At 40.0% G+C, this 250,754-nt stretch overlaps 4 protein-coding genes and 1 long non-coding RNA gene across 14 annotated transcripts; 4 read left to right on the top strand and 1 right to left on the bottom strand.

Moving 5' to 3' along the window:
- The first annotated feature begins 8,672 nt into the window (after nucleotides 1-8,672).
- Nucleotides 8,673-179,733, top strand: LOC127442934 (gastrula zinc finger protein XlCGF8.2DB-like). 2 transcript variants are annotated; one of them, XM_051701336.1, is made up of 3 exons: nucleotides 8,673-8,866; nucleotides 11,879-12,004; nucleotides 174,266-179,733. In XM_051701336.1, exons 2-3 carry the CDS (start codon nucleotides 11,908-11,910, stop codon nucleotides 175,252-175,254), a joined length of 1,086 nt encoding a protein of 361 aa, XP_051557296.1. In that variant the 5' UTR covers nucleotides 8,673-8,866; nucleotides 11,879-11,907; the 3' UTR covers nucleotides 175,255-179,733. The 2 variants fall into 2 exon arrangements, with proteins under 2 accessions (XP_051557296.1, XP_051557295.1); XM_051701335.1 differs by lacking the exon at nucleotides 174,266-179,733 and adding an exon at nucleotides 26,062-28,358.
- Nucleotides 45,987-51,630, bottom strand: LOC127442996 (uncharacterized). The gene is made up of 7 exons (XR_007897576.1): nucleotides 51,575-51,630; nucleotides 50,387-50,460; nucleotides 47,753-47,962; nucleotides 47,470-47,592; nucleotides 47,157-47,239; nucleotides 46,828-47,003; nucleotides 45,987-46,099 (listed from the first exon to the last, which is right to left on the bottom strand). It is a non-coding gene; the product is annotated as an uncharacterized LOC127442996 (long non-coding RNA).
- On the top strand, nucleotides 69,937-91,180 carry LOC127442893 (gastrula zinc finger protein XlCGF52.1-like). 3 transcript variants are annotated; one of them, XM_051701229.1, is made up of 3 exons: nucleotides 69,937-70,126; nucleotides 73,279-73,407; nucleotides 89,294-91,180. In XM_051701229.1, the coding sequence occupies exons 2-3, from the start codon at nucleotides 73,296-73,298 to the stop codon at nucleotides 90,457-90,459; spliced, it is 1,278 nt and encodes a 425-aa protein (XP_051557189.1). In that variant the 5' UTR covers nucleotides 69,937-70,126; nucleotides 73,279-73,295; the 3' UTR covers nucleotides 90,460-91,180. The 3 variants fall into 3 exon arrangements, with proteins under 3 accessions (XP_051557189.1, XP_051557188.1, XP_051557190.1); XM_051701228.1 differs by lacking the exon at nucleotides 69,937-70,126 and adding an exon at nucleotides 71,663-71,874; XM_051701230.1 differs by lacking the exon at nucleotides 69,937-70,126 and having other exon boundaries at nucleotides 71,917-73,407.
- LOC127442930 (gastrula zinc finger protein XlCGF8.2DB-like) lies at nucleotides 113,680-126,551 on the top strand. The gene is made up of 3 exons (XM_051701329.1): nucleotides 113,680-113,724; nucleotides 114,047-114,202; nucleotides 123,616-126,551. The coding sequence occupies exons 2-3, from the start codon at nucleotides 114,118-114,120 to the stop codon at nucleotides 124,653-124,655; spliced, it is 1,125 nt and encodes a 374-aa protein (XP_051557289.1). The 5' UTR covers nucleotides 113,680-113,724; nucleotides 114,047-114,117; the 3' UTR covers nucleotides 124,656-126,551.
- Nucleotides 140,936-226,272, top strand: LOC127442883 (gastrula zinc finger protein XlCGF57.1-like). Of its 7 annotated transcripts, XM_051701174.1 has the most exons (4): nucleotides 192,102-192,321; nucleotides 193,565-193,603; nucleotides 194,906-195,031; nucleotides 205,405-209,869. In XM_051701174.1, the coding sequence occupies exons 3-4, from the start codon at nucleotides 194,923-194,925 to the stop codon at nucleotides 206,778-206,780; spliced, it is 1,485 nt and encodes a 494-aa protein (XP_051557134.1). In that variant the 5' UTR covers nucleotides 192,102-192,321; nucleotides 193,565-193,603; nucleotides 194,906-194,922; the 3' UTR covers nucleotides 206,781-209,869. The 7 variants fall into 7 exon arrangements, with proteins under 7 accessions (XP_051557135.1, XP_051557140.1, XP_051557138.1 ...); XM_051701175.1 differs by lacking the exons at nucleotides 192,102-192,321; nucleotides 193,565-193,603 and adding an exon at nucleotides 140,936-141,153; XM_051701180.1 differs by lacking the exons at nucleotides 192,102-192,321; nucleotides 193,565-193,603; nucleotides 194,906-195,031; nucleotides 205,405-209,869 and adding exons at nucleotides 148,513-148,639; nucleotides 152,537-152,710; nucleotides 222,984-226,272.
- The last annotated feature ends 24,482 nt before the right edge of the window (nucleotides 226,273-250,754 follow it).

Below are 250,754 nucleotides of genomic sequence, written 5' to 3' on the forward strand. Positions count from 1 at the left end.
TGTAAGAAAGATTATTAAAAGTACAAACGGGAAAGCTTAGCAAAACTTTTGCAATACGATCATTGGGAGAGAAACTGAAATAAATGTGGTTTGGCGTATGATCAAGAAAATGAATCGGATAGTTTCAAAAGGATTCCTGTTATGGAAGAAAATGGAGAGGTAGCTATTACAAACAAAGACAAGGTTAAAATTCTGGCTCCAACATTTGCTAAAGCTTATAGCATTGAAAATTTAAATGATACATTCTTGGCAAGAAGACAACAAATTGGGACTATGTATGGAAATGTTTGTAAGAAAAACAGGAACTCAATAGTATTTTAGATGATGAATTTAATCTTTTTGAATTAAGGATAGCTTTTAATAATTCAAAGAATACTACACCAGGTAAGGATATGATAAGCTATAAAATCTTTAAAAAAAAATTTTTTTTTTGAAGTATTATTGGATCTATATAATTAAATATGGAATGAGGGTTCTAAGGGCTGTCATAGCTGGGGGTGGAAGAGGGGACAAGCTCCCATTTCTCAAGAAATGCTCCAATGGCTTGCTTCTTTGAGTGCTTCTGACAGCTAAATCCAGCTCCTGGCCTTCACGAGTGACTTAGTTACTAAGTCCGGCGGAATCCGTTTCAAACTAACAGGAGAAGGGGTGAAAGGCGTACCACTGATGCCTTAAAACCAGTTGTTTCAGGCAGATAGGGCTCGTCAGCCGTGGATGGCTGCTCATCTAGGAGAAGGAAAACTCTGATTTCAAACCTCCGCTGCCTTGCGGCAAGACCCACCCATGTGAAAGGCTAGGGGAGTAAACCTCGACATCAAATCCGGAGCCGGAGACCCTAAGGCAGTCTGACATTGTCTACATCATTCTAGCAACTCCTGCGAAGCCACTGGTGCCAAGCTGTATCGGCCTTGCCTTTCCCTTGGATTCATCAGCTGCATGGATTGAGGGATCTGCTGCATGGCAACAGCTGATTCTCTATACCACCCTTCCCAGGCTTGCGCCCTGGAGAGGTCACTCCAGCTCCGCCTCACAGCGTCGACACAACACGGGAAGCAGCAGTTACCGGTTATAAGCCACTCGACTGGCATAGAGCTGGTGCCAGGGATTGCTTCCGATGGTGGGAGAGATCGCCATATCTCAATGGACAGCTACTGCCCACCTCAAGCTGGGCAGCCCCCAGCCAATTAGGTACTGTCTCGCCGCAGTCTTACTGGGTGCATAGGGCTTAGGGTAATCAAGTACCTGACAAGCGGACTGTGACTTTCGCACCAGACAACAACAAAAGGAAATCGACAAGGAAAACTCCAACAACAACAAAAGGTAATCAACAAGGAAAATTCCAGCCCTCAAGCTAGGCAGCTGAAATGTACGAACAATGACACCTGGATTGTCAGATGATCTTCAGGCTATCAGCGATGTTCGAAAGACTTCAGTCATCAACGATGAACTTACAAGGCTTCAGATTGACATCGCCACACTACAGGAGACATGGCTGCCGGACTCTGGGTCCCTCTGTGAAAAAGACTTCACGTTCTTCTGGCAAGGGAAGAGTGCTGAGGAAGTCAGAGAGTACGGCGTTGGATTTAACGTCCGGAACTCACTGCCGGGGATGACAGAACCCTGCCAACAAGGAACTGAATGACTGCTAACACTCCGCCTTCACACCTCCACTGGGCCTGCCAACCTGATCAGTGTGTACGCACCGACCCTCAGCACCACCAAGGATATCAAGGACGAGTTTTACGGACAGTTAAACTCACTCGTCGGCAGGATCCCCAAAGAAGAGCACCTGATACTACTGGGTAACTTCAATGCTAGAGTGGCCGCTGAATATGATTCCTGGCCCTCCTGTCTTGGAAAGTTTGGTGTTGGGAAGATGAACGAGAACAGGCAGAGACTCCTGGAAATGTGCTCGTACCATGATCTCTGCATCACCAACTCATTCTTCCGGACAAAGACTCAGCACAGAGTGTCTTGGAGACACCCCCGCTCCAGACACTGGCACCAGCTGGACCTGATCATCACCAGGCAGACTCGTATCCTCCAGAGCGCTGACTGCGACACTGTTCACTGAATGGTGTGCTGTAAGACGAGGCTACAGCCAAAGAAGATCCACTGCTCTAGGCCAGAGGGCAGACCCCAGCAAGACATCATACCCAGACAAGGCAGCAGAGTTCACCCAAGCTCTCTCTGACGTGCTGGACTCTGATCCCCCTGGCAGTAGTGTCAAATACAGATGGGACCACATCAGAGAGACAGTACACAGCACGGCCATGTGGGTCTTTGGAAAGAAGCGGACCAAGAACAACGACTGGTTTGAGGCCAACTCCGCTACACTCACTCCAGCCATAGAAGAACGCCGCAGTGCCCATCTGGAATACAAGTGTTCCCCCAACCAGAGGACTCTGCAGGCGCACAGATCTGCCAGGTATAAAGTACATAGGCTAGCAAGGCAGTGCACAAACGACTACTGGCTCCAGCTCTGTCAGAGCATCCAGTTATCGGCCGATACTGGAAACATCAGGGGCATGTATGATGGCATCAAGAAAGCCAGGGGCCCCACAAAGAAGGTCACAGTACCACTGAAGTCTGCCACAGGCAAGATCATCCAGAACAAGGGCAAGCAGATGGAGCGATGGGTGGAATATTATTCTGAACTTTACTCCAGGCAGAAACACGTCACTGAAGATGCCCTCGACGCCATCGAAAGTCTCTTCTCATGGTGGAACTGGATGAGAAACCCACCCTGGTGGAACTGAAGAAGGCCATTGAGTGCTTGCCCATAGGAAAGGCTCCAGGAAAGGATGGCATCTCGCCAGAAGTCATCAAGTGTGGCAGCAGCATCTTACTGGAACATCTGCACGACCTCCTCTGCCAGTGCTAGGAAGAAGGAGCAGTACCTCAGGACATGAGAGACGTCAACATCGTAACCCTGTACAAAAACAAAGGGCGATAAAAGCGATTGCAACAACTACAGGGGAATCTCTCTTCTCAGTATTGTGGGCAAGGTCTTTGCATGCATCGTTCTGAACAGACTACAGAAGCTTGCTGACAGAGTGTACCCCGAATCACAGTGTGGGTTCCATGCAGAAAGGTCCACGATCGACATGATCTTCTCCCTCAGACAACTACAAGAGAAGTGCAGAGAGCAACTCAAGCCACTCTTCCTGGAGTTTATAGATCTGACCAAGGCGTTTGACCTTGTCAGCAGAGATGGACTCTTTACTGTCCTGGCAAAGATCGGCTGCCCACCAAAACTGCTAGCATGATCCAGTCATTCCACGATGATATGAAGGGCACAGTTCAGTACGATGGCTCGACGTCTGATGCCTTCGACATCCGCAGCGGAGTCAAACAAGGCTGCGTTCTCGCTTCGACACTCTTCGGCACTCTTCTTCGCAGGTCTGCTGAGGCACGCCTTTGGAACCTCAACGGAGGGGATCTACCTGCACAGCCGGTCTGATGGAAGGCTATTCAATCTGGCCAGACTGAGGTCGAAGAGAAAGGTACGGGAAGCAGTCATCAGGGACATGCTGTTTGCAGATGATTCTGCCATAGCCACCCACACAGAGGCTGAATTACAGTGCTTAATGGACCGCTTTGCTAAGGCTTGCAATGACTTCAGTCTAATGATCAGCCTCAAAAAGAGAAATGTGATGGCCCAAGACATGGACCCACCCAGCATCATCAACAATGACTACAAAGTGAAGGTTGTGGAACAGTTCACCTACCTTGGCTCCACCATCACTAGCAACCTCTCGCTCGATATAGAGCTCAACAAGAGGATTGGCAAGGCCACCACAACCCTGGCCAGGTTGTCGCAGAGAGTGTGGAACAACAGCATGCTGACCATCAACACAAAAGTTGCTGTGTACCGTGTCTGCGTGGTAAGCACTCTCCTCTATGCCAGTGAAACCTGGACCCTGTACTCTTCACAAGAGAAAAGACTGAGCGCCTTTCATACAGTGCATCCGGAAAGTATTCACAGCGCTTCACTTTTTCCATATTTTGTTATGTTACAGCCTTATTCCAAAATGGATTAAATTCATTATTTTCCTCAAAATTCTACAAACAATACCTCATAATGACAATGTGAAAGGAGTTTGTTTGAAATCTTTGTACATAAGTACATAAGTATTCACAGCCTTTGCTCAATACTTTGCTGAAGCACCTTTGGCACCAATTACAGCCTCAAGTCTTTTTGAGTATGATGCTACAAGCTTGGCACACCTATTTTTGGGCAGTTTCTCCCATTCTTCTTTGCAGGACCTCTCAAGCTCCATTAGGTTGGATGGGGAGCGTCGGTGCACAGCCATTTTCAGATCTCTCCAGAGATGTTCAATCGGGTTCAAGTCTGGGCTCTGGCTGGGCCACTCAAGGACATTCACAGAGTCCCGGAGCCACTCCTTTGTTATCTTGGCTGTGTGCTTAGGGTCGTTGTCCTGTTGGAAGATGAACCTTCGCCCCAGTCTGAGGTCCAGAGCGCTCTGGAGCAGGCTTTCATCAAGGATGTCTCTGTACATTGCTGCATTCATTTTTCCCTCGATCCTGACTAGTCTCCCAGTTCCTGCCACTGAAAAACATCTCCACAGCATGATGCTGCCACCACCATGCTTCACTGTAGGGATGGTATTGGCCAGGTGATGAGCGGTGCCTGGTTTCCTCCAGACATGACGCTTGCCATTCAGGCCGAAGAGTTCAATCTTTGTTTCTCATGGTCTGAGAGTCCTTCAGGTGCCTTTTGGCAAACTCCAGGCGGGCTGTCATGTGCCTTTTACTGAGGAGTTGCTTCCGTCTGGCCACTCTACCATACAGGCCTGATTGGTGGAGTGCTGCAGAGATGGTTGTTCTTCTGGAAGGTTCTCCTCTCTCCACAGAGAAATGCTGGAGCTCTGTCAGAGTGACCATTGGGTTCTTGGTCACCTCCCTGACTAAGGCCCTTCTCCCTCGATCGCTCAGTTTGGCCAGGTGGCCAGCTCTAGGAAGAGTCCTGGTGGTTCCAAACTTCTTCCATTTATGGATGATGGAGGCCACTGTGCTCATTGAGACCTTCAATGCTGCAGAAATTTTTCTGTACCCTTTCCCAGATCTGAGCCTCAATACAATCCTGTCTCGGAGGTCTACAGACAATTCCTTGGACTTCATGGCTTGGTTTGTGCTTTGACATGCACTGTTAACTGTGGGACCTTATATAGACAGGTGTGTGCCTTTCCAAATCATGTCCAATCAACTGAATTTACCACAGGTGGGCTCCAATCAAGTTGTAGAAACATCTCAAGGATGATCAGTGGAAACAGGATGCACCTGAGCTCAATTTAGAGTGTCATGGCAAAGGCTGTGAATACTTATGTACATGTGATTTTTTTCATTTTTTATTTTTAATAAATTTGCAAAGATTACAAACAAACTTCTTTCACATTGTCATTATGGGGTATTGTTTGTAGAATTTTGAGGAAAATAATTAATTTAATCCATTTTGGAATAATGCTGTAACATAACAAAATGTGGAAAAAGTGAAGCGCTGTGCATACTTTCCGGATGCACTGTATGCGCTGCCTCCGATGCATACTTGGAATCTCCTGGAAAGATCATGTGACTAACAACGAGGTGCTGGAATGCGCCAAAACCCCAAGCATGGTCACTCTCCTCTGCCAGTGTCGCCTCAGATGGTTAGGCTATGTATGCAGGATGGATGACGGAAGAATCCCAAAGGACATCCTATATTCAGAATTTGCCACTGGCAAGAGGACTACAGGTCGGCCCCATCTCCGCTTCAAAGATATATGCAAGAGAGACCTCAGATCTCTCGATATTGACATCAACAGCTGGGAAGAACTTGCCCAGGACAGGTCATGTTGGAGACACTCCTTGACCACTGGACTGAAAGTTGGAGACGAGAAGCTGCGGCAGCTCGCCGAGGAGAAACGAGCAAAACGAAAGGAAAAACATCTCCAGCCGAGAGCTGACACAACCTTCAGATGTTGACACTGCAACAGAGTCTGTCACTCTCGTGTGGGACTACACAGCCACAGTAGATGTTGCAGTAACAACTAACTGGACACTGCATGGGCGCAGAAATTCCATTGTTTCTCGAGACTAAAGGACGCCTACTGAGGATGTCCTTCCTAAGGAATGGAAAACTGCAATAGTGCTCCCATTAGCTAAACCTGGGAAAGATATAACAAAACAGCAGTTACAGGCCTATTGCCTATTGCAAAATAATGGAAAAGGAAGTGTTTTCAACAATTCAAAGTGGTTTTAGAAAAAGTAGGTCTACATTAGATGCCCTGGTGTTGTTTGAAAATTAAATAAAAAAAACTTGAGTAATGAAAGAATCCCTGGTTGCAGTTTTTTATTTAAAATATATATATATATAGAAAAGGTGTATGATACTTTGTGGAGGATTACAAATTAAACTGAATAAAATTGGAATAGTCAATTTTATAACTGGGTATCAGATTTTCTATTTGAACGTACCTTTCAGGTGAAAATTTAAGAGGAATTACAGTATCAGCCCCATATGACATTTTAAATGGAACTCCTCAGGGTAGTGTAATCAGCCCAGTACTGTGTAATTTAATGATCAGTGATGTTTTTGATAAAGTAAAGCCAGAAATGGGATCGACTCTTTATGCGGATGATGGGGCATTATGGAAGAGAGGTCGTAATATTAAAAATATAGTTAAAGGCAAACAGGAGGCGATTAAAGAAGTGGAAGAATGGTTCAAGGAGTGGGGTTTAAAGTTTTCAGTATCAAAAACATAATATATAATATTCACAAAGAAAAAGCGGATTGACAATTTAACACTGAAATTATACGATCGATCTTCGGAAAGAGTACCAGTGTATAAGTAACTTGGTTTATGGTTTGATGAAAAGTTGACTTGGAAGTAGCATATAAGTAAAATCGAAACGAAATATAAAAAGATCATAAATTGTATGCGTACAGTTGCCCGTTACAATTGGGGAGCTAGTTGTAAGTCATTGTTGTGTATATATCAAGCTCTAATACGTTACTTGCTTTGATTGTGGTTGCATTGTATATGGATTGGCAACCAAGTCTTCATTGAAAAGACTAGATATTATACAGTATAGAGCATTAAGAATATGTTGTGCAGTGATAAAATCATCCCATACAGTTGCAATTGGGGTAGAAATGGGAGAGATGCCTCTAGATCTTAGGAGGGAAAAATTGACAATGACATACTGGGTAAATCTTCAAGGATCAGCGAGTTAGCATCGTACCTGCAAAGTACTGGAGGATTGCCTGGAGTATACAGGTGATGGAGGAAATAGTTTTGGGTGGAAGTACAGAGAGTGGGCCAAGGAATGTGACATTGACAAGAAGAGCTTCTTTCCTAATGTGCCTCTTTCTGGTGCTCCACCATGGAAGGTTCCAGAACCGCACATAGACTTGAGTTTACTAGAGCCCCGGGAAACGCCCAAAGAAGGATATAGTGGAAATGAGGTAAAGGCTTTACTGAATGAGAAATTTTATTCAATATTGCAAATGTTACAGATGGTTCTAAAGAACCAACCAACCAAAAGGTTGGTGTAGGGGTATTTGTTCCTAAATTTAAAATACGGATGAGTTTGAAATTTCCCTATGATCTGTCTGTGTACACTGCAGAATTAACTGTGATAATAGTAGGACTGCAATGGATTGAGCAGGTCAGACCGAACAAGGTGGTAATATGCTCGGATTCTTCTTCGGCCTTAGTAAATATACTGCATGCAAGATCAGACAGAGAAGACTTATTAATGGAAATATATTCACCGTTAAACAGATTGAAAGAGGCTGGTATTATGGTGCATTTTTGTTGAGTGCCGGGCGGCGCATGTTGGGGTATTTGGGAATGAGGTTGCTGACAAACTAGCAAAAAAAAAAAAAAAAGCACTAGATAAAAGGGAGGTTGATGTCAGAGTACCTATGGGAAAGGAGGCAAAATTGGTAACAAAGAAGTTAATAAACAAATGGCAAATAAGATGGGAAAATAGTAATACAGGAAGGTTGTGTTATAATATCATACAGTCAGTAGGGAGGGTAAACTATCAGGAAGGAAACAGAAGGGAAGAAGTGTTATTATCTAGATTAAGACTGGGACAAACAGGATTGAAATCAACATTGGCACTTATGGGTTTGCACGAAAATGGGGTATGTGATGGATGTAGTGTCTCTGAAACTGTATATCATGTATTTTTATATATATACAGTGTGATATATATATATATATATATATATATATATATATATATATATATATGTAGTAAGTATAATGTGCATCCTAGCTTGTTATTTAGTAGTTATAAAAATAAGCTAGTGTGGATTGAGGATATCTTTGGGAACAGGTTTGAAGGACAGACAGGTTTATAGGGCACTATTTAAAATTTTATATGACTTAGGTTTAGGATCTAGATTATAGTGTGTATGAATGGGGATACTCTGCCTGATCTGGAGCACTAGGAACTCAGTGTGGATACTAGAGGAGATGAACACGCAGCGCCAGCTGAAGTCTGGGTTCCGATTGGTCCAGGGATCTGGGTGGAGTATGACACATCCCTACAGGATTTAATTCAGACGCATCACCCATCTAAGAAATATGGTCATTTAACCAGTGCAATAGGTGGCGGTAAAGAGTGGATCGCCATTAAACAACAACAACAAGAAGAAGATGACTAGTTGTGTCGTCATAAGGGCAGCGCCACGGCTCCTCAGTGTACTGCGTAGTTTGCTGTTGGGAGATTTTGTACTTCATTAAAATAAATAAATTAAGCAACATCGTTTTTAATGTGAATTCTGCCTGTTTAAGGAGTTTCCACTGAGATATCTGAACAAACAAAAGAGACGGTGCTGCAAGTAAAGTTGGTGAGTGTTTTCTCTTTTATTTGACCATATATCGTTATAAGTGTTGCATGAAGTATCCATTCGTCATACTTAAGTAAAAGTAAAGATACCTTCTCAAGTGAAAATGAAAGGAGCTTATGAGAAAAATAATATGGCTGCACAAGAATGAGAAAATAAGACAGATAAAGCATCAATTAAAAACATTAAACTACGTGAATAGACTTTGTTTTGGTGCATTGGTTCCATATTTGGTGACCAGAATTGAGACTCTTTTCATTTGGGCCAGTAAGCAACCACCCACCCTAGCAACTGCAAATTAATGTTCTGAAAACACAGAGAACAACTTGGTAACAGTTTAACAACAACTTGGCAAGTGGCAACCACACAGAACAACCTAGTAACTGCATTGCAATATGCCACAAACAGAGAACAACATAACAAATGTGCCCAGCAACCACCCAGAACATCCTAGTGACTACGCATTAACCAAAAGTGCTGAGAACACCTTAGTAACCACCCAGAACACCATAGTAACCACCCTAGTGACTAGGCAATAGCCAAAAGCACTGAGTACACCTTAGCAACCACCCAGAACACCCTAGTAATCACCCTAGTGACTATACAATAGCCAAAAGCGGCAAGTAGACCTTAGCAACCACCAAGAACACCCTAGTAACCACCCTAGTGACTACACAAAAGCACTGAGTACACCTTAGCAACCACCCAGAATGCCCTAGTAACTACGCAATAGCCAAAAGCACTGAAAACACCTTAGCAACCACCCTAGTGAATACGCAATAGTGCTGAGTACACCTTAGCAACCACCCAGAACATCCTAGTTATCACCCTAGTGACTACGCAATAGCCGAATGTGCCAAGTACACCTTAGCAACCACCAAGAACACCCTAGTAACCACCCTAGTGACTATACAGTAGCCAAAAGCGGCAAGTAGACCTTAGCAACCACCCAGAACACCCTAGTAACCACCCTAGTGACTACACAATAGCCAAAAGCGCTGATTACACCTTAGCAACCACACAGAATATCCTAGTAACCACCCTAGTGACTACACAAAAGCACTGAGTACACCTTAGCAACCACCCAGAATGCCCTAGTAACTATGCAAAAGCACTGAGTGCACCTTAGAAACCACCCAGAACACCCTAGTGACTACGCAATAGCCAAAAGCCTGAGTACACCTTAGAAACCACCCAGAACACCCTAGTAATCACCCTAGTGACTATGCAATAGCCAGAAGCACTGAAAACACCTTAGCAACCACCCTAGTGACTACGCAGTAGTGCTGAGTACACCTTAGCAACCACCCAGAACACCCTAGTTATCACCCTAGTGACTACGCAATAGCTAGAAGCCTGAGTACACCTTAGCAACCACCCAGAATATCCTAGTAACCACCCTAGTGACTACGCAAAAGCGCTGAGTACACCTTATCAACCACCTAGAACACCCTAGTGACTACGCAATAGCCAGAAGGACTGAGAACACCTTAGCAACCACCCAGAATATCCTAGTAACCACCCTAGTGACTCTGCAAAAGCGCTGAGTACACCTTATCAACCACCTAGAACACCCTAGTGACTATGCAATAGCCAGAAGGACTGAGAACACCTTAGCAACCACCCAGAACACCCTAGTAATCACCCTAGTGACTACACAATGGCCAAAAGTGCTGAGAATACCTTAGCTACCACCCAGAACACCCTAGTTTTGCTTAGGCAAGCACCATTCACTTCTTTAGAAAATGTAAAAATTATTCTCCTGCTACTATCTGTTTCAGGTTAAATGAGTTTTGCAAATGTTATTGTTCATGTAAAAGGTTGCTGGATTGATTGGCTTGAAACTTGATATGAAAAGGTCTCCTGGAAAGGCTGGAGACTGATCCCACAGAACTTCATAATTATTTCACAACGTGTATAATGTTTAAACCAAAACACATCAAATTGATTGTCAAAACACAGATTAAAACTTACATGAGCATTTTCTTCTCTTTTCCAGTGGAGACGACGCAACACACGTTGTTCGACGCACCCCTCCTTGTGATTTTGATTCAGATTGATGATTCGTAAAATGAATCATTCATACCACTTTTTGAATCTTTTGGACCTATTCAAAGGAATCGAATTTAAAAGATTCGTCTGAAATGATTCTTTCTAGTGGTCAGCCAGTATGGATTTTTCAATGGCCGATGCCTATATAAGGGATAATCCACGGATAGGTGTGCTTTAAATGATTTTAAATGCACGACATGATGGCGAAGAACCACCCGACGCCTCCGCAAAGTGTATTTAAAATAGTTTAACGCACACCTAGCCATGGATTATCTGTCACACTATGGAACCCGCAGATTTTGTCCTCTGAGACATCGGTATGGTATCCATCAAGGCTGCACGATTGACTGAAATAATGAAATCACAATCGGTCACTGCACGGTAGCGCTTCACCGCAAAATGCTGCCTGAGTTTTGTAAACAAACAGCGCTTCTCTTTCAGCATCGGAGATGTGAGTGCGGGGGGCCTCTAGTGGCTATAGGCGGCACTTCAGCACAGAAACATAATATACATAATATACACAACACATCACAGTTTAAATCGTCTTGCAGGACAGCGACAGGTGCATTCAATAGGTCCTAATTTCAGTGCAAAACAAGCTGAATTCCGTTATGTTAGCTATGCTGATGAAAGTGGTCAGGAAAATGTTTCAGTTGCTATAGATCACTCTGCTTGCTCTGTAATGTTATGTTGCTATGGTTACAAACAACGCATTAATATCGAACGGTGATTAAAACTGACCTACCTGTGCATTCAGCGGTTTGAACTACACACATTCCAGCCAATCAGAATCGAGTATTCAAACAGACAGAATTGATTGAATTATTACCATCACTTAAATAAAAAGAACTGTTTCTTCATGACCATTCACAAACACATCTATAATATTTACAGTCTTGTCATATGTTTTTAATATTTGTTTTCCTGATCATCACAACTTGCCACCCTCTCTCTGACCCTTAGAATGAAATCTGCTTGACGTGCTACTGAAGATGGAGATTGTTAAAGAGGAGTTTAAAGAGGAGAGTGAAGACGTCAGTATTTCAGAACCATTCAGACTGAAGAATGAAGATACTGAGGAACAAAGAGGTTGGTGAATATTCTTTATTTTTATTTAATTACTAAAGGGGTAGTTTCACTCAGAAATGTAAATTCTGTTGTAATTTACTCAGCCTAATGCCGTATCAAACACATATGGCTTTCTTCTGTTGAACATTAGGAATGCCATGGTGTGAGTTCTGGGCTACTGTCAGGAAAAAAAATCATACTAGCTCCATAAAAGCATCATAAATTTAATCCATAAGACTCCATTGGTGAAATCCATGTCTTCTAATGTAACTCCTTTTTCTCTATAAATCTTGACATCTGCAGTCTCCTTGCTGTGATCATGATTTGAGGCTAGACGAAGTGTAATCGATCTTGCGTGTCTCTTGACCAAACATCATGACTTCATGTTGCAAGAACCAATGAGGTTTGATGTTATTGAAGTGTCACAGTATTTGATTTGTGTGCCATTCACAACAACCTTTTTTTTTTTGTTTGTTTTTTTGTTTTGTTTTTGTTTTTTTGGGTCAATCCTGCTGTTGGGACAAGACGTATTTTCTCTTTTAATAACCACTGGGACCAAGTCATTTACACATTAGTGGTCAGATTAGCCACTCAAGACTCGCACAGACATTTTTACTGTTAGGGGAAAATCCACCCATATGTGCATCATCAGAACCCACAGTCTGTTAAACTTATTTTATTAGGTTGTAATATTTCCACTCCTTTGAGAATGGTTTTTTTTATTCCGCTGACACCCTTGAAAAAGTTTTTAAAGTTAATCCAAATTTAGTTTGAGTTTTTAGTAAAAATGGATCTTAAACATCTTTTTTAGTTTTATTTTTACTATTTTAACCTGGTTTTCACCATGAATATAGCCATAGAAGCTGGCTATGGAATAGCCATGGAATTTTAAAGGCTCATCATTACAGTTTAGTATTTCTCTGTAATGTAGAACAGTGTTAGCAATGTTACTTATTCTCAGCCCTGGAATTCAAACCATTTTCTGATGCTCCCCAATATATATATATATTTAAGTAATTCAATTAATATCATAAATGTGCAGCTAGTTGACTAATGGCTTAAACTAACGCCCACTAGTCGACTAGGAAAATCTTTGGTCAGGAGCAGCCCTAACTTATACACACTACCATAATAGTCATGCAGTCTACATTATTTGAGGAGGAAGATCACATTAACATTTAAATAGTAATTAATTTACACAGAATGTAACCCAAACCACATTAGCTGAAAATAACCTTATTAAATCATCTGGATTCAGACAGATTTATTGAACAAAGTGTTTCTGCGTCTGTCACTGTGTCTGGCAGACATCTTTTTTTATAAGATTTTATGTTGCTTCATATAAGCCTATATTGCAATCAACTGTGTATATAAATAGGTTTAGAGGGCATTTCAATGAGGTTTTTTTACTGTGTTCAGCATGTCCTGCATGGCAACGAAGAATTCAACTTCTCTCCCACATTTGGACGTAGGGCCACGAATAGTATGCAGTCTACCTAGTGAACTTACCATGCTGTGTCTGGTGGGTCTATGAAAACTGGATGTCATCTTTTTTTAGTGCTGTTGAATTGCAGAAGTGACGTTATGGTATTTCAGTTTGACAGACAACTACATTGTTTTTCAAATCTAAAGTGAGCTGCTCTCATACTGCTGACACTTCTTGTCATTGTGTGTTCAGATCCTCATTCGTCGACCGTGCCAGTTCCACCTTATTTTTGATTTGTCGATTAGGGAGTTTTTTTAAACAAGTAATTGTGACAGCCTTAAACTCAAAGTAGTCCTGAACTAGTAGTAATGATGTGTATTCTGTTTGCATCAAATGTCTCAAGAAACCGAAACATCTTTTCTCAGATGAGTTCTCTTAAATTCAATAAGCATATCTGCAATGTATTTTGAGTGATTTATAAACTAGGAATACTACTTTACAATGTCTACCAGTCACATTTCTTATAGATTTTAAAGATCTAAGGGCTGGAGTGATATGCTAAGTTTTTTTTTTTTTTTTTTTTGGTTCTGGTCAGAATCCTGACAGTAGCATTCTGGATGTGCTGAAGCTGTCTGCAAGAAGTCCATTGCAGTATTCCACCCTGCTGGTAATAAAAGTGTGAACTTTCTCCAAGTCTTGTCTGAATATGAAACCTCTAGGTCTTGCTTTTTTTTTTTATTTTATTTTTTTTTTTTTATAGATGATAGTAGGCTAATTCAGTTACTGCTTTTATGACTACTGAAACTCAGCTCTGATCCCAAAATGACACCAAGATTTCTGACTTTATTATTTTTTTGTCTTGAAGTCAAGGTATGTGTTCACGTTGAGAATTGAATTTTTGTTGGCAAATACAATTACTTTTGTTTAACTAAGTTCATTTTATCAGTGCACTGGCAAAAGGAAGTCTATGGGGCTGTAGTCACTTGGCGATAGGGCTTGGTAGATCTGGGTGTCATCTGCATAGCTATGGAAAGGAATTTTGTTCTTTTCATAATTTGGCCTAGTGGGAGCAAATAAAGGTTGAACAGGAGCGGTGCAAGGATTGAGCTTGCGGGACTCACTCATCATGGATGTCCACTCAGTCTGTATATCTAAGTGAACAGAAGGTGTTGACACTTGAGCAAGCTGCTATCTTGGCAGATAAGTGTATTTTGAACCATAAGGTAAGTTTTAGTGACAAGCAGTAAAGTTGAGTATGGGGGAAGAGGCTTCTTTTCTGGATCATATTCTTCAAAATCTGTATCTCTTGCCTTTTCAAGTTAAGCAGTTTATGATTCTACTGCTGAAAGGGTTTGTTTTTATGGTAAGAAGCCATCTTATTAGTGTCTGTCCTGTTCTCAGTAAGAATCAGAAATCTGCCAAACCTGTAGCCTTTGTGAACACTGTACAAAGTTTTTCTCTGACATCGTCAGTTTTGTATGTTCCACCCACAAAAGGTGCATTGGCTGGTTCTTCATGTTTCTTGATGAAGTTCACAATTTTGTTTGTCTTCTGATCCCTTAGACTAAGCAACTCATTAAGATATGGAGAGATACGGGATTCTTTCCAATCAGTGATACTTCAGGATGTCTTGGCGTTTAGTGAAAAGTCTGACCTCAGTTTTGATATCCTTGTTAAAGGGTTTGGTGGTGGATATTTCTCCATAACTTTACATAATGTTAACTTCTAATCAGACTTGGTCTTCGGTGAGGTTGCAGTTGCCCTCTGTTCCCAGATTCCAGTGGATGGTGGGTCCTTCATTGTAGGGAATGATTTAGCTGGAGATAAAGTATTGCCGATCACTGAGGGAAGTTATACTACTCTCGTGTGCAGACATCCAAAGAAGTTGTAAACAGCATATGAGAATTCACACTGGAGAGAGGCAGTTTCACATGACTTCAGTGTGGAAGTGGTTTCAGACATGAAAGAAGCCTGAAAACACACAAACAAATTCACACTGAAGTGAAAGAATCTCTCAGACAAAGCAAGCCTTAAGGATCGCATGAGAATTCACACTGGTGACAAGCCTTTCACGTGTCTTCAGTGTGGCAAGAGTTTCAATCGGGCCAAACATGTTCATCACTGTTCATCAGCGCTATCACTCTGGAGAAAGGCCATTTAACTCAAAGACCAAATGAGAAGGCTTTCATGTGTTCTTTTTGTGGAAGGACATTTTCACAGAGAGCTTCTTAAACAACAGCAGAGAATACATACTTGTTTGAAAGCACATGTGTGCTCCAAGTGCGGTAAAGCCTTTGGTAACATTCAAATTACTGATTTAGACAAAGGTTTCATACAGGAGAAAAACCTTTACAAGTGTTCACATTGTGAAAAAAGTTTTGCTGAAGGAACATGCCTGAAAAAACACGAGTGCATACTGAGACATACTGCTGCTCTCACTGTGGGAGGAGTTTCAGCTCATCAAGTACTCTATGGAGACTAGGGATGTAACGGTTCAAATTTCTCACAGTTTGGTTTGTATCACGGTTTTAGGGTCATGGTTTTGGTACGGTTCAGTATTTGTTATGTTCAGGGTAAAAAAAATCTTACTGCCAAATCCAAAGTAAAAATATTCTTTTTGGTAACAGACACTTCAAGAGATTTGCCCTCACTACAAATCACCATGGTTTTACTACAGTAACCATAGTTTAAGCATTGTATTTGTAGTAAAATCATAGAAACCACAAAATTGACATGGTTACTGTCATGGTTACAATACTATAGTAAAATCAAGGTTACTTATTGGAAACTACAGTATGACTGTTGAAAAACAATGTTTAATTCTATCAAAACCATGATTTCTGCTAAGGAAACCATGGTGACAACAGTCCTTGTTATTACAGTCATGGTTACTACAATATTACTGTAGTAAAAACATGGTTAATTTTCGTTAGGTTCCTTAACTAAAAAAAGCTTACTCTAATTACTAATTCAACATTTGAACTTAATATCTGCATAATTACGCTACATGCATCAACAAAGTGCATTTCAAACTCATCGTATATTCAGTGTTTAGAATCTGTACATCACTATATAAGAAATAAACTTGCTGTTAAAATGAATACAAGAATGGATGTCGTAATGCGACTCGAGTATTTTAATCATATGCGTAAATCCCACATCTTCATCAACGGAGTAAGGGCAACATAACTTTGACTATGAACACCCCAAGTGCTTTAGTTCTTGTTTCAGGTTCACCGAGTGCCTGTTTAAAGACGGAAGGGAGTGTGTCTGTGTGCAGTTTCGGGCTCACCTGCGGCTCTGTGCGCATTGCATGCTATATATCCTCGGGTAATGTCAGCGTAAATAGCAAATCAAATATCGATGTATTACCAGTATACAGCACTCGCATCGAGCAATGTCTGCAAACAGTGCCTGTTTTGTAAACGTTTTTGACCATCACTATTGTAATTGACTTCATAAAGAAAAAGTTCTCAGACAGTAGACTTAAATGACGCAGGGGCTTCTCTCTTGAGGAATGTTTTCTCTGTTTGCCATTTTGCCAACTAATGCATGCAGAACTGTGATGTCATCAACTGATTTTAACATACTAACAGTTAATAGAACAGCTTTCTCTGTAGAAAATTGACCCACGTGACACAGGCAGAGTATGTCCATCTACAGAGCCATACAGGTGCATTAGTGGAGGTTACAACTGCGCATGTCTGTTTGGCGCTTTATTTTCTTAGCCAAACTGTATGATCCAGATGCATTATTAAACTAGAGATGAACCACAGAGCAAATGCTTACCAAACCGTGGTTGGCAAACCGTGTTTTTTTTTTTTTTTTTTTTTTTTTTAACAAAGAATCGTTACACCCCTAACGGAGACATTTAAAGTTGGCACAGTGAGCAAAGTTTGTTTAGAATCTGTCATGTGGAGTTTTTGCAACTTTCAAAGAAGGACTTAATGAGACTACAAGATTAATATGGTTTTGGAAGCTTAATGAGCCAACTACGCTTAAATGATGGATGAAATAATGAACAATAAACTTTGCTGTTGTGTAATTTGTCAAAGTAATTTGCAGAAATCCTTCAGGCTTGGTCATGTGGCAGTTAATGGTTGAATAGAGAAACATTAATGTAATACATTTTGTACCGAGTTCTGTAGGAATGCTATACCAGTGTTGCCTAATCCTGCTCCTGGAGGGCCACTGTCCTGCAGAGTTTAGCTCCAACCCTAATTAATCCCACCTGCCTGTAATTTTCAAGTAATTCTGAAGACTATGATTAGCATATTCAGGTGTGTTTGAGTAGGGTTTGAGAAACTCTGCAGGACAATGGCCCACCAGGAGCAGTTTTAGGCACCCCTGGTTTAACCTTGTTCTGTGTTCCACCTAAGTTTTGTCGCTTTCAAATGAAAATGTGATTTCTCAATGGACTGGGCTCCTGTAGAACTTGATTTGGCCCAGTTGCTCACACTCCTCAAAACAATTTTATGGCTTCTTCCCTCAGACTCCCAGAAAGAGGTTTATCCCATATATTGCAAATAAAGCTCTCGCGCCCCATTTCCTGGAATGCTGTCAATCAAGGCTCTCTTTGGTTTGGCAGTCCAGCAACTTGACTTAACAATTGTCTTCTATTTAGAGGATTAGCTGTTTTCTCTTTAAGGAGGTCCTGGCCCAATCATCTTTTTCCCTCTTCTTCCTCTCTTTATAATACAAGTCATTATGTAAAGCTTGTCTTCCTCCACGAAATATGCTATGCCCAGAGCTTTATTGTCTTCTCTAGTTTGGTTTGGGAGTATCAATGCTCTGCCTTTCTCGGGTTGACTTTTCTACCCCAGGAATATGTTAGCTTTGCCGGTTGATCCCCAGTGTTAACTCTAGTGATGGCAATCTCCTAAGCTGCTTGCCACACTTGTTCCCTTTTAAAGCTATTTTTTCTGTTCTCAGAAAAGTGGCCTCCTTCCCACATCTGTTGTTAGGAAGGGAGGCTGGATTTGGGATCCAAGAATATTTTGCATTCTAGTGAGGAAATTTGCTGTAAGCATCCTCCAAGCGAGTCCTTCCTTTATCACTTCAAATTCTCTTTCTCTTCTGCCAGGGTCATTTCCTTGCCTCCTGGATGATAATTTCCACAGTGACACACTCCAAAATTTGGCTCACAGCCTGTTCCAAAGCTATCCCACTTCCATCATTCCAGGCCAGGACTAACACCTTGACAGACTTAAGCAATTTCATTTAAGTCATTATAGACTAATTCATGAGCTCTCTCTGTTCCTCTGAGAGTCTTGACTCTGACCCTGAGGAGATATCTTTTGGTGCTCATCTTATTGGTCATTCCACCAAACTCATGCATGACTAGAGAGATCATTATGTTTGATGATAAACAATCTGTCCCCCAGTACATCTCTATAAAGTGAAAGGTGACTTCTTAATATACAGCACGCATTAAATAACTCGAGAAGGGGGATCAGTCTGTACCGTTAGAACTCGCGTGCGAAGAGGTTACACTTCTCCCTGAGCTCTGATTTAATCATGTTGTTTGACTCTCTGCTGGGAAAGCCGGCTAAGTGAAGTTGATTTTTTTCAGTAGTCCTTTTTTTCTTTTTTAGCTGCTCCACTGTCTTGCCCAAAACTACTTCTGCAAGCTCTCAAAAGACATGCACAGCTCCTTTCCTTTGCGTCAACAGCTTTTCCTTTTGGACTTTCTGAAGCCTTTAATCTTTGTGTCTCTGTTGTAACGTGTTATCATCTTTCGAGTTCTCTAGCAATATTCTGCCTCAACTTTGCTTTTAAATAGAAAAAAGGCCCACGCCAACCACAGGGGACATATAGAACAACTCCAAGCAACTTCAAATTCTCTTTTTTTTTTGTAGTTAATCGTGATTAATCACAATATTTTTAAAAACATGAGTGGACAAAATATGCTTTATCCAGATTAATATTTCAGTCATCCATGCAAAACCTACCCCACCAACAGTCTTGAACAACAGAAAATGAACACAACTCCAAATTAAATACAAAATATGGTAGTTTTAAGTGTATTATGACAGTATTTATTTGCTTCTTTTTATGGGGTTTTGACAGACATAATCTTTCCAGGAGCAAAGTGGAATTAAATAGCTCTGGTCATGTGACTTTGCACCACTCATGCAAAAAAGTGTGCACTGTCATTTACTATTGACAATTCTGTGCAAAATACATCAAAAACTCCTTTTAGACCCTGGTCACAATTGTAACCAGTGGGATTAAATGGGACATTGTAGATTAGCTGCAGGGTTCCAGCAATGTCTCCAACTTCTGCATTGGCTAGTGCACTATCAAACAGAGACACTGTGACAGAACCTTGTAGACAGCAGCAGGGTTTCCGTTAGCCGGTAATCAGTACCTCCGCTCCCTATAAGCATATTACGCAGTCTGCCTATGGCACCAACTCCCTAGGGGGGCACCAGAAACTCGACCGGCTGCCTTAACTAGCACGTTATACGTTATTCAACGACCCGGAAGCAGTTGCGGAACACAGACGATCGACTCGCGCTCACACTTTCACTTCGTGCTCGCACCGCTCCTCGCAACTTTTGTAACGAACCTCGCAGTGCAAGGCAGGCGTTCAGATGCCAGCTGCCTTGCCGCTGCAATCATGTTATACATTTCTGACCTCTATCTGTGCTTTGTGGGCATGTTCTACTGCTGTGCTACATTGATAAAATGCTTGCCTCATGTAACAGCATAATGTCGTCTTCCTGTTTTACCAACGGTCAATGCATGTGACATTAGCAGCGTTTGCACGAATTGATTAGCTTCTCATGAACTACGTTTTTTTCAAAGGGTCATTATGCGTTAAAAATTAAGCTGGGTTTAAACTTATTTTGCATTAACGCATTATTAACGCGTTAACTTCAACAGCACTAATGTATATATATATAATAACACATACACTGGTGGCCAAAAGTTTGGAATAATATTCAGATTTTGCTCTTATGGAAAGAAACTGGTACTTTTATTCACCAAAGTGGCATTCAACTGATCACAAAGTATAGTCAGGACATTAATAACGTGAAAAATTACTATTACAATTTGAGAAAAATGTTCAGAACTTCTTAAAAATCCTACACATGCAGCAATGACAGCTTTGCAGATCCTTGGCATTCTAGCTGTCAGTTAGTCCAGATACTCAGGTGACATTTCGCCCCACGCTTCCTGTAGCACTTGCCATAGATGTACTAAGGGAGCACCAGCGACTTAGTGATACACAATGGGTTCGTAGACATGTAGCATATCGCAATGTCATGGATAGGTTGCCTACTATTTTTCAAGTGCTTAAAGAGATCTCTGCTGAGAACAGTCCTTAAAGAGCTGTGGAAGCGAAAGGTATATTGGCCCAAATGTATGTTAATTATGTTAAAATTCCAAATGAATAGCCTATTGTGTACCATTTAGCCTTTTGATGTAAACTCTGGTCTGGATACTTAAGGGGAATTCGTAAGAGGCTCAGGGTGATTCTGTAACCATATTGAACCCCATGGCGTTGTGTGTGATAATCCCATAACACCATGTATTATTATGAAAGTCAGGTATGCATCACTTATTCTTAAGATTAATCTTTGAGCATTGGATATTTTGTATTAATGATTTCTGAATTTATTAAATTATGTGATTGGCATGATACATATTTACCTAACTAATAAATTGTTAAACTTTGTTAAAAATAGATTACGTTAAGTCCTAGTTGCCGCAAATCTGCAATCACTGTTAGTACACACTAACGGCTCAGCGTTGACAAAGCATCAGGCATGTCTTCTGGGACCTTAGCTTTCTTAACATTAACTAAGTGTACCTAGACTGTGGGGACTAAATATCAGAATGTCTAAATAGTTTTAGTCATTACCTTTTGATTACTGTAATTTTATTCAAGTTAAGAGTAAATGTGGCTTAACCTGATGGTATTAGTCACTCCCTCTGGCTGAGAATGGTGCTACTGTAATTAAGGGTACGTTTACACGACAACGATGTACTAAAAAAGTTTTTCCTTTTGCGTTTTTGAAAAGTTTCACATTCAGATGACAACGTTGTCAAAATTATCCGCAAAAACGACTAAAAATGCTGTATTATGCATGCCAGGCCAGTAGTTGGCAATGTCACTTTGTAAAGAAACACTACGCGCCTGCGCACACAAGCATTCTTCCACAGAGCGGTGAATACAAACAATGAAGATGGCGAAAGCATCGAGCAATTTTGTCTGGACGGACGGTGAGTTAGCTTTATTACTACAGTTACTTTGCTGGAGAAGTGTCAATAAACTCTAAATCTTGAGCAGCACAAACACTGTCCTGTAGTCCGCCATTGTGGTTTTGAATGTCTCGTGCATTGTTTTGAAGTACTCGCGCGCATGACTATAGACTGAACTCTCAAGATTATTCAATAAACTCTGCTCATTTTTACCATCACTTCGTCTCCTGCCTTCTTCTGTATTCCCCCTGCTGACTCTTGGGCTGGTAGGAGAGCAAGTTAACATAACAAGCTGTTCATGTTGACTAGTTTTGGATATCAGACAGAACTCTGATATATGGATATCTTCTGACGGAGAGAGAGGTCTTGTGTACACTGGATCTAACATGCATTTTCACTGCCTCATGTTTTCATATTCAAAGCATATCACTGAATACTGTACATGGCATCACATCTGTCTATAGGCTATACACATAAGTGGTGGGAAAATGAACTGCAGGGTAAAGATACATACAAATAAATTTTTCCCATCTGAATCGATACATTAATTTCAAGATTTTCAAATTCACCAGTATTCATATTGATAATTATACATCTCAAATTGATGCCTATCAATCCATCATTCTTTATATAACACGTAATACGCGTGCGCATGACGTCATCGTTTTCACATATTCGCGTTTTTGTATGTTTACATGGAGACGATAACGGTATCGTTTTCAAAAACTTGCACTTTGAAACCTGTTTTAAGAAGTTTTCCGTTTTTAGTTGAAAACGTGTAAACGGCCCCTAAATGTATGCAGATCTAGGGGCACTAATCAAAACTACTATTCAGATAAAAGTACGCAGGGAACGACTTGTCTGAATAGTATAAGTCAATTACCTTTGGATAACAAACTGACCGGTTTGTGAAATGTGTGCCTGGCCGGCACGTGGACTCAAATTTCAGGAATCCAGATGACGAATGCAATATAACTGGATATAATTGACTAGAATAATCAAGTATCCAAATCTAAATAAGATCTCACATGGTGATCAATAATAATTGGAATCTCAACCTAAATTCGAGTTCTGATATAATTGGAGTCAGATTAAATTAATAATGGAGTTAGATTTGGTCTTAACTAAATCAAATAGTTATGACGCTATAGCAACACACGCACAAAATAGAGGAACGCGCAGATACCTTAACTACTCCGCTGGATTCCGTCATTGGGCCAGTGAGGTGGGATTTTTACAGTAGGAACACTGGTAAGATGAGCTGAAGCACAGTTGCAGACATTTGTTTAACTTTATGAAAATATGCATTTCTTCCCATCTGAAAACGCACTATATTACAATCTTGATTAAATAAATGAGAGAAACCTTTGTTGCCATCTTCATGAGAACTGTGTATCTTCTATGGAGATTGTTGCAAATCTGTTTAATCTCTTTTTTTCTTTTTTTTTTTTTTTTTTTTTGAGAACTTCTTAAACTACTTCAAAGAGTTCTCATCAAAAAATCCTCCACATGTAGCAATGACAGCTTTGCAGATTCTTGGCATTCTAGCTGTCAGTTTGTCCAGATACTCGGGTGACATTTCACCCCACACTTCCTGTAGCACTTGCCATAGATGTGGTTGTTTGTCGGGCACTTCTCTCGCACCTTACAGTCTAGCTGATCCCACAAAAGCTCAATGGGGTTAAGATCCATAACACTCTTTTCCAATTATCTGTTGTCCAATGTCTGTGTTTCTTTGTCCACTCTAACCTTTTCTTTTTGTTTTTCTGTTTCAAAAGTGGTTTTTTCTTTGCAATTCTTCCCATAAGGCCTGCACCCCTGAATCTTCTCTTTACTGTTGTACATGAAACTGGTGTTGAGCGGGTAGAATTCAATGAAGCTGTCAGCTGAGGACATGGGAGGCGTCTATTTCTCAAACTAGAGACTCTGATGTACTTATCCTCTTGTTTAGTTGTACATCTGGCCTTCCACATCTCTTTCTGTCCTTGTTAGAGCCAGTTGTCCTTTGTCTTTGAAGACTGTAGTGTACACTTTTGTATGAAATCTTCAGTTTTTGGCAATTTCAAGCACTGAATAGCCTTCATTCCTCAAAACAATGATTGACTGACAAGTTTCTAGAGAAAGTTGTTTCTTTTTTGCCATTTTTGACTTAATATTGACCTTAAGACATGCCAGTCTATTGCATACTGTGGCAACTCAAAAACAAACACAAAGACAATGTTAAGCTTCATTGAATGAACCAAATAGCTTTCAACTGTGTTTGATATAATGGCAAGTGATTTTCTAGCACCAAATGATCAATTTAGCATGATTACTCAAGGAAAAGGTGTTGGAGTGATGTCTGCTGGAAATGGAGCCTGTCAAGATTTGATCAAAAATGACGTTTTTCAAATAGTGATGGTGCTGACTATGTCCTGACTATACTTTGTGATCAGTTGAATGCCACTTTGGTGAATTAAAGTACCAATTTCCTTTTGGCCGCCTGTGTGTGTGTGTGTGTGTGTGTGTGTGTGTGTGTGTGTGTGTGTGTGTGTGTGTATATATATATATATATATATATATATATATATATATATATATATATATATATTACACACACACACACATACACCCTACCGGTCAAAAGTTTTGAAACACTCATTCTTTATTATTTTTTTCACATTTTAGAATAATAGTAAAGTCATCAAAACTATGGAATAACATAAATGGAACTATGGGAATTGTGTTGTGACTAAAAATCCACAGTAAATCAAAACTTTGTTATATTTTAGCATCTTCAAAGTAGTCACCCTTTGCCTAGAATTTGCAGACATGTAATCTTGACATTTTCTTGAGGTATCACCCTGGGATTTTGATTCAGATCAAAAGATTTTTAAGATCATGACAAGTGTTTCAAAACTATTGACTGTGTGTGTGTGTGTGTGTGTGTGTGTATTAGTGGTGTAATGGTACACAGAAGTCACGGTTCGGTAAGTACCTCAGTTTTGGGGTCACGGTTCGATACGAGTTCGGTACAACATGAAAAAACAACAAATCCCAAATGCTAGGTTTCTTTTCATTTATTTTGAACAGACAGTAGTGCAAATTACAGTTTGGTCCACCTAGTGGCATTTAGTCCCCCCTGAGGTAGTTGGTACAGTACAGCCTCCTTTAGTGTATTAAGCACTAAGCAGTAAACAGAATGCACTCTTGCATAGGCCATATTTTTTTTGTAGTGTTGATAAAAAACAAAAGGTATTTGGTCACAATCAGCTACAAAACTGAAAAGCATCTCTTTTGTTATAAAAGTACAAAATAAATAGAATAATGAAAAATAAAACTTGTGCATTAGGAGAAGGAGTGTTACAATTTGTTCCACTTAAACTATATGTTGTTTGTGTATATGCCAGTTGCCTGGATAATGACTTTGGCCCTGTCTGCTCTCACATCTAGCGGCTGGTTAAAAGCTGCAGGGATACGTTTTTGCACTCCTGTCGTCTTTTTCTTCCTAGCTCCGGTGATTGGCACATCTGGGTGATTGTCGTCTGTTATGCGTTAGCAGGTTGGAAGTATTTCCAATCACATACCATACAGCTGCCTTACAACGCCGACACACCGTCCTCATCCTATCTACCACTCGCTCTCCACTGCTGCCGTAGTTCACTGGGAACCCAAAACTTTCCCACACTGCTGATTTAAAACAAGTAGGCGGGTCTTCGAGCTCTTGCGTGTCATCTGAACTCGCCATTCTTGTTTTGGGTTGGTGTATAGATGGTCTCTTCTTCCGCTCTTTTTCCTGTTGTGGCGGTTTGCAAAAAGCGTTGCATTACTGCGTGCACCCCCTTCTGGATTGGAGTGTGGATCGCCTGTGACAGACTCAGATGTATTCTTTGTCTGACTGCATGCACCGACCCTTGACGTCAGTACCGTGACGTTTCGGGACGAATACATGTACCGTTACACCCCTAAAATATATATATATATAATATTTAAATGAGTGTTTTGAACATGATGTCGCCACAGATCCCGAGGGATTATGGGAGCGTTAAGTGTCCAGTCGATCGGCACTTCAAAATCTCGCCGGAAATAGTAGGTCATCGGGGTATTTCTCGCTTACTGCTTCATGAATACTGTGGATTTGGACAGTGTACTCCATTGGCATACTATATAGTAGAGTAAGTATGGATATTCAGACGCAGCAACAGAGTTAGCCTTTTGTGTTTTAAGATGTTCATTTACAATATTAATCCATTCGTAAATGATGATAAGATTTTTTTTCATTCTTTTCCATGAAAATATCGCTTACAGCACCTTTAAGCTCAAATATATAAAAAAAGATCACTTAGAAATAAGTATTTGACTTCTGTTGCTTTCTACTTTTGTTTGGTTCAACTTTATCTCCTTTCTTTTGACATTAACCCTCTTGTATTGATTTTTGACTTTTATATTCTTTTTATTTTAGACCTGATGAAGCTGAATGAGGAAAGTGAAACACTGAATGAAGTGGAGGAGAAATATCAGTATCAGGAACCTGCTAATTTCGTAACTGGAGAACAATCTTATAGTTGCTCACAGACTGAAATACACACACAAAAAAGAACTCAAAGTACCAAAACAGAAAATTCTTTCACATGCCCTCAATGTGGAAAGTGTTTCACACATAAAGGAAGTCTTAATATTCACATAAGAACTCACACTGGAGAGAAGCCTTACTCATGCCATCAGTGTGGAAAGAGTTTCACACACAACACAAGTTATAAAATGCACATAAGAATTCACACTGGAGAGAAACCTTTTGCATGTCTTCAGTGTGGAAAGAGTTTCATAGACAAAACAAGACTTAAGGATCACATGAGAATTCACACTGGCGAGAAGCCTTACACATGCCTTCAGTGTGGGAAGAGTTTCACAATTAAAACTACACTAAATGCGCATTTGAAATGTCATTCAGGAGAGAAATTACACCACTGTTCTCAGTGTGGCAAGAGTTTCACTCGGGGAACATATCTTAAGTTTCATCTGCGTTGTCACTCTGGAGAAAGGCCATTTAACTGTGATCAGTGTGGTCGAAACTTTTTCTCTTCTTCACACCTAAAAAGACATTTGAAAATTCATGCAGATGAGAAGCCTTACTTGTGTTCTCTTTGTGGAAGGAGGTTTTCACTGCTGGCCAATTTTAAGCAACACAAGAAAATACATACTGGTGTGAAAGCTCATGTGTGCTCCGAGTGTGGTAAAGCCTTTTTCTTAATCAGCTCCTTAAAACGGCACCAAAGAATTCACACAGGAGAAAAACCTTACAAGTGTTCACATTGTGAAAAGAGTTTTATTGATTCACGACACCTGAAAACGCATGAGAATGTGCATGCTGGAGAGAAGTCATATCACTGCACTCAATGTGGAAAGAGTTTCAGCACATCAAGTACACTACAGAGACATTTAAAGAATTGCCCAAAGTTGTTGAAAAATTTATCTTGAGAATTTTTGTCATGTGGAATTTGTTTCAATTCCAAAGGTAGACTTAAAGGTGCACTTTATTTTTTTATGTTGACTAGGACATTGACACAGAGTGGCATGGATGCAGCATCATTCAAACACAATTAATTTTCTGTTATAAATGCCACGGTAGAAATTCAATATTCATGAGTAATTTAATCCATGGATGAATGTGTCCAATAAGAGGGCGGTTATTGAGATTAAATAAGTAGTATTTGGCTGGTAACGTGATTCTAACATGGTAGCCACCATGATGGGACCCTTTCCATGTAAAATAAATCTGCTTTTATATTGTTACTGACATGACTGGAGTCTTCATCTCACGTGTGCTTTTTATTTTATATATATATATATATATATACGCACACACACACACACACACACGTTTTGAAATTACAATTAATTTCTATAGGAGTAAAACTTTTTAAATGAGGAAAAGAAAATACTGAGTGTGCCTTTTAAAAAAAAAAATTACACACAAAAAATGTGGTTTTATCTTATAGCATGGACGAAATAAGGAAAAAACGTTATTTTGGTCATACCGATATGGCTATTATCAGAGGCGTTATAAAGATGAGATGGATCATTCCTGTACATGGGAATGGGAGAAATCGTAACACTAAATATGGTGACTTTTAGGAATGGAATACAGTCAAAAGAGCAAATCACTTTTTTGATAGACATTGCCTTTCTGTTTACTTGAGCATGTCCTATACATTAGCTGGAGCAGCCTGATAAGTAGTTTTTAGTGTGATTAGTGTTGTCTGATTTCTGATTTGAAATATGTTTCCCAGTTCAAGTAGACTGAAGTTGCATTTGCATACATAGAAATAGCTGCCTGGAGGAGTTACAAACTTGGCAGACTGAGTGACCTGATTTTCCTTAAAGGGACTTTGCTATTTTGTAATTTATTTTCAAAAATGGTTTAATAGGGAACATTAATGCAATTAAGGGAGTTCACAATACCAAATTTAGTTGGTCTACATTTAACTGGTACCAGTAAAATTAAATTCTTGTTTCTCAAGTAAACATTGCTTCAAGTTTATTTTTAAGAAGGACCTCTATTCTTTTTATTTTTCCAAATTCTGTTTTCCCTTTTTTTTTTTTTTTTTTTTTAATTGTTTAATTTTATCATCAAAATTGTATCTAATCAACTGAATCCATGAAACTTAATCAAATGAAAATATTTTTTTTTACTTTTCAACATGCCATTGCATTTTTATTTATTTTTTTAATCAAATAAAATGCTTCAGAAAATCAGATCCTAACACAATATTGGTCTTACTGTTGACAAACGAAGTGCTGCACAATGGAGCATCAGAGCATAAATGAAAATGTTTATTCAGTACAGCAGGAATCAGAATGAGCTTTATTGCCAAGTATGCTTAAACACACAAGGAATTTGTCTTGGTGACAGAAGCTTCCAGTGCACAAACAATACAAGACAAATATAATAATAAAACTCTTGCTTGTGAGTTCTTGGTTCAATATAATTATAGTAATAATAATAATTAAATGCATTTTACTTTACAGTAGTAGTGTATTTCTGTCACAATTTCTTACATTTCATGCATCAAGCTTTTATTTGGACGTGATGACTTTGCAGTTTGTGTTATTGATGGTAGCTTCACACCTCTGGCTAAGCAGTTGGTTATATGGTTGTTAAAATGCTGCAATTTAATTATTTAAATATGTAGTCTGCAGGTGCTGTGTATTCATCACAGTGAATGAGCACTATCTGTCATCTACTACAATAAGCACAGCTCACAATGCTTATCTGGTGTTTTCAACAAATGAGGGGCTTCACACATTCACTGTGTAGTGCGCAGTACATGCAGACTGTATAGTTATTTAATTAAAACGCATCCACTTGCGGTTAATAATTACACTAGGACATTATCACAATTTTTAATCTGATTATTTGTCCATTTTGGTGTAAATGGAATAACTAAGCATGCTCTAAATAATAATTTCATTTTAATCCCCAGTTTGGGCAAAACAACAGACAACACAAACAATAACTACAAAATAAAACAATTTAACATGATTATGTGAAAATATGTACTTTCTATATTAAGAATCTGTATAATGGGTAAAATGGATAAATGGGTCAATATACTTAATACAACTTTAAATACGTCACTTTTCCAAAATTACACAATTCCAAATGGCTATTACAAAGATTCATTTACATTTAATTCTGCTCAGACAGGCCTCCTGATTTACCTTATTTAATCAAAAGATGCTCTATACTGGTTTAGAGCATCTTGGTACCCATAGCCTATGCCTAAGATGAAGCAACTGAAACTGGTGATGGAGAACATGGGAGTTGTAATGGCTTCTTTGTTTTGTTTACATTTCAGTGAATTATCAAAAATAGAACCTAAATATTTGTACTGGCCTACAATCTCCACCTCCTCACAAATGGTGCCTTTCTTCTAAAGTTAATGAACATCTTAGTCTTGGTGATGTTCAGTTCCAGCTCACACCACTTAATAGCCGCGTTTCCACTGTTGAAAAAATGAGGGTGTGCTAGTGTGTGCCTGGGCCAGTTGCGTTCCCACTGTCACTTCCGGGGGTTCATTGTGCCACCTCGGGGCAAATGGCCTTTGTCAGGTCAGAGGTTTCGGCAACAAGATCGCCAAACTTGCAGGTTGTACATCCAGTGCACAACGGTACAGGTTCAGAAAAATTTTCTAAATTGCGGACACAGTACAAATCTGTGAAAATGCACAATGGACAAAGTGGTCCCCAAAGATCATGGACAGTGTTCTTGGACATCTTCCTGCTGTTAGTGGAGAGACCACTCGGGACACCGTGGCAGTTAGAGTCGGTGAGTTGTCAGTGCTAACTTATTTTGCTAGCTAGCTGATGTTTACATACAATATAACATCAATATCCTAGATAACATGATACCTCAGCTTGAGCTTCCCTCTTGCTTGTGAAGTGGGCAGGGTGTGTGACATTGGCACCAGGGCGGCGTGTTATGGGCCGGTTTTAGGGCAACGCTGCGGGGTTATTGGCCCGGTGGGAATGCAGATCGATTATGGTCTCGAGGTCCGAGGCTGTTGGCCCTGGTTGTCCAACTAATACCCCTGGCTCGCACTGGCCTGATAGTAGAAAAGCGGAATGAACCTATAGACCTTATTCACGGTAGCACCACTTTTTTTTTCATGGGAATGACAACGAGACTGTGAGGAATAGACTTACCATCTTTTCAATATCACGCACAGTATAAAGCTGTAAAAAGCTCCTAGATCATATCTGATTTTCCACAACTCATGTTGTCTGGAGTTTTTTGTCCACTGAATGAATGTTCTTGGAAAGATGTTTTTCAATGTTTTGTCTGCAAAATGATCCAAAAAGACTTTAAACTGCGGTGCAGCCCGTTGAAGAGACTACGTCTATCCCTCACATGTTCATTGTCATTCCAGTAAAAATCAAAGATGGCGCTGCTGTGATTAAGGTCTATGAAGAGCAAGGCCATTCTCTTGCTCAGACTCTGACTCTAAGAACAACAATAAAAAAAACCCACTATTATCAGTGTTGGTGTACAGAATAAACAATTATGTGGAAAAAAACACATCTGTAACAGGTAAAGGATGGGCAAGGAGGAGGCAGGAACTGGCTGAACAGTCAACAAACTTTTAATGCATAAATGAACTTAGTGAACAATGCGGCCACGTACGTCTGTCTCTCTCGAACTGGCCTCTCCGGCCGCCCCTTATCTCGCTCTCCCGCTGATCAGCTGATTCAGCGCCAGCCATGCTCCATCACGGCCCGGCCACACCCTCCTCCTCATCACAACATCCTTGAGGGGAACCTTTACTTGAGTACAATATATCTGATAAAATGACAAACAAAAAAAACTCTTTGAGGTCTATTTGTCCGAAAATCCACAAGACAACAGATTAAAATGGGATCAAAGTTGATTTGCATGTTGAGTTTGCTTGCCATAATGGTAGGCTGCACTGTATTAAAGGCAGAGGAGAAGTCCACAAATAATAGCCTGACATAGGCTTTGTTGTTCTCCAGATGGTAGTAGATAGTATCTAACATGAAGAGTTTAGCATCATCTACTCCTCTGTTGGTTCGATAAGCAAACTGAAGAGGGTCTAAGAGGTTGCAAGTAGTTACAATGTGGGACTTGACTAATTTCTCAAAAGCCTTTATGATCAGAGTTGTAAGGGCGATGGGCCTAAAGTCATTCAGAAAATGAGCCTTATCTTTTTAATTGCTCTGTAAAGTTTATAGGCACACTGGAATGTTTGGGCATAGCAATGTGGCGGCTCAGTGGCTTCAATATTATGATGTATAGCAACAAAAATGGTGACATGATTATTCAAATTGCCTGTTTTCTCTTTTCTGGTCTTAAGAAGCAATGTAAAACTAACTGAAACGAGTGATCCAGATAGAAAACAACAATCATTTTAGTACTATTTGGAGTAAAAATTAATTTCACGCTATGTTGGCTGTCATAACAACTCAAAGTAGTTTTTCAACGTAACTTACCTCAGACCATCGCTTCATGACATCTACACACTCAGGTGAGGCACTGTAAAAAAACAAAACACTGGAGACTGAAAACAGGCAAATTGTAGAACACTTCCGTTCAGGAAAATGGTGGATAGCTGTTATTTATTTTTGTTGCATAGCAGTGTTCTGTTTACTGTCAGGGACTATAGCCAAAGTCTTTCTAGCAAGTCAGTCCACAGTCGGCCATATTTGGAATGCTCTCGGTAGGCTATTTCCAGTCATGCATTTCCTATCTATTTAAATGGGGAAAAACCGAAATCTCCAAAATGGTTGGTTAAGATTGCGATCAAAGAGCATATTCCAAATCAGTAGTAAAATCTAACAACATTGGTATCATAAATTGTGCCGATTTACCTCAGATTATGCTAAAATACTATTTTCCCAGATTTTATAGCTAATACGCATGCACGTTCTCAAGTTAAATGACAGGCAATGTCTGTATCTAAAAGGTTATTGGCTCTTTTACCTGTAAGGCAGGAATTCCTTTCTACATCCTTTGACCTTTGGCTGCCATTAGGCATTCCAATTTCTCCCATTCATTTGAATAAAAGTGGCCCGTCTCTGATAAATAGTCTCTGCTATAGCTGCGCTCCAATGTGCATGGTCACTATGCAGTGTTCAATGCTTCCTTCTAACTGAGAATAGGATATCTGTTAAAGTTCACTTGACTTTACAATTCATTCATTTGGAATACCCTGCAACATCATTAAACGCAGACAATGCTCGAGTCATGCTGATTACAGGGTTACTCTAATGCTTTGCAATTACTGGTGTGTAAATTTCCCTCTCCACTTCCTGTGAAGTGATTTATCAGTTTACATTTATTCCCTATGCCATTTGGAGTAAATGTGAGCCAAAATCATCACAATTAAAAGAACCAAAGACTTAAACTACTTCAGTCTGTGTGCATTGAATTTATTTAATACACGAGTTTCACAATTTGAGTTGAATTACTGAAATAAATGAACTTTTCCACGACATTCTAATTTATTGAGATGCACCTGTAAGTATTGTACTAAAAGGTGCACTGCACATTCTATTTATAATTATTTATAGGCCTCCAAAATACTCTCCAGCCTTTGTTGATGATTTTACAGAACTGCTATCAGCAACTTCCTCTGAATTTGACTCTTTTGTTATTGCTGGGGATTTCAACATTCATATAGAAAATCCTGATTAGTCAGTTAATATAGTTAATATAACCAAATATCAGAGTTCTATCTGATATACAAATCCAGTCAACATCAAAAGCTTGAAATGTTAACTCTTCAACCAGCTCAAGAGTTGGGCAGAGTCAGCAGGGGAATATTGCAGAAGGCAGAAGATGAAGTGATGGTATAAAGGAGCAGAGTTTATTGAATAATCTTAGTTGCATCTTTCTCAATGCTTTCTCAGCTGACTTCGTTCAGCAAGTGTTATTATACCAAGCAAAAGATCATGGAAAATGACTGCTTCACAACATTGTCCCATGACGTTAAGACCTTGAATGGAGACAACTCTTTATCTCTAACTTTTGAAGACAATACAGCATACAACATATGATTAAACAGAAGAAGACATATATAAATGTGAAATAAGTAAAAATATATATATAAATGAATAATGAATATATAGAAAGTTAAAGAATATGAAAGAAAATAAGGAAACAAAATAAATGAAGTACAACACAGTTGTATGGTTGAAGTAACACACAAACAGGTTGCCTTTAAAAACTCAAATTAGAACCTTAGATTCTTCAACTGTCTTGAAAATGATCTATTAGAAATAGTCAATGCCTCACTCCTTTTAGGCACGTTTCCGAAGTTCCTGAAAACTGCAGTTGTAAAGCCCCTTCTAAAAAAAAAGAGCAATCTGGATAACTCTATATTAAACAACTACAGACCAATATCAAATCTTCCTTTCAAAGGCAAGATCATTGAAAAGATTGTTTTCAATCAGCTGAAAAAATTATTAAACTTGAATGGCTACTTGGACAATTTCCAGTCTGGTTTCCAACCACACCACATCACAGCACAGAGACGGCACTCATAAACATACTTAATAATATTTGGCTAAATACTGATTCAGGCAAAATATCAGTGCTAGTATTACTAGATCTCAGTGTTACCTTTAATACTGTTGACCACATCATTCTCCTAGACAAATTGGAAAACTAGGTAGGGCTCTCTGGGATGGTCCTCAGCTGGTTTAGGTCATATCTTGAAGGGAGGGGTTACTATGTGAACAAAGGCAACTATGAATCTGAGTGGACATCCAGGACGTGTGGAGTCCCACAAAGCTCAGTTCTTGCACCGCTCCTGTTCAACCTGTATCTGCTCCCACTAAGCCAAATTATGAAAAATACCCAAACTGCATATCATAGCTACGCAGACAACACCCAGATTTACCTAGCCCTATCTCCAAATAACTACATCCCCACAGATTCTCTGTGCCTGTGCATTGATGAAATTAACAGTTGGATGTGCTGAAACTTCCTTCATTTAAACAACAACATGACAGAGGTCATTGTATTTGGAAACAAAGGCGAAATTCCCAAGGTGAACACATACCTTGACTCCAAGAGTGTAAAGACAAAAAATCAAGTAAGGAATCTTGGTGTCATTTTGGAGTCAGACCGTAGTTTCAGTAGTCATATCAAAGCAATAACTAATTCAGCCTACTATCATCTCAAAAATATAGCGAGAATTAGATGTTTTTTATCCAGTCAAGACTTAGAGAAACTTGTTCATGCATTCATCACCAGTAGGGTGGACTACTGCAATGGAATTCTCACTGCCCTTCCAAAAAGCACCATTAGGCAGATGCAGCTCATACAGAATGCTGCTGCCAGGATTCTCACCCGAACCAAAAAAACATTAATTAATTAGAATTAATTTTCAAGTACTATTACTTGTTAAAATCACTAAATGGCCTTGGACCTAAATACATTGCAGATTTGCTTGTTGAATGTAAACCTAACAGACCTCTCAGATCATTAGGGTCAAGTCAGTTAGAAAAACCAAGGGTTCCTTGAAAACAAGGTGAGACAGCATTCAGCTATTATGCCACTCGCAGCTGGAACCAGCTTCCAGAAGAGGTTAGATGTGTTTCAACAGTAGCCACATTCAAATCCTGACTGAAAACACACCTTTTTCGCTGTGCATTTATTCACTGAGCACAGTGCTGCACTTACTGATTGCACTGCATAATTTTATTTCTGTTAATTCTATATATATATATATATATATATATATATATATATATATATATATAATTGCAATATATACAGTTGCAATCAAAATTATTCAACCCCCCTGATCAGCAATACATTCTGGTGATGTGAATTAAAACAAATCAACTAAAACCTCAGTAAACAGTCAAAGTAAGTTTTTAAAACACATTTGAGTGATCTTGAGAACAAAGAGTTCAGTTTACCCAAATTTTAAAATAAAAAATAACTAATTCTCTCCACAAATGTCATGTCAGAAATATTCAACCCCCAAAGTCAATCATTTGTGGAGTGTCCTTTATCCTTAATAACAGCAAATAAATGTTTCAGGTAAGTGTTCTCAGGCTTCGGACACCTCTCTATTAGAATTTTTACACATTTCTCTTGAGCAAAAGCTTCCAGCTCATTGACATTCTTTGGTTTCTGTGCTGCCACTGCTTCCTTGAAATCCCAACAAAGGTTTGCAATGGGATTTTAATGATGCACTGAAAGGGCCATTTAAGGACATTCCACGACCTATCCCTGAACCAGATTTTGGACAACTTGGATGTATCCTTGGTGTTATTGTCTTGCTGGAAATTCTAGTGATCACGAGCTTCAATTTACACACTGAAGGCATCACATGTTTCATGCCAGAATGGCCTGATACCGGAAAGAATCCATGGTGTCAGTCACATAGTCAGGATAGCCGTTTCCTGCAGCCGCAAACACCCCCATAACAGGACTGACCCACCTCCATGCTTGACTGTGGGGATGGTGCCATTCTTTTCATCACCTTGTCATCTTACTCCAGACGTACTGCTGACCCATGGGTCTAAAACTCATTTTCAGTTTAATGTCATACATCTATAAAACCTTCTTCCAGGACTCCACAGATCTTTCCTAATTACTTCTTGAATATTCAGTCAGCTGGAGTCAGCATTTCCCTTGAAGTTTTGCTTTCTTCCACACCCCAAGAAGGTTGCTGTTGTACCATATTTAAAAAAAAAATTTATGAATGCTGCTTCCAACTTTGTCAATTGGAAATTGAAGTGCCATGGAAATGTACTTTTAGCCATGACCTTTCTTGTGTAATGAAATAATCTCTATTAGTTTTTAAGACAGCTTATTTTTAATTGCATTTTTTGCATAGAAATACATTTTTGCTTAAGACACTAAACTTAAATGTTAAAACTTAAATAAATGCCATTGCAGATTGATGACTTAATTTTGTTTTAAAACAATTACTTGCACCTTACATATTTAAGAAACAGCTACATGCAATAAGTGTTGAATAATTATGACATGGCTGTATTTATGAAAAATCCTGCTATTTACAAATATTAGGTTATATATTCACACTATGACTTTGTGTCACTAAACTGATATAGATATAAAGTTGAAAAATTTTGGGTCATCAGAAAAGCTTACCTTTGTAAATCCTTTACAAGGATGGGGGGATATATATATAGTATACACATAACATTTTTACTTTTTTAAATTTATTTTATTACTTTTTATTCTTATTTCTTGTTCTTAATTGGTTTGCAAATTTATTTTCTTGTTTTTTCTTCATCATTTTTATGTAAAGCAATCTGAATTGCCACTGTGTGTGAAATGTGCTATATAAATAAACTTGCATTGCCTGTGCGCAAAAGCTTCTCAAAGAAAGCACAGATGGAGTTTACAAGAACAGTTTGCAAAAACTTTGTCTTGTAAATCAGTGCTGCAAATAATCAGACTAGATGCATTAAATTCTGAATTTTGCATCTTACTGTATGCATGCATTACAAAGTGGCTGGGAAAATTGGACATTCATGAAACACCAGCTTGTTTCATTCACCCTGTATGTCACATATTCCTGGAAAAAGCCAATGAACCTTTAGTATAAAAAGATCACATACAAATAAATACTTGACCGCTGTTGCTTTCTTCTAATGATAATGTTCACTTATATCTCTTTGCTTTTCACATTTATGCCACTTATATTTATTTTTGACTATTTTGTTTCATTTTAGATCTGATGAAGCTGAAAGAGGAAAAGCAAGAACTGAATGAAGTGGAGGAGAAACATCAGTATCACAAACCTGATCATTTTATTAGTGCAGAAATGTCTGACAGTTGCTCACAGACTAAAAATAAATTCTCACAAAAAAGAACTCGAAGAACAAAAACAAACAAAAAAACTTTTATCTGCCCTCAGTGTGGAAAGAGTTTCCTACGTAAAGGAAACCTTAATAGTCACATAAGAATTCACTCTGAAGAGAAGCCTTTCACATGCCATCTGTGTGGAAAGAGTTTCAGATATAAAAGAAACCTTAATTTACACACAAGAAATCATACTGGAGAGAAGCCTTTCACGTGCAATCAGTGTGGAAAGAGTTTTGCACAAAAAGGAAACTTTGATTTACACATAAAAATTCACACAGGAGAGAAGCCTTTTACATGCCATCAGTGTGGCAAGAGTTTCACAGTGAAAGGAAGCCTTAATTTACACATACAAATTCACACAGGAGAGAAACCTTTTACATGCCTTCAGTGTGGCAAGAGTTTTGCAAAGAAAGCAAACCTGAGAGCTCATATAAAATGTCATTCAGGAGAGAAATTACACCACTGTTCACAATGTGGCAAGAGGTTTTTAGCGCTGTTCAATTTTAAACAACACCAGAGAATACATACTGGTGTGAAAGCTCATGTGTGCTTGGAGTGTGGAAAAGCCTTTTGCCGAATCAGCACCTTGAAACAGCACCAAAGAGTTCATACAGGAGAAAAACCTTACAAGTGTTCACATTGTGAAAAGAGTTTTGCTCATGCAAAACACCTGAAAACACATGAAAAAGTGCATACTGGAGAGAAGACATATGACTGCACTCAATGTGGGAGGAGTTTCAGCACATCAAGTAGTCTACGGAGACATTTAAAGAAGAATTGCCCAAAGCTGTCACAACCTGAACTTTGTTTTGAGAATCTTTGCCTGCGAGCCAAACTGGATAAATCTGCCTCTGAATGGAATTTCAAAGAGACAACAATCATGACCGCCATGTTTAAGGGTAGTTCCAAAACGAAGGGCCTTCAAAATTAACGTTTCCGTAGGGTTCAACTGATGGACCGGTTGTGCAACGGTAACAATGGCTTCTTTGACTTTGATAGATGATGTTAAAGTGCATTCCATATATATTTTTAATCCCTATACCCTTAATCCCTCCAAATCTCTCACTTTGAAGGGATTAGGGCAAAGGGGTGAGCTCATCAGAATGGAACGCACCTTTTGTCATGTGAAATTTGTGTAACTTCCAGAGAGGGACTTTGTCTTAAAGAGACTAAATGCTAAATACCATATGCATGATAAAATAAAGAAAATAGAAAATTTTGGTCATAGCAATATGCTTATTGTCAGAGACATTATTAGGATGAGATAGGTCATTCCTGTACATAGGAATGGGAGAAATCTTAAACGCTAAATGTGACTACTTGTAGGAATGGAATCCGGTTAAAAGAGCCAATCATGGTTTTTATTAAGACAATTACTGCCTCTGTTTACTTGGAAATGTGCATTAGCTGGACCAGACGCTGGAATAGTTGGTTTTTGAATGATTTTATTTTTTCATCATTTAAGCTAAAGCAGCACAATTTAGAAAACCATTGTAGCCAAATTTTATGTACTATAACTACATTTTTGCAAACTGAATTTAAAGTGCCATGTTCTGTTCGCTGCAGTTTCCTTGTGAAATTAACACTAGAGGTGCTACAACAACTGACAGTTTTATACATTTTCACACATCACAAGTACCACGGCTGATTATTACATTTTTTAACACTTCTTTTACTCACACACAATGTTATGATGATGAAACACTTTTTCTATAATGCATTATTTGACAAACAACACATTTTAACGCTTGTATTACAGACCCACCTACATTTACACACTTACTCTAGCGTGATTAGCAGAGGTGGAGGCAAATCCCACATGTGCAAGTCTTAAGTCCTCACCTTCAAGCCAGCAAAGTCAGTGGTTCATCTCAAGCAAATCAAGTCAACACCTGCTAAGAGTCAAGTCAAGTCACAGTACAAAACAGAAGCAAGGAGAGAGATTTCTCCTGCAAAATACTTGCTGGTTGAAGGTTTTACAACAGTGCAAAAATGTAACAAAATTTTCCTTGAATATGTACTAATATGATCCTAAAATGTGTTGCTTTTACAGAACATCTAATTTGACAAGATTTTGTCACTAATTCGCATCAACATAAATAAGACTCAAGTACTCCTTCATCGACAAAAACAGAAGATGTGTACCAAAGACTAAATAACATCTAAAGTAACTGTTAATATTGTAATATCCCTGATGTACAAAATGAAAAGACGAATTTTAACGGTTTTAACTGTTATAAAAAAAACAAAACCTGGCCTTATGAGCCGTGAAACTCGCGATTAGAACAGACTAAGCCGGGTTTTTACAGGCATCACTGAATAAAAATATTTTCATTTTCAAGGACTTCATACAAGTGAGAACTTAGAGCTTTCATATGAGTCAGAGTTTCTCATTTCTATTACAAGTGAGGTGAATGGTATTTACTAATTGGACACTCGTAATTACAGTAATTGTGTGAACAGACCATTAACAAATGTATTAAAAAATTAAATGGTCAGAAAAAGTAACACACTATATTATAGTATGTGAAAGTGTATCATTAAACATAGTATCATTACTTTTATCACATTTTAGCTTTTTAGAAATGTTGAAAATCTTTAGCCCTTCGTAGCGCATAACTTAGTGAAAACTGACATATATTGGATAATAATTCTTAATGAAGTAAACATTTTATAATCCATCAATATTTCTCTAAATGTGCACACTCTTGGACTAAACGTTGGATGTTGTTCACCACGTCTACTAGAGAAAAATCAACGGGAGTTTACATCATTGAATAGGTATATCTTTTTTATATCGGTTTCATCAACGTTTTGAAATTTTGGCAGAAATGAAGAAATTAATCTCACAGTAACATTTCTATTGAGAAACAGTTGCTAAATACTGAAACTGAAGCAATACACATTTCTAATGTATTGTTTGTGATGATTAAATAAGAATTGTATGTTAATAACATGCAGTTCAATTAAACAATATTGTGAGGCAGCTGGTGTTCTGAAAATCGGACCTACCTGCTCAGGATGACCTACCAGAAGTTTAAATTGTCATATTAGTCTGACGGAATGTGCTTGTTTCTCAGAATGAGCTACCATTAACCATGGCCACCTTTACCATATAGGCGAACTAGGCAGCTGCCTAGGGCGGCACTTCAGAGGGACGGCAAAATCCACACGCACAAATTGATGCACTTATGGCCGCCGCCGCCACCAGCATTGCCATGTAATTGCTATTTTTAATTCAAGTATTGCTCTGCAATACTAATTTTGTCCGTTCATACAACTTCATTAACCTGCATTTTTAGCTCTGGTAGCTCAAACAGATAGGAGACTGCGAATCGGCCTGGAATCTGCTGTGATGCGCTTTTATTTCCCCAAAGAAGACGGGTAAAAGGTGAAAAAACTGTACTTGTGTAGCGACAGCTCTCAAAACTGCCTTTCTTATATCCATTCTAGTCCTGTTGCTGAAACTAGACAAGTATTTTAAGATTGTAATCTTCTGAATATTTCATCTGTGCCAGCCAGAAAAAAAGAAAAAAAAAAAAAAAAAGAAATCAAACAATGTACACTGGTGGCTAAAAGTTTGGAATAATGTACAGATTTTGCTATTTCGGAAGGAAATTGGTACTTTAATTCACCAAAGTGGCATTCAACTGATCACAAAGTATAGTCAGGACATTACTGATGTAAAAAACAGCACCATCACTATTTGAAAAAAGTCATTTTTGATCAAATCTAGACAGGCCCCATTTCCAGCAGCCATCACTCCAACACCTTATCCTTGAGTAATCATGCTAAATTGATCATTTGGTGCTAGAAAATCACTTGCTATTATATCAAACACAGCTGAAAGCTATTTGGTTCATTAAATGAAGCTTAACATTGTCTTTGTGTTTGAGTTGTCACAGTATGCAATAGACTGGCATGTCTTAATATTAAGTCAGAAATGGCAAAAAAGAAACAGCTTTCTCTAGAAACTTGTCAGTCAATCATTGTTTTGAGGAATGAAGGCTATATAATGCTTGAAACTGTCAAAAAACTGAAGATTTCATACAAAGGTGTACACTACAGTCTTCAAAGACAAAGGACAACTGGCTCTAACAAGGACAGAAAGAGATGTGGAAGGCCAGATGTACAACTAAACAAGAGGATAAGTACATCAGAGTCTCTAGTTTGAGAAATAGACACCTCACATGTCCTCAGCTGACAGCTTCATTGAATTCTACCCGCTCAACACCAGTTTCATGTACAACAGTAAAGAGAAGACTCAGGGGTGCAGGCCTTATGGGAAGAATTGCATATTTTCATAAAGTTAAACAAATGTCTGCAACTGTGCTTCAGCTCATCTTACCAGTGTTCCTACTGTAAAAATCCCACCTCACTGGCCCAATGACGGAATCCAGTGGAGTAGTTAAGGTATCTGCGCGTTCCTCTATTTTGTGCGTGTGTTGCTATAGCGTCATAACTATTTGATTTAGTTAAGACCAAATCTAACTCCATTATTAATTTAATCTGGCTCCAATTATATTAGAACTCGAATTTAGGTTGAGATTCCAATTATTATTGATCATCATGTGAGATCTTATTTAGATTTGGATACTTGATTATTCTAGTCAATTATATCCAGTTATATTGCATTCGTCATCTGGATTCCTGAAATTTGAGTCCACGTGCCGGCCAGGCACACATTTCACAAACCGGTCAGTTTGTTATCCAAAGGTAATTGACTTATACTATTCAGACAAGTCGTTCCCTGCGTACTTTTATCTGAATAGTAGTTTTGATTAGTGCCCCTAGATCTGCATACATTTAGGGGCCGTTTACAAGACAATGTTTTCAACTAAAAACGAAAAACTTCTTAAAACAGGTTTCAAAGTGCAAGTTTTTGAAAACAATTATCGTCTCCATGTAAACATACAAAAACGCGAATATGTGAAAACGATGACGTCATGCGCACGCGTATTACGTGTTATATAAAGAATGATGGATTGATAGGTATCAATTTGAGATGTATAATTATCAATATGAATACTGGTGAATTTGAAAGTCTTGAAATTAATGTATCGATTCAGATGGGAAAAATGTATTGGTATTTTAAATGTTATTTATTTACTTAATTTTATTTGATGTACCTTTACCCTGCAGTTCATTCACCCACCGCTTATGTATATAGCCTATAGACAGAGATGTGATGCCATGTACAGTATTCAGTGATATGCTTAGAATATGAAAGCATGAGGCAGTGAAAATGCATGTTAGATCCAGTGTACACAAGACCTCTCTCTCCGTCAGAAGATATCCATATATCAGAGTTCTGTCTGATATCCAAAACTAGTCAACATGAACAGCTTGTTATGTTAACTTGCTCTCCTACCAGCCCAAGAGTCAGCAGGGGGAATACAGAAGAAGGCAGGAGACGAAGTGATGGTAAACATGAGCAGAGTTTATTGAATAATCTTGAGAGTTCAGTCTATAGGCATGCGCGCGAGTACTTCAAAACAATGCGCGAGACATTCAAAACTACAATGGCGGACTACAGGACAGTGTTTGTGCTGCTCAAGATTTTGAGTTTATTGATGCTTCTCCAGCAAAGTAATTGTAGTGATAAAGCAACCTCATCATCTGTCCAGACAAAACTGTTCGATGCTTTCGCCATCTTCATTGTTTGTATTCACCACTCTGTGGAAGAATGCTTATGTGCGCATGCGCGTAGTGTTTCTTTACAAAGTGACATCGCCAACTACTGGCCTGGCATGCATAATACAGCATTTTTAGTTGTTTTCGCGGATAATTTTGGCAACGTTGTCGTCTGAACACGAAACTTTTCAAAAACACAAAGGAAAAACTTTTTAGTACATCGTTGTCGCGTAAACGTACCCTTAATTACAGTAGCACCATTCTCAGTCAGAGGGAGTGACTAATACCATCAGGTTAAGCCACATTTACTCTTAACTTGAATAAAATTACAGTAATCAAAAGGTAATGACTAAAACTATTTAGACATTCTGATATTTAGTCCCCACAGTCTAGGTACACTTAGTTAATGTTAAGAAAGCTAAGGTCCCAGAAGACATGCCTGATGCTTTGTCAACGCTGAGCCGTTAGTGTGTACTAACAGTGATTGCAGATTTGCGGCAACTAGGACTTAACGTAATCTATTTTTAACAAAGTTTAACAATTTATTAGTTAGGTAAATATGTATCATGCCAATCACATAATTTAATAAATTCAGAAATCATTAATACAAAATATCCAATGCTCAAAGATTAATCTTAAGAATAAGGGATGCATACCTGACTTTTATAATAATACATGGTGTTATGGGTTTATCACACACAACGCCATGGGGTTCAATATGGTTACAGAATCACCCTGAGCCTCTTACGAATTCCCCTTAAGTATCCAGACCAGAGTTTACATCAGAAGGCTAAATGGTACACAATAGGCTATTCATTTGGAATTTTAACATAATTAACATACATTTGGGCCAATATACCTTTCGCTTCCACAGCTCTTTAAGGATTGTTCTCAGCAGAGATCTCTTTAAGCACTTGAAAAATAGTAGGCAACCTATCCATGACATTGCGACATGCTACATGTCTACGAACCCATTGTGTATCACTAAGTCGCTGGAGCTCCCTTAGTACACCATCATACATGTTCTGCTGCACTTGAAGCCATTTCTGATGGACGTAAGATCCAGACAAGGAGACATATAGTCTTTCCAGCAGAGAAAAGAAATCGCCAGCATCAGGTACACATTTGACAGCATCTACTATGACCAGGTTGAGACAAAAAATGCATGCTTGGCAACTTCTTTTATTCTAGCGTGGACAACTGAATGTGCCTTACTCATTACAGCTGCCCTATCATAGCCTTGACCTACAAGATTTTTCTTGTACTCCAAACCATACTTCTCCAAACAGCCAATTATTTCCTCAGGTAACCCAGCAGCTTCCAGCTTTTCTGCCTCTTGAAATTCTAGAAAGCTCTCATAAATTAGACCATTGTAAATGTATATCAGGACAATTGACATTTGCTCTTTTTTTCTGAACATCCTTAGTTTAGTCTATGATGACACAAAACTGTACACTTTCTTTACTTCCTGCATGATATCCTCTCTAACCATTACTGCCAAACAAGACAATATTTCGTTCTGGATGGTTTTACTTGTATACTTGGCATTTTTGGCTTACTGTTTAAGTCTTTTTTTAATAACGGGATCATGTTTGCCCAGCAAATCTAGCATGGCTATATAGAAAAACACCCCATCTGTCTGAGTCTGGAGACTCCCGGTGACCCCGATGAGTTAGATTTTCAGAAGCAGTTAGGACAAAAATTTCAGCTAATGTTCTGATGTACTTCTGATTTTCAGTTACCTTTTTCTTGTAATGCTCATCCATTACACCCAACAGTGAGGTATTTTTGTCTCACATCTTTTTGTGTTTTGCCCATGCTACCAATGCATTTACATGGTTCTCAGATTTGGCATGAGAAGAAAACCGACTGTCTTTAAATGTAGCCTTCTTCCAATTACTATACCCTTCAGATGAGGTAAAAACTCTCTTTGAAGCATCAGGGAGAGAGAAATATTTACATGCTAAACAGTAGCAGGCATCTTTAGACTGCGAGTATTCAAGCCATGTATGAGTTTGGTATCAGCACGGAAGCTCCTCCAGACAACCCCTTGAAAGGTCTTTGGGAAGTTCTGTAGTTTAGGCGGGGTTGGACCATCAGACCTAAATTTTGATATATCTAGAAGAGGAAAATAAATATATTTTAATTTTAAAAAAATATTTTTTTTAATTTGATATCACTCATCACATTAAAATAATAATAAATAATATGAAGCTAACATTTATCACCTTAAAGTCTAATTACAGCTACCTTCAATCTCTACTATAGCTGCCTTTAAAGAACCATACCTGTCTTAATTCAAGTTGACAAATCTCACCAATATCTAATAACAAAAGAGCTGAATGTAACAGTGGTAAGGAGGTTAAACTTACATTTAGATATGGTCCTTTAAATAATAATTTATTTGAGGTATTAGCCTATTTTATTTTAAAGTAAAAAAAAAAATGGATAGGCGCAATGAACACAACATACTGTGGGCACCTGACATACTGGGGGCTGGTGATTCAAGCTCTCTCTCTCCTCCCTTTCAGTGTCCGGGCTCTCTTCCTCTCTATGCCCTCTGTCTACCATGTCATCGTTCACTTCATGCTGGATTTCTTCTGTTTCTTCACTTCTTTCTAGCTCTTTGTTCATTTCTATATTTCTTTCTTTCTCTCCATCTTGTCCTCTGCCTTCCACTCCCTCAACTCCTTTTGTACCTTTCACTCTTTTATCTGCACCTTCCAATTGCACATTCTCTGTCACTGTTTTTCATGTACTTTTTGGTTTAAAAAAAACTCTGGATGTCAGCTTTTCTCTTCATAGTAGTGTTGTGCAAGGTGCATCAAGTTTGCACTTAAGACTACCTAGCTCCACTTGTTTTGTTTCCTAAATGAATACAAATGACACATTACAGCATGACTGAGGGATTTCAAATACATTTATACAATAATCTTATATGAATTGCTGCTCTAACTACTTAAGATAGCGTTTGTTCATTTAGCTCTAGCTAACGTTACACTGTAAAAAGGTTGCTGTAAATTTTACAGTAACTTACTGGCAGCCAGATGCCAGTAAATTACTGTAAAATTATTTACAGTATGATTATTGTATTTCCATTTACAGTAATATTACTGTATTTTCATTTGCAGCATATTTACTGTATTTTCATTTACAGTATTACTGTATTTCGATTTACAGTATAATTACAATATTTTCATTAAATAAAATTAACATTTATAATTTATTTAATTTAAATTTTATTAAGATTTCATTTGTAAATTTGTAAGTAAGTAAATCTAATTATAGTACAGCACTGTAAACCATGTTTTTTTGCCAATCAGTTTGTTGTTACTTTTTAGTAATTTTGTCAATCAAAGTCAACAATCTCTCTGAAGAGAGATGCCACGGGGAGATTCAGACTGACGATTTTCTTTGCACCCTCTTTCCAGATTTTTGGCTGATGTGTGACTTTGATTGGCATTTGGTGCCATCAGGGTTGATTCTCAGAATGAACCTGCAAGCACAAGAAAAAATACATTATTTCTCAAACCAGTGTTTCTCCAACTGTCATAACTCTGAAATAAAAGCAATATGTACTGAATACCTACAGGTAAAGTACATAATTAGTTGATAATCCATGACATTCAAATCACTGAAGCTCCATCCATTACAACAAAATGTATTTTTGGTTACCTTATGCTGCAACCCTCATTTGGAAAAATGTTTGCATTTTAAAAAATATAAAAAAAATATTCATAGACTCACTAATTAACCTAACATACATGTGGGAAAAAAGTATAGCAATGGGAGGAAACTCAAAGAAAGGCCCTAGCTGGCCAGCAGATGCATACCTAGGATGTTCTTACTTCGAGGCAACAATGCTTACCACTGAGCTGCCCTTTTTCAGCCTAGATGGGTTGGCATTACAACAAAATCACAGTCCATTTTCCCACCAATACACTTCACATCCCTCATCTACTACATTGATGGTTAATATCAAAATGAGAATCAGAATCAACTTTAATGGCCAATATTTGTACAAATACAAAGAATTTGACCACAGTTTTTTTCATTGCTCTCAATGTGCTAACACAGGAATTTATATTATATTTGATCAATAAAATGTATATCAATGTGGATTGACCCTAACCCTAACCCAAATTAGGAATAGAAATTTGTAGTCACACTGTCATATAACAATTGGTGTTATGCTGCTTTTGAATTATTTAATGATGTACAAACCTCTGAATAAACTCCAGTGTACTGGCCGCCTCTTCCTGGTACTGCACATTGAATACATAGTAGCAGCCAAACAGGTCAGCTAATGCTGATGAAAAATCCGTTAGCTCTTGTGGCTGGATGAATGACTCTGCCCTCCATAGTTAGCATCCATGTTTTTGCTTGGAGAACAGAATCTCCTGTAACAAACACCATCACAGCAGCTTTTTAGTGTTGTTTCAGGCTATGTTCAGCCTATGAGTAAGAGCTTAAAGCTGGTGTTGTACAGACCCAACGTCTGATCATAATCTCAGCCATAGTATCAATTAATCAAACCATTTTCAGAGCCTTACCAAGTGCAATCAGCCTTGGGGTGCTGGGAACAGAGAAGCTTCTTTCTACATCTGTTGGAGTTGCAGTAACCTAAGTGCAGCAACTAACAAAAAGTAGGAAGAAATTCAATAAATATATAGAGAACATACTTTTGTCTTTCTTTACAATACTTCCTAATAGGCTTTGATTTTTTTAATGATGAAAATAAAATGGACCCTCAAATGCATGACACATGTATACAAAAACAGGAATAGTTTTGAAATGTCAAACTATGACCCTAATTACAATCATTATTCTCTAGAAACAGCTGTTCAAATTAACATTAATACTTACATCAGCCAGAAGAAAGAGTGAATCCTCCCTCTCTCTGAAGTACGCCATTGTGGTAATCATAGATGCAACACCATAGTCAATATCTCCTCTACCAGCACTGTCTATGTCTTTCAGGATTATGACCTTTCAGGTACAACATTTTGGTTATTGGTCTTTTCCAGTTAACACAATTTTTTGTTTTTTTGTTTTTCTTAAAAAAAAAAAAAAAAATATTACTGTACTGTTCAGTTTCCAGTATTATAAATGCATTAATAAGGGTTTGTACACCACTATTATTTCTTACCTCTGTTCTTGAGATAGTGTATGAGTCTTCGGCCAGCAATAAGTGGAATAATATCTTTTATGTCTTCTAAGGTAACAAACTGGAGATTGCTGTCCGTCTGCACACCAATACCAGCCAAATGTGCTATGAAATTGTTATGATCCCTCTCCTGAAGCATGGGTAGTGCCTTCCTGATTACCTCCTTCATTCAGTCCATATCTTTTCATTTACCTTAGACAGACAGAATGATGCAAAGGCACAAGATTAACATCAAATCTTTTGTACAAAGACAAAGACTGATGTCTCCCTGCCAGAGTACTGTTCAGGGTTTTGAAGTTATGCAGCTTCCTTGCACACTGCTTGAAAAATGTGTGCTTGCTTTCGAAACGCAAAGTCCACAGCCAAATTAGTGGACCAAAATGAAGTATGAGTTCTGGATAATGCAGTAAGTACTGGTGCTTTGGTTTCAGTGGTGTAGCTGGAAACAGTGAAGCTCTAGACTCAATATACTGCTCAATGAGAACTCTCAAATATGCTACCTGGTTAGCGTGTATTTTGGGGGCTGTCACCATATTAACTATCTCTCATAACTGCAGGCACAACTGCCAAACCTCATCCTCCAGTGGATTTTTAATGCGATCACCTAATAGCAGTGGGAGTAACCGGAGCAAACACCAGTTCTGAGCTGCATTACCCCCCAACTTTTGACTGTCCGCTCGCATTTCACATGGTTTATTGTTGACATCAGTCCCAGCATACTTAAAAGTAGATATGTTCCTGTTTAGTTGGCTATAAGTGAAATGCTTTCCCACATTGACAAGCTGCTTGATGTAGAGAGACAGATCTGTTGAAACGACACCTTCAAAAAGGTCATGTCCCAAACATGGCGGGAGTCCTGGGTCACATACATGGAAGTGCTTCAAGTTATTAAACACAGAGACAAATTGTATGCCATGAACATCAGCTAACTGAGGGTTTCTGGAAAGCTCATTAACAGAATTCTGGTAAATTTGCTTTGTGCATCGGAGGCCTAATTCTGCTGGAGCATTTTGAAAAGTGTATCTGTGTATAACACAGTAGCGACATAAATATTTACTTTTACTGAAGTTCTCGGTGAAGCCACCAATCATATGTGACACAAGGTTATCTCCAGCTACTGCAAGCACTGCTCCTTTTATTATCTGACCACTGCCCAGCTCAACCCCTACCTTTTCAAGATCCCTCAAATCTCTTACAAGAGGACCAAACACTTTGCCTTGCCCAAAAAACTGCAAATCGTCCTCCTTACAAAGCATAACAAGCTGTATGGGGTCTATAGAGGACCTATTATGCGGAGAGATTTCTGACAGGGACATGTAAACAGCAAGTTGCTTATGCTTTTTTCTCCCTGAGCCAAGAGGATTTACCACTTCAAAGGAATCCTGGTACAAGATAATGGACACTGAGGACATACACTGCTGAAAAATATCCTTGTCTTTAAAATTCCTGCCATCCCTTACATCCTCCAGTAAATGTGGATCATCTGATCTGTGTGCCTTTACTTCAGCGTACTGTGCTTTGACTGACTCATGACTCAAAAGTGCTTTGAGGGTCTCCCTTTCCGGAACATACTGCAAAAAGCAGTCTTTTCCTTTGGCATTTGTACCTAGATACACTTGTTTAGGTGCCACATAGTTTTAAAATTCCTCTTGAAATATGTCTTCTTTGCTTCATCAGACCTAAATACTCCCTCATTATACAACCTCAAAAGATTGCTCTTGTTTAGACCAGCTATGATGTTATCACTATCAATTACTGACAAATTAATCTTTGTTAATTCATCTCTCAGTTTTGAAAAAAAATATGTTCCAGGTTGCTGTCATGCACCACCTGGAATTCCTCTGTTAAACTTTGGATAGTTGTGGCTGGTAGTAGCATTTTGGATTGCATCCTCAAATAGAACTGCCAAATTTGTCAAAAACGTGTCTTGTATATCATTGCAATGTTCATCAATCTCAAAATGCATTTGAATGTCATCATGGATTTCACTGTCATGCCTACTGCTTGATGCATCATTATCTACTTGTGCAGGGTTCTCCATTGAAACTCTGTTTTCTGCTGACGTGGGATGTGAAAGATGATTTCACATGAAAATGTTTTTTACAGTTGTGAAAAGGGAAGGTAAAGGGAAGGTAAAGGGAAGATTTTTCCCATCTCTTATATGCCATTTGAAATGGTCACAAAAGCTAAGCAAATTGGGAGATGTATGCTCGCATCCCTCAGCCTGACAAATCACTGCATCCATTTGAACAGATCTACAGCTAACATTTTTTGGCTGTGTGTGCTTCCGACTGTGTGACTTGAGAGCAGACAAAGTCTGAAAACTGCAAGGACAAGTCGGCAAACCACAGCCTAACCTAGAATTAGCCAGGTTCCTATGTATTTTGATATGGTGGTAAAACCTGGAAAGCGTTCGCACGGATAAATTATATTGTCTGCACACAAATTGCGCAGCCATCTTGACAGTAACCACTAACTAGTTGCTCGATAAATATCAACCATGAAACGTAATGTTATGAGAGGCTGCTGATTTAATGGCAACATTTTAATATTAAAGTCAAATAAAATTGGTTTAATCGGCAGTTTCTTTATCTTATTTTTGTCTGCTTAACTTACCTTTACGACGGCAAACACCAGAAAAGACAAAAGACACCTCCAATCTGGGAATCGAAAACGATCCAGACCACAACCTTGAAAATAAAAAAAATATGCACTTGAAAATACTGTCTCATAAAAAAAATAATAATAATAAACTCTGCTTTAACATCGGTGTTGCCTAATACTCTTTAGTATTTCACATTAGCTTGCTATTAACGTTAAATTAAACACTCCTGATTAGCTAACGTCAAAGCGGTAGAGGAACACACAAAAGTTGTTTCTCTGTTTAACTAAGGTTTTCTTCAGCTAATTTATTTGATATTAACTTATTCACCAGTTAATAATATCACCGTTATGACGGCAATCACCGACAACTCCCAGCCAACAGCCAGAAAAACGGGCGCCAAAAGACAAAAAGATACTGTTATAAAAAATCTTTGCTCCAGTGACGCACGTTAGTATGCTGTTAACATTACAAGTCAATACATTTGAAAATGTCTCAGTTTTATATAATAATATATATAAAATATAATAATACAAACAATATACTAAAATTTTCGTTGAATCATCATTGTAAAATTTCATTCTCAGTTGTCAAATACTAAAAATATTTGAAAAGAAATCTCCCTTGCCATTGGTCAGTTTTTTTGCGGGCAGGTTCACTACTGTAAATTGATTTACAGTACAGAGGAATTACTATAGAATTACAATAGTGACCATATATTTTCCCATAATCCTTTGCTATTTACAGTAATGTACTGTATACACATTTTACAGTATCTTACTGTACGTATTACAGTCAAATTACAAAAATCAGTTACAGTGTAGCCTACAGTTTGCACAAACCCACTGTTTAGTTGTTAAGAAGCTTGAAACTACTTCAGACAATACCAAGAATACATTATGAATAAATAGTTTATTGTATTATTTAGCCTACTTTACCATTTATCTGTAAAATATGACAGTAAACTAGTACATGGTTTTGTTGCTGTGATCTTGACTTCTCAGTGCACAGCGCCATGTTTTTGTCGTGTGACGTCACTTGCCAAAACTTCCAACAACCCTTAAAGGCGCAAGCTGATGGACTGAACCAATTTTTAGCTGTAGGGGTGCATGATACCCCACTTTCTAAAATAATTAAGAGTTAAGGTTGTTTGACATGAAAAATCACATAGATAACATCAGCATCTACTATAATATACTTACATTTATATTTATACAAATGCTGCTGTGGCAGATGGGGTGGCAATGCTTTCTCTGAGGGTGGCTGTTGCAACACCGGTAGATCCGCCTCTGTTTGCACAGTTACACAAGTTTCACTAACTTGCAAACTCATCAATGCCACTTTGTTCATTCTTGAAGTACAAAAACCTTTGCAACTTTGGACTGACATCTGCACCACTTCAGCTTGTCCTGTGTGTGAGTGTGCTTCAGTAAATGGTATATCGCCCTCTTGTGGTCTCCCAATGCTATTACGCCAGACTGTTGAACAGAGGTCAACTGAGTGAATTGAAAAGCACAGTTGGGATTCTAATTTAAATGTCGGCTAATTTTAATATATCGATGCCTTAAAAATTTATTGATAAAATAACGTGCCGATCAATGTTCAATATATCGATATTTTATGACATCCCTAGAGAACGCACATCTCAGTATGAGTTGAAGCCACATCATACAGTATTGGATAGACTGTCAGCTATAAAGCCTTAAGGCCTGTTCACACCAAATCCATGATGATTCTGCAAGATGAACGTCTGACGGAAGGTCTATTCACAGCGAGTCCATAAAAAAATGAAACTAAAAACTATTACACTCCAGTGCAGTAGGGACGGGAAGATCGGATCATTTTACTGACTTGGATCTTTCAGCAAAATTATATATATATATATTTTATATAATTTGGAATGCCCAATTCCCAGTGCGCTTTTAAGTCCTCATGGTCATGTAGTGATTCACCTCAATCTGGGTGGCAGAGGATGAATCCCAGTTGCCTCCACGTGTGAGACCATCAACCCCTGCATCTTATCACATGGCTTGTTGAGCATGTTGTCACGGAGACATTGCGTGTGTGGAGGCTTCACGCCACCCATCTGGCATCCGCGCTCAACTCACCACACGCCCCACCAAGAACGAACCACATTATAGCGACCACGAGGAGGTTGCCCCATGTGACTCTACCCTCCCTAGCAACCGGGCCAATTTAGTTGCTTAGGAGACCTGGCTGGAGTCACTCAGCACACCCTGGGATTTGAACTAGCGAACTAGCGATCTCCAGGGGTGGTAGCCAGCGTATTTTACCACTGAGCTACCCAGGCCCCCTCGTAAAATTTTCAATAGCCAAATCCCCCCAACAAGTCTACTTACGCAAACTTTGATTATAGTCCCAATAAGGAAAAATTGATAATGCAGCCAAGGACAAATTATGAGAAACAGAAAGATTAGTTCACCTCTGGAATCTTCTTGTCCCAGATGACTCGAGATGTGAACTAATCATTTCTGTTTACTGTGTGAGTAATGCAGAGCGTATACGGTTGTCACATGACAAAAGAATGAATGACTTGGACCAAAAGAGTTGAAAGGTGAACTAATCATTTCTGTTTCCTGTACAGCACCTATGCGGTTTTCACGTAACAAAGAACAGAGGTTGCGCAATGCGCATGCGCGGCCAACACATAATGAACAAATCACTCTCTGAGACTACTCGTTCTTCTGAGTCACATAAAAGATTCGTTCAAAATGAACGAATCGTTCATGAACGACCCATTACTAGTAGGCGGTGCTGTTGTTATACCAGTCTCCTGTCTGCACCCTTCAGATGTTAGAGATTAATATACTAAATGCTTTTAAAACATTTATTTAAAAACGTTGGCATAACTGTTTCATAATTTTCTTTGTGTTGATGCATTTTGAGGAGTATATAATCTGTGTTTTTATGCGAGTGAGATGAGTAAAGAGCTCTGTTGGATATTTATTTGCACATGAATTTTCTACAAGTAGGTCTATATACCAGACTCCCGAACTCAACTTCTCTTTTTATAATGCCTGGATAATATAACACAAAGGTACAGTGATATAAATACACGTGGAATAATGTACATTGAGAATAACAGGTATAGTATAAAATATCGAGACACCTTTCTCCCATCTCTTGATGTTTCAGAAAGCAAAAAAAAAAAAAAAACGGAGACTACATTAATTGCAGTAATTTTTTTTTAAACGCGTTAAACAAAAACTATTAATTGCAGAAATTAACACATTAAATTTCCCAGCCCTATTTTTAACGTATTATTTACATTGATATGTAACTTTTTAAATAGGCCTAGGCTAAAAGTGTCTGTTTAATCCACCTTGTTTTGCAACGTGGAAGAAAACAGCAGCTGCATTTCCGGCAAGTGTGACAAAGTTCCGCTGTCACTGACTGCAATGTAAATAACTAGAAGGATAATAATACCAGAATTTAGTGATTTAAGTTCACACAACCACAGGATGTACAGCAGAATTATGTGCCAATGTCGGATAATTTTCTAACAGCGTTTATATTAAAAGAGTAAGTAAATCATTCACATGTTGCTGTGTGTTGTATTGAAGAGACGGTAATAAATTCTGCTTCTTACTTTACAGAGAGCACGACGATGCAGTATTTTAATGTCTCCATGTAGACTTCCATTCATATAACCTCTGATGATGCCTTTATTTATTTATTTCCAAATGTTTCATAAGTCATGCTGAATGTCTGTATACTATACACCACAAAGAAAGAGAGAATGCTCTCTGACAAGAATGGAGAGAATAATGTGTTTATTATTTTGCCAAGATGAAACGATGCAGTTTGGGTGCAATGAAAGTTGAAGATGCATTAAAAGTGCAGCTGTATTATTGCTCTCCATTTCCCTCTCTCTCTTGGTTGTGTAAAGTTTGTGGTAGCCATGCCTTCCTTTATATCAGGGCTATTCAACTTCATCGACAAGTGGGCCAGATGGAAAAAATCTTTGGGGCATGCGGGCCAAGCCAGAATATTTAGTTAAAGGTGCTTTTTCATGGAAATGTATGCAAAAAAAACTCCCTAAAAGATATTAATGCAATAAGTGCCCTGAGATATCTTCCCGGCCTCTGTGACAGCTCTAGACTCTGTAAACAGCAAACAAAAATGTGTCTGCGGGATGCGGACAATGATGCTTTCTGAATGTTAATCATTTAGCGCTTTCTCATAATTATTGAGGCTTAATGCCATTTTTATGCCATGTTGTTCATTACAGTTGTCTGTTGAGGGTGCTATTTTCCTGCTGTTGTTTTTGACAACTGTTTCTGTTCACGTAGGTCTCAATAAAGCACATTTGTTATCTTTGGAGGGCAGGGTTTTGTAAAAATGGACGTGACTAATCCAACGGGTCATCTTGTGGAAATTCTAGAATTGCTAAAATTGCTTACAGCATCTTTAACAAAAAGCTTCCATTAGATATCATGTTATAGTAAGCCTATAATACTGTATTTGTTCACTATAGAAATAAAATATCTGTTTTTTTTATAGCTTTGATTTTTTGTATAATGAGAAAATGTTTCCTGCAAGACATTTTGGGGGGGGGGAAATGCTTTCAAAATTGGTCCATAACACAGAGATTAAATCAGACTGATACCAAAAACATTACTGAACAATAACAAGTGAAGTTTGTAAAAAATGCAATGATTTAAACTTTTAACTTCTTGACCAAATGAATTAATAAAACTTTTCTGTTTCTCTGAACTCATGCTTGCAAGTCGACCATGACTTCAATTGTTTAATCTTCACATTCCATTGAAATTACGGATAATGATTTGTGGCGCAACCTCTAAAAGTGGTGCTTCTGAACAAAAACATTGAGATGTGAAGCAACGGTAGGAAAACAATTGAAAAACAGCACGAATAGACACAAAAGGCATTCAGTGTGAACAGCCCCTATGATTACTGACAACCTTACGAGGGCGTCAAATCATTTAAAACTGGCCGGATCCGGCCTGCGGGCCACCAGTTGAATAGCCCTTCTTTATATTATGACTCCCTATATGTAAAGCTGGGAGAGAAGGTGTCACAGAAGAATATAAAAGAATACCTTTTAATAAAACTACCAGATTTAGAAGGATGGCATTTACAACTGTATGAAATTCTTTAGGGTGGCATACAAAGCCATGTTTTAAACAAAAATCATTGTAGCTGGGAACATTCCCATGATTGTCCATCATATCCAGTATAGAATAAATGTTATACCAGTTTTCATAAAACAAGGATTTGTTACAGTGTACAATAAAACAATTATTCCAAATACTAGTTTTGTGAGGGCTAAAGTTGTGTGAGAATGCCAGTTTCCAACATAAGAGCGCTTGCTGATGTAAGGTGGATAGTTTTAAAGGCAGATTTGAAATCTCAAAATTACATTTTAACAAAAATTCTAAACCTCCCAGTTTCTCAAACACCAAAGAAGAGACAGTGAACCAAATGCTACTGGTGTTACGAAGGAAGGACCTTAACCACTGAATCTTTAAAACGCCATTCATTATTTCTAAATCAGTTACTTTTAAACCGCCATCTTCATAGTTACATACCATATCATTTTTGTTACCGTAGTGAGATTTGTTTATCCAAATGAAATTAAAATTTGCATTATTAAATGTTTTAACCAGATGAGATGGAACAGCTAAGGAAGAGGCAGGGTAAATAACCCAAGAGAAAAATTCTATTTTGGTCAACAGGATTCTTCCAAATAATGAATTTGTAGCCAACAATTGAGTATAGGAGTATATTCACAAAGTTTTCTTGAGTGCTGTAATCATTTTTCCTAGTGATAGTCACCTAAATATTTCACAGAAGTCTTGAAAGGGATACAGCTGTGAATTTCTATTAACTCACATTTATTTATATTGAGATGTAGACCAGACACTCTGGAGAAAAATTTTACCAAGCAAATAGCCTTTTCAGTTTGGTATCTATCTTTTACAAAAAGCGTAGTTTCGTCAGCTAACTGACTAATTCCAATTTGTTTACCAAATACACTTATTTACCAAACTAGAAAGCAAAGATAAATAGGAAGGTGGAAATATGACATCATTGCCTTATTCCCTGTAGGATTTAAAATCTCTGGGATGTCCCATGTGACAGTGAGTCAGAGCTATTAATGTTTTTGTACAACAGTTTTATAAGGGAGATAAATTTGTTTCCAAAGCCATACTTTTCAAGACTGGAATATGAAATTGTGTTCAGTTGTATGAAACACTTTCCTAACATCCAGGAATAAAATAAACCCATCGTCTTCAATCCATTCATGATCATCTAAGATGTCTAAAACTAGTCTAATGTTATTATGTAATGATCTTCCTTTCATAAAGCCAGACTGTGATTCACTGATTATTTGGGCTAAACCCTTCTTGAGTCTACTGGCAAATATATGGGCTAAGAGCTTATAATCACTATTAAGTAAGGTACTAGGGTGAAGATTATCTATTTGTTAAGCATCTTTGCCTGGTTTGGGTATAAGAACAATCAGCCTTTGTTTCAGTTGATGTTAGGGACTTGTCCTTAATACATTCAAGAAAAACTTGAAATAGTAGCTCCCTTAGATCCTCCCTAAAAAATCTATAAAATCAGATATGAGGCCATCAGCACCTGGGGATTTACATATGGCCTCATGAAGCTCCTCTATCTTAAAATCCATTTAACTTAAGTCTCTAAAATGATGGTCTATTTGCGTTATATTATGAACTCTTATCAAAAAAAGGCAGAGCAGTCTGTTGCAGAGAATGATGAACTGTGTAACAAGCTATAGAACTGAAAAAGCTCTAAAGTTATGGATTTTGGACATTCATTAACAACTCCATTAATGTACAGTGAGTTTATAGTAATTTTTTCAAGTCTACAATAGTAAGAAGTTGCTCCTGTTGTTTCATCAAGTTCAGATTGTAAGGACATAATTCTTTCTTCAGAATTTCTTCATCCAAACTCTTGTTAACTCAAACTCCAACTGTGTTCTAGTTTTACTAAAAGTTTGACTAAAATAGATAGAATACTCCAGAATGTTATGTTTTAGATACTCCCATATCACATTAAATGTATACAAAGTCTTCATTTAATTGTATTTCCTCTATCATAGATCTAATATGTAAACAGAAATCTTCGTGATTTAATAAACCAGAATTGAACTTCCAATAACCCTTATTATGTGATTTCCTTTTGCTAGAATGACATGCTAAGAAAATACAGTAGTAATATGTTAAAGGTGCAGCTGAGATAGAGGTCTCCTTAATGAAGTCAAGTAAATTGGAAGAAGTCAACCAGTAGTCAATTCTGGATTTACAATTACCATTTGGTTTGAACCAAGAAATTTAAATTGTTTCGAGTTTGGATTGTAAATCCTCCAAATGTCCACCAAGTTTGTGTTCAAACAGAAGTTTAATGCCTCATACATAACCATATTTAAATCACCTCCAATAATAATATTATCAGTTGGGTATAAAAGTTTCAATTCAGATAAGTGTCGAGATTTCAGAAAATAACTTTGAATTAAGAGAGGTGCTATTATAGCCATACACATTTAACAAAATAAAAAGAACACCTTCAATGTTAAGAATAACTGAGACCCAATGACCATTACGGTCTGATCTTATCACTGACCCCACCACTGACTTGACCAGAACGCAACATCGTCAAGGTTGGAATGCATTTCTTGCAAGAATGTGCAATGAAAATGTAAGGCTGGCAGCAGGATGTCTACAACCAAAGGCGCCATTTCCAGTAAAAGTCAAAAAACTCTTCGAGAATCAACGTCATAAAACTCTCTCACAAAAGCTGAAATCTACACCGGAATATCACCACGTGTGATAAATTGCAAATCGCATTTGCATTGTTTTACAAAGCCGAAATCTTCACCTGAATATCACCACAGTGTGAAAAATTGCAAATCACCTTGCTGCCCCCTCTTCTCTCTCCCCCTTCTCCCCTTCAACAGCTCTGGACCAACACAAAGACACAAGATTTATATGTCAAAATATAACAAATACAATGAAAACAATGAATGCAACTGTATGTGTTTGATATCATTTAAGAGGTCTCTGTGCGACTGGTATAATGGTCGCTTTCCCATGTTGATAAAACTAATGGTAACAAAGTTATAAGGTCTTTGCCAAATACTGCATAATTCTGGAGGTCTATCCCCCTCCTTGACCTACAGTTGAAATGATCTCCTGGGTTAAACCCCAGGAAGTCAAGAACCCATTCACCCCCAAATTCTCATTGTTCAAAAGATAATACCATTTGGTACACAATGTTTATTCTGTCTGGATATTTAAGGAAAGTTGCCAAGAAGCTTGGGGAATCTGTAAGCAGATCTCCCATGTTGTACCACTGCATGTAGTTTTGTCAGGTATGTTTCTTTGACTTGTCTTTTAGTAATGCTTGTTTATTCTGATCATGTGAAATTGGCTTTGATTTGAATTTCCGCAACAATGTTTTATATCCTACCTGACAAATAAATTGTTATTATTTGATTTATTCTGAATTCCTCCGAAATCATTACTGGAGCTTTAATATAGGAGGAAGTCATTTAAAGACAACCAGGTAGGACAACCACCTAGGACAACCGGGTAGGATTTGAATTTCATTAGACCAGGGTAGACCTTACTGGAGCTTTAATATAGGAGAAACCATTCAGGACAACCAGGTAGGACAACCACCTAGGACAACCGGGTAGGAGAAATCTATTTAAAGACTCTCAGTCACTGCTCACCGCCCGTCTTAGCAAGTTGTATGTACGTGACTAAGCGCCAATATCGTCTGGTTAGGAGACAAGCCAAACCAGACGATATTAGTTAACCCTACAACCGCTGACTAAGAACAGAACTGGCTATCCATTTTTGGGAGGTTTACGTAATTTAATAACGGCCGGCATAAGTCTCCAAAGATCGAAAGGACAATGAATAGAAGAGGATTTAGAGTAATCAATAACCTAAAAATGTTAAATTAAAAGAATGATCAGAAATTAATTAGAGCTTAAATATAAATTTGAGGTCAACTTAAAATTGGAGTCAGATTAATATAAAATTGGAGTCAGATAAAATGAATAATGGAATCAAAAGTGTGAATTAACAATAATTGCTTTACTTCAGCACTCAGAAAAGACAGAACAATGCAGAAACTTTCAAGGGCAATTTATTGAAGTTCCACTCCGGAACGGATAGAAAATTATCCCTTTTTACAAAAACCTTTGTTTTTTCAAAACAAGATTTTCTTTTAACAGCTTGACCCCTTGTGTTTAAAGAGAGACAAGAAAACTAAGTTTCTCATTACCAATATATCAAACAATTTATTTGTATAATCATAGACCCCTGCAGATAGAGTACAGACATCAGAAAAGTTTCAGTCTAGACAAGTATTTTTCCAGTTTAGATCGGGAAATGTGCTTGCATTACAGATGTGGCAAAAATGTATACAAGTTTTTGGGAGACCAAAAACTCTGTGAATTGAAATGCACAATTAATAAATAATAACAGCCACAGAATTTAGAAGGGTGGCACTCCTAAGAACATGTAATACCCATCAAGGCTGCGTGATAAATTGAAATAAGATAGAAATTGCCATTTTTCCATGGTATGGTTGATATTTTCGTGGAATTGCCCCTCTGTAGGTTCTTACAATGCAAGTGAATGGTGACCTAAGTTTGAAGCTCCAAAAACTACATAAAGGAAACATTAAAGTAATCCATATGATGAGAGAATTTTCATTTTTAGGTGAACTAAATATGATAGGAGATTAGTGCATGCAAGACTCAACTCGCAACTAATTTTAGTGATGTGAGAGGAACAACACGATACTGTAATGAGCATAAATACGCATAGTACACACACATTTTGGGTAACATAGTCAACTTTCTCTGATATAATTTTTTTTATAGCAGAGCACAAAGTGCTATCTGGCAATTAAAATTGGTGAGATTTTAAAGAGTTTCAGAGATTTGTTACACCTGCGGAGATAACCCAGCTAAAGATGACACAGCATTCCATTCACTCCTTTCCGGGAACCATTTTTGCATAAATTTATTGTGCAGTGTAGACAGCTTCATTTATTATAATGGGAGTATTGGCGAGAGTGCTTGACAGCTTCAGCGATTATAAAGGGAGTGTTATTTGCTCGCTTTCTTTATATAATCACAATTTGAATAACAGTTCAATATGTTAGTTCCAATATGAAAATGGTTTGGTATTGGCATACCAGGGAAAGAATCTAGTTGAGTGTGAGAAGGCCCTGGAGGAGGACCTGTACATCTTGAATCTGTACTTTCAAAAGTAGAGACCAAATCCAAGTAAAACAGAAGTATGTGCTTTCCACCAGTGCACACAAAATGCACATGCAAAAATGCATGTGAAATCTGGTGATGCAGAAATCCAACATGTAGATCACCCTAAATATGTGGCCGTTTTATTAGATCGGACATTGACAAATAAACATCATCTTGAAAAGACAGCCAAGAAAGTGAACTCCCATGTTAACCTAGTAAAGAAACTAGTGGGTACCATATGGGGAGCCAGTGCTCAGACTATACACACTGCAACACTAGCTATAGTCTATTCAGCTGCTGTGTATTGTGCACCAGTGTGGCTAAACAGAGCACACACTACCAAGGTAGACGTCCAGCTGAACAGCACTATGTGCTTGATTTCAGGTGTAACCAAGTCAACTCAGTTATCTTGGCTGCCAGTACTAGCCTATATTGCTCCACTAAAACTGAGGCATGAAGCTACAGCCATACGTGACTATCAGAGTTGCTGGAGATACAGAACTCCCTCCTGTATAACATACTTTTAGATCTCCCAGACAATAGACTCCGCTCACAGAGACCAGTCTGTATACTTGACCCAATTAAAGGACAAGCCGAATTCTGTATGGAAGAGAAGTGGAGAGAGCAGTGGACCTCTACCTTGCCAGAAAATGGCCACCTTGCTGCCTACCCAGTAAAGAGAGTGCCAGGCTGTGAACTGAGGTGGCGTGAGTGGGTCATGCTGAACAAGTTCCATACCACCCAAGGAAGGTGTGCCTCCCTCAAGTATAAGTGGGGAGCTGCAGATTCCCCAATGTGTGACTGTGGTGCTCCTTGCCAGACAACTGATCACATAGTAAATGAGTGCCCAATAAGATGCTTTTTGGTGGTCTTCGGGCGATACATGAAGCAACTCCTGAGGCAGTGCAATATCTAACTGACCTGGATTATAACTTATGACAACTTTCCATGTAATGCTGGCTGTGTTCTTTTACAAACTGCTTAATGTCAAACGAACAAATAAATATAACAGTTGTTTTTCATCCTGCTAAGAAGAACAATGTGAATGTCTTGATTTACTGATGCATAAGAACAGAAATAAACTAATTCAGTAACACGGTTCTCAGCTTTTTTGGGATGTGTTGTTAGCTACATAATACAGCATGCAATAAATTTATATTAATCAATATTATTAATAGCGATTACAATATTGGGGGTGGGGATGGGTAGCTAAGCGAGTACTGATGCTGACTACCACCCCTGGAGTCACGAGTTGGAATCCAGGGTGTGCTGAGTGACTCCAGCCTGGTCTCCTAAGCAACCAAATTGGCCTGGTTGCTAGGGAGGGTAGAGTCACATGGGGTAACCTCCTCGTGGTCGCGATTAGTGGTTCTTGCTCTCAGTGGGGCATGTGGTAAATTGTGCGTGGATCACGGAGAGTAGCATGAGCCTCCACAAGCAGAGTCTCTGCGGTGTCATGCACGATGAGCCACGTGATAAGATGCACGGACTGACGGTCACAGAAGTCGAGGCAACTGATACTTGTCCTCCGCCACCTGGATTGAGGTGAGTAACCGCGCCACCATGAGGACATACTAAGTAGTGGGAACTAGGCATTCCAAATTGGGAGAATAGGGGATCAAATAAAATAAAAAAATAGCGATTACAATATCAAGGCAAATAATCTTCAATTATGATTTTAGTCATAATCGTGCAGCCCTACTCTCTCCAACAACTCATAAGAATACCCGCCAATCCTGCTTACAACTACCGCAAAATAACAAGCTTATTGACCTGTTTGGAAACTTGGAAACTCAAGATGGCACCGAGTATGGCTACTGCTTTGCATGCTCCGACACAACATTGTAGTGTTTTGTTTGTTTTGTTTACAATTCTTATGTTTTTTTGTATTGGATGTTGTCTGCCTTATTGTCTATGACAGACAAACACATTTGGACATTGGTTCTGCAATTACACACCGTAAACCGGACTTCAAATTCCTCAATGCCGACCCGCTGTTTACAAACACGCCAGCGGAGCCCTTTGTCTGGGCTGCCCGGCCGCGGAAAAGGAAAAAGGGAAACAGAGCCAGCGTTCTCATCATAATTATAATAATTTATAATTATATTTATTTATCACACATTATACATTTGCACATATACAGTGAAATTCTTTTTTTCACATATCCCAGCTAAGCTGGGGTCAGAGTGCAGGGTCAGCCATGATACGGCACCCCTGGAGCAGATAGGGTCAAGGGCCTTGCTCAAGGGCCCAACAGTGGCAACTTGGCAGTGCTGGGGCTTGAACCCCCGACCTTCTGATCAGTAACCCAGAGCCTTAGCCGCTGAGCCGACTGGCGTCCTGTTGCTCTGACCCCCATCATCAGCATATGCTTTGAGAGACTAATCAGAGATTACATCTGCTCTGTGCTGCCTCCATCACTAGACCCATTGCAGTTTTCTTACCGCAACAACCACTCCACTGATGATGCCATTACATCTACAATACACACTGCTCTCTCCCACCTGGAAAAAAGAACACTTATGTGAGAATGCTGTTTGTAGACTACAGCTCAGCATTCAACACCATAGTGCCCTCCAAGCTTGATGAGAAACTCCGGACTCTTGGCTTAAACAGCTCGTTGTGCAGCTGGACCATGGACTTCCTGTCAAGCAGACGCCATGTGGTTAGAATAGGCAGCAACATCTCCTCATCACTGACCCTCAGCACTGGAGACCCACTATATATATACTATATAAACTTTTTTTATTGTATAATGTGTATTCTGTATTGTGTGTATTGTGTACTGTACATTGTATATTATTATTTGTATATTGTGTTGTGTGTAATTATGTGTATATTAGATTTTAAATTATGCTGTGTTAATCTGATGTTTATTGTAAATTGTTATATGTCTCATCACTGTCACGACTATGTTGCTCGGAACTGCACCCAAGAATTTCACACACTATTGCACTTGTGTATATGGTTGTGTGACAATAAAAGTGATTTGATTTGATTTGTTTCATGTGACATCACTGTATGACAGCGCTGCCATGTTTGTGACCAAAATTCCATATACCTTCAGTGTGCTGCACTGTGGGATGCGACAAATGTCTTTCTTTGTTAGTTTTTTCTGTTTATACATTTGGAAAAGGCAATACTGCTGTTTAATCACCAGAGGCAAAATTTGTTTTGTTTTTTTCAATAAAGTTTTGTCTTTCAAGTGACACGGCTTCATTTCGCCAGAGTCAAGCAGCGATGAAGGGGGAGAGCAGGGATAAAACACTTGTGGATCTTTGCTCATTTATTCAGACATGTCAGTTATCTGACATGTTAATTATATTTATAATATAATCCAGTCGAATACAATTAAACTGGAAATACACATAGTACAATTCATAACACCCAGACTGTATTAAGGTACATTGTCATAATTGTAATAAACACATTGTAATAAACAAAACAAAACAAAAAAACACTATAATGTGAATATACACTGATGAGCCAAAACATTATGACTACCTGCCTAATATGCTAAAACAGAGCCGACCCGCCGAGGCATGGACTCTGCAAGACCCCTGAAAGTGTCCTGTGGTATCTGGCTCCAAGACATTAGCAGCAGATCCTTCAAGTCCTGTAAGTTGCGAGGTGGAGGTGCCATGGATCAGACTTGTTCGTCCAGGACATCCCACAGTATCTGTATCTGTTCATATCACAAAATGATCTGCATCTGTCTCTGATAGAACCGGATGTGGGCGGGGTTTAAACCGGAAGTGCATCAAGATGGGTTTTTTTGCACGCCCGTTTTTAAATGTTACTATTATATTTATAGTTTCTATTAATAAAATATGCCTTGTATATGCCTTTTCATAATAATAGCCTAATAATAATAATAAGAAGAAGAAGAAGAAGAATATACAATTATTATTTTTTTAAATATTATTTTATACTTTTTATTTCTTACCAGATGAAGCTGAATTTGTAGGCTACATTAACTGTGGAATATGTTGTGATTTCTCCTGGTATTTCAGATATTAATATAGGCATGAAACAGAATTTTCGCTTGTCTGTGCATGTATAACAACATTATTCTGGAGGCAGGAGGTGTCAAGCGAAATGTGACATGTCAAGCACACATTTTTGCAGTGAATAATATATACAAATTCAAACATTAAAAGAAATGAAATAAATTCAATATAGCCTACAAACAGGTGAAAGTCCCATAAGTCTGTCGGGATTTTTTATGATAGGACACCATTATTTAGTTAAATAATAATAATAAAAGGTGTTACATTTATATAGTGCCTTAACAGAGTTCAAGAACACTTAACATTTTCAAATTTAGCAGTTTAAAGAAGAATGCATGTTTCAGTTTCTTTGTTTTACATAAGGAGGAATATTCCTAATAGATAAATATTCTATGGAGCATTTAAACCTTTATGGAGCATTTTAACTTTTTTTTCCTGAATGAAGTCGTAACCAGTTAATTACCTTAATCGCTGATGTGAATATACATGTGGTCAACTTTAAAAGATGGCTAGACGAGCTCTGACGTGAAATCATCACTTCAGGTCAGGAATTTAACATCACGCTCAGGTTTAGGCTATGAATGAATACATGGGAATCATGTGTGAATCGTGTGATACATTAACAAAGACATTTCAAGAAGTGGAAAGTGTATATGATGTCGTATCTTAGTCAATGTTACACTTGATAAGCTCCAGAAACAAACAATTTACAAAGACCGCAAACGGAGTCAAGACCGCGTCCATCCGATCTGAAATCACACCGTGCACATTTTCATCCATAAGGTTTATACTTTAGAAATATTGGCTGCATAGATTCATAAATTTGTTGTAATTTTGGATATTTAAATGTCGCTTTATCCTGGTGCTTTTTGGATAATCAGTCAAATGAATATTTTTTCGGTTTTAAATCATTATCCATGCCTTTCCGAATAAGGTATTCAGCTTTGGGCACATCCCTATCCCACAGATGCTCTATTGGATTGAGATCTGGGGAATTTGGAGGTCAGAGCAACACCTTGAACTCTTCATCATGTTCCTCAAACCATTCCCGAACAATGTGTGCAGTGTAGCATGGTGCATTATTCTGCTGAAAGAGGCCACTGCCATCAGGGAATACCACTGCCAAGAAAGGTTGTACATGGTCTGCAACAATGTTTAGGTAGGTGGCATGTGTCAAATTGACATCCACATGAATGGCCAGACCCAGAGTTTCCCAGCAGAACATTGCCCAGAGCATCACAAACTCTCCACCGGCTTGTCGTCTTCCCATAGTGCATCCTGTTGCCATCACTTCCCCAGGTAAATGGCACACACGTACGCGGTCATCCACGTGATGTTAAAGAAAACGGGACTCATTGGACCAGGCGACCTTCTTCCACTGCTCCAAGGTCCAGTTCTGATGCTCATGTGCCCATTGTAGGCATTTTCGATGGTGAACGGGTCATCATGGGCACTCACCACTGCTGATTGGGAGCACACCACAAGCCTAGCCATTTCAGAGATGCTCTGACCCAGTCGTCTGGCCATAATAATCAAAGTCAAAGTCACTCAGGTCTTTACTCCTGCCCATTTCTCCTGCATTCAACACATTGACTATGAGAACTGATTGTTCGCTTACCATCTATGATCAACGTTATTCACGTCACCTGTGAGTGGTCATGATGTTTTGGCTCATCTGTGTATATATATATATATATAAATACACTGGCGGCCAAAAGTTTGGAATAATGTACAGATTTTGCTCTTATGGAAAGTAATTGGTACTTTTATTCACCAAAGTGGCATTCAACTGATCACAATGTATAGTCAGGACATTAATAGTGTGAAAATGTACTATTACAATTTGAAAATATAAAAAATAAAAAAATGTTCAGAACTTCTTAAACTACTTCAAAGAGTTCTCATCAAAAACTCCTCCACATGCAGCAATGACAGCTTTGCAGATCCTTGGTATTCTAGCTGTCAGTTTGTCCAGATACTCAGGTGACATTTCACCCCACACTTCCTGTAGCACTTGCCATAGATGAGGCTGTCTTGTCAAGCACTCCTCACGCACCTTACAGTCTAGCTGATCCCACAAAAGCTCAATGGGGTTAAGATCCATAACACTCTTTTCCAATTATCTGTTGTCCAATGTCTGTGTTTCTTTGCCCACTCTAACCTTTTCTTTTTGTTTTTCTGTTTCAAAAGTGTCTTTTTCTTTGCAATTCTTCCCATAAGGCCTGCACACCTGAGTCTTCTCTTTACTGTTGTACATGAAACTGGTGTTGAGCGGGTAGAATTCAATAAAGCTGTCAGCTGAGGACATGTGAGGTGTCTATTTCTCAAACTAGAGACTCTGATGTACTTATCCTCTTGTTTAGTTGTACATCTGGACTTCCACATCTCTTTCTGTCCTTGTTAGAGCTAGTTGTCCTTTGTCTTTGAAAACAGTAGTCTACACCTTTGTATGAAAGTATTGTATAGCCTTCATTCCTCAAAACAATGATTGACTGACGAGTTTCTAGAGAAAGCGGTTTCTTTTTTGCCATTTTTGACCTAATATTGACCATAAAACATGCCAGTCTACTGCATACAGTGGCAACTCAAAAACAAACACAAAGACAAAGTTAAGCGTCATTTAGCGAACCAAATAGCTTTCAACTGTGTTTGATATAATGGCAAGTAATTTTCTAATACCAGATTAGCAATTTAGCATGATTACTCAAGGATAAGGTGTTGGAGTGATGGCTACTGGAAATGGGGCCTGTCTAGATTTTATCAAAAATGTCTTTTTTCAAATAGTGATGGTGCTGGTTTTTTTTTTACATCAGTAATGTCCTGACTATACTTTGTGATTAGTTAAATGCCACTTTGGTGAATTAAAGAACCAATTTCCTTCTGAAATAGCAAAATCATTTCGGAAGGAAACTGGTTCTTTAATTTAATTTCGGTGACGCGAATAACATTTATCATCTCCTAACAAGGCCAGATGTCAAGGTCTGGGTAGATTAGAACAATCAGTTCTCATAGTCAATCTGTTGAATGCAGGAGAAATGGTCAGGAGTAAAGACCTGAGCGACTTTGACGAAGGTCAAATTGTTATGGTTAGATGACTGGGTCAGAGCATCTCTGAAATGGTGAGGCTTTTGGGGTTCTCCCGGTCAGCAGTGGTGAGTACTTACTGACAGTGGTCCGAGGAGGGACAAACCACAAACCGACGACAGGGTTATTGGCGCCCAAGGCTCATCGATCTGCAAGGCTATCTCGTCTGGTCTGAACTGACAGAAGGCCTGCTGTGGCACAAGTCACAGAAAATGTTACTGATGGTTATGGGAGGAATGTGTCACAACACACAGTGCATCGCAATCTGCTGCGTATGGGGCTAGAGTGCCCATGATGACCTCCGTCCACTGTCGAAAGCACCTAAAATGGGTACGTGAGAGTCGGAACTGGACCTTGGAGCAGTGGAAGAAGGTCGTCTGGTCCGATGTGTCCCATTTTCTTTTACATCACGTGGACGGCCGCGTACTCATGCGCTGTTTACCTGGGGAAGTGATGGAACCAGAATGCACTGTGGGAAGATAAATATTTCACAACTATTTCAACTAGATGGTGAGTAGGTTAATGCCATTTAACCAATCTGATGTGGTTGTTGAACTTTTGTGGCATAACTGACCAGAGACAGCAGTGTAGATGTCAGCTGCTGTTCTCTCTAGTTTGAGTTCGGTCCGGTTGCCATGGCAACTCCATTACAGCTAGTCTTTATTTGTTGTGAAGTAATAAGTGTCTCACCTCAAAAAAAAAAAAAACAACAAAAAAACATACCCTCTGCTCTCAGATGCAGTAAAAAGTGCCTCAGAAATACGTGATGTCGAGATTCTGTCAGGCTTTTTATAAATATGTAAATATTCTAATGTTATTTTCATAACTTAATACATTTATATTTTTTGTTGTGAAATAAAAGTGTCTTTCTTACCTCAGAAAAGCGAACTCTCCTGTAAGATGCATTTCCACTGTGCGCGCGCTGTAGCTGGAGGCGTGTGCGGATTTATATCTTGTGCGTTTCCCATCCATTACTACATAGAAGTCCACTGTTTATGAGTATCATCTTAAATATATTTTACCTTGCAAAAAGTAGGCTAACACATTCTGTCTTGAGAGAGGTGTACTTTTCCTATGTTGCGAGTGGAGACGTTTTAAACATTTTAAATAGCAAACTCTGTTCATCATAACACGTTAGGAGAACATGTCTTTATCCAGAGGACCTGCACGTTGCAAAGTTATTGTGTTTTCAATGTGTTATTGTGTATATATGGAGGCCTTTGATTAATGCACATTTTGTGGATGTCTCGCTCCAGCTGATCTAGCCCAATTTAGGTCACTGGTAATATTTTTCTTTTTCACTTGAAGACATGTCAGGCTCTTAAATTGTGCATTGGAATCAGAAATGTCATGTGCAAATAATTAATCATCTGAGAGTGTAAATCAAACGGATATGTACAAAAGCAAATAATGCATGAAATAATATGTAGTATGTAAACATTGTTTTATACTGACACATTTTTTTTAATTATTAAATCTATATTTAATTGATTAAATCTTAAGATGTAATACCTATCCCAGTATTCTAATTACAGATGTATAAAACTTGAATGATAGCAATTATGAAACTGCTACAACAACAACAAAATTTATTTTAACAACATTAAATCTTAAAATGTGTTAGCTGGATATTAATTTAATACTCCATAGTATGCGTGATGATGTGCTTGACTTATTTTAATTATTAATTAATCAATGGAACTTTCCTGGCGAACCCAGGGAGAATGTTAGAGCGTCCAAAGGCCTACTTGGAACCAAAAACCAATGTTTCAAAAACGTTCTTACCAAAAACTGTTATCTGGATTGCCATTTCTAAATTTAAAGTGCACCTCTTTGCATTTAGGGGAGATATGAAACAAAAGTAAAATGTACTCTTGATTTCACATGCTGATTTTCTTTTGTAACACTTAAGGATGTAAGCTCTCCTTATTGGTCCAGGATAAGATGTTTTACAAGACATTGTCCTAAAAAATTGTGTATTTTTTATCTATAAAATTTAATTAATCTGGTCGCCATGTATTTTGGGAATTGTCACTGTAGATCTGGTCACAGTGTCAGTAGAGCATCATTTGTGCAGGATGTAGTCTGCTATGTACAGTAAGTGATATTAAGAGTGAACATTAAAACAGAAGAAGAATCTCCGACACATGTTGTGACGTCATAAGCGCTGCGACACGACTGAATCTTCAGTCTGTTGAGAAACTTTTGTGGATAAAACCAGTTTTCTTCTCTTGCTCTGCATCTAGGCACCTAACTTTTGTGTAAAAACAAAAATCAAGTTAAGAAACATTGTTTTTCATGTGGATTCCGCTTGTTTACGGAGGTTTCACTGAGATATCTGAACAAATTAAAGAAGATATGTTGCTGTAAGTAATTAAATTGGTTAGTTTTACCCGTTTTTATTTTAAATTTCCCCCGTATCAGACGTTTTAAGTGCATTGGACGATATTTCAAGAGTGCGTAATATTGATAATCTCTTAGAAGTCACTATATTGTCAATTAAAGCTATGTATTCATGTAATGAAGTAAATAATGAAACTACGTGTTAAACATGTGAATATATTTAGGACGGGCTGCATCATATCTAACTATCTATGAATGAGAGGTGCGAAACTGGGACGCTCGAGCATTTGCGCGCGTGAATAGATGCTGGTCCTAATCCAATTAGGTGTGTTCGATTTGAACTGCATCTCGATTTACCGATCGGTGAGATTTGCCGGGTGCACTCGGGGGAGAAGTTGAAAAGAGAGCCGTCAAACTGGACACTTTGCGTATCCTTTTGTTTCCTTAAGGGTCACATGCAGCAGATAACGCGATGTTTGCTCTTAAGTGCAGATGAAGTAACCAGAAATATGAAGTAACCATATGTATTTATATAGAATACATGCTGCTTAATACAGTGCGTGTGTACAAGATGAAAGTCCAATATAAGCCTATATTATTTAAATACTAAAAAGGATTCAATGTTTTAATCTAGTTTTTCTTTTCCTTTTTATGAAGAGAAAAAAAAAATACTTATAAAAACATAGATTTGTGAGAGTTTAGTGGAACTGGAGGTGTCAGAATAAACATGGTGATGGCATACTACCATTCTTACTATTTCTGCCATAGGTGGCAAAACTCACATTTGAGCCATTGCAGTCACGAAGAAGCGTTTGAAGAAGTAATCGCCAGTAAACAACAGGAGATGAATTTGGAAACAACAACAGTCGATGTGCAGGTGTGAGGATGTCTGGAGATACTTGCAATTGTACAGTGGCAAATTCTCTGGGCCAGCAAAGCCTTCTCTGCTGGCCTAACATGCCAAATAAATCTTTTTCATCCTTTCATTTTCAATCACCTTTTTGCCTATGTATTTTTAATCGCTCTCCACTCTTAATTTATCTACAAACAGATAGAGAAAAACGAAAAGTTTATCCAGTCAGAATTTATTCCTTGATGCTTTCAAGCGAAGCGTGACGGCTGTTTCACAAATCACATGCCCGAAGCAGCGTGTGAATCTGAGCTCCACCCCCTCAGGCCTTCAGAATTTCCACAGAATCCCTCAACAGTGCAAATGAATGAGCAACTAATGTCAAATTCATCAGCCAATCAGATTGATTTATTTGTTCTTGGCGAGTGTGATCTTTAGGATATGTGCCGGTCGAGGCCTTCTAGCTGGCCTTGAGTGATGCAGTCACGCTTTAAGTGACGTAATTTGAAAGCGAAGAGCGCGAGATAGTCATCACTGCCACATCACCACTGAGAGAGATCCTTATGGATTTAAAAACACGAGACGTTCTGCATGACCGTGTGATTGCTTAATTTATTAAACAGGAAAGGAGGACTGATTTTCACTTCAAGCAAATTGGTAAGTGCTTTTTGCATTGTTATAGCAACATCAGGAGTTTTCTAAGTGTAAATTAGGCTGCTTGAGCATTCAGTGTCGGATCAAGTTTTGAAAAGTAGTGCCGCGTTCCATTTACAACTTCCTACTAGGAAAAGTGCAATGGAATGCATCTTGAAGTCAGAATTACAACTTGTAGGCTCGTTCAGAAATTCTCAACTCTGATTTCGCCGAGATGCAGGGGCATGATGTCACACCAACATTTTGACACTCAGGGAGATATACAAAGTAAGTGATAAACATTCACTTTATTAAGTAATATCGATAAATGAGTTTGTTTCCACATAACATGATATTAAAGCTTGTTTAACAAACGCCTGCAGAAACAGGTGTATAAAACATTATATTCTCTTTTGATAATCGTACACCTGAAGCACAAATGTTATCGCTGCAGCATTGTTTATCAGTTGGGTTTCTAGGAGAGATCTCTAATGAGAGTCAAACCCCTGCTAAGCTAATGGGAGCGTTGCAGTTTTGTTTCCTTAAACGTCATCTTCCGAATATTGGGGAATGGAATGCATTTTTTGATATTAGATATCAAGTAGGAATATCCCTCATCCAGCTTGAATGGAATGCAGCATAACCGTGTACCCTGACGAAATGAAATTTATTGTAAGCAACATTTATATTGCAAATATTATTAGATAGACCTCTTTGGTAGATTCATATGAAAAATTATGATTTTTGAATGTCTGTTCGGAGACGTTCATTTCATGAAACAGTCATGATACAGTTAAAATAAGGCTTGCTTGAGCATTAAGTGTCATTTCAAATTCTGGCTTTCGTGCGTGGACGTGTTTTTAAAATTTCATTTGGTATTATTAGTTAGCTGCAAAATAATGTATTATGCCCAAAGGCATAGGGTGTCTTATTCAATGTGAAACTGTTTTCTTAATGGCATGAATCACACTGAAGGCCTAGACATGCACGGCCCACCACTGCATTTGTATAACTCTAGTTTGAAGGAGATGAAGACTAAGTATGTGTCTAAACTCATGAGGAGGAATAGTCCAGTATCTCATATGGGTGCACGGTCAAATTAAGTATACTTTGGGCTTAAACCACACCTCAAACAATCCCCAGTCAACCTCCCCACGTATCTCACTCAAAACTCTCACGTAAGAATTGCGTTGTGCGTGAACATTTAGAAAGTTTTGACTGAAAACCTGTCCCCCTGTCAGCATCACGGAGAAGCCATCCAGTCTTGAACACTCGCAGCCCGGTATCAACTCACTTACTGAAGCACCCACATAGAGGCCGGGTGTACTTAGTTTTTCTGTGTTCCAGATTGAATCTGATCGCACCCGGCCAACCACGTTGCCTTTCAAAGTATACTTTTCTGACAGAGAGCGAAAAACGAACGCATTAGACGCATGCCCTCTACAACGTCTTTGTGATACTCTTTTAGTACAGTCAATGGCCGGCGCATGTGCAAACGATGTGCACAGAGGAGGACCACGTCCATGGGTCTAGAAAATCTGGGCCGGAGCGATCAGCAATGGGGAAAACCGAAATATACTTTGGCCTTAAGAGTTTGAAGCACCTGTCTTATGAAAATGTCATGTGGTGTTATGAATAATCATGAGATAGCGCCTTCTCATTGGAAACATTTCTACACTATCTGACCCTTAGAATTAAATCTGCTTGACATGCTGCTGAAGATGGAGTTTGTTAAAGAGGAGTTTAAAGAGGAGAGTGAAGACTTCATTATTTCAGAACCATTCAGACTGAAGAATGAAGAAGATACTGAGGAGCAAAAAGGTTAGTGCCCATTTTTTTTTTTTTTTTTTTTTTTTTTTTTAATGACTGGTAGATCTAATCCCTCTGTCATATTTTTATATTTGAGAATCCACCCACTACTTTGGCAGCCATCTTGAAACTTGACAAAAACATACTGTTGCGAACTTGTCCCACAGCCTTCATTGGATCTTTCTCAAATTTGTGTCGGAGCACTATGAGACACTGCTGGCTAAAAGTTATCAAAAGCTTTTTGATAAACCAAACCGTTTTCTTATAACGCATCAATGAATTCAGCAGCGAAGACAGCAAACAGGAAGAACAGCTGTATCTCAACAATGCTTCGTCCTATTGAACCAAAACTTGATATGCTTTATTAGGACCATGATCTTAGGGTACATGGCAAGTTTGGGGACATCACCACCTATGGGCCAAGAAATCTCAAAATGGGTATTTTTCCCATAAATTCTGTACTGTATGTCCTAAAATCATCAGCTCAGTGTTTTTTTTATTTTTGGGTCATACGGAATCAGATGATAAATAGCACTGCAAAAAACAAAACAAAACACTATCTTACCAATGTTTTGGTATATTAAAACAAAACTTGTTAAACATCAAGCACCATGCCCTGAACTTACTTGAGCAGTTTGGCAACAGTGCCACTTAATGTAAAAAAAAATAAAATCATATAAAGTCCTTATAACTTTAGAAATCCTTTGCATAAATTCGTGACTCTGCTTTTGTTCGATTCCTTGCGTCATTCTGAGATAAATGATACCCATCTTTCCGAAGTCTGCTACATTGCATGTCCCCAATTTTGACTTTCATTTACATCTGCCGTTTCAAACTCGTCCTTCAGCTTTCATCAGATCATTCCTAAATTTAGGAGAGATAGTCCCAAGACCCAGCTGCTAAAACATTTGTCATATTCTGAAACTTTTTCATGTAACATTCTTCTCACCACAATTGTACAGTGCAGTTATCTGAATTACCGTACACTTTGTCTGTTCAAACCAGTCTGGCCATTCTCTGTTGTCCTCTCTCATCAACAACAGCAGCATTCAGAGTAAATTCTAGAGACAGTTGTGTGTGAAAATCCCAGGAGATCAGCAGTTACAGAAATACTCAAACCAGCCCGTCTGGCACCAACAATCATGCCATGGTCCAAATCACTGAGATCAAATTTTTTTCCCCATTCTGATGGTTGATGTGAACATTAACTGAACCAGATGGGCTGGTTTGAGTATTTCTGTAACTGCTGATCTCATGGGATTTTCACACACAACGGTCTCTAGAATTTACTCAGAATGGTGCCAAAAACATCCAGTGAGTGGCAGTTCTGTGTACGGAAAGGCCTTGTTGATGAGAGAGGCCAACAGAGAATGGCCAGACTGGTTCGAACTGACGAAGTCTACGGTTACTCGGATAACCACTCTGTACAATTGTAGTGAGAATAATAGCATCTCAGAATGCTATTCTGAGATGCTGGTTGGCATTGTTTTGGCGGCACGAGGTAGACCTACACAACATTAGGCAGGTGGTTTTAATGTTGTGGCTGATCGGTGTATATCCCGAAGTTGAGACAGGGAAATAAATAGAATAATATTAGCATAGATGCCATTCACTTTAAAGCAGAATTATAGAATATGAGAAGTGTTTCCAGTTCTGGCAGACATGACTAATGCAGCATAACCATGAGTTGATGGATAAATTAGGTGTATGCCTGGTTTAAATTTCTTGGTTCTAGTCAGCACTCTAGCTGCTGCATTTTGAACAACTGAAGTTAATTTGTTAAACCTACAGGACATTCTCCCTGTAATGCATTACAATAATCTAGTCTTGAGCTCATGAACACATTAATTTGTTTTTCGGCATTAGAAACTGAGAGCACATGTTGTAACCTACAATATGTCTGAGGTGAAAGAATGCTGTTCAACAAACATTGGAAATGTGATTTTCAAAGGATAGATTTCTATCAAAATGTAACACCCAAGTTCTTTACTCTAGAAGACGGCATAACATTATAACCATCGAGAGTCAAATAATATTCTAGTTACTTATTTTTAGAGATTTTTAGTCCAATAATTAAATCCTCTGTTTTGTCAGAATTAAGTAGAAGGAAAATGGTAGCCCTTCAATCCCTGATGTCATTGATACATTTTGCTTATTTGGCGAATTGGAAAACTTTGTTGGGTTTTGAGGAAATATAAAGTTGGGTATCGTTATTTTAACAGTGAAAACTAATCCCATGGTTCCTGATAATGTCTCCCAGAGAAAGCATATATAACGAAGAAAGCAGAGGCCCTAAAGCTGAGCCCTGTGGCTCTCCGTATTTAACTTAGTTTGATCTGACACTTCCTCATACACAGACAAAGTCGTAGCGGTTGGATAAATAGGGCCTAAACCAAGCTAATAAATGCCAAAATAATTCAAAATAAGAGAATGTTGTGATCTATGGTGTTGAAGGCAGCACTAAGATCTATTAGCACTAGAAGAGTGTGGTGATGTGGGCGTGGCTGAGCGACATCTGTGGAGAGTGAGGCCGGGAGAGGAAGAACGGTAAGGATTGACACTTGTGGGAAATGATCTCTAACAGCTGTTCTGTGTTACAGTGAGAGCTGTTGAGGGATAAAAAGGGAGTCCAGAACACTGGAGGGGAGAGAGAGAGAGAGACCCATGCAGCAGTGATCGTGTGTGTCTTTGATTATGTTGTGCTGAAAATCAAACTTGTGTGTCAAACTGAAAAGTGTGAATAAAGAATTATGTGGACTGTTCACCTGACCCCCGCTTCATCCTCCATAGAAGAGCTAGAGATGTGTCACAGTGGTGCGGAAACACGGGATTAGGAGGAAGAAAACACAGTCATGGAGTCCTCACCGCTGGCTGAAGTGTTCAAGACCCTCGCCAGCATCCACCAAGCCCAACATCAGTCTCTGCTTGAGCTGCGTATGGAACAGGAGCATTGGTTCTGGGAGCCCTTCCAGGCTCAAGCGGAGGACCGGCAGGTGCTACAGAGCTTGGTACACCAGGAGGGTCCAGCTAGCCCTCTTCTTCTCCCTCTCTCTCTCTCCCCGACATGCCACAGGCCACCCCCGATCGAGCAGGAGCGTACCGGATACCTGTGAGTATTAAGGGGGGTACATATTAAGCCTTGGTGGATTCAGGTTGTAATTAAACCTCCATTCACCAATGCTTGGTTCAGTCTGAGGATATGAGCCAGCGGGTGAAGGTAAGGTGTGTGCATGGGGATATTTAAAATGACCCTGTAGTGATGGTCATTATTCAGTTTCGGGGACAAAAGCATAGTGTTGAGGCTGTGGTTCATCTCCACCTCTCCCATCCACTAATTTTGGGTACGAATTGGCTGGAATTCGCAACTTTATTGAGGGGAATATGTGTGGATGGGTCCAGCAACAAAGGGTATTGGTGTGTGGTGTGTGATTCGCTGAATGGGTAGGCATCTCTGTCAGCTCCACATCAGGAGGACATAAGGGAAGGGCAAGTCTTGGCTTCCCCAGCCCTTAGAGGATTCCCTGCAGGGGATTTCCCTCTGGAGCAGACGCGAGATGAGACTCTTCGGCATGCCTTTGACCAAGTGATTGATGGTCAGTGCCTCCAGCCAGACGTTGCACTTGTATATCCGTATTTTTAAGTTATCAAGGATCGGTTGTATCGAGTGATGCAGGATTCTCAGACAAAGGAGGATACAACCCAATTGTTAACACTGCAGAGACGTTGGGAAATGTTATTCCAGTTCCATGTTGTTCATTATAATCCGATGGCGGGTCACTTAGGGTAGCAAAAGACACTGAACTGTCTAATGACCCATTTCTATTGGACGGGCATTCGCGGAGATGTTCGCAGGTGGTGTGCGGCATGCCATGAATGTTAGCTGGTGAATCTGCTGGCCACCCCAAGAGCGCCATTGCGCCCCCTTCCATTGATCAAGGTCCCCCTCAAAAGAATTGGAATGGATCTCGTTGGGCCATTAGAACAGACGGCATGCGGGCATTGCTTTGTGTTGCTTCTGGTGGACTACGCAACACAATACCCAAAAGCAGTGCCTCTGCACAACATTTCAGCGCGAAGTGTTGCAGAGGCACTCTTCAGAATAATCTCCCAAGTGGGGATTCCGAAAGAAATCCTCACTGATCAGGGCACTACGTTTGTCACGTACACTACGCGAAATGTACAAATTATTGGGGATTAAATCAATTCGGACCAGCATTTACCATCCCCAAATGGATGACTTGGTTGAACGATTTAATCAGACCCTAAAGAATGTGATTCATAAATTCATGCACGAACACACTCGAAATGGGGACAAGTGGCTCGAGCCCCTATTATTTGCAGTACGCGAGGTCCCGCAAGCCACCGGCTTCTCCCCATTCGACCTCAACTGTGCAGCGTGCTCGACGTCCTATGGGAAAATTGGGAAGAGGGACCTTCAAACAGCAAAAATGAAATTCAATACTCAAAATCAAAATCAAATCAAATCACTTTTATTGGCACACAACCATATACACAAGTGCAATAGTGTGTGAAATTCTTGGGTGCAGTTCCGAGCAACATAGCAGTCGTGACAGTGATGAGACATATGCCAGTCTACAATAAACATCAAATTTACACAACACAATTTAAAATCTAATATACACATACAGGTGCATCTCAATAAATTAGAATGTCGTGGAAAAGTTCATTTATTTCAGTAATTCAACTCAAATTGTGAAACTCGTGTATTAAATAAATTCAATGCACACAGACTGAAGTAGTTTAAGTCTTTGGTTCTTTTAATTGTGATGATTTTGGCTCACATTTGACAAAAACCCACCAATTCACTCTCAAAAAATTAGAATATGGTGATATGCCAATCAGCTAATCAACTCAAAACACCTGCAAAGATTTCCTGAGCCTTCAAAATGGTCTCTCAGTTTGGTTCACTAGGCTACACAATCATGGGGAAGACTGCTAATCTGACAGTTGTCCAGAAGACAATCATTGACACCCTTCACAAGGAGGGTAAGCCACAAACATTCATTGCCAAAGAAGCTGGCTGTTCACAGAGTGCTGTATCCAAGCATGTTAACAGAAAGTTGAGTGGAAGGAAAAAGTGTGGAAGAAAAAGATGCACAACCAACCGAGAGAACCACAGCCTTATGAGAATTGTCAAGCAAAATCGATTCAAGAATTTGGGTGAACTTCACAAGGAATGGACTGAGGCTGGGGTCAAGGCATCAAGAGCCACCACACACAGACATGTCAAGGAATTTGGCTACAGTTGTTGTATTCCTCTTGTTAAGCCACTCCTGAACCACAGACAACGTCAGAGGTGTCTTACCTGGGCTAAGGAGAAGAAGAACTGGACTGTTGCCCAGTGGTCCAAAGTCCTCTTTTCAGATGAGAGCAAGTTTTGTATTTCATTTGGAAACCAAGGTCCTAGAGTCTGGAGGAAGGGTGGAGAAGCTCATTGCCCAAGTTGCTTGAAGTCCAGGGTTAAGTTTCCACAGTCAGTGATGATTAGGGGTGCAATGTCATCTGCTGGTGTTGGTCCATTGTATTTTTTGAAAACCAAAGTCACTGCACCCGTTTACCAAGAAATTTTGGAGCACTTCATGCTTCCTTCTGCTGACCAGCTTTTTAAAGATGCTGATTTCATTTTCCAGCAGGATTTGGCACCTGCCCACACTGCCAAAAGCACCAAAAGTTGGTTAAATGACCATGGTGTTGGTGTGCTTGACTGGCCAGCAAACTCCCCAGACCTGAACCCCATAGAGAATCTATGGGGTATTGTCAAGAGGAAAATGAGAAACAAGAGACCAAAAAATGCAGATGAGCTGAAGGCCACTGTCAAAGAAACCTGGGCTTCCATACCACCTCAGCAGTGCCACAAACTGATCACCTCCATGCCACGCCGAATTGAGGCAGTAATTAAAGTAAAAGGAGCCCCTACCAAGTATTGAGTACATACACAGTAAATGAACATACTTTCCAGAAGGCCAACAATTCACTAAAAATGTTTTTTTTATTGGTCTTATGATGTATTCTAATTTTCTGAGATAGTGAATTGGTGGGTTTTTGTTAAATGTGAGCCAAAATCATCACAATTAAAAGAACCAAAGACTTAAACTACTTCAGTCTATGTGCACTGAATTTATTTAATACATGAGTTTCACAATTTGAGTTGAATTACTGAAATAAATGAACTTTTCCATGACATTCTAATTTATTGAGATGCACCTGTAATTACACACAACACAATATACAAATAATAACATACAATGTACATTATACAATACACACAATATAGAATACACATTATACAATAAAAAAAATAAATAGTATGTATAGTATATATAAAATGTAGAGTATGTTGTATTGTACTGTATTGACATTCAGGCTGTCGGTTCATAGTCAGTTGCCAGTGTGTTGTTAAGAGAATATAATTTATGACAGTCCAGTGTGAGGTAATAAGTGCTGATGTATATTGATCGTGAGAGATCAAGAGTTCAAAAGTCTGATTGCTTGGGGGAAGAAGCTGTCATGGAGTTGGCTGGTGCGGGTCCTGATGCTGCGATACTGCCTGCCTGATGGTAGCAGTGAGAGCAGCCCATGGCTTGGGTGGCTGGAGTCTCTGATGATCCTCCAAGCTTTTTTCACACACCGCCTGGTGTATATGTCCTGGAGGGAGGGAAGCTCACCTCCGATGATGTGTCTGTCAGTTCGCACCACCCTTTGCAGGGCTTTGCGGTTGTGGGCGGTGCCATTGCCGTACCAGGTGGAGATGCAGCCAGTCAGGATGCTCTCTACAGTGCTGGTGTAGAACCGTGTGAGGATGTGGCGGTTCATTCCAAACTTCCTCAGCCATCTCAGGAAGAAGAGGCGCTGATGAGCCTTCTTCACAACGGCCTCAGTGTGGATGGACCATGTGAATTCCTCAGTGATGTGGACGCCCAGGAACTTCAAGCTGCTGACTCTCTCCACAGGTGCTCCTTTGATGGTGATGGGGCTGTGTTCTCTTTCTCTCTTTCTGAAGTCCACCACAAGCTCCTTTGTCTTACTGACGTTGAGGGAGAGGTTGTGCTCCTGACACCAGCGTGTCAGAGTGTGCACCTCCTCTCTGTAGGCTGTTTCATCATTGTCAGTGATCAGACCTACCACCGTCGTATCATCAGCAAACTTAATGATGTCATTGGAGCTATGTGTTGCCACACAATCATGTGTGTACAGGGAATACAGGAGTGGGCTAAGAACAGACCTGTGGTGCTCCAGTGTTGAGGGTCAGTGATGAGGAGATGTTACAGCCCACCTTCTAACCACCTGGCGTCTGCTTGACAGGAAGTCCAGGATCCAGCCACACAGCGAGCTGTTTAAGCCTAGCTTTCTCATCAAGCTTGGAGGGCACTATGGTGTTGAATGCAGAGTTGTAGTCTGCAAACAGCATTCTCACATATGTGTTCCATTTTTCCAGGTGGGAGAGAGCAGTGTGTATTGTAGATGCAATGGCATCATCAGTGGAGTGGTTGTTGCGGTAAGCAAACTGCAATGGGTCCAGTGAGGGAGGCAGCACAGAGCAGATGTAATCTCTGATTAGTCTCTCAAAGCATTTGCTGATGATGGGGGTCAGAGCAACAGGACACCAGTCATTTAAGCAAGTGATTTTGGATTGCTTTGATACAGGCACAATGGTGGACGTTTTAAAGCAAGTGGGGACTACAGACAAAGAGAGGGAAAGGTTGAAAATGTCCGTAAAAACACCAGCCAGTTGGTTCGCACACGCTCTAATGACGTGACCCGGAATGCCGTCTGGACCCACGGCTTTATGGATATTCACCCGTCGGAAGGATCGGGTTACATCCACTACAGAGACGGAGAGTGAACTAACCTCTGTAGGTTCAGCCGCGAGAGCTCTCTCTACGAGGGCTGTGTTATTTCCCTCGACCCGTGCATAAAAAGTATTTAGCTCATCCGGGAGAGAGGCAGCGGTGTTCACTGCAGAGTTTTTATTCCCTTTAAAGTCTGTGATGATATTAATTCCCTGCCACATGCTTCTTAGAGTTGGTGGTGTTAAACTGTCCTTCAAAAAGCAGAGGTCCGCGCATTAAGTGCCGCGTGAACATTGCTGTTAATACAAGGTTTCTGGTTCGGGTAGATCTGTATTGTTTTGGACGGAACAACATCCTCTACGCACTTTCTGATGAAACACGTTACGCTATCAGCGTAAACTTCGATGTCCTCATCAGAGGCGGACCGGAACATCTCCCAGTCCGCGTGATCAAAACAGTCTTAAAGCATAGAGTCTGATTGGTCCGACCAACACTGGATCATTCTGAGGGTGGGTGCTTCCTGTTTCAGTTTCTGCCTGTAAGCGGGCATAAGCAGAATGGAAGAGTGGTCCGATTTGCCAAATGGTGGGCAGGGGAGGGATTTGTAGCCATCCCGGAAGGGAGAGTAGCAATGGTCCAAAACCCGGTCCCCTCATGTGTTAAAACTGTTGTGTTGTAGGTATTTTGGTGCAATTGATTTAAAATTGGCTTTGTTAAAGTCCCTGGTCACAATGAACGCAGTTTCCTGCTTGCTTATAATCCCGTACAGTTCCTTGAGTGCCCGGTCTGTGTCGGCTTGTGGGGGGGATGTACACAGCTGCAATAATGACTGCTGTGAATTCCCTCGGTAGCCAGAATGGTCGACACAGAAACATGAGAAATTCACCAACTCTGCTTTTACCTGAGAGGTCTTTCGCTCTGTCCGCACGGAGAACCCCGCGGATTCAATGGCTGAGTCTGGAATCTCCGCAGACATCCAAGTTTCTGTAAGGCAGATAATGCAGCAGTCCCTCGTCTCTCGTTGGAAAGAGATCCACGCTCTCAGCTCGCAGAGCTTGTTGTCCAGAGACTGAATATTTGCCAGTAGAATACTGGGTAGCGGGGGTCGATTTGCTCTGTTTCCCCTTTTCCTTCTGAGTTTTCGTGGCTGGGCAGCCCAGACAAAGGGCTCCACTGGCGTGTTTGTAAACAGCAGGTCGGCATTGAGGAATTTGAAGTCCGGTTTACGGTGTGTAATTGCAGAACCAATGTCCAAAAGTGTTTGTCTGTCATAGACAATAAGGCAGACAACATCCAAGACAAAAAACATAAGAATTGTAAACAAAACAAACAAAAAACTACAATGATGTTTCGGAGCTCACAACGCAGCAGCCATTCTTGGTGCCATCTTGAGTCCTTAATACTTTCTTAACCTGAGAGCAAAATTCCATACACTGTGTCAATTAACACATTTGCATTTATTCATTTGGCAGATGCTTTTAGGAAAACATAATGCGAATCATCCTAAGGAGAAAGTGGTACGAAAAGTGCCATATTACAGAGTTTCACTAGCATCAGAATAGTAGCATTCAAAACAGATTAAAGTGCAACAAGACATTTCTTTTTCTTTTTAGTGACAGGTTAAGTGCTCATGGAAAAGATGTGTTTTTAGCCATTTTTTGAAGACAGAAAGTGAGTCAGCTTCATGGATAGAGTAGGGAAGGTCCACCAACATGATGAAGCCGAAAGTCCGGGAATGTGTTTTGTGCCTCTGTGTTGGTACAACAAGGCAACGTTCCTTAGCCGACTGCAGGCTTCTAGTGGGCACATAGCTCTGCAGAAATTATTTTAGGTATGCTGGAGCAGACCCAGTGACTGTTCTGTATGCCAGCATCAGAGCCTTGAATTTGATACATGCATCAACTGGCAGCCAGTGAAGAGAGACAAGGAGTGGTGTAACATGCACTCTCTTTGGTTCATTAAAGACCAGACGTTCTGGATCATTTGCAGGGGTCTAACTGCACATGCAGGGAGGCCTGCAATGAGAGTGTTACAGTATTTCAGTCTAGTTATGACAAGTGACTGAACAAGCAGTTGTGTGGCATGTTCAAAGAGGAAGGGTCTTATATTCCTGATATTGTAGAGTGTAAATCTACATGATCTTGCGGTCTTTGAGATGTGTTCTGTGAAATTTAGTTTGTTATCCATGGTTACCCCTAGATTTCTGACCTTTTGGAAGGCGTTACTGTAGTTGCACCAAGCTGCATGGTGATGTTGTGTTCTACAGCAGGATTAACTGGAAAGACAAGTAGTTCAGTCTTGGCTAGGTTAAGTTGCAGGTGGTGTTCCTTCATCCAGGCTGAGATGTCTGCCAGGCAGACAGAGATTCGAGCAGTCACTGTGGTGTCATTGGGATGGAAAAACAGTAGAGTGTCATCAGCGTAGCAGTGGTAAGAGAACCCATGTGCCTGAATGATGGGTCCCAGTGATGTTGTGTATATAGAGAAGAGAAATGGCCCAAGCACTGAACCCTGAGGTACCCCAGTAAGTAGCTGATTTGGCTTGGACACCTCAACTTTCCAGCCTACCTTGAAGGACCTACCTGAGAGATAGGAATTAAACCAGTCAAGCACAGTTCCTGTGATGCCCAGTGAAGAGAGGGTGGAGAGTAAGATCTGATGGTTGACTGTGTCAAAGGCAGAATCAGAAAGGTACAGCAGAATCAGGACGGATGATCTGGATTCAGCTTTCGCCTCTCTCAGCGACTCAATGACGGACAGCAGGGCAGTCTCGGTGGAGTGTCCACTTTTGAAGCCTGACTGATTGTCATCCAGCAGCTTGTTCTGTGAGAGAGAGGCAGAATTTGATTGAAAACTGCCCTTTCAAGTGTTTTTGCCATGAATGGAATGAGAGAGACTGGTCTGTAGTGTTCTACTTGTGTGGGGTTAAGTGCGGGTTTCTTCAGCAGCGGGGTTACTCGAGCCTGCTTAAATGTAGTGGGAAAAGTGCCTGTAAGTAGAGATGTGTTAATTATGTGTGTGAGTGCATGTAGGATGGATGGAGAGATGGCCTGGAGAAGGTGAGAAGGAATGGGCTCAAATGAACAGGTGGTGGGGTGGTTGGAGAGGAGAAGTTTAGAGACCTCAGTGTCAGTCAGAGGAGAGAACATAGAGACAGAAGAGTTGCATACAGGAGAATGGTGTTTGACAGGGTGTGGTGATGAGAATGTATTGCTGATGGTTGTAACCTTATTTGTAAAAAATGTGGCGAAGACATCTGCTGTCAGTGATGTGTCAGGCGGTGGAGGGGGAGGACAGAGAAGTGTGATGAATGTTCTAAACAAGCTGCGAGTGTCTGTGGTGCTGTTGATCTTGTTCTGGTAATAGGAAGTTTTTGCAGATTTAACGTTATCTGAAAAAGTTGCAAGTGGAGACTGATATTTACCTAGATCTGCTGGATCTTTAGATTTCTGCCATCTCATCTCAGCTGCCCTGAGGTCAGTCCGATGTTCATGAAGGACGTCAGAGAGCCAGTGGCTGGGTGGTGTAGTACGTGCTGGCCTAGAGGAGAGAGGACAGATGCTGTCTAGACAGGTTGTTAAAGTAGAGCTTAGTGTGTCTGTGACAGTGTTTACATCCAGGGTGGAAAATACATTTTGTGGGGGAAGAGAGGTAGAGACAGCAGTGGAAAGGCAAGAGGGTGAAAGAGAACGGAGGTTACGGTGAAAGGAAACCAAAGGTGGAGTCTGTTTTAATGTAGATAGGAGAGTCATGTTGAATTGAACAAAGCAGTGATCAGAGACATGTAAAGGAGTAACAAGAATATTTGAGTTGGTACAGTTATGTGTAAAAATTAGGTCCAGCTGGTTGCCCAATCTGTGAGTTGCTGTAGTGCTTAGTCTTTCCAAGTCAGTTGAGGCCAGAAGAGTATTATGTTCAGTGGCCTGGGGCTTGTCTTAATGTATGTTGAAATCACCAAGAACCACAAGTGGCTTACCATCCTCCGGGAAGGAGGACAGCAGGACATCCAACTTCTCGAGAAAGTTTGTCAGCTGACCTGGAGGGCGATAGATGACAACAACATGTATTTTTGTGAGTTGCATTGTAGTAATAGCATGGAATTAAAAAGTAGTATTGTTACATAGAGAAGAGTGTGGTGAAAAAGTACAGTTGTTTGGAATGAGCAAACATGTTCCCCCACCCCTAATAGTGTGTCGAGGGGTGTGAGAGAAGGAGTTGTTGGAGAGAGCAGCATGTGTTGCTGTATCCTCCGGACGTATCCATGTTTCATGAAATGCAGCCACGATCAGATGGTAATTTTTAACTTTGATAAGTGCAGACTCCGTATTATGATGCAACCTAAATCCTAACTGGAATTCTACACAGATACCATTTCTCTGTAAAAATGAACATTGTTGGGAGGACACTAACTTTTCTAGAATTCTAGTATTTTCGATATAAATGGGAGATTTGAGTTCGATCTATAATTAGCTAATTCTCTAGGATTAAGCTGTGGATTCTTGATAAGTAGTTTGCTAACTTTGTTTATTTTTTGTTTATTTTTTTTTATCCCCAATTTGGAATGCCCAATGCACTCTAAGTCCTCGTGGTGGCATATTGACTCGCCTCAGTCTGGGTGGCGGAGGACGAATCTCAGTTTCCTCCGTGTCTGAGACCATCAATCCGCGCATCTTATCATGTGGCTTGTTGAGTGCATTACCGCAGAGACGTAGCGCGTGTGAAGGCTCACGCTATTCTTCGCAGCATCCACGCACAACTCACAATGCGCCCCACCGAGCGCGAGAACCACACATTATAGCGACCCCGAGGAGGTTACCCCATGTGACTCTACCCTCCCTAGCAACCAGGCCAATTTGGTTGCTTTGGAGACCCGGCTGGAGTCACACAGCACGCCCTGGATTTGAACTCGTGACTCCAGGGGTGGTAGTCAACATCAATACACGCTGAGCTACCCAGGCCCCCATCTTCCAGTTTAAAGTTTCTTGGGACATGCCCTAAGGATAGCTAGATGTTAATAATATTAGGAAGAGGTTCTGATATTATAAGAAACACCTCTTTCAGGAGCATAGTAATTTTTGGGTCTAGCATACATGTTACTTTTGATGCTTTAATAAGTCTTGTTAGCTCTTCCTGGCCCATGACAGCAAATGACTGAAATTGCTCATAGGGTACATTGTACATTGACAGAGACACTGTCTTCTTGCTGTGGCAGACAGTTGCATAATTCCAATTTTGTTCCTGATGCTTTCAATTTTATCAGTAAAGAAATTCATAAAGTCATTACTACTGTATGCAGTGGAATGTCTGGTTCAGTCGAAGTTTTGTTCCTTGTCAATTTAGCCATGGTACTGAATGAGCACCTAGGATTGTTGTGATTATTTTCTATGAGTTTGCTCAAATATGCAGACCTGGCATGTCTGTAGCTAGAGACACTCCTTGCATGCACCATAAAACACACCAAATTTGTACTCTTGTGCTCCATTTTCCAAGCTGCGTGAATGTGATCATTGCACCATGGTGCAGTGCTTTTCTCTTTGACTTTCTTTAATTGAAGTGGGGCGACACTATCTGGAGTGTTAGCGATAACTGTATCCATATTTTCTGTGACTAAATCCAGTTCTACTGAACCTTTTGGCATTATGAGTATTTGAGTCAGTATTTGGAAGATTATTAGTAAAGCTATATTTAGTGATCAAAAGTATAATTCTGCCTGATCGATGACGTAGCGTAGATTGAGTGACCTTAGCTAAGCGCAAGATGCAAGAGGTTAGGTAATGATCTGAGATGTCATCGCTCTGTGGCAAAATTGCTGTATTATCAACATCAGATTCATATAAAAGAATTAAGTCTAGTAATTAAGAGTTGGTACTGTCACATTTTGTCAGACCTCAACAGAGTTGAGAATATCAATAAATGCTAATCCCGTTTTCATTATCTATATGAATGTTGAAGTCACGAACAATTAGAGGTCTGCCCACATTAACTACTAGATCTGACAGAAAATCAGCATTATCACTAAGGAAATAAGAATATGGCCCGGGTGGTATACAGCTCTGGGAAAACAATTAAGAGGCCACTCCAAATGTTCAGTGTCTCTGGATTTACTATTTATAGGTATGTGTTTGAGTAAAATTTTTGTTTTGTTCTATAAACTGACAACATTTCTCCTAAATTCCAAATAAGAATATTGTCATTTAGAGCATTTATTTGCAGAAAATGACAACTGGTCAAAATAACAAAAAAAGATTCTGTGTTTTCAGACCTCAAATAATGCAAAAACAAGTTCATATTCATTTGTAAAAAACACACTACTAATATTTTAACTTAAGAAGGGTTCAAGAACCCATATTTGGTAGAATAACCTTGATTTTCAATCACAGCTTTCATGCGTCTTTGCATGCTTTCTACCAGTCTGTCACATTGCTTTTGGGTGATTTTATTCCACTCCTGGCTCAAAAATTCAAGTAGGAATTCAACTGACACTGGAATGGAATGGCTGCATACATGTAGAGATGCTGATTTAAGAAACATTCAGAGTGGTCTCTTAATTTTTTCCAGAGCTGTATATACTGTAGCAAAAGGCAACAGATTTTTTATTTATATCAGATGATGTCACATTAAGCACGTCAAAAGAATTAAACTTGTATACTGACCTCTGAGTAACACTAAGAACATACAATAAATTGTAGCAACACATCCTCAACTCTTCAGGCGGGCTCATGTTTATAATAACCTGGGGGTGTAGACTAATTTAAACTAATACTGTATATTCATCTGGTTTAAGCCAGGTTTCTGTCAAACAGAGTGCATCCAAACTATGATCTGTTATAATTTCATTTACAATTAGTGCTTTGGATAAAAGATTAATGTTTAGTAGCCCAAACTTGATTTGATTTTTATCTGAAATTTTTTGGTCATTTTCTAGTTTTACATAAAGCTTTTTCTGAATGACTTAAGAGTTTTGTGTTTGGTTGCTTGAGGAACAGACTCTATATGATGTCTGGGTGATACAGTCTCTATGTGTTGTAGTTTGTGACCTGTGTGATGTCTCAAGGCAGCTAGCAGATGGTCGGTTAAGCCAGTCTGTCTGCTTCCTGACTTGGGCCTCTGAGTCAGTGATCTGAAAACAGCTTGCAAGAATGTGGTCTTATATGAGTGCTGTAAATTATCTCAGACCAGGGGGAGCTATTGCATTTAATTTGCTTTAAATCCAGCAGTTCGGATTTTACCATATACAGTACATGCGTTGAATTTTTTAAATATTTGTGAAAAATATATATTATTTTTTTTCTCCAATGATTACTTCAAGTCTTTAGCTGTCTCTCTAGGGTTCTTTTTGACCCTTTTGAGCATTCTGCGGTGTGCCATTTGAGTCATCTTGGCTGTACGGCCACTTCTATGGAGAGTAGCTACAGTACTAAATCATTTCAATTTATAGACAGTTTGTCTAACCGTGGCCAGATGAATATCTAAGCTCTTCAAAATAACTTTGTAACCCTATCCAGCTTTATGCAAAGCAACAATTCTTGATCGTAGGTCTACTGAGATCTCTTATTTGCAAGGCATGGTCTACGTCAGCAGATGCTTCTTGTGAATAGCAAACTAAGATTGCTTTTTATAAGTCAAAGTAGCTCTAACCCACACCTCCAATTTTGTTTCATTAATTGGATGCCAGGTTTGCCAACTCCTCACTCTAATTAGCTTTTGTTGACATCATTGATTGTACACCTCTGAGCCCAGCATAGTTTAATCAGACTGGTTTGATTGTACGTGCAAATGTGTTAATAATATATAATAATAATATTATATAATTTATTCCCCTATATATTTGAATGGGTAAAAGGGGTTGTAAAAAATCTAGGTGGGCATTCACCATCCCAAAAAGTTAATTTCGTACCCTGTTTGTCGTGTTTTCAAGGAAAAAGCCCCTGAACAGAAGAATGAAACTTTAGTATAAAAAAAAAGATCACATTGAAATACATTTTCCTCTGGTGCTTTCTGCTATTGATAATGTTCACTTTTATCTAATTTCTTTACACATTTTTGCCACTCGTATTGATTTTTGACTATTTTATATTTTCATTTTAGAGCTGATGGAAGTGAAAAAGGAAAGTCAAGAACTGACTGAAGTGGAGGAGAAACATCAGTATCAGAAACCTGATCATTTTGTAAGTGCAGAAAAGTTTAACATTTGCTCACAGACTAAAAAGAAATACTCACAAAAAAGAACTCGAAGAACAAAAACAGAAATTCTGTGTGGAAAGAGTTTCACACATAAAAGAAATCTTCAAAGCCACATAAGAATTCACTCCAGAGAGAAACCTTTCATGTGTCTTCACTGTGGAAAGAGTTTCACACATAAAGTAACCTTGAAAAGGCACATGAGAATTCACATTGGAGAGAAGCCTTACACATGTCTTCACTGTGCGAAGAGTTTCACACATAAAATAAATCTTCAAAGCCACATAAGAGTTCACTCTGAAGAGAAGCCTTACACATGCCTTCAGTGTGGAAGAAGTTTCATAGACAAAAAAACCCTTAAGGATCACATGAGAATTCACACTGGAGAGAGGCCTTTCACATGCCTTCAGTGTGGAAAATGTTTTGAACATAAAAGAAGCCTCAAAATTCACATTGGAAATCACACTCGAGAGAAACCATTTGCATGTCTTCAGTGTGGGAAGAGTTTCAGAAATAAAACAACCCTGAGATCTCACATGAAATGTCATTCAGGAGAGAAATTACACCACTGTTCTCAGTGTGGCAAAAGTTTTGTTCAGGCAAGATATCTCAAAATTCATCAGCGCTATCACTCTGGAGAAAGGCCATTTAACTGTGATCAGTGTGGTCAAAAATTTGTCTGTTCATCACACTTAAAAGCACACTTGAAAATTCATGGTAATGAGAAGCCTTACATGTGTTCCCTTTGCGGAATGAGTTTTTTACTGCTGAGCAATTTTAAACAACACCAGGAAATACATACTGGTGTGAAAGCTCATGTGTGCTGTGAATGTGGAAAAGCCTTTGGCCGATTCAGCAGCTTAAAACGGCACCAAAGTGTTCATACGGGAGAAAAACCTTACAAATGTTCACTTTGTGAAAGTAGTTTTGCTTATCCAACACACCTGATAACTCATGAGAAAGTGCATACTGGAGAGAAGACATATGACTGCACTCAATGTGGGAGGAGTTTTAGCACATTAAGTAATCTACAGAGACATTTAAAGAAGAATTGCCCAAAGATGTCACAGTGAGCAAACTTCATCTTGAGAATCTTTGTCATGTGAAATTTGTGAAACTTTTAAAGATGTGCTGTGTCTTAGAGAGACTACACGAGTGATATGGTGTTGGAAGCTTTATAAGGAACCAACACTTACAATACAGGATGAATGAAATGAGGAAAAAATGCTATTTTGGCCATACCAAAGCCTATTGTCAAAGACACTATAAGGATGAGATGAGTCATAACTATACATAGGAATAGGAAAACTGTAATGCTAAATATGGTGACTGGTTGGAATGGAAAACAGTAAAAGAGCAATTACATTTTTTGATATAGAAAACCAATGTGAATTTCTTTTTTAGCATGCTTTTAGCTAAAGAAGCACAATTTAGAACACTATTGTTGCCAGATTTTATTTCTGATTTGACAAATTTTGTACAGATAATCTTGAAAAACAGTTTAAGATTTCAGTCTTTCTCCAATCAAGCAGATTGGAGGTGTATGCACTGAAAATAGCTTCCCAGGTGCATTACAAACATGGCGGACCAAGTGACCGGAGATTCCTTAATGGACTTTGACTTTGCTGTTGAGTAATGTGTTTAAAAAAATCACTTGGGCTTAGATGTATAATAGTTTATGATTGAGGGAACATTAATAACATTTTATAAGGTGTTGTATACTATTGTGTATTGATTATATATTTTGCTGATTGCACTGTAAAATTACCAGAAATAAAAAGGATCTAAATCTTGTTGGGGAGAGTGTGGTAATGTGTCATGTCCTTAATCCAGAAAACAAAATATGTATTTAGAAAGGGCCCATCATATAGAGTGGCCTGTAATTTAGAGGTGCCATGAGAACCATTTTTCATGCCAAAATATTAGTGTAGTTTCTGCATGCCAGGTACAATTAATTTGATACCAAAGCAAACGTATCCAGGTTTAAAAATAAATATTGTGCATGTTGATAAATTGACAAATTTGAATAGTCAAACATTTTGCCATAAACAGTAGGTGTCACACTTACCGGTAACAGAGGGAAGGTTTCTCAACTTTTCTCAGCGCTTCACTGTCACGCTCTGTTTTTGCAGCCAATCAACCTGAAGCTTTTGAATACACAGGTATTTTTCAATATAACTCCAGAAATCTGTAGCATCTGCTATGTTAAGTTGTTTGTTAAAGACATGTTCCATTGAGAATGCATAGCAAAAAGAAATAGCATGCTTTTCTTTTACACATTTATTGTCACATTGTGCAAAGTATGTCATTTGGTAGAAAGTTATAGTTTTCTTTATTTATCACACATTATACATTTGCACATATACAGTGATCCTTCTTTTTCACATATCCCAGCTAGGCTGGGGTCAGAGTGTAGGGTCAGCCATGATACAGCACCCCTGGAGCAGATAGGGTCAAGGGCCTTGCTCAAGGGCCCAACAGTGGCATCTTGGCGGTGCTGGGGCTTGAACCCCCAACCTTCTGGTCAGTAACCCAGAGCCTTAACTGCAGAGCTACCACTGCCCCAAGTGATTATTTGAAAGTATATTAAAGTACCATGAACTAAAATAAAACAAAAGTACAAACTTGTGAGGTATGCATACTTATACATAATGTTATATAAATGTAGACTATAATATATTTATATAATCTAAAGCTGTATACAAATATAAAACTTATATTTACGTTGTTTAAAATAATATAAGACCCAAGTACTAAATGTAAAAGATTTTACACATTTATTGTCACGCTGTGCAAGGATCTGGGCAGCAGAAATGTATTTCTTTTAATGGTCTGTCATAATATGACATATAGTTTTGTCAAACAAACATACTTCTTCACTCCAAAGAGCAATAAGCTTCTCCTCCAATTGCGCCGTCCTCTTGCGCTTTTCAGACGCCATGCTTTTGCTGCAGGAAACAAAACAAAAAAAAAAGCTACTGGAGTCCTGACGGTCAAGTGATTAACAACTCACACTGAGAGACGCTAATGCGTGCTCCTTCTCCCTCTGCCTGGCTGGTGATTATGTTAATGTAGCTAACACCTGAAAATCATTGGAAATATCGGCTAGTGAGACACCAGCTTAAGGATAAATGTGTCACTGAAACTTCGTACAGGAGCCAAGGACAATCGCATAAGTGACATAAAGGAGATGAAAATCAAGCCCCATATCCAGAAAAGTCCTGTCACTAAAAGCTTAGAACATAGATAGAACATAGGGACACAAGGTGTGTGCAGACTCAAGAGTATGTGTACAAAAATTCAAAATTCATCACCTTCTCTTTTATAGTTCCAGATGACCATCACTCTCTCCTTGGTGACGAGCTAGGATTGGTCAAACGAGTTTACTGCATTAATAGCCATGATGTAGCAATAGCAGAGCAAGAATCTGCAAACACTTACTGCTTCACTACTGTTCAGATGCTTTTGCTAACTGCTCTGTGCTTTTGTCAAAGCAGTCTACAAGCCTCTTACTGTTCTTACATTCTTGAAATGGGACAACATTTACATTTATGCATTTGGCAGACACTTTTATCCAAAGTGACTTACAGTGCCCTTATTACAGGGACAATCCCCCTGGAGCAACCTGGAGTTAAGTGCTTTGCTCAAGGACACAATGGTGGTGGCTGTGGGGATTGAACCAACAACCTTATCAGTTATGTGCTTTAGTCCACTACACCACCACCACTCCATAGGACAACACAGCTGCCTTCACACAGACAGACAAGAAAGAAATTTCCACTCGCTTTACTAACTGCCACAAACTTCTACAAAAGATAGCAGTTCTTGAAACAAAGTTAATTGTGGTACTGCCATCCTTGACGGAACACACAGGAGATCATCACCATGGACCCCATCAGCCTACAGCCGGTGAGTCCTGTTAATAGCATTACTTGACAGGCTGTTCTGAGCCTAGATAAACCAGCAGTACAGAGTACAAACCGATGGTACAAACAGGGAGCTAGACCCAAAGGTTCTTGAGACATCAGACTGTCACGAGTATCACATATTTCAGCATTAGCATCTTCTGCCCCAGATACGGCTATGACCCGACTAGCCAATACTGGGATTCTTCCACCTCGAGACATCTTGGAAATTGTTTGGAACCATTAATGATTGTGGATGAAGAAACCCAAAGCATGATCGGACATACAGTAGATCACATCAGTCAGCAGCTTACATTGCAGCTGGCAGGCGCTGGAGGTTGAGCAGGCAGCGGCGTCCTGCTGAGTCCAGCACTCTGATTGTGGGTGACTTAATTATCAGAAACATTGGTAGCAGGGCTACCATTAGTTGCTGCTTTCCTCGAGTAACAGTTTCTGATGTAAATAAGGAACTTCAGAACATTCTGATTAATCACAAGAATGTAAATTGAGTTATTATACATGCTGGAAAAAATGTAATTCAGAAAGAGCAGTCAAAACACCTTAAGAGGGATTTCAGTGAACTCTTTGAAACACTTGGAAGATTAAAAGTTTAGTCGTTCACCAGTGGACCACTCCTTGCCCGAGGAACAAATATGTTCTCTTGGTTGCTCTGCCTAAATGCATGGCTGCACAAAACTGCAACATGAGAGGACCGAACTACATTTACAACTTTAATCTTTTCTGGAGTCAAAGAGACCTTTTTAAATCAGATGGCCTCCACCAAAACAAACTTGGGGCCAGAATGCTAAAGGATAATATCCACTACTCCCTTCATCATCCATCCGCAATGTATGCCAATCCACTCAACCTGAATGTCACACAAACACATGCTCATTGTTAGGATGAGCACAGGATCACACTTCAGCACCTGGAAGAACATTCGATTGGTGTATCCCACAAGGACAGTGACAACACCACACAGCCACAACATCCACTGCTCAGGGACACAATCCAGGCTGAGCCCCACCCACAGAGCATACTACAGTCAGACTATGATGACTTAGAACTGCTCCAAGATTCAGCACTGAAGGATAGCTTTCTGGAAAAAAGCCAATGGAGCCAAGATAACATACTTTAGCGTCCAGAGACATAGCCACTCTCACAACACACTTTCTCCCTCTCTCCATGATCCAAAATTCTGCATTTCTCTGAGAACATGGAGGAATTGGTGTATGCTGGAACAAAGCTCTCCCACTCCTTTGTAGTGAGCCTCCAGATACAAGCCAAAAAACGGAGAGCCCCACAACTACCAAAGCCTGTGGGCACAGTTCGCCCTCCCCCTCCCTCTGAGAGAGCTCTATGGCCACTGCCACAATGCCAGGGCCCACACGTCCTTCATCTGCTCTGGGTGAACAACAATCAACTGATAACAGCTCTTATTGATACTGTATGTGTCGGGTCCCTGCAATGGTAGCAGCACATTCATAAATATCCACAGAACAAGCGGAAACCTGATGTGCGTCTAGCTTTCTCTATCTGTTCTGTTAAGTGATAGAAAGACTAAGGCCTCCTCAAGACGGATGGCAAACCTAATCTAATCCTATCAGACGTAAATCCTAGATTGCTCTGGGGCCAAAAACAGATACTTTCAAGTTAGCGCTTTTAAACATCTGCTCACTTAAGAGTAAATCATTTTTAATCAGTGACCCCATCTCCACAAACAACCTGGATTTTATGTTTTATAAATGAAACATGGTTAGATAACAGCTGCAGTGCAACAGTCCTCAATGAATTAGCCCCTCCAAACTTTACTTTTATGAGTGTCTGCAGAGCTGTTAGGAGAGGCTGTGGAATAGCTGCTCTATTTAAATTTGTCTTTCAATGCAGGCATCACTTACTGTTTACTTGTCCTTTGAGTATCTAAGTATTGTGATAAAAGGTGCACCACACATTTATAATAATTTATAGACCTCCTAAATTCTCTCTAGCCTTTGTTGATGATTTTATAGAACTGTTATCAGCAGCTTCCTCTGAATTTGACTGTTTGTTATTGCTGGGGATTTCAACAATTTCATATAGATCAGTGGTTCCCAACCCTGTTCCTGGAGGCCCCCCAACACTACACATTTTGGATATCTCCCTAATCAGACACACCTGATTCAGCTCATTTGCTCGTTAGTGGAGACTCCAAGACCTAAATTGGGTGTCAGAAAAAAGAGATATACAAAATGTGCAGTGCTGGGGGGCCTCCAGGAACAGGGTTGGAAACCACTTAATTATAGATAATCCTGAACGCAACCTGCAAAAGAACTCATAACTTTAAACACTTTTGATCTGACTCATCATGTAGATAGACCCACACACAATTGTGGACACACTCTGGATCTGCTCATTAGTAAGGGTCTGAACATTTCATTCACTATTATTAAGGATGTGGCTCTATCTGATCATTTCTATATTTTCTTTGAAATATTTATTTCTCCTGCCACTGAAGTTATTCAGTGATTTCGCCTAGGGCCCCACAGACCCACAGGCCGACCCTACCAGTGTGTTGATGTTGACTGATCTTGACTGACTGAACAACATAAACAAAATTAGCTGTCGGCTTCAAAGTAGGTGGAGCTCCACGTCACACCTACTGATGATGTGGACCAATGGCAGCAAGAAGGTGTTTAGCAGCTGGTTAGAAGTTTTCCTAAAAGTTCGCTCAGGCGAGCTGTTACGAACTACCAAAACTAACCCAAAAACACCTTTTTGAGAAGATTTTGTTCTAAATGATGTCACACTTGTTTGTTCTTCGATTACATATGAAGTATATCAGAGCCTTAAGAAAAAACTAAAAAAAGAACTGGACAGAATGAAAACACCAGGAGTCATTAAGAGAGTAGAGGCAGGGTTATTACCGTTAACGAAAACTAATAAAAAAAAATGTAAATAAAATGAGAAACGAATATAAGAGAGAAAAACAATTAATGAAAAAGAAAAATCTTGCCTTAACTAACTAAAATAAAAACCAATAAAAAACACACAAGAACTATATTTAGTTTTCTGATTTAACAGTTTTTATTGATTCATACAATTAAAAAAGAAAAGCAAAACGTATATTCACAGAATCTACATTTAACCCCCACTTTTACCCCTCTCAATCCCCAACCCCACCCTGACCATCAACAAGAGTATACACAAAACAAATATATATATATATATATACACACTATATTGCCAAAAGTATTCGCTCACCCATCCAAATAATTGAATTCAGGTGTTCCAATCACTTTCATGGCCACAGGTGTATAAAATGAAGCACCTAGGCATGCAGACTGCTTCTACAAACATTTGTGAAAGAATGGGCCGCTCTCAGGAGCTCAGTGAATTCCAGCGTGGTACTGTGATAGGATGCCACCAGTGCAACAAGTCCAGTCGTGAAATTTCCTCGCTACTAAATATTCCACAGTCAACTGTCAGTGGTATTATAACAAAGTGGAAGCGATTGGGAATGACAGCAACTCAGCCACGAAGTGGTAGGCCACGTAAAATGACAGAGCGGGGTCAGCGGATGCTGAGGCGCATAGTGCGCAGAGGTCGCCATGTTTCTGCAGAGTCAATCGCTACAGACCTCCAAAGTTCATGTGGCCTTCAGATTAGCTCAAGAACAGTGCATAGAGAGCTTCATGGAATGGGTTTCCATGGCCGAGCAGCTGCATCCAAGCCATACATCACCAAGTGCAATGCAAAGCGTCTGATGCAGTGGTGTAAAGCACGCCGCCACTGGACTCTAGAGCAGTGGAGACGCGTTCTCTGGAGTGACGAATCTCGCTTCTCCATCTGGCAATCTGATGGACGAGTCTGGGTTTGGCGGTTGCCAGGAGAACGGTGCTTGTCTGACTGCATTGTGCCAACTGTGAAGTTTGGTGGAGGGGGGATTATGGTGTGGGGTTGTTTTTCAGGAGCTTGGCTTGGCCCCTTAGTTCCAGTGAAAGGAACTCTGAATACTTCAGCATACCAAGAGATTTTGGACAATTCCATGCTCCCAACTTTGTGGGAACAGTTTGGGGATGGCCCCTTCCTGTTCCAACATGACTGCGCACCAATGCACAAAGCAAGGTCCATAAAGACATGGATGAGTGAGTTTGGTGTGGAAGAACTTGACTGGCCTGCACAGAGTCCTGACCTCAACCCGATAGAGCACCTTTGGGATGAATTAGAGCGAAGACTGCGAGCCAGGCCTTCTCGTCCAACATCAGTGTCTGACCTCACAAATGCGCTTCTGGAAGAATGGTCAAAAATTCCCATAAACACACTCCTAAACCTTGTGGAAAGAGTTGAAGCTGTTATAGCTCAAAGGGTGGGCCGACTTCATATTAAACCCTATGGATTAAGAATGGGATGTCACTTAAGTTCATATGCATCTAAAGGCAGATGAGCAAATACTTTTGGCAATATAGTGTATATTAGAACAGTGCAAAAGTTTTAGGCATTTGTGAAAAAGGTTGCATATTGGAGATTTCTTCAAAAATAATGCCACATGTAGCTTTCATTTTTCAATTAACGTCATACCAAGTCCAGTACACATAAAAAAAATCTAAATCAATATTTGGTGTGAGCACCTTTGCCTTCAAAACAGCACCAATTCTCCAAGGTACACCTGGACACAGTTTTTATTGGTTGTTGGCAGATAGGATGTTCCAAGCTTCTTGGAGAATTTGCCTCAGCTCTTCTATCTTTTTAGGCTGTCTCAAGTGCTTCTGTCTCTTCATGTAATCCCAGACTGACTCGATGTTCAGTGGGGGGCTCTGTGGGTGCCATGCCATCTGTTGCAGGGCTCACTGTTCTTCTATGCTATTCTATTTGCAAAGTAATGTTTGGGAGTCTAAAATGTATATTTCCTATTGACACACTAAAGCTAAAGATATAAATAACCATCTTAAGACACATGTATTTGTGAAACATCTTATGTGCCTAAGACTTTTGCACAGGACTGTATATAATATAATAATCACACACATTTAAAACTATACTTCTCTCTCCACTGCCCCTCCCCAAGAGCCCTCCAAGAATGCCAAATGGTTGCCCCATTTCCTGTTAAATGAATCTAAATTCCCCAGCCTTCTACACGACACCTCCTCGAAAGCTGCCACCCTCCCCATCTCCTCGCACCACTCCTGAATTGAGGGCGCTCCAGCTGACTTCCATCCCCTTAAAACAATCTGCCTGCCTGTCATAACACTGGTCAGGACCCCATTTTTTATGTATGTATCTCCTACCTCGATAACCGCCCCATCGCCCAAAACACAGATTCTGGGGCAAAAGGAAACCTGAGTGCCCAACACATCACACACAAAACTCTGAAACTTAAACCAAAATTCCTGGATCTCAGCACACCAAAAAAAAAAACATGGGCCATGTCTCCATCCTCTGATTGGCATTGCCAGCAGGTGGTTGTGTCTTTAAGACCAAGCCTATACAATCTAGAGGGGGTCCAATAGAATCTATGTAAAAACTTGAATTGCATAAGGTGCACCCTTGCATCTCTAGATACAGACTTGATGTTTTTTAGAATCCTAGCCCACACTCCCTCCTCCAATACCAATTTAAAATAATTCTCCCATAATCTCTTGATAGAAGTCAAAGCTCCGTCCCTCAGACTCTGAATTAGCAGGGAGTAATACACTGATGCCTCATGACCTTTTCCAAAAGCAGTAATCACCACTCCCAGAGTGTCTGCTGCTTTAGGGGTGTGTATGCTACTCCCAAATATAGCACAGAGCAGGTGGCGCAGCTGCAAATACCTAAAAAACTGAGATCTGGGAATCCCAAAATGTTGAACCAAATTTTCAAAGGATCTCAACACTCCAGTCTCATATAGGTCACAGAGTGTAGCAACCCCCCTCACAATCCACTCTGACCAGTAGAAAGGGGGCTTATTAATGCATAATTTTGGGTTCAGCCATATGCTTGAGGCAACATTTAAATAAATGTCAGAATTAAGCACTCTGTACACTTTTGTCCATACCGAGTGCAAATGCGAGATAACGGGATGTAACTTAATTTCTCCGGTTAGTTTGATAGAAAGGCTTTGCAATGGCGAAATAGGGGCAAGAACTTCATGTTCAATACAAAACCAGGGAGGGGCTCTCTCAGGTGGAAGTATCCAAATGTCTGAGACCGAATGCATAATAATAAAACAAAATCTTGGGTAGGCCTAGCCCACCTTTATCAATCGGCCTATGTAACTTATTAAAATGTAATCTGGGATGCTTACCATTCGAAATGAAGGACTTCACTATGCAATCAAATTGCTTGAAATAAGAGGGGGACATTTACAGTAAGAGATTGTAGTAGGTAGTTTTGGAATACAATTCATTTTAATAACATTAACCTTCCCAATCATAGATATATGTAATGAAGCCCACCTGCCCACATCGCTCGAAAACCTTTTTATTAAGGGGTCAAAATTAACTCTACACAAATCACACAAATTTGCTGGAATAAAATGCCTAAATACTTAATGCCCTGTTTGGGCCACTGGAAGACGCCCGGCTAAAAAGCTGTTACTGGGCAGTACGCTGTCAGAGCCAAATCTTCGGATTTAGACCAATCCTGTATCCTGAGAACTTCAGAATCCTGAGGCAAGGCATAGATCTAGTGGGGTCAGAGACGAATAATAAAATATAATCTGCGTAAAGCAAAAGTGTATGAGCCATATCTCCCTCCACCACCCCTGGAAAATCATCCTCCTTTCTTATCGCAGCTGCTAATGGTTCCAGGGCAAGACAGAACAATAATGGGGAAAGAGGGCAACCCTGCCGGGTGCCCCTATCCAGAGTAAAATAATCTGAAATTAATCCATTTGTTTGTACCACCACTACCGGGTGTCTATAAAGTAACTTATTCCATCCAATAAAAGTATTCCCGAACCCGTATATTTCCAAAATCTTAAAAAGATAATCACATTCTACCATATCAAATGCTTTTGCGGCATCAAGTGAGATGGCAGCGACCGGAGTCTGATCATTCGCCACTGACCACATAATATTAATGAAACGCCTAATGTTATCAGAAGAGCTGCGGCCCTAAATAAACTCCACCTGATCTATATGTATAAGAGATGTCATAACTTTACTTAATCGGTTAGCCAACATTTTTGACAATATTTTTATGTCTAGCTTTATCAGGGAAATTGGATGATAACTCTTACACTCGCTAGGATCTATGTCCTTTTTAAGAATCAGACTGATCTGGGCTTGTGTCATGGTTGGCAGAAGCTTTCCATTCTTTAATGATTCCGTATAAACTTCTAACAAATGTGGAGCCAGTTCTGTAGCATAAAATCTAATAAATTCAGCGACAAAGCCATCTGGCCCCAGAGCCTCAAAATCAAATCACTTTTATTGTCACACAACCATATGCACAAGTGCAACAGTGGTTGGACGTCTTGGGTGCAGTCCCGAGCAACATAGCAGTCATGACAGTGATGAGACATAAAACCAATTTACAATAAACATCAGATTTACACAACACAATTTACATATCTAATATACACATAAATACACAACACAATAATAATATATAATGTACATTATACAATACACACAATATAGAATATACATACACATAATATAGAATACACATACAATAAAAATATTATATAAAGTATATATAAAATATACAGTAGGTTGTATTGTACTGTATTGACATTCAGGCTGTCGGTTGATAGTCAGTTGCCAGGTGTTGTTAAGAGAGAATATAATTTATGACAGTCTGGTGTGAGATAATAAGATTAATAAAGTGCAGTGCTGATGTATATTGATCGTGAGAGATCAAGAGTTCAAAAGTCTGATTGCTTGGGGGAAGAAGCTGTCATGGAGTCGGCTGGTGCAGGTCCTGATGCTGCGATACTGCCTGCCTGATGGTAGCAGTGAGAGCAGCCTATGGCTCGGGTGGCTGGAGTCTCTGATGAGCCTCCAAGCTTTTTTCACACACCACCTGATATATATGTCCTGGAGGGAGGGAAGCTCACCTCCGATGATGTGTCTGGCAGTTCGCACCACCTTTTGCAGTGCTTTGCGGTTGTGGGCGGTGCTGTTGCCGTACCAGGCAGTGATGCAGCCAGTCAGGATGCTCTCTACAGTGCTGCTGTAGAACCGTGTGAGGATGTGGTGGTTCATTCCAAACTTCCTCAGCCATCTCAGGAAGAAGAGGTGCTGATGAGCCTTCTTCACAATGGCCTCAGTGTGGACGGACCATGTGAGTTCCTCTGTGATGTGGACACTGAGGAACTTGAAGCTGTTGACTCTCTCCACCGGTGCTCCATTGATGGTGATGGGGCTGTGTTCTCTGTCTTTTCTCCTGAAGTCCACCACAAGCTCCTTGGTCTTGCTGAAGTTGAGGGACAGGTTGTGCTCCTGACACCAGCATGTCAGAGTGTGCACCTACTCTCTGTAGGCTGTATCATCATTGTCAGTGATCAGACCTACCACCGTCGTATCATAAGCAAACTTAATGATGGCATTTGTGCTCAAAAGTTTGCATACCCTGGCAGAAATTGTGAAATTTTGGCATTGATTTTGAAAATATGACTGATCATGCAAAAAAACTGTCTTTTATTTAAGGATAGTGATCATATGAAGCCATTTATTATCACATAGTTGTTTGGCTACTTTTTAAATCATAATGATAACAGAAATTACCCAAATTGCCCTGATCAAAAGTTTACATACCCATAAGGTGACACACGCAGGTTTAAATGGCAATTAAAGGTTAATTTCCCACACCTGTGGCTTTTTAAATTGCAATTAGTGTCTGTGTATAAATAGCCAATGAGTTTGTTAGCTCTCACGTCGATGCACTGAGCAGGCTAGATACTGAGCCATGGGGAGCAGAAAAGAACTGTCAAAAGACCTGCGTAACAAGGTAATGGAAATTTATAAAGCATTTTCAAGGAGCACAATACGACAATACTTGAACAAAAATGAGCTGCATGGTCGAGTTGCCAGAAAGAAGCCTTTACTGCGCCAATGCCACAAAAAATCCCGATTACAATATTCCCGACAACACCTTGACATGCCTCACAACTTCTGGCACACTGTAATTTGGAGTGACGAGACCAAAATAGAGCTTTATGGTCACAACCATTAGCGCTATGTTTGGAGAGGGGTCAACAAGGCCTATAGTGAAAAGAATACCATCCCCACTGTGAAGCATTGTGGTGGCTCACTGATGTTTTGGGGGTGTGTGAGCTCTAAAGGCAAGGGGAATCTTGTGAAAATTGATGGCAAGATGAATGCAGCATGTTATCGGAAAATACTGGCAGACAATTTACATTCTTCTGCACGAAATCAGCGCATGGGTTGTCTTGGACTTTCCAGCACGACAATGACCCTATGCACAAGGCCAAGTTGACCCTCCAGTGGATACAGCAGAAAAAGGTGAAGGTTCTGGAGTGGCCATCACAGTCTCCTGACCTTAATATCATCGAGCCACTGTGGGGAGATCTCAAACGTGCGGTTCATGCAAGACGACCAAAGACTTTGCATGACCTGGAGGCATTTTGCCAAGATGAATGGGCAGCTATACCACCTGCAAGAATTTGGGGCCTCAGATAACTATTACAAAAGACTGCATGCTGTCATTGATGCTGAAGGGGGCAATACACAATATTAAGAACTAAGGGTATGCAGACTTTTGAACAGGGGTCATTTAATTTTTTTCATTGTTGCCATGTTTTGTTTTATGATTGTGCCATTCTGTTATAACCTACAGTTGAATATGAATTCCATAAGAAATAAAAGAAATGCGTTTTGCATGTTTTCTTTAAAAATGGTACATATATTACCAATTCTCCAAGGGTATGCAAACTTTTGAGCACAACTTTATGTGTTGCCACACAGTCATGTGTGTACAGGGAATACAGGAGTGGGTTGAGAACACAACCCTGCGGGGCTCCGGTGTTGAGGGTCAGTGATGAGGAGATGTTGCTGCCCATTCTAACCACCTGGCATCTGCTTGACAGGAAGTCCAGGATCCAGCTGCACAGCGAGCTGTTTAAGCCCAGAGCCCAGAGTTTCACATAAAGCTTGGAGGGCACTATGGTGTTGAATGCTGAGCTGTAGTCTACAAACAGCATTCTCACATAAGTGTTCCTTTTTTCCAGGTGGAAGAGAGCAGTGTGTAGTGTAGATGCAATGGAATCATCAGTGGAACGGTTGTTGTGGTAAGCAAACTGCAATGGGTCCAGTGAGGCAGGCAGCACAGAGCAGATGTAATCTCTGATTAGCCCCTCAGAGGATTTGCTGATGATGGGGGTCAGAGCAACAGGACGCCAGTCATTTAAGCAAGTGATTTTGGATTGCTTTGGTACAGGCACAATGGTGGACGTTTTGAAACATGCAGGGTCTACAGACAAGGAGAGGGAAAGGTTGAAAATATCCGTAAAAACACCAGCCAGTTGGTTTGCGCACGCTCTGATGACGCGGCCCGGAATGCCGTCTAGACCCACGGCTTTGCGGATATTCACCCGTCGAAAGGATTGGGTTACATCTGCTACAGAGACGGAGAGTGAACTAACCTCTGTAGCTTCGGCCACAAAAGCGCTCTCCGTGAGGGTGGTGTTATTTCCCTTGAAACGGGCATAAAAAGTATTTAGCTTATCTGGGAGAGAGGCAGCGGTGTTCACACCGGAGTTTTTATTCCCTTTGTAGTGCATGATGATATTAATTCCCTGCCACATGCTTCTAGAGTCAATGGTTTTGAACTGTCCTTCAATCTTGTCCCTGTACTGGCGTTTTGCTGCTCTGATAGTTTTGCGGAGGGCATAATTGACTTGTTTATGCTCCTCCGCATTCCCGGAATTAAAAGCGGAGGTCCACGCATTAAGTGCCGCACGAACATCACTATTAATCCATGGTTTCTGGTTGGGGTAGATCCGTATTGTTTTGGTCAGAACAACGTCTTCTACGCACTTTCTGATGAAACACATTACGCTATCAGCATAAACCTCGATGTCGTCATCAGAGGCGGACCGGAACATCTCCCATTCTGCGTGATCAAAACAGTCTTGTAGCGTAGAATCTGATTGGTCCAACCAGCACTGGATCATTCTGAGGGTGGGTGCTTCCTGCTTCAGTTTCTACCTGTAAGCGGGCAGAAGCAGAATGGAAGAGTGGTCCGACTTGCCAAATGGTGGGCGGGGGAGGGATTTGTAGCCATCCCGGAAGGGAGAGTAGCTATGGTCCAAAACCCGGTCCCCTCGTGTGTTGAAACTGATATGTTGGTGGTATTTTGGTGCGATTGATTTGAGATTGGCTTTGTTAAAGTCCCCGGTCACAATGAACGCGGCCTCAGGGTGTGCGGTTTCCTGCTCACTTATACTCCCATACAGTTCCTTGAGTGCCTGGTCTGTGTCGGCTTGTGGCGGGATGTACACAGCAGCGATAATGACCGCTGTGAATTCCCTCTGTATCCAGAATGGTCAACACAGAAGCATGAGAATTTTCAGATCAGGAGAAAGACTTGATAGAATGTACGTTCCTCTGATCACACCATGATTTGTTGACCATAAAACATACACCACCATCTCTGCTTTTAACTGAGAAATAGGTGCACGGAGCACGGAGAACCCCTCGGGTTCGAAGGCTGAATCTGGAACCTCTGCAGACATCCAAGTTTCTGTAAGGCAGATAATGCAGCAGTCCCTCGTCTCTCAATGGCAAGAGATCTGCACTGTCAGCTCACAGAGCTTGTTGTCCAGAAACTGAACATTTGCCAGTAGAATACTGGGTAGCGGGAGTCGATTTGCACGATGTCTTACTCTGATGAGAATGCCGGCTCTATTTCCCCTTTTCCTTCTGCGATTCCGAGGCTGGGCAGCCCAGACAAAGGGCTTCGCTGGCGTGTTTGTAAACAGCGGGTCGGCATTGAGGAATTGGAAGTCCGGTTTTTGGTGTGCATTTGCAGAACCAATGTCCAAACGTGTTTGTCTATCGTATACAATAAGCAGACAACATCCAAGACAAAAAAATAAAAATAAGAACGGTAAACAAAACAAACAAAAAGTTGCAATGTTGTGTCGGAGCTCGCAACGCAGCAGCCATACTTGGCGCCATCTTGAGTCCAATCAGTCTTGCCTGTAGGCAAGGCCTTAATTACCTCACCAAGCTCCTTCAAGGTTAAATCAGAATCAAGAGAATTTTTTTGCTCAGTTGTCAGTTTAGGGAGTTCTAATGGTTCCACAAAATTTCTAATATCTTCATCAATAGACGAAGACATGGAGCTATAGAGATCAAGATCGAATTCTTTAAAAGCATCATTAATACCATTGGAATTTACCAAGTTAAAAATTTCACCACCAGCAGATTTCGCTGAGGGAATAATAGAAAAAGACTCTCTCTGCTTTATATATCTTAGCCAGAAATTTTCCTCCTTTGTCACCCGACTCGAAGTATGACTATCTTGCCCTGAATAGCCAAAACTCCACCTTCCGTGACAAATTAGTGTTATATTTGTATTTCAATCGGGTCAGTTCTCTGAGACCATCAGATGACATATGGTGCTTCAGCTCTGCCTCAGCACTTTTAATATTCCCTTCCAACTCCACGAGTTCTCGTGCTTTGGATTTTTTGGTGAATGAGGCATACTGTATGATCCAGCCCCAAAGAACTGCCTTAAGTGCCTCCCAAGCCATGCCCACAGAAGATACTGAGGACCAATTGGTCACTATATTTAGTTTTCATATTTTTCATTTTTGTTTAATTCTTCCATCCAAAATTATGTGAATATCAAGGAGCACTATGAATTTATCTGCAGTTTTGAACAGTCAGATCTTGCGCCACAACAATAGGTGGAGGTGTTCGGCGCCACGCCTACTCTGTGTTTTCAAAACGTGTCAGCTGTGTTTAACAGTGTATTCTGCTGTTGTGATGACGGTTGGCAGAAAGCAATGAGTGCTCTGTGGGAGTACTTTGACTCTAAAAAGCAAATGCATTGTTGTGTAAAACAATACTATATGTGGCACCAAAATAAAGGGTGAAAACCCTACTAATTTGAAGTTGCATCTGGGCTCTCACAGAGACATTGACCAGGCATGCCTTAGTCTTGCATAGCCACAGCCAGACCTATGACTGTGGACGGTCCCTGGGTGAGGCGTCTGAGGCTGAGACTAGGCATTCCTAAACCATGGCAAAGACAGCAGAAACAAGGTAATGACAAAAAGCATTACACAAACTAAACAAAAGAAACAGCAAACTTTATCATTGTGTCTTGAAAGTTCACACACCTTGGCCACTAGTTAAACTAAAACTGAAATTCAAATGAAAATGAAAATGTAAAATATATATATTTATATATATATACAGTACGACATGTAGTGAAATTCTTGGTACGACTTTTCTCCCCACAGTTTACGATAAAAAAAAAAATATACAGGTGCATCTCAATAAATTAGAATGTCGTGGAAAAGTTCATTTATTTCAGTAATTCAACTCAAATTGTGAAACTCGTGTATTAAATAAATTCAATGCTCACAGACTGAAGTAGTTTAAGTCTTTGGTTCTTTTAATTGTGATGATTTTGGCTCACATTTAACAAAACCCACCAATTCACTATCTCAAAAAATTAGAATACATCATAAGACCAATAAAAAAACATTTTTAGTGAATTGTTGGCCTTCTGGAAAGTATGTTCATTTACTGTATATGTACTCAATACTTGGTAGGGGCTCCTTTTGCTTTAATTACTGCCTCAATTCGGCGTGGCATGGAGGTGATCAGTTTGTGGCACTGCTGAGGTGGTATGGAAGCCCAGGTTTCTTTGACAGTGGCCTTCAGCTCATCTGCATTTTTTGGTCTCTTGTTTCTCATTTTCCTCTTGACAATACCCCATAGATTCTCTATGGGGTTCAGGTCTGGTGAGTTTGCTGGCCAGTCAAGCACACCAACACCATGGTCATTTAACCAACTTTTGGTGCTTTTGGCAGTGTGGGCAGGTGCCAAATCCTGCTGGAAAATGAAATCAGCATCTTTAAAAAGCTGGTCAGCAGAAGGAAGCATGAAGTGCTCCAAAATGTCTTGGTAAACGGGTGCAGTGACTTTGGTTTTCAAAAAATACAGTGGACCAACACCAGCAGATGACATTGCACCCCTAATCATCACTGACTGTGGAAACTTAACCCTGGACTTCAAGCAACTTGGGCTATGAGCTTCTCCACCCATCCTCCAGACTCTAGGACCTTGGTTTCCAAATGAAATACAAAACTTGCTCTCATCTGAAAAGAGGACTTTGGACCATTGGGCAACAGTCCAGTTCTTCTTCTCCTTAGCCCAGGTAAGACGCCTCTGACGTTGTCTGTGGTTCAGGAGTGGCTTAACAAGAGGAATACGACAACTGTAGTGTCTGTGTGTGGTGGCTTTTGATGCCTTGACCCCAGCCTCAGTCCATTCCTTGTGAAGTTCAGCCAAATTCTTGAATTGATTTTGCTTGACAATCATAAGGCTGCGGTTCTCTTGGTTGGTTGTGCATCTTTTTCTTCCACACTTTTTCCTTCCACTCAACTTTCTGTTAACATGCTTGGATACAGCACTCTGTGAACAGCCAGCTTCTTTGGCAATGAATGTTTGTGGCTTACCCTCCTTGTGAAGGGTGTCAATGATTGTCTTCTGGACAACTATCAGATCAGCAGTCTTCCCCATAATTGTGTAGCCTAGTGAACCAAACTGAGAGACCATTTTGAAGGCTCAGGAAACCTTTGCAGGTGTTTTGAGTTGATTAGCTGATTGGCATGTCACCATATTCTAATTTTTTGAGATCGTGAATTGGTGGGTTTTTGTTAAATGTGAGCCAAAATCATCACAATTAAAAGAACCAAAGACTTAAACTACTTCAGTCTGTGTGCATTGAATTTATATCTTTGGACCAATACACGAGTTTCACAATTTGAGTTGAATTACTGAAATAAATGAACTTTTCCACGACATTCTAATTTATTGAGATGCACCTGTATATATATTTTTTTTAAAAAAAAATTTTTTTATCGTATGGTTATGTATGTGACCTATAAAACTTGAAACTAGAAACTTGAAACTTGAGACTGCAGCAATATGACTTCAAGTTAGTGTACGCTCCAGGGAAATACACTCACTGAGCACTTTATTTGGAAGACCTGTACACCCACTTATTTATGTGATTATTTAATTAGCCAATCATGTGGCAGCAGTGCAATGCATAAAATCAGGCAGATATGAGTCAGGAGCTTCATTTAATGTTCACATCAACCATCAGAATTGGGGAAAAATGTGACCTCAGTGATTTGGACCGTGGCATGATTTTTGGTGCCAGAAGGGCTGGTTTGAGTATTTCTGTAACTGATAATCTCCTGGGATTTTCACACACAACAGGTTCTAGAATTGACTCAAATCCATCTTTGCCAGGCATGGCATTCCACGTGAGGGTGCACGGCCGGTGCTGAGTCAACTAATCAGTGGGAGAGAGATAAAAGGGAGCCGGAGACGCAAGTTCGAGAGAGAGAGAGACACACACGGCCGCGCTGTGTGTGTTTATGTTTGTTTTATGTTGTTTTCAGTTCAGTTACGTCATTAAAGTTATGTTGACTGTTCTGCCAGTTCCCGTCTCCTCTTTGCCCATCTTGAACCCGTTACATTGGTGCCAAAACCCGGGAAGGAGGAGGGATGTGCTGTCGTGGAGTCCTCGCCGCTGCCGTCCACCAGAGGAGGGAGGATTCGCTGCTGGCCGCCAGGAGTCGGAGAAACCACTGCCATCCGCCAGGAAGGGGAGGAGTCATTCCATCCGCCAGGGGTCGGAGGATTCTCTGCTGTCCACTCGGGGAGGAGCAGCTGTCGTCCGCCAGAGGGTGGAGGAGTGGCCGAGGAACAGGCGACAGCGTGTCCGGGGACCGGCGAGCAAGTTTTTCACTCTCTCTCCTCTCTCTCTCTCTCTCTGTGTCTCTCCCATGTAGAATATTTTATAAAGTTGAATATATATTAATCAAGTATAATCAATGCAAATATAGCCATTTTATTCTACAATTATTTCTGATGGTCAAGCATGTGTCTTACTGTGTGTGTCTGTGTAGAGGCCTGTGTAGGAATGGAATGTGCTCACATATGATAAACTGAGTTTCCTGTTTTGACACTAGAGAAAATATATCTGGTGAGGCCCCTTCACAGAGGTTTCCTGTCCACTTCTTAAAAAACAACAGACTGGAGTCACAGAACAAAATGATAAATGGTGGTGACATGTGTGGAATGTATTAGTCACGCCTTGGTGGTTCATGTGTATATAAGCGGGTATGGACCCAGATGCATCAGTTGCTCTGCAGACAACTCAGCTTTTTTATATCTGATAATATAGTCTATCTTCTGGCATCAAAACCCCAAGACTTTGAGAGTAATTTTTCACAGAGGTGGCAGAAGCCACGACACCCGCTCGCCCTTTGCCTCTCCCCTCTCCCTCCCCTCATCTCTCCCCAGGATCCCAGGAGGCGGGTGGACCATCGGTGGGAGAGAGAGATAAAGGGGAGCCGGAGATGCCAGTTCATGAGTGATAGAGACACAGTTTTAAGTTCAGTTATGTCATTAAAGTTGTGTTGACTGTTCTGCCGGTTCCCGCCTCCTCCTTGCCCATCCTGAATGCGTTACAGAGTGAAAATGGTCCATATTACAATTCCAAAGAGTTTCAGGACTTTGCTACTAACTGTGATTTCAAACACTTGACTTCAAGTCCACAGTAGTCCAATTGGAAGGCAGAAAAGGGAGTACTTATAGTGAAGCAATTGCTCAAGAAGGCATCAGAGAGCAAATCAGATCCATATCTAGGTCTTCTGAGTTATCTAGCATCCTTGAAATTCACACATTTATTTTGAGACAAAACACTTATTTATCATTTTCAATTTTTTTCAAGGTCATTAAATAAAATGTTTTTTAATAACTGTCCAATAAGTGAAAGGATGGTATTTCGGGTAAAAATTCCCCTGTTGCAGGGACTAAAGGCCCCTATAAAACACATTGTTTTTTTAAAGTGGGGAGAATAGATTTGTTCTGAAAAATGTTCAGAGTGGGTTCACACTGACTGATCCAATCGCAATAGAGATTAATTTGTTTATAGAATATTTGAGATGTTATAAAATGCCAAATGTGTTTTAAATAAACAGGAAATCGTGCAGCCTTTTCTGAAGTAGTTATTTTGAGTAAACATTATCTTAATTTTGTACTCAAAAAACCATCTTGCTGTTTCAAATTACTTGCATTAATTGACAAATTTTTTACTATAATTATTGTCCCTAATTCTAAACAATATCACTATAACCCCCCTGCCCAGGGGCCTTTTACTCTAAGTGTGTGAGCCTTTTACCCCAAGTGTGGGGTGAAAGGTTCCTTCACCACTTTTTTTTTTTTTTTTTTTACTGAATTTTAATGAAAATTATTTGTTATTACTGTATTCTTTTCACACAAATTAAGTTGATCCATCAATATTCAATAAATATATATATATATATATATATATATATATATATATATATTTTTTTTTGTTTTTTTTTTTTGTTTGTTTGTTTTTTTTTTTGTTTTGTTTTTTTGTTTTTCCCGATCTTGATACATTTTGTGACTATAAAAAAGCGAATTTTCCTTAAGGTGTGCCTTTCGCCCCATTGTAGCGTAATGTTTCTTTGAAAGTTATAGAGACATAAGTAGAGAAGCAGCCTGATGGGATGCTGTGAGTGGACGAGTCGGTATGTTTGTTAGGGATGGGCAGGTGGAAGCAAGTCTCAATCAAGACGTATTTAATTTTACAGCGACCAGCTATTCCACATGTACCGGATGGTTTGTTGGTCCTCTTCTCATTATAAATAAAAGTAAGTAGTCATAGATGTGGCCTGCAAATGCTCTGACATGGTAGCGCTTGTGTGCGGGTGACCTGAGCTCAAATCCATCTTATGTTACTCCCCACACTTCTCCCTATCATTTCCTGTCACTTCTGCTTTCTGTAGTCTCATTAAAGGCCTAAAATTAAATAAAAAGTACATTCTTATTACATGAAATTTGATAGATGTTTAAACGTCTCAAACTTTAACAGAATGTGCAACTGCAAGGCAAAGATCATTATGTCAGCGGTTGAGTCATCAAGGCTGCTAATAAGGAGAGGGAGACAATAACGTCAACCCTCAGAGACCTACAGTAAGCAAAAAGATTGAAATATTTTCTGTTTTCCTCCTTGAACATGTTTTTAGTAAGCCACTGATGATAAAAAATTAGATTTTTAAGCATATCTTGCTATTTGCTAAGCATATTGAGTCTATTCATCTTATTCAACCCCGCCCCTTTTCCGCGCTCCACTCTTCCAAATTTTGTCATTTAACTTACTGTTTGTATTGAAGCTACTGAGAAGAGTCGATCAAAATGGATTACTTGTGGGAGCACAGAAAGTATTTTACTCCAAGAGTTGATGGTGTGAGTCTACAGCACCCCTATACTACGTGAAAATGCTAGTGAGGTGTTTTGATGTCACTGAAAACAACTCAAACAGATCACATTCAAACAGCTATGACACACTGCACTTTTTCATAATACAAGCGTTTAATTGTTATACGTGTAATTCTGGTTAATTTTTAGGTTTCAACTTGTTAATAATTTGTTTAAATGTGTAGTTGTTATTAAATTTCCAACAGTGACAGCTTGTATTATTACACATGTAAGTTCAACATTAAAGAAATTTGAGAAGATGGTCAGAGGTGCCGTTCAGAGATAATTTTAATGACTTTGTGTTGTCTGGAGTTTCATGAGCACAGAGGCACATCAGTATGTCCACAGTATGAAGGTAATATCTTGTGTATTTATGAATGAAGTACTCTTGTTCTAAAATCCCTAAAATCGGTCTGCTTTCAGTTCTTATGACATCCCCTGAACACCCTAAAATACTTATGATAACTTCTGACAACTCTATAACCTGTAAATCCACTTCGCTAGCTAATTATACTTTGACATCAACACCATAAATATCTATATAGAACCGTGTGACAGTTTACAAGCTCTCTCGTTGAAGGAGGAACCGGGAGCCAGATAAACAATTTAACGAGTGTATTTATTTCCCACACTTTCTCAGTCTTACACACACTACTGGCTTTTCAACAGAATATTCAACACACACACACAGTCGGCTTGTGTGTCGCTCTCGCTCTCCCCTCCCCTCCCCTCCGGCAGTCTGGACTGCTCTTTTATCCCTCTCAGCTCTCACTGCAAACACAAACAGCTGTTAGAGATAATTTCCCACAGGTGTCAATCCTTACTGTTCTTCCTCTCGCGGCCTCACTCTCCACAGATGTCACTCGGCCACGTCCCCATCACCACAAACCGCTAAGTTCTGAGACAAAATTTTCAAGATGGCTACGTGCTAGTTTCTATAGACCTTTTTCACACTCTGGGTTTTGGAACGTGGAAGTAAACGATTGCAGGGTGAACTTTGACGGGTGAATGGGAGTGAATGGGAGATCACAGCAAATATAATTTTCACTTACCCATTTGCTCCAAGAGCAAAAGTAATCCCCCACTATTACGTTTGAATGACTTTCCAGAAGAGGAAAAAAATAGAGAGCAGTGGATTATGACAGGAAAATGGGAGAAGATGCCAAATTTACTGCCACTCTCTCAGCAGCTGTAATAGAAACCCCCTAGCAGCTGTGGTAATTTATTTTTTTTAACTAATTCCAGGGTAATATAACACAAATGTTATAAACTTACACTCAATATTTAAAAAAATGCATACTATTAAAAAAATCGAGAGATTTACCCTGCTAAATAAGGTGGAAACGCATCATCACAGTCAGTGAAAAAGGTCTATTGTGTGACTTTAGCAAGCTATGGCATTCAATATGACCCCCACATTGTAATTTTAAAAAGGTGGTGTGATTGCTGTAAACAAATGTTGCAATTCTTCAATGCTGGGTCTTTTATTATTTATTTTATGCAAGTTATTATTCTTAATTAGACCTAATATGTTTTATGTATGTACAATGTAATATGTACAACAACGTTGCTACAGCCTTCTCACATCTTTTACATTTCTATGTATGTCACCACAACGTAAATGTGTTTGCTGGAGTGTGATTTAACCTATAACTGCACAACATGAATTTATTCATGAATTAACCAAACTTAGGAAATGTATGTGAAATTGCATTTGTCGTTATTATTATTACAACCAAATATCTAAAGCTTTACTTTGCACCTAAATGGTTTATGTTAATGTTTGTTCCACCAGAGACATTGAACAAAGAATTATTGTTATAATTTTATTATTACATTAATTTTGCGCTTTGGGCCTAATCGTTTCGGAGTGAAAGGACTTTTATTTTGTTTCTCTGATCCGCCATGTGCGTTAGTGACGTCATCAGGGCTGCGCCGTGATTCTCTTGTTGTTTGACTGCAGAAGGTTTGTGTGTTTCAGAGTTTAATGAGTTTAAAATTCTAAATTGTTTTGAAGTTATTTTAAATGTGTTCCTACAATTTTTTTTATATGATTGAGATCGTTTTAATGTATTAATATGAAATAAGTGTGTCTAGATTATTACTGAATATAAATATCATCGTAATGTTTTATGTGAAGTTCTGATAGTTGTTCTCTCGTAAATGCCGCAACATGCTTGTGTTATTTTCTGTGCTGCTTTACACATTTCCACATGAGAAACAGAAAGAATAACTTCACATTTCTTTCTCTTTCTGTTGATTTTTCCAACATCTTCAACGTGATGAAGAAAAGTTTCCAGATACGGAAGAAAAACTCCAGATGAAACGACTGAGATCTGTGTGACAAACTGCTGTAAAGATGGAGTTTATTAAAGAAGAGAGTGAAGACATCAGTATTACACAAACATGTGGGATAAAAACTGAAGATACTGAAGAACAAAGAGGTTTGTATTTATTCTTGTTTCATCATTAAAGGCGAACTCATTAATTTTCCTCATTAAAAAAGTTTTACTCCTAAATAAATGAATTGTAATTTTGAAACATATGTATAAAGTCATCACCGTTCACATTAAAATGAAGACTTCAGTCATATCAGTAACCTTATAAAAGCTGTTTTATTCTACATGGAGAGGGTCTGCACATGGGTGCCACCATGTCAGAGTAAGTCCAATATGAAATACATAAATAATTACCAAATGCACCTTTAATTACTGCTAACTAATGAGAATTAATTCATCCCAGTTAAAAAATGTTGAATCAGTGAATCAAAAAGTTTCGATCACTTATTAGTTGTTATATTGTAAATAGCTGGCGACAACTGAGTGTCTTTTTCATTATACGAGTGACTCATTGAATCATTACCACCAAATCTTTTTAAAACAAGTTAAATGTAGTTTGTGTTTAGTCTTATTATCCTTTAAACTGTATTTAAAAACAATATTAATCATTACAAATTTATTAATAAAAGTACATTTAAGCTTCATAAGCGTTTACCTCACCAGTGAGGGCAAAGCTATTGTCAACTGCTGCTAAATCTTACTAGAGAGTTCATCAGATCTTTTTTTTTTTTTTTTTGGAATGCCCAATTCCCAATGCTCTCTAAGTACTCGTGGTGGCATAGTGACTCGCCTCAATCTGGGTGGCGGAGGACAAATCTTGCTTCCGCACCTGAGACCGTCATTCCGCCGATCTTATCACGTGGCTTGTTGAGCATGTTACCACGGAGACATGGCGTGTGTGGAGGCTTCACGCTATTCGCCGCGGCATCCACACACAACTCACCACAAGCCCCACCGAGATCGAGAACCTCATTATTGTGACCACGAGGAGGTTACCCCATGTGACTCTACCCTCCCTAGCAACCGGGCCAATTGGTTGCTTAGGAAGCCTGACTGGAGTCACTCAGCACGCCCTGGATTCGAACTTGCGACTTCAGGTGTGGTAGTCAGTGTCTTTACTTGCTGAGCTTTTAGTTATTAAAAGCTTTTTACACACCAGTCTGTTGACAGATGCCTAACCTAATAGTACACCTATGCAATCAACTTGAGTATTAACCACCCGCTCCCCCTCCCCCCCCCCCCGCCCCACACACTCCCGAGTTATAATTTTACCCAGAGTACAATTTGTAATACTAAAACATTTACATAATTCTAAAAAATTAAAACAATCTCACCTAAATCTCACTGGGTTTCTTTTCTCAATACTTACCTCCAGTTTTAATCGGATGGAATGATTTTTAAAGTATGTAGCCTACATTGTGGCCTTAAGTCATTTGTTTCCCAGCAAGACGTGATGCAGTCATGTGCTGACTTACATTTATATGATATATTATGTCATAATGAAATTTCTGTCATTACTCACCCTCAAGTCTTTATATTTCTCTCTTCTGTGGAACACAGAAGGAGATGTTAGGCATCAGGTTAGTCTCAGTCATTTTTGCTTTTTCTGCCCTTCTTGTCAAATGCGCTGTATTATGAGGGAGCGGCAAAATATGAAAGCCGGTAAAACTATCGCTCCAATGTTGTGCGCTTGCAACATTGACAGCTTAGTTGTTGATTATAAACTGGAATGATTTGTGCAATACTTGCAGTCCCACGGCGAATTTCAGACCCTGTAGGTTATTTTTAAAAGCACAATAAGAATATTAACTTTTTAATAAGTGACACAGGCCTAGGCTATATCACTAATATAGCAGGTTATTTTTTATTTATTGACGTTTTTATCAGTCTACTTGTCTGGTCGGGCAAATAAAATCGTCTTTTACTTGTCCCTTCATAAATCCACTTGTCCTGGACAAGCGTTAATGTCGAGCCCTGATAATTCCATAAATGTGTTTCTAGTTAAAGGAATACTTTACCCAAAAAATTTAATTCTGTCATAATTTACTCACCTTCATGTCATTAAAGGAAAAACATTTATGACTATACCTGGGGCCGGTTGCACTAGCAATACACAAGTTACAACTCATCCTAGTTGTGGCGTAAATGGGCACTAAGTCACAATTTACGCTCGACTAAATATTTGAGCGTTGCACCATTAAACTTAGGTAGGACGTAACCCTACATATAAGCTAAATATTTACGGCAGCCTCCGACCAGGAATAACGGATAGAATAATAAAACAGACTGATATTTTATGACATCAATGAGCTCATGTTTTGGTTGACAGACTTCAATCCTTTCGACATACAGTATGATGTTGACATTTACACTCGTTTACATTTACGAGAGAAAACATTATGTAAAAAAACTTAGCTCTTCAGCATGAAACCGTTCTAACGGTGCACTTTCCTGTGTACGCCGCCCGGTGTCAAGTTTCAACATATACGAAATAGATATTAAAATGAATAAATGTCTATTTTTACAGCCTGATGTATTTTTATTTATTTATTGTCCCTTACTCATTTTAGATACAGTTATTGAATATTTTTATTTACATAGGCTAAATATACCAATAATGAAATCTTGTTTTATTACATATCGTATTTCAATGGGGATATAATTTATTACAGCTGACAGTTACATGACAAGGTTTGAACATCATCCGTAACAAGATCAAACTTATATTCACAGCTGTTTAACACTTCTGTGTACAAATTTGAAGGCTATTTATTGGATCAATACAGGTAAACATCATACTATGTGACTATGCATTACTTTACAGACAGCTTACGACCTACTAGTTAAGTCTTGCCTTAAAAACAGGCGATGCAACCAAATTAAGCACTGACTTGATTAGAAACTAACTAGTAGTTACTAAGCCCTTTACGTCCCAACATACGTGAGACCTTACGCACAGCTGGTGCAACCCTACCCTGATGTATAAACGTTGATGTGTGCATGGGAAATTGTGAATGCACATTTCAATGCCCATTTTGTACGTACGCAATTTCCCACACACACATCACGATTTATAAAAACTTTTTTACTGGTTTGTTTGAATTGGTGACTCCAACTAGATAGTGATGTCCAATTCGTGAACAAATCGTTCTTTTGAACTGGTTCTTTTCAGTGAACGAGTTGAACCCGTTCACCAAATCGGACTGAATCGTTTGAAACAGTTCGTGTCCCGAGTCAACACAGATCCAGACCTTTACCTGTCTCTTAGACGTGCCTGACACTCCGACTAGAAATGAGCCGATAACCGGGAATAGCCTAATATGTTCCTAGAACTGGTGATATCTGCGTTTACTTACTCTTCTTTGCAATGAACCGCTCCAACTAGTTCACAAACTCGGACTGAACACTCCGGTTGCAACTATTCTCAAGTAAACTACAATGAGTCGCTCACTGCAGTTCTCAAGTGAACAGTACAGTGAACTGAGAATCGCCTCTTTCAGAGATGTCCAACATACTGAGAATTGATGAGCTGATGATACTTGACGATGTGCCATGTGAGTAAGGGGAGCAAAATGTATGTTTCTGATGTATTTTGCTGAACAGCAGAAAGTATAACAAATAAAACATACTGGAAATGTTTATGACTTGATTGTATTACTGTTTTATAAAGGTATGATGATGATGACCTGGTCACAACAGTTCTCGAGTCAACAGTACACTGATCTGAGAATCTCCTCTTTCAGACATGTCTGAAATTCTGAGAACTGATGAGTGAGCTGCTGATGAGCATGCGTGAACCGAGGACTTGAATGAGGGGGCGAAACTTTTTAATCGAGAGATGTAAATGAATTTTACTATTGAGTATTGTGCATGCAGATTATGTTTCAAGTTATTATGAGCTGGATCATGGTTTCTGTAAAAAGGGTGAGTTGATTAAGACTAGTTTATTAATTTTGTATGCACGAGACACGTAGAACGTCCACATTTGTATATCAGTGTCAGTACTGGGTGCTTTAGGTGTAAAACTTTAATGTAGAAAACGTATCCAAGATGTAAAATCACTGAATCAAATCAAATCACTTTTATTGTCACACAACCATATACACAATAGTGGGTGAAAGTCTTGGGTGCAGTTCTGAGCAACATAGCAGTAATGACTGTGATGAGACATATACCAATTTACAATAAACATCAGATTTACACATCACAATTTAACATATGTTTCAATTTACAGTATACAATACACACAATATAGAATACACATTATACAATAAAAATAGAATATATAGTATATATAAAATGTACAGTAGGTTGTATTGTACTGTATTGACATTCAGGCTGTCGGTTGATAGTCAGTTGCCAGTGTGTTATTAAGAGAATATAATTTATGACAGTCCAGTGTGAGATAATAAGATTAATAAAGTGCAGTGCTGATGTATATTGATCGTGAGAGATCAAGAGTTCAAAAGTCTGATTGGTTGGGGGAAGAAGCTGTCATGGAGTCGGCTGGTGCGGGTCCTGATGCTGCGATACCGCCTGCCTGATGGTAGCAGTGAGAGCAGCCTATGGCTCGGGTGGCTGGAGTCTCTGATGAGCCTCCGAGCTTTTTTCACACACCGCCTGGTATATATGTCCTGGAGGGAAGGAAGCACACCTCCGATGATGTGTCTGGCAGTTCGCACCACACTTTGCAGGGCTTTGCAGTTGAGGGTGGTGTTATTGCCATACCAGGCAGTGATGCAGCCAGTCAGGATGCTCTCTACAGTGCTGGTGTACAACCATGTGAGGATGTGGCGGTTCGTTCCAACTTCCTCAGCCGTCACGGGAAGAAGAGGCGCTGATGAGCCTTCTTCACAACGGCCTCCGTGTGGACGGACCATGTGAGTTCCTCAGTGATGTGGACACCCAGGAACTTGAAGCTGCTGACTCTCTCCACTGGTGCTCCATTGATGGTGATGGGGCTGTGTTCTCTGTCTTTTCTCCTGAAGTCCACCACAAGCTCCTTTGTCTTGCTGACGTTGAGGCAGAGGTTGTGCTCCTGACACCAGCGTGTCAGCATGTGCACCTCCTCTCTGTAGGCTGTTTCATCATTGTCAGTGATCAGACCTACCACCGTCGTATCATCAGCAAACTTAATGATGGCATTGGAGCAGTGTGTTGCCACACAGTAATGTGTGTACAGGGAATACAGGAGTGGGCTGAGAACACAGCCCTGCGGGGCTCCAGTGTTGAAGGTCAGTGAAGAGGAGATGTTGCTGCCCATTATAACAACCTGGCGTCTGCTTGACAGGAAGTCCAGGATCCAGCTGCACAGCCAGCTGTTTAAGCCCAGAGTTTTACATCAAGCTTGGAGGGCACTTTGGTGTTGAATGCTGAGCTGTAGTCTACAAACAGCATTCTCACATAAGTGTTCCTTTTTTCCAGGTGGGAGAGAGCAGTGTGTAGTGTAGATGCAATGGCATCATCGGTGGAGCAGTTGTAAGCAAACTGCAATGGGTCCAGTGAGGGAGACAGTACAGAGCAGATGTAATCTCTTATTAGTCTCTCAAAGCATTTGCTGATGATGGGGGTCAGAGCAACAGGACACCATTCATTTAAGGCACAATGGTGGATGTTTTAAAGCATGTGGGGACCACAGACAAGGAGAGGGAAAGGTTGAAAATGTCCGTAAAAACACCAGCCAGTTGGTTCGCGCACGCTCTGATGACGCGGCCCGTAATGCCATCTGGACCCACGGCTTTACGGATATTCACCCGTCGGAAGGATCGGGTTACATCCGTTACAGAGACGGAGAGTGAACTAACCACTGTAGCTTCGGCCGCGAGAGCTCTCTCCATGAGGGCGGTGTTATTTCCTTTGAAACGAGCATAAAAAGATTTAGCTCATCCGGGAGAGAAACAGCAGTGTTCACGGCGGAGTTTTTATTCACTTTAAAGTCTGTGATGATATTAATTCCTTGCCACATGCTTCTAGAGTTGGTGGTGTTAAACTGTCCTTCAATCTTGTCCCTGTACTGGCGTTTGGCTGCCCTGATAGTTTTGCGGAGTGCATAACTGGCTTGTTTATGCTCCTCCGCGTTCCCGGAATTAAAAGCGGAGGTCTGCGCATCAAGTGCCACGCGAACATCACTATTTATCCATGGCTTCTGGTTGGGGAAGATCCATATTGTTTTGGTCGGAACAACATCCTCTATGCACTTTCTGATGAAACACGTTACGCTATCAGTGTAAACCTCGATTTCGTCATCAGAGGCGGACCGGAACATCTCCCAGTCCGCTTGATCAAAACAGTCTTGTAGCATAGATTCTGATTGGTCTGACCAGCACTGGATCGTTCTGAGGGTGGGTGTCCCTGTTTCAGTTTCTGCCTGTAAGCAGGCAGAAGCAGAATGGAAGAGTGGTCCGATTTGCCAAATGGTGGGCGGGGGAGGGATCTGTAGCCATCCCGGAAGGGAGAGTAGCAATGGTCCAAAACCCGGTCCCCTCGTGTGTTGAAACTGATGTGTTGGTGGTATTTTGGTGTGATTGATTTAAAATCGGCTTTGTTAAAGTCCCCGGTCACAATGAACGCGGCCTCAGGGTGCGTGGTTTCTTGCTCACTTATACTCCCATACAGTTCCTTGAGTGCCCGGTCTGTGTCAGCTTGTGGGGGGATGTACACAGCAGTGATAATGACTGCTGTGAATTCCCTCGGTAGCCAGAATGGTCGACACAGAAGCATGAGAAATTCCAGATCAGGGGAGCAGAAAGACTTGATAGAATGTACTCTGATCACACCAGGATTCGTTGATCATAAAACATACACCACCACCTCTGCTTTTACCTGAGAGGTCTTTCGCTCTGTCCGCTCGGTGCACAGAGAACCCTACGGGTTCGATGGCTGAATCTGGAATCTCAGCAGACATCCAAGTTTCTGTAAGGCAGATAATGCAGCAGTCCCTCGTCTCTCGTTGGAAAGAGATCCACGCTCTCAGCTCGCAGAACTTGTTGTCCAGAGACTGAACATTTGCCAGCAGAATACTGGGTAGCAGGGGTCGATTTGCGCGACATCTTACTCTGATGAGAACGCTGGCTCTCCTTCCCCTTTTCCTTTTGCGTTTCCACGGCCGGGCTGCCCAGACAAAGGGCTCCGCTGCCGTGTTTGTAAACAGTGGGTCGGCATTGAGGAATTTGAAGTCCGGTTTATGGTGTGCAATTGCAGAACCAATGTCCAAAAGTGTTTGTCTGTCATAGACAATAAGGCAGACAACATCCAAGACAAAAAACATAAGAATTGTTAACAAAACAAACAAACTGCAATGTTGTGTCGGAGCTCGCAACGCAGCAGCCATGCTTGCACCATCTTGAAATGAACACGAATGAAACACTGATGGCAAAAAACACCCTTATTATTAGAAATGAATTGAATAAAATGTAATAATTAGCAATATGCACTTACATATGGCTTTATTGAATGTGTTTGAGCATGTATTCCACGACGCCTGGGTTTTAGCATTATGTACAGTGACGTCATTACGCGATGACGTAAAAGAACTACTGAATCGTTTTTTGAACTGGTTCATTCCCATCACTACAACTAGACAAGTAATGAACCGAACAAACTGTTTCTAAATTCATTTTGAATTTTGAAGAATGGAGTTAAGCACACAAATAATATATAATTGTTATCCAGCTGATATTAGGCTATATTAATTTTACATTACTAATTAAAAAGGCAGGGTTTTTGGTTTAATAAGTCTAAGTTAGTAAAAAGGTAAGTTTGCGTGTTTTATTTTTAAAACGCTCTTGAGTGATTCGATGTCAGACAATAGTGTTTTCACTGCAGAATTTTCAGTAAATATCCAGTAAAATGTATCTATCTTGTAAGGATTTAAAAATATATTCTTAAACAATTTTAAAATGTCCAGAGAATTTAGATTTATGCTTCCAAAAATAATGTCAGTGGGATGAGAATAATACATGATAGCCTATTAAAGATGTATCCTCTTAAAACATGTCTTAATATCTTATAGAATAATCTTTTAAAAGTTTTATACATGAGGCCCCAGGTCTTCATCTCAATACAATAGCAATTGATAGAGACTCCCTTTAAATCATAATAAAGGACCCTAATGTCTCAAAGTTGTCCATGTGGCTTACACGTCATTTTGCAATATTTCCATTATTCAGAGTCTGATACCTGTTTTGTTTTTTTTTTTTTTATTGTTTTTTTTTTTTCATATCAACAGTGTATTTCAGTTGATCATCAAAATTGTGTTTAAAGTTAATGAATATGTTTATTTAATGAAATTAAAATAGATCAATTAATTTTCAACATTGTATTGTTTTTATCAAATGAAGTGATTTTATACAGAACTTCACAGCACAATCTAAAATACAACATTGGAGTTATTTTTGTCAGACAAAGTGCTGCATAACAGAGCATCACATGTGAGATTGCTTAATAAATCATTAGTAATTCTGTTATTTATTAGTAGTAGTAGTCGAGTCAAGGAGGAGCACATTCACAACACATTCACAAGCGCTCACATTTGAAGTACGCAGCACGTTCCAACTATAATTTATCTCATTAAATTGCAGCTTTTGTGGCTAAACAGTCTCACTTGATCATAACGCAATTTCAATTTGTGTGCTGAATGTTTACTCAATGACATTCGTACGTCAGATGGTATCAATTTTTGTATCGGAGCATTTTTTTACAAGAGTGAGTAGAAGAACATGAGAGCGGTATCGGACACGATTCCGATACCAGTATCAGTATCGGGAGATCCCTAACTGCAAGTCTTGTCAAGACATAAAAATGTTTTTGTCATGTTCATAATGTTTATATCACACCAACAATATTCATACAAATAAGTTCATTTTTAGCTTTGTGAAGCTTTTTTTATTTAATTTTTTATATGAAAAAATAAAAGGAATAGGTCACCCAAAAATGATAATTCTCTTATCTTTTAACCACCCTTTTGCCATCTCAAGCTTGTATGACTTACTTTCTTCTGTGGAACACAAATTAAGATATTTTCACTGATGTATGATATGTTTTTATCCATGCAATTTAAGTCAAAGGGGTCCAAAACACCCAGACTCTAAAAAGAACATAAAGGCAGCATAAAAGTAATCCATATAACTAGAGTGGTTTAGTCCAAGTGTTATAATCAGTTTTGGGTGAGAAATCAATATAAATCTTGACACCTGTAGTCTCCTTGGCACGATCATGATTTGAAGAACAATTACACTTCTCGCTTGATTAAACCACTCGAGTCGAATTAATTACCTTGACACTGCCTTGTAGATTGAAAGTGTTGGACCCCTTGACTTAAATTGTATTACTATATTCACATCATACTGTATCTCCATCAGAATATCTTCATTTGTGTTCCTCTGAAGAACAAAAATCATACAAGTTTGAGATGCATAAGAGGGAGAAAATGATCATTTTGTGATTTTTATCATAACTAAAATATTCCTTTTAATTGCTCTTGAATTTATTTTTAACAATTTTATATATTTTACTTTTAGACCTGATGGAGCTGAAAGAGGAAAGTCAAGATCTGAAGGAAGAGGAGGAGAAACATCAGTATCAGATACCTGTTGATGTCATTACTGGAGAACAATCTTTTAGTGACTCACAGACTGAAGAAACAAAATCCAAAAAATCTTTCACTTGTTCTCAGTGTGGAAAGAGTTACACTCGTCAAGGAAGCTTGAATCGTCACATGAGAATTCACACTGGAGAGAATCCTGACACATGTCATCAGTGTGGAAAGAGTTGCACAGGTAAAGGAGGTCTTAAAAGATACATCATAACTCACACTGGAGAGAAGCGTTTCGTATGCTATCATTGTGGAAAGAATTTTGCATTTAAAAACAGCCTTGATTATCGCACAGCAGTTCATATTAGAAATAAGTCTTTTGCATGCCATCAGTGTGGAAAGAGATGCAAAGGTATAGGAGGTCTTGACAGCCATATGAGAATTCACACTGGAGTGAAGTGTTTTGTTTGCTATCATTGTGGAAAGAGTTTTACATTAAAAAAAAGCCGTGATTATCACATAGCAGTTCATATTAGAAAGCCTTACACCTGCCACCAGTGTGGAGAGAATTTCAAAAATAAAGAAAACCTCAAGCAACACATGTTCATTCACACTGGAGAGAAGCATTTCACTTGTCTTCAGTGTGGAAATAATTTTACAAATGAAGGAATACTGAAGCAACACATGAGAATTCACACTGCAGAGAAGCATTTCACATGCTGTCAGTGTGGAAAGAGTTTCACACAAAAAGGAAGCCTTAATATCCACATGAGAATTCACTCTGGAGAGAAGCCTTTCACCTGCCATCAATGTGGAAAGAGTTTCTCAAGTAAAGAAAGTCTGGACTGTCACATGGGACTTCACATTGGAAAGAAGTCCTTCACATGCCATCACTGTGGAAGGAGTTTCAAATTCAAAGGAAGACTTGAGAACCACATTGGAATACATGCTAGAGAGAAGCATTTTTACATGCCATCAGAATCGGACTCAGAAAGAGCTATTTTGCCAAGTTTGCTCACAGACTAAAGGAATGTCTCTTCAGTCACAGAAGCTTCCAGTACACACAAAATATACAGTGATACACAGAATAATAAAATGAGTAATATAATTACAAACAGGACAGGCTAACCTGTGTTTTAATTTAATCAGATTTACATAATCTTTTTTTGTCACATTACTTATTTACATTGTTAGGTTATGCTAGTTCGCTAACAATAGCATGTGCTAGAATGCTAAATGTTAAGTAGTTTCTCAAAAACACAAAATAACACTTAATTTCAAAATGTTTACTCTCCCGATCAAGTCCCACAAAAGCATGCTGAGAACTACAATTCCCCCACCCAGTTTCAGTTGTCAACAAAATGTATCCATATAGTACCAACACAAATGGATTAAGTAAAACTCCATTGTGATGAGGAGGAGGGCCGGGCCGGGCCATGAGGACACACACCCGGCCCTGAATTGGGCTAATCAGCCAAGAGGGGTATAAAGACGAGCCAGAGGTGCCAGTTCGAGAGAGAGAGACACATGAGGCCGCTGTGTGTGTGTCTATGTGTTTAAGCTGATTTGAGTTCATTAATGTTATTAAAACTTACGTTGACTGTTCAGCCGGTTCCCGCTGCCTCCTTGCCCACCTTACCCCATTACATCCATTAAAAAAAAAAAAAAGTAGATTGAATTCAGTGAAATTAAGCTGTAACAAAATGTTCAAGAATTGTGTTGTATTGGCTCATTTTAATATGTATGTAATTTGAACAAGCATAAAAATATACAGTATTTGTGCTGTTGAACATACTTGATTGGTTCACATTCACACTACATAATTTAATCTAATTCATTTTAGAGAATTACATTAATCAAAAGCAAAGAAAACAAGTTTAAAAGAGAAACCCAATGTGTTCTGTAGATCGCAAATAATATGATTTAATAAATCGAACAACCAGCATTTTCCCCTTTTTTTCAGTGAAGCTGGCTGCAACAGAGCTTTGGGCCAATTAACGAACTGTCACTTGCACGGGCCAGTGCTAGACTGACCACATTTACACCTGGTATTAACATGTGTTTCGGGTCTTGCAAACAAATGGTCACAAGATCGATTTGAGTGATCAGGTGTAAATCGTCTGTCCACTTGTGATCAGATCAATCACCTGAAACGCATCTTATACCAGGTGTAAACAAGGACATTTAGCCAAATCTTGTACAAGTTTTTTTTTTTATTTTATTTTTTTTACCCAATTTGGAATGCCCCATTCCCAGTGCGCTTTTAAGTCCTCATGTTCACATAGTGATTCGCCTCAATCCAGGTGGCGGAGGATGAATCCCAGTTGCCTCCGCTTCTGAGACCATCAACCCGCGCATCTTATCACGTGGCTTGTTGCGCGCGTTGCCACGGAGACATAGCACGTGTTGAGGCTTCAGGCCATCCACCGTGGCATCCACGCTCAACTCACCACGCGCCCTACCGAGAACGTACCACATTATAGCGACCACGAGGAGGTAACCCCATGTGACTCTACCCTCCCTAGCAACCGGGCCAATTTGGTTGCTTAGGAAGCCTGGCTGGAGTCACTCAGCACGCCCTGGGATTCAAACTAGCGAACTCCAGGGGTGGTAGCCAGCGTCTTTTACCACTGAGCTTTGTACAAGTTTTTTATGCCTTGCAAATGTAAACTTTTGGTTTTCTGTGATTTTTGAAAGTTTTGCACATTTTGCAGATTAAATGTCACAGAGGGGAACATTATGTAGCTGGTAAAAAGTTTTTCTTTAAATTAAGAGATTGGCTTGTGATCGTTATGGAAGCATCAGTCTCAATGGGTTGAAAATTATAAACAAATGACTGTGTTATTGTTTTCGTGTAGAGGTGTATATATTGTTGCTGTCTTGAAGTACAATTAAAATTCAATTAAAAATCTTATCAATCAATTATTTGTTGTAAGTTGTTTAATTTTTTCATTTACCTATGTGGTACATCTACACTATATATATATACACTATATTGCCAAAAGTATTCGCTCACCCATCCAAATAAATGAATTCAGGTTTTCCAATCACTTCCATGGCCACAGGTGTATAAAATGAAGCACCTAGGCATGCAGACTGCTTCTACAAACATTTGTGAAAGAATGGGCTGCTCTCAGGAGCTCAGTGAATTCCAGCGTGGTACTGTGATAGGATGCCACCTGTGCAACAAGTCCAGTCGTGAAATTTCCTCGCTACTAAATATTCCACAGTCAACTGTCAGTGGTATTATAACAAAGTGGAAGCGATTGGGAATGACAGCAACTCAGCCACGGAGTGGTAGGCCACGTAAAATGACAGAGCGGGGTCAGCGGATGCAGAGGCGCAGAGGTCGCCAACTTTCTGCAGAGTCAATCGCTACAGACCTCCAAAGTTCATGTGGCCTTCAGATTAGCTCAAGAACAGTGCGCAGAGAGCTTCATGGAATGGGTTTCCATGGCCGAGCAGCTGCATCCAAGCCATACATCACCAAGTGCAATGCAAATCGTCGGATGCAGTGGTGTAAAGCACGCCACCACTGGACTCTAGAGCAGTGGAGACGCGTTCTCTGGAGTGACGAATCACGCTTCTCCATCTGGCAATCTGATGGACGAGTCTGGGTTTGGCGGTTGCCAGGAGAACGGTACTTGTCTGACTACATTGTGCCAACTGTGAAGTTTGGAGGAGGGGGGATTATGGTGTGGGGTTGTTTTTCAGGAGCTGGGATTGGCCCCTTAGTTCCAGTGAAAGGAACTCTGAATGCTTCAGCATACCAAGAGATTTTGGACAATTCCATGCTCCCAAATTTGTGGGAACAGTTTGGGGATGGCCCCTTCCTGTTCCAACATGACTGCGCACCAGTGCATAAAGCAAGGTCCATAAAGACATGGATGAGCGAGTTTGGTGTGGAAGAACTTGACTGGCCTGCACAGAGTCCTGACCTCAACCCGACAGAGCACCTTTGGGATGAATTAGAGCGAAGACTGCGAGCCAGGCCTTCTCGTCCAAAATCAGTGTCTGACCTCACAAATGCGCTTCTGGAAGAATGGTCAAAAATTCCCATAAACACACTCCTAAACCTTGTGGAAAGCCTTCCCAGAAGAGTTGAAGCTGTTATAGCTGCAAAGGGTGGGCTGACGTCATATTAAACCCTATGGATTAAGAATGGGATGTCATTTAAGTTCATATGTGTCTAAAGGCAGATGAGCGAATACTTTTGGCAATATAGTGTATATACTCACCGAGCACTTTATTAGAAACACCTGTTCAATATTTATTCATGCGATTATCTAATCAGCCAATCATGTGGCAACAGTGCAATGCATAAAATCATCAGATATGGGTCAGAAGCTTCAGTTAATCTTCACATCAACCATAAAAATAGGCCGATGCATGATTGTTTGTGCCAGAAGGGCTGGTTGGAGTATTTCTGTAACTGCTGATCTCCTGGGATTTTCAAGCACAGTTTGAAGTTTTTACTCTGAATGTTGCGAAAAACAAAAAACATCCAGCGAGCGGCAGTTCTGCGGACAGAAATGCCTTGTTGATGAGAGAGGTCAACAAAGAATTGCCAGACTAATTCGAGCTGACAGAAAGGCTACGGTAACTCAGATAACCACTCAGTTGTAGTGAGCAGAATACTATCTAAGAATGAACACATCGAACCTTGAGGCGGGTGGGCTACAACAGCAGATGATCACGTCTGGTTCCACTTCTGTTAGCCAAGAACAGAAAGCTGAGGCTGCAGTGGGCACAGGCTCACCAAAACTGGACAGTTGAAGACTGGGAAAACGTAGCCTGGACTGATGAATCTTGATTTCTGCTGAGGCATACAGATGGTGGGGTCAGAATTTGATGCAAACAGCATGAATTCATGTGTCAACAGTCCAGGCTAGTAGTGATGGTGTAATGGTGTGGGGAATGTTTTCTTGGCACACTTTGGGCCCGTTAATACCAATCAATCATCACTTGAATGCCACAACCTATTTGAGTAATATTGCTGAACATGTGAAACCCTTCATGGCCACAATTTACCCATCTTCTAATGGCTACTTCCAGCATGGTAATGCATCATGTCACAAAACAAAAGTCGACTCAAACTGGTTTCATTACCATGACAATGAGTTCAGTGTTCTTCAGTGGCCCTCCCAGTCACCCACCCTCTCTTTGTCTTGCTGTGTTGACTGTGCTGAGTTCTTGAAGCGAGTTATTGGCCTTGTTTTGTTTTTGTATCTTTCCTCTTGTTTATTTAGTTTATTAAATAAAATCGGCATTTGGGTTCTGCAACTTGCCAGAACTTCATAACAGAATGCAAGAACCTACCATGAACCCAGCAGATCAGTTTTTCAAGCTTCGCCAGGGATCCTTGTCTGTTTCACAGTATTGTGAAAATGTTGGGACTTGGATGCTCAGCTCAACCAACCAGAGTGGGTTTTCCGCACTGTATAATGGTTGGGTTTGAACAGAAATATAAGAGAACTCGTGCCTTTGGACTGTGAAATGGTGACGTTGGTAGAGTTTGTTGCTCAAACTCTGCTTGCAATTTCTTGTCTGACTAGCGTGCTCTCATCAGTGGTCCCAGCCTTAGTGGTTGAAGAGGTTCCTGGTTTGGTGCCAGCAAACTCGCCTGAGTCCCCAGCTCCTTGAACTCACTACCCTAAATCCCCAGCTGCCTTTACCTTTGAGTCCCCAGCGGCTCTGCCCTCTGAGTCCCCAGCTTCCAGAGAGTTCCCTATGCTAGTCACTCCCTTATCACTCCCACCTGGCCTCGCTCTCCAGTCAGTCACACCCACAGCTGGCCTCACCGTTACCAGAGTCTCCTGCGGCCTCGCCAAAGCCCCTGGTTGATTTCCAGTGGTTGCCTGGCCCTCTGGCCATCCACCTGCCCCGCCCTGCTCCACTGTAGTCTCTTAGCTGTCCGCCTGCTCTACCTGTGGTCTCTTGGGGCATTTTCACACCTAGTTCATTTGAGCACTCCAAGCGCTCTCAGAGCGGTATAACGTGTACATGTGAACAACCCAAGAGGTCTCAGACCCCCCTAAAAGACCCAAAAGTGAACCGGTTCGTTTGTGGGTCCTTTTGTGGTTCAATTGATTTGTGCGATGTGAAAGCGAAGAGGTACCAGTCTGCTTTGCATTTTATGACATAAGTACCTTGTGGCTTGCCATAGCTGAATTACATACTTCATATTCCAGTCACAATTTACTGTCCACATATGGGAAGTTTAAGCAAATATAGATATACCACGATTACCATGACATGTTTTTGTGTCTCATATTCCGTTCTTGTTTTATTATTTGAGCACCAAAAATTAACGGACCACCCACATTCAGAGCAGAGCAGCACGTTAAGATCGGAGCATGTGAGCGGAGCGTTGATAATTACACCTGAGCGGAGAGCACCTTTTTGAAGATTCCACTCCGCTCTCTCAGGCTGCTCAGTGCCACTCGCTCAACCCAGAATGTGCTTCGTAATATACTGGTTTAGGAATCTGTGAAATAAGCAATAGGCCTGAGGTTATGGAGCTCAAACATTTTTTAGTGAAGTTGCAAACCTTATAACCTAAATAAATGCAAAGTATAAATCCAAGTTAAGAATGAGGAAATCGAAAGGGAGTGTGGAGAGACCGTGAGAATTAGCAAATATTTATTTTGGAATCGTACGCATCACATTGCCAGAGAGCACGAGGATGTGCTACGTGAACATGGTAGTGCAGCAAAAGGTGAGCTAGTGGACTACACTACTATTCGATAATAAATTAATAGATAAGTAATGTATCTTGTTGTTTTGCCATCATGTCAGTTCAGCTGCCAGCTAGATGCAAGCCCAGTTCTGCGGGGTTGCAAACGTTAGAGCACCCTCAATTGAATATGTAAGATTAATAATACTGTATATTGGCAAAGCATTTTTCCTTGAATCCCGGCGCGCACACACAAAAAAATCCCTGCATCAAAACCAATAAACATGTATGATCTTGCAGATCAGTGTGTCCTAATTTGCAGGCAGAGTATTTTGCTTTCCTGCCTCCATTGTACAATTGAGCATTTGATTAGTAAAGATTTCCGCTCTCGCATAGAGAATTTCATAGTGGAATTATCTCACTTAATCGACCACCTGTTGCTTTCGATTTGTGCTCTGGGATAAAGTGGCACAAAACTGCTGGTCAGTTTCCCAAAGCCAAATCCACACCTTAACGAGAAGTGAAACTTTTAAAAAAATAAATAAAAATTATTCTAGATTAGTGCTTGTGGATATCCTCTTCCAACATCGCTTGCTGCATTCATGCGCAGAGAAAAAATATATAAATGATTGAACATTAGAAAAAAAACGTTTCTTAAATGAAGGCAGTGTAATTTTGAATTAAATATTTTTTATTTGTTTTGAGATCATTAAACATGATTTCATCTAATATATACAATTCAGCTCAAATTGTGAAACTCGTGTATTAAATAAATTCAATGCACACAGACTGAAGTAGTTTAAGTCTTTGGTTCTTTTAATTGTGATGATTTTGGCTCACAAAACCCACCAATTCACTATCTCAAAAAATTAGAATATTTTGACATGCCAATCAGCTAATCAACTCAAAACACCTGCAAAGGTTTCCTGAGCCTTCAAAATGGTCTCTCAGTTTAGTTCACTAGGCTACAAAATCATGGGGAAGACTGCTGATCTGACAGTTGTCCAGAAGACAATCATTGACACCCTTCACAAGGAGGGTAAGCCACAAACATTCATTGCCAAAGAAGCTGGCTGTTCACAGAGTGCTGTATCCAAGCATGTTAACAGAAAGTTGAGTGGAAGGAAAAAGTGTGGAAGAAAAAGATGCACAACCAACCGAGAGAACCGCAGCCTTATGATTGTCAAGCAAAATCGATTCAAGAATTTGGGTAAACTTCACAAGGAATGGACTGAGGCTGGGGTCAAGGCATGTCAAGGAATTTGGCTACAGTTGTCGTATTCCTCTTGTTAAGCCACTCCTGAACCACAGACAACGTCAGAGGCATCTTACCTGGGCTAAGGAGAAGAAGAACTGGACTGTTGCCCAGTGTTCCAAAGTCCTCTTTTCAGATGAGAGCAAGTTTTGTATTTCATTTGGAAACCAAGGTCCTAGAGTCTGGAGGAAGGGTGCAGAAGCTCATAGCACAAGTTGCTTGAAGTCCAGTGTTAAGTTTCCACAGTCTGTGATGATTTGGGGTGCAATGTCATCTGCTGGTGTTGGTCCATTGTGTTTTTTGAAAACCAAAGTCACTGCACCCTTTTACCAAGAAATTTTGGAGCACTTCATGCTTCCTTCTGCTGACCAGCTTTTTAAAGATGCTGATTTCATTTTCCAGCAGGATTTGGCACCTGCCCACACTGCCAAAAGCACCAAGAGTTGGTTAAATGACCGTGGTGTTGGTGTGCTTGACTGGCCAGCAAACTACCGGTCAAAAGTTTTGAAACACTTGACTGAAATGTTTCTCATGATCTTAAAAATCTTTTGATCTGAAGGTGTATGCTTAAATGTTTGAAATTAGTTTTGTAGACAAAAATATAATTGTGCCACCATATTCATTTATTTCATTATAAAACTAAAATTTAAATTAAAAAAAAAAAAGTTTTTGAAATTGATGACTTGGACCAAATAATAAAGAAAAGCAGCCAATAAGTGCCCAACATAGATGGGAACTCCTTCAATACTGTTTAAAAAGTATCCCAGGGTGATACCTCAAGAAGTTGGTTGAGAAAATGTCAAGAGTACATGTCTGCAAATTCTAGGCAAAGGGTGACTACTTTGAAGATGCTAAAATATAATAGTTTTGATTTATTTTAGATTTTGTTTAGTCACAACATAATTCCCATAGTTCCATTTGTTATTCCATAGTTTTGATGACTTTACTATTATTCTAAAATGAGAAGAAAAAAAAATTATAATAAAGAATGAGTGTTTCAAAACATTTGACCGGTAGTGTATATTGGACAAAATCTCACTTTATGCAGGACAAATATTTGTTATTATATTTGTTATAAATATTTGTTACCTTGCTGTACATATAAAGAGCACATGCACAACACATGATCTTTTGATGCATATAAAGTCCAGATTCACTTAATAATACTTTAAAAATATCAAGGAAAAACAAAAGGGGCACATGATATCTACTAATATAATAATCATTATATAAATAACCACAGTCCTTTAGATTGCATATGATTAATATAAAACTGTAGGGAATATTAATAAAGCAGCAACACTGAAAAAGAGAAAAACATTCACTGCTCTTTTCTGGATAACTTAATAAACCCTTTAAAACTGAACACAAAATTAGGATGAGAAATTGCTCATTTTAATTTACAGACCCAAAGTGTGATAGCATTAAATCAGAAACCTATTCATTTATCAAATCTACAGTATAATCAACTGAAGAACAATTATGAATTTCACTTTTACCTGCAATATTTTTCCAGGTACCAGTCCATCTTTTCATTATTGCCATAAACCACTCGAACAAACTTTAAAGTTGAAAAGATTGTGTTTTTCTGGGTCGGTTATATCACTCGGGTCCAGCCGTGGGCCGTGCATTTTAAGTCTAGGCCTTCAGTGTGATTCATGCCATTAAGAAAACACAGTTTCACAATGAATGCCTAAGATACATTATGTGGCAGTCAACTAATAATACTAACTGACATTTTAAAACAAGTCCATGCTCAAGCAAGCATTGTTTTGTGAAATGAACATCAAAAATCATAATCAAGGAAGTCTATAATACCTGGAAAATCTATCTAATAATATTTGCGATATAAATGTTGCTTGCAATAAATTTCGTTTCGTCAGGGTACACGGTTATGCTGTGTTCCATTCAAGTTGGATTTGGGATATTCCTACTTGATATCTCTGACCATAAATGTATTCCATTCCCCGATATTCGGAAGTGATATTCATTTTTGTTTCCTTAAGACGTTTAAGGAAACAAAACTGCAATGCTCCCGTTAGCTTAGCAGGGGTTTGACTCTCATTAGAGATGTCTCCTAGCAACCCAACTGATAAACAATGCTGTGCTTCGGGTGTACGATTATCAAAAGAGATTATAATGTTTTATACACCTGTTTCTGCAGGCGTTTGTTAAACAAGCTTTAATATCATGTAATGTGGAAACAAACTCATTTATCGATATTACTTAATAAAGTGAATGTTTATTACTTAATTTGTATATCTCCCTGAGTGTCAAAATGTTTGTGTGACATCATGCCCCTGCATCTCGGCGAAATCGGAGTTGAGAATTTCTGCACAAGTCTACAAGTTGTAATTCTGACTTCAAGATGTATTCCATTGCACTTTTCCTAGTAGGAAGTTGGAAAATCCGACTTTCCGAGTTGAATGGAAAGCAGCACTACTTCTCAAAACTTGATCCGACACTGAATGCTCAAGCAGCCTAATTTACACTTAGAAAACTCCTGATGTTGCTATAACAACGCAAAAAGCACTTACCAATTTACCTGAAGTGAAAATCAGTCCTCCTTTCCTGTTTAATAAATTAAGCAATCACACGGTCATGCAGAACATCTCGTGTTTTTAAATCCATAAGGATCTCTCTCAGTGGTGATGTGGCAGTGACAGCCGACTGTCAGCAAGATCTCGCGCTCTTCACTTTCAAATTACGTCACTTAAAGCATGATTGTGTCACTCAAGGCCAGCTAGAAGGCCTCGACCGGGACATATCCTAAAGATCACACTCGCCAAGAACAAATAAATCAATCTGATTGGCTGATGAATTTGACATTAGTTGCTCATTCATTTGCACTGTTGAGGGATTCTGTGGAAATTCTGAAGGCCTGACGGTGTGGAGCTCAAACTCACAGGCTGCTTCGGCTTCAGCATGCGATTTGTGAAACAGTTGTCACACTTCGCTTGAAAGCATCAAGGAATAAATTCTGACTGGATAAATTTTTCGTTTTTCTCGAAAAAACGAAAACAATTGCTTATCATAATAATCGCAATTATTTATGAAAAATTGTCAGCCAAATTTCATAACAGCCCTAGCTGCAATGGGTCTGAGTTCTTAAGGAGCTGTGGTGTGAACAACAAGGGGTCTGAGACAACATTAATGTGAAGAGGACCAAAAAAGAAACTGGGTCCTCTTTTAAGTCCACTTTACATTGTGAACACCAAAAGCACTGAGGTCATTTGCAGCTGGTTCCCTTTTTGGTTCACTTTAACCAAACTGGGTTTGGTTCACTTAAAACGTACTATGTGTGAAACCACCCTTGGTCTGCCGCCACCCTAACATAAATTCCTACCCATGTCTCCCAATAGTACACCTTATCACTAGTGCTATACAGAGAAAGCCCAACAAATTGTAAATGTATAACTCAAGTAAGTCATGTACAGTCTTTGCTTAAGTTGCATGATCTGTTCATTATAGCTTAAGTATATTATACTCATACCTATAAAGTGCATGTGATCACGTTCATATAGCTACCAACATGGAGAGCATCCATCTCCGTCATGCAGTCCGATGCGATCACATTTCATTATAAAGATTTGTTTCATGAGAAACAAAAATAATAATATAAGAAGGTAAAACTTAATTGTGCTTGTTATTGTACTCAGTCCAAAGTCTGCAGATAAGGAGATACTTAATCTGTTGACTCAGGTTCAGAGGGTCCCCCTACATTCATAATGTGTAAATCATAGAATGTGTGTGCTTCTGATTGATTATCAAATGTGGTGATTTCATTTTGAAAAGTAATTTTGAAGCTGGGCTGTATATAGAAACTTTTTTGTACAGCACCGCCTTGAAATTGCTAAAGGCTAGATGTTTACTCAATATTTCAGCACTGAAATCTAGAAGGCACCTCATAGTGTTACCATTATGAATGGATGATTACTGGTCCAGCACATTACACATTCTTGGAAGCAATGAAAGCTAAGCAGAAATGGTCTCAGGGGCTTACCTCTATCTGGTTTTGGTCCAGTTTGATAACATCTTTCCAGTGCATCGCACCCTGCTGTGTATGGGGCTGTGTAGCCGCAGGCAGAGTGCTCATGATGACCCCTGTCTACTGTCGAAAGCACCTACAATGGGCACGCGAGCATCGGAAATGGACCTTGGAGCAGTGGAAGTAGGTTGTCTGGTCCGATGAGTCCCATTTTCTTTTACATCACGTGGATGGTTGTGTACGTGTGCGCTGTTTACCTGGGGAAGTGATGGTACCTGGATGCACTATTGTATATATTTGGCTAAGGTGTATGTAAACTTCTGACTTCAACTGTACATTTAGTCATTTAACAGATGCTTTATATCCAATATAATACACACACCTCAAAGAACAAATATGTAGCTGGGTGTATCAAATCTCACTGGATTATAACATGAAAATAATAAAAAAAAACTACCAAATTGCACAGAGCTCACCGTTAACACGTCTGCGCCTCGCATGGCGACACGTGACCCCCCCGCCTATGTAATTTTTAATCAAGTAATGATTTGTCAAAAAGTAGAACAATACACAGCCAGCGTGAAATAAAAGATTGCAGGAATGAAGGAAGCTGTAAACTGGCATCTCTTTCTCTTGTTCTCTCTCTCTCGGTTTGTCAGTCCTCCCCTTCCCTGCATTGGATTGTGTGCAAAATAGTGTTGGCGAGTGCAGGTGGCTACGCAGCCCCATACACAGCAGGGTGCGATGCACTTTGTGTTGTGACACATTCCTCCCGTAACCATTATTAAAGTTTTAAAAGTTAAAGTGCCTTGTGCCACAGTAGACCTTCTGTCGTTTCGGACCAGACGGGTTAGCCTTCGCTGCCCTTGTACATCGATGAGCCTTGGCTGCCCAACACCCTGTCACTGGTTTGTCCCTCCTCAGACCACTGTCAGTAGGTACTCACCACTGCTGATCGGGAGCACCCCACAAGCCTTGCCATTTCAGAGATGCTCTGACCAAGTCATCTGGCCAGAACAATTTGGCCCTTGGCAAAGTCGCTCGGGTCTTTTCTCCTGAATATTCACGTTGACTACTGATTGTTCGCTTACCATGTAATCTACACAGACCTTGGTCATAATATTTTGGCTCATACATGTATACTGGACAAAACAGCAGTTTTGAGACTATTTTGACTATTTAGGATTTATTTAACGGGTGCAGCTCGCACGGGCTCCGCCTCATTCTGCTGCCCATTATTGGGAGCCCACTGCTGCCCACTGCCCACCTGATCTCATGGAACTTTAATTGAATAAAGCTATTATACTTTGTACACGGTATTGTTACCTAACACTATTTGTCATTCATCAGTATGTATACAAAATAAAAATATAGTTATCAAATTTATTCAAAACATATAATTCCCTTAAAAACCGAAGAATACCAGTCCATCCATCCATCTTCTATAGCCGCTTGTCCTGTGCAGGGTAACGGGTAGTGCTGGAGCCTATAGCAGCTGTCTTGGGCTGAAGGCAAGGAAATGCCCTGCACAGGTGACCAGTCCATCACAGGGATGACACACACAGACATACACATTCTCACTCATACCTACAGGCAATTTAGAGTTTCCAATTAACTTGACCTGCATGTTTTTGGACTGTGGGGGGAAACCATGCGAACACAGGGAGAACATGCAAACTCTACACAGAAAGGCCCTGGGTGAGCCAAGACTCGAACTGCAGACCTTCTTGCTGTGAGGCGACAGTGCTACTGACTGAGTCACCATGCTGCCCAAGAATACCAGTGTCATGTATAAATACAAACATAAATATATGACATCAGAATTTTCCTCTTCAGGGTCATGGGAACATTTTTCATGCTCTGGAACCCAAATCAGTGCTAATCATCGTTTGGATCTGCACCCTTGCAGTAAATGGATCTCGTAACTTCTCCCTGTGTGTTTCGGTAAGACTGCATATACTTTAAATACTTCACTGTTTAATATTGATTGCACTGTGTTGCTTTCTTTGTTTTTCTTTCAGTGAATAGAAACTTAAAAAGCTGTTTGCTTAACGACATCTTTTTAAAGATACCATTTTGCAAAGGTTTTCACAAGCACATAAAAATGAGAGATGTATCCCTCTGTCTAACATGCACGAGTGCTGTTTTATAGGGATGGGAAGTCAGACTCTTTTCGGCTAACCGGTTCTTTCGGACAGTTCATTTCAATTAACTGGTTCAAAAAAATGATTCAGCAGTTCCTTTACGTCATCATATGCAAGTGCATATTACGGATTATTACTTTTTATTACATTAAATACGTTTTTTTGTTTTCATCAGTGTTTCATTCAATGATCCTGAACGTTTAATACGACTGACATTTATTGGATATAACTTATCATGGATAAGTTTCCTACATTAAAGTTTTGCACCTAAAGCACCCAATACACACACTGATGTACAAACATGGATGTTCTGCATGTCTAAAGCATATAACTAGTCTCAAACAACTCACCCTTTAAAAAAAAAAAAACAACAACATGATATAGCTTTTTACAACTCAAAATATAATATGCATGCACAATATTCAGTAGTATGCAGTTATATGCATATTTTCCAGTATGTTTTATTTGTTATTAAAGAAACTTACGCTTACCCCCCAATGCGGACATGACTCGAGTACTGTTGTGCATTCTGAGATGCTATTCTGGTCACTACAATTGTACAGAGTGGTTATCTGAGTTACCTTAGCCTTTCTGTCTGCTCAAACCAGGTAGGCTACACTGCTAGACCCTGGCTGACATGGCTGAAGCCCTGGATCTTTTGTTAATAGCCCCAAATTATTTTTTGTGATTGAAAAAAGAAAGAAAAAAGGCTTAATATTCATTACATCAGGGTAAAAATGCAACAACGCACGCTTCAATTCTGGCTTCAAATGCAAATTAATTCTGATCAGTGAGCTCCACTTGCATTAATTGACAGCTGGGATTTTGACTTTTACCTGCTGTTCGTGCTCAGGTTCATCAGACACATTATGAACGCCTCGAATGGGAGCTTTCTATTTTCTCTCACAGGAGTGCAGCTTTGCTGTATCAGAGGTATTGTACCTGTATATCATATATAATCTATAAACCTAATTTCTAATCTTAATATATTTTTAATAATTCACACACCAAGTAAATTTTAATGCATACACCAGTCAACTTGTTCAGAGCACCCTACTCGTTCCCTAAGATGGACTCTTCCTCAATTCATGTGTTTAAGAATTACCATAATCAAATTAGCAGTAAATTCACTCAAAGGCGAACCAACCAGAATTTATTTAGCATTAGTCGAATGAAGAAGCTACGTCAGTAACGATTAACTTTAACAAGAATAATTTGTATGGTGTGCGATTGTTATGCCAGTAGATCGACAAAGCAGTCTATTTATTTACAGCAAGCCACGTTAATGAGCTAACAGTTGCGAACTAGTTAAGTTACATGTGAGTGGACCAAATATCTGCATATATCATTAGCTAGGGGTGGGTAAAAATATTGATTTTCCAATGCATTACGGTCTTCATTTGAAAGATCTCGAAACTGGTTCTTAAATCCTAAGGTCAATTTGAGTAAAGCACACACACGTGACAAAATTTTGCACTATATAGGGCCGCTGAAACAGCTGTTTGATAAGCATTTGTGTGGTATTGTTGAAAACTGGTTTTCACGTGAGTGTGGCATCACAGAAGCTCGCCCAAGTGATGTGCGCGCTTGCCATTTATTAGCAGAAGCGTAGATTCCAGGGGATGGGGGAGGTAACCCCCCCCCCAATAATAAAAACAAGCAAGAACAACCCCACCAATATTTATACCATGATCAATGGAAACATGTAAATTCTTCACTCTGTAACCCCCCAATGTTCAAGCCAAATCTACACCCTTGGTAATATCAGACATTAGCCTACTTTAGGCATTACCAGGACTATCAAAGATCAGGACCCTTAGCATTATTATACATTATATTCAGTATTATATACAGTTTAATATAGTACAATCATCTGTAAATGGAGTGCCGAAAAATCTCATCGTTGCTCATTGTATTACATGCACTTACATGATAAAGAAATAATCCAAAACACTTTAAAAACCGGCACACTTGGTCATCTGAGACATCAGTGTGACATCCATGAGCTGTACAATTTATTACATTGAAACTGAAATTAAGGTATGATGTTGCGGGAGTTTAATCAAAATGATGGCGTTCTCTTTCTCCACTGCGATCGGTTTGATTGACGTGAATGCGCGCGCTCGCTTGAATTTAACGGAGACTCGCGTGTGGTAAAAACAGACAGTTTTGCAAAATACTCGGAAATACGTGCCTGATTTTGAATTCATAACGTGTATATATAGAAAATAGCAGTAAAATGTAAGTTATGCAATGGAGAGAAACAACTCAAGTGCATCAAACAGCACACATATTCTTTCAATGCACCTGATGCAGAAACCAGTCCATAATAAACTGCATGCTTATTATGATCTTCTTTGAAGTGTTTATAAAATGCTTTCCTGTGCTGGACAACTTGGGTCATGGTTTTTCCGCTTCAGCTTGTAACTGTTGTTTTTCAAATGGGTTTCATGCCATGGTCCAAATCACTGAGATCACATTTTTTCCCATTCTGATCATTGATGTGAACATTAACTGAAGCTCCTGACCCATATCTGAATGATTTTATGCATTGCACTTCTGCCACACGACTGGCTGAATAGATAATCACATGGATAAGCAGGTGTTCTGGTGTTCCTAATAAACTGCTAGGAGAGTGTTTCCAATACTATTAAACCCTTCTGTCTTCTTTGTTATTTATAACACAAAATGCATTTAACGAGCCATTCAAAAGAAAATGTCTTAAACCACAAACAAAAATCCACGCACTTTGGCTGGTTCCTCTTTCCCTTGCCCCTTCCCCCTCCGAATGATTGCCCTTTTTAGAACCTGCCATTTCTCACTCAGGAAAGACTACTCTGGTTGACTCCCCCTCTTGTGATATCGAACAAATTGTTGTCTTCTATAAGAACTGAATATATTTATAGACAACTTTATAACTGGAGTTACCTCTTTACATGACCCAAGAATGAATGGTGTCAGACAGTCTGACTTGCAAGCATTCAGTGGTGCATACAACTGAAAAAAAATCACTTTTTACCTCTAATATTTTTACTTGAATCTGTCCATGTTGCCATTATTGATGTGGGTCTGGGGGATGTACGTGTGCTATCATGTAATTTTCACAACTTTTCCCCCCTCTCCTTTAACGTTTTGCCCGCAGAACGACCAAAGAAGAGGCTGTAAGTGTGAACAGTAGATGGCGGTAAGGCTCTTAAGAAGTGAACAAACATTAACCAAGAAGAATCATGTAGTGATGTCATAAGTGTGCGCCACGGATCTTCAGCCTGTTGTTGGGAGATTTTAGTGCAATTGATCAGTGCTTTCTTTTATTGTCCTGCATTTGGAGATCTAGGTGCTGTTTTTGTTGTTGTTGTTGTAAAAAGAAATTAAGAAACGTCGTTTTTTAATTGGATTCTGTCTGTCTAAGGAGATAGAATATCTGATCAAAAAAGAAGATAAGTTGCTGAAAGTAGAAATTGGTGAGTGTTTCCTCGTTTATTTGCTTGTGTACTCGTAGGCTCGTTTGAGAAGTTTTTCTTGAAAGTAGACGAGAGCAGGCGACTGCAGTCAGGGGAGGAGTGAAATGCTGTCAAGTCAGACAGTCCTCACTTCTCGTAGTGGATCAGCCGCTACGAGATCAAAGGCAGATATCGCGGGATTCACGTTCAAGTGCTTTGTTGTTAATAAAGTGGATGCAATTTAAATTCTGTTTCTTTAAATGAAAATATATATGTTATTTAATTACCCCCCCCCCATAAGACGTGTCTTTCCATAATTTTTTAGTTGAATAAAGACACGTATTTTAGATATTTCAGAAATATGATACAAATCTGAATGTTGGGAATATTCAAATATAATTTGAACATATAAAAACACGATATTAGAGATAAAAAAATAAAATCAAACATTTTAAACTTGAACAAAACATCACGGTTGTTTAAGCCAATGAGCATTAAGCTGACGTCAGCAAGTCATTTCCCATCGTGCCTGCAGTTTGCAGGTTGGAAAAAGCGACTGCGGCCTTCTTGGTTTTGTTTGAGAATATGATTGTGTTTTTTATGTGTTTTGATGAACAACAATTATTCCTAAGTGAAATGAAATTGAATTGATTTGAAGCCATGTGAATACTAATTTGTATGTTGTAAAGGCTGCTGAAAAAAAGTTACAAAGCTGTTCTGTCATGTAATCACATGATTTGCCTCCGCTTCTGAGACCGTCAATCTGCGCATTTTACCATGGAGACGTAGCACGTGTGGAGGCTTCATGCTATTTTCCGGCATCCACGCACAACTCACCACGCGCCCCCTGAGAGTGAACCACATTATAGCGACCACGAGGAGGTTACCTTATGTGACTGTACCCTCCCTAGCAACCGGGCCAATTTGGTTGATTAGGAGGCCTGTCTGGAGTCACTCAGCTGCATTTGAACTCACGACTCCAGGGGTGGTAGTCTGCGACAATACTTGCTGAGCTGCAACAGCAAAAGTGTGATGTACCAGCTTAACACATGGAACAAACATTGGGCCGAATACTGTATTAGTATATTAGCAGAGGTGGACAAAGTACACAACTCCATTACTTGAGTGAAAGTACAGATACTACTGGTCAAATATTGCTCCATTACAAGTGAAAGTTGTGAAGACAGATTTTGACTTAAGTAAAAGTACAGAAGTACTTGGTTTTAAAACTAAATTTCCTTTTTATGTCAACGCATTGTTATATTATTGTTGTATGTAAATACAACAACTGAATACACTGACTAGCTTGTAGTGTCTGTGGAATAAAGAGCTTTTAGAATGTTACAAAACCTATAGAAATGAAAACTGAATTGACATCATCTTCATTTTTTTATTTAACACTCCTACCCACCCCCACAAAAGCAGCATGGTTGTGTTCTCACACAGCTCTGGCAGAACATGATAACTGCTCTCTCTGGCTCAGCGGCAGCACCAATGCAGATTTGAATGTTCCGGTATGATTTTTGTCAAAGGTTTAACAGACAGACAAATCGTTATCATTTAGGAAAGAGATTGTGTGGATGTTTGAAGTAAGATTGCAATCTTTTTATGATTTAATCGTGCAGCTCTACACATAACTGCAGTAATCATGCAAGGTAACAAAAAAAGAAAAAAGATACAAGATATTAACTTATTTAACTCTTAAGCTCATTTACATTTGAATTCACGCTTTTGCATGCTAACTGACGTCATTGTCGAACCTTACCTATGCATTTAGCGGTGTATCCACAAGGCTATGGCAACTTGGCGGGCAAATCCATAAAAAATTATTTGACCAACCATACTTCATACTGAAACTTTAGCTCTAAAGCACAGATAATTTCAAGCTTTCACAAGAAATTAAAAGTTTACATACCTCAATATGCTTCCGCAGTTTGGACGGCGAGTTTTTGAAGGCTGTGATATGGTTTGTTTTAGGCAAACATTTAAAACGAAACGAATCTTTAACATTTTCAGAAAACTGGAACATATTTTCTGAGGAACCACCGTCTTCCATTTTGCCAACTGATCAGTGTCCAAAAAATGCTGGGAAATCATTGAACTTCATGACACCTGACCCTACAAGAGTGATTAATAATAGGCTGTCTGTCACCTGCAAAAAAACAATCACGTTTTAGAGAAGAAAAAAAAATCATCCACTGATTTTCAAAGCTGCTACATAGTAACGACTTTCTACTCGAGGACCTTGATAGAAATGTAGTGGAGTGAAAAGTACGATATTTGTCTTTCAAATGTAGTGAAGTTAAAGACACAAGTTTTCAGAAAAAATTATACTCAAGTAAAGTACAGATACTCAAAAAGTGTACTTAAGTACAGTACTCAAGTAAATGTATTTCCTTACTGTCCACCTCTGTATATTAGCCATATTACCAAGTGACTTTGCACCAAAACATACTATAAAGGCTGACTGAAGCAATAGATATGGGAAGCATTTCCTACTTCCATTTAAGCCTTATTATTTTGCTATCCTATGCACGATCATATGGTTAGTTTGCATTTAGCACTGTTTTTGCTTACTGTCCACGACCCTATCAGAACAGACCTGTGACTCATTTAAAACCCCTGAGAACCACTGAACTCTAGGATGGATGCCTTTGATTCATGGCCATTTTCATGACCGTTTTGATTACCGGAATGTACATTTTGCAACAGGATCATGACCTGAAACCTGTCTTATGGCCTGAGAGTGAAGGCTTCCTCATAAAGCCAGTGTTTATCTGGTTAATGGAGTCTGTCCTAGTTATTCAGGATTAGAACAGCCTTTTTTGACATCCGTCGTCATGACTTTACAGCAAGTCAGATTTCTTACCGGCATGCACCTGATCACCGGTGATCAGTTCTGCAGAGAACTTGCTCATCTCAAATGAGCCAAATGTATCACAGGTGTGCATTTATTGGCATTTTACAACGGCTTTGAACATGGCTCATCCAATCAGAATTCAGGGTCGGAATTCTCAATTTAATAAAAAAAGTTAATGCATATTCACCTCAGTCTAACAGCAGACTAGAGATAAAGAGAACAGAATTCAAAGAAAAAAGGTTGATTAAAGAGCTATTGCCAAAGTTACAGTGAAAGGTGTTTAAAATGTGTTAAAATAAAAACAATTTCCAAATCAAAATAAAGGGTATTTATTGTTAAACTGATATTTCATTACACGCATAGATCAAATCATGAAACTCTTAAAATTTGGTAAATTGTGCATAATGACCAAATAGTTGATTGGAAATGGATAAAATACACTATATTGCCAAAAGTATTCGCTCACCCATCCAAATAATTGAATTCAGGTGTTCCAATCACTTCCATGGCCACAGGTGTATAAAATGAAGCACCTAGGTATGCAGACTGCTTCTACAAACATTTGTGAAAGAATGGGCCGCTCTCAGGAGCTCAGTGAATTCCAGCGTGGTACTGTGATAGGATGCCACCTGTGCAACAAGTCCAGTCATGAAATTTCCTCGCTACTAAATATTCCACAGTCAACTGTCAGTGGTATTATAACAAAGTGGAAGCGATTGGGAATGACAGCAACTCAGCCACGAAGTGGTAGGCCACGTAAAATGACAGAGCGGGGTCAGCGGATGCTGAGGCGCATAGTGCGCAGAGGTCGCCAACTTTTTGCAGAGTCAATCGCTACAGACCTCCAAAGTTCATGTGGCCTTCAGATTAGCTCAAGAACAGTGCGTAGAGAGCTTCATGGAATGGATTTCCATGGCCGAGCAGCTGCATCCAAGCCATACATCACCAAGTGCAATGCAAAGCGTCTGATGCAGTGGTGTAAAGCACGCCACCACTGGACTCTAGAGCAGTGGAGATGCGTTCTCTGGAGTGACGAATCACGCTTCTCCATCTGGCAATCTGATGGACGAGTCTGGGTTTGGCGGTTGCCAGGAGAACGGTACTTGTCTGACTGCATTGTGCCAACTGTGAAGTTTGGTAGAGGGGGGATTATGGTATGGGGTTGTTTTTCAGGAGCTGGGCTTGGCCCCTTAGTTCCAATGAAAGGAACTCTGAATGCTTCAGCATACCAAGAGATTTTGGACAATTCCATGCTCCCAACTTTGTGGGAACAGTTTGGGGATGGCCCCTTCCTGTTCCAACATGACTGCGCACCAGTGCACAAAGCAAGGTCCATAAAGACATGGATGAGCGAGTTTGGTGTGGAAGAACTTGACTGGCCTGCACAGAGTCCTGACCTCAACCCGATAGAGCACCTTTGGGATGAATTAGAGCGAAGACTGCGAGCCAGGCCTTCTCGTCCAACATCAGTGTCTGACCTCACAAATGCGCTTCTGGAAGAATGGTCAAAAATTCCCATAAACACACTCCTAAACCTTGTGGAAAGCCTTCCCAGAAGAGTTGAAGCTGTTATAGCTGCAAAGGGTGGGCCGACATCATATTAAACCCTATGGATTAAGAATGGGATGTCACTTAAGTTCATATGCGTCTAAAGGCAGATGAGCAAATACTTTTGGCAATATATAGTGTATGTTTATTAATTTGCAGTGTCTCTTCACACCAAAGTTTTTCTCCCACTTCTTGTGTGGTCGCTACATTTTGGCTCATCTGATTAGCTTGAAATGAAAATAAAACTCAAGTTATAAATTAGACTTATTATTATATTAAAAATGCATAAAGAAATTAGGGTTTGTTTTTATTTTATTTCACTTTAAAGTTGAAAGTGAGCTTAAACGGTGCACTTAACCTATCGATTTCCTCAATAAACGAGATTTTCTAGGTGTGAGATCTAACTAGGTATGAGATATAAATATATATATATATATATATATATATATATATATATATATATATATATATATATATATGTATCCAAAAGTTTGGAATAATGTATAGATTTAGCTGTTTTGGAAGGATATTGGTACGTTAATTCACCAAAGTGGCATTCAACTGATCACAAAGTATAGTCAGGACATTACTGATGTAAAAAACAGCACCATCACTATTTAAAAAAAGTCATTTTTGATCATTTCCAGCAGCCATCACTCCAACACCTTATCCTTGAGTAATCATGCTAAATTGCTAATTTGGTACTAGAAAATCACTTGCCATTATATCAAACACAGTTGAAAGCTATTTGGTTTGTTAAATGAAGCTTAACATTGTCTTTGTGTTTGTTTTTGAGTTGCCACAGTATGCAATAGACTGGCTTGTCTTAATGTCAATATTAGGTCAAAAATGGCAAAAAAGAAGCTTTCTCTAGAAACTTGTCAGTCAATCATTGTTTTGAGGAATGAAGGCTACACCCATACTTGAAACTGCCAAAAAACTGAAGATTTCATACAAAGGTGTACACTACAGTCTTCAAAGATAAAGGACAACTGGCTCTAACAAGCACAGAAAGAGATGTGGAAGGCCAGATGTACAACTAAACAAGAGGATAAGTACATCAGAGTCTCTAGTTTGAGAAATAGACACCTCACATGTCCTCAGCTGACAGCTTCATTGAATTCTACCCGCTCAACACCAGTTTCATGTACAACAGTAAAGAGAAGACTCAGGGGTGCAGGCCTTGTGGGAAGAATTGCAAAGAAAAAGCCACTTTTGAAACAGACATACAAAAAGAAAAGGTTAGAGTGGGCAAAGAAACACAGACATTGGAACATTTTTTTCAATTGTAATAGTAATTTTTCAAGTTATTAATGTCCTGACTATACATAGTGATCAGTTGAATGCCACTTTGGTGAATAAAAGTACCAATTTCTTTCCATAAGAGCAAAATCTGAATATTATTCCAAACTTTTGGCCGCCAGTGTATATGTAATTTATTTGATAAAGATGTGACTAGGGGTGGGCGATATGACCAAAATCCTATATCACAACATGAGTAATTTTATATCACAATAGGGATATATATCACTATATAGTGAAATCTTTCTGAAAAAGCAATAAAACTGTATTATATATTAAGCCATGTCACAATGTGTAATTTTGAGTAATCTAGTCAGTGAATTAAATACTTTCTAAATGAAAACTTCATCTTATATAATTTTCTCTTTATTTTAAACTTGACAAACATAATCAAAGTAAAAAATTAAATGCTACATTTCAGTCTGATGATGTGCACCAATTTTCTTTTTTCTTATTGTTCTTGATGTTGTTATTGTTATTATTATGATTATTGTTATAACGTTCCTCAAACAACATCTTCTCAAAGCAATGCAAAAAGTAAAATAACATAAATAATAAGATTATCCATAAATAAAACACTTAATTGGGCTCTTTGTGTTTTTAGTAATCTATATAAAATATCTGAAGGAAAATATGGCTGGTTTGTTTCATAATATCAAACATTTGAACTGAATTTTACAAAGGGGTTTGATGTGTATTTTAAAAGCCCACATGACACTGAGAGAAACCAGAATGAGTAACGGGTGTGATCAGCACTTTTTCTGTCACAGGAGCACAAATGAAGGGACTGGGATGACTTCAAGACTCGCGTGCACTTGCATGTTTCAGACTGCGTGCGCAACACTTGCACAAAACACAGCTGCACGTGTTTGGATGGGAGGCATGTTTGGAGCGCGGGATGAATGTCATTGAATTTGCTTTGATGGTGGCTCAAGCGAAATTTCATGCCGCAGAAGTGGATTCAGTAGCCTAGTTTCCATCCACTTTTCGCGCTATTTTGATATGGACAAAGTGAAAATGCGTTCCGACCCGAAAGTGAATCGCCATGGTCCTGTTCAAGCTGGCAACCTGCACCAAGTAGTGGGGAAACTTTCGGCCTTAGTATAAGGACCATCCATCCATGTGTATATGCTGTGTGCACAGATATTAAAGAAACAAATGCGGTGTAATATCACGGTTTACATATGATACATTGCCCTAACCACTGATATATACGTGCATATGGATATACTGACATACACAATGTACAAACCTTGCAAATTACTGTTTTCTGCTCGGTATCACGTTTTCTAAAGCCAAACCAATTCCACACCACAGAAGACGCACTTTTTCCTTCATAATCTCCTCTCATCTTCTCATTCAAATGAATTTGAGGAACAAGCAGTCTCTCTGCTTTCCTCCATTTATCCGACAGTGTGTGTAATGTGTACGTGTCATGTGCTGTACACATTTCTCGTGTGGCAATTTTGCGTTACCGCGATGGTTACGATAATCCAAAATGTCTACTGGTTTATCATATCTACCGGTGTATCGCCCACCACTATGGCTCATATCATCAAAGTTTGAATGATTTAACTTTGAACGTTTACCCTCATTTGGGTCCACTTATGTTTTTTTGTTTTTTTTTTACACCATATCGTCATAATTTTCCACCCTCTCTCTGACCCTTAGAATGAAATCTGCTTGATGTGCTACTGAAGATGGAGTTTGTTAAAGAGGAGTTTAAAGAGGAGAGTGAAGACGTCAGTATTTCAGAACCATTCAGCCTGAAGAATGAAGATACTGAGGAACAAAGAGGTTGGTGCCCATTCTTGATTTTTATTTATTGACTGCTGAGGAGCATAAAAGAAGTAGTTCACCCAAAAATGTCATTTGTCATTTACTCACCCGTATGACTTTCTTCTGTGTAATACTAGGAATGCCACAATGTGAGATTTTTCCTGTAAGCCATATAATCATATCACTATTATGGCTGGTTATCGGCAACCACCTCATGATACAATACGTACTGCGATATAAGTCACAATTCTAAATCACAAATCATGATTCGATTCACAAGCTTTTAAATCCAATTTATTTGAATGTATTTAGTTATAATGTCCATTTGCTTCCATATGAAAGAAGTTCTCTCTCAGCTAATGCTGTTAATTATACAGGGGACCTTCTAAGTTGGTAAATTATGGAAATAGTAATTTTACAAATTTTATTTTATCAGTTTTTTATCATTTTGTTCACATTTTTTAAAATATAAAAATTCCAGTTATTCCATCAATAATATTTTTTTGGGAAATTGCATATTATATGCATTTATACTGTATATATACATGATTGTCTCTTTCAGGGACTTTGACAGAAGTGTTTGTTTTAGTCAAATGGCTACTTTACAGCATCCGTGCTATGTGTGATTAGAATGAAATGTTTCTTATTGTATTTGATCTTGTTGTGATTATTTTGGATTGCATGGATTTTTTTCTTTGGACACACATTATACAGAACCTAACTTTTAATCTCAGCATGCAGTACCACACTACTCAAACACTGATAAATGATATCTGAAAAATTACCAGACAGTGGCTAATCACAAAACTTTCATTGACATTTTTAGTTGCATATGCAATGTTGTAGGATGGCCAGAGTTGAAGACGAGACCAATGATGCATGAGAGCTTTATTGAGTTTTACGGAGATGCATTCAGCACAGCCAGGTCTATGTCAAAGACAGTTTAGTGGTTGCAAACACAAACTTTATAGCCATGAGGCACCTGCAGAAGAGAAGCAAATCTAACAACGAACATTCTAGAACATTATGGGACATTATACACATTCCCTGTACGGGCCACCTGTGTCCTTCATTATACAGTCACCTGTGTTCTTGAATTGGGCAAGCCTGGACAGACAGAAGTGATGGAACTGATACGAACTTGAAGCCTTTGTGTTGTGGCCTCAGAGTTGTCCTTAAATGAATAATGTTTTGTTCCTGCTTGCTTCTCATAAAGTACAAAGCGACTATTATTTCTGATTCTGCTAATATGTTTATTACATACATGTATTTCTGCTATGCTGTCACCTGTAAGTTTCTAGAACATTGCAGGTGGTTGCATATAGAATAAAAAAAGCGATTTGGGATTTTAAGAATCGACACTGGGATTTCTTTTTCTTTTCTAGCGAAAGATCTATATTTTTGCATGGCCCTAGTGTGAAATGCGTGAGAGAGGCAAAAGTCCCTTTTAAGGCTGGAGAGATATTCACTTTGTGCATATCTTTTGAATCAATTGTCCTAGAAACCAAATTCATTTAGCATCTGATTACTCTCCTTCTGATGATTCCACTGGACCCTTACATTAAAACTCAGCCTCATTACAGTGGACGCCATCTTAGACTGTGATGTTTACAGTTTAAACTTTTCACATCCTTCAAACTTGGTCTGCTTTACCCTAACAGAACTGGTTGAGAAACCATTTTAATTATTGCTACTGTTCAGGAAATATGCCAACCTGAGGTTAATGAGGTCGACGTGAAAATAGATTTGAGGCTGTATCTCGGCAACCCTTTGTCCTATGGAAACAAAACATGGTATGCTTCATCAGGACCATGATCTGAGGGAATATTCAAAGTTTGGAGACAGCGCCACCTTTGGGTCTCGAAATTTCAAAATTGGCTATTTTGGACCATAACTTTTGAACCGTTTGTCCTAAAATTATGAGTTTGGTGTCTTTGGATTCCTTGGGTCATGAGGATTTCAACAATTCCCACATCATATAACGTCATATAACCTCTCCGCCATATAGAATATTATGTAAAGTAATTTATATTTTAAACCATTTGTCCGATTTGAAAGAAAATTGGAAGGGGTCTTTGACATCATGTCCTGAGGGTAACTGAGCAGTAGTGGTCAAAATGCTTAGTCAATTTAAACAAAACTTTTAATTCATCATTTCTTCCTTAATCTAAGTCTTCTGAAATTGGCAGTGATACATTTCTAAATGTATTTATTATATTTATTTGAAACCTGCTGACTCTCAGCTTGGTATGTCTCTTTAGCACCAACACATTGTGTGGCTGTGTATTGTAGTGGTCAATGTATTAACGATACTGGTTTGAGCTCCACTCCAGGCAGCTCATAAACTAAAAAAAGTCCCTTAGTTCATTTAAACAAAACTTTTAATTTATCATTGCTTCCTTATTCCAGGACTTGTTGTGCCGGAGCACTTTGCATTGAGTTTAGGGAATGGCTTTAGGGCTTTGCCCAGATCATTGCTGCTTGCAGCTATTAGAGGTGTGAATCTTAACTGGCCTCACGATTCGATTACGATTCAAAGGATAAGGATTCAATTGCAAAACGATTCTCAATGCATCACAATGCATATTGTCCTCCAATTTTTTTTATCAATAGGCGATGCAAGTTTATTTATATAGCACATTTCAGTGGTAATTCAAAATGCTTTACGTACAAAATTAAGAAAAGAAATATTATTTTCTATTTTAAAACCAAAGAACAAGAAATAAGAGTAAAAAGTAATACAATAAATGTTTTTTTTTTAATTATTAAAATAAATAAGAAAAGTAAAAGAAGGCTGTTAAATAATATACACTCACTCAGATAGATCTGAACTCCTTTTTAGGGAGAGAGGCACGCAGCAGTGATTGTGTGTGTGCATGTGTTCACATGTTGCTGAAAAGCAGGACCTTTTGTCTATATACTGAAAAGTATAGGAAATAAAAGACTCACTTTGATTGTTAACCTGGCTCCTGCTTCCTCCTTCACAAGAGAGCTAAAGAACTTATCGCAGTGGTGCCGAAAACTGGGATTTTGGAGGAAGATAGGCTGTCTTGGAGTCCTCGCCCTTCGCCGAACTTCTCAAGATCCTCATCAGCATCCACCAAACTCAACATCAGTCTCTGCTTGAGCTGCGTCAAGAACAGGAGCAGCGCTTCCAGGCCCTCCAAGCTCAAGCGGACGATCGACAGGTGCTACGGAGCTTGATGCCCCAGGGGGATTCTACTGACGCAACCTTGGCCGTCGGCCCCGCCATCTCTCACTTCACGCTCACCAAGATGGGACCAGAAGATGACCCAGAGGTGTTCTTGGAGTTATCTGAGTGGGCGGCGGAAACATCGGGATGGCCGGAGACCCAGTGGGCGGTCTGGCTGTTGCAGCTGCTGTCGGGAGAAGCTCAACTGGCAGATCAACAACTCCCAGTCGCCAACCTCCTGGGGTATCAGGACTTGAAACGCGCCATCTTGCTACGGGTTGGCTGGAGTCCTGAACAGCATCGTCGACATTTCCGCTCATTGACGTTTCGCGAGCTCGGCCGCCCGTTCACACTCGCCCAACTGCTCTGTGACGCCTGTCGGTGGTGGCTGCTGGCAGAGTTTTTCTGACGCTGGAGCTGTCATCGACCTCATGGTGCTGGAGCAGTTCGTCAGCCGCTTACCTAAATGGATGGCAGAGTGGGTCCAGTGCCACCACCTGGCGTCGCTGATGAAGGCAGTCCAGCTGGCTGAGGACCATTTGCCAGCGTATTCAGGGGGCGGCGAGCCCCCTTTTCTCTCGCTCTCCCCCTCCTCCCTCCCCCTCTCCTTCCACTCGTCCTGTTCCTATTCCCCAGAAATTCCAACCCCAAAACCGGTTCCCTAGTCCTGCGGGCCGTTCAACCTGCCGTTTCTCCCTAACCCTCTCCGCTCTACCCCACAGGCTGGTGAATCTGCTGCCACGGGTGTGCGCATGAAGTCTGGGCCAGTCTGCTGGAGCTGCAGGGAACCTGGGCTTTTCCAGGACCGATGCCCCATGATGGAGGTGAAGACATTGGTCCGGGTCCCTGATGTGCCACAGGCCACCCCTGATTGAGCAGGAGCGTACTGGATACCTGTGAGCATTAAGGGGGGTACATATCAGGTTGTAGTCAAACTTCCATTCACCAAAGCTTGGTTCAATCCGAGGCTTTGGATACAAGCTGGCAGGTGAAGGTAAACTGATGCATGGGGATATTCATGATTACCTGCTAGTGATGGTCATCATTCAATTTCGGGGACAAAAGGATAGTGTTGAGGCTGCGGTTAGTTCCCGCCTTACCCATCAACTAATCTTGGGTACAAATTGGCCAGAATTTACAACTTTTGTTGAGGGGAATTTGTGTGAATGGGTCCTGTAACAAAGTGTATCGGTGTGTGGGGTGTGATTTGCTGGCTGGGGAGGCAGTGCCGGGGCCATCTACGTCAGCTCCACGTCAGGATGACGTAAGGGAGGGGGAAGCTGCGGCTTCCTTAGAGGATTCCCTGCAGGGGATTTCCCTCAGGAGCAGACATGAGACGAGACCCTTAGGCACGCCTTTGACCAAGTGAAATTGATTGTTTGGTCAACGCCTCCAGCCAGACATTGCACTGTCATACCTGTATTTCTCGATTACTAAGGATCGATTTTATCTAGTGACGCAAGATGCTCAGACAAAGGAGGATACAACCCAGTTGTTAATACCGAAGAGCCGCCGGCAAATGCTATTCCAGACAGCTCATCCTAATCCGATGGCGGGATATTTAGGTCAAGAAAAACACCAAAGCGTCTAATGGCCCGTTTCTATTGGCCAGGCATTCGCAGGGATGTTTGTAGGTGGTGTGCGGCAAGCCGTGAATGTTAGCTGGTGAATCTGCCAGCCACCCCAAGAGCTTCATTGCGCCCCCTTCCATTGATCGAGATCCCCTTCATGAGACATAGCATGGACCTCGTCGGGCCATTAGAGCTGACGGCACGCAGGCATTGCATTGTGTTGGTTCTGATGGATTACGCAACGCAATACCCGGAAGCAGTGCCTCTGCTACACTACGTGCTGAGATTTTGCACAGAGGCACTGCTTCCTGCTATCACATTGCGTAATCCACCAGAACCAACACAAAGCTCTTCAGAATAATCTCCCGAGTAGGGATTCCAAAATAAATTTTATGTCACTTACACTATGCAAACTGTATGAATTATTGGGGATTAAATGGATTCGGACCAGCGTTTACCACCCCCAAATGGATTGCTTGGTTGAATGATTTAATCAGACACTAAAGAATATGATTCGTAAGTTTGTGCACAAAGACGCTCAAAATTGAAAAGTGGCTTGAGTCCCTATTATTCGCAGTTCGAGAGGTCCCGCAAACCTCTACGGGGTTCTCCCCATTTTAATTATTGTATGGGTGTCGACCACAGGGTGTGCTCGACGTCCTGTGGGAAAATTGGGAGGAGGGATCTTCAAACAGCAAAAATGAAATTCAATATGGATTATTTTTTTATATCCTTTTCCATCTTTATAAAGTTCCATTACCTTGTTACGCAGGTCTTTTGACAGTTCTTTTCTGCTCCCCATGGCTCAGTATCTAGCCTGCTCAGTGCATCCACGTGAGAGCTAACAAATTCATTGACTATTTATACACAGACACTAATTGCAATTTAAAAAGCCACAGGTGTGGGAAATTAACCTTTAATTGCCATTTAAACCTGTGTGTCTCACCTTGTGTGTCTTTAACAAGGCCAAACATTCAGGGGTATGTAAACTTTTCATCAGGGCCATTTGGGTGATTTCTGTTATCATTATGATTTAAAAAGGAGCCAAACAACTATGTGATAATAAATGGCTTCATATGATCACTCTCCTTAAATAAAAGACAGTTTTTTTGCATGATCAGTCACATTTTCAAAATCAATGCCAAAATTTCACAATTTCTGCCAGGGTATGCAAACTTTTGAGCACAACTGTATCTCCTCATCAGCACAGGTGATAGTAATGCGGTTTAAATAGCGGGGCTGTTGCCTTAGAAATGTATCAAGCATCTCAGATGCGCTCTTCCATCTGTTTGCTCTGCGACTATAAAGTCTCCGGTATTATGACCCAGTTGCAAACGCTACAATATGTTTCAAACCAGAGTTATCAGATGTGTGCACTGTCCCGACGAGCGTGAGACTGGAGAGAATGCAAAAGGGAAAAGGCATTGGGAAGCAGGAGACAAAAAATTATTTGAAGATAAAAATACCTCCCACATCTTCCGAACTGCAATGTCATCATTATTTTCAGCCTTTTTTATCCCGTTCATTGCAAATCGGTGCACTAACGGTCATGAGCATGTGCGTGGGTTTGTGAATGAATTTCGGGATCGTAGTTTCATTCGGGCATGAATGGTCATGCGGTTGATACATAGTCTCAAACAGCTAGTGAGACTTCTGTTAGTCTGCAAACAGCCGTGTTTGTGCGCTTGGCTTTGGTTTTTGCGCGTCTAACAAGCATGTATGTTTCTAGCATCACACTCTGTCTCTGGTGCGCACCACTGCACTGCCACAGTTTAAACTGAACTCTGAATCGATTCTGAATGTTTTGAGAATCGATTCAGAATCATTGAAGGACGAATCACGATGCATCGCTGAAACAGTTTTTCTCCCACCCCTAGCAGCTATATTTATTATTGGGGGCCAAGCACCGAAGGTGCTGTGGCACCTATTGTATCCATTATTATTATTATTATTATTATTCCTCCCCAATGGGAGTCTATGGCAGCCCATAGAACCGTACGTAGGAAAATGATGACATTTGGAACACTGATGGGGTGGTCATGAATATCCCCTATACCAAATTTGGGGTCTCTAGAACATACTCTATAGCACCACCACCATGTCAAAGATTCACTTTTCTTTTATGCATATCTTTTTAACCATTTGTCATAGAGACACAATTCTTTGTTTGTGTGATTACTCCCCTCTTTATGATTCCAAAGGACCCCTTTACATTAAAACTCCACCCATTACAGTGGACACCATCTTGGATTATGTCATTCATCATTTTTTCACTTCTGATTTGCACGCAAAATATCTCAAAATAATCTACAGACTGAGCCAAGTTTGATATTTCACTTTGTTGAAAAGTTATGCAAACACATATATGCCTTGTGATATGCCTCATGAGAACTATGGTCTGAGGGCACATACAGAGTTTCACAACAGCGCCACCTATGGGTCAAGAATTGTAAAAAATTGCTTTTTTTTTTTTTGTCCGTAACTTTTGAACCGAATGTCCTAAAATCATGGGGTTAATGTCTGTGGATTCCTTAGGTCAGCGGTTCTGAATTTTTTTGGGTCACGCCCCCCCCCCCCCCCCCCCCCCAATAATCGAATCGAAAATTGGATTTTGTTTTTACTGAAAAAAAAATATTTTAAAAGATTAAACTACTTTTTCTTCATTTGACAAAAAAGGTTTTATTTAAAATGCAATGAAAACTGAATGGAAAGTTACACTTTACTCCAGGGGGCACTTGGCCGCTCAGAAAACTGAATCCTCCATTCATCCGTATTTAACTACCAGAAAGTTTTAAATCTCATTGGAGACAATTTTACTCTAGAATATATGTGTATATATATATATATATTTGTAATTTATTGATAATTGCAAGGATTCATACCCATGAATGAAAATAAGCTTCAGCAGTCTCTGTAAATGTTTTTTTTAAATCCTCATCCAGTAATAATAAATGACTGTGGTTGTTGCATCCTAGCCAGCGCTAAAAAAAGTAACAAGTATCACATGACAGCGCCGTCTACACGCTGTTTCGGTAACGGTCAGGACCTCTGGACAATAATTACCACCTGATTAATGATACTGATAAACTTTAATAAAAACGGACCTTTCCTGCCATCATTTACTCACCCAGTATTACTTTTTCATCCATGAAACACAAGATTGAGGGATATGAGGATCGTGTTTGTGGCTGTCCAAGCTCCGAAAGCACATATCAAAGCACCTTAAAGTTGTCCATAACACTCGTGCCTTAGATCTTAATTCTTCTGAAGTCATATAGTGTGTTGTGTGAGGAAAAGACTGAAATTTAAGAGTTAATTCACCTCGTCACTCATCTGAAACTGGCGTGCATGCAAGAATAACCTTGTTTACATGAGCGCACCTGACATCAACGCTTTGGGCTGTCAAGAGCTGCGCATACAGGATGCGCTGTGGTGCCAGGCTGAAGTTTAAAGACAGAGGAAAATAAATTGCGCACATTGGTTCTTATGTGTATTTTCACTATTTTTGTTGAATGTGTGAAAGTGAACGAGATTTGAGGATGGGTCAGTCTTCCGTGCCCCCCTTGCAATACCTCCGCGCCCCCCCCATGGGGTGCGCCCCACACTTTGAGAACCACTGCCTTAGGTCATGCGAATTCCAACAATACCAGATTTTTCCATATCGGCCATACATTGGCCTCTCCACCATATTGACATTTATTAAATTATATCTTTTAAATACATTGTAAGATTTAAAAGAAAATTTGGTATGCATCATCGACATCATGTCCTGATGATACTTAAGCAGTTTGGAAATAGTGCCACCTATAGTTCAAAAGATAACCTACAATTGTGCTGACTCTTTCCTCAGGAAGTCTCTTTGCCTATCAATGGGCATGTCAGCTGAGTGGCTCAGTGTGTTAAAGCACTGGTTTATAGTTTCAAGGGTTGTGGGTTTGAATCCCCAACTCTGCAATTCATTCTGTAAAAAGTTCTGGTGATTTCTGTATTGTGGTTACTGAATAGTTGCTGGGCTTTTCCACAATCAAATTCTGAATTTGATCTCTGTTGAAAAGTTACATAAATACAATGTTGATCATGGTGAAACCTGTGCTCGGCTGTGATTCCTCTAAGCTTGGTATGTCCCTTTGTTGACTGGTAATGTTGTGGCGGTGTGTTGCAATGGATAGCACATTGAACTGTGGAATGGAAAGTTGTGGGCTCAAATCCGTCTGGGGACAATGTGATTTATGCTTGCTCTGTGAGTTCTTTGTGTTGTGCAGTGGTTGCCATGCTGGTACTTGGCCCTGTAATTGCTGCTTGCAGCTATATTTATTATTATTATTCATGCCCAATGGGAGTCTATGGCAGCCCATAGAACCGTACATAGAAAGATTTTGAAATTTGGCACACTGATGGGGTGGTCATGAATAATGGTCGAACAATATATCGCAGAGGCCAACATTTTTTCCTGTTTGGACGATTGTTTTCTTGAGTGCATCGAAAATCCCATGCTTGAATGTGAAGTGTCTGAGACATGTAAATGACCAGTCACGGTTTGTTTTGTTTTTACGTGCCATCGTGGTACTACAATAATTCAAGTGTGCAACCGGTGTGCAACACAGTTTCATTTAAATGGTCTGCATATTAGAGCTGCGGCAGACACGTTTGAACTCATAATTTTAAAGTGCCCACCTGTTTCATTCACCCTCTCTCTCCTCAACAGTTCCATGTAACTTTTAACTGTCTTGTCAAATGATAAAAAGGCAAATATCAATACAACTTGTCATATACCATCAACAAATATGCACATGTCTTGTTTAAACAGATGTAATAAACTTCACAAAACTTGAGCAGATCCAGCATCCTGTGGAGCGCTCATTTATTGACCTCTAAAGCACGCATTCTATCAGCCTCTCTTCAGCAGTTCCCTGTCACTTTTAACTTTCTTTTCTAATGATAAAAGGCAAATATCAAGAAAAATTCTATTATATACTGTTTGCAAATATGCAGATATCTCATTTAAACAGATGTAATTCACGGACCTCATGAAAATCCAGTGTTTTCTTCCCGTCGAGCGCTCATCTAATATCTTCCTCTGAAGCACGTATTCTATCAGCCAGAATCAAAACTTCAGGATCAGGATCAAAAGTTCCTCTGATTCACAAATCATGACAGTCACTCCGTGACAATCCAAGCAGGCAATCCAGAGCATTTAAACTGTCAGGTGACTGCTGCTCGCACTGTATCTGCATGAGCGGGTGAGTGCAACTTCAAAGTTGAAGTGCTTCACTTGTGCTCTTAGTAATTGTCTTATTCACTATGCGCTGTATATACAATTGGTTTGATTCTGTATTTTTCTGAGTAAATGCGATTGCTAACGTGGACATGCCATCCATGGTTGCTGGACTACTGAGTGTACTGTTATTTCCTTCTTCCTAATATATTAACAATTTCTTCATGTGCAAATAAATTACTAAAATTTGATGACTAAACAGAAACTGTTATCTACCATTTAAAATACAGTATTATTTCTTTAGATTCTTTTTGACGAAGGTAAAGTTTTGTATGAAATTGAGTAAATATAGTGCTAAATGAGCAATTTTATGTTTATTATTTACTATATTAAGTAGTGTGATATATTGGCATTGTATCAGCCTATCGGCCACCCTGCTTTCTGGATATCGGCATCGGCCATTAAAAAACCCTTATCGGTTTTTAAGCCTGTTAAGTCTGTGACATTCATAAAAAAAAGACCATCAGGTCTTCATGACCTCATACTCTTAACTGCATGCAAGTGTTCGCCTTAAACGTTACTTTTTAAAGTATTAAAACCATTCCGTTATCGCAAGCCCTTGTGATTTGTACATTTGTGATATTTAAATAAATTCTATATAATGTGCAGCCTATGGAGGATTTTGAAACTCTTTCTTATGATTCGTTTTAATTCATTTATTGTAAAGAAAGATAACATTAGAACACTTCAGTGCTTTCACACTGTTGTGAGTGAAAAGATAGATATGACGTCATTGATCCCTGGGAGCTTAAAAGAGTAGCTACTTAGTGTTTTCTACAGCTCAACATAAAACAGTTTAAAACGCTTTGGTAGATGAAAAATAAATCCAATATTTTATATATTAATTTTTGACTTTCATATTTTCATTTTAGAGCTGATGGAAGTGAAAGAGGAAAATCAAGAACTGAATGAAGAGGAGAAGAAACATCAGTATCAGAAACCTGACAATTTTTTAATCAGTGGAAACTTCTTAAGTTTCCAACAGACTGAAAATAAATTCTCACATAAAAGATTTCAAACAAAATCAGCAAATTATTTCACCTGCCATCAGTGTTGAAAGAGTTTCACTCAAAAAGGAAGTCTTAACATCCACCTAAAAACTCATACTGGAGAGAAGCCTTTTCCATGCCTTCAGAGTGGAAGGAGTTTCACACCAACACAAGTGCCCTTAAGGATCACATGAGAATTCACACTGGCGAGAAGCCTTTCACATGTCTTCAGTATGTGAACAGTTTCACAAATAAACAACCCTGAAAGCCCATATGAAATGTCATTCAGGAGAGAAATTACATCACTGTCACTCTGGAGAAAGGTCATTTAACTGTGATCTTTGTGGTCAAAAATTTGTCTGTTCTACACACCTTAAAAGACACTTGAAAATTCATGGTAATGAGAAGCCTTACATGTGTTCTTGTTTGCGGAAGGAGTTTTTCAGATCTGGGCAATTTTAAACAACACCAGAAAATACATACTGGTGTGAAAGCTCATGTGTCCTCGGAGTGTGGTAAAGCCTTTGTCCGAATTAGCACCTTGAAACAGCACCAAAGAGTTCATACAGGAGAAAAACCTTACAAGTGTTCACATTGTGAAAAGAGTTTTGCTCATCCAAGACTACTGATAACACATGAGAAAGTGCATACTGGAGAGAAGACATATGACTGCACTCAATGTGGGAGGATTTTCAGCTCATCAAGTACTCTACGGAGACATTTAAAAAATAATTGCCCAAAGTTGTCACATTGAGCAAACTTTATCTTGAGAATCTTATTGTGTACATGTTTGTAAATTCCAAAGATGGACTTTCATAGGTGGACTTTGTCTACATGAGTGTTATGTTGTTGGAAGCCAACAACTCTTATAGGATGGGATGTAATATGGAAGAAAGATTATTTTGGTCATAGCAATATGCCTATATTGTCAGAGACAGAAGGATGAGATGAGTCATTCCTATACATAGGATTGGGGAAAATTGTAACACTAAGTATGACGGCTGGTAGGAATGAAATACTGTTAAAAGCCAATCACCTTTTTGATAGAGACCATGCGTGTCCGTTTACTTGAGAATGCACATGCGCATTAGCTGGATCAGAAGCTTTAAATAATGAAAAAATTGGCACGCTGGTTCTCCAAACTGTTATACTTGCATTTGTGCTTGTATTAAATTCAACATTTTGTGCAGAATTCTCTGTTATTGTAGTGGAGTACCTATATTATCTGAGTTTCAGGTGAGCATGCTTCTCATATGTGTCACTGCATGTTGATATCAGACACACTGAAGAAGTTCCTTCAAGTTCTTGTGCATGTATACACAGTGGCTCAAATGCATAAGCTGAACATAAAAATGCATGAATTTCTTTGCTTTTGAAAACAAAACATCAATCCAAGTTGCGTTTATAGTAAAGAATAACAGATATAGCCTATGTTTTAAAATTAAGACTTGAATGGCTTCATTAAAGATTACAAGTGTTTTAGTTTTTAGTTTGCAATCTTTTCATCCACAGAACTTTTTGACAAGGTAAAAGCTGTGGTGAAAGTTTCCTCCAGATTTCAGCCACCAAAGCTTTCAGTTCATCCACACAAGAACATCAATGATCTGACATTTTCTTCGCCATTGCATCCCATAGGTGCTCTATAGGGTTTGGGTTAGGGTTCTGGGAGGGCCATTCTAGGACCTTAATTTTCTTTTTTGCAAAGTATTCTTTCAGTAGGTGGCTGGTATGCTTTGGATCATTATCCTGTTGAAAGGTCCACTTCTGTGTCTTAAATAATTTCTTCACTGATTTCTGCAAGTTTGCATCCAGAATTTCTCTGTACACTTCAGAGTTCATGATCGCATCAATGAACACAAGCTCACAACAGCACTGTAAGAGAAACAGCCCCAGACTTTTACATGTCCACATCTGCGCTTTCAGGTGCACTAAGTGCAGTGTGCCTGGAATTCTTTCTTTGCCTTTATCCACACAAATACACTGCCATCAGATCCATGTAGGTTCAGTTTGGACTCATCTGAAAATAAGACAGTTCTCCAAAAGCATTTTCTTTTGCTAATTTTATCCTGGCTTTCGTATTCTTTAAGCTAATGAATGGTTCTCACTGCATTACTCTCCCTCTGTATTAGGGCTGCACAATTAATCAAAAAACGAATCACAATTACGACTACGGCTGCCACGGTTATGTAATCGTTAAAACTGACAATTACAGCCTTCAAATTAAGTCTACTCCTGTTTCATCAATGGTTTCTATTTACAACTTGTTTTTGCAGCAGGTGAGTATTCTAACTAACCACACAAATGTCCGTTGATCAATGAAACAGCAATAGCCAATCAGAGACGCTTAAATTAGTCCTCCGTCTTATCAGTAATTACAACTGATGCGAATGCGCAAGTTTTAAACAGTGCCCAGATGCTTGCTTTGTTTCACCTCTGTTCGCGGTAGCACACGAAAATTAATACTGAAATAACATCACCTGACATTTATTAAAAATGTAATAACACTTTAGTTTTGTCATGTTAATAAGTAGGCTATTGTAAATTTTATTTGTATAAAAATAGCAATAAAGTAATTGTTTTGGAGGTGTAGCCAACACGAATATGCCGTGAATGGCATATTTCACGAATCACCATCATTATTATCGCAGCTGCTATTGGTAGATTAAAAATGTTCACAGATCGCACAAACTCTGATTTTAATTTCCAAAGTGCAACTGCTGAGGCCAAATCTGGTCTAAAGATGATCTGCCATGAACAAGATCACGATTGAAGATATAAGGGAATTAATGGGTACACGTCTCGCCACCACAGCGCTTACTGAACGCAGTAAGTAACTTGGTCAGTTTAAATAGAATTTTAATACATTTGAATATTGAATGTCACATTATTTACTGTACATTGACCAATAATTTTAGCAGTAAAAACACACTGCATGTCTGATGGTAGTTTTTGATTTTATGCCACCTTTCTCGGGCTTTAGAGGTGTGTTAAATGTGTAAGGATGTGTTAATCAGACTGTTACATGTCACACAGAATCAAGTCAAAACTGGTTTTGTCAATAGTCTAGGAAAAATCTACATACAGTTCTGGAAAAATTAAGAGACCACTCCAAATGATCAGTTTCTCTGGATTTACTATTTATAGGTATGTGTTTGAGTAAAATGAACATTTTTGTTTTATTCTATAAAGTACTGACAACATTTCTTCCAAATTCTAAATAAAAATATTGTCATTTAGAGCATTTATTTGCAGAAAATGACAACTGGTCAAAATAACAAAAAAGGTGCAGTGATTTCAGACCTCGAATAATGCAAAGAAAATAAATTCATATTCATTTTTAAACAACACAATACTGATGTTTTAACTTAGGAAGGGTTCAAGAACCCATATTTGGTGGAATAACCCTGATTTTCAATCACAGCTTTCATGCATCTTTGCACACTTTCCATCAGTCTGTCACATTGCTTTTGGGTGATTTTATGCCACTCCTGGCTCAAAAATTCAAGCAGGAATTCAACTGACACTGGAATGGAATGGCTGCATACATGTAGAGATGCTGATTTAAGAAACATTTGGAGTGGTCTCTTAATTTTTTCCAGAGCTGTGTATTTCTTCTATACCATAGGTATCCCTTTAAAATAACTTTTATCAGGCCAAACCTTAAAAACATTATTACAATATTTCATGTTTAAAAGATGCTTAAAAAACTGGAGTAAAGCTCATATCCACCATTAAAACCTGCTACTTTGAAGACCCACACGGTTTCCTACTTTGTGACGTCACGGTAAATTAATATTTTAATCAACATTAATAATCATGATTACAATATTAAGGGCAGTAATTGACAATTACGATTTCTGTCATAATCATGCAGCTCTAATCTATACCCATACTCATTGATCCAGTTTCTAATGATCTGCGAACGAAGTATCTGGTAATTCTCATTGATGTGTGAGGCAATCCTTGCAGCTGTTTATTGCCTGTTTCCCTTTATTTTACTCACAATTATCCTTTCTGGGTCTGCCTGTGCGCTTTCTGTTCTCATTCACAAGTCCTTCATCTTTGAACTTTTTTGCAATATACCCAACTGTGGAGGATGGAAGATTTAGTTATTTATTTATTTATTTTCATTTTTTTGCTGATCTTGCTAGAGCACTTATGAAGAAAGTGTTGTATCATTCATGTTCAAGTGTGGATGAACTGACAGCTTTGTTGGCTGAATCCTAGAGGAAACTTTCAGCTTTTACAGAAACTTGATTCTATGCCCAGATGTTGTCAAGAAAAACTAAAACACTTGTAATCTTTAATGAAGCCATTATCAAGTGTCTAAATCATTTTACTTTATTTTAGACCATATATCTGTTGTTTTTTAATTCAAAACGTAACACTTTTTTTTTTTTTTTTTGGGGGGGGGTTAAATGTTCTGCTTGAAAAGTGTTCTGTTATCTTTTTTTACAATAAGCACAAATTTGTTTGATATTTAGTTCTCAAATGAAAAGGAATTCAAACACTTGTTTTAGTGCTGCAATAGAACTTAACCCGTTCCACCCCAAAACTCCTTGTTTTCACTAGATTCATGCTTGGGGGAGTCAAAGAATCTGTATCTACTGTCATGCAAATGCTGTTTTACTGAGTCTAGTTTATTGTTTATAATTTACTCTTATGGCTGTTGTAATCTGTCATGCAGATATAGATCAGCTTGTCATATGGCATATTTTAAATATTGCACTGTAGTTTCCTGATGGAACCTCATTTCCATTTGTTCATTGATCTGCACTATGTATGAATGAAAGTAAACCTGACTACACCTAGTGCTTGTTGAGAAGCAGTTTGCACTGTCGATGGTAGATCACTGTGTAAGCCAAGTACCAAGATATCTGGATTCAGAGGGTGCAACTCACTGGGGATACAAAGAGCCTTTGTGAGAACAACCACATGGACTCGATCACACAGTTAACATGTCCACCTGAGATAACACCCCACAATGCAAGGATTTTTGTTGTTGTTCCTCCATATCTTTTCCCTCTCCCCCTCTTTCTTCCAGCTTTGAATCACCTCAAACTAATTTAAGATCTGTATGTACAAAAATATCTTATCCTATGTAAGCAAAGATTTTGAATACATGGCCAATGATTTTTATTCTGTCTGGATATTTATGATAAGCTTGCAAAGTATTCAGCAGAATTCTGTAGCCAGATGAACCTCTTCTTATTATAAAAGTCAGGTATATATCTTTTACTCTTAAGATTCATCTTTGAGCAATGGATGCTGTTGTAACTTGCTGGCGATGACAGGCAGATGAAGACGATGATGATGTGAAAAACCCAAGTGCAGTTTATATTACAAAAATGTGAATAAAAAACATAACGAACATAAACGACTTGACTATGTTACACAAAACAATACTTGACAAGAAACAATGGCAAACATGAAGGCTTAAATACATGGACAAGGGAAAACACATTACAATGACAACCAATAACAAGACCAAAATAATAAGATAACAAGATACTAAAACATGAACCAATGAAAAGACAAGACTGATAACAACGTAATCAAACAATGAACCAATGAAAACAAGACACATGAACGGGAAACACATGACAAGATCACAAGGCTTGCAACGCTGGTTCTGGGATGGATGAGGCTTGCAACGCAGGCTCTGAGATGGACAAGGCTTGCAACACAGGCATGTTGGCCGTGGCAGGCATTGGCGTTGGCTCGCTGGCTTGTTGGCCATGGCAGGCATGGGCGTTGGCTCGTGGACCAGAGATGAGCCTTTGACATGGCATGGAGCAGACTGAAGCTTGGCTGTGACATGGCATGGAGCAGACTCAGGCGTGGCTGTGACAGGGCATGGAGCAGACTGAGGATCAAGGGCAAAAGGTGGCACAAGCTTGGCGACCATGACGTGGGACCCTGGCTCGGCGGCCGTGACGTGGGACCCTGGCTCGGCAGCCGTGACATGGGACCCTGGCTCGGCAGCCGTGACGGGGAACTCTGGCTCGGCGGCCGTGATGAGGAACTCTGGCTCGGCGGCCATGATGGTGGATGGCTCTGACATGGCAGTCACTGTAGGAGTGCATAGTTCCTCATCAGCCACTCCTGCAGTGAAAGATGAACCATTCAGTTTCAGGGCAAAATCCATGTATTGAGCCAGATTGAAAGTTATCTGACTGCCAGGCATCATTGAATAGACAAGATCATTCAAGTGCTCGAAAAAGTCCTTGAGGGCAATCTCATTAAAATCCACCTGGCAGCTAAGTCCATAAAATTTCTCAACATAATTCTCCAGGGGACGATTCCCCTGGCGTAAACGAAGAAGCTGAAGCTGGGGTCAAGTATTCTGTAACGTTGCTGGCAATTGACAGGCAGATGAAGACGATGATGATGTGAAGAACCCAAGTGCAGTTTATTTACATAAGTGATAACCAAAATCGTGAATCCAAAACATAACAAACATAAACGACTTGACTATGTTAAACAAAACAATACTTCACAAGAGATAATGGCAAACATGAGGGCTTAAATACATGGACAAGAGTAAACATATGACAATGACAACCAGTAACAAGACCAAAATAATAACAAGATAACAAGATAATCTTGGTCGACTCAAGATGGCGCCGAGTATGGCTGCTGCGTTGCGAGCTCCGACACAACATTGCAGTTTTTTGTTTGTTTTGTTTACATTTCTTATGTTTTTTTTGTCTTGTATGTTGTCTGCCTTATTGTCTATGATAGACAAACACTTTTGGACATTGGTTCTGCAATTGCATATTGTAAACCGGACTTCAAATTCCTCAATGCCGACCCGCTGTTTACAAACACGGCAGCGGAGCCCTTTGTCTGGGCAGCCTGGCTATGGAAACACAAAAGGAAAAGGGAAAGGAGAGCCGGCATTCTCATCAGTGTAAAACGCCACGCAAATCGACCCCCACTACCCAGTATTCTACTGGCAAATGTTCAGTCTCTGGACAACAAGCTCTGCGAGCTGAGAGCGCAGATCTCTTTCCAACGAGAGACGAGGGACTGCTTCATTATCTGCCTTACAGAAACTTGGATTTCTGCTGAGATTCCAGATTCAGCCATCGAACCCGCGGGGTTCTCTGTGCACCGAGCGGACAGAGCGAAAGACCTCTCAGGTAAAAGCAGAGGTGGTGGTGTATGTTTTATGAGCAAGGAATCCTGGTGTGATCAGTGGAACGTACATTCTATCAAGTCTTTCTGCTCTCCTGATCTGGAATTTCTCATGCTTCTGTGTCGACCATTCTGGCTACCGAGGGAATTCACAGTGGTCATTATCACTGCTGTGTACATCCCGACACAGACCGGGCACTCAAGGAACTGTATGGGAGTATAAGTGAGCAGGAAACTGCACACCCTGAGGCTGCGTTCATTGTGAATGGGGACTTTAACAAAGACAATTTCAAATCAATCACACCAAAATACCACCAACACATCAGTTTCAACACACGAGGGGACCGGGTTTTGGACCATTGCTACTCTCCTTTCCAGGATGGCTACAAATCCCTCCCCCACCCACCATTTTGTCAAATCGGACCACTCTTCCATTCTGCTTCTGCCCGTTTACAGGCAGAAACTGAAACAGGAAGCACCCACCCTCAGAACGATCCAATGTTGATCAGACCAATCAAATTCTACACTACAAGACTCTTGTATTCAGCGCATACCTCTGATGATGATATCGAGGTATACGCTGATAGCATAACGTGTTTCATTAGAAAGTGCGTAGAGGATGTTGTTCCAACCAAAACAATACGGATCTACCCCAACCAGAAGCCATGGATAAATAGCGATGTTCGCACGGCACTTGATGCGCGGACCTCCGCTTTCAATTCCGGGAACGCATCAGAGCAGCAAAATGCCAGTACAGAGACAAGATTGAAGGACAGTTTAACACCACCAACTCTAGAAGCATGTGGCAGGGAATTAATATCATCACAGACTTTAAAGGGAATAAAAACTCCGCCGTGAACACGACTGCCTCTGTCCCAGATGAGCTAAATAATTTTAATGCTCGTTTCGAGGGAAATAACACCGCCCTCGTGGAGAGAGCTCTCGCGGCCGAAGCTACAGAGGTTAGTTCACTCTCCGTCTCTGTAGCGGATGTAACCCGATGAATATCCGTAAAGCCGTGGGTCCAGATGGCATTCCGGGCCGCATCATCAGAGCGGACGCGAACCAATTGGCTGGTGATTTTACGGACATTTTCAACCTTTCTCTCTCCTTGTCTGTGGTCCCCACATGCTTTAAAATGTCCACAATTGTGCAAATCAATCCAAAATCACTTGTCCAATGACATCATTAAGTTTGCTGATGATACGACGGTGGTAGGTCTGATCACTGACAATGATGAAACAGCCTACATAGAGGAGGTGCACACTCTGACATGCTGGTGTCAGGAGCACAACCTCTCCCTCAACGTCAGCAACACAAAGGAGCTTGTGGTGGACTTCAGGAGAAAAGACAGAGAACACAGCCCCATCACCATCAATGGCGCACCGGTGGAGAGAGTCAGCAGCTTCAAGTTCCTCGGTGTCCACATCACTGAGGAACTCACATGGTCCGTCCACACTGAGGCCGTTGTGAAGAAGGCTCATCAGCGCCTCTTCTTCCCGAGACAGCTGAGGAAGTTTGGAATGAACCACCACATCCTCACATGGTTCTACACCAGCACTGTAGAGAGCATCCTGACTGGCTGCATCACTGCCTGGTACGGCAATAGCACCGCCCACAACTGCAAAGCACTGCAAAAGGTGGTGCGAACTGCCAGACACATCATCGGAGGTGAGCTTCCCTCCCTCCAGGACATAAATACCAGGCGGTGTGTGAAAAAAGCTCAGAGGATCATCAGAGACTCCAGCCACCCGAGCCACGGGCTGCTCTCACTGCTACCATCAGGCAGGCGGTATCGCAGCATCAGGACCCGCACCAGCTGACTTCATGACAGCTTCTTCTAAAAGTGACAGCTGTCTATTGATTATTTCTGAATTTGATGAATTATGTAATTGACATAATACAAGTTTACCTGACTAATAAATTGTTGAACTTGGTTTTATTTTGACTTATTCTGACATTTTTTACTTTAGTAAATTACGTTAAGTCAATGTTACCGCAAATCTGCAATCAGAGTTAGTACACATTCAAGGCTCAGCATTAATGGAGCACTGGGCATGTCATTTGGGACCTTAGCTTTCTGACTAGCCAGTTGGCAGTAACTAGGTGTACCTAGACTGAAGGGACTAAATATATTTATTATTTAGAACAACAGTGTTGGTCGACCCATCCAAATGTTGTTTGTCATTACCTCCTGATTACTGTTAATATTATTCCAGTTAAGGGTAAATAGGCACTATAGGGACTAGTCAAAAATACTGTCTGTATACAGCAGCATTGGTCGGCCTATCCAGGTAGTATTAGTCACTCCCTCTGGCTGAGAATAGTATTGCTATAATTTAGTGTATGCAGATCTAGGGTGACTAAACAAAACTACTATACAGATATGGATGAGCAAGGAGCAATCTGTCTGAATAGTATTAGTAATTTACTTCTGGATAATGATAATGATAATGACTGAACTTGAGCAGTTTGTGAAATGATTATGTTTACCTTGCCGGTGCGCAGATGCAAGAAACACGCAAATAATGATCAATAATGATTGAAATCTCAACCTAAATTCAAGGTCTTTTACAATTGAAGTCAATTTAAATTAATACCGCAGTCAGATTCAGTCTAAACCAAACCAAATAATTTAAGACACCACAACCACACAAGCCCGAAAAGACAAATGTGCAGATACCTTCACCACTCCTTCAGTTCACTGCCAAAGCATCTTCACTTTAAACCATAATGGGTAGTCATCAGTCAAATCAAAAACTAAGCAGAGTTACTTAAAACATGACAGTTTGTCTTACTCAAACTTTATATGGGTTATTTCTACAATTTGGTGACATTTCAGCTTTGAAACTTTTGAAAAATAAAACATTACATTTACAAGACCCTTTAATGTTTCATCATTAAAGGGACATGTTAAAGATTTTATCAGTTATACTGGTCAAGAAAAATGACAACAACAAAAATTCAGATGATCTTTTGGGATCAGGAAGGCAAACGAAGAGGACAGGTGGGGTACATTAACAAATACTCAGAGAAAACATAGCAAACGAGGTGGATGGGTTAAGACACAAGACAGAGCACATGGGGAGAAACATATACACACACAAGACCAAAACACTAGAAGAGTGGCCTATACCATCTAGCTAGTTGAACAAACTCAGGGATACAGGATTGGTTTCGAGTTAAACCAAACCAATCCAATCAGGCTTAATTGGTACCATGATGCTGCTCATTAACTTTCTCTGTCAACTCAGGCTTTGATCCTGAGTTTAAGATCAGTTCATGCATGTGTGTTCACATGAATGATACGCTTCTCATGAAACTAGTGCTGTCAGTCAATACATTTTTTTGATCGTGATTAATCGCATACATTTTTGTAGATAATCGTGATTAATCACAGATTTTTAAAATGCTGAAATTTGACACTATATATACTTCTTAGGAGACTGCAGATATCAAGATTTATAGTGAAAAGGAGTTAAAATCTTGTCTGTTTCTCATCCAAAACCAATTCTATTGCTTCAGAAGACATGGATTAATGCCCTTCTTTCTTTGTGTTCCACAGATGAAAGACAGTCATACGAGTTTGAGATGACATAAGAGTGAGTAAATGATGAGAGAATTATAATTTTGGGTGAACTATTCTTTTAATATAAATACAATATACTAGGGCTGAACGATTTGTGGAAAAAATCGAATTGCAATTTTTCTGATCAAAATTGCGATTTAAAATGCGATTATTTCAAAAAATAAAACATCTACAGGTTTGTTGTGGTGGTTTGCACAGCATCAAACAAAGACTAAGCATAATTACAAACTTATTATCAATACTAAAATAAACAGATGAAACAATGCAGTTACTAGGTCAACTGTTTATTTAAAACCACTTAACATTAATATTGTGCCATGATAAATCAAATAAACCCATCATGATGCAAACATCTGTCACGACAAATCAAACAAATACCTACAGTATCTAGAATAAAGTTAAATTAAATAAATTAAATATAAATTAAATCTTAAGAACACTGTGGCAGGGCAGAGGGTGGGGCCGGGTCGTGATTCTACACACCCGGCCCCTAATCAGGCTGATTAGCCCGAGAGGGATAAAGGCCGACTGGAGACGGTTGAGCGACAGAAAGAGATTTACGGACAGCTGTCCGACACCTGTGTGTGTTTGTGCTTTTGTTTTAGGTAATCATTAAATATTATTTATATTATCAAGCCGGTTCTTGCCTCCTCCTTTCCATTGAACTGTGTTACATTGGTGACGAAACCCAGGAAGGAGGGATGCGCTGTAGTAGAGTTCTCACCACCACCATCCACCCCAACGGAGCAGCCGCGGCCATCCGCCGGGGGACGGAGGAGCCCGGCCGCCTGAAAGCGGAGGAACGGCCGCCGACCACGAGGGGAGGAGGGGCTCATAACCGACCGCCTAGAGCGGTCAGGGCCACTGCCAGGGGCGGAGGAGACCCCTACCAGCCGCTGAAACATGGTGGGGTCTGAGACCGCCGACCGCGAGTGGGGAGGGGCTCCTGGCCAACTGCCTGGAGCGGGAGAACTGCTGCCAGGGGCGGGGGAGACCCCTTTCATCCACCGAAAAAGCGGTGGGGCGTTCCGTTCACCAGGAACCATAGGACTGCCTCCGATCCGCCCGGGGAGGCGTGGCTGTCGTCCACCAGAGGGTGGAGGAGTGGCCGAGGACCAGGCTACGGTGTATCAGAGATTTTTTCTCTCTCTCTCCCCCGCTGCCGCTCCGTGTTGGCCTTTTCCCTCTCTTTTTAAATGTTTTTGTTAATTTGGCACGATCGCCATTATGGCGTGTAGGTGCCACATTTTTTTCCTTTGTTTCCCTCCCCTTGTCCCCTCCCCTGATCCAGTTAGACGGGGATGACCTGCCGGCAGACAGGGCGGAAGGCACGACCCCCCCCCCAGGGAAAAAGCGGAGGGGATGTAAGTCATGCCGCTCCCCGGCCTGAGAGAACGGGGGAGGAATGTGGCAGAGCGGAGGGCGGGGCCGGGTCGTGATTCTACACACCCGGCCCCTAATTAGGCTGATTAGCCCAAGAGGGATAAAGGCCGACTGGAGATGGCAGTGCGACAGAGAGAGAGAGAGTTACGGACAGCTGTCCGACACCTGTGTGTGTTTGTGCTTTTGTTTTAGTTAATCATTAAATATTATTTATATTATCCGGTTCTCGCCTCCTCCTTTCCATTGAACTGTGTAAAAACACTAACTGTAAACAATTCTACATCAGTAAATAACTGACTATAACCTACATTAAGGCTGCAACAAACAATCAATGATAGCAAAAGATAAATAAATAACTTTGAAGATATAAGAAAACATTCACATCTTGATTGTTTCACATCTTCACATAGTTCATGATAATGCGTTCAAAGATTTTTTGACAAATAGAGCAGCATATCCACCTTCTCTGGTTTGAGGCATGACCGTTGCCATGTTACTATATTGCCTGCTGCACTTAAGAGTCTTTCTGACAGTGAACTTGTAGCAGGAACACAGGTATCGGCAAGCTAACCTGCTCAACCTGGGAAAGTTAACATGGTGCTGTTTCCACCAGGCCAGGGAAACCTCTTCTCCATCAATTGCTGGTGTATTTACGTAGCTGTTCAGCTCTGCCTCCACTGCTGGAGACACAGTGGAAATCTTGAAATAGCTGCCAAGTGTCTTTGCTTTCACAGATGAAGCCGCTGCTAAATCCTGTGGCTCTGTGACACGTGATCTCTTCTCCTGTAACATTCAGAAAACATGACAACCAAGTTACTTCAGTTTTAACACATTTTCAGAACAGAAATGAATGCTCAATATATGTCTTCATAAAGAAACCTTTAAAAAAACCAAGTGTCATTTTCTTGCCTTTCTTGCAGCTTCTTCCATCTCTGTCATCATTCTTGTTTTTATGGCCGGGATGTTGTCTTGACTGATGTAGTTTGTTTTGAAGCAAGGATCCAAGAATGATGTTACATCCAAACGTTCTTGAGTGGCTGGGTCATCATATTTCTCCTGGAGGTACTGAAGGGCCCTTGTGAGATCTGTGTCCTCTTGATCGTCAGTGAGAGTCTTTGTCCTCAAAAGGTGAAGTACTGGCTTAAGATAGGAGACACTATCATATTCTCTCCAGAAAGCGCATCTGTAAACTCTTAGAGTGGATGCAGAGCCTTGTGGATGGATTCTAACATATCTATGTCTTCTCATGTCAGTGTTAGATGTCTTTCCTGTCAGCAGACAGCACATGATTCAAAGCTTTACATTGCTCCAGCACCCCTGCAATCATTTTTGCTTTGGTTCCCCATCTTGTTGGGCACTCTGTAATCAATGTGTGCTTAGGCAGATTCAAATCTTTTTGGGCTGCAGTCAGCACCATTCTTTTCTTCCAGCTGTAGGAGAACTGACTGACCAGCTTCTTGCAGACGCCTACTGCTTGCTGCACCCTATCATCTTTCAGTGCGTTTTCTGAAAATAAACCATTAAAAAAGCTTAGTAATTATCTCAGCAAGCATTAGTTAATACCTAAGGTATGATGAACTTACAATGAACAACATTTTTTACAGCATTTATTATTAACCAGGTTTGGGAGGGTTACTTTTGAAATGTATTCCACTACAGATTACAGAATACATGCTGTAAAATGTAATTTGTAATGTATTCCAGTTAGATTACTCAAGGTCAGAAACGCATTCTAAATACTTTGGATTACTTCTTCAGCACTGGTAGATTTTTTCACTTGTTTTGACTATAAAAACTCTGCCAGTACAGTAAGACAAAATACACATGTTAAAAATACATTCTCTGAAAAACCTAAATATCTTATGCAGTGTTGTTTCTAAAACAAGATTAATCAAACAGTTTACACAAGGTTTATTTCTATTTCTTCTGCTCCAAACTTACTTTAAACTTCCTTCTCTGTCTGCTCGTATGAATGTAACACATCATAAGAAAGTGTTTCACCGCTGTTCAAATGCACTTTGGATCACATCATTTATATGTATAAATGTTTTCCATCTGAAAGGACTGAATATTAAATGAAACAAATGACAATAAAATGCAAAGTAATCTCTTCAGTAATCAAAATACTTTTTGAATGTAACTGTATTCTAATTACCAATGACTTAAATTGTAACTGTAGTGGAATACAGTTACTTATATTGTGTATTTTAAATACGTAATCCCGTTACATGTATTTCGTTACTCCCCAACCCTGTTGGCAGACATAGACCAGTGGAAGTTGCCACTGCTTTGACGTTACTCACTAGGACACAATTCATTTTCATTCAAAGAGGGGATTAAACTTGGTTGCCTATTCCATATAAAAGCAACTGATCATGAGAATAAACCTTTAGAATAAAAAGATCATGTAGAAATAAATACTTGACCTTTGTTGCTTTCCTCAAATGATTGTGTTCACATTTATCTCTCTTAATGATTTTAACTATTTTATATTTTCATTTTAGACCTGATGAAGCTGAAAGAGGAAAGTCAAGCACCGAATGAAGTGGAGGAGAAACATCAGGATCAGGAACTTAATAATTTCGTAACTGGAGAAAAATCATATAGTTGCTCACAGACTGAAAAGAAATTCTCACAAAAAAGAACAAAAACTGAAAATTCTTTCATCTGTCCTCAGTGTGGAAAGACTTTCATACATAAAGGAAACCTTAATAGCCACATGCGAATTCACACAGGAGAGAAGCCTTTTACATGCCATCAGTGTGGAAAAAATTTCAGACATAAAGGAAATCTTAATTTTCACATAAGAAATCATTCTGGAGAGAAGCCTTTCACATGCAATCAGTGTGGAAAGAGTTTCACACATAAAGGAAGTCTTAAGGAGCACAAGAGAATTCACACTGGAGAGACTCCATACACATGCCTTCAGTGTGGAAAAAGTTTCACCCAAAAAGGAAGCCTTGAAAACCACACAAGAACTCATACTGGAGAAAAGCCTTTTACATGCATTCATTGTGGAAAAAGTTTCAGACATAAAGGAAGCCTTAATTTACACATCAGAATTCACTCTGGAGAGAAGCCTTTCACATGCCATCAGTGTAGCAAGAGTTTCACACACAAAAGAAGTCTTATGGAGCACATGAAAATTCACACTGGAGAGACCCCATACACATGTCTTCAGTGTGGAAAGAGTTTCACACAAAAAGGAAGTCTTAAAATCCACACAAGAACTCATACTGGCGAAAAGCCTTTTCCATGCCTTCAGTGTGGAAGGAGTTTCATAGACAAAAATGCTCTTAATGATCACATGAGAATTCACACTGGAGAGAGGCCTTTCACATGCCTTCAGTGTGGAAAGAGTTTCAAACATAAAAGAAGCCTCAAAATTCACATTAGAATTCACAGTGGAGAGAAATCTTACTCATGTCCTCAGTGTGGAAAATGTTTCTTGGTAAAAGGAACCCTTATAAGGCACATCAAAATTCACACTTGAGAGAAACCTTTTGCATATCTTCAGTGTGGAAAGAATCTCACAGACAAATCAAGCCTTCAGGATCACATGAGAATTCACACTGGAGCAGGGCTGGACTGAGACTAAAAATCACCCTTGGCAAAACCATTCCAATTTGGGGGTGGGGGTGGATACATTTCCACATTCAAGTAGATTTGAGTTGTACTTGCATGCTTAGAAAATAGATGCCTGGAGGCATTACATGCCAGACAGAGTGACCAGAGTTGCTTTAAAGAGACTTTGCTGGTGTGTGATTTGTTTGCAAAAAACATTTAGACCATTGGTTGTGTGGCAGTGTATGATTGAAGAATATGAATGTAATTTATTTCCTTTACAAAGTGTTAGCAAATTAGCAGAAAATACAAGAATCTAAATTGTCTTGACATAGTTGGGTAAGATGTGTAAGTTGGTGAATGTTGGTGAATTCACATTTGAATTGGCAAACTCCCCAAAATAAGTACTTTAGGTGTGGGGTAGATGCTTTGGGGTAAGCTGTGCCAAGGGCTCAAATAATAGTGATGATTTAGAGCTTGGCATTAAAATTTGGACATTAAAATGGCATTAAAAAACACATTTGACTTGTTGAAGATTTGAAAAGGAGACCAAATTGCTTCATTAAAACTGATGGAGTTTTTTGTTGCTGTTGTTGTTTTTTATCGCATGATTCATATTAGGCAATACTTCTTGTGAATGGCAAGATCAAAATATGTGAGGGTTTTATAGGGCCAGGCGGCTCTGAGCAAAACCTCAAATCTCGTCTCATTGATTAGACTCGAGGGGCCATATTTAAAACGATAATTATCTTACCACTAGGCGTTCTCTGAAGAGTTCCTAGCATATAGTTTTTGTCAGTGTACTGGGCATCTTGCATGTTGATGCTGTGGAATTATTTTCGGTTGACAAACACATCTTCATCTTGTGTTGGTGCACTGATATGAACTTGCATCCCATCAACCAACTACACCGGGTAGCCCATCGATGGCCACGAATACAACTTCATTTCTCTGCAGCAAGCACGCATCCACAGAAAACATGAATTGACAGATGATGTGCAGTCTTGAGAGGGAATTTATAGTTCGATGCATGATGTTGCTGACAGATGAATTAGAAATTTCCAATTCATCTGAGCACAGTAGCATTGTGCCTGTGGTCAGGCCAGGGAGCGCAGAGTTGTAAAAACCTTTATTTCCAGTGTAATTGGGTTGTTTCAGTTTGTGGGAGAGGTAATTGCATCCCCAACTAAGTTTAAAGTAATGAAAACACCCTTGCGATTATAGTGGTACCTTTTTTTTTTAAAGGTCAATGTCAATATTATATTAAAATATTAAAATATATAGACTCGTTCACAATTTAAGTGATAATTTTAATATAATATCATATTATATTTACTTGATTGCAACATGGAAAGACGACAGCACCCATGCGTTTGGATTTGAACTGGGGCATTCCCTCAACCTGCTGCATACCATACGGTCCCCTGACCATGTAAATATATGTTGATTTTTCTAAACAAAAATGATGAGGATTGCCCAGAAGCACATTTTGTGGATTGGCCGGCTGTTTTTATTCTTCCATTGTTAAACTGCCAAAAGTTATCACCTCGTAGGTTCATTTGTGTCATGGTCCCGTCACTCTGTCAGTCTGGGTTTCTGTCTGACAGGACCGTGACATCATCGTCCCATGTCTGTCTTGTTTTTCGTTGTCTGTCTTGGTGTGAGCGCACAGTTTCAATTTATTTTCCTGCCGTGCGCCCTTCGGTCGGTCTTGTTTCATGTCCGGAGCATGGTGTCTGGATCCTTACCCTTCTGTCTGGTTCAGTTTTGGTGTCGGGATCCAGACACTCATGTGCGTTGTGCTTGCCATCTTGGTGGCATGCACTCAATAATCTATGTCTGTCTCTCGCGGACGCGCATTGCGCTCGCTTTGCACTACGTGCCCGGGTCGCCAGCTGTCTTCATGTAGTCTTCTCGTTTTTGCTGTCCAGTGCCATTTCGTCTTGTTTTCCAGTCTGTCTTGAATGTTGCAGTCAGTCTAGTTTGTTGGTCTGTTCATGTTAATCCCTGTTCCTGTGTGGTCCGGTCGGTTCTGTTCCCCGTAACTTCTGCCCCAACCTGGATTAATTACTTTACATTTACGTTTGTGTTTGTTTTTTCCACTTTGTGGGAATTTTGGGGTTCTTTTTTACCCTTTTTGTTATATTAATAAATCCTTTGTTTTTTCAATCTGCATTTGGGTCCTGAGCCTCTCATTCCCAACATTTAGACACAACTGATCCATTCAAAATGTGTTTGTTACAAAATATAAAAAGAATGTATATGGTTGAATATACAGTTGTTTATTCAAATGTTGATGTAATAACTAATGCTAAATATGCACATCTGTCATGTGAGCCTGCACTGTACAAAAATTATTTTGACATCTAGTTGTATCAAAGTGCTTTTGTGAGCTGACACAACTACATTTTTCAGGCAACTTAACATGTTAAGTTGTGATTTTATCAACTTGTACTTAAAGGTGCTGTAAGCAAATCTTTTCATGGAAAGGTATGCAAAAAATGTTCCTACTCCCTGAAATATATTAATGAAATACACCGATCAGCCACAACATTAAAACTACCTGCCTAATATTGTGTAGGTCCCCCTCGAGCCGCCAAAACAGCACCAGCCCACATCTCAGAATAGTATTCTGAGATGCTATTTTTCTCACCACATTTGTACAGAGTGGTTATCTGAGTTACCGTAGACTTTGTCAGTTCGAACCAGTCTGGCCATTCTCTGTTGACCTCTCTCAACAACAAGGCATTTCCGTCCACAGAACTGCCCCTAACTGGATGTTTTTTGTTTTTGGCACCATTCGGAGTAAATTTTAGAGACTGTTGTGTGTGAAAATCCCAGGAGATCAGCAGTTACAGAAATACTCAAACCAGCCAGTCTGGCACAAAAAATCATCATGTGATTATCTAATCAGCCAATCTTGTGGCTGCAGTGCAGTGCATAAAATCACGCAGATACGGGTCAAGAGCTTCTGGTAATGTTCACATCAACCATCAGAATGGGGAAAAAATGTGATCTCAGTGATTTGGACCGTGGCATGATTATTGGTGCCAGAAGGGCTGGTTTGAATGTTTCTGTAATTGCTGATCTTCTGAAATCGCTTACAGCACCTTTAAGTTAAATTAACAAGTGTGTTTTTCATCTCAACTCACTTAACAAAGTTGTCTGAACAAACAAAGATTTGCCAACTGCTAATATGCATTGCTGCACAAAAAATGTGCGAGGTTAGTGTTGTAGGACTTTTTTATTTAAATTTTTTTGGTAAATGAGGAATTTATTTGTGGTATTGTTGTTGTTTTTGTCATCAATGTTAGTTAATAGTTGTGTGGTGATGTTAAGAGCTTCTCTTTTACTAAATTATGTTTGTTGAGTCACCATTACTGAGGTTTTGTGTGTCAAATGTTGACATCTGTGTGCCTCCTAATCACGCTATCGTGTGTGCAGACACAAATACAAAGACAACGTTTAGAACACAAAGACATTTTTTTTTTGAAAGAAATTGCGACTGTACCGCCTATGATTTTACCTTTAAAACACAATCGTGGTGACAAATAAGACCAAAAACCATGTATAATACCAAACAGAAGATTGACAAACATTGATCAAATGACAAACAATGATTTTGCAGGACAGTGTCAGTACCAGCCACAGCGCAAAAAGGCCTTTTGTGAAAGGATATGCAAATAAATACAATGCTGAAATATGTCTTTGCATTTATTTTAAATGTTGAAATTAACTACATCAATATCAGATATTACTGTTAATGTGGTCCAAAGTGTATTTATTCAATAAAGGCATATTGCTCATCTGCTGGGTGCATTTTACTTTTCCACATGTATCCAAACAGACAAATAAATAAAAAGATAAGTTAAAGATTGTTTCCAACAGTCAAATGTGCCACTATGCAACCATTAGTTCACTCCTGTTATCTGAGAACTATTATGCACGTTTATCTACTCCACATGACACTCTATAACTTTAAATGCATATCACATACACTGGCAGCCAAAAGTCTAGAATAATGTACAGATTTTGCTGTTTCGGAAGGAAATTGGTACTTTAATTCACCATTGTGTCATTCAGCTGATCGCAAATTATAGTCAGGACATTACTGATGAAAAAAAAACCAGCACCATCACTATTTGAAAATGTCATTTTTGATCAAATCTAGACAGGCCCCATTTCCAGCAGCCATCACTCCACCACCTTATCCTTGAATAATCATGCTAAATTGCTAATTTGGTTCTAGAAAATCACTTGCCATTATATCAAACACAGTTGAAAGCTATTTGGTTCATTAAATTAAGCTTAACATTGCCTATATGTTTGTTTTTGAGTTGCCACAGTATGCAAAAGGTCAATATTAGGTAAAAAATATGGCAAAAAAGAAACAGCTTTCTCTAGAAACTTGTCAGTCAATCATTGTTTTGAGGAATGAAGGCTATACAATGCTTGAAATTGCCAAAAAACTGTAGATTTCATACAAAGATTTCATACACTACAGTCTTTAAAGACAAAGGACAACTGGCTCTAACAAGGACAGAAAGAGATGTGGAAGGCCAGATGTACAACTAAACAAGAGGATAAGTACATCAGAGTCTCTTGTTTGAGAAATAGACGCCTCCCATGTCCTCAGCTGACAGCTTCATTGAATTCCACATGCTCAACACCAGCTTCATGTACGACAGTAAAGAGAAGACTCAGGGGTGCAGGCCTTATGGGAAGAATTGCAAAGAAAAAGCCACTTTTGAAACAGAAAAACAAAAAGAAAAGGTTAGAGCGGGCAAAGAAACACAGACATTGGACAACAGATAATTGGAAAAGAGTGTTATGGAGCTTAACCCCATTGAGCTTTTGTGGGATCAGCTAGACTGTAAGGTGCATGAGATGTATCCAACAAGATAACCACATCTATGGCAAGTGCTAAAGGAAGCGTGGGGTGAAATGTCACCTGAGTATCTGGACAAACTGACAGCTAGAATGCCAAGAATCTGCAAAGCTGTCATTGCTGCACATGGAGGATTTTTTGATGAGAACTCTTTTAAGTATTTTAAGAAGTTCTGAACTTTTTTTTTCTAATTGTAATATCAGTTTTCACATGATTAATGTCCTGACTATATATTGTGATCAGTTGAATGCCACTTTGGTAAATAAAAGTAAAGAAAAAATGTTTTCCATAAGAGCAAAATCTGTACATTATTCCAAACTTTTGGCCGCCATTGTATAATAATAACAAAATAAACACATTAACATTTTATTATGCTTATGAGTTAGGTTTCAGTTGAACCACTCTATATTAAATAGTCTGGTCAATTACAATGCCTGGCCAAAAAAAAAAAAAGCTGCATACTCTAATATTTCACTGGACCACCTTTAGCTTTGATTATGCTGCGCATTTGTCGTGGCATTGTTTCGACAACCTTACGCAACGTCACAAAATTTATTTATGTCCAGAGTTGCATTAATTTTTGGCTGAGATCTTGTATTGATGACAGGAAAGTCAAACCACTCCTTAAAGTATTCTCCAGCACATCCCAAAGACTTTCAATGGGGTTAAGGTCAGAACTCAATTCATGTGTGAAAATAATTCCTCATGCTCCCTGAACCACTCTTTCACAATTTGAACATGATCAATCTTGGCATTGTCGTCCTGGAATATGCCTGTGCCGCCAGGGGAAAAAAATCCATTGATGGGATAACCTGGTGTGGTGGTGGGGGCGTGGTTGAGTGCTGGCTTGTGAATGGAGAGTGAGATCAGGAGATGAGAACGGTAAGGATCATCACCTGGCAATGATTGTCTCTAACAGCTGTTTGTCATTGCAGTGAGAGATGGAGACATATTTAAGAGTGAGCCTGATGCCAGTGAAGCAGAGAGAGCTGCCACGTGCCCAGAGAGACTTGTGTGAAAGATTAGAGTGAAGTGCTGAAAAGCAAATTTTGTGTTATAAAATAAATACCTTTGTGTTGGAACTCACTTCCTCCTTGCATCCCATCATGAACTTTGTTACACTGGTGCCGAAACCCGGGATTTAAGGGAGGAAGAATGCCGCCATGGATGCCTCACCTCTGGAGGACATTTTCAAGACCCTCCCAGCATCCACCAGACACAACATCAGGCCCTCCTCAGGCTGCGCACAGAACAGGAGTAGCGGTTTATTGCTCTACTCCAGGCCCAAGCGGAGGACCGGCCGGTGCTCCCATCGGGAGGTAAAGTGCTCGTATTACTCCCCACATCGAGCTCCAAATTACTTGCCAACTGGCAAGGGCCCTTTGAGGTCACACGACGAGTGGGGGATCTCAATTATGAGGTGAAACGTACCGATAGAGGGGGCGCACGTCAAATATACCATCTCAACCTCCTGAAATTATGGAGGGAGGCGGTCTCTGTGACATTGGCTACGGTTGTTCCGGCAAGGGTGGAGCTCAGACAGGAGGTGGACACAAAAACCAATCATGTCACCCATGTCACTTGTGGAGACCACCTCTCACTGTATCAAGTCACAGAGGTTGCCAAGTTGCAGAAAGAATTTGCAGATGTGTTTTCTCCTCTGCCCGGTTGTACAAACCTCATCCAGAACCACTTCAAGACCGAGCCGGGGGTAGTGGTACGTAGCCATCCCTACCAACTGCCCGAACACAAAAAAAATAGTCGGGAAGAATTAGATGCAATGCTAAATATGGGAGTAATAGAGGAATCCCACAGCGATTGGTCCAGCCCGGTTGTTCTAGTGCCTAAGAGTAACGGATCTGTACAGTTCTGTGTGGATTATTGGAAAGTCAACATGGTGTCTAAATTTGACACATACTCAATGCCTCGTGTTGATGAGTTGCTCGATCGGTTGGGCACTGGCCGCTTTTATTCGACACTGGATTGGCAGATCCCCTTAATGCCAATATCCTGTGAAAAAACGGCCTTCTCCACACCGTTTGGATTACACCAATTTGTGATACTGCCATTTGGTTTGTTTGGAGCCACTGCTATGTTTCAGTGCCTCATGGACCGAATCCTCAGACCGCACTACGCCGCTGCCTAACCGGATGACATCATTATATACAGTAATGATTGGCAGCGGCACATGCAGCATCTGAGGGCGGTTCTGAGGTCGCTGCGATGGGCAGGACTCACAGCAAACCCCAAGAAGTGCGCAATTGGATGGGTGGAGGTACGGTATCTGGGGTTCCACTTGGGCCATGGGCAAGTGTGTCCCCAAACTGACAAAACTGCAGCTATTGCGACCTGCCCGAGACCCAAGACCAAAAAGGAGGTTATAAAGGGTCCATGCCAGTGACGAGAGAGAGAGAGAGCTACCCATCTGAAAGAGACTGCTGTGTTAACTAAAGAGTGTTGTGCTGAAAAGCCCTTTAAGTTTGTGTATTAAAGCTGTACCTTTGAGTTGAAGAATCCAGTTCCCTGTGTCCTCCTTTCCCTCCCTATGTCAAGTCTTAACAAGATTAAAAAAACAACCTTACATTACCACCATGACGTTAACCTACCTCAATTTCTTTGTGGTTAGCCTTCATATCATCTTCTCTTTCTCCCAAGTCCAACTGTTGCTGTCATTATTTAACGAATGCTAGCTTTCTTTAAAGTACTTGAAAGGGACTCCTCACTGTGCTTGCTTAGTCCTGATATGCCGCGTGCAGCACAGGACAGGAAACTGCTACTCATGCCATCCAATGAACAGAATATTTGGATTGTAATTTAGAAAAAAAACAGACTATAATATTTTTTTCGATGAAAATAAAGAGAGATTTTGGTAAAGACTTTATTTTTTAAACTATATTTTAGACTCATCTTTTTCATCAACAATATTGCATGTTGATATAGTCACAGTTAGTGTTCTGTGCCGTCTCATCATCGTCTCGTCTTTGTCATGGAAAAAAAGGTTGTTGACGAACATTTTTCGTCATAGTTTTCAGCAGCTGGGATTGTCACCTCATCAGGCTCAACACATCCACCATAATCATCGTCCTTAGCAGGCAGGATCAGAACAGGTATCGGTTCATCTACTGTTTGACTTTCCACTAGTCTCAGATTTTCTCTGACTGGCACTTGAATACTTCTGTCTCTTCTTTGCACTGGTACATGTACTTGACTTTGTTCTTTCCTTACAGGCACTTGTGATGCATTTTTTCTTGGATCACTGCAGGCTGTTGCAGGTAAGTATTCTCTTTCCTTTGTTCTTTCCAACTCAAAGGTATTCTAAACCAGTATCCTCCAGAGCATTCTTCAACTTCAGAGTCTGTTGTGTCACTGTTATTGGGAGAGTCTATGGACTCTTTATCTCTTCTTTGTCTCTTTCTGTCTGCTTTCTCTTTGTTTTTCAGGTTCACCTGTATGTGCTGGTGTTGGCGATGTCTCCACAGGTAAGTCATTTACTAGCAGCAGCAGGTTTCAATCAAGGTTCTGGTTCTTTTTGTATCTCCACTCTCTGGACTAATGATGTACACTGGATTGTCTGCTACCTGTTCTTGGACCACATAGATAGTTTTCTCCCAATAGGACCTGAGTTTTCCTGGACCTCAATGTTCACTGAGATATCTGACAAGGACTCTATTACCAGGCATCAACACAACACTTTTGACTTTGAGGTCATAGTGAGCTTTGCCTTGTGCACTGGCTTGTCTGCTGTTTTCTTTTGCTATTCGGTAAGCTTCTGTCATTCTTTTGGCCCAATGTTCAGAAAATCCTTTGTGTGTCACTTGATCACTCTTTTCGACAAGACCAAATATCAGATCTACAGGGAGGTGGATATGTCATCCATACAGCAAATAGAAAGGGGAATAACTGGTAGACTCATGGCGTGTACAATTGTAAGCATGTATAATTTGTGGAAGATGATCTTTCCACCTTTCCTTTTCTTTGTCAGCAAGTGTTCTTAACATCTGCAAGAGCATTCGATAAAACCTTTCAGCTGGATTGCTTTGGGGGTGATAGGGTGACGTTCTCGAATGACATACTCCTGACAGCTGCTGGAGAGCGCGGAAGAGCTCATTTTCACACTCTCTGCCCTGATCATGGTGTAATTTTCCAGGGTAACCAAAGCAAGGGATGTAGTCATTAAAGAGACACTCATCTGCAGTTTGCCCTGATTTGTTTTTTTGTGGGGTAAGCTTGGGCGAATCACGTGAAGTGATGCACAACAACTAGTATATATATCCATAACCCCTTCGGTTTGGCTCCAGGTACAGGTAGTCAATACAATTTTGCTGAGGTGAGTTTGATGTAATAACCCACATCGGTGCTTGGAGATTGGTGACTGGCTTTTTCTGCTTGATGCATGGACATGTCCTTGTGATGTACTCCTTTACTTCCTTCTTCATAAAAGGCCAGGAGAATCTTTCCCTTATAAGGTGCAATACTCGTTTGCTTCCAACATGTCCCATTCTGTCATGCAGGTGTTCCAGAGCAAGTCGCTTGTACTTGGAGGGGAGAACAAGCTGTCATCTCTCTGTGGTTCGTCTGTACAAAAGTCCATCTTCCAGATGTAGTCTGCCCCATTCATACAACAGTATTCTGGTTGCACCAGTAACTTCTTTTCTTGTCTCATTTTCTGGTACCATGTTATCTTTTTTCAGCTTTATCACTTTAGATATAACTGGGTCCTCTCTTTGGGCTCTGGTAAGTTCATTGTGAATTCTCTATGGCAGCAATGAGTAGTGAGGTGTTTGGTCTCTGTCTTGAGAAGACATGTTGAGAGCAGCAATCCAAGCCACATCCTTCCTCTGTGCAGCATGACTACCTTCCCAGGTCGCTTGCACCACTTCTAGTGACAGGTTTTCTGTGCATGCTTGTACTCATGTACTCTTCAGTGTCAAGCAGAATGCGAGAAAGTGCGTCTGCATCAATATTTGCTTTGCCTAGTCAATACTTGATATTGAAAAGAAAGTCAGACAATTCCTCCACCCAGCGGTGGCCAACAGCATTCAGTTTTGCTGTGCTCATGACATAATTTAAAGGATTATTGTCTGTATAAATGGTGAAGTGTGGAGCGTGAAATAGGTAGTCCCTACATTTCTCACACTCTGCCCAATTTTGTGCAAGAAACTCAACTTTTCCACTATGTAGCCTGTAGTTTCTTTCTGTTGGGATCAGTGTTCTGGAGCCATAAATGACGACCCTTAACTGTCCATTCTGACGCTGATAGAGGATGACCCTGAGGCCCCTTTCAGATGCATCAGTGTGAAGCGTGAAAGGCAGATTGAAGTCTGGGTAGGCCAATACTGGTGGATTTCTCAGCATGTCAATTAGTCTTTCAAGTGTTCTCTGATGCTCAATTGTCCATTCAACAGGAGTCCTGGAGGGCATCTGAGGACCCTTTGTCTTCCTTCAACTGGAGTGGGTTGGTAATAGTCTTTCCCTGGAACAGTCCATAGATTGGTTTAGCCACACGAGATAAATCCTGGATGAATGCACGGTAGTAACTCAGGAAGCTCAGGAGTCTCTTCACATCACCAACCATCTGTGGAGTCTTACTTTTGAGTGACAGCACTGCATCAAGGTCTTTTGGATCTATCTGCACCCCATCAGCAGACACAAGGCGACCTACATACCTGACTTCTTTGCAGAAAAGCTCACACTTCTCTAACCTAAGTTTGACTCCATGGCGCTGAAGGGCTTTAAGTACTTGGCAAGCTCCTTCCATGTGCTTCTCTAAAGACTTTGCATAGCGGAGGACGTCATCAAGATATGGTATGTAACACTTGTCTCTGAGAGAATCCAGCACCTCCTCCATGCAACGCTGGAATGCAGCAGGGGCATTAGACAGTCCAAATGGAATTCTAACCCATTCATAAAGTCCCCAGGGTGTGATGAACACAGTAATGTGTCTGGATCCTTCTGCTATGAAGCTCTGATGGTAGGCCTTTCCTTGGTCGAGAATGCTAAACCATGAATATCTTCCAAGGGTGTCAATCAGGTCTTGGATTCTTGGCAAAGGGTGCATGTCAGGAACAGTTTCCTTATTCAGGAGATGATAATCAATACAAAGGCATAATGTGCCATCCTTCTTTCTGACACAGACTACAGGGGCAGAATATGGGGACTTAGATTTTACTATCCACTCTTTCGCCAGAAGATCTTGGATGTAGTCTTTGACTTCCTTGAATAAGGGCTTTGCTACTGATGAATATACTTTCTGCACAGGTTCATAATTTCCTGGTAAGTTAACAGTGATTATGGCCCAACCGTCAAATGGAATGAGGTCTCCGTTCACTATATGCACTTCCAACTCTTCTGCACTTCCAATTATCTCAGAAATGGCCTTATGTCTACATTTGGTAAGTACTGGTCTTACCATGCTCAATCAGTCATGCTGACTTGAGCTCCTGTGTCAATCAGGGTGCTCACAGCAAGGCCATTTAAGTTGCATTGTGTCAGAGCTTTTCTTCCTGTAAGTTTATTGATGGGCTCATTCTTGACTCTAGGTGGAGCTAGATTGTGAATATTTGTGTTTCCTTTTGTCACTCAATGTTTCAACTTTAACATGTGAGAATGTTCTTGTAGGCTTATGGTGCTCGCTGTCAGGCTTAGTGTCATGTGCACATTCGATCTGTGTCTGGGACAGTAGTGGTTTGGTCACTGGTTGTCCCTCTGCAGTAACCACTTCCCATTTCCCTGATGCCTATATTTTCGGAGGCATCCTATGGCCAGGTGCCCTTCTTCGCCACAGAGAAAACAATGCTTACATTTCTGCAGCCCCTTTTCAACACACTTTGGGCAGCCATGGGGTTTCCTCCCCTTCGTGGAGCTGGCGTATTCACAGCACACTTACAGCACTTATTTTCAGGTTGCACTGACTGTGTTGATGACAGTGCTGGAGATTTCATAGAGTCTACTATACTGGTAACTGCACCAATCCTAACAGTGAGTAGTTTAATTGGGTCATTTTTGCTTTTCAGTTCAGAAGTTTCTTTCACAGTTTCTTTTTTTGTTACAGGTTCCCCTTCCAGCTGAGCACAACTTGTCAGGCTTGGCTTTGAACGACTTACTGGACCCAGCCTTCTCAATCTCTCATTTTCATCACTTGTGATTTTCATTACATGCCTCAACATTATAGTTGGAAAGCAAAAGTTTTAATTCATTGCGAATGTCTTTATGTTTGTGTCCCAGGCCCTGATATATTTTGCAGGAATACATCTTGAATAGTGGCTGGACTGTATTTCACATCAGTGTTTGTCTGTTTGGCAGCAAAGAGAATTTTCTGCTTGAGTCCAATGACTCAATACAGGAACATTTGAGGCGTTTCACTTTGCTTTGTGCACATTAGTTCTTGGAACATCTCCGTGCAATTTCTATCTCCTAGATGTGACTAAAGAAACCCTCTGAGTTCTTCAACTGTCATATCTTCCTTGTTCATCAGCATGTCATTTAAATTTACAGGCTTTATTATATGGAGAACACCCCTCACTATTTCTGCATCACTGAAATTCTCTTTTATTCCATCCTCAATTTGTCTGCACACACTGCTGTATGTGACGTCTAAATCATGGTCGCCAATTTGTCCACCATGAATTTTGAACTCACGATGCTGGAGGTAGGACAGGTCTCTTAAGGAGTCTATCTCCTCAGGTGTTGGCTGTGTGGTATGTTCAGGCTGGTTGCTGTGTTGAATTGTGTAATTTCTCTGTGCTACAGGCTGTGTCTGTGTTGGGTTTTGTGCAGATATTGCAATGTAGTGAAGAAGATTCTTACTTAACTCTTCATAACTCGAAAGCATTCTGTGAACTTCACTATCTGGTATGACATTCTCTACACTAACATAACTGGTGTCAGTTAGAATGGAAGGTGATACTCTCTGAAAAGTGTCAGTAGTGTTGGTGTGATCAGTACCAGTGGATGAATGTGCTGTAGGTGTGGCTTGTGTGTCATCAACATCATTATGCATACTAACAGGTACAGTAACAGGTACAGCAACTGTATAGGTTCGCTTAACAGACTCAACAGTCTCTTGTATAGATAGCAGCTCTCTCCTCCAACTCCAGTGTGAAGAGGAGGAGGGTGGGGCCGGACGTGCGCACTCACCCAATCAGGCTAATCAGCCGAGGAGAGGGATAAAGCCGAGCCGGATGCGGCAATTTGGGAGAGAGAGAGCCACACACAGCAGCCGTGTGTGTTTATGTTTATGTCTTTTTAAGTTTTCATTAAACATTATTTTGACTGTTCAGTCAGTTCCCGTCTCCTTGCCCATTTTACCCCGTTATATTGGTCCGAAACCCAGGCTGGCCACCAGAACGTGAAGGGGAGTTCCATCCACCAGGGGTAGGAGGACTCGCTGCTTTTCGCCAGGGGAGGAGTGGCTGTTGTCTGCCAGAGGGTGGAGGAGTGGTCGAGGACCTGGCGACGGCGTGTCTGGGAACCGGTGAGCAATTTTTTTCCCCTCTCTCTCTTTCTCTCTCCTCTCTCTCACTAACTGTCACTCCACCTTGTGCTTTCCCTCTCCCCTTTTCCCTCCCCTTGTCTCCCTCCCAGGTCTTGAAAGGAGGGGAAAGCCTGCCAGCAGGTGTGGAAAGGGGGTGTGGTGTGTGTACGTCATGCCAGGGGTTCCCTGGCCTGAGGCAAAGGAGAGTGGAGTGTAACAAGGAGGAGGGTGGGGCCGGGCCGTGAGTGTGCACGGGCGGCCCCCAATCAAGCAAATCAGCCGAGGAGAAGGATAAAGCCGAGCCGGCTGCGGCAGTTCGGGAGAGAGTGAGCCACACACAGCTGTCATGTGTGTTTATGTTTATGTCTTTTTACATATTCATTAAACATTATTTTGACTGTTCAGCCGATTCCCGCCTCCTCCTTGCCCATTTTATCCCTGTTACATCCAGTAAGTGCTTACTGGACATGTAGGCATTGATGTACTCAAAACAACTCCTTGGTCTTCGGCATTTAGTTCAGACTGATCCTTTTCTGATGCTGGACTGATGATTTTGGCGATTTGGAACAGTTCATCAGTAGACAAGGTGAGTAGGCTCTTCCTGATGTTCCACACCAGGCTCTTCCTTACACTGTCTGACATGATGACTGAAGTTTTAATGAGAAACTCGACTTAAAACAAACAAAAACAAATACAGACACATATGCATCTCCGGCTGCTTTTTATCTCGATCTCCCACTGATCAGCTGATTCAGCGCTGACCATGCTCCATCACGGCCCGGCCACGCTCTCCTCCTCGTCACAACGACTCTTTCCACGATCCTTCAAGACAGTCACAGTCACCAGTATGTAGAATCTGTCTTTACTCTTGTTTTACAAGTCCTTGATCCCAACAGCAGCACCCACTTGGCAGTCACCAGCGTTGTTGGCTGCAGGATCACCACATTGTTGGTCCCAAAGATCATGAATCTCTGGATTGGCTTCCCGCTGGAGTAAAGAGCCAATCCTGGACGAGCCCCCACAAATCTGTTGCAGACCCCGCCCAGGAGGCCAATTCAACAGATGAGAATTATCTGTAAAAAGGAGAAAATAAGGAGACAGGAGAAAAGCTATCTGTTCATCTAAGCTCTTCAATCGTTACGAGGAGACATGTGCAGTAGCGCTGCTTCACCCATGATCTCCCGAAATCCCTCACCAAACATGAAAACGTAATAATAAAAGTCCCCCACACTCAGAAAACATGAGTTTTTGCACATTTTGCTATTTTCTCAAATTATTCTAAAAAAATAAATTCACATAAATGATAAACATATTTTATCACATTTGAATATCACAAGCAATAAGCATTTAAAACAAATTACACAAATGTGCACATACTTTGTGTGTCACAGGTGCACAATTTTTTGAAATTGTCATCTTGGACTAACACTGACACCTATGGGCATGAATGCAGCCAGTGTTGGGTAAGTTATTCTAAAAGAGTAATTAATTACTAACTACTAATTACATCTTCTACAGTGTAATTAGATTACTGTACTAATTACTCTGTATGAAAAGTAATTGCATTACTTTCTAAAACCCTTTTCAACCTCGACCAGATGAAAAATATAAAGATAGACATGAAATTGTTCTTTTAATTCTTTCAAATAAATAATCTAAAATCAAATAAATTATTCATGACCTGGCCAAAGAATTTAAGGGGGCTGCATTAAATTAGAAAGCATACATTTTAACATTAGACGTAACATTTCTATTTTAAATTCACTATTGTTTTATATAGAATTGTTCTATAGTCTATACAGTATTTAAATTACATCAGAAGTAACTGTAATTAAATTATTGAAAAATCCCTTACTTTTCTTTTTCAATGAAAAGTAATTTAAATACAGTAATTCATTACTTAGTAATGCATTACACACAACACTGGATGCAGCATTATTCAAACATAATAATTTTCAGTAACAGATGCCATTGCAGACATTTAGTACTCACAGTCAGCCATGATTAATTTAATCCATGAGTGAAAGTGTCCAATAATAGGGTGGTTACTGAGATTAAGCAAGTAGTATTCAGCTGGTCATGTGATTCTAACATGGCAGACTCCATGTAGAATAAAACCGCTTTTATAAGGTTCCTAATTTTATTATCTTCCCTGAAGTCCACTTATAATGTTAGTAAAGTTTTTTTTTTTTTTTTTTTGCACCAAAACAGTCATAATTTAGTCATATATAATAATTTTCCACCCTGACTCTGGCCCTCTGTCTGAAACGCTTGGCTTTAAGCTCTCTGGCCCTTTAGGCTTCAGTGTAAACGCCCACTGTTGTGATTGGCTAACATCGTGCAGCCCTTCTAATACAGACATTTGAAATGCAATCCGAAGAAAATGAACAAACTCCACACTACATTTCACCAAACACATTTCATCTGAATATATTAACTGTTCACTCAAGCACAGCATAAACTATCAAACAATCATGACATATGAAATATTCATGATTGAAATTGGTTACTATACTGTCCAATAGTCCAGTTTTAACAGCCCCATCTTTCAATAACAGTTGCTTTGCAAAGCTTGAATCATATTGTGACTGTTTCACAAGCAATTTACACTGAAATCTTCTGAATACACAAATGTAATACAATACACGGTGATGTTGGGCTGCTTCAACAGGCCAAAGCAGAGACGCTTCCGTGTTAGTTTACACACAGGACTACATGTGTTTTCCCCAGTCAGTGTCATCAGCAGAATTAGACGCGTTTTTAAAAGCTGAATGAATGACCAATGTCAAAAGATCGAGGAAAATTGTATTCCTCATGTCATGACCCCTCCCTCTGTCTTCTTTGTTATTTATAGCACAAAATGCATTTAACGAGCCATTCAAAAGAAAATGTCTTAAACCACAGACAAAAATCCACGCACTTTGGCTGGTTCCTCTTTCCCTTGCCCCTTCCCCCTCCGAATGATTGCCCTTTTTAGAACCTGCCATTTCTCACTCAGGAAAGACTACTCTGGTTGACTCCCCCTCTTGTGATATCGAACAAATTGTTGTCTTCTATAAGAACTGAATATATTAATAGACAACTTTATAACTGGAGTTACCTCTTTACATGACCCAAGAATGAATGGTGTCAGACAGTCTGACTTGCAAGCATTCAGTGGTGCATACAACTGAAAAAAAATCACTTTTTACCTCTAATATTTTTACTTGAATCTGTCCATGTTGCCATTATTGATGTGGGTCTGGGGGATGTACGTGTGCTATCATGTAATTTTCACAACTTTTCCCCCTCTCTTTTAACGTTTTGCCCGCAGAACGACCAAAGAAGAGGCTGTAAGTGTGAACAGTAGATGGCGGTAAGGCTCTTAAGAAGTGAACAAACATTAACCAAGAAGAATCATATAGTGATGTCATAAGTGTGCGCCACGGATCTTCAGTCTGTTGTTGGGAGATTTTAGTGCAATTGATTAGTGCTTTCTTTTATTGTCCTGCATTTGGAGATCTAGGTGCTTTTTTGTTGTTGTTGTTGTTGTTGTAAAAAGAAATTAAGAAACGTCGTTTTTTAATTGGATTCTGTCTAAGGAGGTAGAATATCTGATCAAACAAAAGAAGATAAGTTGCTGAAAGTAGAAATTGGTGAGTGTTTCCTCGTTTATGTGCATGTGTACTCGTAGTTACAGTGAAATGTGTTTAACAAGACATGTCCCATTTAAAAACACTTATGTGGCTTGAAGGAGATCATATGATGTGGGACAGTTAGAAAAGACATCTGGATTTAAAATATATTCACTGAAGTAAAACATCACAAAAAGATATCTGCTCATGTACAAAAATAATTGTCTTTTCTCATTCAAACTCATCATGCACAATTTTGTTCTAGTCTTCCATTAAAGCCCACCTAAAAGAGATGCTAATTTACAAAAAACAAAACTATATGAGGAAAAACATTTTATGGTTTATTAATGAGTTGTATGTAATGAAATAGATAATAAAAAATAAAACAAAATTCAATTTCACAATAAAGGGTATTTATTGTCAAACTGATATTTCATTACATGCATAGATCAAATCATGAATCTCTTAAAATTTGGTAAATTGTGCATAATGACCAAATAGTTGATTGGAAATGGATAAAATATGTTTATTAATTTGCAGTGTCTCTTCACACCAAAGTTTTTCTCCCACTTGTGTGGTCGCTACATTTTGGCTCATCTGATTAGCTTGAAATGAAAATAAAACTCAAGTTATAAATTAGACTTATTTTTATATTAAAAATGCATAAAGAAATTAGGGTTTCTTTTTATTTTATTTCACTTCAAAGTTGAAAGTGAGCATAAACGGTGCACTTAACCTATCGATTTCCTCAATAAACGAGATTTTCTAGGTGTGAGATTAAACATATGTCATTGATTTGATAAAGATGGGACTCATATCATCAAAAAGAGCATGTGATGTGAAAGTCTGAATGATTTAACTTTGAATGATTACCTTCATTTGTGCAGGGCTTGACATTAAGCATTGTCACGTGCTTGTCCTTTGGACAAATAAATTGGTCATTCACTTGTCCAAGTAAAAAAGTTACTTGTACGGAGACAAAAACAAAAGAAAGGACGTAAGAAAGAAAAATGAAAAGCCTCCATAATCATCATTTACACCTAATAGGGATTAAGAACACAGTGCAGAAAGATGGTAAATCATTACTCACCCTCAAACCTGTATGAATTTCTCTCTTCTGAGGAACACAAAATTAGATTTTTGGCAGAATGTTAGTCACGGTCGCTATTCGCTGTCACTGCATCTTTTTTTTTTTCTTCCATAAAATAAAAGTGAACTGAGACTGAAACTAACATTCTCCCTAACATCTCCTTTTGAGTTCCAGAGAAGATAGAAAGTCAGACCGGTTTGGAACAACATAAAGGCGAGTAATGATGACAGAATTTTTTGTAACACTTTACAATAAGTTTTATTAACATTAGATAATGCGTTAGCTATCATGAACTAACAATGAGCAATGTTTTACAGCATTTATCAATCTTAGATAATGTTAGTTACTAAAAAAAAATACAATTGTTCATTGTTAGTTCATAGTGCATGAACTAATGTTAACATATACAACTTTTTATTTTAATGTATGAAAATGTATTAATATGCTGTATGTTGGAATTAACATTAACCAAGATTAATAAATGATTTTTTTTTTTGTTTGTTAGTTTATGTAAACTGATGTAGTTAACTGTCGTTAACAAATGGAACCTTTTTGTAAAGTGTTACCCAATTTTCATTTTTGAGTAAATCATCTCTTGGAGAGTACAAGTCAATTATCACCAGTTGCTTTAAAAATGGCTGTTTTATATTGACAAAATGCATTGAAAATGTTAACAGATAAAATCCTGAGAGAACCTTGCTGCTAAATCAGTTATGTTGTATATTCAAAATGGATATGCATATTAAAGATAGATAATGTTTTCAGTGTGTGTAATTTATTAATGTTAAAGTATTAATATTATTATAATGTATATTGTTATTGAACTTGAAATTACTTATTAAAATTGGCTGATTCACATGGCTGAGAAAATACTTTGGATACATACATTTGGAGCTCTAGAAAGATGAGGTGTAACGGGTGCATAAGTCTGTTTTAAGCGTTTCTCTCCATTCTACAGACGGTATTATTACACAAAGCGTTTTTGCTGTATTATGAGGGAGTGCCACGATGTGACGAGACAAAATGAGATCTCTTGTTGATTATATACTGGAGCAAAAGTTTTATCGACATGGTACAACACCATTCTCATGTCCAATTAACAGGTTTATACCTGTTTATATATATATATGTAAATTGTAAAGTTCAGTAAATATGTACTTCCCCACTGCTCGCACTCACAAGCTGCTGAACGCTGTACTACGAGTGGAGGCGAGAGGGAGAGAGGGCGATGAGATAGAGGGAATTGCCCGCATTTTGAAAGTGAAACTTGCGGTAATGATTAAAATTGCGCTCAATTCCCGCAATCCCGCGTTATTGAGCTAACATTCGTTATTGAGGTTATAATCAGGCTAATTGTCCAGTCAGACAAGTAAAATTCTCTCTAACTTGCCCGTTCAAAATTCTACTTGTCCTGGAGAAGCGTTGATGTCGAGCCCTGATTTGGGTCCCCTTATAATGTTTTTTTTTTTTTTACACCATATCATCATAACTTTCCACCCTCTCTCTGACCCTTAGAATGAAATCTGCATTACATGCTACTGAAGATGGAGTTTGTTAAAGAGGAGATTAAAGAGGAGAGTGAAGACGTCAGTATTTCAGAACCATTCAGCCTGAAGAATGAAGATACTGAGGAACAAAGAGGTTGGTGCCCATTCTTGATTTTTATTTATTGACTGCTGAGGAGCATAAAAGAAGTAGTTCACCCAAAAATGTCATTTGTCATTTACTCACCCTCATGTTATTCCTCACCCGTATGACTTTCTTCTGTGTAATACTACGGATGCCACAATGTGAGATTTTTCCTGTAAGCCATATAATCATATCACTATTATGGCTGGTTATCGGCAACCACCTCATGATACAATACGTACTGCGATATACGTCACGATTCTAAATATCACAATAGCATGATTCGAGTGACAAGATCTCGGTGCTGAACTTCTTTGCCACCACACTACTCAAACAGTGATAAATGAAATCTGAAAATATTACCAGCCATCGGCTAATCGCAAATATTTCACAGACATTTTTAGTCGCATATGCAAATAATTTACACTCATTGCAGAGAGTTGCGTATAGAATAAAAAAAGTGATTTGGGATTTTAAGAATCGACATTGGGATCGTTACAATGAAAATCATGATCAAGCAAAAAATCGATGTTTTTGCATGACCCTAGTGTGAAACGCGTGAGACATATATAGATATCTATGGTGTTGATGTCAAAGTGTAATTAGCTAGCGAAGTGGATTTACAGATTGTAGAGTTGTCAAAAGTTATAATGAGTATTTTAAAGTGTTCAGGGGATGTCAAAACAACTGGAAGCAGAGCGGGGAGATTTTAAAACAAGACTGCTTCATTCATAAATACACAAGATTCTACTTAACACTGATATGCCTCTGTGCTCATGAAACTCCAAGAGACAACACAAAGTCATTAAATATATCTCTGTACGACACCACTGACCTACTTCTCATGTCATTCACCCATCACGTTATAGGTAAGGTGAGCAGATTTTTTGAGTGTTAAACCGGGACGGGGGGAGGGGTGCAACTTTGCAGTATTTACACCAATCAGCCACAACTTTAAAACCACCTGCCTAATATTGTGTAGGTCCCCCTCGTGCCGCCAAAACAGCTCCAATCTGCGTCTCAGAATAGCATTCTGAGATGCTATTCTTCTCACCAAAATTATATAGAGTTGTCTGTTCAAACCAGTCTGGCCATTTTCTGTGGACCTCTCTCATCAACAAGGCATTTCCATCCACAGAACTGTCCCTCACTGGATGTTTTTTGTTTTTGGTACCATTCAGAGTAAATTTTAGAGACTGTTGTTCATGAAAATCCCAGGAGATCAGCAGTTACAGAAATACTGAAACAGCCCATCTGGCACCAACAATCATGCCATGGTCCAAATCATTGTGATCACATTTTTCTCTATTCTGATGGTTGATGTGAACATTAACTGAAGCTCCTGACCTGTATCTGCATGAGAGCGCACCTCAGGTTCTCACTTTACATTCCAAAAGAAAATGAGGAAGAGCTTATTAATAAAATGCTGCGTTCTCCATGGTGTGAAATGGACCCTCCGCTAAAGCCCCGCTGCTCTTTATAGTGTTGTTGATGCCGTCAAGCTTTCCTACCTGCATCTTTACCTCCGCAAACACAGAACTGATTGCACTGAGTAAATTCCCTCAGGAATTATTAAATAAATGACACCTTAGTCAACCGTGCATTTATATCTAGTAGGCTATATAGCTGCCAAAAATGTATGCAGTGTCCATTGGAATGCTAAATTTAAAACAAATACCTGATGGAGGGGTTTGCTCCAGAAAAACATTTTTGTTGTTGTTTTTGCTTAGATTGAAAAACTATGCGTATAAAATAAAATATAAAAATTACCATTTTAATAATTATTTATTGATTGAGAGTTTTTTTTTTTTATTATTGCAGTGGACATGACTGGTGTGCCATTAGACTATTTTGGACATTGTTTTAATCTCTTTTCTCTCCTTTAAATGTAGGCTATATGCCTTTATCTTCATGTATATCTTTATCAACCAAAACTTTTAAGAATATTGATTTATAATTTTTTGCTTATCGCCCACCCCATCACATGGATATTTAATAAAAAATATATATATTTTCTGAAAGAAAAAGCTATATCTTGATATACACTGAGCCAAAACATTATCTGATGCCGCCAAAACAGCACCGACCTGCCGAGGCATGGACTCTACAAGACCCCTGAAGGACATTAGAAGCAGATCCTTCAAGTCCTGTAAGTTGCGATGTGAAGCTGCCGTGGATCGGACTTGTTGGTTGAGCACATTCCACAGATGCTCAATCAGATTGAGATTTGGGGAATTTGGAGGCCAAATTAATACCTTGAACTCTTCATCATGTTCCTCAAACCTTTCCCGAACAATATGTGCAGAGCGGCAGGGTGCATTTTTCTGCTGAAAGAGGCCACTGCCATCAGGGAATATCATTGCCATGAAGGGGTGTACCTGGTCTGCAACTATGTTAAGTCTATTGAGTGAGGCTACCCCCACAAACAAGCCCCATTCCTCTCGTTCTCACTTTCCCCGTTTGATTGCTTGCTGGGCTTACCCATTCAAATACCGTGAACGCTCCCTCTCTATGGAGCAGTCTCCCGTTTAAATCGCAGTGTGAGCCCTCGCTTTCGAACACAACACGAGCCAACTCTCGTTCTCATTCTTCCCGTTCGACTGCTTGCTGGGCTTACCCGTCTGAATGCCGTGAGAACTCTCTCTCTATAGAGCAGTCTCCCATTCGAATCGTAGTGTGAGCCCTCACTTTCGAACACAGCGCGAGCCTTCTCACCATTTGATTGCTTGCTGGGCTTACCCGTTCGAATGCCACGAGCGCTCTCTCTCTATGGAACAGTCTCCCCTTCGAATCGCAGTGTGAGCCCTCCATTTCGAGCGCAGTGCAAACTCACTCTCGTTCTCATTCTCCCCGTTCGACTGCTTGCTGGGCTTACCGGTTCGAATGCCTTGAGCACTCTCTCTCTATAGAGCAGTCTCCCTTTCGAACGCAGCATGACCAACTAGTGCTCACTTTCCTCATTCGACTGCTTGCTGGGCTTACCCGCTCGAATGCCATGAGCGTTCTCTCTGTATAGAGCAGTCTCCCATTCGAATTGCAGTGTGAGCCCTCCCTTTCGAACACAGTGCGAGCCAACCCTCATTCTCACCTTCCCCGTTCGACTGCTTGCTGGGCTTATCCGTTCAAACGCCGTGAGCTAAACCTCTCTCTCTCAGAACATTCTCCCATTTGAATCGCAGTTTGAGCCCTCCCTTTCGAACAGAGCACGAGCCAACTCTCATTTTCACCTTCCCTGTTCACATACCGTGAGCCCACCCACTTCTATGACAAGTGGTGGTCTCTCGTTCGAATCTCAGCTTAGCCCTCTCTACCAGCAATCGTACAAGAACGCACCTTCAAACAAATGCTTAAAGCACTCCCTCTGTACAAATTTTTTTTTTTGGGTAAAAACAATTCAGAAGCATCCGCCAAGCCAATTTGCCAAATAGAATTGTTGCTGGCTTGCTGTCCTAAACACTTCCTGCCATAGTCATGGTCTGTTCTTTCATCTTAACACCTTTTTGGGGGTAATCAGGACTCGAGTCGAGTCTCGAGCTCCGAGACCTCCAGTATACGGACAGCAAGCCAAATACGTTTCCTGCTTCAACACAAGATTACATTAACATACGAACTACTGAAATGGAGTTAATTAACAGAGGTTCGGGAGGAGCATGTTAGAAGCCTTTTTTTCTTCGCTTTTCAGCAGCTGCAGCTAGCATTACAGGAGATAGCGGTCACCACCTCCTCTTCTCAAAGCAGCATATTTCCCTATCCATGAAAAAAAAAAAAAAAGAAATTATATATATATATATATATATATATATATATATATATTTCACACCTTTTTGTGTGAAACTGCATTAACAACCACCTTTAAATGAGCGGCCCTTTGCACATATGGTGAAATACTCTCATCTCCTCTTCTTTCCACAAATATATTATTATTATTATTATGAAAGTAATATTTCTGATTAAACCCTCAAGCTTTTATTTTGGCGGAAAACTGCAGGAAGACCTTTTTGTGTGAAATTGCATTAACAACCACCTTTAAATGAGCGGCCCTTTGCACATATGGTGAAATACTCTCATCTCCTCTTCTTTCCACAAATATATACCTGGTGTCAAAGGTTTAATTAAGTTTTGCATGGTTTCCTGTGATTTGTTTTTAGTACACTTTGTAACATATGCAGTGTCATTACCTAATTTCTCTCAGCTTCTCTGTCTTTCTGAGTTCGTACTATTACAATAATTATCTTTCTCTAAACACTGGGAAATAATGTAAGTGTAATTTTTCCTGCATCCTCATGACTGCATCAGTAACATATACAGTATAGGCCAATACCATGTCAGCCATCAGCTCATCCTTGTACTATATTAAAGTTCCCAAGCATATATGCTCAAAAGATTATCTTTCATTACAACACTTTACACAGTGCATAATTACAGTTAAAATTAACAAGTATGGTATGCATATTAATTTATATTTAAGTATTTGTACTGTGTATAAAATCAAACACTCTTTCCTATCACAAAATGAAAATTCTTACCTGCTCATCTGAAATACCTGCCTGGCTGCACTTTAAACCCTAGGGCTTTACTAACAAAAATATTTTGAGCCAGGTGAACTCAATTTCACAGTGTTTACCTGACTAAAAAAACTTAAGTGGTACTGACTTAAAGCTTGAAGTTTTTAGTAAGTGAACATGACTATTGGTGAACGTTTATGTAATTCTGAATATATTTGTAAGTAGTAATAACTTGTTTTTTGTCAGTGAATTTTACTAAAATAAGTTTGTACATTTTTTTTCTTATAGACAACTTAAAAAAATTAAATCTGTTTGATTTGAACTTAAATTAGTTCTGCCCAATGTACGTAAAATGTTACCTTTTGAAACAAAAGTTTAGTCGTCTTGCACACAAGATTTTGTTCTCCTTACAAAAGCATTTTAAATTTAAAGTACTTATCACAGACAACATTGTCAATGATATTGATATTAACCCGTTCTATCTAAAGTGTATTGTATTGAGCGATAGTGAAATTGTTTAAATCAGTATGTTCTTTTCAAAATTAATTTTTGTGTCAGGAAAATAAAGCTAATATTATTCAGTTAAATGTGTTCTGGTGGCTTTCTATGTTTATAAGAATTCAGATTTCATTTGCTTTGACATTCGTGTTTAGGTACAGATGCTCTAGACTTGCCGCGTCATATAAATGTTATGATGCCGAAAGTTATCCACCTTATTCCTGGGGGTCTTACTGGGGAAACGGATATGGGATGAACTTCCGCCGGAAGTCGTTCTGTAGCATTCACTAATGTAGGCAGCAGTCATTTAGACCCCGTTTTTAGATGCCATTAGGATTTGATTCAGAAGATCTGATGACAAGTGATCAGCACTATGTACAGGTGTAAATGGGATGCAAAACCTTTTATGATCGAATCACATAAAACACATATGGAGGCAGACAAATACACATTTGAAACGCTGTAAACAACGTACGGGATGCAGCGAAGTGCCACTCCTTATCCGTCAATGAACCGCTGCGCTAAATCAAGAGTTTAAACTGTTCTTGACTCTAGTGACACGTCTTTAAAAGGAAATAACTGTCCTATTGGAAAAATTGAAAAATAGCTTGCATATACATGTACGAGATCTTTACCGATCTTTTTCAGTGTCTTCGTGTGCACTTACAGTAGATTAAATTTGAGCTGTACCTAGTGCGCCATTTTTCAATGCTTTTTTTTTCTGACATTTTTCTGCTTGATTAATTTATTATGTAGTGATGCTATATGTCACGAGTGCTCACAGGAGATGCATTTGTTCGACCAACAGTGATGTATCTCGCCTGACCACATGTGATGGGATCACCTGAAGTACATCTTAATACTGTGACGATGTGCATTAATTACAATACCCGTTTTTCTTCAAAAATCCAGTAGATAGCATTGTGTTACAGCAAATGTTACAAATGGTTTGAGAAACAGACGTTCAAGATCGACAGAGCTCAGGGATAACGTGCGGTTCGTGGCTCTACATACATCCTGAGGCCACTTCTTTAAATCGTCCTCCCAAACCTCTATTAAAGATGGAACGGCTATCCGTATATTGTTCTTATTAAGCTCCGTCAGGCTGTGCTCACACATCTTGAAGTATGAATGAATAATCAACACCGTAATTGAAAAACGAATGAACATACAATGCAACTACAACTGTGTTTACTTCTTAGCAGAAGTACCTCCCACATTTCGCGCAAAGCATTACGGGGTGTAGGAATGAGGTGTATTTGTTCTTGTCATTGATAGGTCATCCGATCCCTGTCACATGATCAATCGCAGGCAGGAGGGGAGCTCACTTTTCAGCAATCAAGGACTTGTATTTCTGTTTAGATGATTGCAATAATGCACAAATTGTGTTTTTGGAGCTCTGCAGCTTCTGTCTCTTTTACTTTCATTGTATGAAAAAGATCAGACATTCTGACTTGCTTCTTTTGTGCTGTTCGAAAGACATAAGGTCATACAGATTTACAATGACACAGGGTGAGTCATTTTAATTTTGGGTGAACTATTCTTTTAATCAAAGATCCTTTAAAACATTTATATGTTGCATGCTTTCTTCTCTGAGGTTGGTGGTTGTAGGTTGCAAATTAATAACATAGTGTGGGTCAGGTTCCTGTTTATGTGACCCAGTGTTTATGAATTTAAATTTAAAAGGCGTCCAAATCTCCTAACGGCCGTGCCTCTTTGTTTACTCGCTATCCTGCAGCAGATTTAGTCGCAGTTTTAGTATCCATCCATCCATCTTCTAAAGCCGCTTGTCCTATGTAGGATTGTGGGTAGTACTGGAGCCTATCCCAGCTGTCTCGGGTAGAAGTCAAGTCATTTTTATTTGTATAGCGCCTTTCACAACACACATCATTTCAAAGCAGCTTTACAGAAAATCATGCATTAACAGAAAATGAAACCGTAATATCTATGAAGTCTTAGAGTCATCATTGTGTAGTTTGAAATATAAAAATAATGTATAAAAATAAGTAATTAAATAATAGTTGTATTTAGAAACCCAGTGGGCAACCTGAAGGCGACTGTGGCAAGGAACACAAAACTCCATAAGATGTTGGTTAATGGAGAAAAATAACCTTGGGAGAAACCAGGCTCACTCTGGGGGCCAGTTCCTCTCTGGCTAACATCATGAATATAATGCCAATATTAGTTATTTATGTGCAGTGCAAGTCATGGTTTAAAATTATTAAACTAAGAAGGTGCAGAAGGCACCAATTTAGTGTAGTTTATCAATTTAATTTATGATATTCTTAAATAGTTTGTTATATGTGAGAGACTGGAGCAGATACACCCAGAATTATTTGAATGGTTAGATGTGTGCTGCTATTTGTTAGTTAAAAAACTGATAATTGTGCTTCATTTGAAAGGCTTCAACCATCTATCCATATTTCAATCAAACATAATGTGGAATTATAAACTCAAACAAATTTTAAAGATTGTGTTTCTGTTGGCAAACGAGTCCCCAATTGTTCCTCAAAGTCAGATACATATGGATATGGTAGTGCACATTTTTAAGCCTGTCCAAGATGTTCATGATGAAAGACCATCAGATTCTCATGAACTCATACTCTTAACTGCATACAGACTAAGTGTTTGTTAAACGGGTTCCTGCGGATCCTTAAAGTCTTAAAATGTCTTAAATTCAGTTTTCCCAAATTTAAGGTAATAAAAAGCCTTAAATATCTTGAATGATACAACAAATGTCTTAATATTTATGTAAAGAGGTCTTAAATTTGGGGGTGAAAAGACAGAAAATGCGATATGACAATGTGATTATCAAACTTAAATAGAATAAGATTTAATTAAATGCATGCGCTGCGTCCTTCAGAGTGAAAACGCGGCACTGTTGTGTTTTCAGCTGTTGCAGAGTAGTTCGCAATCATTAGGCCATATCGGAAATTTATGACAAGTGTTCAACTGTTGATGATGATGTAGTGTTAATTAAATATGACAATGTTTACTTTTAATTGTTTATATTGTAATACATTGTAGATTATTGTTGGAGTGCACATTTTATATCCCTTATTTGTTTGAATGAGCAGCTGGGAGGTGTGAAGCACAAACATTTCGAAATAAGAGTCCCCGGTGTATTTCAAAGTTAAAGTGCCTTTAAAGTTAAAAATTCCACGCTATGAATCAAATCCCCCCCCCCCCCAAGTTAGACATGCCAGGAACAACACTCTAGGAAGGCATCCAGGTGGCATCCTGACCAGATACCCGAACCACCTCAACTGGCTACTTTCAACACGGTGGAGCAGTGTCCCAACTCCAAGCCTTCCTGAATGTCGGAGCTCTGCCACACTGCGAAAAAAGCTCATTTCGTCCACTTGTATCTGCAATCTTATTCTTTTGTTTACTACCTAAAGCTCAAGAACACAGGTGAGGGCTGGAACATAGTAAATTGAAAGATTCGCTCGCAGACTCTGCTCCCTCTTCACCACTACGGTCTGGTACAACGACTGCATTACTGCCGCCACTGCACTGATCCACCTATCAGTTCACTCTCTACCTGGAGGGTAAAATCCACCCTTTTCCACCACAGAATCATGGCTTCATATTTGGAGGTGTTGATCCTCATCCCAACCGCAAACCACCCCAGTGCACGCTGGAGGTCGCAGCCTGACAGTGCCATCAGGACAACATCATCCGCAAATAGCAGAGATGCAACCTTGAGGCCCCCAAACTGGACACACTCCAATTCTCGGCTGCACCTTGAAATCCTGTCCAAGAATATCACAAACGGGATTGGTGACAAGGGACAGCCTTGGCGGAGTCCAACACTCACTGGGAACAAACTTGTCTTACTGCCAAGAATGCGGATACAGCTCTTACACCGGTTGTACAGGGACCAGATGGCATGCATTAACGGCTCCGGTACCTCATACACCCTTTGCGCCCCCCACAAGACAACCCCGGGGGACGCAGTCATAAACTTTCTCCAAGTCCACAAAACACGTGTAGACTGGATAAGCAAACTACCATGCCCCCTCTAGGGTCCTCACCAGTGTAATGAACCGATCCACCATTCCACGACCAGGAGAGAATCTGCATTGATCCTCCTCTAGCTGAGGTTCGACAATTGGTCGGAGTCTTCTTTTCAGCACTCTGGTATAGGCTTTCCCAGGTAGTCTGAAAAGTGTGATTCCTCTATAATTGGAACACACCCTCCGGTCACCCTTTTTAAAAAATGGGAACCACAGCGCCCGTTTGCCAATCCCCAGGCACTGTCCACAACTTCCATGCAATGCTGAAAATGCATGTCAGCCATGACAGCCCTACAACATCCAGGGCCTTAAGCATCTCGGGTTGAATCTTATCCACTCCTGGCACCTTGCCACTTCAGAACTACCTCAGTGACTTCAGCCAGAGAAATGGGCCAAGACTACCCCGAGTGCTCCGTCCCTGCCTCCACAACAGACGACAGGTCAGTCTGGTTCAGAAGTTCCTCAAAGTGCTCTTTCAACCACCAGACTATATTGCCAGGCGAGGTTAGCAATTCTCCAACCCAGTTAACTACAACCTGGACAAAGCCCTTCCTCCCCTGCCTTAGCCATCTGACAGTTTGCCAGAACGTCTTTGAGACCAAATAAAAGTCCTTCTCCATGACCTCCCCAAACTCCTCCTACACCGAGTTTTTGCTTCCGCAACTACCAAAGCCACAGTCCTTCTGGCCTGCCGGTACCAATCAGCTGAATCAGGAGTCCCATTGGCTAACCAGTCCCAAAAGGCTTCCTCCTTCAGCCTTACGGATTCCTTCACCGCTGATGTCCACCAACGGGTTCTTGGGTTGCTGCCATGACAAGCACCAACAGCCTTCAAGCTACATCTCCAACCAGCCGCTTCTGCAATGGTGGCCTTAAACAGGGCCCATTCAGACTCCATTCAGACCCCCCCCTTTACTGAATCATTACTGATTCACCCTCACAATTCCGGCAGCCTCCCCCACCATCTTATCCAACTCACAACCAGGTGGTGATCAGTTGAAAGCTTTGCTCCTCTCTTTACTCGTGTCCAAAACATACAGCCGCAGGTCTGATGATACAACAATAAAGTTGATCATCGACCTTTGACATAAGGTGCTCTGGTACCCAGTACTCTTATGAACAATCTTATGTTCGAACATGGTGTTTGTTATGGCCAATCCATGACTAGCACAGAAGTCCAAAAACAAAACACCACTCGGGTTCAGATCGGGCAGGCTGTTCCTCCCAACCACTCCCTTAAGATTCCTTAATAGAGTAGCTGCATAGTGTTTCTACTTAAAAAACAGTTAGAAATGCTTTGACAGATGAAACATAAATCCAATACCTTATATATTAATTTTTGACTTTAATATTTTCATTTTAGAGCTGATGGAAGTGAAAGAGGAAAGTCAAGAACTGAATGAAGTGGAGAAGAAACATCAGTATCAGAAACCTGACGATTTCTTAATCTGTGAAGAATTGTTTAGTGGCTCACAGACTGAAAATAAATTCTCACATAAAAGAACTCAAAGAACAAAAACTGCAAATTCTTTCACCTGCCATCAGTGTGGAAAGAGTTTTGCTCAAAAAGGAAGCCTTAATGTCCACATAAGAACTCATACTGGAGAAAAGCCATTCACATGCTTTCAGTGTGGAAAGAGTTTCACACACAAAACAAGTCTTCAGGATCATTTGAGAATTCACACTGGAGAGACCCCATACATATGCCTTCAGTGTGGAAAGAGTTTCTCACTAAAGGGAAGCCTTAATATCCACATAAGAACACATACTGGAGAAAAGCCTTTTCCATGCCTTCAATGTGGAAGGAGTTTCTCACACAAAAATGCCCTTAAGGATCACATGAGAATTCACACTAGAGAGAGGCCTTTCACATGCCCTCAGTGTGGAAAGAGTTTCAAACATAAAAGAAGCCTTAAAACTCACATAAGAATTCACACTGGCGAGAAGCCTTTCACATGCCTTCAGTGTGGAATGAGTTTCACATACACAAATGCGCTTAAAGATCACGTGAGAATTCACACTAGAGAGAGGCCTTTCACATGCCCTCAGTGTGTAAAGAGTTTCAAACATGAAAGAAGCCTTAAAACTCACATAAGAATCCACACTGGTGAGAAGTATTTCACATGTCTTCAGTGTGGAAAGAGTTTCAAACATAAAAAAAGTCTTATAATTCACATAAGAATTCACACTGGCGAGAAGCCTTTTACATGTCTTCAGTGTGCGAAGAGTTTCACAAATAAAACAACCCTGAAAGCCCATATGAAATATCATTCAGGAGAGAAATTACATCACTGTCACTCTGGAGAAAGGCCATTTAACTGTGATCATTGTGTTAAAAAATTTGTCTGTTCTACACACCTAAAAACACACTTGAAAATTCATGGTAATGAGAAGCCTTACATGTGTTCTTGTTGTGAAAGGAGTTTTTCAGAGCTAGCCAATTTTAAACAACACCAGAAAATACATGCTGGTGTGAAAGCTCATGTGTCATCGGAGTGTGGTAAAGCCTTTGTCCGAATTAGCACCTTGAAACAGCACCAAAGAGTTCATACAGGAGAAAAACCTTACAAGTGTTCACATTGTGAAAAGAGTTTTGCTCATCCAAGACTACTGATAACACATGAGAAAGTGCATACTGGAGAGAAGACATATGACTGCACCCAATGTGGGAGGATTTTCAGCTCATCAAGTACTCTACGGAGACATTTAAAAAATAATTGCCCAAAGTTGTCACAGTGAGCAAACTTCATCTTGAGAATCTTGGAAGAAAGATTATTTTGGTCATTGCAATATGCCTATATTTTCAGAGACATTATGATGAGATGAGTCATTCCTATACATAGGAATGGGAAAAACTGTCACACTGTGACGACTTGTAGGACTGGAATACAGTTAAAAGCCAATCACCTTTTTGATAGAGACAATGCGTGTCTGTTTATTTGAGAATACGCAATCGCATTAGCTGGATCAGAAGCTTAATTAGTGCTTTTTAGGTTTTTTTGACCACATCCTTCTGATAGAGTGAGGCCGTTCTCCAAATTGCGAGCGCAGTAACACATTAGTACATCACAAGGAGACGTAAGCGACTGCGTAGCCACATGGAGTTGCACTCTTGAGATGACCCAGTACTGGAGAGGCCTCATGTGTAACAAACCCAGAGGAATGACAGCTGTGGAGGCCATCAGCTTGACCATACAACATTGAGGGGATAATTCCAAATGCTCTCCATCATTTTGACAGATAAAAAGAAATGAGAGCAAAATTTAAACCTAGTTCATCCCTTTTTCATTTTAACCAGCTATGTGGCTACACTCTCTCTCGCTCTCTCTCTCTCTCTCTCCCGTGCATGATAGTAAGGTGCAAAAAGCTATAAGAACAAAAAGAAGACAAAATATCGGCACACCAGTTCTCCCAACTATTACACTTGAATTTAATATAAGCAGAAGTGCAATATTTCGGGCAGAATTCTCAGTTATTTTAGTGGAGTACCTGTATTATCTGAGATTCAGGTGAGCATGCTTCTCATTTGTATCACTGCATGTTGATATCAGACACACTGAAGAAGATCCGTCAAGTTCATATGCATGTATATCAGGGTATGAAATTAACATTGTTGCCCACCAGCCACAGTGGTGGGTGAATGCAATTTTAACTGCCACTAGATTTTTTTTAGATTTTTTACCAGTCACTTTGATTTTTCTCTCTCTCTCTCTCTCTCTCACACACACACACACACACACACACACACACAAACTTGTATTTATATAATTTTGGGGAGTCTCCATAGACTTCCATGCATTTTATGGATTTTATATAGAGCTAACAATAATTTCTATACCCTAACCCTACCCCTAAACCTAAACCTAAAAAAACATCGTTTAGTATGTTTAATAAGCCTTTTCCCTCATGGGGACCGTTGGCTGGGCCCCACAAGGTAGGTGATTCAGGTTTTACTATCCTTGTGGGGACATTTGGTCCCCACAATGTAGTATTAACATAGCACACACACAGCAAAATCCCCGGTGTTAAATTAACACTCCTTGGCATCTCCATGAATCCACTCTACAAGAGTGTTAAAAACTAACACTGAACAGTGTTGAATCTATTCTGTGTTGCTTTGAATGTTGAATTGCCCCAAAGGGATAATTAAAGCTACACTATGTAATTTTTGGCCATCTAGCGGTTAAAAAATAAAACTGCATGCGTCTTGCGGAAGGACATTATTTTGGTTGTGCTACGGCTCTGCTCCTCTGCGCGGATGAATGTGGTTCGATGCACCGGTGTACACATTAATACAGGACATCTTATCAGAGCGAATGGACAAATAAATAATGAAAGAACGGAAAAGACAGATATCCGAAAACATGTCTTCCGAGCAGATATGTGCCATATCTTATGCTGTTGTTTTGACTTATTGGAAACATTGGTGTTTTAAAATAAATTACGTTACAAAAGTTAGGAAACGTTTGTTAACATTAGACACAATGATTGCTAGTCTGATGAGGTCAAACGTTGTACATTTTTTTATAACTGCAGGACATTCTGGCCAAATAGACCACGGTAGTAACAAATTTATAGGTTGTCATTGTTACCAAGCAGTGGTCAACATCATTTCAAGACTCACATGTCATTGGCAAGCCTAGGACTAAAGGATTTATTATATAAATGATTGCCATTATAAAGAAAAATACACACGTGTGCTAGCAAGTGAAAAGTTCTGCACCGATTACAGTATAATTATTGTATTTCACTACACACACACACACACACACACACACAGACGTGTGTGTGTGTGTGTGTGTGTGTGCGATTACACAACTATACATTATCAGTAAAATATCTTACCTGTTGAGTAAGAAAAAAGCCATCTCTGGGTCGCTTTTAAATCCTTTCAGTTGTCGCCACCTCTGAAAAGCCAAGCCGATGTTGATTCGGGTTTTAGTACGGACTCTGTCACTTTCCCTTTTTGCTTGTGGACTCGGGGTTTATTTGTTTTTACAACCGGTGATTCCCCAGAGGTTTGCCATTTTGATTGATCCATGGTCAATTTTTCTCGTTCATCGTGACAACAGATTTTCAGCTTTAGCTACTCCCACACATGCGCTACACTAACCGGATCTTATTTTCTCTGTGTACGGATATAACGTCAACACGCACAGGCGGGCGAATGATGTATGTATGCAATTTCCTGCGAAATCCGTTCCGACAGCTCTAATATATTTATAATATAATATCATTATTATGGGTTTATCAAAGTGTATTTGGATAAAGTAAATACATGGTTTGGAAGATTTTTGTTGCACTCTCTAACATTTAATTTTTTTAACAAAAATTGTTTATATAGTGTAGCTTTAAATAAAGTATGTTCACTCTCTGAGTGATGATTGATCAGTCATTTAGTGATGACACCTGCTGTTAACAAAACCTGTGTACAAGAGTTATTTTTAATAGAGGTATGTCTCTATTTAGTGTTGCTGATGTCACTTTATTTCATTTGAAGTCACCATTATGGTGATTAGTGTTCACTTTGGTTAGACAATTGAACTTTATTTCATTATACAACAAATTCTTTCCAGCCAGTGCAATATTGTTCAAGAGAACAACAATAATGCATCGTGATGGGAAAAAAAAAAAATGTAGTTGAGCTAAAGTATGTCTTACTAAGACTTAAAACAAAAAATAATTTGGCATTTTTATATGATTTGCGAAAAATCATTTTTAAATTCAGATTAAATGTGGTAATAAAGATGAGTTGCTGCAGTGTTATTGTGACAAGTTGAGCAGTTACTGTCTTTTAAGTATATCATTATTTGAGCTGTCAGTAAGACACGCAGACATCAAGACTCAGCATACAAAACGCAACAACGGTGATGATCAACAAACTCATTTACAGGCTCATGCTGCAGTGCATTTTGGGTGCCAATGTTGAGTTTTGTTCCATGTGGACACCCACAATGCATTGCGGCATGAAACTAAAAATGTATCTGTTGACGTCACCATTGTTGCATTTTGTATGCTGAGTCTTGATGTCTGTGCGTATCATTGACAAATCAAAAGTTATATCTGTGAGATGAAGTATAAGCTCATTTTGTTAAAACATAATTACATTAACCCATCTTTATTATTTACGAATTGAATGACCAGACTGGTTTGAGCTGACAGAAAGGCTTCGGTAACTCAGATAACTCTGTACAATTGTATTGAGCAGAATAGCATCTCGGAATGCACAACACGTCAAACCTGGGCTACAACAGCAGAAGACCACTTCAGGTTCCACTTCTGTCAGCCAAGAACAGGAAGCTGAGGCTACAGTGTGTGAGATTCATCTGATCAGGCTATGTTTTCCAGTCTTTAACTGTCCAGATTTGTTGAGCCTGTGCCCACTGCAGCCTCAGCTTTCTGTTCTTGGCTGATAGAAGTGGAACCCGACATGGTCTTCTGCTGTTGTAGTTCATCCACCTCAAGGTTCGACATGTTGTGCATTCTGAGATGTTATTCTGCTCATTACAATTGTCACATTTTTTTCCCCATTCTGATGGTTGATGTTAACATTAACTGAATGGTCCTGACTCATATATGCATGATGTTATGCATTAATCGCATGAATATGTGAGTGTGCAGGTGTTCCTAATAAAGTGTCTGTGTGTGTGTGTGTGTGTGTGTATATATATATATATATATATATATATATATATATATATATATATATATATATATATACTGTATGTGTGGCAACATTTTAACAATGTTGCTTTAGAATATAAAATATAACATATAATACCAGGCTATTATTATTGTCATATTAATAATTTTGCAACAATGATTGCTAGTCTGATAAGGTCAAACGTTGTAAAGTTTTTATAACTGTAGGATATTCTGGCCAAATAGACCATGGTAGAAACTAATTTATAGATTGTCATTGTTACCAAGCAGTGGTCAACATAATTTCAAGACTCACATGTCCTTGGCAAGCCTAGGACTTAAGGATTTATTATATAAATGATTGCCGTTATAAAGAAAAATACATACGTGTGCTTGCAAGTAAAAATTTCTGCACTGATTACAGTATAATTATTGTAATTCACTACACAATAATTCTGCAACATTTTGCAAAGTAGAGAAACGTCTTGATCAAGAACCATTTCTGAGGTGGTACAGAATTATGACGCATATGACAATTGACCTGTAGTCCCAATATCATTGCATCCTGAGATGATGATCATATGCAGCATTCTCATAGATGACACTCTTCTTGCAAATTGTTATTAAATAACTGACAGACAAGAAAAAGTGAGAACTCGTCATATGCTCGTGTTCCGCGAGACACTCTTGCGCTGTGCGTGTGAGTGCCAAAGCGCAAATAAAACCTCTAAACACACAACGAATCAGACACGCGCATCGATGGTTTTTCTTTTGTCTGTTCTTCACAATATAATCAATTGTGCTTTTTCAAATGCACGTCTTTGTGTCTAACGGAATTTCTTTTTATAGGTTTTATTTTTATAGGTTGTCCGCCACAGTGGCGGGTAGATGAGCAAATTTAGTGGCGGCTCCTAATTTCATACCCTGATGTGTATATATGTGCGTGTATTCAAATTTTCAGATCGGAAGGTTAATTCCTTTTAAAAGCAGCACATAAGTTTCAAACTCTTGTTTTAGTGCTGCAGTAGAACTTACCTGTTCCACCCCAAAACTCCTTGGTTTCACTAGATTCGTGCTTGGGGGAGTCAAAGAATCTGTATCTACTGTCATGCAAATGCTGTATTACTGAGTCTAGTTTATTGTTTGTAATTTACTGTTGCTGCTGTAGTCTGTCATGCAGATATAGATCAGCTTGTCTGCTATATATGTTAAATATTGCACTGTAGTTTCCTGAGGGAACCTCATTTCCTTTCATACACATTGCGGAGCAATGAACCAATGAAAGTAAACCTGACTTTACCTAGTGCTTGTTAAGAAGCAGTTTGCACTGTCGATGGTAGATCACTGTGTAAGCCGAGTACCAAGATATCTGGATTCAGAGGGTACAACTCACTGGGGATGCAAAGAGCCTTTGTGAAATTGTTGAATTTGGTTTTATTTTGACATTCTGAAATCAATGTTACCTCAAATGTGCAATCAGAGTTAGTACACACTCGAGACTCAGCATTAATGGAGCATTGGGCATGTCATTTGGGACCTTAACTTTCTGGCTAACTATTTGGCATTAACTAAGTGTATCTAGACACTAGGGACTAAATATATTTATTATTTAGAACAACAGTGTTGGTCAGCCCATCTAAATATTGTTGATCATTACCTCTGATTACTATTAATATTATTCCAGTTAAGGGTAAATAGGCACAATGTTAGAAACTAGTTAAGTAAGTAGAGAACCACCTAGCAGGAATCCCTTCAGGCCCTCTGCTGGCCACACTCTAAGCACATATAGCTATATAGGGCTCTACTGATACAGGAAGTTCAGTTGCTGTTCTGCACTCTGTCTGTGAAGCTCAATAAAGATCAAGACTGTTGCAACCCTGGCTCTCCTGGCTAGTCGTTCCTTGCTCCTGAAACTCCTGATACAACAATGTCAAACACACAAACCCCTTATAAACTAGGCATGGTTAATTGAATATAATAAAATACAGTGTTTTCTATTAATTACGTAGACTGTGGTGGCCCACCCAGAATGAACCAAAAATATTTTTACACTTCTCATAATAACATAAAAGACGTCTAACGTTGTGTTTGCGCCCTTGCTTCGGCAAAGCATCTCTCACTCCCAGTCAGTCAGTCTCACCCCCACCCCGCATACACGCACGCACGCATACACAGACAGACAGACAGACAGACAGACAGAGACAGGTACCAATTATCCAACGTTAATGTTATTACCAGCGGCTCTGACAACGTAACTGTTTTTAGCATCTGAGGAGCAAGTTCAACACAGGCAACCACTTTTGCTTCATTTCTTTGATGGCTCACAGGGCTTGACATTAACGCTTGTCCAAGTGGATTTTACTTGTCTGATCAGACAATCAGACTGATAAAAACATCAATAACACAAAAAATAACCATATATATTTGTGATAGCCTAGGACTGCGTTTTTGTGTATTTTTATTCTGTTGTTAATCCAGAGCATGTAATTTTATAATTCGCCAGCAATCTAGTAACAGCTCCGCCCTGTTTGAATGACAGGCGTCGTATGTGTGTGTGCTGAACAGAAAAAGGTTGTGCTAATGCACACCTGAACAGTCAAATACACTTTAATATTCCGCCAAAATGCAGAGAGTGATGTCTAAAGTGAACGTAAACGGCTGAGAAAAAAGCAGATCTGTATTAAAATGTCGGACTTGTATGTATAAATGTAAGCTAATAGGCCTGCTGCCAAGTAGCGTAGTGTGTCATTAAAATAATCAAACAACCATAAGAAAACCCTCACTGCTCTTGACAGGAAACTTTAGTATCTTAAAGTATATTCATGAATTATAATCATACAGTGAAGACCAGTAGTAGTTTTATGTTGCATTTCATTCTGCATGTTTACTTGGAATACTTGATACTGCTGTTAAATACTTTTAAAGCTATTAAAAAAGCACTGAATTTTCTTAATTTGTATTTTTCTATTATTTTTAATCTATTTCTATTCATTGCTGTTTTTTATTTTATTACTGACTGTTTACTAGTCTTGAATAATTACTTAATTCCATAATAAACATATTAGTGTTATTATTTGTTGTGGTTTTGAAGCTGGTATTGAGAATCGTCAAATTTCACAACAGACTACTGAAATTTTGGTACTGTGATAATGTATAGCCTATATTGTACATGGTAGATCTTGCTGCAATAATATGATGAAAAAGTAGATCTCATTCCATAGATGTATGATCACCCCTGCTGTAAATTATGGTGATGGAGGCTTTTCTTTATTTGACTACCATACGTATCATAAAAAATTACCATATGACAATAGCCTCCTCCCCTACTGTGACAAGGCAGACGAGGAATGAGGAACTAAACGCAGCTTTATTAACAAAAGGATAAACAAAGAAACTCAGAATGTAAAAAACAAAACACGGGAAACCAAGCACAGAACATGACAACACATGTAAAGTCTGACAAAGGAACCAGGGGAAACAAGGGCTTAAATACAAATGGGCAAACATGGAAACGAGGAACAGCTGGGGAAAACAATCAGGGGAAAACCAATCATAAAAAGAAACTACAAAGGACTACAAATTTAACAGGAACGGGGAACTAAATTTCAAAATAAAAGTCTAAGCAAAAACACAGGGAATACGTGACACCTACCCAGTGCAGTTTACATTTCTGTCGCAGAGAATTGAGTTGAAGGTACACTATTAGGTTGGGCATCGGTCATAATTTTAGAAAAATATACAACATAAACTTTGACATGTTACTTGAGCATGTAACTTAAATGTCCTTTTTTCTCTCCGGACAAGTAACTTTTTTTACTCGGACAAGTGAATGACCTATTTACTTGTCCAGAGGACAAGCACATGACAATGCTTAATGTCGAGCCCTGGCTCAAATGTATGCTGTAGTAGATTTTGTGTGTTGACCATTTGTGAACTGCATTAAACTCCGTCTGGTTTATGCTTTGTGGGTGTGACTTTTTTGCTGTGTCATCACCATTCATATATTCTATACAACCAATGTGTTATGATTAAATTACTACTAGAGCACAAAGTTCTTCGTAGATCTAGCCTCTTAATTTTGCTCTCAAAGTGCACCAGATTGATGCATTTAACTTTTAAATGTACAAAATTTTCTTATGGGGGAGTATGCCCCCTGACCCCCCTAGAGGGTCCGAGGTCCACTCACCACAGTCTCACAAAATCCTATGGGAAACACTGAAAATATATCAATATATACAAGATTGGATGACAGATTAAAAAAAAAACAAAGAAATTAATTTTGAGGCCATTTCTTTTTAGTTTATAATTCCACATGATATACAGTAGATAGAAGAACTGTGGTGAATTCTCCTAGAGGCTTAGAACATCCTGTCAACAACCAAGAAAAACTGTGTCCAGATGTACCTTGCCTGTTTTGAAGGCAAAGGTGGTCACACCAAATATCGCAACTGTAGAACGTGATTGCACCATGCACACTGATAGTGGGGTCTGGTCATCACGGGTGTACTCGGGGCGAAGACTCTTGAAATAGTGGCAGGCGAGGCTTGCACCGGTGACAAATCCTCCACGTACTCTCACACGTATGGCCCCTCAGGAGCCACAGGAGGAGTATGATGGGAGGGTAGGGAACCAGTATCGTTTCACCGAGAGCTGCCTCTACGTGAGCTCTGCCCAGGCAGACAACACAATGACCGTCAGGCAGGGCCAAAGACGTGTTAAGTAAACAGCTCTTTTCAAACGCACATCACAAAATGCAATAGCATTTATGAGACGCTTTAAATTCAAAGGATACACTGACCATTGAAGCACAACTGCATGCAACACAAGTTATATCAAAGTACATTCAGTTGTAGATTAAGGGTGCTTTCACGCTTGGTTCGATTGCTTGGACCGAATCCGAGTTCGTTTCCTTTCGCTGCCCACGCTGGTCTGTGTTCACATCATGTTATTTGGGTCCGAGGTCTGATTATGTTATCAACGTGAGTACAAGCGGCAGCTGTTTACCACTGTAACTTGGTAATAACTCGAGAAGACATCACTGTGTTATGTGAAGTATTAAAGTTTGTCTCTTTGGATTTACCTCAAAAACTTGCCATGCACAGAACAATACTTGTGTTTGCGCATACTTGCACATGTTGCGGGTGTGTCTTCTTTCTACGCATATCCACTCAAGCGCATTGTGTTAGGGTTAGGCCCACCCCAGCACCCCCATAGATCCGGCCCTGCAATGGAACATTTATAGCACGTTTCATTCATGTCAGCAAGCGCTGCAGTATTGTGAAGTTGTTGTGAATATGCAGTCTGATCTCATTAATATACATAGCTATTTGAAGGTTATTATTTGTAACATTTAAACGTACATGTTTGTATGTTTAGATAGACACTAAAACGAGCAATATGGACATTTGAAAGCATCTAAAACAAAAAATTTTACGTATTTACAGCTTTAAAAACATAAAATATTGACAAATCCATTACAAATATATTTGAATACACGAAACGATTATAAATATCTTTATACATTATTACTGTTTTATAGATATTTTAGGTCCCTTAACCCTATAATCACAATAAATTATTCAGAAGAATGGCAAAATTCAGTACAAAAGTAGTCCAAAGGGCGATGCACTGCATCCGATGTGCTCCCTGACAGCATTGCATGAGGTAGAGAGTAACATTTTAAATAATAATCGCTATAAATCTTCTGATGCACTCCGTAACAGCGCTGTCATATTTAATTAAACATATACATAGCAGAATACTGCAGTCGCAAACGGTCACGAAACACTTGAGAGCCAATTAGAATGCGACACCACTGCTGTAAAACCGCTGTTCGTAATGCTTTTGGGGTGGCAATTGTTTAATTTTGAAAATGAAACCAAACAATGCCGGTAGACTGTTATAGCGGCACGATGGTGCTATGGCGATGGAGACGGAGATTGTTGAATAAAAAGCTTGAATTTGGGTATGTTCTTCACTGAAAGCAATCTGAAGATTTGGATTATATCTAACAAATTTATGGATTGATTGTATTATTGTTTAATGGTGCTTTTTATGGTTCATTTTGTTTTTTGGCATATTCTGAAAACTCATTTAGTGTCTCATGGCAAACAAAAATGAAATGCTTAATAAATTATTAAACAATTACAGAGTTTTTGTTCATATTAACATTTTAAAGTGTGGTCTTGGTTAAAGTGATATAATCCTTTAAAACTGTATAGGGCAGCAGAAATCACAGAACTGAATGAAACCATTAAAATATTATAATATTATGGCATTTAACTAATCTCATTGATTATAATCTATGAGTAAGTGACTGATTAATTCTATTAATTCAATATTAATAATTCAAACGGTACATGTAAACATTTGTTGACATTTAGTTGCTATCTATATTGTACATTTCGGTGTCTATGCAAACTTAAGAGAATGTATGTTTGGTAGAACCAAACTTTACATAAGAGTACATACGAATGTACAGTCTCTCCTGGCGCATTGTTGAGCGCATCCAGTTCCTTATACGTAGCATAGCAAAAACAACCTCTCGCATATTGCTGTCCCCACTGGTAATGTAACTTAAAAATTTTCTCAAAGTTAGGTTAAAATCCAGTGCTTTCTGGGTCGCATTTTAGCACTGCCTCCATACTCTTTGCTATTTCCATGGACTTGGTGGAAAACCGGAATCAACACTCACACAATAGTGTGTCCAAAACAGGAAAGTAGAGCTGTTGGACCCATTTCTGTTTCATGGTCTTTGTCCAGGGGAGCTTATGACAACAGGAATCCAAAGCAGCTGTTTTTTTCACCGGTCGCTTGTGTGTGTGTTCGTGTTCCTCTTCATTGACAGGAATGTCAAGTGAATGACAGAATGCCTCAATCTCTGTCCATAATTCCCCCTACTTTTCATTGGTCCTCATACACTCAAGGCTGTTCACTGTACACTCTATGACATTTGAGGCCTTGGAGAGCGTTGTGTCTTTCATTTGTAGAAACTTGTGTACAACATGGATCATACTAAGAACATGGTAAAACACCACAAGAGACACACAGAAAGCTGCCTTCTTGAGATTGCTTAAGAAACCAGATGCCTTAATGAACCTACGATATGGTGGCACAGAGAGTTCAGAAAGAGTGGAGAGCAGGGCTCTTTTTGAACTCTTTACTGATGCTATGTTTCGCCATCGACATGCTCATCTTGTGTCGCTAAGTGCTGTCAGTTCAGCTTTAATTCCTAGCTCCTTTTGGTGCTGCTGCTGGCATGCACGGTGAGTACCTGGTTGTGTGAAAAATGCATAAAGACTCTCAAGAATGTGAAAAAACATAGTTGCTGTGTGATTTTTACCTTGCAGGCATCCACCAAAACTAAATTCAAGTGGGCCATACAGTGTATGTACACTGCAGATGGATGGTCTTGATGCAGTTCTGCTGAACACCGTTTACATGGCCAGACATTACGGCCACTCTGTCATAACTTTGTGCTACGATGGGTAAATTGTATATTCCACAAGCATCCAGAAAGTGATTTATGTGTCCATACATTGCATCAGCATCTGCTCTTTCAGAACAGTCAACAAAACCAAGATATTTTTCCTTAATCTCCAGCTTCTCTGTGTATCTCACCCAATTTATTCCTCCTTAAAACTGTCACGCTTCACATACCAGTTGCACAGCTCCAAAAAGTTCCCACGATTTGCTGAAGTTTTTCTCTCACCGTGTCCTCTCAGTGCAAGTCCTTGTTTACCCATATACAGCAATATGTAAATAATGGAAGCTGCATAATCCCTATTGCCCTGCACAGTGGTCCTGTGAGATTCACTTAACTGTGCAGCGATTGAACATGTAGCTGTATTAAATTAATGGATACAGTTGAAGTCAGAAGTTTACATACACGTGGGTTGAAGTCATTAAAACAATTTTTTTTAACCACTCCACAGATTTAATATTAGCAAACTGTAGTTTTGGCAAGTCGTTTAGGACATTTACTTTATGCATGACACAAGTAATTTTTCCAACAACTGTTTACAGACAGATTGTTTCACTTTTAATTGACTATATCACAGTTCCAGTGGGTCTGTAGTATACATACACTAAGTTAACTCTGCCTTTAAGCAGCTTGGAAAATTCCAGAAAATAATGTCTAGGCTTTAGACAATTAGCTTCTGATAGGAGGTGTACTGAATTGGAGGTGTACCTGTGGATGTATTTTAAGGCCTACCTTCACACTCAGTGCCTCTTTGCTTGACATCATGGGAGAATGAAAATAAATCAGCCAAGACCTCAGAAAAAAAAATAGTGGACCTCCACAAGTCTGGTTCATCCTTGGGAGCAATTTCCAAATGCCTGAAGGTACCACATTCATCTGTACAAACAACAGTACGCAAGTATAAACGCCATGGGACCACGCAGCCATCATACTGCTCAGGAAGGAGACACATTCTGTCTCCTAGAGATTAACGTAGTTTGGTGCGAAAAGTGCAAATCAATCCCAGAACAACAGCAAAGGACCTTGTGAAGATGCTGGAGAAAACAGGTAGACAAGTATCTATATCCACAGTAAAACGAGTCCTATATCAACATAACCTGAAAGGCTGCTCAGCAAGGAAGAAGCCACTACTCCAAAACCACCATAAAAAAGCCAGACTACAGTTTGCAAGGACAAAGGTTCTTACTTTTTGGAGAAATGTCCTCTGGTCTAATGAAACAAATATGTAACTCTTTGGCCATAATGACCATTGTTATGTTTGGAAGAAAAAGGGTGAGGCTTGCAAGCTGAAGAACACCATCCCAATCGTGAAGCATGGGGGTGGCAGCATCATGTTGTAGGAGTGCTTTGCTGCAGGTGGGACTGGTGTACTTCACAAAATAGATGGCATCATTAGGAAGGAAAATTATGTGGATATATTAAAGCAACATCGCAAGACATCAGACAGGAAGTTAAAGCTTGGTCGCAAATGGGTCTTCTAAATGGACAATGACCCTAAGCATACTTCCAAAGTTGTGACAAAATGGCTTAAGGACAACAAAGTCAAGGTATTGGAGTGGCCATCACAAAGCCCTGACCTCAATCCGATAGAAAATTTGCGAGCAAGGAGGCCTACAAACCTGACTCCTGTTCTGTCTGGAGGAATGGGACAAAATTCTAGCAACTTAATGTGAGAAGCTTGTGGAAGGCTACCCAAAACATTCAAAATGAATTAACGATTAACGATAAACGATTAAATGTCAGGAATTGGGAAAAAGGTGTATGTAAAATTCTGACTTGAACTTTATACATAATACACTTATTTTAGATACATGTTCTTGAAGCATATCTAAATATCTTATGTTGCTTCTCAAGTAAATGCATCTTGTTTTAAGGATTTTTAGACCATTTTAAATGGAAAACCAGACAAAAACACTTGATAACAATAGGATTTTTTGCAGTATTTTTTCCCCCTTTAATTCAGTGAATGTCATTTAGAGGTATTTTTAGATGATATTGTCTGTTTTATTGTTAGTAAGCACATTTAATACAACCTTTTTAGTCGAGGCACAAGCTGAATAATCTGTTAAGAGCTAATGATTAATCGCTGCAATAATCACCAAACAGTTGAATAATCGTTCTAATAATCAAAATAATCGTTAGTTGCAGCCCTAGTTACAATGCACATTATGTAGTTTAGAGACAATTTAGAGACATTTAGAATGTTACAAATGACTATTTCTATTTAAATAAATGTTGTATTCTTGAAATTTTCTGATTGTCCAATAATCCTCTTGTAGCAATGCAGGTCTTTGGCATCTAGAAGCTGATATTTTAGGACCTGTGAGGAGTCTGTTTCTCAAACTAGAGTCTGTGATTTAATTTTCTTTTTGTTGTGCATCTGGCCATCAACTTTCCTCTCTATCCTGGTTAGAGATTATTTTTTCAAAACAGTAATGCATGGAATACTCTTCACCTCTCTAAAACAATAGACTTTAGGAGAAAATAGATTTTGTCAGTATTTTTGATCAATTTAATGCATCCGTGGTGAAAGGAAGCATAAGTTTCTTTCAAGAACAAAAACGTCTTTGTGTTCTAAAAATGGATGAGTATATACTATATATAATTAGTATGTAGTATCATTTTCATAAAGTAACTTGTAATTACTTGAGTAGTTTTTCAGCAAACTACTATTTACTCTTACTTAAGTCATAATATTTCTTAGTTCTTCTTCTTGTTCTCAAGTGAATTATTTCTTCAGTAGCAGTACTTTTACTTAATAACAAACAAACAAAACAAAAAACATCAGTACTCTTTCTGCCACTGTTCACGGATGCCCCTTTCCATTTTTCCTTACATGCGGTGGCGCTAATTCCGCCAACAATACAGATAAATGGTTTAGAACGTCTGCTTTGAGTCCAGTGTAGACAGCCTCAAGCCGTTGTGGCGTGTTGGGGACTGTGAGGTAATATTACTGGGGTGGGGTTGTTTCTTAAGGATTGAAGGGGTACCCGGTTTATGCATGGCACGCTGCTGGTACTATATCATATCAATACTTAGGGGCCGTTTACACGACAACGTTTTCAACTAAAAACGGAAAACTTTTTAATGCGTTTTGGCTGTTCATTTACAGGCCCCACAACGTCGTTGTGGGGCCTGAAATCGCAAACTTTTGAAAACTGGTTTCAAAGTGCAATTTTTTGAAAACGATACCGTTATCGTCTCCGTGTAAACATACAAAAACGCAAATTTGTGAAAACGATGACGTCATGCGCACACGTATTAGGTGCTCAGTCTATAGGCATGCGTGCGAGTACTTCAAAACAACATGCGAGACATTCAAAACTACAATGGAGGACTACAGGACTGTGTTTGTGCTGCTCAAGATTAAGTTTATTGATGCTTCTCCAGCAAAGTGTAGATTTACTGCATCACTACTACGACCAGCGATCGCCATCTTCATTGTTTGTATTCGCTCTGTGGAAGAATGCTTATGTGCGCAGCCGCGTAGTGTTTCTTTACAAACTGATATCGCCAACTACTGGCCTGGCATGCATAATACACCGTTTTTAGTCGTTTTTGCGGATCTGTGTGAACTGGGATCGTTTTGACAATGTTGTCGTCTGTACGCGAAACTTTTAAAAAACGCAAAAGAAAAACTTTTCCGTTTTTAGTACATCGTTGTCGTGTAAACGTACCCTTAAACTATTTAGTTGGAGCAAAGCAGAGATGTTGGCAGATCAACAGAGAAAGTTAACAGGGAATCATTCATGACAGACACATTAGCTCAAGGTGGCGCTTATTTGCGACGTGGATGTTTTCAGGCCTTATTTTGTACTTTTATGTAACATAAATATATAAGTAGAATATAGATTCTAAGCTTTCAAAGGATACCACATATGCCTGACTTGTATATGCAGACTTAAACATTTTAAGTGTAAACATTTTTTGTGAAAATAGCGCCCTCTTTTGGACTTGAAGGTGGGTCCACAGAGTTGAAGAGGTTAAATAATGTTAACAGATACTAAAAAACTTTTAAAAATATGCTAGTATATTTAGAACATCAACCAAGATTATTAAGTGCTGTAAGTGTTGTTCATTGTTAGTTTAACACAACCTTAGTGTAAAGTAAAGAATGATACTACGTTCATTCACTGAATATAATTATATATTCCTCTGTGGTGGAATAAGCTTCCAACCTTCACATGATCTGCTGAAATCATCTCAACATTCAAGAGCTAGCTGAAAAAAGATGTTTTGTGATCACTTAACCTAATTGCACTTACTATTTAACAAATAAAAACAAATCCTTGTCTGTCTCTTTCTTCTGAGCTAGCTTCTATACTCCAGCCACTTACAGAACATGGCAGTGCGATACTGCAGATATTGTTGACTTTTCTATGACAAAATGTTTGCTATATTCTTCATTTGTAAGTCGCTTTGGATAAAAGCCTCTGCTAAATGACAGTGTAAGTGGAAAAAAAATGTAAGCAATGCTCACTTAATTGAGAAACACTTTTAAGGAAATATGCTATTGTTTTAATATATTACTTGCATTGAAATTTATAATTTTAATAGGCTGTTCAATAGCATAGTACATATTTTTTCTGTGGTTTTGAAATTGGTGTCGAGAATTGTGAAATTTTGCTGGTATCGGTACAGACTACTGAAATGTATGTATCGTGACAACACTAAACTTTTAGTATAAAAAGTTCACCTACAAATAAATGATTGATCTATGTTGCTTTCTTTTATTGAGTAGTTTCACTTTTAGCTCGTTTCTTTTAAAATTTTTGCCACTTGTATTGATTTTTGACTATTCTGTATTTTCATTTTAGAGCTGATGGAAGTGAAAGAGGAAAGTGAAGAACTGAATGAAGAGGAGAAACATCAGTATCAGAAACCTGATCATTTCTTAAGTGGTGAAGAATCTTTTAGTTGTTCACAAACTGAAAAGAAATTTGCACAAAAAAGAACTCAAAGAACAAAAACAGGCAATTCTTTCACCTGCCATCAGTGTGGAAAGAGTTTCAAACATAAAGGAAACCTTGAAAGCCACATAAGAACTCATACTGGAGAGAAGCCTTTTCCATGCCATCAGTGTGGAAAGAGTTTCACACAAAACTCAAGTCTTAAGGAGCACATGAAAATTCACACTGGAGAGACCCCACACACATGCCTTCAGTGTGGAAAAAGTTTCAAAAATAAAGGAAGCCTTAAAATCCACACAAGAACTCATACTGGAGAAAAGCCTTTCACATGCCTTCAGTGTGGAAAGAGTTTCAGACATAAAGGAAACCTTAATTTTCATATAAAAATTCACTCTGGAGAGAAGCCTTTTACATGCCTCCAATGTGGCAAGAGTTTCAAACATAAAAGAAATCTTAAGAAGCACGTCAGAATTCACACTGGAGAGACCCTGTACATATGCTTTCAGTGTGGAAAGAGTTTCATAGACAAAAGTGCCCTTAAGGGTCACCTGAGAACTCATACTGGAGAGAGGCCTTTTCCATGCCGTCAGTGTGGAAAGAGTTTCAAACAGAAAACAAGCCTCAAAAATCACATAAGAATTCACACTGGAGAAAAGCTTTTCACATGCCCACAGTGTGGGAAGAGTTTTGCACATAAAACAAGCCTTAGAGCCCATATGAGATGTCATTCAGCAGATAAATTACACCACTGTTCTCAGTGTGGCAAGAGCTTTGTTTGGTCAAGATATCTCATTATTCATCAGCGCTATCATTCTGGAGAAAGGCCATTTAACTGTGATCAGTGTGGTCAAAAATTTGTCTGTTCTTCACACCTAAAAACACACTTGAAAATTCATTCAAATGAGAAGCCTTACATGTGTTCTCAGTGTGGCAAGAGTTTTTCAATGCTGGCCAATTTAAAAAAACACCAGTTAATACATACTGGTGTGAAAGCTCATGTGTGCTCCGAGTGTGGTAAAGCCTTTGCTCAAACCTGCACCTTGAAACGTCACCAAAGAATTCATACAGGAGAAAAACCTTACAAGTGTTCACACTGTGGAAATACTTTTGCTCATCCAAGACTCCTGATAACACATGAGAAAGTGCATACTGGAGAGAAGACATATGACTGCACTCAATGTGGGAGGAGTTTCAGCTCATCGAGAACTCTACAGAGACATTTAAAGAAGAATTGCCCAAAGTTGTCTCAGTGAGCACTCAGTGAAAACTTTATCTTTAGAATCTTTGTCATGTGAAATTCTCTCAAACTTCAGAAGTTGGAAAAGAGTATTATGGTGTAGGAAGCCAACAACTCTTGTAGGATGGATGAAATAAGGAAAAAATATTATTTTGGTCTTACAACTATGCCTATATTGTCAGAGATATTATACAAATGACATGCGACATGCCTATACATAGAATTGGAGATATTGTAACACTAAATATGGCAACTGGTAGGAATGGAATACAGTTAAAAGCCAATAACCTTTCTGACAAAGGCATTGTGTCTATTTACTTGAGAATGTGCATTAGCTGGAAAAGTGTTTTTTAGCATGATTTGAGCTAAAGAAGCACAATTAAGAATACCATTGTTGCCAGATTTCTGGTTTGAAATACGTTATGATCATAATCTTGACCTACAGTTTCAGATTTTAGTCTTTCCCCAATCAAGCTGAATGGGGCTTTATTTGCATGCATAGAAATGATAGCTGTCTGGATGCTTTACAAACATGGTGGACTGAGTGACCTTAGTTGCCTTAAGATGGCATCACACAAGCCAGTTTGTTTCCTCTGATTTGCAGTCGTAATATTATTTATGTTAATATTAATGAGTCGCTAACCAGTAGAAGGGAGAAAGGAGCACGCATTAGCGTCAAGCAATGGGATGTTAATCCCTTGATTGACAGGACTCCCTGCTGAGTTTATGGCTTCATCAGCTGGGAAAGCACATCAAACTTGTTAGAAAAAATCTTTCAGTTGCTTGGCCAGGCTCTTGTGGTCTCGTCAAGTTACCAATGAGCTTCTTCCTTTTATTGAAGAACGGACGTCATGCTGGTCTGAACATTGTCATCAGTTATCACACTCACAGCCCAATAGCATAACAAATGCCATTTGTAATCCATAGTGATTCTTTTTTTTTGAGGTTCTCCTACACTAAAATGACTAAAAAGAACAGTCGAAGGCAGAACAGTCTGTTTTTATTGAACATAAATCCTTTACTCACAGAACGCCGCGTTTGGATTTGAGATGTGCACGGATAGTCATTATTCGGTTATTCTGCACATGCAAAAGAGGTCTTCAACCTGACGGGACCTGACAAAACGTTAGGTTTCAGTCTGGGTTTGAGTCAGTTTTTCAAGTATAGGGCAAGTTATGAATATTATGATACAGGCAGTGAGAGTGTATTATTTTTGTTTAATGTGATTGATTTTATCATATGAAGATCTGTGTATTGTGGTATTTAGGCCCCTGCTCACTGGATTTTATTCCCTGCTATTTTGAGTAGTGTTTGACGTATATCCATTGCAATAAACGTTTTTTATTCCCAACTCCTGACAATTAACTGGATAACCATCCGTGAACCCTTGCAGTTACATGAATATAACAAACGGTTTCAGTGCACATCCCTAGTTTGGACATAGCCTACGCTTTCTACAGCAAGCCCTGTGGGGATAAATACACAATAACACGCATTCAAAAGGTAAAGTTATTCCATGAATCGCATTCTAAATCACTCTTTTACAATTATTTTTGTTCACAAGTTACTCCTGTTTTTATTTCGGATAGCTCCACGTAACAGCGAATCAGAGAGTCTGTGTCCATCACCACTCCACCATTTTGAATCGGCAAGTGTGTTTTACCTCTGACTAAAGAGAACGAGATCACAGCAAAACAGTCAGTAAGTGTGACAACCTAGGCCAAAATCGAGTTGTTTGTAGTCGGCTTGTGTGATGCCGTCTTAAAAGCACTTTGTTATTGTGTAATTTGTTTGCAAAAATCACTCAGGACTGGTCATGTAGTACTTTATGCTCGAATAGGGAACATACATTTATTTTCTTATAAGGTTTAGTACACATTTGTGTTTATTTGTATATTTTGCTGATTGTACTTTATGAAATTATCAGAAATAAAAAGGATATAAATCTTGTTGGGGAGAGTAGGGTAATATGTGTCATGTCCTTAATTCATGAAACTGCACATTGAGAGCATGGGAGTCTGGGTAGCTCAGCAAGTAAAGACGCTGTCTACCACCCCTGGAGTCACGAGTTGGAAGTCTAATCGTGGTCGCCATAATGTGGTTCTCGCTCTTGGTGGGGCACTTGGTGAGTTGTGCGTGGATGCCGTGGAGAATAGTGTGAAGCCTCCACATGCGCTAGGTCTCCATGGTAACATGCTCAACAAGCCACGTGATAAGATGCGTGGATTGATGGTCTCAGACGCGGAGGCAACTGAGATTCGTCCTCCACCACCCGGATTGAGGCGAGTCACTACGCTACCACAAAGACTTAGAGCGCATTGGGAATTGGGCATTCCAAATTGGGGAGAAAAGTGGAGAAGAAAAAAAAGAAAGGGCCCATCATATAGAGTTGCCTGTAATTAAGAGACACGCATGAGAAAAGCAACCTGCCAAAAAGTTGAAAATGAACTTTCTGCATGGCAGGTACAGTTAATTCTATATCAAATCAAAATTAAAGCAAAACTTTATCCAGGCCTAAAAATATACAGTGTATCATGCATGTCGATGAGTTGACAAATCTGAATAGTTAAATTAAGCATTTTCCTCAAAATAGAATGTGTGCGGTAGATGCATTGGGGAAAGCTGTGCCAGTGGCTCAGATATTCTGGTGTTTGGCATCCAAGTGTGGGAAAGATATGGGCTAAAGTCTTTGAAGCATAAAAGCATGTTGAATTGCTCTAATCGAAAAAATGAATGCATTGTATTATCAGTGCTTGCATTTACAGTGCTTGCATTTTGGAAGGCTGAAATTTATCATGGTTGTATTTTTAAGCATTGAATATTTCATTTGGAAACATTTCACAACTAATTTCATTATTAAAAATTCAACAATAAATATTCACCTTCCAAAGTTGAGTTCCAAAATATTGAGTTCATTTGAAAATACCATCTAGAATTTTGACAGGTAAAATTTAGCCCGTTCTATTTCACTTAAAATTTGCTTCCTCAAATTCAGTGGTTCAAATTTGGTTGGAAATTCAACCATCCACATCAGGGAACTGCAGGAAAATCAGCAGAGTACCAATGCACAATCTCAACCTGGTGCTATTCGTTCTCATCAGTAGGTGGTGCAATGTGATCAGGTGTTAACTGCTGAAGACTAAAGGCCGAAACATACTTTACGCAAATGCAGACGCGAGCGCTCGGCCAATGCGTGGTCTCATTGTACATACATTATGTGCGCTCTTGCTTTGCTCTGGCGGTTACAAACCTCAGATCACAAGAGGGCAATAGATTTTTCAGGCGTGACCACAAAACCGGTGCTGCATCTGAAATTGGTATTCCCTATCTGTCACTCACTCGACGTTGTGCCGATGTAGTGACACTAGGGGTCACACTTGGGAGCCCGAGACATCTCTGGTCATTGATAAAAGGCCAATGAAAATTGGCGAGTGGTATTTGCATGCCACTCCCCCGGACATACGGGTATAAAAGGAGCTGGCATGCAACCACTCATCCAGATTTTCTCTTCGGAGCCGAACGGTCATGCTCACTGAGCTGAATTCCCACGACTGTTCATTCACCTCTGCTGGATCTGACGGCGCATTTCAGCGGTTTCTCCCTCCTCTGCACTGGTGCACTGCAGAGAATGCCCCTGGGCGCTTCGGCAGAAATAAAAGAGTATATTTCTCTAAAAGAGCGACACACAGGGAACGTCTTTTTAAAGACGCGTCTTTTTAAAGATGCCTTTCCTTTGTGTGTTATTCCTGGCTGTGCTCGTTATCTCTTGCCTTCTGACGGTCACGATCACTGTCTTTCATGTCTGGGCACTGCTCACATGGAGACAGCGTTCGTGGATGGGTCATGTACTCATTGTAAGAACATGTCCATGGCAACGATGTGGTCGCGGCTTACCTTCGTAAGAAAGCAAGCCACCCCAGAGGCTCCCCGCCTCGGTCCTACCTACGGGTTTGAGGCCAGTGCGGCTAGCACTGGGGGCAATTTGGGAACCCCAATGGGACCGCCTCTGCCGGGTATCCCCCCGCGGACCTCCCATTCCCCAGCACGCTCGTCTGCCCCGATCGGGCTTCCGGATGAGTCCGCCGGCTCGTCTCATGGCGAGTTCGACCTCTTATTCGGAGCCCGCGAAAGTGATGAGCTCTCGAGCACAACATCGGAGAGCGGGCTCATCCAGTCGGACGCGGAAGCCTCAGCTGGGCTCCTCCCTTCAGGTGCGGTCGCTCAGTCACAGGCTGACGCGGAGATGACGACATGCTTTCCCGGGCAGCTGCAAGTGTCGGGCTAGAGTGGAACCCTCCGCTCTCCCCTGAACCCTCACGGCTCGATGATTGGTTCCTGGGCTCGCGGTGCTGCACAAAGCCACGCCCCGCCCCCGTTCCTTTCTTCCCAGAAGTGCATGAAGAGCTGACAAGGTCGTGGATGGCACTTTTTACTGCCCGGTCCCGATCTTTCAGCTTCCACGCCCTCACTACCCTCAATGGTGGGGCGGCCAAGGGCTATTCGGCAATCCCCCCAGTGGATAAAGGCGCTCGCGGTGCACCTATGCCCGCAGAGCGCTGCCACCTGGCATGGGCACCCAAAGCTCCCATCCAAGGCCTGTAGGCTTACGTCGTCTCTGACGCCCAAGGCCTACGGTGCCACTGGACAAGCCGCCTCTGCCCTGCATGCCATGGCTCTCCTGCAAGTCCGTCAAGGCACTAAAGGAACTGCACAAGGGTAGTTCCACCCCGAGATTGATGCAGGAGCTGCACTCGGCGAACGACTCGGCGTGGTCTCTCAGGCGGGCGATGTCCACCTTGGTGGTCCAGGAGCGCCACCTTTGGCTCAACCTGGTCAAGATGGGAGAGGCCAACAAGGCACAGTTCCTTTCTGCCCCCAGTCTGGCGAAACTGAGGACTTTGCCCAGCAGTTCTCAGCGGTGAAGCAGCAGACGGAGGTTATCAGGCATATCCTGACCCGGCGCGGCTCAAGATCCCGCACCCCGTCTGCTCGTCGCCAAGGGAATCCCCCTGCGTTGACTGCACCGGCTCTGCTGCAGCCCGCCCCTGCGGCCCGGCCCCGGCATGGAGCCCACCGCAGGAAGCAGACGCCACCTGTCTCGTGGCTGCAATGGCCAGCGCAATTAAATGGGGTTTTACAGCCCCTATTTCATTGTACCAAAAAAAGGTGGTGGGTTGCAGCCAATCTTGGACCTGCGAGTACTGAACCGGGCTTTACACAGACTCCCGTCCTAGATGCTGATGCAAAGACGCACTCTAGCGAGCATCCGGCATCAAGATTGGTTTAATCCATCAAGATACGTACTTCCACGTCTCGATTCTACCTCGACACACACCCTGTTTGCATTCAAGGGTCGGGCGTATCAGTACAAGGTCCTCCCTTTCAGTCTGTCCTTGTTCCCTCGCATCTTCACGAAGGTCGCAGAGGCAGCCCTTGCCCTGCTAAGGGAAGTGGGCATTTGCATCCTTAACTATCCCGATGGTTGGCTAATCCTAGCTTGCTCTCGGGATGTGTTGTGTGCACACAGGGACCTGGTGCTCTCGTACCTCAGCCGAATAGGGCTTCGGGTCAACTGGGAAAAGAGCAAGCTCCTCCCGGTTCAGAGCATCTCTTTCCTCGGTTTGGAGTTGGACTCAGTCTCGTTGACGGCGCGCCTCATGAACGAGTGCACACAGTCGGTGCTGACCTGTTTGAAGGTGTTCAAACAGAAAACAGCGGTTCCACTGAAACTCTTTCAGAGGCTCCTGGGGCATATGGTATCCTCAGCGGTGGCCACCCCGCTCGGGTTGATGCATATGAGACCGCTTCAGCACTGGCTTCAGACTCGAGTCCCGAGATGGGCATGGCGCCACGGGACACATCGCGTGGTCATCACGCATGTCACCGCCTCTTCAGTCCTTGGACCGACCTCATGTTTCTACGGGCAGGCGTTCCCCTAGAGCAGGTCTCCAGGCACGTCGTGGTCACGACAGACGTCTCCAAAACGGGCTGGGGCGCTGTTTGCAATGGGCACGCATCCGCCGGCTTATGGACGGGCCCACGGCTGCGTTGGCACATCAACTGCCTCGAGTTGCTGGCAATTCTGCTCGCCTGCGGAGGTTCCGGCCGTTGATCCAGGGCAAGAACGTGTTAGTTCAGACAGACAACATGGCAAAGGTATCATATGTCAACTGCCAAGGCGGTCTGCGCTCTCGTTGTATGTCACAACTCGCCCGGCATCTCCTCCTCTGGAGTCAGCAGCACCTCAAGTCGCTGCGAGCCACTCACATTCCGGGCGACCTCAACACTGCAGTGGACGTGCTGTCATGGCAGGTTACCATCAGGGGAGAGTGGAGACTCCACCCTCAGGTGATCCAGCTGATCTGGAGTTGATTCAGACAGGTACAGGTAGACCTGTTCACCTCCCAAGAATCCTCCCACTGCCCGCTCTGGTACGCCCTGACTGAGGCACCTCTTGGCATGGACGCGCTGGGACACAGCTGGCCCCCTGGCCTGCGCAAATATGTGTTTCCCCCAGTTAGCCTACTTGCACAGACTCTGTGCAAGGTCAGGGAGGACGAGGAGCAGGTCGTCCTGGTAGCACCCTACTGGCCCACACCCAGACGTGTTTTTCAGACCTCACGCTCCTCGTGACAGCCCCCCCCCCCCCGGTGAACTCCTCTGAGGAAGGACCTTCTTTCTCAGGGACGGGGCACCATCTGGCACTCATGACCAGACCTCTGGAATCTCCATGTCTGGCCCCTGGACGGGACGTGGAAGACCTAATCGGTCTACCACCCGTGATGGTAGACACGATCACTCAGGCTAGGGCCCCCTCTACGAGGCGCCTGTATGCCTTTAAGTGCCGTCTGTTTGCTAAGTGGTGTTCTTCCCAACGGGAAGACCCCAGAGATGTGCAGTCGGATCAGTGCTTTCCTACCTGCAGGAGAGGTGGGAATGGTGGCTGTCCCCTTCCACCTTGAAGGTGTACGTTGCTGCTATAGCAGCACACCACGACACAGTGGACGGTTAGTCCTAAGGGAAGCACAACCTGATCATCAGGTTCCTGAGAGATGCCAAGAGGCTGAACCCCTCCAGACTGTGCCTCGTTCCCTCATGGGACCTCTCTGTAGTTCTTCAGGGTCTACAGAGAGCCCCCTTTGAGCCTTTGCAGTCAGCTGAGCTTAAGGCACTCTCCTTGAAGACAGGCCTCCTGACTGCACTCACTTCCATCAAGAAGGTAGGAGATCTGCAAGCATTCTCTGTCAGCGAAACGTGCCTGGAGTTCAGTCCGGGCTACTCTCACGTGATCTTGAGACCCCGAATGGGCTATGTGCCCAAGGTTCCCACGACCCCTTTTAGGGACCAGGTGGTGAACCTGCAAGCGCTGCCCCAGGAGGAGGCAGACCCAGCCCTGTCGTTGCGGTGTCTGGTGCACACTTTATGCATCTATTTGGATCGCACGTAGAGCTTTAGGATCTCTGAACGGTTCTTTGTCTGCTTTGGTGCACAGCGGAAAAGAAGCGCTGTCTCCAAGCAGAAGATCGCCCACTGGCTCATTGATGCCATAGCTATGGCATATCATGCCCAGGACGTGCCGCCCCTGGTAGGGCTACGAGCCCATTCTACCAGGGGTGTAGCGGCCTCCTGGACCCTGGCCAGGGGTGCCTCTCTAACAAACATTTGCAGAGCATCGGGCTGGACAACACCTTGTGAGGTTCTACAACCTCCGGGTGGAACCGGTTTCGTCCCGGGTAGTAGCACGCAATACAAGCGGATAAGCCCGGGATAGCCGGCCGGGTGTTTCACTTGCACATAGCGCCTTTCACCTCCTCTGAGCTGAAGACGTGCGCCATTTATTCCCAGTAGTGTTCACAAATTATGTTCCCTGGTTGACTTCCTCCGAGCCCTGTGGCAGTCGAGTTTTCGGAGAGACTCGCTGCCGGCCCAGTACACATGCTAACTAAGAGCCCTGTTCTGGGGTAGGTGCTCCGCATGTGGCGGTTTCCTGTAAGGTAACCCCATGTGATGTATATTTTCCGCTAATTCGTTTCCCTGTTGGCAAACTGCATCTTCCTTGGGCAGAGCCCCCTCTGCCACAGTCTCCATGTTTGTAGTAACTCCTCCCCCGTTGGGTAGGATCTACCATGAGACTTCTCCACATGATCGGCAAGACCATGTGACGTATTTTCCACTTAAATATCTCCCCTCTCTCTGGGCGAGGTGTGGTCTCCGCGGTGCCCTCCCCTTGGGAGGGACACCCCCCGACTAGACCTGGTCGGCCCAGTCAGATAATCGCTCTTTTTTTTTTTTTAGGGAGTGAAAACAAATGAAGGGGAAATGAGGCCACGACTGGGCTAGCCTGTCTCTATCTTTTGGGTAGTCGACTTGTCCCCAAAGGGCCTTTCGACACTCATAACTATGTTGGGGGACATTACGTGTTGGTCTGGTGCGCTGGCTTTGAGGCACACAGTTGTCTGCCTGCCACACACTGCCAGTTCACGTAACACAGTTCAGCCAGTTGTGGCATTTCATATAGGGACCCTAGTGTCACTACATCGACACAATGTCGAGTGAGTGACAGATAGGGAACGTCATGGTTACTTGTGTAACCTCCGTTCTCTGATGGAGGGAACGAGACATTGTGTCCCTCCTGCCACAACACTGAACTACCCGCTGAAATGGCCGGACTTTATATCGGCTCCTCAGCATAAAACCTGAATGAGTGGTTGCATACCAGCTCCTTTTATACCCATATGTCCAGGGGAGTGGCATGCAAATACCACTCGCTAATTTTCATTTGCCTTTTATCAAAGACCAGAGGTGTCTCGGGCTCCCAAGAGTGACCCCTAGTGTCACTACATCGACACAACGTCTCATGGAACGGAGGTTACACAAGTAACCATGACGTTTTATTGATCCATGTCCGAAACCAGGAAAATGCTGCCATCAGAGGCAGGATGAAAATAAGGTGCTTTTCAAACTGTTCGGAGACCAGTTCCTTAAGAGTTCCATTCATCCAAAACAGCTGTCAGTTAAGCCATTAACTGATTAGGCAGCAAGTCAGCTGCCTACGTTTTCGGATCCCCATAAGAAGTAAAAAATAGACTTGGGGGGTCCCCAAAATACTTATATTTTAGTAAAAATAATAATGACAAATCTGATTAAATTCATGCAGTGGATACGGTAAATTTCGTGAATTAATTATTTACAATAATTTATATTAAGTTTGTTTATAGGTTAGTTGTCATGTCTCTTTAAAATGTAAACGCCCTGCCCCACATATAAAGACCGCTAAGCACATGACATCGTTGACATGACTGCTTGCTTGGCGCCGCTCCGGTGAAGCTAACTTTAGCTAAAAAATTGAGAATAATAAACCTCCACTTGCAGTTGGGAAGAGAAAGCTTCTTACTGACTTTTTTGAGGGGTAATTTTCTCTCTCTATATATCTTTCTACATATCTATCCACTCCGTGTCAGGGCTTTTGTGTTCCTTGCATAAATTGGAAACATTTAGGCTTACTCATTTTTCATTATTAATAGGCCTGGTTCTACAGGGGTGCTAGAGATCGCGATGAAGATGAGTGACAACTTTTTAGTGATTATAAAGGGAGCACTCGTTGTGAGCTTTCTGTGCTATATATAATCCATTCAGAATTTGTATAAAACATTTTTTCATGCTGCTAAGAGGAGGACCAAAGGCAACGTACATGCTGCAAAGTTTCGGGAATTACATCTGCATATAAATGCGGGATTCACTCTTGAAATAGTAATGATTGACATATTGATAACCATAGCATTGTTTGTTTCTGAGTAAAGCAGCCTTTTTGACTGAAATGGTTGAATAGTCTGCTGACTGACTCACTCATAACAATCCCTTGCCGTCACCTACTGACGAAACAATGTAACTGCACTGAAATCATTGAAAAATCCCCACCAACACTAACATACAGACTGACAGCCTGTCTTGCAACAATTTATATTTTTAATATCTAATAAACTAGTTTCATGCATTTAAACAAGTCTTTTGGAACAAACATTATTATCACAAAGTGTCACATCATTCATCCAGTTGTTTTTAGGGTAGTAAATACTACATTGGTAAATAATGCTAGAATTATTCTGTTGAATGTACACTACTGTTCAAAAGTTCAAAAGTCTCTTCTGCTCACCAAGTCTGCATTGATCCAAAATACAGTAAAAACAGTAATACTGTGAAATATTATTACAATTTAAAATAATAATAATACAATAATAAAATGTAATTTATTCCTGTGATCAAAGCTGCATTTTCAGCATCATTACTGCAGTCTTCAGTCACATGATCCTTCAGAAATCATTCTGATTATGCTGATTTGATGCTCAAGAAACATTTCTGATTATTATCAATGTTGAAAACAGTTGTGTAAATTTTTTTTTTTTTTTTTTTTTCAGGATTCTTTGATGAATAGAAAGTTTAAAAGAACAACATTTATCTGAAATAGAAATCTTTTGTAACATTATATACTACCGCTCAAATGTTTGGGGTTAGTAAGAATTTATTTTCATATTTTTGGGAAATAAATTAATACTTTTATTCAGCAAGGATGCATTAAATTGATCAAAAGTGACAGTAAAGACATTTATAATGTTTGCCCAGTTGTCCTGCACTCTTTGAATAAAGCTCCTGCATCTGGGTTCATACCTAATCTCCTCTCTATAGTATCATTACAGCCTGATAGTATTTTGCCATCATTTTGCTACTGTTTAAGTAATAAAAAATGGTCCTTAAACAGGTCCTTTTGAAGTTACTGACTGCTCCTTTATCACTGCTTTCTGAGACATTATGAAATAATTATTCCTGTGCCACTGCTGAATCTGACAGTGAGACCATCCAGTGAGTCTGGAAGCCATCTGATTATTTTCTACTGTTTTTGAGACATTTCAATGTATTTTGAAGTCACATGCTTTTACGGGTCTTCAAGTACCTTATATGTAGTCCCCTGGTATATTTGCCATAGTTGCCCTTTTGTGTCTGCTGCTTTGTCACCCTCTAAATCCAGTATTACCTGGAGTAAGCCATTTAAAAGAAGAATAGTAGCTTATCTCTCTTTGTTATATAACATTGGACTGAAAAGTTATATATTTTTTTTTTTTTTATTCTTTATCAACACAAAAGCCTGTACTTTTATGTAAGCCTGTTTTTAATAAATAGTATATAGTTATGCATATTATGATCAAATAAATATATTGTATATTTTGTATAAATTGTATATTGCAAGACTAACCCCCCCCCCCAACAAAAAGTGTTATGGTGGGGACCCCCCATAAGACTTGATTCAATTCGAGCACTGTTCACAACGCAACAATGCGTGAAATCAAGCTTGCGTAGCAACAAACTGTTCACGGGTAGAAAATAAATACATATTTGATTTGCACACGTGGGTGGGCATGAAACGCACCTTTCCAATGATTGGTCAAACCGCGTCACCATCAGTTCCTCAATGCCATGCAACAGAATAATTATCCACCGTTTAATTTTTATTGCAACTACATATTATCTCCCTCTCATTAAGCAACCGGACTAAGGAATGCCTGTGACACAAACTGTACTAGTCAGGGAAGGGTCTATAGACAAATGGGTTCTGCAACCTACGTGTGCCAGAGAAATATTAGTTGTCCGTTTTAGAAATAGCCTATTGATGTCCCCACGCAAAATTTCTTAGCCTGCTTCTTAGACACATAGCCTGTTTTATTTAGCTGCGAGCTATCAAAATCTCTATCAAAAGGTGTGGTGAAGATGCGCACAGCGTGATCCATTGAACCGTTGTAGTGAAGCGCAGATCAGTATGTGGAATGCACTATTTGTAAAAATGTTTATAAAAAGATTGCTGATACATTGTCCAGGTTATTACATAACTCAGATGTTTGAAGAGCTGATTGCTGTGTAGGTAGGCATTACATATAATGTACCAGGGTAGACTAGTCCCAAATTGGAAACTTTTTTGTCTCATTTCACTTATTTGTCCATGGCTGGATTTCTGTAGCGAGGACGCCGAGGTAGGAGTGTTAAGGTCCATATGCAGTTTTAATAACAGTATAAATAGTAAAAGTAACAAAACAACAAGAGAAAACAAAAGGCAGGCAGTGGTTCGGTATTTGGGCAGACAGTCCAGGAAGGCTAACCAAGTAAAACCGATAGGCAGAAGGGTAATCCAGTAAACAGGCAATATTTCGATACACAGGTAAACAGTCCAGAAAGGCTAACCAAGTAAATCCGATAGGCAGAAGTGTAATCCAGTAAACAGGCAATAAATCCACAAAACTCACAAGCAGGCTGAGAAATACGAGAAACAGGCAGGAGTCAAAACACAGGGAAAACAGGATGGGTAAATAACGCTCAGAAATATTGACAAGGCAAACAAGACTTCGCACTGAATGCGAGAAAACAGGCAACTTAACCAGAGTTAATGTAAACCAGATGCGAGAGTAATCAGTCTGAGCGGAGGATTATGGGAAATATAGTAAGTTAATACTCAGGGGATTGCGACCTCTGGCGGCATACAGGAGAGGTAGCAGGCGCTGCAGGTGTAACAGAGCCCCACCCCTGCGAACGGCTCCTGACGTGAGGAGGTTGTCTGCGTCGGAGTCTACCTTGACTTCTGGGAGCGGGATGATTAGGAAAATTGTGGTGGAATTCAGCGATGAGAGCCGGGTCTAGAATGTCCTTAGAATTAGTCCAGGAACGCTCCTCAGTGCCGTAGCCCTCCCAGTCCACCAAGAATTGAAGCGTCCGACCCCGGCGTCGAGAGTCCAGGAGCTTGTGTACCCGAAAGGCTTCCTCTCCATCAATGAGGAATGGAAGGGGTCTCTGGGTTTCTTGAGGGCCCTCCTCTCTCGGAGGCGCCGCGGGTTTAAGCAGGGAAACATGAAAGGTGGGGGAAACACTGTAAATAGCAGGGAGTTGGAGTTTGAATGATACAGGATTTGTTTGATGAAGAATCTTGAAAGGACCAACATACCTGGGACATAGTTTCTTGCACGGGAGTCGCAGACGAAGATCTCGGGTAGATAGTCAAACCCATTGTCCAGGAGCATAGTTAGGGCCAGGGCGCCAATGGAGATTGGCCTGTTCATTCTGTCGGTGAAAGGCATGCTGTAAGTGGACGTGAGCTTGATCCCAGATAGCCTCGCTGTGCTGCATCCAGTCGTCGACTGCAGGTACATCGAATGGCTCCCCGGACCAGGGAAAGAGTGGGGGTTGAAAACCTAGGATGCACTTGAAAGGCGTGGTTCTGGTAGCTGGTTTGAACAGTGAGTTCTGAGCATATTCTGCCCAGGGCAGGAAACATGCTGGTTGACTAGACAGTAGGCCCGGAGGAATTTACCAAGGTCCTGATTTAGACGTTCGGCTTGACCATTGGATTGAAGATGGTAACCAGAAGTTAGACTCACATTGACGTTGAGCAATTTGAATAATGCAGACCAGACTCGGGAGGTGAACTGGGGACCACGGTCAGAGACAATGTCTTCAGGTAGGCCATACAAACGGAAGATGTACTGAAACAGGTTCTCAGTACATTCCATAGATGAGGGGAGCTTGGGCAGAGGGATGAATCTACAGGCCTTAGAGAAGCAGTCCACCATGGTTAAGATGGTAGTAAAACCTTGAGAGTTGGGTAGATCCGTGACGAAATCTACAGCGATATGGGACCAAGGACGTCGAGGGGCAGGTAGAGGCTGAAGGAGACAGACAGGAGCTGTCGAATAGATTTAGAGGTGGCACACACATTGCAGTTTTTTACATAGTCAGCAACCTCAGTTGCTAGGTTCTCTCACCAATACCTGTTTTGAACTAACCTGCAAGTAGCTTGAGCGCCTAGATATCCCGAGCAGGCCGAGTCATGAACCCACTGTAGTACTCTGTTGCTTAAGGAGCTGAGAACAAAGATCTTATCTGGAGGGCAGTCAGAGGGAGTGGGTTCTTGGTTCTGAGCTTGGGTGATGTCTGCCATTATGTTCCATTGTACGGGAGCAACAATGAGACTAGGTGGGATAATGGAAGTCACAGGGTTGTTGCCAGTAGTGGACCCATAAATGTGAGACAGGGCGTCAGCTTTGGTGTTCTTGGAGCCAGGTCGAAAGGTGATGGTGAAATCTAACCTGGAGAAGAAGAGGGACCATCGAGTCTGACGAGGATTTAAGCGTTTAGCAGACTGAATGTATTCCAGGTTGCGATGATCCGTGATTACCAGAAAAGTATGACAAGCTCCCTCTAGCCAATGTCTCCACTCCTCGAAAGCCACCTTCATGGCTAAGAGTTCTCAGTTGCCGACATCGTAGGTTCTCTCCACAGCAGATAACTTGCGTGAGTAGAAGGCACAGGGATGAAGTTTAGCGGGAGATCCTTGTCGTTGAGAGAGTACCGCACCAACTCCTGCGTCAGAGGAATCCACTTCCAGCACGAAGGGTCAAGTGGGGTCTGGATGATGGAGAATGGGGGCAGTAGTGAAGTGACGTTTGAGGTTATCAAAGGCTTGACAAGCAGGAGGTGTCCAGTTAAGTTTCTGGGCTTTACCACAGAGCAATGAGGTGAGTTGGGCAGCCACCGAGCTGAAACCTCAGATGAATCGTCTGTAGAAGTTGGCAAAACCAAGGAAGCACTGTAGTTCTTTGACTGACACAGGAAGTGGCCACTGCAACACGGCTTGTTTTTTACCAAAGTCGTCATCATTTATTTAATTAAATGCTGTGATCGTCATTAACTTTCAGTGTCTCAACAAGGTTACATATAATTTCCATGCTTGTCAGTATATTTCCGCATTATTGTCATTTTGAGAAAACAAACTCCTGGACATATTGGCCAAGGTTTCAGCGTTGGACCGGACAGCTCCCGTAACAAAGCATTTAAGTTCTACTTTATAAAGAGCAATCTGAGTGCTGTTTTTGGAAACGGGTGTTCTCTATGTAAAATAACAAGCGGTGTTAATTAAGATGATCATAAAAGTTTACAGTTGAAGTTTACATACACTTAGGTTGAAGTCATTAACTCATTTTTTTTAACCAATCCACAGATTTCATATTAGCAAACTATAGTTTTGGCAAGCCGTTTAGGACATCTGCTTTGTGCATGACACAAGTAATGTTTCCAACAATTGTTTACAGACAGATTGTTTCACTTTTAATTGACTATATCACAATTCCACTGCTGACCCGCTGGGAACAATCAGGGTAGGAACCAGGAACAGAGACACTAAAATGCAATTTCTTTTGGAGGCACCCCGAATGTTTTTTAATATTTAATGTGGCATGACATTCAACAAAGTGGTAGCTCATTCAAATAATCATTTTAACAATCTGTTTAAATCATACTCTTAACTGCTTTTTTTTTTTTTTTTTTTAAAGCTTTGGCAAATCTAATCAAAAGTCAAGTAGTTTTTGACTATAGTTCTTTCACAGAGGTGCTCATTGTTGTAGCCTGGTAACTTCTAAACAACATTTTGTTATCTGAAAAAGTGATAAAAACCTGTGCACCTCATAAGAGCTGCCAGCTAATCAGAATGGATTTTCTGACAGCTCTTGCAATTTATGCTTCAATTTACATCATGCTTGCTGCGAATTGTCTGAGACTAACCCTTAGCATTGACCAAATTAAATTCACCTTCAAACATTCTTGACTTAATTTTACAAGTACAGAAACTAAAATATAGAGAGTGCAAAATAATCAATCCCATATCCATATCACATTTTGAAATAATGGCATACTTATGTTACTATTAATATCATGTTCAGATAAATTCTATCCATTTCTGAAACTCCAACACGCCAAATAATATGCATTTTCCTATTTCTTGCTTTGTAGTAAACACTAAAAGAATAAATACAACCATTTTAACAAATATTTTTATTAACATTCATTATAAATTATATTTATTATAATGTTATAATATTAATTATACATTATCTGTCAACAACTAATATGAATAGTCCATTAGAGAAACACATGGCATGGTGTTTCTAGAAGAAACATGTTGAATTCAGTGTTACTGTGTCAAAGTTCAACATCTTTAAGCTTGTTCTCTTCAAGTCTCACATCTAGATAAAGGACTAATTTGCATGACTTGTTGGGCAAACAGAATAATATTTTGCATTTTATTTGATCACCTCTCAATTTCGCCTGCTCTTGTTTTTGTGTACAGCTCATTAAATTATGGATTGCATCTCTTGAGCACAGCTGCGTGATACAGTGCAGAGGGAACATTACCTCCACCCAGAAGACGTGTCCAAGATTTTGCGATAGCAAAGTAGACATCAGACGCATTTTACAAGTTTTTTTGTTGCAATGCTGTAAATATGCTACATGTGTGGATTTTCCAAGATAAAAACAAAGATTATCACTCACACGTGAATGGGTTCAGATTTCTTTAGATTTTCCCATTATGTCAAGCAAAGAGGCACTGAGTTTGAAGGTAGGCCTTAAAATACATCCACAGGTAAACCTCCAACTGACCTAGTAAACATAAAAAAAGCTAAATCAATATTTGGTGTGACCAACTTTGCCTTCAAAACAGCACCAATTCTCCTAGGGACACCTGGACACAGTTTTTCTTGGTTGTTGGCAGATGAGATGTTCCAAGCTTCTTGGAGAATTCACCACAGTTTTCTATCTATTTAGGCTGTCTCAATTGCTTCTGTCTCTTTATGTAATCTCAGACTGACTCGATGTTCAGTGGGGGTCTCTGTGGGGCCATGCCATTAAATAACAATTTATTAAACAAAAAACACAACCAAAACACACAACTAAAACCACACAGTACAGCTGTCTGCAATTTTCTCTCTCTCGAACTGTCGTCCCCGGCCGCCTTTATCCCTTGCGCACCCCATCAGGCTGATTGGGGACCGGGTGTGTCTCATTCCAGCCCGGCCCCGCCCTCCTCGGCTCTACACTCCTCCCGGCGTTGCCTCAGGCCGGGGAGCCCCCGGCATGACGTACATCCCCCCCCACCCTTCCTTTCCAGGGGGGGGGCGTGCCTTATGCCCCGACTGCCGCCGGGTCCTGTGGGGACTCTCCTCCGCCCCTGGCAGCGGCCCTACCACTCCAGGCAGTCGGGGAGTCGCTTCCCTCCTCCCCCCGCGGACGGCGGTCTTCTCTCGACCCCTCCGCGTTCCCGGGGGACGGCAGGGCACTCCTCCGCCCCCGGCAGCGGCTCCCTCACTCCAGGCGGTCGGGGAGTCCCGTCCCCACTCGCCTCGCGGACGGCGGCCGTTCCCCACGTCCGGGTGGTTGGGCTACTCCGTCCCCCGTCGGACGGCAGCGGCGCTCCCCTGAGTGGACGGCAGTGTCGAGGACCCTGCGACGGGAATCCCTCCTCCTTCCCGGGTTTCGGCACCAGTGTAAGGGGGTTCAGTGGAAAGGAGGAGGCGAGAACCGGCTTGACAACTTAAATAACAATTTATTAAACAAAAAACACAACCAAAACACACAACTAAAACCACACAGTACAGCTGTCTGCAATTCTCTCTCTCTCGAACTGTCGTCCCCGGCCGCCTTTATCCCTCGCGCGCCCCATCAGGCTGATTGGGGACCGGGTGTGTCTCATTCCAGCCCGGCCCCGCCCTCCTCGGCTCTACAATATATATATATATATATATATATATATATATATATACACACTGGCGGCCAAAAGTTTGGAATAATGTACAGATTTTGCTCTTATGGAAAGAAATTGGCACTTTTATTCACCAAAGTGGCATTCAACTGATCACAATGTATAGTCAGGACATTAATAACATAAATTACTATTACAATTTGAAAAAAATGTTCAGAACTTCTTAAACTACTTCAAAGATTTCTCATCAAAAAATCCTACACATGCAGCAATGACAGCTTTGCAGATCCTTGGCATTCTAGCTGTCAGTTTGTCCAGATACTCAGGTGACATTTCACCCCACACTTCCTGTAGCACTTGCCATAGATGTGGTTGTCTTGTGGGGCACTTCTCACGTACCTTAATCTCTAGCTGATCCCACAAAAGCTCAATGGGGTTAAGATCCATAACACTCTTTTCCAATTATCTGTTGTCCAATGTCCAATTTCTTTTGACCTTTTCTTTTTGTTTTTCTGTTTCAAAAGTGGCTTTTTCTTTGCAATTGTTCCCATACGGCATGCACCCCTGAGTCTTCTCTTTACTGTTGTACATGAAACTGGTGTTGAGCGGGTAGAATTCAATGAAGCTGTCAGCTGAGGACATGTGAGGTGTCTATTTCTCAAACTAGAGACTCTGATGTACTCATCCTCTTGTTTAGTTGTACATCTGGCCTTCCACATCTCTTTTTGTCCTTGGTAGAGCCAGTTGTCGTTTGTCTTTGAAGACTATAGTGAACACATTTGTATGAAATCTTCAGTTTTTTGGCAATTTCAAGCATTGAATAGCCTTCATTCCTCAAAACAATGATTGACTGATGAGTTTCTAGAGAAAGTTGTTTCTTTTTTGCCATTTTTGACCTAATATTGACCTTAAGACATGCCAGTCTGTTGCATACTGTGGCAACTCAAAAACAAACACAAAGACAATGTTAAGCTTCATTCATCATGAACCAAATAGCTTTCAGCTGTGTTTGATATAATGGCAAGTGATTTTCTAGTACCAAATTAGCAATTTAGCGTGATTACTCAAGGATTAGGTGTTTGAGTGATGGCTGCTGGAAATGGGGCCTGTCTAGGTTTGATAAAAAATGACTTTTTTCAAATAGTGATGGTGCTGTTTTTTAACATCAGTAATGTCCTGACTATACTTTTTGATCAGTTGAATGCCAATTAGGTGAATTAAAGTACCAATTTCCTTCTGAAACAGCAAAATCTGTACATTATTCCAAACTTTTGGCCGCCATATATACATATATATATATATATATATATATATATATATATATATACAGTGCCTTGCAAAAGTATTCAGATCCCTGAACAATTATCTCATATTACTGAATTACAAATGGTGCAATGAAATTTAATTCTGTTTAATATTTTATTTTAAAATACTGGAACTCAAAAACAATTATTTTTAGGTTTTATGTTGGGAAATAAATATATATATATATATATATATATATATATATATATATATATATATATATATATATATATGAAATATCTTGCTTGCATAGGTATTCAACCCCTGTGCTGTGGAAGATGCCAGGTTACACCGATGAAAGAAATTGCCCTAACGAGGACAGAATTACTTTACTATTGGCATCCACCTGTGAATCATTAAAGTTGCAATCACATTTTCTAGAATAAAAATCATTGGTCAGGCTGTGAATCTGAAGGAAAATGAAGACCAAAGAGCATTCCACAGAAGTTAGAGATAAAGTAATAAAAATGCATAGATTAGGGAAAGGGTACAAAATAATATCCAAATGTTTGGATATCCCAGTGATCACAGTTGGATCAATAATCAGGAAGTGGAAGCTGAACCACACCACCCAGGCACTGCCAAGAAAAGGCCATCCCTCAAAACTCAGTGCTCTACCAATAAGGATACTTGTGAGAGAAGCCACAGAGAGGCCAACAATCACTTTGAAAGGAGCTACAGAGTTCAGTGGCTGGGAATGGAGTAATGGTGCACCAGTCAACCATATAACGAGCACTGCGTAATGCTGGCCTGTATGAGAGGGTGGCAAGAAAGAAGCCGTTACTCAAAAAGTACCATATGAAAGCACATCTGGAGTTTGCCAGAAAGCATGTGAGTGACCCAGCTGTGATATGGGAGAAGGTTTTGTGGTCAGATGAGACCAAGATAGAGCTTTTTAGCCAAAACTCAAAGCGCTATGTGTGGTGCAAACCTAACACTTCCTAAGCCTCAAGACACACCATCCCTACAGTGAAGTATGGTGGTGGGGAGCATCATGCTGTGGGGATGCTTCTCATCAGCAGGGTCTGGTCATCTTGTTAGAACTGAGGGAAGAATGGATGGAGCAAAATATAGGGAAATAGTGCAAGAGAACCTGCTTCAGTCTGCTAAAAAACTGAAGCCTGGGAGGAAATTCAACTTTCAGCATGACAATGATCCCAAGCACAAGGCCAAAGCAACACTGGAGTGGCTCAAGAACAAAAAGATAAAGGTCCTACAGTGGCCCAGTCAAAGTCCTGATCTCAATCCTATTGAGAATCTGTAGCACTATTTGAAAGTTGCAGTCCACAAGCGTCACCAAACCAACCTGAACAACCTGGAGCAAATCTACCGAGAAGAATGGGCCAAAATCACTTCGTCACTGTGTGCAAAGCACCGGAAGACTTAAAGCAGTTATTGCAGCAAAAGGTGGCTCTACCAAATATTAATGTGTGGGGGTTTAATACTTAAGCAAGCAAGATATTTAAGTTTTTTATATTTCATAAAAATATTTCCAAACAAAAAACGTCACCTTACAATAACTGATTTAGAGTTTCAGTGTTTTAAAATAAAATATCAATCAGAATGACATTTCAGTGTACCATTTGTAATTCGGTAATATGAGAGAATTGGTCAGGGGTCTGAATACTTTTGCAAGGCACTGTGTGTGTGTGTGTGTGTGTGTGTGTGTGTGTGTGTGTGTGTGTGTGTGTGTGTGTGTATATATATATATATATTAGTTCAATCATCTGGGCTGCGTGAAACACCCCTGTGCATCAAAATAATTGTTGGTTGGCTGATGAAAATTTGCTAGTTGCGTTCATTTTTGCTGTACATTAATAGTTGTGAAAAACAAAAGCCTTGCATGACTGCTCATTTATTAACATTGAGCCCGTTTACATGCACACCAATATGCAGATAAGTCCCAAAAATCAGCTTATTTAAAAAAGAATTGACAATGCAAGAACACTGCGTTTACATGAGATTTGAAACAATCTAGTTATTCTCCGCTTTAGACGTTAAAATGTGAAGAGGCATACGAACAAAACATGCTTACAATGGATAAGCCGGTAAGAATGCCCATAAAGGTGTTTACATGTAACACAATATCAGGGTAATGGGCAAAAATCTGCCCATGTCTATTGGTTTATTTTTAAGCGGATCATGTCTGTACACCGAAAAAGAAAAAGCTGTTTAATGCATTGACATGACCACACACATTGTTGGCTTAAGCATAATCTGTGTAAGAAATGTCCATGTAAATCCGCTCTGTGTGCAAAGCGAGAATGTAAACATTTCCACTTTTGCTGTACTAAGGTTGTTCGCCAAACAAAGAACTACCAGATGCAAACAAGTCTTTATTACTTGTATCCTTTAATCTTTAGCTAGAGCGACTATTACCCAGACCTTTTATCCAATGAATGTAGAAAACTTGTATGATCTCTTTCACACTGTTTTTTTTTTTATAGATGATCTTCATCCTGTGTTGGATGACTATGTAAAGTTAATTTAGCTCAAGACAACCAACAGGCAGGTATAGAAATTAGGTTCAATTACACTAAATTAATTCTGCCTTTCAAAGATGGTGGTTCACTTTAGTCAACTTTACTTTTTAGAGTAACAGTCTTTTTTTTCTTTTTTTTTTTTTTTTCGTATCTCCACACATTCTGTAGAATAAAGTTGATTTATAAAACTCTTAAAGCTGCACTACAGAAGATTTTTTTATTGTAAAAAATTTACAAAATTCCATAATTGAGCAAGTACATGAAATGTTTTTGTTCAAAAACCCTGTCCTTCTTTTACCCTGATTCATTACGTTTAAGCCTACATTAATTATTTTTATTTTGAGATTTTATTTGGCGTGAAATTGCAGGCTTACGTCATTTGTCCTTGCGTGTTTACGTCACGTCCGTAAGCTCAGAAAAGAAGGACCGGCTACTGTGTTGTATCACGTGTGTGTTGGCTGAGGAAGCTACTGCAGTTTTAGAGTTTACGGATTTTTAACAGTTAACTGTTTGGCGAAGATGTTTAATTGTTATAATGCTTGAATATGTTTTCTGGTAGGGTTGTCGAAGCTTAGCCCAGGTGCGGACTGGCCATAGGGACCGAACGTGGCTGAAACAGGACTTGATAAGCTGAAACGGGCCGCCACGTTATGCTGAATGTGCCGCGACAGGCTGAAGAGGGCATCAAAACGGTGCCGCAATACACCTAGGATGAATTCCAATCTAAAGTGATCATCCCTATATCCTACTCACTACGAAAGACAAAGTTATTGATGTGGGTACTCTGAAGGGAACATGTAGCCTTCACTAAAAGTCTTCTGAAAGGGCCCTTTATGAAAAAACTTAAAGCGGTTACTGAGATCAAGCTAGTAGTATTCGGCCGGCCATGTGATCATAACATGGTGGCCCCCGTGAGAGGACCCTGTCCATGTAGAATAAAACCGCTTTCATACAGTTACAGATATGACTAAAGCGTTCATCTCATGTGAGTGATCATGATTATACATTTGTTTCAAAATTGCAATTAATTTCTTTAAAGAGGGAAAAATTACTGAGTGCACCTTTAATGTTTAAACGAATAACATAATATCAACATGAAAACAGCACATCATGACTCCGGCTCGACAGGTGAATATCTCAGAGTGATGATCACAGGGCAATATCCAGGTAGCCTCAAACCATAAAATTAATCATTGATGAAAACTGTCGTAAAATGTTCCTCCACAAGTTGCTTAAAATTTTAGGTTTCAAGCACAGATGTCGCTAAAGAGCCCTAAGTTCCGTAGTGCAGCATTAATACAAATAATAATTTTTTGCCTAAGCCCTGGTTAATTTCTAAAACTATTTAGAATTTATGTAGTATGGTAAACTCGTTTGTGGGTTATGTGTCTTGTTTCATCTAACTGTCTCCTGTGATTTTATTTTTAAAAATTTGGCTCACAGTGAACCGCATGCACGGTTTCATGCAGCGCAGATCGTCCTGACCTTTGAGTACCTCCACTCACTAGACCTCATCTACAGAGACCTGAAGCCAGAGAACCTGCTCATTGATCAGCATGGGTATATACAGGTAACCTGAAGGAATACAGGAGCAGAAAATATTATTCAAATAGTGAAGCATCCTAGTGCTGTCATACTAAATATCAGCAATTTTGAAATGCTGCTTTTGTGATCAGATTAGAGGACTCCATCTCACATTTTAATGTTGCATGAGCAAAGGGTCAACATATGCATCTATTTTTTTTTCAATTAACATTTTTATTGATACATAAATATATAACAAAATATATTTAAAAAACCACACACAACATATATACACCAAATTAACATTTAACCCCCCCAATACCCCTCCCCAATCACCAAACCCACCCTAACCCCCAACGAACACCCCTGTGGTCACAAATAGATACAAAAAACATAATCATATATTATTAAAACAAAACATCTCTCTCTCCAGACCCTCCCCGAGAGTCCCCCAAAAACACCAAGTAATTACCCTACTTCCTGTCGAATAAATTCTGAACCCCCAGACTTCTGCTTGCCATCCCTTCAAAAGCAGCCACTCTCCCCATCTCCGCACACCACTCTGGAAATGAGGGTGCCCTATCTGACTTCCATCCCCTTAAAATAATTTGCCTGCCCACCATAATGCTGGTCAGAACCCAGTTTTTTGTGTGTTTATGCCCAAAATTTATGACCACCCCATTGCCCAAAATACAAAGTCTGGGGCAGAGTGAAATTCAAGTGCCAAGTGCCCAAAAGCATCGCCAGCAGGTGGGTGTGTCTTTAAGACTAAGCCTATACAATCTAGAGGATGTCCAGTAGAATCTATGTAAAATCTTAAATTGCATAAGACACACCTTTGAATCTCTAGATGCAGACTTAACATTTTTTAGAATCCTAGCCCACACTCCCTCCTCCAATACCAAGATTAAATCTTTCTCCCATAATCACTTGAGAGAAGTTGAAGCTCCGTCCCCCAGACTCTGAATTAGCAGGGAGTAATACACTGATGCCTCATGACCTTTTCCAAAGGCCATAATCACCTCTCCCAGATTATCCGCCATTTTAGGGGGGTGTGTGCTACTCCTAAAAACAGTACAGAGCATGTGGCGTAGCTGTAAATACATATAGAACTGATATCTGGGAATCCCAAAATGTTGAACCAAATTTTCAAAGGATCTCAGCACTCAGCTCTCATATAGGACCCCTTCCCAATCCACTCTGACTAGCAGAAAGGGGACTTATTAATACATAATTTTGAGTTCTGCCATATGCTTGAGGCAACATTTAAATAAATGTCTGAATTAAACACTCTGGACATTTTTGTCCATACCGAGTGCAAATGCGAGATAATGGGGTGTAATTTAACTTTTCCGACTAGTTTGATACACAGGCTTTGCAATGGCAAAATAGGGGCAAGAACTTCCCGATCAATACAAAACCTGGGAGGGGCTCTCTCAGGTGGAAGCGACCAGTGAGCCAAATGTCTGAGACCAAATGCATAAAAAAATTGTGTAGGCCTAGCCCACCTTTGTCAGTTGGTCTATGTAACTTATTAAAATGTAATCTAGGATGCTTACCATTCCAAATGAAGGACTTCACTATACTATCAAACTGCATGAAGTAAGAGAGGGGGACATCTATAGGGAGAGATTGTAACAGGTTGTTAAATTTTGGAATACAATTCATTTTAATAAAATTAACCTTCCCAATCATCGATAAATGTAATGAAGCCCACCTGCCCACATCGCTCGAAAACCTTTTAATTAAGGAGTTAAAATGAACTCTAACTAAATCAGGCCAAATACTTAATGCCCTGTTTGGGCCACTGGAAGGCACCTGGCTGGAAAGCCGTTACTGGGCAGTACGCTGTCAGAGCCAAAGCTTCAGATTTAGACCAAGTGACTCTGTATCACAAGAACTTAGAAAAGGGATGAATAATTCTGTGGAGGCAAGACATAGATCTAGTAGGTTCGGAGACAAAAAATAAAATATCATCTGCTGCTAATGGTTCCAGGGCAAGACAGAACAATAATGGGGAAATAGGGCAACCCTGCCGGGTGCCCCTATTCAGAGTAAAATACTCTGAAATTAATCCATTTGTTTGTACCGCCACTACCGGGTGTCTGTATAGTAACTTGATCCATCCAATAAAAATATTCCCGAATCCATATATTTCCAAAATCTTAAAAAGATAATCACATTCTACCATATCAAACGCCTTTTCCGCGTCAAGTGAGATGGCAGCGACCGGAGTCTGATCATTCGCTACTGACCTCATGATATTGATGAAACGCCTAATGTTATCAGAAGAGCTACGACCCTGAATAAACCCCACCTGATCTATATGTATAAGAGATGTCATAAATTCTGGCTAACCGATTAAGTAAACTTTTGACAATATTTTTACGTCTAGCTTGATCAAGGAAATTGGATGGTAACTCTTACACTTGCTTGGATCTTTGTCCTTTTTAAGACTCAGACTGTTCCGTGCTTGTGACATGGTTGGCGGAAGCTTTCCATTCTTTAATGATTCTGTATAAACTTCTATCAAAAAAAAAAATAAAAACATCAGGATTTTGCAAAAGGGATACATTAAAGCGCCAACTATATGATTTCTTTTTCTCCATATGTGGCAAAACCTCTAAACTCACCAGGGCTAAGCAGAGACTAAGATGTTTCCAATTGAGCAATCAACAACAGATGAAATGAGGGACTTAGATATAAAAAAAAATCTATTCTAGAATAAATCTTATGGACTGATGACAAATTTATAGTCCCTACCAGATGGGTTCAAAAGTCTCCAAATATCTGTAAGACCAAGATTTTTTTTTAAATCCTGTGAAGCGTTAATGTTGCTCTAGGGGGTTTACACACTTTGCTTCACTATGATCAAGGACTGAATCCATCAAAAGATTGAAGTCTCCTCCCAATATTATATCATGAGGGGTGCCAGTGGCTTGCAACATCCCTTCAAGATCTATTAAAAAACCCTGATCATCAGCGTTAGGTGCATAAATATTAGTCAAAATCAACCTAAGAAAAATATATTGTTGATGCTTTATATAACTTGTCAGAACTTTTCAGAACTGGCCTGATACTACCTAGCATTATTAATGTGGCCCAAATATGAGAGAAATATTTTTTTATTATTAGTAGTAGTATTATTTCTGTTTTGTTAGACCTTGCACAAATGCTTAACCTGGGAAAACAAAAGAAGTAAAATGAAAGAATTAATAAATTAAATGCAGTGGTGGTAGTGGGCTAAAGCACAGAACTGGTAAGCAGAAGGTTGCCGGTTCGATCCCCACAGCCACCACCATTGTGTCCTTGAGCAAGACATTTAACTCCAGGTTGCTCCGGGGGTATTGTCCCTGTAATAAGTGCATTGTACATCGTTTTGGATGAAAGTCTCTACCAAATGCATAAATGTAAATGTCTAGAAGTGTTATACCTGATGAAAGAGGCAAGGGATTCTGCAGGCACATTGTAAATTCAAATGATGTTTGTTAACAATGTGCAAAACAATATTCAGTCAGTCTATTTAGTTGCATTTAATAATGTTAGGTTATTGAATGATT

The sequence above is a fragment of the Myxocyprinus asiaticus genome, chromosome 6 (assembly GCF_019703515.2).
Source record: "Myxocyprinus asiaticus isolate MX2 ecotype Aquarium Trade chromosome 6, UBuf_Myxa_2, whole genome shotgun sequence".
In the NCBI taxonomy this organism is placed as follows: Eukaryota; Metazoa; Chordata; class Actinopteri; order Cypriniformes; family Catostomidae; genus Myxocyprinus; species Myxocyprinus asiaticus.

Coding starts and splice junctions, on each gene's coding strand:
- LOC127442883 (XM_051701175.1), top strand. CDS start 194,923: ATGCTACTGAAGATGGAGTTTGTTAAAGAGGAGATTAAAGAGGAGAGT. Junction 195,032..205,404: donor AGATACTGAGGAACAAAGAG/GTTGGTGCCCAT, acceptor TTTTCATTTTAG/AGCTGATGGAAGTGAAAGAG.
- LOC127442934 (XM_051701335.1), top strand. CDS start 11,908: ATGGAGATTGTTAAAGAGGAGTTTAAAGAGGAGAGTGAAGACGTCAGT. Junction 12,005..26,061: donor AGATACTGAGGAACAAAGAG/GTTGGTGAATAT, acceptor TTTTTATTTTAG/ACCTGATGAAGCTGAATGAG.
- LOC127442930 (XM_051701329.1), top strand. CDS start 114,118: ATGGAGTTTATTAAAGAAGAGAGTGAAGACATCAGTATTACACAAACA. Junction 114,203..123,615: donor AGATACTGAAGAACAAAGAG/GTTTGTATTTAT, acceptor TTTTACTTTTAG/ACCTGATGGAGCTGAAAGAG.
- LOC127442893 (XM_051701228.1), top strand. CDS start 71,754: ATGCATCTTGAAGTCAGAATTACAACTTGTAGGCTCGTTCAGAAATTC. Junction 71,875..73,278: donor CACTCAGGGAGATATACAAA/GTAAGTGATAAA, acceptor TCTGACCCTTAG/AATTAAATCTGCTTGACATG. Junction 73,408..89,293: donor AGATACTGAGGAGCAAAAAG/GTTAGTGCCCAT, acceptor TTTTCATTTTAG/AGCTGATGGAAGTGAAAAAG.